Here is a 234939-nt window from a genome sequence, read left to right as displayed (position 1 = left end):
AGCACCACACGACGAACGCAATGCGCGGGATCAGACCAACCCGAGCCAGAAGATCCCGTTGGTGCCTGCGCAATGGACATCCGGCTCGACCCTCCAGTCACATCAGCGGAGACCATTGAATCAAGCGTCTTCTATCCACCATTCCAACACATGGAAACAGGGCTCGCAACATCCGGTAGATCAACGCCACTCGGATTCAAGCCTCGAGTCCTTTCTCCGTCGTTCTCGGATTGTGTGGCACTCGGATTCCGACTCCACTGTGGGCAAGAGAGAGCATGATGAGCTGAAAGATCGCGGGCAATAGAACACAGATACCGGAGTCAGGAAAGAGGGTTTAGAATGTCCGACCGTTTCTGGAGACCGCACTCGCAGCATGCATAAACAAAGTTTCCGCTGCAAGGGCGATGTCCAAAGTTAACCCGGATCTCCCTGTCAGTCAAAGGATGTCCGTGACCACGCGACGCAGGGTACAGCGTTCTGGCAAAGTACTCCATACTACTACACCGGCCATTCCATCCTGCAGGGCGCCAAGCTGGCGAAAATGCCACGTTGGCTGACCATGACTAAAGTATGCGATCGGGACTTTACCTCGTACATGAGACGGTGTGACGCAGTCGATCGGTACCCAAGTACCTACCTTACATGGATGGAGCCTTGAATGTCAGCCCTACAGCGAATTAAGAAGACGAGGGAATCTTGAAGTGTGCCGCATCAGATGGAGACCACTGCGACTTGCTTGTCAGCTGTTCCCCTGGTTAGTCCGAGGCGGATTCCCTCCGATGCATCGTTGGCGTGAGATTGCCCTTTTGGCCTCGAGAACGGAGTACATAATATGGGTTGCAGACAGCTGTCTCTGACAGGCCTACTCGTAGGAGCCTATTGTACCAGGTACCTCTGAAACGACTGATTACGACCTCTTGAACAATACCGCCCTCATTTCGTAGAAGCCGTCCTTGTATGACGTATTGTACAGTTTTCGGGTAAGTTTCCCGTTGTGAAAAATTTCCAAATTCTGCCCGACAAGTGTCGTTCCTTAGGCGCAGGGCTTCACCAACAGTCGTTGTAAGTGAGGATCGCATTTGCATTTTTTCTCTCAGTCTCTCCTTTTTTCTTCTTGCCGGATCGCCATCTTTGGCTCTCTCTTCTGATGTTCACTTGCGATGCGTGTCTGCGTCGGTCACTTTTCTCGCTGGGGAGCGGCGCCGGTGCATCACACTTCCCGTCCGCATTGTCCAGTTCCTCGCTCGAGCACACCATCAGTTCCACGGTAGTCGTCTCTCGCAAACATGCAACTCTACAGTCCCTCAGAAAGGGCCATCATCGCAACGATCTTTTCAAAGCCTTGAAAGAGGCGCGCAATGAACCGCCAATCAAGGCCAGGCCGTCGAACGCTCGCGCGAAACTCTTGGCCAAAGATGCTCAAGCACGGGAACGTAATTGGTTACAGCGTCTTGAGCCCTCGGATCGAGAGGCATATCTGAAAAAGGCTATGGAGAAGGAAGCCAGATACCTAGTGGATCCCCTGAAACTGGCACAGGGCGTCGTGGAAAAACTCCGAGACCACAACCTACAAGCCGCGTTGGAGTTGGTTCGTGCCAGCGAAAGAGCTCACAATGGCAAGGGGGTGGACAATGTTGTCAGTTGGAACCACATCATAGATTGGCTGATGGGCCAGGAGTCTCCTGGTGAGGCATGGAAGGTCTACAACGAGGTAAAATCTCAGTTTTCATCCGCAATGCGACCCCTGACTGACTCGACTCGTTCTCGCAGATGAAAAAAAGAGGCCATAAGCCCGACTCGCACACTTATACAATCATGCTGAGAGGCTATCGCGACAATGTCAAGAAACCAAACGCCGTGCAACAGGCCTTGAGCGTGTACGATTCCATCTCCGCCGCCAACTCCGCAGTCACCCCGACCACTATCCATACGAATGCCATCATCAGTGTTTGCGCACGCGCGTATGATATTGATGCTATATGGAGAATCGCTGGGAGGCTTCCCGAACGTGGGCCTGGTGCTCCTGACCATGTGACGTTCACCACCATACTGCAGGCCTTGAATAGCGAAGCCCAAAAAAGAGCCATAGATCGAGGGGGCAGGGAGGGTCCTGGCTTCGATCCTCAGCCAATATTTGAGCAAGTGATTGATGACGCGCGAAAGTTATGGCTCGACATCACCGCCCGCTGGAGAAGGGGGGATCTTTACTTGGACGAAGCTCTGGTCTGTGCCATGGGCAGGCTGTTGATGCTCTCATCCAACCGGAGCACTCATCTGGATGTTCTGAACCTGGTCCATCAAGCTATGAATATAGGCAGAATGCCGGAGGTTTCGAATAATGATGCAGAAAATGGGACAGATGGAGCAGAGGAATTGGAATCCACGGCTGAACGTGACCCTCCCACCATCCTTGAAGTTTCACCAACGAGAGCGAACCGCTCGAGCCTATCCTCAGGTCGACCCGGGACGACAAGCTCGTCTGTGTATGCTACGCCTGGGAACAATACCCTTTCTATGCTTATGGAAACAACTACCGCCCTTCGAAAGCTGAAACTGGGTAAATACTATTGGGAAATTCTCACGGCCGCTGATGGTCCTTACAAGATCGTCCCTGATCACCAAAACATCATGGCTTATCTCCGGCTGCTTCGAGTTTCCCGTGCAAGCAGAGCTGCCTTGGACCTGCTTCGCGCTCCACGACCCGATGATGTACAAAACAAACTCATGGTGCGTGGAACCTTCGTCATAGCCATGAGCACCTGCCTACGAGACAAGAAGAATCCAAATGTCTTTGAGACAGCCAGTCGGATTATGGATCTGATGCAAGAGAGCACGCAAGATATGGGGGATGACCTCGATGGGCACGGAAAAGAACCTCAAGGCCAAAAGCTCAGATTCTCTCCCAAAGCTCTCCGGATGTATCTGGAAGTTGCGATGGCGACCACCAAAGGAATCGGCGCGGGCCCGCTCGAGAAGACCAGCAATGGAGATCTGGATTTCGAGCGAGATCCTAGTAAAAACCACACCTTGAGAGCGCTGCGGCGACTCGGTCCAGATGTGGTCAATGTCAGGCAACTGATCAAATCGCACTTGGTCGAACTTGAACAGCAAGCTGCCGCGAAAGGACGTACGATCAGAGTCAAGAAATTGCTTGAGAAGCGCCAGATTACACCGTACAGCGTCACCGAAAACATTGGCGAACTGGTCGAATTGTTGCGGACCATGATCAGTGCGATCGACAAGATCATTCTGGTCAACGAGCGATTGGAGGATGAAGGCATGGGGCCACTAGATAAAGCCATCTTGAAAGAGTGTTGGTTGCAGAAACGAAAGCTGTCGGCTTTTGTCTCCAGGGCTGCGAATGTGGTCACGGACCCCAAAGGACCTGGAGAGCTGAAGGCGCGGCGTGTAAACGAAAGGGGCCAGCCGTTAGCAAGCAGGAATGGTGAAACCTCCGAGGGGGACGGAGCTGCTTGGTCCGAAGACACGGAGGTGGCAGGCGACGACATGGTGGACGAGGATTTCGATGCCGCCATCCCTTCTACCAACCCGCACGTAAGACTCGTCAACGATATCAAGGCTGCCCAGGCCAAGCACGCCAAATCCAAAGAAGAAAGAGGTCTCTCCCGACGACAGAAACTCGAATTGATCAAGGAAGAGCAAATCCGCGCTCAGTTTCCGACCAGTGTCTTGAGGGAGCGGCAGAGCATCAAAGAGCGGACACGAAACAGGTGGAACGAGACAGAGACCGGGCCAGCATCGACTCGCCAGAGAAGCCGTGCTGCTGCGGGATTTGCTCGAAAGGCACCCGTCTGGAAAACAAGGCAGATGGAGATCAAAGAGATGAGAAGAGAGAAAAGACAGGCCAAGGAGCAGGCGAGGGAAGCTCATGAGAGTAGCAGAGCGAGGGAGAGGGAGACGTATCGGGGATGGGGAGGTGGGTTTCAAGACATGTTGAAAGAGCACGGAAGGGCCGACAGAGCTGGGATTGTGGAACTAGGTCCGTGAGTATCATGGCCCAAGTGAGACGTGATTGAACCATGTACGATAGATACATATAGCCTCAAGAGTGTGGCGATGAGGCATGGAGGGAATTTGCTACGGTGTACGGTGCCTTGTAGGATAAAAGAAGGAAGAATTGGCGCAAAGGAAAACAAATCAAAGAATCCTCCACCCCTAATCAATACAAGTATTGTACAAATACTCACCCACTCACTCGACATCCTACCAGTCCATGGTGCCTGAGCCTGACATGTGGCCATGATCTGTAGCTCGCAGGAGCTTATGATCGGGGACCCTGCGCCAGGTACTCGTACATAGGGGACGGGACCCTACCTGCCTGTCATGTCTAATGACAGCTAAGGTTATCTATCGGGTGAGGGAAGACAAGTATCGATAGACTTGGACTTTGAATCTTGTTGCTTGTTCTCGGTACCTACAGGTACCACCTAGTAGGATGGAGTCAATATATCGACGAGTACGAGGTGTACTTGGTACGGAGGTGCGCAAGGTGCCGCAGCTACAGAGTTTAGTGCCCAACTAAGAGTAGGTACCGAGTACTCTGTAGGTGACCATGCCTTGCATATCTAGTGACTGAAGGGCATTTGCATCCAAGGGTCAAGCGGACAGGCGGGGTACCAAGCATGCATGAAGTGCAGGGGTTCGCTGGGAGAAAGATTACCGGGAGATCCCAGGCTATACCTCGTGATAATTAATGACAAGCGGCATGTGGAAAACAGAAAAAAGAAATAATTATGTAGCCACCAATCCAAAAAAACACCACATTCCTCCCTCACCACTTACTCTGTTTGACATCTCCATCCGAGCTTCTCTGTACGCTCGCCATGCGACATGGAGGCTTTCGTCAACTCCGATTTGACCGATTGAAGTCCCGTCCGTGCTTGTGTGTCCTATCCAGACACACTTCTAGCCTGCGTCCATCATGTCTGTTGCTTGGGAATACCTCCCGTGAAGCTGTTTCAAGAACCCGACCCTTCAGCCATGCCTCTACAAAGGCCGATCAGAGCCCGTCGTCCGTCCCTGCCCGGAAGTGGTCGACACCCCTGGCGAAGACAATTGCGCAGGCCATTGAGGTGAGGGTTTCCCACTACCCCATACCATTGCGTCTGGGTCTGAACTAACCCAAGGCTGTACAAAATAGGTGACGGGACCCATCTCGATCGCCTCCTACATGCGCCAATGCTTGACAAATCCTGACGGAGGCTACTACACGACGAGTCGCCCGTCAGCCGAAGACGCAGACCAGTTCGGCGCAGCCGGCGACTTTATCACCTCCCCCGAGATATCGCAAGTCTTTGGTGAGCTTGTGGGGATATGGTTCATGACGGAATGGATGGCCCAAGGGCGCCCGACCGTAGGGGTTCAGTTCGTTGAGATGGGCCCTGGTCGAGGAACACTCATGAGTGACATTCTCCGGACGATTGGACAGTTCAAGACTTTCGCGAGGGCTATATCGGCGGTGTGGATGGTTGAAGCAGGAGAGGGATTGCGGAAGAAACAGAAAGATTTGCTCTGTGGAGAGGATGCCCACATGAAGGAAGTTGCGGATGAGACGGGCAAGAATGTCTGGTGGGAAGCAACCAGCACTCAAGGGATCCCCGTCAGATGGGTCGAGGATATTGCCCTGCTGCCAGCCCAAGCTCACAATGCAGGCGATGAGATGCCCTTCATTATCGCCCATGAGTTCTTCGATGCTCTCCCCATCCACGCGTTTGAGTCTGTTGCTCCCCAACCCGAAGAGGCACAGGAGCAAGATACCGGGGCCCAGCTTCTCACCGAAAGTGGTCAACCACCGATTGCGAAGCCGTCTATGGCCAGCAAACTCCCACAGTGGCGGGAACTACTCGTTGCGCCCACTACGCCGAAACTAACAACGTTACTCTCCGCCGAATCCGAGAAATCGTCAAGTGACAGAGATCCCGAGCCGGACTTCCAGCTCACCCTGGCAAAAGCGAGCACTCCTTCATCGCTCGTCATACCCGAACGACCTCGCTATCGACCCCTCAAAGCTCAAGTATCGTCGCGTGTCGAGGTATCACCGGAGAGTTCTCGATACATCCAAGACTTTGCGCGCCGGATTGGCGGAAACGAGGTGCCTCCGGCCACACTTGCTAGGGGAAAGCCCAAGCAGGGCCTGGCCGACGTACCGCAACGAAAACCCTCAGGGGCGGCACTGATAATCGACTACGGGCCCCTGGACACGGTCCCAGTCAACTCGCTGCGCGCGATCCGCAAACACAAGATCATCTCCCCTTTTGTCTATGCCGGCGATGCGGATATCAGTGCGGACGTGGACTTTGGGGCTCTCGCAGACGCGGCTCTGGAAGCCAGTCCAGGCGTCGAGGTCCACGGACCGGTCGAGCAGGGGACTTGGTTGATGCAGTTAGGGATCAAAGAGAGGGCGGAGAGACTCCTGAACGAGCTGGACAAGAAAGCCGGCACAACAGGGGCGGAAGAGGCGGTGGAGAAACGGAGGAGAGAGGCTGAAATGGGTTGGAGGAGACTGGTCGAAGGCGGACCCAAGGGCATGGGCAAGGCGTACAAGGTCATGACGATCCTGCCGGAGAATGGCGGGAGAAGAAGGCCCGTTGGCTTTGGAGGGAGTGTGGTTCCTGGATGAATTTTGTTTTCTCTGCCCTCCGGTCTTTATCACCACGTCCTTCTCTCTGTCATCTTGTGGGCGACGAAAGAGAGACGAAACGCGTCGGGATGGGGAACGGTCTGTCTGTATTCTATGTAGAACTGTACCACCACCATATCTATATCCATACCGTGCTGTTCTTTTTACCAGCGCAATCAGGAACAACAGAACTCCCCGACTACTATGAAAGGCGTCCAGCTCAGATCTGCGCTGCCGTCTGCCTTCTTTGTGGGGGGTTCTTCATGCTTCATCGGCGGCAGCCGGGGCGGCGGCGGCGTCGTCGTCGTCGTCAGGGTGTGCGTCGAAATCCCAAAAACGGACTTCCATCTCGGTGGACCGGACGAAGATGGCGATCAGCTCCTCGATGCGCGAGGGCGATTGCTTGACGATGTGGGTTTCGATGAGTTCTGTGCGCGCGCGGGAATCAAAGGTCCGGGGGGTTAGTATCCGATATGATACGACGTGATGTGATGTGATGGGTGCGGTGTGAGGCGAGGCGAGGCGAGGCCAGGTGTTTGATAGTAGTGGTGATGGTGATTGTGGGCTATTAGGGGAAGAAAAGAAACAAGGAGTCTGGGAGTGTAGAGTAGGAGGATGGGAGGGACGTATAAAAGACGGTGAAAAGGTCTGGAACGAACCAATGTCAAGACGACCGGGAAGAAGAGAGAAGCGGGGGAATAAATAAGCCAAGGGGAAAAAAGGGATTATCAAAAACTCACCCCTCCCAACCCTCACAGCCTCCTGGTAGTCGTCGGCGACGTAGTTCTCGACCCACCTCCAGTAGCGGTTGCCCTTGTCGGTGGCGACGCTCTCGCGCTCGCGGTAGAGGCGCGCGGCGGTGACGCCGTAGCCGATGAGACACGGCGCCAGCGACATCTGCAGGGCGAGCCAGTCCTGGCTGGCGCCGACGTCGAGACAGTAGCGGCTGTAGGCGACGCAGGCGGGCGACTCCTTGGTCTGGGCGGGGTCCTCGAGGCGCGCGCGCGAGATGCCAAACTCGGCGCAGTACGACAGGTGCAGCTCCATCTCGCGCTGGATGTGGAGGATGATGTTGGCGCTGGCCGCCACGGCCGCCATGCCCTGCGACTTGTACGCCGCCAGCGCGTGCGACCGCGCAAAGTGCGTCAGGTACAGGTAGTCCTGCACCAGGTAGTTCTTGAACAGCCGCTCCGGCAGCGTGCCCCGCGCCATGGCCGTCGCGAACGGGTGGTGCGTGAAGGCTTCCCAGCTGCGTACCACGAGCGGGTGTGTGAGTAGGTACGTGTCGATGAAGTGGCCCGGCGAGAAGGGCAGGATCTGGAGGCTGTGGAAGTGGTTGATCGGGCCCGAGCCCTTGCCTATCGACGAGTCAGCCAGCTTGATCCCCGTCGTCACGTACTGCACCGCGAGCCGCGTGGCTCTTGCGAGAGACGCCGTCCGTGATTTGGACTTGTCGAGCGCCAGGTTGGACGCGATGGCGCTGGCCAGCGAGCAGCCCGTCCCGTGGGTGTTTTTGGACGCCAGGTACTGCGACTCGATGATGGTGTAGTCGTTGCCGTCGTACAAGATGTCGACCGTGTACGCCTTGTCTTCGTCGCGCGTGGCCTTGACGTAGTTCTTCGTCAGGGGCATGTGGCCGCCCTTGAGCAACACGGCCTTTGGCCCCAGTTGATGAACCATCTTCGCGAGGGTCTTCAGGTCATCCAGACCGGAGGGGGACTTGTAGTGGACGTCGGCGTCGCGCAAGAGCAGCGTCGCTTCGGGGATGTTGGGCGTGAGAAGCGTCGATATGGGCAGAAGCCTTTCGCGCAAGTTCCTCACGGCATCGCCCGGCAGCAGTTGCGCACCGCTGGTAGAGACCATGACCTGTGCGAATCATGAGATCCGGAGACCGTGTGAAAAACAGGGCGTCAGGGCGCATCATACAGGATCGACAATAATGGTAGAAACCTCGTGGCGTTGAAGCGCTTCGGTGACCACCTTGATGGTTTCCGCTGAGCCGAGCATGCCTTTTTTCCCCCATCAAGTCTCAGCCACCTGTTCTGCATAGTCTTAATGGCGCAGCGTATTCGCATAAGACCTTACCAATCTTGACAGCATCACAGCCAATGTCGGTCAAACAAGCATCGATCTGCTTGCCCACAAAGGCCGGTGGTGTGATGTGGATGTCCTGCACACCCAGCGTATTCTGAGCCGTCAAGGCTGTTGTGGCTATCATCCCATAACAGCCATGAGCTGTAAGGACCCTCTGGTCTGCTTCAAGCCCACTGGCAGAGGAGTCCTCGGGTCAGAGCACTGCGCAGAGACGGACGTGGGGGAGAACTCACGCTCCACCAGAGCTGTCGGAGCCTGCAATGACCAAAACTCGGGGAATGGTCATCTTGAATCCAAGTCTACTATCATCGGACAAGCGATAGAAGAAGCCCGGGTGAATGAGAAGTCTTACAACGGAACCACAATCCGACAGCTGGAGCTGGTCTAATGAGCAGGTCTCGAGAAGATGTTGAGTCAAGTATCGTTAAAAGATTGTCGTTGCTCTGGAGCCAATCAAAGACCAAGATCCAAGGCTGTATCTCCACCACAGCAGAAACCATCTCCGCTGCCATAATTCAGCCGTGACAGTCATTCCTAGAGGGCATATAAATATCCGGATGGCGCGCTCAGTGGGATTAATTGATGGTGGATTGTCGTATCTCATCTGGTCAACGAATGAACATCCTACAAACCAATATCCAAACATCACCTCAAGGCGAAGCTGAACAGCGTATCCATCTCCACCCATTGCCGCCCACATTTCTTCAGATATCCATCCACAACCGCCTTGATCCCCTCGAATGCGTCCTTGTTCGTCTCCGCAAGCACCATGATCCGATCCTTCTTCTGCGCGTATTCCTTTTCTGATCGGGCCTTGTTCTTGGCCTTCTCAATATCAAACAATGCCGCAAAGTACAACATTTGGTTGTACAGTTTCTTCTCCGAATATTCATATGACATCCGTCCGAGACAGCCTTCAGCACGCCCATTCGGACCCAGGCATCGATGTCCATACACTGACATCTGCCGGGTTCGGTTGCCGCAGGATGCATCGTCGCAGACCAACCAGCCCTCATAGTAGGCAGACGTCTGCGCTCGAATTTGTGACTCCAGCTGCATGACAATCCTCAATCGTGGGAAGAGCTTCTTGCAATCGGCGTTGCCACATGCAATACCCTCGGGTGTGCATGAATCTGTTGAATCGCAAATCCCTTCGAAAATTGTTGTCTGTTTGCACTCTCTACACTTCAGGCTGAGCCGCGCAGCGTCCTGGAAGCGGACGCTGTCGGGGATCTGCGATTCAAGAGGGAAAATCTCGGTGCTTCGTTGGCTTGCCCCGTTCGAACTGTTGATCTGATATTTGCGAACGTCCAGACCCAAGCATTCAGCCAGTCTGACCGAATCAGTCCCAGGGATGGGTGCGCACAGTCTCTCAATAGGCGGGAAGATCTGTTTGTGGAGATAGTATTCGAAATCGGGAACCAAGCCAGAATCTGTTTTCTGAACGTCTTGGGGGGTGTAAGATCGCTTCGGCGCTGGAAGGCCCTTTGTCTCTTCGTCTCCCATTGTTACAATGTAGGACATGACGTCGTTGACTCGGACTGTTTTGCCTCGACTGATCTCACGAAGGGCGACTTGCACCTGAGGCATCGAATCTGCGTTGGGGTATTCCGTTGGATTTTTACCCAGTTTCTGAGGGAATCAGCAATGTCCTACACAAAGGATTCAGCAAAACTTACCGTGTAGATGACATATTTCTGTACGGGAATGGCATTTTCCCTCATCTTGCTCGACAACTCCCGAAGATATTCATGGATTTTCTCGAGGACAACCTCCGAATCTTCCCCGGAGAGGATCTCGTTCAAGAGCTTCTGAGACGCCTCCTTGGACAAGGCGCAGTATTCTCTTCTCTTCATGTCAAGACCTTTGACTTCGAGCTTCTCAACATACTTGCCATCTATCTCGGCCATGTTAATAGCGGCATACTTCTTTTTGGCATGCAGCAACAAGCGTCGGAAAATATTGTCGATGTCAATCTCCAATAGTTTGTATCTTTCATTGACCGAGCGCTTGAACTCTAGCCCAACACTCAGGGCCTGGGCGATATTGTCTGCATTGGTGTTGATCATGACGGAATCGGTATCACCATAGATGACCTGCAGTTGGTTGCTTTCTGCGAGGTCCTTGGTGCTTCTCAGAATCTCTCTACCTTTGAAGGTGGTGAGCATGGCTAGCGGCCGTGCATAGAAGCGCGATTGGGTATAACCGAGACACCCGTACATGGAGTTGGCTGTGAGTTTCAATGCCATCTGCTTGGTATCCCAGAGTGCCTGTTGTTCTGCAGAGGCTCGTTTATCCTTCATCAGCTTCTTGACTTCCCGACGGCGTGTGACAAGGTTGGCGATAAGTTTTGGTAGGATTCCTTGTGGTTGATCGACTGGCACCTCTGGCACCTTCTCCTCGTTCTCATTTTCGGCGGTACTTGACCGATCAACAGTCGTAAAGCAGATGTTGTACTCTTGGATGATGCTGGGATACAAACTGTTGAAGTCCATGACAAGGATGAACTTGTCGTATAGGCCCTTTTCTGGCTCAAAGACCAGCCCACCTTTGTACTTGTCCTTCTTTTTGGTGTCGGCTCCATCATCTTCGTCATCATTCTCCTGCGCTTGTTTCGCCCGACCTTTACCAAATTCCTTATCGGGACAGATGTATTTATTGCGGTAGAACTCGTGCAGCAAAATGTACTCATTTCGTTCAGCTCGTGTGCCGCTCAGGGTTCGAGCCCACGAGTTCCCCGCAAGCTCTGTGAGCACTTTGGTCAGTGGCAGCATTTGCAATTTCAAAGCAAGCGCCGCAATGAAAAAGGTGTCAGCGTGGCAGTGAGTAACGTAGTTCAGCAACCCATCGCGTGTGGTTGCCCACGTCTTCAAGGCTGCTTCATTGTCCAGCTCACGGCGGCGGTTGTCGGGCCCAAGGTAGAGGTCGCACATCTCTGTCAAGCTCCATTGTTGACATTTGGTCATCAACGACTTGCCCATGTCGTTTGCCAGATCGCACATGAGTCGTCCCGCGAGAAGCTGTCGCTCCGCAAAGAATGTGGCGCCTCTCCCAAAGGACTTGGGCCACTCTCCTCGTTTCAATCTACCGATCCGGTGCCAGCCTGGCGTTTTCTTCTCTTTCAGGCGACTCAGAAGAATACTATAGTCGACTTCTTGAAGCTGATGGCCGATCAGAACATCGGGGTCGACCCTTTCAAAAAGTGCCAGGAACTTGCTGAGCAGAAATTGTTCCGTCTTCTCAAGCATAAATGTGTCGTTTCGCTTTTTGGTTTCAGCTTCAAAGCCAACCGGGTAAGCAGATCCGGATGGTCGCATCACTGTAAAGGTTCGAGAGGGCATTTCTTCTGGAGGGGTGGTGTCGGTAAGAGAGACATTCTCGTAGACGCGAGCACTCGCAACTAAAATTTCCTGCTTATTCTCCTTGACATTGAGTTGTGTCCGGAACGCCAAAGACATCAATGTAAGGCGTGGAGCCTCGAGCTGCTCGGAGTTGTTCAAAACAGTGATGTTGGCTGGTTTGGTGACAGCACATTCCAATTTGCACCAAGAAGCGTTATTGACAGCGCTAAAGTCGGCATCTTCAATGTTCAACCAACATGGGCCCATGATGTTCTTCCACAGCACAAACTGTTCAAACAAGGCCGTATTTGTGCCAAAGACCCGGGAGAACGTCTCTCCTTTCAGGTCCATCGGGAGAGGGCTCTTGTCGTAGGGGTAGAGAAGCTTGAGGTATTCTGCTTCTTTCGGGACATCAGATAGTTCAAATGCGTACTTTCTTGTGCACGGTTTGACTTTTCTGGTGGACACCTTCATTTTGGACATCAACGAGTCGACTTCACCGTATACATCATCCATCTCAACTTCTTCGCTAGTTTCCTGACCATTGACAACCCGATACTTTCTCGGAAGGAAGAAGAGCTTGCGGAGAATGTTGTCAACCTTGACGAATGCGCTGCGATACTGCCCGCTGGTCTTATCCTTGACCTTCCCAAACAGACAAAGACTGCCATTGACTTCCGTATAGTCGAGCCAGAACATACGCAGACTGCCATCCTCTTCAACAGCGTCTTGAGGTTTCATCTTGCCGAAGGTTCGAATTTCCGAAGACGGACTACTTTGGATATTGAGTTTGCTGGTGATCTTGTTCCATGAAGAAGCATCTACTTCACTGACTGGCGGCAACGGCGGAGAAGAGCTCTGTGGTGTTGGAAGTTGTGGAGACTTGATTTTTGGCGGTGGCCTGCTGCCAGTCATGTTGATACTGGTTGATTGAGCGGCTTCATACCCAACAACTTGAGCAACGTCCATGATGTCCTCATCTTCGTCCTCCTCTTTGATCTGCACTTTCGTCTTCCGTTCAACAGCCTTGACGACTGGAGAGGAAGGAAGAGGATCACTCATGATATTGTCGTCATCAAATGTCGGCACATGGTCGTCCTCTTCTTGTACAGACTGCGGAGGTGGAGTGTTGACTAGCTGGGTCGGCGGTCCTTGGTATCTCTGTCGAGGCTGTTCGCGAGAAGGAGGAGGGGAGAGCACTCTGACTTTGCGTCGATTGTCGGATTTGACTGTTTTTGGCGTATATGTGCGGGTAGAGAGGATATTGGCGTCAACTTCTCCGAGGAGATCAGCCATGAAAGCTTCGTCTTCGGCAGTGGTTTGGATCTGGAGTAATCAGACTGGGCCAGACAAATTTGTGGAAGAGGCATACCTTGGGTTTGGGAGCTGCTGCGACAGGGCCGTTGTTGAAGTAGTTGAGAATCTTGTGGTTGGAGCGGTCTTCTTTCTCGCGATCGTCCTCACGTTTTCGCTTTGCAGCTTTTCCTTTCAATGGAAGCTCCTCGGCATCGTCACTACTGTAGTATTGCCGCTCGTTCTGCCATTCTTCTCGACCGTCGTCTGCATAACCCTCCCCATTGTCGTCAACAACGAAGTCATCCTTGTCGAGGCGACTGCGCACGACTTTCTTGTAGCCATCTTCATCGACTTCATCGTATATGGCACCTTGATCCTCGACCTGGTAGGAAGCGAGTCGTGTCTTGCCGGAAGCTCGCTGAGCTCGGAGCTGAGCAAGTGCTGAACGATGCGACATTGTGCAAGCTGGAACAGCTGCAACAATGATGCCACGAGGGGTGAAGAGACAGCTGATTGAGAGTGTGAAGGAGTGATGGTGGTGAATGGGACGTGAATGGGACATGAATGGCCAAGTGACAGACAATCGCGTTTAATCACGCTTCGCGTCTCCTACGCGTGGTGCGCGAGTTTCCGCGAGCCGTGAAGTTACTCCACCTACGCGTTGTTCTGGATAAATATTGTTCCGAATAAGCCGCACTAGTATATAAGTCAGCCTCTCACGTGCTTCCCTACCACCCATCCTGCCATCTCACCTCCCCCCTTATCACTGCTAGCCTCGCGGGCGAGAGCTGGCGGATATGTTCTGCAGAGTTGACCTGCTCCACGGATCGTGTATCCAATCCATCCATCACGCATCACGCGTCACGATGTCACTCGTCAAAGCAGACAAGCAGATCTGTGAAATGTTTGCTACCTAGATCTGTCAGCTGCAGGCCTTGTTTGCTATTGACAGGCGCTGGAGAATGAATAAAATTCCTCCACAGCCTTCTCAGCCATAGCGACTACAAATCAGCAAAGAGATCCGCCAAGCTGAGAATAAAGACGGCTACTGTCGGACAGCCCTCGCCGCTTTTGATGAGAATCTAGATCGATATATATATATGCCGTCAAGCGTGTGAGTTATTAGAGCTTTGGGCAATTACCACGCCACTGACCATCCCAACGACAGCAACATTGGCGTGAACACAGTCTCGCTGCTCTAAGGGTCAAGATGGGCTTCCGCAAGCGGTGCCTTTGTCGCACGGATCCTTTGTCATGGCCTTCTCCCTCGGACTGTGTTGCCAGATCACACACCTGCCGCCTCGAGAAGATACCCTGTACTCTCAGAAAGGAAGAGAATATCGGCCATGACGGTGAACTTCAAACCAGAGACACAGTACATGGTAGCGGAGGCGTTGGTGGCGGAATTTCGTTGGCTCGGCGACAGAGCCTGGCAGAGAGAGCGCAAGGCAGACAGGTAAATCTCCTCACCGTTCTCGCCAGATTTCCAAGCTAACTACGACATAGGCGTCGGGTCCTGTGTACACTCCAAGCGCTGAGATTGACGTGCCGGAGTTTGGGACAAGCCAACATCATCAAGGCCGCCATATTCGAGGAGATCACGCTTCAGGCAACGATACTCGAATTCGACCGCCTGACACCGACCGCAATCTTGTCCCTTGCGCCCTTCGTTCGAAAAGTCAATTTTCTACCCACCCCATTTGTCACCAGTCTGGATCTTGGTGCATTTACCAGAGTGCTTCGGGTCTTGTCACAACATGAATCAAACCTACCCCTTCGATGCCAAAGACATGTGGCGAGACAATGGGGTGACATCCCGACGACGGAAGCCGGAATCGCAGCTGCTTTCAGGGCTCATGGCGAACAAGCCAACGTGGATGAATATCTTCTAACTTGTGGTGAACTGCAATGTCTGTGGACTGCGGCGCTTCGATCCTTCCAGCATGCGAACAGTTTTGAACTACTCTCAGTCTTTGGCAGCCACCCACTGGATCCAAGTGAGCACCCCGGAAGTCTCCACTGCGACTCGTGCCTGGAATCCAAGTACGCACTATTCGACCGGACGGGGGCCTCCGAGGGACAAATGCTCCGGACGGCGATCCAGTGTCTTGCGTCCTCCAACGCGCAGATCAAGACTATGTCAATCCATCGATCTCTTGCGCAGCATTTTCCCACATGGCCGTCTGCTTCGTGGAACCTATTGGATCTCAGTAGCCTCAAAACCTTCAAATTTCCAGACCTGGAGATCGTGGAAGATGATGACGACGAGCACTTCGTAGAACGAGACGCAGCAGTGGAAAATTGCTTGGTGCAGTTCCTTCGGAAGCCTCTCCCTAACCTACGGGAGTTGAGCGTCGACCACCTGGCGCCCGAGCCTCGCATGACGCTGCCATTACTTCCGCTGGGCTCCCTTGCCCAGCTTCGCAGCCTGACGCTCGGAGGGTTAACACTCCAGGTCTCCCGCCTTGCAACGATCATCACAAGTTGTGTTGCGTTGGAAGACCTCTCTCTGAGGCACTGCCATCCTCAGGGACCTGGAGGACGTGTTCTAGAAGGGCCGGGAGATGATGCGTGGCGGCCGCTGTTCGACGCCTTGTCTCAACATCTAAACTTGAGACGTGTCACGATTGTCGACGAGTGGGACGCTGCTAACAACCAAGGTGTGATCGGCGCTCCTTCCAATGCCAACACTGTCGACACCGAAACCTATCGGGTCAGGCTCCACACCGGCCTGGCAGCCCATCGAACTCCAGTAATCGACGGGGTATGGGATGTGGCAGTGCGTGCCTTCCTGGAACGGCAGCAGCAAGATCCGCAGTGAAATCTGGAACCAGAAGCTTTCTGGCGCGCAGGATATTATGGTGGGCCAGTGGAGGATTGAGTGGGAGCTGAAAAAGAGCCATTATTCGTCAGGAGATGTGAGAGCTGGGGGTTATATCCCTGTGCTGATTGAAGTAGGACATGAAAAATGACAGAATTGTGAAATTGCGTTGAAATTGACAACGGTCGTCCTTTCCAAAGTCACGTGCGCTACGCCTCAAGTTCCGGACGGCCCGGCCAAGATGGGAAATGGTGCCGGTCTCTAATTAATTAATATTTTGCCACGCTACGAATAACGGCACCCAATCTGGTCACACACGAGTTCACATAAATATCAAGTTGGTTATGTACGACCAAGTGCTTTCAAAGACTTGGGTTGTGAGATGTATGGATATGTGGAAGCTGGTTTTCCGTATCGTCGTACCCGCGAGAACCAGTTCGGCGCATCAAAGTGTGGCGCATCTTCTCAACCACCCTTATTCCTCCTTCGCCGAAAGCCGGTATGCCCCGAGCCATTGAGGATACACAAGTAGAACGAGAAGCCTCCAGGAGAGACCACTCGCAAAAGCCGCAGCGGATGCCAGCATTGCGGTTTTGGAGAATCCACTGCCATCGCCCCCGACTAAGGCGAGATAGAGCGAGACCAAGGTGATGCAAACTTCGGCTGACCCCAGGAATGCGTACACTGTTACCCGACTTTCAATACCACGTCGAGTGTTGGGGATTCCCAACGCCGTGGGTACGGCCAGGCTTGTGGCAAAGGCGCCATATTGCCGGACAGCGGCAATGAGACTGGGCGTTATCATGGCCGGCGTCGATACCAGCAGGCCGACAAAGTGCTGGGGGCAGAAGACGATGTAACCTCCAACCACGATGTTGAGGACCGTCTCTACGCCCAGAGCGACACGGATCACCGTGCCAGGGTTCGACGGGTCTACTTGCACAGGCACCGATCGCAACGTCATCGGTCGCACATATCTGTTAGAGGGCGGCATTTGTTGGTAGTCTAAGAGTCGTATTTGCTTTATATTTCTACCCAAGGGAGCGTCAGCGGGGAAATAACTGGAAGATCAAACGTTCCCCTCAACTGCGAATGGGAGGGTGACTTTACTTGGTGGGAAATACCTTGGGATATTCAAGGATGATGTCCGGATGGGCTGGGCCAAGAAAGAGCAGCGACCTCCGTTTGCTGAAAGCTTTTTGGCTAACAAGGGATCTAGAGAGTGGAAGGATCCTCCAGATAGCAGAGTCCGGCGTCAATATATATACCCCTGCTCGGTTTACAGCAACTCTGTGTGCTAGAAAGGCCGAACATTGGTCCCCGGGCCCGAATCGATTTGCTCAAGTGAACATCCGGAGGAAATTTCTCGGTGTGAACAAGCTCTGGAGTAGCTCCGGAGAGGAACATCCATATAATCCCTTCGTTCCGGGGCCCCAGCTCGTCGTCCGCTTGCTTCGTTCGAGATATGGGTGGAGCCCGCATGCCCCCCGGGATCTTTTTCATTCCTACGTTCCGACTAGGCGATCTCAGGGCCGAATTTAGCGCAATGCTTTGTATCCGAGTCAAGGAGCGTGGGTGTTATCAAGCCACGGCGACCAATACATCACATCACATGTTGGGTACTTAGTCACTGACTCACATAGGCCTCTCACACCAGCGTCGATACAGATCTGTTAGACCCACTTGGACACCGGAAACTTGGCCCAGGGGCTCGAATGACGAAATTCCCGAGACCAGGGAAGCTCGAGTATCATTAACCTCGTCATGGGATATCGATGAGGAAAGTCCCTCGGATGCACGTGGCAAGTGCCAACAATATGCATCCATAAAGCGATTTCAAAGAGTTCGATTGAGGTGTGATACTAATCCATCCGACAGAACCTTTTTCTACCATCAATCAATAAATCAATCAATCAGTAGTGCGTGGTGCCTCCAATCCCACCGAAATGCCAGAGATCCGTAATATCAAAATCAAACAATGTCTCGGAAAAGGTGTTGAATGGGTCCGTGGTCGTCGTCACGAACGGATCAAGCTCCGGTAGGTGTGAACCGGGCGTCGGCTGAGCACTCATCCCCACCAGCGTGTTGGCCGTGCTCATGGTCATATCTTCGACGCCGTTGCTGCCTGGCACAGGCTGAATCTGTTGTGACATCAGGTAGTTCTGGAGAGTGGCTACGCGGTCGGCCGTCGCTTGAGCAAACTTTTCCGCTGGCTCCCCTGGGGACGATTTGGAATGCAGCAGCCCGAGGGCGCTACAGGTGAGCCAGTACGTGTGAAACCCTTGGCCGAGCCTCTTGATGCGTTCTTCCATGACGTTGACGGCCTGCTCCATCAGATCTTCGGCAACGGTTGGATCCTGCAGCAATTCCTCCTTCGAACGGGTTGAAACGACGAGGTCGTGGCAGGTTGCCAGGCAGGCCCGGAACAGATCATCTCGAAGATTGAGGTAAGTCCTCCTTCTACTGGGTGGTAGTCCGGTGAAAATCCTCATTGTTGACAGTGCGGCGTTCCGCCGGGCGGCGCGTGAGTAAAAGTGTCGTGCCGCCGCGTCTAGTTGAACGGCAAATGGCTGGTGCATGAGCAGGAGCATCTCGTAGAGGAGTAGCTCCGAGAGGGCTTCCGCCATGGCACTTGCAGTGTGATCAGACCATTTGGGGAGGCTGTCGAGGGTCTGTCGGATCCTTTGATCAAGCTCGATGACGGTATCGCTTTCGAGACAGGTACGGACGCTGTTGACCCGGGAGATTATCTCTAGCCGGAGAGGCAAGTGTTGATGTGCTAGGCAGAGGAACGAAGTGCGAGTGAACTCGGTCATTGGCCTAGCCGGGGGCATCTTCTCCGTGGTTTCATCAAAGTCCTCATCGTGGAGGTTCAGCGGCGGCAAAGTGTCCCAGTCGAGTGCACCGATGCTTGCTCCCATGCCGCGGTCGAGGCTATTTTGGATATCAAGTTCGAGGATTGTGAACCACAGTCTTCTGCGCATCTCTTGGTCGAAAACCGAGATGGTATTACTCAAGAAGGTGGGCTCTCGATGCAGCCCAGACGACATGGCTTGCCGCAGCAGGTGTCCTGAAACGGTCCATTCTCGCTTGATTTTGATGCAGTTCAGCTTCTTGGCAATGACCAGGAGAACGCGGATCTGAAAGACTTCCAGTGTCATGTGCTTGTGGCTTTGCAGCTCTAGCCAACTCTCGCAGACCTCGATCCATTTAACCGCTGCGTCACGGCAAACGGTACTCCGACCGACAAACCCCGAGGGGTTGCCAGCAACAGCGCAGTTCGTGCTGGCGCACACAAGAAGAAGTTGCACGAGGAACACCAAGGATGAGTCTCTGGACGATGTCCAGAATTCTTTGTACTTGCGAAAGAAGGTCGGTGCATGTAGAATCCGATATGTCGTCTCAAGTGTCTCGAAATATTCTTGCACCAGAGTATCTGTGCGGGTCTGTTCGGGTATCAACGACACCAGAGTGTCAAACTCTGGAAGAATCAAGCCGGCGCTGAGATCGTGGGGTTGATTTTTCCAGAGAATTCTCGACTTTTCGAGTGTCGGCAGTCGCTGCAAGATATCCTTCACAAAGCGGGAAAGTTCCTCGAATTGTAGAAGTAGATTGGCTCCATGACTTGGGCCGAAATATTGCGTCTTGAAACCTTTCCCTCTGAGTAAGGCTCGTTCGTGGTCATGTAAGGCATTCTTATCGGCGCCCACTCCTGACGTGGTAGAATGACCGAGACCCAGATACACCGTCGACGAGATGGGACGCGTCGCCGTTGCTCTGACTTGGTTTTCCAGCTCGTGTACCCGGTCCTGTAACTCTCGCAAAGACTTCGTTTGGGTGCGAGGTTGCGAGGCGGTAGACTGCTGACTCTCCTCGTGATTTCGGGCACTCTCATGCTCTTTAGATCGAGCATGCCAAACCTCCGCGTGTTCTGATATTTGCAGTACGTCAGTACTTGCTTCAGATCGAAAATGTCGGGCAAGAAACTAATGTCAAAGAACGCCGGAAAAAGCGACCTTTGGGGGGTAATTGGAGAGATCCTATATCAAAGAACTTACCAGTCCAGGAAGTAACCGACGCCTCCCTGCGTACCTGTGGGCTCTCGTCGGATGGGGTAGGGATAGCGTTGTCCTGCTTGGTGTATGAGACGTAGTCACAACTCACACCTCCCTTCTGACATCTGACACAAGATGGATATGTCCTATCACATCTCACTTTTCTCCGCCGGCAAGCCACGCAAGAGAGTGCTAGGCGACGGCGTTTGGGACCCATAGTTGTGTGAGATCGAGTTTTGAAAGCCGATGATTTAACACCGAAGTGCGGATAGCGCGCGTAGGATGGGTAGGGCTCCTCGATAACCGCGCTCCTCGGTGCTGGTCCAAGTGCACTTGCACTGATTGGATTAGGACCGAGCAGCGATATAAGGATTGCGCGAGCCTTTGAACCTAGAGCCAACCTAGATGGGAGATGAATTGGGGAAGCATACCAGGGGTCTGTCTAGGGAAAAAGAGAGGGCTTCGACAATGTGCTTTTACACTGGTTCAAGAATGACATACACGACACTATTGAAAAATAGGCAGAAACCATCATTGAAACCCTCAGACTTCATGAGATGGAGCTTGACGGAAGAGAAGTTGTCAAATTACAGGGCTGGGGGCCGGATGAGGATACCATCAAACCATTGATTGCGCTGTGGTTAATCACTATGGAGTCTCACTTGTGACGCTTCTCGGTGCTCGGTCATAATCTCGGCCGAATATCAACTTATTTCCGACCGATATCTCCGAGCCTTACTTCAACAAACTCCCATCTCCTCGTCCTCCCTCCACGCACCAACCGACTCCTTCTGCTCACTCGTGCATCTCTCGCTCACTCAAATCTAGTTATCGACTTGCTCCCCACCGTGGTCTTGACGAACTCGAGCTGGCTGGATTGACTGCTCCTCTCTCTCTTGCTGTCCGGCCATTGACCATATTACTTCAAGCTCCCTGGCCTGTGCCGTGATACCAGTGTTCGTTGTATCTTTGACGGGCGACCCTTCTGGCACGGATCCCTTGTTGTTGACTGTAGTGAAATATGATGATGCGGGCGATCATAGCAATACTAACGACGGCGAACACAACAATGCTGATAATGCTAGCGGTGGAAAACATCTTGTCTGTCGGAGTCCTTGCGAAGTGTTGGATAAGCAACAACCAACGAGCCGAAGAGTCGACAGATATTTAAATTGCTGCTCTCGCATCCTGGCTACTGCCTCTGCTACTGCCTCTGCTACTGCCTCTGCTACTGCCTCTGCTACTGCCTCTGTCTCTGCCTCTGCTTCGAATTACCTCGAATCCTTTGTTACTGACACTTTGCAAGGCACATTATCCGCAGTGATACAAACAAGACAAAGGCGGTAAGTGACCACGACATTGTCTTACTCAACGCTTAGAGGAAGCATGGATCCTTGACAAAGATCGAGTGACATTGTCTTTACAAAGCATACAGTTAATGTCGATCTTTCACAGAGCCCGAGGTGACAATTGCATTGTTCATCATTGACGCGATTCAAGCACTGACTATTGTCTGAACCGCCGTCTTTTTGCTGCCTCTTTGTGAGATCAGAAACTCGTTTTTTTCTTTGCCTATCGTCACCCAGGCAGTCGGAACTCGACGGGTATAAGATGAACCAGAGAACGCGCATCAATGGGTTTCGGGCTCTCCATCCTTCAAACACAATCACCAGCGCCCCAGAAAGGGTTTCTCGTCCGACCGCGTAACTGCTCGCAATCAAAAACCACATCCACAACCAAGCAAATTCAGCGATCATCCCTTTCAACAATGGCGTCCCAACCTGAAGGGTCAAACCCCTCTCCAACAGCCGAAGGCTGGACCTTCCTCGAATCTGACAATGTGTCTGAAATATCCAATTCCAGCTCACTTGATGAACTCTTCGAGCAGAATCGTCTGCATCTGACCGTCAATCCTCTTGACCCGTTCTTGCCTACGATCCGTCTCACAAACGAACTTCTTTACGATCCAATAGTTCCCGATGCAACTCAATCCGTCTCACCAGCTCAGGTCGACACCAGCCACGATGATGCTGCAGCTGAGACAGATCCCGATCAAGCTGACCTTGCATTCCAGGCCTTGGACCTTCCCCTCCCTGATGCTGCAATCCTGAACTTTGACGTTGACTTCCCTGATGCTACATCTGAGTTGGAGGACTACTTTGATGACGATATTCTATCCGGTTCTTTTGTGGCCGGAGATGTTGCGCCTGCTGAGGAGCAACTCTCCAGCTACGAGAATGCCATTAATGCCGACAACTATGACTTCCTGGATCTAGATCTAGCTACCAATGACTTCGCCCCAGAAAACAGCGTGTTGCAACCTGCTCCAGAGCTGGCCAGTCTCGACACATTTGACCCTGACTTCTGGGCGTCCTTTCCCACAGAAATAGACACGGGATCTCCTTTACTTCCCAGTGTGCTCGACAATGTGCACTACCCTCCAGCTCCCGAGGAGGTTCTGTTGACGCCGCGCTCCCTGAGCAATCTGGCTGATTTCTATGGATACTCCGATCTGATAACCGAACCTACTTCAACCTCCGCTCCACAGCATCCTCGAGCCGATGCGTTGTCGACTGTGCCAGACCAAGAACCCGAAGATCCATTCCTGGAGGATCCTGGCAAACTTGGAACGTCTCAGCCATGGCAGCATGACTTTTCAGAGCTTGACTTTAGTCAATTTCCTGTGGTTGATTTCATGCCAGAGGATATTCTCTCCCAAACTAACGATAACGATGACAACACAACTCTCTCTGAGTCTTCGACGCTGGGGTCTAGATCATTCACCGAATCCGCAGTTTCATCTTCCTCCAGTGCAACCCGAAGCTCTTCCAAGCGGTCGGGGAGATACAGACACAGCCCAGAATGGTTTGAAGCGGGTGTAAGACGTCAGCGAAAGGCTGCTTCCAAGACCCCAGCTGCAGACTACCAAGAGAAACTCGCGCGCAAGCGAGAAGAGCATCGACAATACCGGGAGGGGCTTCGCGAGAAGCTTCTGAGGGGGCGTGAATTAAGACGGCTTCATACGCCACCCCCGACTTCTAGCTCCCCTCTCCATCTGGCTGTTCCTCGAAGTGCACCTACACAGCAACCAAGTGTGCATCGTGCGCGTCATGTAGCACCCGCTTCGGTTCTCCGTCCCGACCACCCCCCTGCCGCAAATCCAGGCACCAGAGTTGTATGGTACCAAAAGGAATCAGCCAGCACAGGTGCGGTTCTAGGATATGTTCGCCACGTCGAAGAATTCTACCCGCACCTTCCTGCCCCTGTTGGTACTCCTCTGATCCGTGTGACTGCTCCTGCTGCGACTCCTGTTTCAGCGAGCAGTTCTGTGGTTTCGTTGCCGGTGTCGCATAGAGGACGAGCACCACTGCCGACCCCGGCCATGCATGGCGTACCTGCAGTTCATGGGGGACCCAAGCATCCCATCTTCCTAGATTGAAAGGGACTCTGACGATGCTTCTCCACGACCCAAGACTCGGGCCATGAGGTGTGCGCAGGTGCGTTCTTCTCGGCTTTCCAAGATTCAGTGCTGACACCAGGCAAGTGCAAGGTAAGTCGAACCCCCTTCCTCCATGCCCTATCCCCCAAACTCCCAATTCCTGTTTTCTGTTCAAGTTCGACTACGAAGAAGAAAAAAAAAAAAAAAGAAAAAAAGAAAACCTCGATGCCCTCAAGACATCTCCCCCCCCAAAAAACGAAAACTACCCCAAAATTGCTCCCTGCAGCAAAAACAGACAAGTCTCTCCCAGGCGGCGAGACGGTCTCTATTGTTACGAGGGGGCGAAACAAGAAGAAAAAAACAGAAAAGAAAAGAAATGGCGGTGATCTGATGTTTTCAATGACATGGCAAGGTAAGGCAAGGCAAAGAAAGGCAAGTCTGTCCCCTCCCCCTTGTTTTTATAAAGGCGGTCGGATCGACTTTATCTTCTTCCCTTTTGTCGGTGGTGGTGTAGTGAGGTGAGGAGGCCCCTTTTGCTATAGGAATCGTATTATCTGGTGTTTTTAGGGATAGGATTGGTTGGTTGGTGGGGAAAAGGTAAGTCAAAGTTCAGCCCATCAATGCTCAATGAATGAATGGGACCAGGGCCACATGGAGTCGACAGATAGTTACATATACCGCCTTTACGGTTGGATATGTGCCCTGCCCTATGTATCTCATCTCATGTGCCTGGCCTGATCTGGACTGTGCTTGTGCTTTCTACCTGGGCAAATTAGTTGAAAATAGAAAAGAGGAAAAAAGGTAAGGTTTTGTTGACATGAAGTGTTTTTCCCCCCCATCTGATTCACTCGTACCCTGCCATCCGCCGTCTCTCGATCAATTTTTCTTTTCTTCGCAGTGGGCGGAGGAAGACAAAAGAGAAAGAGGAAAAAGAAGGGGCCCAAGACTTTCTTGCTTGCTTGTTTGTCCCTTTGAGCATTTCGCAGCGTGCCATAGAGGGATCCGATCCATGACTCCCCCTTGGAAATCCCATCCCGAAATCGTCTAGAAACACACAGTCACACAGACGGACAAAATCATACAAAAGTCCCTCTTCGAAGGTCGTCGTAGTACATTTCAACCATGACCGAAACGGCGCCTGCGCCCAAAACTCCTTTTTTTCCTTTTCCAATGCATTCAAAAAAAGTCATTTCTTCTCGTCCCAGAAAAAACCCGTCAATACACGTCTCTTCCATCCGCATTACCTCCTCCCGATCCAACTGAACTTCTCGGAAATCTTGCTCGTCACGTCGCTCAAACTGATGCCCGAGGCACTGCCCTTGCTTCCGCCGCTCAGTCCCGTCTTTCCGCTCTCACTGATCCCACTACCCAACCCCTTCCTGTGTCGGCCATTCTCGTCCCCGCCACCAAAGATCTTCTCAAACTTGGCTTGTAGTCTTCCTTCCGCGATGGCCGAGATGATGTTGATGACGCCAAATGCGGACGAGCCAATGGCACGGAACAGTGCCAGAGCAGCCACAGACCACAAAAGGATTTTGAGGTACACATTGTTGCTGATGTGGCTGCCCACGGGGTAAGCTTCGGAGACAGCCATGGCGAGAATGGCGTTGCACACGATCCAGACTGCGACCATGTACGTACGGACGGACTTGTAGTAATCTTCCTGCAATTGAGACTCGCTGACGGGAGGTTTGGGTACTTCGACTCTGTCGCGGAGATTGCGAAGCGCGACGTCGTATCCGGAATCGATATCAAGCTGTTCAGAGGGCATTTCCACTTCGACCGTGTTCCCACCAGATCCGACCGCTTTGGCCGCTCCAAGATCGGTGTGCATGACATTGTCGCCTTTGGTACCCCAAGTGACGTCGTGCGTGTTGCAGAATGCATATACTTGCAGAGTACAAATGTAAGACGGCAGCAAAGCAAAGTATTGTGCCGAGCTGGTGAACATATGCCATGGATCCAGGTACAGAAATGACATGAGGAAGTAGAGGCCGATAGTGCTGACTGTGCTGACAATGAGGTTGGTGAAGATATTGTTCCCCAGCTTGTACGGATTTTTCGGGTCCGTGTTCTCCAATGCGTGTGTCGTGAGCTGCTTGACCACAATGTAGAGAGATGCAAAGGTGGTGTATGCCATAATTATCGAGTATGTGATCATAGTACCGGTGAACAACTTCTTCGCGCCCTGCGGTCGATTACCCATGCTGAGGATGAATTGTAGACAGATCAACAACACGGTAGTATAGCGGAGGATGATGAAGATGTATTTTCCAATGTTGTGGCCGAAAGGATCGATCTTGGGATCCGACAGTGAACCGGCAATAAAGTAGAAGGTGAGGTAGAAGTTGGCCAGGGAGAAGAAGGTAAATAGCAGCGAGACGAACTGATAAATGAATTCGACATGGAGCAAGATCTTCCGAGTCAAGGTGTGGTCGGTGTGCCAGATCTGTTTGAAATGGACCAACGAGTATACGGCCGCGAAGAAAGCGCCATTGAGCCAGCGTCGTCGTTGAGAGATGAACTCGGGAACAGCGTCTGTCTCTGGTCAGCACTGAATCTCAACTGTTTCTTTTGGTACTCACCAGGCACATCAGTCTCTCCGTATGCACTCTTCACAAACTTCAACACCCACTGTTCGCCACGTTTCGCAACAAGCTCCCAGCAGAGGATTCGGTCCTCAGCAAGATACATGTTGGCGGTGAAGACATCGGCATCTCGACCATGTAGCGTTTCTCCCTTAAAGTACTGGCTGAGGGGACCATGTCCACTTGGATCATTTTGAAGGGCGTAGTATCGATAAGCCGATAGAGCACCAGGTAGCACGGTGATGTAGCCAAACACCGACTCGAGTGGCTTATCGAGGATGTTACTCATCTTGTACTCAAAGTTTTGTGAGGCGACCAGCGGGTTCAGCAAGCCTATCCACCCCTTGCCCTTGTCAGCCTTGATCTCACCTGCTGCTCCAGCGACATTGGAATCTTGATCGAATGCTTTCCAGAGATGATAGAGTGCTTTCGAGTCCGGTTTAGTGCCCACATCAAGCAGGATGCAAACGTTAGGTGTCAGGGCGCGTCCGAAAGCATTGAAAAACCAACGGTGAGAATTGAGCTTTTTCTTGTTCTTCTCCTTTAGACAGAAGATCATTTGGCACGGAACGATGCCTTTCTCCGCTCCTTTGAACTTCAGAGTCTCATCCAGCGACACCTGAGTCGTGTATTCATATACATGGGCGGTGACTTCTTTCTGGTTGACGACATTCTTGGCTATACCATCCTGGTAGACTCCCATGGCGGCCAGAGCGTTTAGGGTGCGAGGGTGGACCTTTTGTCTCCCGTCTGCGATGATGCAGACGACAATTTTCTGCCAACCATCTTTGCCCCATGTCCGGGACTTTGTCCTCGAGCAGAAATGGCTGATGTTTCTCATGATGCCGTGCATTGTCCTCGTAAACTCGATCTCGCCTTCGTTGTACATGGTAACGCAGATGAAGAGCTCCGTTTCTCTAAGTGTAGTTCCGATGTTCTGGCGTAATTTGTAACCTTTCACAACAAAATCGTCTGGATCGCAGGTCACAGCTGTATATCGCATGTGTGTGAATTCTCGTTCATCTCTCCTAGGCAGAAAGCTGTGTAGGATTGTCGGGATCTTGCACTCGAGGATCAGCTCTCCGTTGATGAGTCGCACTTCCTTCTTTGTCATCTGTGCAGACCTCAGTCCTCGTCGATCTTGTCTTCCTTCTGGAGCAGGGCCGTAGTGGTCCAATTTCTCGCTCTGTATATCGTCCTCTTCCGTGAAGGTCGAGTCAGTCATGTACGAATGGGCGGATTTCAGACTCGCCCGGGGATCGTTGTCAGGGACGAGAGGGTGACCGTTCACAAACACGTCATTCTCCAAGTCTGAATCTGGGATCGGTATCGTTGTTTCTGCTACAGCGCCCTTGGCCGAGAAAAGTGGTGCAGGAGGTAGTGGCCTCCGTGGACTTCCGCCATACTGGGAGGACGGTGTGCCTGGGCGTGGGCTACCATTAAGGTCGGCCGGTTCATAAGAAACGGTGGACGCAGCTGGTCTTCCCCAGTCGGTAGACACTCGAGAAGGAGTAGAAGGTCTGATGGGTGAACGAGGGTTGGCCGTCGGCGGGGGTATGGAGGGGGCCCGTCCTAGGCTAGAACCCGGTCTTGAGCTGTATGCGCTCGACGCTGTAGGTCGATATCGTTCTGGGGAGCCTCGAAAGGAGGGAGAGGTTCTATATGAGGGACTTCTGTCAGCTTGAGAGCTCTTCTTGAAGGTCACAGTGGCCTTGAGGGTCGGCGCCCGACCAATAAAGGTGGTCGCTTGACGACTGCGCCGAAGACTTTCTTCGGCTTCCGCAATCAGTGAAGACACCGGTGACTGCATCCTGGCGCCTGGGACGGTGGACTCTGTGGGAGAGTCTTCCCATGCAACGCGCAGTACCTTGGGATCAGGCACCGGCTTGCGCCTTGGGGAGGGCGGTCCATTGGGTAGGGTAGAAGAAACGGAGCTTGTCACATACGGTCTGTACTCATCTTGACCCTGCGGGAGCAGTCTTAGCGAGTTGTTGAGTACGGGCATACTCATAGTATCCTCCTCTCCTGGGCCGTTGACATATGAGGGAGGCCCATCGGGGTAGCCGGGTGGGATTTGTGTAAAGGACGAACGGTCGTCCATTGTTCGTGGAGCGGCGGGGGTTTGTTTACTCGAGGTGAAGTCGACGAGGGCGGTCAGATCAAAGATGAATCCATGCGCAGTGACAAGTAAAACAAGGTAAAGATGCAATCATACAGCGCACAGACGAAGGTGTTTCGTCATGTGGAAGAGGGACAGACAAATGGCGCCGGGGTTGTTTTAGCCACGGCGTCGATAACAGAGGGACAAGCCACGGCCCAAAGCGGAAAGCTACAAACTGTTTCGAGGGGCAACCACGGGATGTCTTGGCGCCGCACTTCAGCCTCGCTGCCTCGTCAGCATCCACACCCACCCAATCACCCGAATGCTCCGACGACGTCTGCATTAAATGCTACAGAGCATTAGACACCCGCTGGTCATGTGCATTATTCCGCATGGATGCCAGCAATCCCTTGTCCCTGTTCTATGACTGGTTATGCACCGATGACACCACTCTCCAGTCTATCAACAACAGAAAGCTTACAACGTCTCTACACCCTACAACATGGAAAGGTAAGAATGAAACTTGTCAGAGAACCATGGCAATGCAAGCTCTATGTCTCAATCAACGTGGCAATCTCCTCGCATCCGTCCGAGATACCATGACCCCAAAGACTCGACCGTCCGCATGCGGACCCTCGAACAAAGGATGGCTTTGTTGTGGCCGTCCCTTTCATTCTTTACTTCAAATTACGTCCTGATCTACTCTTTTTCCCTTAACACAGGTTTTTCACGAGCAATACCTTTTCGCAAACCCATCTGAGATAAAATCATCGAGAAGGCAAAGAAAAAGAGAATCCTCCTTACAAAAATCGGTTATCGCAAAAATGTGTATCTGGGACCTGGCTGTCTTTCAGTGTGGCCACAACGGCAGCTTCACCAGGCGAGACGGTGGCTGCGCGCTGCCCACATCAGCATGCGACAAAGGGCTCGTCAACGCCATCAGATATCCCATCCCGTGGAACTGTCCAGATTGTGCACAGCGCCTCGCTCGAGGCATCCCCCCTCATCCCGAGGACCACATCCACCCTCTGGCGCGAAGCGTCCAGCAGCTAATGCGCCCTGTGGCGCTGCCGCCACAGGCAGTCTCCCGTCGCGCAATGGTCCGTCGAAGCCCGTCATCCGTCGGTGACGGCTACGACTTTTCCGAATTCGCAGAGTACACCAACTATCCGGGCCTCTCGCAGAAGCGTATGTCATCCAGCATCAGCCCGACCAAAATCACCAAGCGGCAGAGGATTTCGCGAAACAGATATTCGAGCGACGCGCCCACGATGCTCGGCCGGCTGGGAAACATCGCCCAGGACCTGAATGATATCGCCATGCCGTCGGCGACGGAGCGCAAGAGCGGCGTCGGCTACTCTCCGACCAAAGTGCGCCTCCGCGGGACTGTGCAAGACGTGTCGGAAATTCCGATGAGCCTGGTCCCGGGCTTAATGAACACGTCCCCAACCCGGCGCCGCAACGACCGATCCCCGACTCTCGTCTCAGGCGCAGGCATCACGAAGCGCCGCAAACCCAGCAATCCTCCGCGCCGCATCTCGCCTACGCAAACCAGGGCGCCGTACGCGGACGCCAACGCCCCTTTCAGCTCAAGCACATACACCGGCTACGCGGCGGCGTCCCAGGCCGCGGCCCGGCAGAAGCAAACCGCCGCTCGGACCTACAACGAGACTCGCGACGATGTGGAGCGCATGATCGAAACCGGCCACCACTCGCGCGACGAAATCATGGCAACGGCCAAGTTCTCCATGCTGAACCACAAAGATCAGGAGCAAATCTTGTGGCAATATGAAAAGACCCGACGGACGAGGGAGAACCAGGGGAATGGTACGTTGGATGGCAGGAAGATACACAACATAAGGTCTCGGGACGAGGGCAAGAGAGAGGGCCGTAGAAAGAGGGGCGGCTGCGCAGTCATGTGAGGAAGACTTCCGAATGTGGTCGGGCAAGCTCGTGGAAGATGGAATCGAGGTTTGGCCTTGAGGCGTAGTCTACACGCAGGCGCGTGCCCAGCTATCGGAGGGATTCACACGATTGAGTTATGTGCACAATCCTGAAATAGGTATTAGTATCCTAATCTCATTAACCCCTACGCTGCAAGGCAATTTGTTTTCTAAAATCTTTTTGACCTCTGAGTCGGTAAGTTTCGAGCTGTTTTGGATTAACTTCTTCTGTTTCTGAGGTCACAATCCGAGACATACTTGACCAAGAATTCCCCAGGAGAGTAGCCTTCGCCTCGCGGATGAACAGCAAAGGGCCTTCAGACCGTCCAGAGATATATCACAGTCGTCAAAGGTTCCAGATGACTGGGCACAACGCCACCAAACGTAACAGACTTCAGCGGGTGGCTCATGCCAAAGACTCCACGCTCGGGTTAAAAGTGATGCTGCCCTGTGTGCAACCCCAGTGCTCCAGCTGGTCGACCACCGATGACCGTCGCGTCCGGGTGGTGAAATTGATGCTTGAGGCACAAGGCACCGGCATTTCCATCCCTGTCGGCGGCTTTTGCTGGATTTTATACCACACCGCCGCTTTTGTCAAGGGGGCTACTAATCGAGCTGATCAATCAGGATGTGGAATTCTGTGAAAGCAGCATCTACTGATTCGACTATCTGGGTCGATCATTCTTTCTGTCCAAAGGGGGAATGCACTCTGTCCCATCCCTGGGTGATATGTGGCGGATTGACAAAAGTTGTTACCTACACTGGGGATTACTACTTGCTTTGCTTTGCGTTACCCTAGTCCCGCTGATATAATATTCTAGATATCTAGATATACGCAATTTCATGCTCGCATGGGAAATGAACGGGTTCGCTCTATCTATATCTCGTGTTGAAACTTCCGTCACCTGTCACGCCCTTCAACGTATCTCACGCTTTTGATGCCTGAGGAATCAGCGCAGCCAGATCGGTGGACAAGTCGGCCTCCAGGTCAATTTGCACATCCTTCTCGTCGACGAGACCAAGATAGTAGGATAGATCCCTGCCGTCGAACTCTCGAACTTCGAAACCGTCACCCAGGAACTCAAACATGTTCAACTTGTTACAATATTCAATATTGTAGTCCTCAAACCTCGGTCTCTCAAGCAGCTTCAGGTATGTGAGACGACTCCCCGGAAACATCGGTAGCGGGCCGTCTACACGTCCTTGTTTAAACCAACTGCTACACCCAGAAACCCATGCAGTTCGTTGCAGGTAGAGGTCTGCATGTTCCTTGAATTGAGAAATGACTTCAGGCTTGGGAGTCAGCGATTTGATGCGGTCGGTCTGCATCTTGTCGATGATCTGGAGGATGTATCGTGCCAGTGACTCCAAGATTGGTAGGAACGAACCGTGGCCGAGGGGCCCGTATGGTCCGCCCATCATATAGTAGTTCGGGACTGCTCTGAGTGTCAGCACAACGAGTGACTCGAGAGAGAGAGAGAGAGTAGAACTATACTGTTAGGAGGAGCTACCGAAATATACGACGTAGCTTCATCACGCCATAGCTTTGCCAGAGTGTCACCATTTGCCTCGACGGGGAAGCGTGGGATCCATGTGGTATTGAATCTTTTGTGTCCAGCATGTTAGTAAACAAATTAAACACATTTGGAACGACGGCATACCCCGTTGCACAAATAATAACATCAACTTGATGTTCGTGGCCACTGTTGTCGATGAACCCTGTTGGAGTGATGGCCTTCATGAAATGGGTGAATACAGTCACATTCTCCTGATTCAAAGCTTCCAGAAACCCATTTCCTGGCTGTAAGTCGCCAATTAACAAGACTGAGTCGAGATTTCCGAAGTATACAGGCACGTACAGTTGGTCTTCGACATCCCACATCAAAGTTTTTCGGGATAATCGCCTCGATCAAGGCCTCATCATGTGCCAGCTTCTGTTTCATTTCAGAGATTGCGTACTGAGTCCTTTTTAGTAACAAGCTGAATGGGCGATAACACAAAAACTCACTTCCCTAGCCGCTTTGGACTCTGGGGTGTTCTTTAAAATGAACTTGAATCTTTGATTTAACTCTGACTCGATCATTTTTGAATACTTCAAGTAGAGCTTCGGGTTGTCTTTAAAGAGCTGCTTTTGTTCAGGCGTGTCTGAAATGGTCAGCATCGAACCAGTCGTAGAAGGGGGCGGGCTCGTACATTCAAAGTTTCCACCACCCTCGGAGGCGAATTTCTGAGCGAAGCCAGCTGTAATCCAGGTAGGCGACCGGATCCAGGTATAGAGGTGTTCCACTTCCTGAGCAATCTTCGCGACAATTTGGATCCCGCTGCTGCCAGTTCCAATCACCGCGACTTTCTTACCCTTGAGGTCGAGTCCTTCGGTAAAGTGTGCACTGTGTTGGAGGACCCCTTGAAATGAATGAAGGCCAGCAATATCTGGCCACTTCCAATTACTAATTAACCATCAGCAGATGCCGCAGGACTCGTAGAAGGGACATACTTCAAGATACCACCGCCGTTGACTAGGACATGGCACGTGTCGTTGAATTCAGTTCCATGCTCTTCGTCTTGAACTCGAACGTGCCAAAGTCCGTCTTCCTGATGCCATTTTGCTGCAACCACTTTATGTCGAAGTTTAATGTATTTCATGAGGCCGTGTCTCTCCACAACGCTTTTGAAGTATTTCCAGATCTCTGGTGATTCAGAGTAGTATTGAGACCACTCGGGGTTCCGATCCCAGGTAAATTGATAACAAACGGAGGGAATGTCGCAAGCACACCCTGGATATCTGAATGAACGATGAGTCCAACCACTTCCGTTCTCAAGGGAACCAACACTTGCCTATTTTCGAGCCAGGTCCCGCCAATATCGTCATTTTTCTCGTAGATCTGTAGGTCGATGTTCTCATGTTCTTGCCCGGCAAATTTCGAGAAGCAAATCCCCGACGCACCCGCACCGATGTGAATGACTCGTAGTTTGCGATGAGCTCCGAAGTGATCCTCAATGATTCTATAACCTTTTTCATTTTCAACAAGCCAGCCGTGAGAGTCGTACTTGGAGTCTGACGATATATTCTGGGCGGGAAAGCCTTCACCCTCCTTTCCTGGAGACATCTTGAGGTGCTTTCGAGGAACTGAAGACAACAAACAGTAATTGGAAGCGAGACCGGAGAGCTATCATTCTGCGCTACATTCTGTCTACAAGCAAATATAGTGAAGGCCAATGCTTGGAGCTCTTGAGGAAGATGTAGAAAAGCACCAATCACGCAAACCAGAGCCAGTTGCCACGGCAAGTACATGGCCTCGAAACAGCCGTCCTTGGCTCAGGATAAATTGCCGCGGCACACAAAGTTCTTTGGGAGAATCTCCTGACATGAGCGGAGTCCGGGGCGGAACACCACCAATGCCATGTTTCTCTAGATGACCGGGATCCAGCTGAGACTCATCTAAGACCACTCAAAGGGGGGGTTGATGCCTACACTATGATTACCAAAGAGATCAGGTCACCACTGACTAATGGTAGCCCGTGTCATAGTGCCGGTGAGGCTCGAGTAAACTTGATGAACAATTGGGGAGAGCCTCTTTGTCACCGGTGCAAAGGGTGGGATACTTCTCAAGTCGTGTCGATATCGCTGTGTCAGCTTACGATCAGATTTCTATTTGGTATCTGATCAGACTACCGTATTTTGTGTCAGTTCAATGTGTTTCTGACTAGGAAATTTATCCTTGATTGGGCCACCACTACGAAACTGTAGCAAAAAATGGGCGAGTTCTTGTCCAATGACGATAAGTCGTTGAGGTCTGATCTCTCACTTGACCTAGCTGCCTTCCACAAGGGAGCGACCACTACGGCTACGAGACAGCTCAATAGCCAGCTGATTGAGCTGGGACTGAGGGATACAAAGTGGTGGAAGGTATGGAAAACCCGATCTCGGCTGGGATATACAACGCCTCCCTTCCGCAATGATTCTGACCGAAGAACTAGTGTGGAGCCCCGGAATACCGCCAGCGTCGAGCCCAGGGGGCAACACCCTTCCCTCGACCTCTGCTCTTGGGAGAAGCAGAGGAGATCAGTATTGATTCGAATCATGGGCCAGCCATAAAATGTCGTCTGCTTCAACCCCCTGGCGCAAAACCAATTGGAGTCTTTTATCACATCCATGGTGGTGGCTATGTCCTCGGCTCTGCGGATAGGTTAGTAGTTTCATCACTGGGCAACTACCCGGGGTCTTTGTGACTGATGCGAACGGCACAGTCAAGATCTTCTCCTGGCTGAGATTTCTCGGTCTGCTCGGTTGGTTGTGGTCTCGGTTGAATACCGCCTTGCACCAGAAAACCCTTATCCAGCTGCATTGGAAGATTGCTGCACCGTCGCCGACTGGCTTGAACAGCACGCACAAGAAAAGGTCAGGGAGAATCTCTGTTCTTCTCTCACCAGTTGACAAAGCTGACAGTTCACAGTGGGACTGTGACTTGAATTTCATCGGCGGCGAGGTGAGTCTGTGTGGAAAACATTGGCGTCCAGAGTCATAGGAGACAGACATTGACGAGTGAGACCAGTCTGCCGGTGCTACGCTTTCTGCTCTTGTTGTCCTTCATTTGCAACAACGAGGACTGCTATCTCGTATCAGAGGGGTCGTTCTCAGCTACGGTAACTTTGATCTTTCAGCTCTACCCTCTCTACGGGGGTCAGAGCGATCAGAGACTCCCGTTTTGAACTACGAGGACGCCGAGCAATTTCTCGACGCATACCTGCCTGGTCGCACACCTGACCAGAGAAAAGCCGCCACCATCTCACCGGCGTACAACAAGCTCAGCGACTTGGTTCCGGCGTTGTTTTTGGTTGGCACCGAGGATGGCTTGGTAGATGATAGCATCTTGATGGCGTCGCGGTGGCAGTTGGCAGGAAATGAAGCTATTCTGAAATTCGTACCGGGTGCCTGCCATGGTTTCATGACATTCAATGGCCATGTTGTCGAGGTAACACGTCGGGGCTGGGATATCCTGCTTCAGTTTCTTCAGGCGAAACTTATGGCACCATGAGACTCAATTTCTGTATTTGGAGACAAACATTGGCGGCATAGAGACTTCTCGTTAGACAACATCCTCCTCATTAATGCCCACCACCTAGACATGGAGCGATGTTAGGAGTTCCAGCCGCGTTATTGAGGATTTTGAAGACCCAAACACACCCAACAGAAAGAGGACGTTGTTGTTTATATACGTTCGGCGCAGGATTTTGTTGGCAAGGCTGCATCAGAGACTTGTCAGCAACGCTGATCTGGCCCGGCGGGCCTACACGCCAATTCGCAGAATAAGTCAACGTCATACGTGGCCATGGCAACACCAACAGATCGACGTCGAAAATCTTGCTGTAGTCGTAAGCTGTCTCGAAAGCACATGGTGTTTGGTGGTGGTGTTACATGACCATGTTTCCTCCAGTGCATAGAGCTACCGAGAACAAAGCAGCAAAAGACCAGAACCTTTTGGGACTAATACAACCCTTCTTCAGTTAGCTGATCGTCGACTCAGTGGGGTTGACCCGCTTTTGGAACTATCCGAGGCAAGCTCAACCCTTCAACTTCGATCCCCCTCGAGCAAGCCGAGGAGAGGAGAGGCTTTGGTAAGCGCCCAAACGGCTTTGTTTTTGGACTGCCACCATCAGTCCCCGCTGCCAGCGTATAAGACATTGACCAAGTCTCCCCTGACGCAAATCGAAAGACGGCAACGTAGGGCTGGGAGCTTTGGGACCACGCAAAAGAGACCGACATGGCACCGTCTGGAGAACTGGTCGCCCTTGTGACCGGGGCGAACGGCGTCACCGGCGACTATCTGATCCAGCAGCTTGCCTCGGAGCCTCACTGGACCAAAATCATTGCAACTTCGCGCCGACAACCATTCCGGCTCCCAAAGGACCCCCGGGTGGTATTTGGCCAGGCAGACCTCAACTCGGACGTGGCCTCGATCTCACAGGCACTCCGGGACATGGGTGCCACCAAAGTGACACATTTCTTTCACATGGCATACATCCACCATGACGCATTCGAGAAGCAATACGAATACAATGTCAAGTTTTTCATCAATATCCTGACCGCGGTAGATGACATCAACAAAGACTCACTCCAACGTGTCGTGCTCCAAAACGGGGCCAAATATTACGGCTTTCACTTTAAAGCACCGCCCAAGGAGCCCGTCACCGAAGACCTCGGCCGACTCGGGCTCGAGGGCCCGCCCAACTTTTACTACCCCCAAGAAGACTTTATGTTTGAGCTGCAGAAACACAGGAAGTGGACCTGGTCGACGACGCGTCCATTCTTGATCAGTGGGTTCAGCTTTGGTGGGTTTCTTTTTTCCACATGGCTCAAGAACCTTTGTTCCAGGGGAATTGCCATGAAATCAGGGTGTCGAAGGGCTGAATTTTCCAGCAGGTAGCGGACAGTCATTTACGTGCACGGCCGCCCTGTACTTTACCATGCAAAAGTATCTCGGCGAGCCGGCGGTATTTTCTGTGCCAACCGAGGGCGAAGGATGCTACGAGAAGCGACAGGACTTCTCCTCGGCGGCGAACATCGCTGCCTTCACAACTCATCTTGCCCTCCATCCAAACGCCCAAAACCAATCGTACAACATTGTCGATGCGGATCCCAAGGGACTCACGTTCAGGGAGATTTGGGAAAGTATGGGTCAGTACTTTGGGGTTCCGGTGACGACCAGAGCCGGATTCGACATTGAGGCCGATATCGAATCGAAGCTGAAGCGTGGTGTGTGGGAGGATTTGGTGGCGAAGCACGGGGGGGACAAGGACGCTTGCGAGAAGTTCGCGACGTGGTCCTTTTTCGGATGGATCATGAGATACGCCACCTGGGGCTCTTCGGTCAGTATGGACAAAGCCACACGGGAGCTTGGTTGGACAACCCGCTTCGACACGAGAAAAGACTTGTGCAAAATATTCGACACAATGAAATTGGAAGGTGTGGTCCCCCAGCTCTAGCGATGCATCAAGATTAAATAGGGTATACATCATTACTACTACTGACTGCTTGAATGTCTTGGACCCGATTTTGACCGAAAGAAAACTGGTAGGTATCATGGAGAGTTCCATATCCAAGAAATGTCATCCGAATCAAATCTACTTGGTCAGCCCTCTTGCTCCATCGGTGCCTCCGAATTAGAGGCCTGGACTTATGACTGATCCAGGGTGATGGGGAACCATTCCGCAAGCCAATGCGAATCCACGAACGAGGAATCCCAAATGGGGATTTCACCGAAATTGAAGTCCGCCATACAAGGTGGTTCTTCAATTGTGCTAGTAGGGGGTGGTGAGAACGAAGGTCCTTGCACTGGCGTGGGCCCGGCATCTGGTGAATGCCATCGGGACTGCCTGGGAAGGTTCTGCAGAAATTCGAAGTCTCGGTCGACGCAGAACTTGAAGAGAGAGTATGACCAGCGAGCGGCGTTCCAGTATTTGCGATGCTCTCCGAGTATCAACAGGCCCAGTTGGATTTTGTTGACAGCTATGCACGCCCGACTAGAGTCTCGTGGATTATCCTTCACTTCCTCGAGATAGGTGATGAGCGCGTTGAAGAGAGAGGTATTTCTTTGTCCATATCTAGTCAGTTATCATTGCTATCTCTTGCACGGCCTCACATTGACACTTACAAAAAACTGTGGCTGTACTTCAATACGTCCGACGAGAGAAGTTCCTCATACAGCGCCATAGTCCTTGCAGCACACTTGATAATGCCATCCCGAACTTGTTGGACGGTGAGACTATTAGAAAATCCAGAGTCGTGTTCGAGTAGTACCTTGTGCATGACTCTGAAGGTCAAGGCCATAATTCTCTGGCGGTTGAGTTCGACAGAGATCGGCCAGATTGAATATTCAACCAGAGCGTCTGCGGTCGTGTACGATCTTGTTGCACGCTCAGAAGCCAAGTCCATCTGTTCCAGACGCGTTTTGACGGAGATCAGGCGTGGTAGGAGAGAGTCCTCGTGTCTTCGATGCTCAACATTCATTGTGAAAATTTCTGACACTATTACCGGTCAGCATGCGGCACAATAGAGTTGGTGACTTTGTGCACAAGGAGAGCGGTGTAGTCTTGTGTTCTGAGGAAATTGAACGAATAGGGTCGGATGGGCGATATTGGCAGGTTCGACGTACGGATTTTTGAGAGCGTGATCAAGTCGGTCATGAACGCGCTATGGACCTTACTGAAGAAGTAAAAGTCGACTAGGCACTCCCCAGACCTTTCCGCGCCTTCAACAGCAGACGTCTCGTAGAAGTCAGATTCAGAGAGAAGCTCAACATCCACGACCTCGAGATTGATCACGGGCGGACGACCTATACCGAGCGCGACATTATAGTCGCGTACCTTTGCAGTATGATGCGTCAGCAAGTGCCACTAGATAAAAGCATCATGCAAGGGAATAAGCAAATAGTCTACTCACGAAAAGAGTCCAAAAGATCCTCCGCCACAGGCATCTCTGATGCTGTGATAATCTGGACGATGGAGGAATAGCTTTATGCAAGCCCATCGTGAAAGCCAAATTACATGCACATGTTGTCCAAAAGCGGATGTCTTTTTCTTCGCTATAGTTCGTCCACCTCGGGCTCATAAAAATGAGAGATTGAATGAGCATAAGCTGGTCTTTTTCGCAGTTGAAGGAGTGGAGGAGTGCTGCTCGGGTGTGGAAGTGCTCTTGTGCCGTCGACCTCTTCTTGAACCCGGCTTCTTGTAATGTGTTTTCATCCATATACTGGCAAGCTGCAAAGAAGATTGAATGCATAAGCAAGGGGGAACTGATGGTGCCACGCCGGAACCGCAGGTAGATTCTTTGCAGGTCATTCCTGTCCACGACGGGATAGGCTGGTAAAAAGTGGCGTACGAAACATCCCATCAGCAGGTCACAGGTAATGACTGGTGGAAATGCCAGTACTCCCTTGACCTCACACAGGTACGTGATATCCTCAGCGACCAAGTGAGAGAAAGTCTTGGTTGTTGGGTCCAGTTCGCGTCGAAACCAGGTCAGGGAGGGCGCTTGTGAGCAGCTTATTGTAACTCGCGCCACATTCAGGCTGTCTGGTTCGACGCGGTCGCCTTCTCGACTGTCGGATGCATTGAACGAACGGTGACCGGTCATGTGAGGGAGGACGCAGTGTGTCAACGTATCATCCGCATACACAATTCGCTTATCGCCATTGGATGGCGCGACAGAGCCGGCTCGGTGTTGGTCGGACAGGTACGCCTCATTTTGCGATGGTGATCTCCTGGTGAGGGCAACATGCGGTTCTGGTGGACCATCAACAAAGTCCAAAGGACTCGTCCACACCTGGTCCGGGGTTCGGGGGCTGTCCATTCCAGTCTCGATCTGAGTATTGGATTGATTACCGTCGTCGGGAGTCCGAGTTGACATCGACTTGGTATGTCTGCTTATTGCAGGTGCGACTGAGCTTTGAGGAGTTCGAGCCCGAGCCTGCAGAGATTCGACAAATCCAGGGGAGGCATCGGCTCCCCGGACGCTGGCACCAATGGGACCAACATTTTGTGAGGGTGAATTTACGGCGAGGATGATGGAAGTGCTTTGCTGAGGTCTTACCGGGCTTCTAGCACGTTTGCGTTTCTTTGAGGGCCTAAACCATTCACGAATCGTGGAGAAGCATCAGTCATTTTGATCAGCCATTCATTCCCCTTGTGAAGGACATCCTCACCCAGAAGAAGACTGTTCCAGCACACACTCTGTACCAAGCGACATGCAATAAGAGCACGCCTGCCCAGATCGCTTCAGTGTCGCGTCACAGCGGATTTTCCTGGCATGGCATATCTTGCAAGCTTTGGACGCACGTTTTCTCAGAGTCTGGACGAGGTGAGTCGGTGGCCCCAACTGGCCTGACCACGCCGGATCATCGACGGGTGCGCTCATTTGACGGCTAAAGCATCGACTATGCAATGGTCACACAGTTCAGGCTCCCAAAATGATTGCAGGTGCAACAGTTCCCTCGGCGAGAAGACGAGTAGCCGCGATCCCGGGGCGAGAAGAACGATAAATATGGCGCCGCTTCGAAATTGAACTGTTTTGCACGGGACCCGGGGAATGCATTTTCTTCTCCACAACCCCCGCCATGTTCCCGAGGCTGGCAGGCTGGCAACGGATCCGGACATTTACTTTGAAGCTGGGGTTGTGGAGACTCCACCACCTGAACCTATTGTTGCAATCCGTCTCGCAGCGTTGGTTGGAAAGGAGGTCAAAATGGAAGCAATGCGGGCGATAGAATATGTATGCCAGAGGCGGACTCTGCATAAAATGGTCGACCGGTCGCAATCTCGACTTCACTTTCATCTACCTTTGGCGTGAATAGACAAGAACGCCCTCCACAGTGACCGCCCGCCCCATGATGAACAGATTCAACCTACTAGCAATCCTTTATGTATCCTCTGGTGCTCTTTTCTATGGATACGACTCCGGACTCAGCACCTCTATCTTCGGATACCCTGCCTTCATCTCATACTTCAATTTGAATACTACAACTCTGGGTGCTGTTGGGTCGTGCTACTATGCTGGCAACTTCTTCGGAAGCTATGTCAACTGGTTCTGGCCTGATAAGTACGGTAGACTGCGTACAATTCGAGCAGCTTGTGCCATCGCCGTCGTTGGGGCCGTGTTGCAGACGGCCGCTCGCAACCTTGCCATGCTTTTGGTCGGGCGTATTGTGGGAGGGTTTGCCTGTGGAATTATCTTCAGTCTGTGCCCTGCCTACGCCAGCGAGATCTCACCCCCGAAAATCCGTGGCTCGGTCGGTGGGCTGTACAAGTGAGTTTGTGACGGCCTGCGGTACGGGCGGCAATGCTGATGCTTCCCAGCTTGATGCTGTCATCCGCCTACGCCCTGACGGAATGGATGGGCCTGGGGCTGTCATATGTCAATGGCAACTCTGCGTGGAGGATTTTCCTTGGACTCCAGTTCATCCCACCTGCTCTTATGGCCGCGGGTTCCTTGTATATGCCAGAGTCACCGAGATGGCTCTTGCTTAAACGTCGGGATGATGAGGCTCTGGAAGTGCTACGCAAGATGCACAGCGATCCCAAAGATCCGGAATTTTACCTACGGGAATTCCATCAGATCAAATCGCAGATCGAGCTCGAGAGGTCGCAGAACCGAGGCTTCAAGACGATCTTCACAAAGAAGTCTTACATCCACAGATTTGTCTTGATCATTGCCTTCTACACCTTCCAACAACTGACGGGAATTGTGCCTCTTCAGAACTACCAGGTCTTATTGTAGGTATCCTGAACTTCTGTTCTCTCGTGGAAGCTTACAAGGATTTGCAGGTACGCTGCACTCGGCATTGGCAACAAGATGTCTCTGATACTGGTCGGCGTATGGGGAATGGTCACCATCATCTCCACGTGCTGCGGAACGTACTACTTCGACAAGATCGGAAGGAAGAAGTCGTTCTACATCTCGATCACCATCGTAATGATCGCTTCCACTCTCCTTACAGCCTTCTGGGCGTCATACGAGAAGTCCGGCAACACGAATGCCACTCTCGGAAAACTAGGCGTCTGGTCAATGTTCCTTTTCATGTTCGGCTACGCGTGGGTGATGAATGCCTTCGGGTACGCATACATCCCAGAAATATGCCCCACAGAAATACGTGCTGCTGGGACAGCCACAGGACTGGCTACCTTCAATGCTGTGACCGTTCTGCTCGTACAAGTCGGACCTCTCGCGATCCAAGCGATCAGTTGGCGGTATTTCCTGATCTTCCTGTGCATGGATGCACTCTTTGTCCCCTTGGTCTACTTTGCGTAAGTGTCAATCTGTGCTGTTGTCGCTTTGATCCAAGCTAAGTTGGTTCAGATATCCCGAGACCAATGGCAAAACCCTTGAAGAGATTGCTGCGTTATTTGGTGACGAGGTAAGTGACCTGATTAGAAGCTTCGCCGTCCTTTACTGGTTGCTAACCCAGACTCACAGGTTGCCGAGACGATGCAGCAGGCGGAGGAGCATGTCCATAAAGAGCTCCGGAATCAAACAACAGGGTCCGAGAAAATCGCAACATCAGGGCTCGAGGAAGTTGATGTGCGCAAAGTCTGAGAGACTCGGAAATGAGCAGTCCTTTAGTGTAGCCTGTTTGACTACCTTCACACAAAATGATCCACGAGGGCGTGAGGACCGAAGCATTTGAATACATCTGGATGGCACTGTGACCTGACTGAACTGAACGTTCTCATAGTCCATTCTGGAATTCACTACCTAGGGAAACTATTTGGTATCTTGCTTCATGGCTTAGATTGCTGTCAATACTGGATTCTTGAAGCATGCACAAGTACAACATGACTAAGTTGCCTCTAGATTAGAACACTTTGTTGGGGCGTATTCTTCGCCGGCAAAGGGTGTTATGCCATTGAACTTGAAGTCGTACAGGGACTTAGACAATTTCAAAGCTCTCAGAATAATCCCTCGGGGTTGTAAAACCAAGAATAACACCACCTCGCGCGTATCTACATATTATCAGCCCCTTCTGCTTTCCGGTGAGATTGACAAGATGCCGGCGTAACCGAAAGCCCTATTAGTTTTCCTGAGACTGGCTGGATTTAACCGGAACATGTCAGTCTTAAAGTACAGTTTAATATGCTTCTCCTCCCCCGCGATATCCCTCTTTCCTGTTTTCCAACATTAGGGCTGGCGAGCAGGTCGACTCTTCACCGCCAATATGATCCGCAAAGTGCTCATTGTCGGAGCCGGCGGGAACCTTGGGCCGTCGATCGTCCAGGCTTTTCTCTCCACGCCATCCTTTGAAGTCAGTGTGCTCACCAGGGATGCGAGGTCAAAGTCATTTGCCGGCCCCGTCAGGGTGTTTGAGACCGACTATTCGGAGGAATCTCTTCTGAAAGCCATGGCTGGCCAAGACGCCGTTGTGGCCGCGGTCGGCTTCCGGGCGGTGGGCCAACAGAAGAAACTCATCGACGTTGCCATCAAGGCGGGCGTCCAGAGGTTCATACCCAGCGAGTTTGGCGGAGACAGCGCAAATCCGAGGTCCACAGAGCTTCGGCCCCCGGTTTTTCAGATCAAGCTCGACATTCTGGACTATCTCAAGGAGCAAGAGAAGACGGGGCTGACTTGGTCAGTCTTGGTGACTGGGCCCTTCTTCGACTGGGTATGTATTTGTCCGACAGACTCCAAAGCGTGTGAATCATGTCTGATGATTAAAAAAAAAATGTCCCAGGGGTTGAGTTCTGGATTTCTCGGCTTTGACTTGAAGAAAAGGGAGGCCCTGATATGGGACGACGGCGCCTGCAGATTTTCCACGACAACCTTATCGACGGTCGGCCAGGCGGTCGTGAAGACCTTGCAGCATCCCGACGAGACCGCGAACAGATTCGTCTACGTGGCATCATTCACCCTGAGCCTCAACGACATCTTGGAGGCGCTGGAGAAATCGAGCGCCTCGCGCTGGACGGTGGTCAGGACTTCAGGCGAGGACGAGATCGAGGCTGGACAGCAAAGTCTCCGGGACGGTGACCTCGCCAGTGCCGTCCCGCGGCTTGTGCGAGCTGGGTGGTACACCAGAGGTAGAGGGGGAAACTATGGGGATGAACGAGAGCTGGACAACGCTCTGCTCGCTCTTCCACGAGAAAATCTAGATGCTGTTGTTTCTGAGGTGTTGAGGCCGTCTGCGTGATGATCATCATTTCGGGAATACAGAGAGACAAAGAATGAGAATTGTTGATGCTACAGGTGTTGAGATACTCAGAGCAATCTCTGCCTCATGGTATGATTAATATGCTATCATTAATATGCTATCTTCAGTGGAGATCGAGAGACATTCATCACGAAGGAGACGACTCGGAAACCATCGATTGTCTTTCGCCCTGTAGCTCTATTTTAGCAAAACGGTCATGCTATAAGCCATATAATAGGTCCAAATGCCAGCTAACCCTGTCCAACCATCACTCCTTGATAGCGGCTTTTGCTTCTTTCACCTCTACCTCTTCTGAGGTAGGGTCCATGATCAGATCCGCGTCATTGAGATGGACTTTGACTTGACCACCAAAAACCTCGTCAATTTCTTCAAGCGGGACATTGGCAGTCTGATGGAGAGTTAGTGGATGATCCAAAGCAATGTCGGCAGGTTCATACTTCTGGTAGATAGAGATAGATCAGTGTAATCTGTAGAAATTGGATGCAAATAAAAACGAGATAAAATTTCCCTTGCAAAATTAGCACAAGACCGTCAATCGCTCGGAACCACGACTCACATCCAATGCTGCTAAATGCAGGTGGTGCTGCTTCCGTCCAAATGATGCTGTAGATATAGTAGCCTGCAAGTGCGATGCTTTCACCTTTAGCCCGAAGATGGACGGGGAAGATCTCTGCCGCGACAGTGTAGACATGCGGATCGACGCCCGCGCCGAAGCTGGCTCGCCTTTAGCAATCATCTTCGGGGCTTCAAACTGCAACTTACAATAACTCGAACGCGAAGTTGAAGACCAGACAGGCGGTTGCATATTTCCTGTCGCCAGTTTCCTGAAATTTGGCATACAGGCCAGTGAAAATGATCAACATCGCGGTTGTCCCAATATTTCCGATAACTGCATCCGATTAGAGTTGTACAGCAGGCTTTTTTTGGTTCTGAACTGACGCAGGATCCGTCTTCGTCCTACTCTGTCAGAGAGGAAGGCGCCGAGCCAGTTCCAGAAGGCGGCAAGTGTCAACCACACGGCAGAGAGAAGAAGGGACACTGTAGTTGAAAGCCCGAGCGAGCTGTAGATAATGACAGCGTAATCTTCACGAGTAAGTCAATGTCCCCAGTCGGTGGTCTGCTAAGACTTACTATTGATGACAAGCACACCCGTATTGATGACTCCTGAACAAACTAGAATGCCTAGAGCCACGCGTTTGAGGTATGTCATCTGCGTGAAAAGGATCATGAACGCCGACTTTTCCTTGAATGCAGCCTTCTCTTCGGCAACCTGCAGTTCGATCTCCCTCAGCTCTCGCTGCGCAAACTCATGGTTGCCGTGACCGTGAAGTGAGGTGAGGATTGCAAGAGCTTCAGAACTGCGGCCTTTGTCGACCAAGTGCCTAGGACTCTCCGGCATCCATAACGTTGCACCCAAGATAATCAGAGCTATGAGGATCGGAATGGCCAGGGGAAATCGAAATCCGAAGGTCGTCGTGGGGTTCGCATAGGAGGAGCCAAAGCCGACCTGTCTCTGCTGTCAAAGCCAGACATGGTGAAAGTGGGAGTCACACCGTACCCAAGCAGCTAACATGTATCCCGTATTTATACCCGCGCCATGCATTCCTGCCATGGAACCACGAGACGATGGCGGAGCCACCTCGGAGAAGTAGACGGGGCCGATGACAATTGTCGATCCTGCTGCAAGGCCTGTGATACCTCTACCTACCAGGAACATTGCCTGATTCACACTTCCCGTCTGGATGGCCGCTCCAACGATGTGTAGAGCACTTGCAATCTGGAATGCACGGATGCGTCCCAGGAGGCCCATTATTTCCCCGATAAGAATGGTGCCGATCGTAGCGAATGCATAGAACGTCCCGTTGGCTGCATATTCGTCAGCTGGATGCACTTGACGCACCAGAAATGACTTACAAGCCCCTTGTATAGTCTCCGTGTGGCTGTATCCAGGCTTCCCAGGAACCATTTGAAGCCCCATCTACCTCTGAATAAGCCTCATGGGGTCTGTGAGAAGCATTCGTCCCTACCACACGGTACCATGATGCCTGGCCGAGCGTGCCGCCGATCACCCCTGACGCATATCCAAGCAAAATTGACGCCAGTGTTGCACATGCGACGACCTAACAACTTGTCAACCAAAGTCGAAGCACCATCGAGTGAGTGTGTTACTACTAACAAATACATTGTACAATGTGACTGGTTGCTTTGGCGACGAGGCACTCATCGTGGAATACTGCGGTGTATGCTTGTCGCTTGCTAAGATTTGAGGGTCCCCAGTCAGGATGTGCGTCTTGTCTCTGAATCGATGTGCGTCTTCTGACATTTTTCTGGAGCCAGCTTCCTGCTGGGCACTTTGTATGCTCACTGGAAGAGGTTATTACATGTACAAATTCGGCCTGGTTTTGTGCGGCAGAACGGCTAGGATGATGCACCCCTGGCCACGGGCACGTTGTTTCGGGCCGCGGCAAGGAATTCATTGGAAGATTCACAACCCGTGGCAACTTGCTACAATCCACAGCCAGCCCAATAAAGAAACATCCACGGAGAGTCCACCCACGGCACAGCCTCGCTGGCGGGCTGCAGCTCGTGTCTCTAGACCTATTTCTGCGAGGAAACTAATTCTTAGAGTGCCACAGAGAGCTGACAGTAGTTTTGTCCTTTGCTGGAAACCTACATGCCGCGGAGTAGCACAGTGTCCGAGGGTTGGCCTTGAGTACGTAACCATGTTTACAGTCATTTCGTCGAGAGAGCCCAGCATAACCTGGGGAATCTTTATGCCCTTGCACTATCTCTTCATTCAATTTTGACAGACACGCCCACCTACCTACCTTTCACCACCACCAAGTGATCTGTTAAATCACGATTAAAAGAAAATGGCAGACTTTGACAATATCCCCGACTTCGACTCCTTACCGGAAGTCAAGGGCATGCCCAAAGGCTGTGCCTGGGGTGTTTTCGACAAGGACGGTACAACGGACTATCTTGGTTGCTTCAATCTGCTTACACCTGCCGTGAAGAAGGAGGCCTGTAAGGAAGCCCGCGATGGCGTCTCGATTTCTCTAAACTGGCCGCTCAACGCAATTGGCAAGCCCGGCTACGGGCGACGCCCGACCGAGCATACCGTTCTCGACGCCAAACTTACCTTGGACATCCATAGTTTCGACGACGAAGTGGCTTTCAATACGCAGGCATCAAGCCAGTGGGACAGCCTCGTGCATTACGGCCATCAACACACAGGGCTGTGCTACAATGGCTCAAGACCAACAACAGAGAATCTCATCCAAGGATTTAGGCACTGCGATAAGAGTCTTCCCACATTGAATCACTGGCACGAGAAGGGTTGTTTAGTCGGGCGGGGGGTTTTATTGGATTACCGAGCCTATGCACAGGCCAAAGGAATCCAGTACAGCTGCTTTGACAATGTCCCTATTTCTGTCCAGGATCTAGAAGCCGTGGCGGCCCATCAGGGCACCAAGTTCAAGTACGGCGACATCCTTCTGGTCAGGACGGGATTCACCGAGGACCTGGACGCTGCCGATATTGATGAACAAACAAAGCTCCTCGGCACTCACAAGACGGTTGGAGTCAAAGGGAGCCTGGAAACCGCTCGTTGGCTCTGGAACCACCACTTTAGTGCTGTGGCGGGCGATGCCATTGCGTTCGAGTCGCTGCCCCCACAGATCGAAGAAGAGGGGGGAAAGCCAGGAGGTTATGATCAGCTAGGTACGGACATACTGATTCGAGAGCATTGCCGTCGCTGACCGACATGAAAGTTTTGCATAAATACCTCTTGGCCTTTTTCGGCATGCCCATTGGCGAATTATGGGACCTGAAGGCGTTGGGCGAGTATTGCGCGAAAGCGAAACGATACGAGTTCCTCCTTACGTCCGCGCCGTTAAATTATCCAGGGTCGGTCGGCTCTCCTCCGAATGCGATCGCGGTGTTTTAAAAAGGATGATAAGACTGCATTCACAGGCAGGTGGACGGTGTTTTGAGGTGTTGAGGTAGATGTCCACGTTCTCAGCAGGTAGATAAACCTGTGATTACGTCCAAGGCTGGAACACCATTGCGCTAGTATTACAAGCATTCGAAGGACGACAAGAGTAAAAGAAGGCTTGTTACTAGTGTAAAGGGGAGGTTTGCAGGCTGGAATGTGGTTGGTGGAATTTGCCTGTACAATGCACAGGCTGACACTCCTGGCTACTGATTGGCTGGATCTCTGGCACTTGGTCTGAGACTCCTTTTTTTTGATCCTTCAACAGGATCTATCCATCCATCTATCCATCCTGACAGGGAACACAAGGATACAAAAGACAGTGATCAATTAAGTTATGAATCTGTCTGATCAGGACTCTCTATGCTGTTGTTGTTATTACTGTGCGATAGCCGTTACCCCCCAACACCATGCCCACCGCCGTACGAGTTGATGCCTCTGGCTAAGAGCCTTGCCCCAGTTCAGTAGGAGGATACTTCTCCCCCTATAAGTAGTATACTCCTTTTATGCGATTTATTTTAGCTTCCTGCTCGATTTATGATATTCTTGGTGATTTAGGAAATTTTAACTATTAATGTTGGTGGATCTTTCCAAGCCCAGTCTGGTGTAATGGGCACGAGAGACGCTGGAGCCATAATAGAATTGATTTGATTGCATTTCGCTACTTTTACCAACCAAGGAGCAGTATTCCCCCGATTATTTCTGCGAGTGGATCACATCTTCGCATTCGCTTTCCAACTTGAGGGTTCCCTTGCAATTCAGAATCAAAGATTACGATCGAAAATAACCTGGTTGTCCCATTGCCCATCCAAGCTCCTGACCAATGCTGTATGGGGTATCTCTAATTTGGAAAAAAGGAGGAATAAAAGGAAAACGGAGGATGAGAAAGAGTCCTTGTTGAGACGACCCAAGTGCGCGTATCCAAGGGTCACACTGGAAGACCTCGTCGGCGATGTTGACTGAGAAAATGATTGTTCTGAAAGATCTCGTCGCAAGTCTCATTTTTGCTGTGATATCTCGTGAGTACTCCAGAAAAAAGGGTTCGGTTTCGTGGCTTCCTCATGCTTCGGTGCCAGCGAGTGTTGCTCTTCCTGGGCGGGAGCCGCGAATGGGATAGGAGAGCTTGAAGTAAACACAGGTAGGTCCTGCTTTGTTCTCTGTGTCGGGTTGTCTAACACAGGAGACAAAGCCGTTCCCGGTGCTGCTGCGCCGGTTGTTGCTTGCTGTACTTGGGAGTTTGGGATCCGAGGAACAACGACGAGAGGGTTGGCTGTTGGAGCATGTGCATCGGATACACTGAAATTCACGGCCTCCTCGGCTTTCATGTATTGCTGCGACTCTTGCTGACCGTCGATGTCTTGCAGCGGCATGTATGGACGAGAATTCGCGTTGGGATTGGGCACACGTTCTTCGACCGCTGGAGGAACTACTGATGACGATATTATTCCTGCGGTATTTGTGGTAGTCGTTTCTGAGTGCTCTTGGTCGTCTTTGGGGAGATTTGTCTGCGGACTGATTGTTTGACCGGGATCTGCAACGAGAGTCGTCTTACTTGGCTTGGAATTCTTGGGGGCCAGTGGTTTCCTTGGTGCACGAGGCTTCTTCTGCTTATCATCACCCGTCTTTTGATTTTGTGTGTTGGCATGCTCTTCTACAGTCGGCATTTTCAATTTGATAGTGATCTTTTTCATCCCATTTGTTAGGTTGTCCATGTCATCAGCATTTGAAGCTTCTTTGCGACTGCCTTGCATAGGCAAAGCATGCTGGGCCCGGATCGCATCTTTCTGAACAAGAGTAGGAGTAATCTTGGTTTCGGGCAAGCCGGTGACAGCTGACGGGACAGTTTTCTGCCGCCGGGGGCTACTGGCTTTTGGTCTTGCCGGTGCCTTTGTCGCAGGCGGAGCTCTTGTCTTCTTCACGGCAACAGCTTTAGCTGGCTTCTCAGTGGGAGCTGGTGATGCTCTCGAAGGTGCTTGTGAGCCGGAAGGCTTTGACAAAACCTCTGCGCCACCGGGACCCTGCTCTGACAGTTTCATGCCTTGGAAACTCGACAGGATGCTCGATGCGTCACTGGATCTTCGACGCATCCTCCCGTTTGGCAGATCAGGATGCTCGGCATTAGGATCAGGTAAGTCACTAACTGCTGCGATAGTTGTACGCCGATTACCGTTGCGTGAGACTGCGCGTACAGCCGAAATGTTAGCAGGAGGGGCTTTTGCCTTTCGGTCACGTAGTTGCATCCGTTCGTCTGGACCAGTCGGCAAGCCCACGGTCGATTGTCGCTCCTTTCGTACTCTTGCAGCTTCTGCATGAAGTTCGTCATGTGTGCAGCTCAACGTTTGTCGATCGCTAGGGATAATGATACGGGACAGTTCATATGCAGCAACGGCCCAGTCGACGTCGGGTGGTGGGGGCTCATACACTGCATCCAGAGAGAGTCTGGCATGCAAAGCTGATAACGAGCGCTTTTCGCGAGCATGGTCGGTCATCTTGAGAGTAGATGCTTGTGTTGGCGAAGAATAATTTCCAGCCTTGTCTTTAACCTTGGAAGCTGGAGGCTGTCGGCCTGTGACGATAGCTTCTAGCTCTTGAAGATTTTGGAGTGCCCACCAATCTGCCGAATAGGTGAAGTGTTGACCAGCGGCAGAGGAAGGGATGTCTTGAACCCAGTTGTTAATCGTTTGAAATCGATTTCCGGGCATGTCTGACGAACTCTTGTTTCTGGTGACAGGGTTGTCACCTGCCATGCCACAGATATGGCTCAGAACGCCCGAAGTTAGAGCTCGATCACTGTATCCCCCTTCTAGAACGCTGATGACTCGACCTTCAACACCGAGATCGTCTTCATGCGCAAGTCGGACAATATCGGCCGTAAAGCGGGCGTAGAACTCTGTCGGAACATTGACACTGTGTCTCTGCATGCCTGCACCTTCCCACTCGCTTGCGTCAAAGCCTGCTGAGATGAAAATGGCAGCCTTCGGCGACTGGTTCCCAGAAGCACGCAACTTTGCCGTGTGTTGACGCAGAAACAACCTCGCTTTATGGAGCAGAATGATGTACTTGGACTCGTAGAGTTTCCAAAACTCTTCAAGGCTCGTCCATGGCTCCAAGTGGACATTCCATATGGACTGGCCGTGAGCACCTTCGATGCACAAACTTGCATTTCGCACCTTCTCTTCGTCGCCCCACTCGCAGGGATACGAGTTGATATCGTGGAGGCTGTAATAGCCGATAGGGGTCTTCTTGTGCGCGGCAGCATTCTTAGCTGCACCTTGTGCCTTGAGGTTGTGGTCCCAGGCAATGTTCTGGGAACCGTCTCCATGGTGTAGATCAAAGTCGATAATGGCTGCATGTGTCAGGCCATGATTCATAGCCGCATAGGCGATCCCCACGTGAACATTGTTCAGCCAGCAGAAGCCTGAAGGGTAATTGGAAGAGCAATGATGGCCAGGAGGTCGGATGCAGACGAAAGCCCTCTTGGTGAGCGGCGACGAGAATACCGTATCGACTGCGTCGCAAACTCCCCCGAGACAGCCTTGAAAAGCAGCAAGCGACTCCGCACACAAGTACAAGTCGCCTTCATGCAGCTTAGGCAGGGCATTCCCATTTTCATCCTTCCCATATCCGATTGGTCTAACCAACTCTTTCCCGTTGAGCGCCAATTTCCCTTCGGCCGTGTCGCACATTATTTGCAACTCTTCCATCCATTTCGAGCCGTGTACGAAAGCGACTGAGGGGTGGTTGAGAGGAATACTCCGGAATGTCTTGCGGATCTGGAATGGGATGTTGCACACCCGTGACGGTTCGTGCTTGGGGCAAGGCGCATATTCACCGTCAGCATGCCGTCCTCCTAAGCGCACATAGGCGGCAGACGCCCCCAACAGCGTGGCGTGAATTCTTTCCGGACGCTCGACAATTGTGGCGAGGGCATTCTTGGAGGTGCGCGGGCGAGAAAAGCGATGGCCGTAGCATGAATCATGAACTATCACCACTACAGGGGACTGCAGGGAGGTATGGGCTTCCAGCTCTTTTCCAAAGTACTCCTTCGCTACCGAATTGGCAGTGACCGGCGGTCGTTCTGGAAGCGACATCTTGCCATTTGCTGCAGGAGAGAGAGGGTTGAGATTGGAGGAGGCTCGACGGTATTGAGGTGTGCTACCCCTGGTATTACTCAGGCTAGAGGTTGACCTTCTGGTGGTCAGTGTTGGAGTGGATTGTCTCTCTTGTCTCTCCCCTCGATATGAACTCGCGACAGACGGCGAGCGCGAAGGCGGTTTCGGTGACAGAGACTTGGTCTTGGTCGGCGCAGGGGTGTGGTAGGGACTGCGCATGGGGGAAGAGGGCGGGAGGGGTATTTGCGCGGCAGCACTCAGCAAGTTTGGGTGCGCATGGGTGTGGTCTCGATGATTCACTTGGATTGTGGGTGACATGAGACCAAGGTTTGTTGTGGTAAAGGCGCTGGTGGTGTCTCGGGGGGGGTCGTGCTCAATAGAAGGCGTCGGTATGTCTGGATCCATGGCTGTGTACTTTTCTGATATTCTCCTTTCTTGAGAAGTGGTGGTGTTTCCTCTATTTCTTCCTCTTTTTCTGGATGCACCGCGAACCAGTATAACTCTGGATGGATCAAACGAGAGGGAAGAGTCTCCATCCGGGAAGTGGGTTTCAAAGCCTCTTTGACATCAAACAACGTCATTTGGCTGGGCTGGCTGGTTGAACCCCCTTTTGGTCGCGTTGCTGGCTGCGCGTCGTGCTTGGCGCATCTGCTCCGCCGTTGCAGCCTTTTGCCTTGATCGTCATTGGCTCCCTCAGTTCCTTCATCCGATGCAAGATGGACGAAGACGCAATCTTTCGAGATTCCTAGTGTGAGTGCGCAATGATCGCGACATCTTTCTCATTCTGCTCGTCGTCCATACAGAAATGCGACTCACCATAAGCTCTCGTCAAACATGAGGCTATCTAACCACCGCTTCATTAGCCGTCTCTGGATCTCCAGCATCTCAAAGCCTCTACGACGGGCTTCCTACTCTGGGACCTCCGAAGTCGCTGATGGTCATCATCGGTACTTCTGCAAAGGCACCTCATCCTCATTCTCCCCTCGCCAAAGTAATCCTGTCTCTGTTCGGAAAACGAATTCGCAGCAAGCAAGCCAGCAAAGTTCCTCTAAGATCGGTAGAAAGGGTTGTATATCGCAGCGAGGGATGACAAGGTAGGCAATTGTTCGTCTGTCTTTGTCCCTACTATTACTTCAAAGACGTACATAACACGCAATACTTGTTACCATTTGCTTCCCCTATCACGACTTCTCCTCACCCACGCGGAATTGGCCTACAAGCACCTCGTATAGGCATCTCCATTATTACCCGTCAGCCATCGGCACATTTGCCGATATCTCCACACCCTCAACCGCTCATCGTCGGAGATATCTAAGCTCCTCCATGTATACATCCCCAAATATGTACTTGAGCATCTGAAACGAGCAGGGCATTAAAAATGAGAGCAAAGTTACTCGTTACACCTATCTCTAGTCTTAATTGACCCGCTCTCCTAGCACAACCATGACTACCCCTCCGCGCGTCCTCGTCTTTGGCACTGGCAGCGTCGGCACCGTCTACGCCTGGATCCTCTCCCGCGCCGTCGGCGAGGGAAACTTGTACACGGTATGCCGATCGAACTATGCTGTTGCCTCCACGGCAGGCTTCACCATAAACTCGACAATCTTTGGCGATGGCCTCAAATTCAAACCCCAAGTGGTACGGACCGTGGATGAGGCTGTCTCGCTCTCGGGAGGCAAACCATTCGACTACATCGTTGTCACGGCCAAGGCCATCCAGACAACGCCATCAATGCCAGAGCAACTCCGCCCGGCAATCTCCCCTCACACGACTATCGCAGTCATACAAAACGGCATCGCCGTCGAAAAACCATATCAAGCGCTCTATCCAGACAACCCTCTGCTAAGCTGCGTGGTATACCTCCCCGCCACGCAAATTGCCCCCGCCGTGGTCACTCACCGTGAGATCGCGCTGCTGCACATTGGGACATATCCCTCCCACGCATCTCCCGAGCACAAAGCCACGGCAGAATCGTTCTCCCGCCTCCTCAACGCAGGGGGAGGCCGCACGCAGGTGCACGAAGACGTGCAAACAGAGCGCTGGAGCAAGCTGGCCGTCAACGCGAGCTGGAACCCCGTGTGCGCGCTCTCCCGTTCCCGCGACGCCCAGTTCCTCGCGTCCTCCCCGCCAGAGTACGCGTTGAACCTGATCAAGTCGCTCATGACCGAGATAGCCTCCGTCGCACAGGCATGGGGCTACGACAACATCAACGCCAAGACGGTAGAATTCCAGATCAACCGCGCCAAGGCCAGGGAACTGCCCGGGGTAGAGCCCTCGATGCTCGCGGACGCAAAAGTCGGCGCGAGGATGGAGGTCGAGGCCATCGTGGGCAACGCGGTCCGACTGGCTGAGGAAAAAGGCGTGCCCACGCCGTTGCTCAGGGGAATCTACGCTCTGATCAAGGCGTTGGATGCCACTTTCCAAAAAGACCCCGAGAAGGTGTCTGCTCCGTGACAACAGGGAACAATCAGAGGAGCAGTTCATGCTTTGAGGTTATCTACAACGATTCAGTTTTGTCGCCAGCTAGATTGGGGAGAGTGTTTCGTTTTTGACAACCTTCCCTCGTCCCTAGATATATAAATAACATTGTCTTATAGAGAATTTACAGGGTAGAAATTAGAACACACTGTGAAGCTCAACCATGCGCTTGCGCACTTTCCGACTTCGTTCTATGATCAGAGGACTTGAACCGAGTATGATAGGAGCTTCTCTTTAGGAGACATCTCCACACGTAGACCAGAGATGATCTCAGCCACTGGTAAGCGTGTTCTACATTCAACAGGAAACATATCGGGCCTCTGACGAAGGAGCATTGAGGTTCAAGGAGCTCGCTCGCTTAGTTCATCAAAGGTCCCTGTCCCTACAGGGACCCACGACCTTGGCTCCACGCATCGTTGATCACTATTATCAGGATACTGTACATCATGGCGCTCATATCTCGATGCCCACTCCCTGGAGCGCCTCGACTGCCCATCCTGGGGGAGGCTGGCCATTGAAATAATTTGCAAAGAATTGCTTGCAGAATGAGGGGTATTGGTCATCTATTATGGCCGCGCGGATTCGTCGCATCAGAGAAAGCAAGTGATGTACGTTGTGCATCGTCAGTCTGTGGATGTCTCGCGTCAATCAGGAGATCTAATCAGGGAGCTGAGAGGAACCAAGAGCCACGGCTAGATGGTAGACAAAGAGATCGACAACTTACAAGTGAGCCCCCACAGTCTCCTTCGCTGCGAGGTGGTAGATGTACGCCCTCGTAATGGCCAACCCTCCATCCTCTTTGGGACGACAGCAGGTGCAGGTACAGCCTTGCTCGACAGGTCCAAAGTCATGAGCATACCGAGAATTTTTGAGGTTGAGGACGCCGTTGGAGGTGATCGCGTTGCCAAAACGCTGCAAGATACACAGATTCAATCCTCGGTCAGCAGGATGGCATTGAGGGTCGAAGTGGAATCAAGGCATGTAAACTCACTGCCGTTCGTGTGGGCCACACACAATCAAACATATCTGCTCCGAGAGCTACGGCGACAACGATATCTTCTGGATACCCCTGCGCTATAGGTAAGTGTCTGTCCACTTCCAGCAACGAGAAAGATGATCGTACAATACCCATGACGTATCTTGGCTTATGGTCAGGTAGGAGGCCGGTGCATGTATCGACGCTTTCCAGAGAGTCAGCGTTCAGGCATCTCCAGACGGAAATGAGTAAGGAAGGTGCTTCTGTACACTTTGCAGAAATCTGACTTAGCTTCTCCGCCAGACAAACCACCGATAGCTATGCCTGGGGTATCCCGCTTGACCATTTCCTCGCAGCACTGTCGCCTCATCTCTAGATCGAGACCGCCTTGAATGATGCAAAATAGGTTCTGTGTCTCAGGGTTCTTGTGTGCAACTATGCATCTGTCCAGCCAGCGGATAGAGCGTTCCATGGCCTCCTTCATCCGGGCATGATCAGGCGATGTCGTTTGAATCACATCATCAAGCTGCATCATGATATCTGAGCCGATGGAGTTCTGCAGAGACATTGAATGCTCAGGAGTGAGGAGCCTATGGACGACACGAATAAGTCTCTGAAAGGGGGCAGTTTGCTGCATCTGGGCCGTCACATACATTGGACTGCCATCATGGGGGCTGAGAAAGCGCACGCCTTCCTCGGTGATCTTTGCCAGCTTGAGCAATGAAACCATTTGAAAACTTGAGGCATCTCGAATCAGTCACTTATCCTTGGGCAGAGAGGGTGCTGTGCACCACCAACCCGCCACTGTCCGTCAGGATATTGTAGTTCCATCCTTGTAATCTATGGGCACCGCCAATGGTGTCAAGCACCGCTTGGCCAGGTTTCAATCCCAAGTGGTATGTATTGTTCAGACATAATCTGCAACCAGTCTCTTCCAATTGTTCCGGAGTCAATCCTTTGAGAGATGCTTGGGTGGCGACGGGCATGAAAACGGGCAGGTCGACTGGACCATGAGGCAAATGCAGCGTCGAGGCACGGGCTTTGGATGTCTAGAATGATGGCGGAGGAAATTTGTCAACGGCGGGGATCGATCTTGCAGTAAGAGGGGGGGGGAAATGGGGCGTCATGACTGCGTACCGAACACCGGGCCTTACGATCGAAGGTCAGCGCTGAGGGTTTTGTAGCGGTCGACATGGCGGCGACTGGTCCGAATGCATAGGGACTGGCGGTAATTGCCTGCTTTGCGGCGGTGAGGATGTCAAGACGCGGTTTGGTTACTTGACGGGTCCAGTGCATACGAAATCCGGCAATGGCAAATGCACTCGTCCGCAGATCCAGGTGGCACGGGGATGTATCTCTACACGTCAACTTGGCTTGCCGGGTACTTGACAGATCACTGATGCAGAGTACGACAAAGGAATCTCGGTTTATTGCGATGGAGATGGCGAGGTGGAAACTGAATTTTGGGATGTGACGAGTTGTGGCCCGGAACTTTTTTCTCGGCCACGCCTCGTCCCTTTCCTCCCATCCTTTCCATTCCTCCATCCCTCCTTTTACCAGCCCCTCTAAAGCAACAGCTGTCGTCCCTTGATTCGACATCCAGAACGTCGGGTCATGCGAGGGACGTGACTTGAGAGTCTCCAAATCGCTCATCGACAGTAACACGACAGGTCATGGTACACAAACATTTTGCCCCCATGCTGCAAGCCCATGCTGCAAGCCTGGATCTTCCAAGCTCCACCCGCCACGACATGAGGCATAGAATGATAAGGTGGTTAGAGAAGAAGAAAAATTTTCCCCATGTCATGTGCGCTGATCGGACACCTGCGCGGGATGAGGTGCAGGCAGAATCAAAACATAAGCATGCGATATCATAGATTCATGCATTTTCTTCTATCAAGCCTGAAGAGCGGTCAAGAAAATTCGGGCGAGGACTGAGACCTCTCCCTTTGGTTGACAGTTTGAAGCCTGAACAAGAGGACAGACTGGTTCTGATCTCTCTTGGAATCTGGGGGGTTTTGTTTTTCTCTCCTTTTCTCTTGGTGAGAAACAAGCGGCAGATGTGAACAAAGGAAAACGATAATCCAATCCCAAAGAAAAAGAAAGGCCCCCTCCTAAAAACCCCCTACTGTCCTGTGTCTGTGTATCACCATAACGCCTTCGCTATGCTCTCATTCGAAACCCTTATTTTGCCCCATTGGACACAGCAGGTATTGAGACAACTTCCCCACCGGAAATGCGACTTCGTATCCTGCCCGCAGCTTTGGATTTGATTGCAAACCCTGTATTGCTCTCAAACGCACATCGCGACACTAGACTCAGCGAGCCCAGGGCCCACCATAGCCCGACTGTGCTCGGTAGACCGTGGACTGACCAGCGGTGATCGACGGGTTGCGCAGTTTGGTGCAGGCGACTTCTGCAGCGTCTTCTTTGGCGTTGTTGAGGTATTGCCCATCATACCAATATCTTGCTGCAAGATTCTGGCCCTGAATTGTGACTGTCGCAGACCAAGCTGTACGGCCACCTGAAAAGCCAAGCAGAAGAAATCAGCGTCCGGGCGATATCGAGAAAAATTTCTAGTAGAATGACCGAAAGAGGGACCTTTCGGTACACGAACTCACCTCGACGATCAGAAACAATATTGAACTGGGGAGCAGGCAGTCTCAGCTTCCGACACTCAGCTATCAGCAAAGTCAGCCAAAGATGCAGCGGGCGTAGCGGTGTGAGTGTTACCAGCAAGCTCTTCCTGCCAGGTCTTGTGGGTTTTGGTAGCCATGTTAGATTTCAAACGTGGACAGGTCTTTGGCTGGATGGCGAGAGCTCTTGATCGAATTACTTGATGTCTTCGTCGAGTATATTTGATCGTGTTGACAAGGAAAGGGCCGAAGTAAGATGATGACCAGAATCACCCGGCGTGACGAAGAGAATGGACTTTATATTCAAAGAGATCCCAAAGGTAGCTCGAATGCTCAGCTAGGGACGCAAAACAAAGTGACTGAGCGAGTGCCAAAATCAAGGAAGGCGAGCTGCAGGTGCTCCAGTATTTCCTTTCCACGACAGAGTCCTTTGTCTATCAAGGCCGCTTCATTTCAAGGTAGGGCAGCATTGAAAACAACTGAACATCGAGGAGATAGGTTGACTTTGTGCGACATGATCTGAGATCTCGTGACACTTGGAGCATCGATTGACCAGCGGCCCTGGCATCATCTATGAAAGGTTTCGTGGTACAAAGGAGCGAGACTGCAGAGGACGTGAGATGTCAAACGTGGGTAGAGGATGGGATGGAAGAACGCAAAGCAAAAAACAGAGCCACCAGCCTCACCAGAGAGATGCTGCCAACACATCAGGTATCCGGCAGCGTACAGTAGTGGGACCAAAGGTCCGGCCCCAAGCGCAAGCGATGATATGCATGATGGCGTAGAAAAAAGAGAACTCTGTGACAATCAAAAGAATTGGGGGAAAGGGCCCACGAAAGGCTAGAAGGAAACCATTTAATGGCGGATGGCAATATCCAAGTGGGGGCGGCACCGCTGGTGCCGACCGATCGAATGCAAGATAGCGGCGAAAAAAAATAGCACAAACTGTTTCCATCGGTGATATGTCCACATCAATCCGACTTGATGGTCGTGGAGATTTTGGAAGCAGTCAGGGAGCTTCCGAACAAGGATTGTAATCTTCCCTTTTCTCTTGCTGCATTCAGAGTACGTCAAAAATCAGGGCTGGTTTCCTTATTGGTCGCCTTCGATGCTTTCGGGAATAATTTTGCATTTGGGCAGCAATCTGAGCTGGACGGGGGGTGTGTGTGTGTGTGTGTGTGTGTGTGTGTGTGTGTCAGAGCACGCATGAGATCGATCCACGTCTCGCATTGAACCGAACTGCCGCCCGAGAATGACGAGTGCCTGCTCTGTGAGATTGGGTATAGTGGCGGAGGATGGAGGTCTATGGGTACATTTCCTAGAGGACAAGCCAGACAGAAGGTGAGAGGCGAGGATGCGGGTAACGATTTGATAATGAGGATTAATTAGTCGGTGGGAGAGTAACACGATCCCTAGTAACAACCCCGGAGTACAAAGAACCTGATTCTGAGGTATCCAGTCGTTTCGGGCCAAAGCAAAGGCCGGGGGTACGCATGAGGGCCAAAAAAGTCTGAAGAAAAGGGAGGCGAGATCCCTGCCTCTGAGACCTTAACTGACAAGGGAACATTGGGGAAGCTTAGGCAGACAGTAAGCAGTGGTGTTCAATAGAAAGTAACGCGGCATTGAGCCGTCAAAGCGTGGCAAGAGTTTTGAGAGCTGTGCAGCAGTAGCATCTTGTCTAGGATGATGGAGGCATAATGGTTGGAGCTGATGCAGAAGAGGAACAAAAAACAGAGTGGGCGCAAATGAGGACAACGGACGTGGAAGGCCATTTGGTCAGCAGGGGTAGAGGAGCCAATCACAGCAGCGAATGACGGAAGCCAAGACACTAATTTCCAATATGGCTTAGACTGGTCTTATACAAGTTTGTTCAGGTCGAATACTCCATACGAGGAAGTACATACAACCGCCTAAATACCTAGTACCATACCCAGATACCCAGTCAGTCTCTAGTAAATGACTTGTCATGTCTCAATAAAAGTAACTGTGCTTTTTATTTGTACAGCTTCGTCCCACGAAAGCGTGGACAACTATACCATGGCATCGGTTTAGCTATACATTTCCAACGGCTATTCATCTTGTGGAACACGAGTCATGCAGAATGGATCCATCCATTCAGGCTATGTCGTGTCCTGTACCTCCTGATTTCCGTCGTCCAAGCGTTGTTTCCAGCGCTGACCTGCCCGCGGTTGTCCAGACATGATTGCCTTAGTCAACCCTCGGCCACAACTTAGCCCAATGCAAATTCTGTACAAGAAATGTGACGGATTCGACAATGACAACGTCTCGACAGTCCATCGTCCACGTCCTTTCCATTTCGTCGTCGCGATGTATTCTACACCGCCAGTAGCTCTGTGTAACACCGCCGCAAGGGGAAATCCAGTCCCGTGTTTGTGTTCAGACCGAAGAAAAGATCGAGATGAGAGGAGGAGAACAAGTCAATAAAGTGCCGTCCGAGACTGGTCAACCATTCCTGGATCAAGAGCGGTGTGGCTCATCCCAGTGTCTCCTGATGCAGTCATCCACCAGAGACATGAGTCCGGTTGCCATAATCACGTCTCCCAAGTCATTCGAGATGTCCTTCTCCGTCAGCCGCAAACTGCACGGTGGAATCCAACCACCCAGCACCGCTTCTTGCCGGCTTTGTCTTTGTGACAGCTTGTCCGGAGTGATATGAGCAATGCAAACCCCTGAAGATGACTTGATCAGCTCAAAAGAGAAGACCAATTCGGACTCATCCCGATAGATATTCCGCCTCCAAGAATACCGCTCACCCCAATACTCAAACTCATACTTGCCATCTCCTGTCTTACTCCGCTCTAGGTCGACCTGAGCGTAATTCGAAAACTCGAGTCTGATAGTGTCTGTGGGAATAGTGGCCTTGACGTCGACTTGTGCGGCAAAGGAACTGAAATCGTCGTCCGACTCCTCGTCTCGGATCTCTTGAACCGGCTTCGGCCGAGGCTTGCTCTTCAGTGTTCTGAGGTTGATCTTGGCGAGGGTCGAGGTAAATGAGCGCCGCCGAGTTGAGGATGACGGAGATGATGACTTCTGGGCGACCGGCTTCAGATACTTCCGCTTCGAGTTGCAGACTTCTCGACCCGACTGCCGCTGATATCGACGAAGTGAGAACTGGCGTTCGGCAAGATCGTACATGCGAAGATGGAACAGAGTCAACTTCAACTTGTGTCCTCTGGAGATGGCCAACTCTGTATCAATGCGGAGATTCAGATTTCCATCGGGGGTGGTGTCGTCGTGTTGAATGAGGATTCTTCTCGTGGAAGGAAACAGCTCTCCGAATTCAACAGGCGTGGTTGGGATCGCATCAGGCTTGTAGCATATATGTCTCATCAAGGGACATAAGCTGGGAGGTCTCGATGAATCATTGTCATCATCGTCAGACGCGATTGTGGATGTATATGTCTCGGTTGATGCTCGAGGGTCTTGTTCATATTCGTGAGAAGGGCTCATATGCCCGTCAACAATCTCACGCTCCTCATAGTTGTGGTGATGCTTGACGATGGGCTTGCTGTCGCTACAAGAGGTTTGAGTGGTATATTGAGTGTAGCTGGAGAGGCTGGAATGGCTGGACAGGTCGCTGCGGGTCGAGGTGGAGCTCATAGAAGTAGCAGATCCTTTCGACCAAGTCCGAGCTTGGGTACGTCGGGCCATAGTGTTGAAAAGATGTGCTATGCTCGAAAGAAGTTGTGAAGTTTGACAGCGGTGTTGATCTGTAAGGGAATAGGAGAGCAAATTCTAGTCTTTGATGATAAAGAGAAATGTCTGAAGGGTTGTAGAGTAATGAAGCCACGGCATAAAGAAAGACTCAAGATAGCGAAGTCGACGGCATATCAAAAAGAAGCGAGACGGTTACGCTCATTGGTGACGAGAATCAAAAGCAAACAGACTTCAGTGACCAGGTCACTCCACAGGGCGACAAGGGCGATGTCAACCTCCTCTAGCCATCTTGCACGAGGAAGGACAGGCGCAGGTGATGGCGCGGCAGCAGTCGTACATGCCCTATGGGGGATTCGTGAGGACGGAGGGGAGAACAAGCCAGCAGAGCAAGATGGCGGGTGTGGCCGGGACCTGCCGTAGGTTACCAGTTTTCTTGCGGCATCACTTTACATCCGGATTTTGCTGAGATGTGAATCTTCAGCTGAGGTATCTTAGTGATCCTGCTTAGCGAACAGCCTCCATCGACTGTGCAAGTATGGGGGTAACAGTGGCCCGGACAAGACCCATTCAGGGTCGCGCCAACATGGCCGTCCGTGGCGTGGGAGGCAAACGGCAGGCCGAAGGCGGATAAAAACAGTGCAATGCCAATGGTGGCGAGAAAGTTGTTCAACGGAGAACAGGGCCACGGCCACCACGGGCATGTTGAAGGATGGTTGGATGAACAATGGTTCTCGTGGTGGAGATGGCAAAAAATGGACACCCATGTGGACCGCGACAGACAGCGGAAAATATCGAGCATATTGCCTGTCAGACGGGGGCAGTGAATATCGCCAGGTGACGAGATGACGGGGATTTCCCCGTGCAAATGGGGTCTGCCCTTTCTGTCAGACCGATGGCTTCGTGGTGTCAAACAGGTGACGGCGCAGGCTGTGCAAAGTCGAGGGCCACGTCAAACAGAAAAAGTGAAAAATCCGATGGTCGGGTCTGGCGGGAGTGGGCCGAAGCCGCTAGACTGTAATAGGATTAGCGGAATGCCTTAATTCAACCTGTGCCGAAGCTCTTACAAACTCCTGGCTCCTTTGTTAGTTTGCGGCAATATGTGGCACCACTTCATTGGTACTGAGACTGGCCATGTCACCTGTCGGCCGTTTCGATACGTTGCTTTGATCTTGGCTGGTCTGCAATGCCCGTGCCTTTTCTGGACTGCCCTCGGAGCTCAATGAGTACCCATGAACATGTGTTCCCTGCCGGATGCTGTACCTTGCGCCTCTGTACCACCAAAAGAAATGCCTTGGGTTCGTCTCCAGTGCTGCAGGTGAAGTGTCTCCATATTTTTGTCCTGCCGATAATAATACCATCATTTGGGCAGCCATTGTTTCGCTTCATTTTCAAGCACTGGGTCGGTCATCATGCATCTTGGAGCATTAGAGCTCTAACAAGAAGTTCCCCTCAGCCCTCCATTGCGAGCACGTGCGGTTATAACGAATCTGAGTCAGGCAACAAGATCATAATCATCGGGTGTGAGGCATTTTAGGACGAATCTGGACAAAAGTCATGCAACCAATGCCAAATCGAGAGATTTGCCAGGTAGCATCGCCTGGGATCAGCCACGACTAGCAACGGCTCGACCCGCAAACCGCCGGCGATGAGAGACGGTTCATGCCCAACTTTTGCTTTTCCTTGTGCTTGTAATGTTGTTTGGATACCCTAAACGTTCGCATGTACCTGACTACTGTGTACACAGCTGTTTCGGAGCATCGGCCAAGGAGGTTTGTGGTTGCTCAGAGCTCTTGAAACCCGATCTCTGAAAAATCTGCGGGCACCAGCTCCCCTATGGACTACCGCCTGCACTCCAATGCGAACTGTGAGCTTCATGCTGGGGGTGTTCGCATGAGCTTTGCAGCTTAGGCCGGGTCTGGAACGGGGTAACTTGAGATCCCCATCCTCGGTTCTGCGTGGCGCCATATCCAGTTACCCCCCGTTATCGCAGGCCGTTTTTGTCCCAGGACGCCTCAGCGTAGGATGACTGCTACAATGGTCGTCTGCCGCGCAAGTCAACCCGCTGTCACTGTCATATTCCTAAATTCGCCATTCGCCATTCGCCATGCGCCTTTCGAGCACACGTCCGTACAACGAATACGTCCCATTTGCACAGCCTCTCACGACTTGTAGACATCGCTACTAGTACGAGGTACAGTTCCCACCCCCACCTTTCACAGACTCGCTCCTGTCGATCAAATGCTACCTGCTCTCCATCTAGCTCGTACATCTCCCCGAGTCGTGCCGCTGGTGATACTCTACCTGTGTTTTTTTCTCTCTCTCCGTCTTACATCCATTCCCGTCGACATCAACGCAGACGTCACGGATTTTGCTTCTGGGAGATGAACTTGGGGTGTTCCATTGGCTCGGAAATTACTTCTGCTTTGCTTTATCAGTGACCGTCGAGAATTCCTTCTATTCGCTGCGATACGCTGTTGTACGAGGAGCCGGGCTGCTTTTTGGCTGCGTGGCCCGGACGATCTCCACCACCAGATATTCTCACGACTTTTACTCCATGCCAGTGCAACAGCCTAGGTCTGCAGGGTCCTGCTCGCAGGAGGCTTGATCAGCACACAAGTACAGCTATAGCGTGAGATGTCCCATGAACGAGAGTTCTGGAAACATGGGCGATGGACGAATCACGAAATTGCTGTTGCAATTTAATTGTCTAATGGTCTACAATCGGCCAATTGGACTGTATGATTTTCCACGGCCAGAGACTCACGGCAGAAAAGTAGTCGCACTTGTATACAGATCACCAAACTTCGACGAAAATTCCAGCCGAAGTCCGCGCAAAGGGTCGGATCAGCATCACACCATCCCCCACAGTGGGCGTGGAAGTTCGATATCGCGACCAACCTCGACGCCTCGGCCCAGGAATCCTCTCGCCCGGCTGTCTACGCCGACATAGGCTTGCCTTCTCTTTTCTCCACCCTCGATGTCTCGTGTCACACTCCATGTTCGCAACCCATAGTAGCTGCCCACGCAATGGACCAGCCATCTCGCGAAGGCGGCGCCCTTGTCTTTATCCAGACCCTCAAAGACCATTTTTTCCGTGCCAATTGTTTCGTCCTCGTCCCACGCCATATCATCCTTATCTCTCTGCTCTTTGTTGGTTGATTCGTGCATGGCTCCATTTCGACCAATAAAGACGATCTCCTCGTCCTCGCTGTCGCTCGTCAGAGGAATATCATGCAGACCATCTCTCCTCAGACGAATTTCTCTCTCGTTCCACTTGCGCACGAAAGCTCGGACCGTTTCCTCCAAATCCTGGAGCAATCCCTTGGCGGCTTTGGCGCGTTTGAGTTTGGCTCGTACTTCCTTGGGTATGCTGGTCGCTGCTTCTTCCATGGGACTCATGCCAGTGTTCTGGACGCGTTTCCCCTGATTTCGCGTGCTCTCCCGGCGGCCCTTGAGCTTGGACTCGACGGCCCGTTGAAACTCGGCAGCATCCCATAGCGGAGCGAGATAGTAGGGCACGGTTCTTCGAGGGTAGGTGGGACGGATTTCCCAGTCAGAAGGTAGGGGAGGAACAGCCCAAGGGTTTGACAGTAGGCGATCTATGCGTTAAAACTTTCTTCAGTCTTCATGCAGTCATCTCTGGGTAGGTGTAGGAATACCATTTTCCCATCGGCGTCGCTGTCGTGACCCCTCCTTGCCCTTGAGAAAGGCTTCGCGACGTTCCAAACTGTCGCGACGGACAAGCTTGCGATCGGCGTAAAGTCCTGACTTAGTGATGCTCGCTGCTCTCGTGGTGGCGTCAGTCGGAAGGGTGATCCGAACCGCATTGGTAGCAACGTGAGCACGCTCAGTTGTCGACAAAGTATCAACAGATACTTTATTCATCCGAGCAGTCACTTCTTCGGTGCTTTGAGGAATCATCGGTGCGAATGCCTCAGGTGCAGCCATTATCGGAACGACAGTCATGATAGTTGATGATAACTGATTGATACCGCGTCAGGTCTGCAAGACAGTGGCAAAAGAAACGAGCAGGACGAACAACCAAAAGCTGACAGCGGAGCAAACGCACCACAATCGTGGAGATGAAGAAAGGTCTGTGGAAGAAGTAAATTGATAGGATGCGAAAGATGAAGTTGTTAAGGACGTGCGGTTGAAGCTGCCCCTAAGATAGAGATGACCTGCACTCCCGCCCGCAGTTGGAGACCTGCAAGTTCGCACATTTATTAGTGGGAGTCATGGCCCCTCGGCTGCGGACGAATGACGAAGAAGCCCTAAACATCGTGCCGGCAGGATTGACTGAACATGAGTCAACGATGGACGGAAGCTGCGTGGATATAATACTAAGCTTGATAGTCCATAGTGAGCAATGACAAAATCTACGTATGTATCACAATGACTCTTAGTATTATCTGCTTTGGCCAAAAAGTGCGATGCATTCCTAGGTAGCGGCGGATCTGAAGTGCTCTAAGTAGGCGATCCAAGTTGGGCATGAGGACCATACAAGCACAGTCAAGGCAAGTCACCTAAAGGGGCTGCTGCCCTGCTGAAGTGGGGGGGAGGGGGCGGGCGCTGGGGAAGCTCAACAAGCTGATGGCGAGTCCCTGGTGCCTGCGTCTCCAACCCAGATGCAATTCAACATCCGTCCTGCATCCGCATAGGGCGATTCAAGGGAATACACCAAGTACCGATTACAGAGCCTGCCTATAGCCTGTTGAATTCCACTCGGGCTCTTGATTCACACGTTCTTTTCCTCGACCTTCGACATACTGATTAATATGAGGTCCCTCCAGCTCCTGGTCACGTCGCTAGCCGCTTCCGCTTTCGCACGATCAGTCGAGACTCATTCTCAACATGCAATAATTCCTCAAGATGACCAGTTATCGACTGAGGAACTGTTCTTGATTGAATTGAGTCCAGGAGAAACGAGATGGGTTGAAGAGGATGAAAAATGGGAGCTTATGAGAGTATGTGCTACACCATTCGCTTTATCCGCACATGGAACACTGCTAATTCAGAGGGCAACAGAATGGAGTCAAATTTATGGACATCACCGAAACAAAAGACACATATCCGTACACAGAGGTATCCCGGTCGGCTGCGATCGTCTATCCCTCGAAACCGAAGCACATGGACGAGGTCAAGGCCTTGACGAAGACGTTAGACAAGGACAATATGCGCAAGCACCTGGAAGGTCTCACATCATTCCACACGCGCTATTACAGGAGCCAGACAGGCATTGATGCCGCTTTGTGGTTGCATGACCAAATCAAGGAAGTCATCGAAGCATCCGGCGCATTCAATTACAGCGCTTCCCTTGACTTGTTCCCGCATTCCTGGGGACAGTCAAGTATCATTGCTCGATTCCCCGGACGAACAAACCACACGATTGTGATTGGTGCACATCTGGACAGTGTCAATATGTTCTTTCCCTACCTCCGTGCACCCGGTGCCGATGATGATGGCAGTGGGACGGTGACCATCCTCGAGGCTATGACGGCCCTGTTGCAGTCGGACAAGATCGTGAACGGCTCTAGTGAGAATACAATCGAGTTCCACTGGTATTCGGCCGAGGAAGGTGGCCTCCTTGGGAGCCAGGCGATTTTCAAGTCCTACTCTGAAGAAGGCAGGGACATCAAGGCCATGATTCAGCAAGACATGACAGGGTACATCGAGCAGACCCTCGCACATGGCAAACCTGAATCGGTCGGAGTGATTACGGACTTTGTGGACCCAGCATTGACAAAATTCGTCGAAGGCATTATCACCGTCTACTGTGATATCCCCTACACATTGACCAAATGTGGATATGCCTGTTCCGACCATGCTTCAGCCAGCAAATACGGCTATCCCTCGGCGTTTGTGATCGAGTCGGATTTTGAATATTCGGATAAGAAAATCCACACCACGGACGATCTCATTAAGTACCTGAGTTTTGACCACATGCTTCAACATGCGAAGATGACGCTGGGGTTTGCATATGAGGCCGCTATGGCCAAGTTCTGAGCAGGCGGTGATCTGTCAGACACATATACCCACTATTTGCTGGTAGCCAATATCTGAATAATGTGAGATATTGCATAATGCTTTTTCCAGCCTTGCGGCCTAATCTGTGTCTGCTTGTGTCTAAGCAACAAGGCGTGGTCTAGTGATCATGTCTTTGTTACCTGCCCTACCATGTCCGGCCACCGTACCACGCATGTGAAAGTGTTATCAGAGGGAATGCATGAGGGGATTTGGCTAGCACGTGAGGGCACCAAGGGCGGTGGTGGCGGCCTATTCTCTTGACGTCATTTCCCCACGATTCTTGTTCGAGCTCGACAACGGATGAATGGCTGGAGTCGTTTTCCCGCATGCAAATCAATCCCCTATTCTACTTCTTGTTCTCCCTGCTTCAGACTATCGTTGCACTGCTAAGACCCCGGCGTGCCCAGGTCGATCACGAGGACAGCTTGGAGAAGCAGGGGCCGGGTATTACCGCCGTTGCTGTTGGATTGACCCTGCCTGCTCAAGTTCATCTTCCTTTGCAATACTATCCCTCATTTTCTCAATCCCCTTTCCGTAAACAATCGCTGTGCCTGGTTGCTTTCTGGAGACAGCTGTTGCAGAAATAAACCATTCCAATCTTCCCACTCGGCTATAGGCACTCGAGATGGCTCTCATAGACTGTATGGAACTGCTCAATCTGCGAACTTTCTCTCAACCATTTCTGCTAACACATGCTTGTAGACAATCCTTTCGCAAAGCGCGAAGAGTTTACCCAAAAGAATCTCATTGCCTACAAGGTCCTCACGATAGCCAGCTGGCTCTTGCTCGTCATATTTGGGGCAGTCTATACCTTTGAGCGTCCTACCGACTGCAAACATCACAGACATTGTCACACAATATGGGGGCAGAACAATCGCCATCCGACAGGGTTCAGCGTCAACTCGGTGCTAACAAGCATCTATTGGGTCGTTGTCCTCATCTTGCAGGCGCACTATGTGCGATTTCTTTGGAGTGCAGAGAAGAGCTACGTGACTAATGCTGCCAATGTGGGCTCGCATTTCATCCTGGTACGGCTTTGAACATTGGAGTAGACACAGCTTTACTAACATGATCGGCCAGCACAATCTTTTGTCCTTTGGCTTCATCCTGCTTTGGGTTCGGTCGTATTTCTGGCAGGGCGAACTCCTCCTCATCGTGAACCTGTTCAACTTGACAGCTCTTTACTTTGGCCATCCCACCACCCCCTTGATCATTCACATCCCCATCGTATCCGCTCCATTAGCCTGGAACTATGTCGCAATTTTCTGGAATGGTGCGGTGATGATTCCCGGCGCTACCAGGTTGCCTGCACGGATTGTCGCCAATATCTTTATTTGGGGCATTCTCATGCTGGGTGCCTTCTTCCTTGCAGTCTTCAAGGACTATACCATGGGGTTTGAGTTGACGATTCTCGCCTTATGTGAGCTGAACCGTGCTGTCTTTTGGATCCTTCTTGCTAACTTGACTTAAACAGCACTGGCTCTGGGCCAACTTGCAACCAAGGTCGTAGCTTTCCAGTGGATCTTTGCTTTTATCATCGCTGGCATCCTGTTCGTCCTGTCCCTGGCAGTGGGTGCTCCCAAACTCTTTGGAGCAGATCGAAGCGCTCGACATGAAGGTGTGATTGTCAGTGAGGATCGAGAACGGGCACCTCTTCTGGACGATCAATAAAGCAAAGGTTGACAAGATTGCACTTCGAAGAGCAGTTCAGCGCTCGGTCTGCCATCCATTGCACGGGACAGGCGTTGGACAACACTCTCTTATGATGGTCGCTTGCTCATTGTCTCATGTCCTAGATGAATGATGGGACAATCGGAGTCTGGTCTTGATCCGCATTTCAGGTTGGAGGCTGGGCTTGGTTGGGACAGCATGCCCTAAACTCGACGCAGTAATTTCAGCGGTCTGGCTCTACCATGTCTTTTAATAAGACCATGGGTCAGCGGCGTTTCCCAGATAAGCAAGGGGAGAGAAAGAAGCATTCGTTTATGGAGGAACTTGATACCCACCTCACATCGTGATCGTGGAAGTATAGCATTTGCCTCGTTGTCCTGGGCTGCGGACCCAGCGCCATGGTTGCGTCGTGGTTTCTCTTGGCCACGAACGACAAACACAGAGAATTCTAGTATCCAAACAAGAAAAACGAACCAAATCAGACTTGTCATGTTTCCAGGGCTGTGATCCAACCAAATTGCAGGGCTTGAAGAGGTTCCGCGCACGCCTGGTTTATATTGCAAATGTCCGGCCTTGAATTTGTATGCGCGGCTGTGCCCCTCTTTAGCCTCAACCACGGCGCGGCTGGGGATTCTTCAGGACTGAACAGCAAACAAAACCGCGCCCCCAGATCCTTCATTCATTCTTTTCTTTCTCTTCTCCTCATTCTCATGGCGAGTGAAGATCCTGACAGCCCATTCACAGCCATGGCCGACGCACAAGGCGTTCCCAAGGAGGAGTCGCTGGCAACATCCCAGGATAGCGACGGTACCAAGTCTCTCAACACCTTGTCACTGTCTGCAGCACCAGATTCCGAATCTCAGATCCAGGCCGACGACGGAAATTCAAGCACGACTGAGTCTGAGTCACCAGCCACGCCGGCCAAAGAGGACGACGACGGGATCATGACTTCCACTGCCTTTTGCCTGGAACTGGACCCAGAAACAATCCACCCTGATGTCGACATGACTGATAGAAACAACCTCGTTCGTCTGCTTGCCCTGTACCAGTCTGGCTGGGAACGAGGGCGCGGGCGCGGTCCCCGAGATCACGAAACTTGCATCTGGTGTCGTGGACCCGTGGGACCCAACGTCGAGGTCCTCACCCATGTTGGCAGAAACAACAGTTGTAGGAACAGCTGGCCGGTGACCTGCCTTCTGGACTGGATTAAACAACAGCTCGGTACCGTCCGTGGCCATTCGCTGCGATGCCCCATGTGTGCTGAGGAGTTTTACCACCCATACTCTGTAACTGGCGCCGATTTCAAAGCGGATCAAGGCGGGCCAGACGCCGAACGGGTCGTCGACGCGGGCTGGTTGAGATGCACCCTTTTCGGCACCGCATACGCCAGAGACTTTTGCGTCAAGAGAAAAAAGCCACTCATCATCATCGAGAGCGAGGAGGCCAGGAAGCTCGTGCTACTCAACCGCGAGAAATACATGTTCAACAAGTGCGAAGAACTGCCCCAGACGGCTTTGGAGGGGACGAGGTGGTTCAGCAGAGTCGTCGCAGCAGACATTGCCCAGAGCTTTGGGGCGACTCCGGCTCCCGACTCTGGTCTTCCGGCTCCAGTCGCTCCAGTCATTTATCCCCGCCCTGTCGAGGGAGAGGCAGAGAAGCCAAAACACACCTTCAACATGGCTTGGATCGTACTTGACCACGGAAACAATCAGTACCGAATGTCGCCGATCCTGGACCTCGACGCCTGTTGTTTGAAAGTCCAGACGGAAGGACTTGGAGGAGTCACAAAGACCATGACCGCAGAAGAGTTCAACGCGATGACCAAGGCGAGAGGAGGTCTCAAGACCGTGGTGGAGAGCTTTAAACCGGACGATGTGACCGACGCGCTTGAAATGGATGCTTCCAGCCGGCTCTGGCTGGCGAAGATGCTGGGAAAACCTCCGAGGGACCCCGACTACCCGTCGGACGATGAGTGGTACAAGAGAATCGCCCTGGCTTTCGGATTTTCCACCCGCCCGCCACTAGAACGTGGTGGCAGTGACGACGACGGCACGCCGCCCCCTGCTGCTGCTGCGGACGCGGACGACGAGCAGAACGACTCGGACGAGTCCTTGCCAGAGCTTCCCATCGTGTAAACAACAACAACAAACACTCAACAACGAGCATGACAAAAAAACATCAAATATCGGCAGGATACCCGTTACTCATTACCCAGGATTCTTGATGACTCGGCTTGTTGGTTGGTTGGTTCGTCGTTTGTGCGGTTGGCCTGGCTGGTCAGTTGGGAAGACAAATGTACCGCCACCAGAAAAAAACGAGCCATGTTTGCCATCATCATCGTCATCCATGTAACAAATCATTCCGCTGCAAAACATGTCCTGAGCACCTTGGGAACTCTCCGCTCTGTCTACGAATTGGGCTTGTGGCTTGTGAAGAGACGGAGATGGATCGATGTACCCTAGGTATCGGCGGCGATATGTAAAGAGCTGTGGCCCCAGATATTGGAGAGGAGGGCATATCGGAAAAGAACAGCTGGAACTGGAAACACAACTGAAGCTGGACCTGGAACTGGAACGAGAGCTGGAGCTGGAGCGAGAACTGGAGCCGGAGCGAGCAGAACATGAGCGTGAGCGTAGGCATGAGCGCGGGCGTGAGCAAGGACTAAAGCAGTAGCAGAGCAAGAGAAATAGCTGGTGTCAATAAACCTCAAGCTTCATAGCAGAGGAATAACATACCATTCCATCCCATATCATGCATGTCCTGTCCCACCGTTCTCCTGCCATCTACTGACTCTTTTGTCTTTACTCCCTTCCTGAACCCCGCTCAATACGAAGAATAACCACAAACACGCAAACGTTGCCGAGTAGACCAAAGCACAGACGGGCGGCATATCATATTCCCCCGGTTCATCGATCACTGTATCTATACAGGGTCGTGGACTCGTGGACTTGTGGCCACCTCAGCCTTTTGCGGGGGATAGCGAGAGGCCAGGTATCGTACCAATCAATCAATCAATCAATCAGTTACGTGCCCGGTTAGTTACCGGTCGAGATATCAAGTCCAATCCGTGCCGTGGGAAATGGAGGAGTCTCGGTCATTCATCGATATATTCATTCAATCAATTCATCAATTCATTCCATAGCGCTGTCCATCTGTCACATATATCTCCCTGTAGAATATATGCAAAATCCCTGTAACCATTGTGTGTGCCATACATACGTATATCCTCTCAATCCAAGTCTTCAACCAATACACACATGGGGGGAACATAGAAATGAAAACTAAGATGGACCAAAGGGGTGATGCGGAAAGAGAGAACTCGCTTGCTTGCTTGCTTGCTTGCTTGCTTGCTTGCGTGGTCGCTCATGGGGGTATAGAAAAGAAAAGGGGGAATTCCATCAATCCGTTAAAACCTTCGGGGTTTTGGTCCACTGCCCTCCTGCGGGTAGGTATTTTGTGGTTCGTTGTTGCACATAGATATAGATAGGGTGACATTTTTGGGCCGTATCCGTCATGTCCGTCACGTCACATTCATCCATCCGGATTGGTAGTCCGTCCTTGGAATAACAAAAAAAACTAGAATGCGCAATAATAACTAAAGGGGTAAAGGCTGAATGGAGAAGAGAGAGGGTATGGTCATTATTCGTGATCAACTCCCCACTCCCTCGCCCTCTCCTTCTCCCTCATCCCCATCTTGGCCTCCATCCAGTCTTCCACCGTGACCCAACCCTTGCGGCCCGACAGCACGGCGTTCCGGATCGCGAACTGCCACTCCCGCCACCATTCCTGCGCGACGAGCGACGGGAGGCCCGTCCGGTCGCTGCCTTCTCCGGGTCCGCTGCCGGTTGGGTGAGGTGAGGACGAGGATGAGGTGGAGGATGCTGAAGAGGTGGGTTCTGCGGCTGTCGTACCACCTCCGGTCCCTGTGCGCTGGTATGCCGGTCTAGAGGACGGTGGTGGCGACGATGACGGAGCGTTCGACCCTCTTGCTGCAGCTGTTTCATCCGAGTCTCCTTGGCCGCCGCCGTGGTCGTCCGCGACGGTACCGATGACGGGCCACTCCACCTCGACGACCTCGTACTTCTTAGTCGGATACAGCCGGAGCATGTTGGTGAACCAGTTGCTCGATTTGCGCTGGATCACCACGTCTGAGTACTGGATTGGGAACTCCACGTGTAGTTTGCCCCGGTACTTGACTGTGGCTAGGAGATTCCGGGCGTAGCCCTCGAGCAGAGCGATCGGGAGGTTTGGTGTCGAGCGGTGCAGCGCGAAGCTAGATGGCGAGATATGTGGTTAGTTATTCGTTACGGGAGATAAAGAGGCTGGAAAATCAAGGAAATATGCGGTGGTCCTTGGCTGTTGATTACTGGGGTGGAAGAGGAGCCTGATAAAGCTGAAAAGGAGACAAGTAGTAACATAATGAGTCGAGTAGTGGAGGGTGTAGTAAGGCGAATATTGGAGGTCTGAGCAGAACACAATCCGACATGGGCTTGGGCATGAGGCAGTATGAGGAATCGACGCAGATCCAACAGCGGCCAACTCACCTTCGGTTCTCAGCCTTGTCCTCACAAAACTTCTTCGTCCACAATTCCAAGGGAGACATGTTCATCTCCTCCCTCGTCATCTGCTTTGGCGACCCATTCGACGAGCCATGCTGGTACCGCTTAACTTTGACCCGGCCCCCGCCGCTCTCGGTTCCTCCCCAGTCCAAGTCCAACATGGTCGTCAAGTTCAGCTTTAGATCGAAATCCACCACGGTAATGCCATTCCCGTGCGTCCCTCGGATCACCATGATGGGCTTCGGCGGCAGACATGCCTGCTCGCGGATGAACTTGAGGAGTGTCCTTTGCTGCTGTCGTGAGGTCGATGACGAAGTCGAACTGGATGTCAATTCCGGGTTGGTGGTCGTGGTGACGGTCTGGTCCTCGGAGAGCTTGGAGTCGCGGACCCGGTATTTTGCAAACGACACTGTCTTCAGCCGGGACAGGGCCACGAGCGGGTTTTGTGAGGGGACAGGGAGAGGTGTCGAAGTCCGTTGAGGCACTTGACTCTGTGATGACGGGCTGTCAGTCCAAGGGTTAGTGCTAGGCAGGACGGTGTGTTCGTATGAGGGCGGCAGATCGATCGGTGTTGATGAGTCCACCACGACGGTGTTTTGCAGGCTTCTTTTCTCCGATGAAGACATTTTGGTTTTCCAGAAACAACAGAATTATACAGAATTGAGAATAACGTGGAGAAGAGGTCAATGCGTAAGATGGACAAGTAACAAACAATAGCCGTAGTCCAGCCGCAGCTCCAAGTGGTGTGATATGGCTTTTCTGCGATGCTAGGACGCCCGGATTACAATCCTTATGTGATATGTAGGAATACAGTATCGAAAATCAGTCAGCAGATAGGAGTAGATAAACACATGACATTAATCTCTACCATGACCGAAGTCAAGGCAGGGAAAGAGGGATACCACATGCTCTTCAATGATCGAATAGATTAGGCACACGCATTTTTCCCGGTTCGAGATCCCTGTGCTCCCGCAGAATCATCTGCATGTGGTCAAGCGCCTTATGCGCGGATGAGATGTTTTGTGTTCTAGGTCAGTCCAAGGTGTCAGGCACCGCCACATGGTCCGGAGCAGTTGGCACCATCAGGCCTTAAAACGTTCTAGGGTCCTCAGGCACCAACTCTATTGATCTGGCCAGTGACGATGTTGGTGAACGGATGCGAGGGGAAGCAAGCTGTGGCTGTGCTGGGGTCGCACGTCGGCCGAAACCTTCGGGTCTGTTTGGGATTCGCTTGTAGTAAAATCTGTGTTGCCTAGGCAAGGCTCACTCAGTCTCAGCCGCACGGCTTCGGGGAGACATTGAAGTCGATAGGCCGAGTTTTAGGAGGGAGAGTAACATTTACCTGGTGCAGTTCCTCTTCCCAGCATTCCGATGTTCCCAAAATTCCGACAGTATTCGGCATCGGACCCGTTCATTTCTCCTTTCCAACCTCTGATCTGACCGACTGTCAAAAGATAGGCAGGCCCTGCTCTTTCAATCCTCGCCAGCTTATCCACCCGCATAGCACATCCCTAGATCTCTCCTTTGCTTGCTCGGGTTGATCGAATAGGTACAGCGCGCTCGGGGGCATGAGACGATTCCTTGTAACAGCCTTGAGGTCGGCACTGAGAAATGCAGGGTATTGTGGAGATGGACACGTAGGAGAGGTGCACTTCATGTTGGGCACACCAGGCCGCGCCCACGATCGACAGAAGACTTCTGCAAAGGTGACCTCGGTGACTGATCCATGGGTGATGATCGTGAGGTGAAGAAGAGTTATACTGGGAGGTCTGTAAGCTGTGGCAAGTTTCGCACGAAGGTCAGAATTGGGGGTTCATTCATTGATGGAAGAGCGATTGTTGGTGTGTGGAAAGTCAGGATCGTGAAGGAGAATAGCCGGGGCCATCACATTGATGGTACCCGCTCAGTCAGCTTCTCTGGCTCTTACACAAAGCAATAAATTAGGGTGACACTGATAGCAGTGCTTGTCTATCACCGACAGAATCAGGTGTTGGCGAAGGATGGTCATTAATATCTCGACAGGAATATGCGGATTTGGGCTGTAGCCTGCCGTTACGCACTCAACTTGAAGCGTCAGCCAATATCAGCCAAAACTACCACAGAGTCCTACTCCAGAGTTCACAGCTTCAGCCATTGTTGGGTGCTGAGTCGAGTTGAAAGCTGCGTCGTGCATGTATGATTGCATGACTTGTGGCGCATGTGGTTCGACTCGATCCCCGCACGCCACCAGCAAACAAAACCTCTGAATTGCTGGTCCACATGTCTACTTGTATACAACTATACTTTTCTACAAACTTGTGCTCTCCAACGCGTGGATCCGGCTGTGCCACTTGAGACAAACTCACTTCGAAACAGGCAAGAAGCATTCCTCAAACAACCTGGGTGGTCAGAGGTTGCATGTAAATGACTTGACCAGCTGCACAGGTGCGAGGTAACAAGGGCCAACCGACATTGGGGATTTTTCCAAATATCCAACGTTGACATGATCACCGACGCCATCGTGGTGTCTAAACCCGGGGCACCCTTCCAGTACCAACAGCTCGAGCTCCACGATAACCTCCGGCCAGATGAGGTTCTCGTCCGCATCAAGGCCACCGGCGTATGTCGCACAGACCTCAATTTCTCAAAGGAGAAGACCATGCCGGAGCTGTTTCCAGCCGTCCTGGGCCACGAGGGTGCAGGTGTCGTTGAGCGCACAGGATCCAATGTTACGAGATTCGTGAAAGGGGATCACGTCACGGTCGTCTTCAGCTCTTGTGGGGAGTGCAAGTACTGTCTGCGAAAGCAAACATCGTACTGCGATCTGTGGTTTCAGTACAACCTCGGAATTGGACGGCTGGACGGATCAAAAGTCTTTTCAAGCCTGAGTACTGGGAGACCCATCACGAGTCATTTCTTCGGACAGAGCAGCTTCGCAAGACACATCCTGGTCTCTCAGAGTGGACTCGTGAAAGTTGACAGAGGCTTGTCCTTTGAGATGGCCGCGGCTCTAGGTTGCGGAGTCATGACGGGCGCTGGAGGTTAGCTTCTTCGACATGTCTATGCCCAGTGATGACCGACTAACGTGACTAGCAATGTTGAACGTGCTCGATCCAACTTCGGACCTGACAGTTGCGGTTGTAGGTGTCGGAGCCGTGGGCTTGTCCGCAATCATGGCATTGAAGATGCTCAAGACGCCGCCCAGGAAGATCATCGCCGTGGACATCGTCCCTGCGAGGTTAGAGCTGGCTCGCTCATTTGGCGCAACCCACGGCGTCAATTCCCAAGTACGACCCGAGCTCATGAAAGTCCTCTGGGATATCACAAACGGGCGAGGTGTGGACGGTGCAATAGACACCACAGGAAAGCCCCAGGTGATCCAGGAACTGGTGCACAGTGCTGCAAGAAAGGGGAAGGTGGTGACAGTGGGTGTCGAAGATGTGTGTCCCTGGACTTCCTCTCCATTCATTGCACAAGCTGACGAAAATTCTCCCCCAAGCTGTTGGCAGAACCGTCGTTGAACGTTTTCGAAATGGTGAATGCGGGCTGTACCTACATTGGCTGCAATCAGGGAGACTGCTATCCTCCAGAGTTTCTACCTAGACTTTTGGCCGCACACTACGAAGGGCTGTTTCCCTATGACCAACTCATCAAGACATATAGCGCCAAGGATATCGAGAAGGCTGCCCGCGATGTACTCAGTGGTGACACTGTCAAGGCGGTCTTGCTGTGGGACTGAGCCCTAAATCGAGACTTAGAGTCGGCTCAAGCAGGCACACACTTATAGGGCATGATATATACATTGACACGCAGTGGTATCCTTTGGGAACGAGAGAGAATCATCTTGGATAATGATTGGAATGATCATACTGCAAGTAAGGTGAGTATAAGGATCAGAGGTCGCTGCAAGAACGAACAAAGCATATTCGCCACGAGGCTGACAAATGCGGAGGCAAGGCTGAACTCAGCCTCGGCGCGGGGAATTCTGCAGCGTCCCGAATCTTCCAGCCTCATCCACCTCCCAGATTATCAGCCTCATCCTCTGCGTCCGTGACGAGTTCCCCCTCCGCCTGCCGCAGTGGCAAGGGAACACCGTGAAAGCCTCCATTACAGATTAGTCATAGTATCGTCTCTATATACGGTTTCGTCGCCGCCTCTCACAATGTCTGCCTCAACAAACCCCCCAGAGTCATCCTATACCGCCATGGACAAAGACGTCGAAGCCATCGGCGCCCACTGCGAATTCGCCTACTGCCACCAACTCGACTTCCTCCCCTTCCGGTGCGACTCATGCCACCACACCTACTGTCTCGACCACCGCAGCGAGACCGCCCACAAGTGTCCGCGGGCGGGCGAATGGGCAAGAAACAGACGGCTGAACAGCATCGGGAAAACAGGCGGCACCACCACAACTGGAGGAAGGCAGGGTAAACCAAACCACGTCAACGCCACACAATGCGCCGAGACGACGTGCAAGACGTTTGTCAACACGTCCCAAAACCTGGGCGTGCACTGTCCGCAGTGCAACCGGACGTACTGCCTCAAACACCGGTTCCGCGAGGACCACGACTGTAAGAACCTCACCCCGCTGGGAGCACGGCCGATCGAGATCGCAATGCAGTCGAACAAGGAGAAGCTGCGGATCGGGTTCGGACGCCTCAAGACCTGGGGCAAGGAGCGGCAGGAGGCGTTGACGCCGAAGCCCGGCCCGACGAGCAAGGCCGCGCAGGTGGCCGCGCTCAACGCCCTGAAAAAGAACGCCAAGGGCGACGACAAGCTCCCGCCCGAGAAGCGCGTCTACCTCCACGTCGAGGCCGAGGCCGCCTCGACCACGGCCAAGCTGCCCAAGGCCGACCTCTTCTTCTCGCCCGACTGGTCGATCGGCAGGATGCTGGACGATGCGGCCAAGAGGCTGCAGGTCGCCAACGTGAACAACCGCGTCGAGACCGAGGAGCAGCGGTTACGGGTGTACCATGTCGAAGGCGGGCGGCTGTTGGAGTTCAGCGAAAAGATCGGGGCCTGTCTGGCGACGGGGAACACCGTGGTTTTGCTGAGAGGTGTTGGTCCCAAGGAAAGTGCGAAGTGAATTGATACAGCAAGCCATATTTCCACCGCTTTGAAATCCATCTTATAATGCGCATAGCGACGGCGTTCACTGGGATATGGATGGGCATGACGAGCGATTCAGCCACACGCAGGTCATGGCATAATGAGCGAAAATCTAGTTGGATCGAGGATCCAGGGAAAGAATTAACAAGAGTCTGGTGTCTAGACGATGCATAGCAGGACATCTAGCCAACTTTGATCACAATACATAATAATACTGGGCCTCCTCGAAGTTTCTTTACAACATATGTTGAACATACCCCCAACTCCCGTACCCATTTCGTCGTAATCATACACTCATCTTCATCTTTATCCCTCCATGTGGTTTATAACCTACAACTTCCAACTCTTCGACTTTCCAGCCGTCCATGTTACCGCTTCCCCTATCGTCCCGTTTGATGTTGAGTGTCGGGAACTCACGTGGCTCACGTAGTAACTGTTCTCTCAAAGCGTCGATATGATCAAGATACACATGCGCATCGCCCATGGTATGGATCAGCTCTCCCGGCACAAGATCGCACGCGTGAGCTAGCATGTGCGTTAGTAGAGCGTATGAGGCAATGTTGAAGGGGACCCCGAGTCCCATGTCACAGGAGCGCTGGTATAGGACACAAGATAGATGTCCCTTTGACTTCTGCTTCGCACTGTTGGTCTCGTCTGAAGGATTGCTGAGCGACTTGAGAGCTGCTTCCCCTCGCGGTGCGTCAGGGTAACTGACGTAGAACTGCGCAAACATGTGGCACGGCGGCAATGCCATCTTAGACAAATCGGCTACATTCCACGCGCTCAGGATAATCCGCCTGTCGTATGGGTTGGTCTTCAATTTTCGCACCACCTCTTTGATCTGGTCCACTCCTTTGCCCGAGTAGTCAGCATGGCAGTCCTCGTATGCTGCACCAAAGTGCCGCCATTGAAATCCGTAGACAGGGCCGAGGTCTCCTTCCTCGCGATCAACGAATCCCAACTTGTCGAGAAATTCCCGCGAGCCATTGCCGTCCCAAATGTGGATGCCTGCGTCAGAGAGAGGTTTCGATGTTGTGCAGCCTGATACAAACCACAACAACTCGGTCGTAACGGCACGTAGAAAGACACGTTTAGTGGTGAGGAGAGGGAGGATGGGGATTCTGTCCGCGGTCGGTGAGGTTGGGGCGGGTTGTGAGAGGCTGAAACGGAGTTGAGGAGGAGCAAAGAGTGAGAGAGTTCCTGTTCCTGTTCGGTCCGGTCGATGTTCGCCACGGCACAGGATCTCTCGTATTAGATTGAGGTATTGATGTTCTTCATGGCCTGTTGTCCTTGCTGGGACAGATTGGTCCGCTGGTTCGGGAGATGGAATTGTTGCGGTTCCATTGGTTTGGGTCTTCAGGACATTGGCATTTTCACGCAGAAAGCCCAGTGAGTCACCGGGAGGAGACTGTTTGTCCGATTCCACTGCAGAGGGTGCCATTCTGACCTGTAATTGACTGTGTGTCAATGCTGTTGGGGACTCGAGAGGATGAACAATGAGAATGAAACACGAAAATACGCGACTCGACGCGTCCGATTAATGACGCAATCGTGCATTTGGACGCAGGGACCAAGTCAAGTCACTTTCACTTCACCAGAAAACCACAAAAGTCAACTGTTCACTTGATCCATATTCCTATCCATACAACTGAGGCTCTACCTCCAGGATACCTCCCCATCCTAGCTGATCAACAGCGCAGAGTCCAACTTCCATCATCCGACTCCTCTTGGTCTCCCTCTTCGTATATCCTCTCCCATGTCTGACAGCTCTCTTCTTTCCAGTCATCCAGCACAACAGCCTCAAACAGGGGCCTACCACCAATTTCTGCATCGTGTTGTCCTCCTGATTCAAGGAGGTCTTCGATATGTTGAACTGGATTCTCGGTGAAATCCTTCAATAGCTCCAATGCTTTCGTTCGAATATGCTTTGTCGGTGGAAGAAGTGGGATAGGGTCGTCTTCAAACTCGACTGCATTGAACCAGGGCACCTTGCACTCATGCTCAAATGCCCGCATCATCTCGCCGCGAAACTTTATTGATTCCAAGACCGCCAAATGCCCCTTGCAGAATATCAGTCTGTCTGATTCTGTGACTGCCGCGCTGACGCCGATGTTGACGAATTGCTTGTCCGCAGCTTCTTCAGTTCCATGTCCTGGCTTGTTTGTGTCTTGGTGGCTTTTGTTGGCGTTTTGTCTGTTAGCAGGAGTCGCTGCAACATGTCGATTGTGGGCTTCAACTTGTCTATGTCTTCCTTCAGTGAAATGCATATCAGTTGGGTTGGTAGATAACTGACCTGCAGTTGGCTCTCGCACTGGCAACAAGTCGACCAGCTCGGTGTCGTCGTCGGCCTCGGTCAAGTAATTCTGCCCCTCTGCGTTTGTTCGGTCCAACTTACGCAGGGCTCCCTTGGCCCAGAGCCCCCAGTGCCGTGTCGTCAGGATGCTGACGGTTGACGTCGGCCCGTCCTCTGGAGGGGGGGTGACGATAATGACTGGTAGCTCTCTGGCTCCCGTCATTCTGAACAAGCTTGGTGGTAGACTGGTGTGATTGCTGATGGACACTGCGGCTATTTACAGTGAGGACTTGCACAAAGGACTTTGTCGTCGAGGTAAGTCAGCTTGACAATGTTGTTTGTCTTGACTTTGTGAACGGCAAGGCTTTCACGGGTTTTCAATATTTATTTGTGGAGTGCTCTAAGGCATTAAACAAAGAGACCGCACCCTTTCGCGTCGCGGACTCCTCGTCTACAGAGAGATTTTGTTTCTCTACCACGGCCTCCTGGGGCACATACATCCTTAGACAAGCTCAGATGTGGATGTTATGCGCCTTGGACCCATCCTTGACAAGCACAGTCGTCTTCTGGGAACCTCCTGGGGCCAAATACAGGTGAGGTGCTGTGTCAATCCTGAGCAGAACAATGGACGCATAGCACTCGCCTGAACAAAGATGTTGAAAATTTTCATTCAACCGCTCCTTGTAAGGCATTGACAAAGACCCTCACAATACACAAGCCGACAAAGACGAGGCTCAAACTCCTCGCACAGAAGGCATCAGCCACTACCAGCCTCTACCAAACCCTACGGTGACACTTTCTTCTCGAGTCTCACTGCACAAATGAACCTCCTGTCAGTCCACTTGTTTTCTATCCCGTTGCCTGCTTGCTCTAATGCGAAGCAGAGGCTCTACAATACCAGCCGGCGTAGCAGCTCGGGATGTGGCATCATCTACTAAGTTCTAATTTCAGCAGAGGCTCTGACTTGGGGTTAATGTGCTCCAGTGCAGCAGTCAAAACACCCCCAAATTGGAGGATACGTGCCATAAGAGGAGCGAACCCAATGAAAATGTAGTTCTCGTCAAGATTATGAATCTCAAGGCAGCGGCTTGCACAAATCTTGCTGCTTGTTCGCAAGAGCCCAAAAACGACCATGGCCCGGAAGGGCTCCATATCCGCGTCCAAGTCAACCAGCCGACGGCCCGAGGGCCCTTTTCTCATTGACTGTCACAATACTGTCTGATTCTTGCTTGTCTTGCTCTCGATCGACGGCTATCAGAAGCTCGTCGGTGACCTTCCGTGCAACGACATATGTGTCTTGTTCACACCTGGTGCTTTGTAGCGCAGATGAGTACTTCCTCTGAGAACAGCAGAAGAGATTACTGAGAAGCTGCCAGGTACTTGCGGGCGGCGCCTCAAAGGGGTCTCCATTTTCGAATGCTGTGCGAATGGTCGGGGAGATCTCACGCGCAGGCTTCAGCCGTGCCGCCCAGTGAGCGTACAGCAAGCACAAGATCGAACTGATCACGAGGCCGGACACCACGCACGTGAACATGACGATGGTCCAGGGTTCCGATCTCACGCGGAAGGATACGTGGGCGAAAGATGCCGTCGTGGTCAAGTCGTTAAGGAGGATTGACTTGTCGATCTCTTGCAACAGCAGTGTCCCGAACTGGATGGGAATTGTGAGGACGCCTTCCAAAATATCTCGTTGGCCATTGACCCAGCTTGGGTAGCTATTGTTGAGAAAAAGCTCAGCCGCAGTGATTTCAGCCTGGAGGCAGTACACTGAGGCGAGGTAGGCAAGATCTGACCATGCTTGACCTGAGTTGAACTCTACCAGGGCCGTTTCAATGTCCTGAAGGATGGTGGTTAATTGAGGGTACATGATGAGGAAAAGCTTTTGCAAGTCGGCCACCGATTCTTCGTCACTTGCCACCGTCGCAGTTCCCAATGATTCGATACCCAGAATCGAAAAGTTGGCCCGATCGTATGCGACGGTCGACGTGCGCTGGTAGATGTTCATGGCGACAGATGCCTGGAGGTGCTCTGTCCATGATACATCAGATTGACAGGCGCCGTTGCTCATCAAGTCAAAAGGGCAGATTGCAAAGCCTGCAACATCATCAAAGTATTAGTGCTGCTCCAAATTGCTCCATGTCTGCTTTACTGACCACTGAATACCGTGTCGTTGCGACCCGCCACACACGCATAAAGGGCTGAAATGGGCAGTCCATAGATCTGACAGTCCACATCCGTCTTGAAGGTATAGTTCTGGGGCGAGAACTCTATTTGATATCCCGGGGCGTCGTGGACAATGATGACCGGGTCATCGGGCTGGTTCCCGTCAAATAGAGACGTCCCATCAGCCCTGAGGACAAGTTCCAAACCTCCAGGCAGGAACAAAGACTTGCAATCAGCCCCACGGCAATCTGGAGATATCGGAGCAACGCTGACAACAAATTTGGGATCAGTGAGGATGCTGTTCGTCGAGCTGATAAGCATTGTGTTTATGCTTGCTTCTTGGAAGGTGGGCTGTTGGCCACCGTAGCTGGCCTTTTCCAGCGCTTCGACCGACACGCGGAGAGGGGCAATCCCGCCAACCACAGGGACCGTTTGGCTGGGGTAGAAGACGTCTCTATAGGATATGCCACCTAGAGAGAATTGGGTGTCAGCCATCATGTCAGGTATGGGAAGTAGAGTTGACGACTTACTGAGAAGTGGCAGGCCGATCACCCAGCCGCCGACCATGAGAGCGAGCCTGTTTGAATTTGTCAGACTACTCAAAATCACTCCACGGGGGTTGATATTTGCATGTCTGCCACGAGGTACTGTACCTGAGAATCCCCCACAGCTGGTGTCCTCCATATGTCCAGAGCAGCGAAGCCACACTTTCTAATCCCGCATCTTGTTTCGTGACCAGAAATGTCCTGAGAGGAGCTCCTCGCCCACCAGATATCACCGCCCAACAAACAGCGTCGAAGGTCGCTTGGATCATGCATCCAGCCAAATACACAGCCAGATGAGAGGCAAAATTGACCACAGCAACGGTGATTCTGGGCGAAAAGTCGTAGAAACGCCAGACGGGACTGGGACTGATGAAGACAGCATACGCGAAAGAAACAGTCCAGCCACAAAATGCCGCCGTCGCAAGAACCCACAGCCATGCCTTGGTCAACTTTGGCGAGCTTGATTGCAGAACCGAGAAGATGCGTATAATCCGTCCGTCGTTGACGAGGGCGGTCGAGTCGACAAAAACATCTGCATTGCCTGTTGCCGGTGCCGGTTCCTCATCTTGGACGAGACTTTGTTTGTCTTCGTTCGGCGTGTGTCTAGGATTGCTCATGTTACGATTGAAACTGAGTAACGGCCGCACTTCTTCGGATTAGGATTCCCTGATTGATCGATGCCCGCATGAATTCCCGCGGTCGAGAGAGTGGAAAAAAGGCATGTTTCGCTATCTCAGGCTGAGGGAAGTCATTGCATATATGTATTGACAAAGTGCCCAACAGCACCGACCTGGAGAAGTTCCGCTCTCCTGGTCGCTTAGAGGGCACATGTTTACCAATGGGAAGTAGCCACGCACTCAGCACATACATAACAGCCCCCGCCAGCTGGAATAAAACCGAGCGATTGTGTGCGGACTGAGGCTGGAGGCTGAGAACGGTTGCTATTGCTACTGTGCAGTCCGTTGCCTGCGGTCTAGACGGATGGTGGCGCATTTGGTGGCCAGTTTCTTCTGCTAGTGGTGGAGGGTGGCATTGTAATTGCATGGCTCTCATTCATCGCAGGATTAGGCTGTCGGACTGAACAGCTGCATACTCGAAGGTGGTCGGGCGCAGTTTAGGCTGGTGTGGAAAAGATAACCATTGGGTTGACAGTGCCTTGACGTAAAACAAGTGCGAGTTGCTGCCTGTGTGGCCCTTGTACTGGAAGGAAATGCTTCGTCTAAGCAGACACTACTCGGAAACAATGGCTTTACGAGGGACAAGTGGATGGACGGTTTCCATCTCGAGCCCTCCATTCTGTTCCTCCCGCGTCTCAAAACGGCAAGGCATCCGTTTGCTAGAAAGATAAATATCACGGTTGGCCAGTTGTGTTTTTTTCCGGAAATCGCAGGCTTTTCTGTCAACCCTCTCTACAGCTTTGATTCTGGCCTGATCTGCAAATCATGCCGATTGAGGTCCTTCACACTTGTCTTGCCCATATTGCCCAGCATGTTGTCGGTGTCAGCAAGTAAACACCTGAGGACATGCTCTACCCCTTCTTGTCCCGCAATGGCGAGACCATACATGAAAGGTCTGCCAATGCAGACTGCCTTTGCGCCCAGTGCTAGTGCTTTCAACACATCGCTCCCGGTGCGGACACCGCTGTCAAAGATCAGAGTCAAATTTGATCGTTTGACCCTTTCATCAGCGGCGATCTCGGCCAAAGCATCGAGAGACGCAATGGCGCCATCACACTGTCGACCACCGTGGTTGCTTACGATGATACCATCCATCCCGTAATCAATAGCTCGGTGGGCGTCGTCGACAGTCTGGATCCCTTTGAGGACAATCGGTCCATCCCACAGCTTCTTCAAGATCTCCAGATGCTTCCACTCTCTGTAGGTCCCGGAGTTCAACACATCCAACCAAGCTCTCGACTTTTGTAGTAGAGACACGTTTGTCAGCACCCGTACCGCTCCGTAGGCCGAACCCGGTCTCTTCATCATGGCCCAGAGCTCGGCCAATTTCTCTCCATAGCCTCTTGTATCGTTCTTCTGAATCTGCTCATATCTGCGATTGAAGACCGGGTCAGAGTGTCCGATCTGACAGCCATCACCCCAGATAAAAGGTAGGTATGCGGTGTCAAGGTCGGTTGGCCTCCAGGCGAGGTTGAAGGTGTCCAAGGTGACGACGAGGACTTTATATCCGCTGGCTTTCGCTCGGTTCAGCAGGCTGACAGTGACTTCTTCCCATTGAGGCCTGGGCCAGTAAAGTTGATACCAACGGTCGCCATTGCCATTAGCAGCCGCCACTTGTTCGATGGTTCTCGTGGCAGCTGAGGAGAGAATCATAGGTATGCCGACCTTCTGACAAGCTTTTGCGGTGGCTTCCTCAGCATCTTCATGCATAATATTCTGCACCCCAACCGGGGCTACGAGAAGTGGGCTGTTATATTTGGTCCCGAATAGCTCGACACTGACGTCGCGACGGGTGGCATTCACAAGCATATGAGGCCGGATCCGGTATCGGTCGAATGCAGAAATGTTGGCAGCATGAGTGGTGCCGCTGCTCGCCGACCCGTACACATAGCCGAAATTTTCAGCTGGGACTTTTGATCGGGCGAGGGATTCCCATTCAGACGGCTTGGTCGAGAAGATAGGAGCCCGTAGAGAGCTATATATTTCTCGCTGATAGGCGGAATAGTTGTTTGGATCAGGCTCTGTGTAGGACTGATTCAACCTCGCGGCTTCAGTCTTGTTGGCCATGATTGCTCAAGAGCTCCGCACCACCGACACTCGGCTCGTCCTTGCACAAGAAAGAGATGGGAAATGGGACGAATATAAAAACACAATCTTTTGATTACTGTCCTCCTCAAACCGTGGATAAGCGTAACATCAACGGTCAGTAAACACCTTTGACGGCTAAATGTTCGTTGATGCCGAGGCTCGACTTGGACGCTTGTGCTCGGTGAGGTTAGTGCAAGCTTCAGCCTTGCGATTGGTCAATTGGCGAAGATGCTGAGGTAACAATTGTCCAGCTGTTTTAGGCATAGTGGAGTATGAGGCGAGATCTCCTAACTTGATGACGTCGCGTCTTGAGCAATGATCAAACTTCCCGTCGAGGCTGGCCGTACAACCCTGATTTCCAAGTTTCTCTGCTTCACTCGTCGCAGAAGATAGCTTTGGGGACAAGGGATCTCTTCATCGAGGATCTCTGCTTGGGCAAGCTCTTTCTCTGTTCTGCCAGGTCCAAATTACTCTACCTCCAGATTCGGCTCCAGCATGGCTTCCAAGGTGCTCCAGACCAATTTCGATGTGGACTATGTCATTAGCTATCGAGTGCCCAGCGACGGTACAACCTCCACCACTCTCCGCTCCACAGGTGCTGATGCTGACACTGAGCAGACAAGGTAGCTGGCGTCAATCAGTTCAAGAAGCTCATTCGAGCTCTCACCGAGACCGGCTTGACCACCGAAGTACGACGCGGCGATGAAACCTCCTTGCTGGTCTTCGTCAAGGCTGCCGACGAAAAGATATTCGCGGACGTGGTTTACCGATCGAGGATAAAAGACTGGCTACATGGGGTTCGACAACTCCAACCGAGCAATGACCCAGCACAAACTCTGATCTCAGAGCCCCTCACCGCTGCTGAGCGTCATCGACACATTCACCACATGATATGCTGTCCACGTGAAGATGGAGGAGCAGGGATCACACCTAAGCATGGCGAATGGAAGAATGTTGAAGCCGTGTTCCCCTTGCACGACCATGTCAAAAACAAGGCATGGTTGACCGAGTTCACACGCAAGACATTTCTGACACCAGACGACTTGGACGAGATCCGGAACACTCTGGGCGAGAAGGTCCGTCCTTTCCAGACTCCTGCCACAGACCTGCGAATTTACTGATGAGAACAGATCGGCTACTACTATGCATTCCTACAATCCTACTTCTCCTTCATGATCTTCCCTGCGGCCTTTGGTTTCTCCTGCTGGGTCCTTCTCGGCAGCTACTCACCCATCTATGCAATTGTCAACGGTCTGTGGTGTGTCATATTTGTGGAATACTGGAAACGCCAGGAACAAGAGTTGGCTATTCGATGGAACGTCAAGAGGGTTTCTTCCATCGAGGACAAACGCAGAGAATTTGTACCGGAAAAAATCACCACAGATCCTGTCACAGGAGAAAAGGTTGCCTACTTCCCGGCAGTGAAGCGACTACAGAGACAACTCCTCCAAATCCCATTGGCAGCCCTGTGCGTGATTGCTCTCGGCGCTGTCATTTGCACCTGCTACGCCATCGAAATATTCATCTCCGAGGTCTACGACGGTCCTCTAAAGTCCGTCCTTGTCTTCCTCCCGACCATTCTCCTCACCCTTGCGGTCCCTACCATCAGCAATTTCCTGACTGGATTTGCCGAAAAGCTCACTTTCTATGAAAACTACGAAACGCAAGAGGCCCACGACAAGGCCATGATTTCCAAGGTTTTCGTCATCAACTTTATCACCTCATACACGGCTATCTTCTTGACTTCCTTCGTCTATGTCCCCTTTGCCTCTATCTTGGTGCCTTATCTGGATATCTTCGGCTTGACGGTTCTACCATTTGCCGAGGACGAAAAGCAACTTCAGACTCCATCTCCAGCAGCCTTCAGCATCAACCCGAACCGTCTACGCAACCAGATGATCTATTTCGCAGTGACGGCCCAGGTCGTGAATTTCGCTATGGAGACAGTCATGCCAGTTGTCACACAGAGAGGAACCAAGAAATTCAATGAAATGAAGTCCCAGCGTGCAGAAAAGCACGGTGGAACCACGCCCTCTGTCGCTGACCACGATCCGCCCGAGGAGAAAGAATTCCTCACTCGAGTTCGGGAAGAGGCTGCTTTGCCCGAGTATGACGTGACCTCGGATCTGCGGGAGATGTGCATGCAGTTCGGCTACCTCTCGCTCTTCAGTGTGATATGGCCACTTACGCCCGTCTCCTATTTCATCAATAATTGGATTGAATTGAGGGGAGACACCTTCAAACTAACAGTCGAGTGCCGACGACCTAATCCTGCCCGAGCAGATTCCATTGGACCCTGGCTTGACAGCCTTGAATTCCTCGCATGGCTCGGCAGCATCACCTCAGCTGCCTTGGTGTACATGTTCTCGGACGGCGATGGACATGGACCGGACGGCAGACCACACGCAATCAAACTCTGGGCACTCCTGCTTAGCGTTTTTGTCTCTGAGCATACCTTCCTTGTGGTCCGACTGCTTGTCAGGACAGCGATCAGTAAGCTCGATTCCGCGGCTATGCGCAAAGAACGCAGCGAACGCTTCATGGTGCGGCGCAAGTACCTCGAAGAAGCCGGATTGGGTCATGCCGTCAAACCCCTTGCCTCACCGCCTAACAGTCCCCTGATGACGGAATTGGGAGAACACGCATTTGCTAGCATCACCAGGCAGAGTCTTGAAGAAGACGCGAGGAGGCAGAGCGTATCTACTGCTAACACGACGGATAGTGCGAGCGAGAGATTTTGGTTGCGGCAGCGGAACTGGGCCGAGTGTGAGAGGGTCGGTCTGGCCATGATTGACTTAATGGACCTTGGGACGAGCGCGGGAAAGAAGGCACAATGATTACATGGAATGTAACAAGGTGTTTCAGCAACCAAATTGACGGCGCTGTCTGTCTTCGCGTACTAGTGTATGGACAGGTTAACAAGATTGTGGCAAGGTTGTATTTGGGTGGACTTGGAACAGTGATGAGGGATCAAAAATCTGCCAGAACAGGGGCCGTACATACGAGACATGAATTATGACATCTGAGGAGAGGTTTAGGTACTGTAGATGGTGCTTGTTCTCATTCCCCTGAGTTGGCGGTGTCGGTACTCGAATGTGGTGGAGTGAGTTCAGCCTCGCCATCATCCCACGCTCTGTCCAAATGCGGTTAGTGTCCCCAACAATGTCTGCTGGCTGTCTGAATTAGGCTTAGTGTATATTTGACTCACCACCATCTCACCGACATGCATTTACTTCTCATCAAAATATCCTCCTATTAACAACCAACCTTATCATCTTGTGTCTTGCCGACTGTCGCCTCCGTATCATTGCTTCTGGAACCTCTGACCGCTCCTTCTTCCTCTAAAATCCGCCCATCACCTCCGCACCTGATTGAGTTTCGAACCGATCCTTCATCCGATCTGGACTCTGAATGTCATTGCCAGGAGCACCTCCCAGTCGTCGATTAACCTCTTTACAATGTCTATCGATCCCCAGGCGCTATCAGCTTGCTTGCCACTATCTCTACTCGATGTCCTGTCTAACTCCATCATCCTAGACAACACCTTACCATATCTGCCTCTCTCATCTCTCATCGCCTTGGCCAGAACATGCCACTCTTTGCGAGAGCTATTGCTTCGCACAGCGACCGTCTTCCGATATGTTGACCTCTCAAAGTGTAGAGGGGCATATGTTCCCCCCAATCTCCTGACGAGAATCGACTCCGGTGGCCATTCCTGGCGAGCAGAACGAATGGACGAGAATCTGACCGAAGACGAATTTTATGCCGGTCCACTCCGCGGTGTCTTAGCGAGACTGGGTAAGATGAAGGTTCTTCAGAACGTCCAGACCTTGGTCCTCGATGATCTGGCCTCGGTCACCGTCGACCTGATCAACGACATCGCCACTAGAAACGAATACAACGTTCGCCTCCTCAGCATACGGCGGTGTCTCAACGTCAATCAATTCAAACTACAGCAGCTTCTCTGCCATCTTTGCCGACCAAGCAGACCTGAAGGAACTCCTCGATTGCAGGGACTATATGTCTTCACGCCTCCACCATCGCATGTCCAGACAAATGATGTCGACTTCAGTCCTGATTTCCACTACAATTTCGACACCATGGGCGCATTGGACTGGCACAGCCTTCTGCGGCCAGAGCTGTTTAACATGAACGGAACAGCCAGGTCACGCGACGTGGAACCCTGGTATGCGCCATCGGGTCACGTCATAACTCAAGGTCGTGTGACACGAACGTCTTGGGAGGAGACCTTGCAGACGTGCCGAGGCATCATCAGCTTCGATGCTGTGTTATGCACCCATATGCACGCCGACATGGCACCTGTTCTTCATCCAGCATCAAGAGAACACCTCACGGAAAACAAACCCGGCATCCCTCCGCTGGCCACTGTGGCTCTCGGGCCGGCAGGATGTGCAAGCTGTGGTCGAGCCCCTCGCGGTGCACCTGTTTGGGGCAAGAGTGATCTTCGCGAGTTCCCACTCCTCTGGCCTCCGCCTCATACTGGAAAGCTGATTGACGCTGTGCGACCCCCATTGCGCCTCACCGAAGACGGAGAGATTCTGCTCCAGCGACTCATCGTTTCCTGCAAATGGTGCCTGGCCAATCGACATTGCGACAGCTGTCATCAGTGGTGGTGCGCTGATTGCTACAATCCTGAAAGGGCGAAAAGATTCGCTAGCCCAGAAAGACTGGCACCCGCAGCAGACATTATCGCGGCTTCGGAAGCCGATCGAGGGACAGGTCAGAATACTACCAACGGAACATCTTCTACTGGTCATCTTCTCAAGGTATTTGCCGGTCGTTGTGTTGAAAACTGCCCTGCTAGCAGACGGGCGGTTGTGGCCAGAGGCGGCGAGGCTGGGGGATAAAACCAAGGAACGCATCAAGGACAAGAAGACCACCATTTGGAAACAAGATCGACTGGAGGGTTTTCCGAAACCGAGATTGAGCCATTGTTTCTTCCCCAAGCCACCATCGAGGCGAGTATACAGATATGTGTATATATACACCGCCGACCGGACGCTTCTTCTTCCGCCGCCACTGCCGCCGCCGCCTACAGCCCGCAAATTACACCTTTACCCATCCATCCACCTCGACCCCGTCCTCTCCGTCCTCTCCAATCGTTTTCTGACGTACCTGTCGTTTGCTAACGCGTTTCATCATTCCTCTTCCCCTTACAGCGCCATCGACACCACGCACATCCCGTACAACTCCAACCCGGCGAAGCAGCAGTGACGCGAGACTGCTGGGACTGTGGACGCCAGTGCCAGAACTGTATCCGGCGGTGGGCCAGGATGTGCAAGCGCTGCAAAACCAGCTACTGTTACATTCACCGGACGGGCTGCAACGAGAACATCGTACGTGTATATTCATTCTCTTCTGTTTCTGAACCGCTCGTCAAAAAGATGGCGGAGAAAAAACTAACCAATCTGCCGTTCCTTTTAGTGTGATTGGTGCATGCACAGAGGAGGTCGAAGGACACGAGACCTGTATTGATTGATCGTCGACGACAACAACGACGACGACGATACTGGTTTCTTTCTTGTAACCACGAATCAAAACATCAAGGTTCTTGCTCTTGCTGGGCTAAAGGCCACAGAAAAAGGGATCCCCCCTTCTCAACCCAGCGTTTTGGATTTCTTGTCCTTGTTCTTATTATTATTATATTATGGGCTTTTACAGCGAGACGCAGCAGCAGCAGCAGATGATCGGATCCCCTCCTCTCGCCCTCGGTCTCCATCTCTCCAGAATGATCGTTACCAGCCAACCGCAATATCTCATCTGAGATCCGCTACCACCACGCGGAGCAGAACGCAGAGCCAAAGTCTCCTCAATATCCCATTCACCACCCATCAAATCCGAATCAATCAATCACTACTCAACTCAACCCAACTCAATACAATAGCATCAACAACTCCTCTCAAGACCATCCCATGTCCTAGTTAGTTATTTCACTTCGTTCCACAACCCGCCACTGTGCATTCCTCGCGAATCAGCGGCTCACTCATCTCGACTCACCTCAACGAGGGCTTTGTCCTCGACAACTCCGCATCAGAACTACCTCCGGACCTAGTCTATATCCGAGCCAACCCACGAAACCAGTCAATCACTCAGTCGGCAGTTCAGGCCAAGCAAAAGAGAGGGAGAGAGAGAGAGAGAGAGAGAGAGAGAGAGAAAGGGGGGATGAAGAACTTGTTCACTGTGCCCTGATCAATGGAATAGAATAGATATCAGAGTGAACAAACGCCAACCCATCAGACTCAATCCAGAGCGATGAACTACAGTTCTCTCTATCTCTCTCGATGTTTCAACAATCTTCAAGGATCAGGATCCAGTTTGCGCGGGCGAGGCTTTGTCGAAAAAGGTCGGCTTTGGTACTGGCACTTGCACCCGTCGATTGGGAGGCATGTGGACGGACTGCCTGTGCCTGGCTCATGTCAAGTGTCCAAGTAATATCCATGTAATAGGATCCATCACTCGATCAATGGTTAAAACGAAAAGATTAAATATTCCTATCCCCCCTATCCATGCATTAGGATCTCGATACGGCCCATGTGCCACTTTGACTTTGTCCAATTTCTAACTACCAACATGGATATGCATACACCGCTCAGCTCTGAATTGCAAAACGCCCCATCGCTCGATTCCATCTCGGGAACGCAACAAGTCAAAAATACCTAATCCGTCAAGAGTTGGAATGGGAGACCTTGAAAGAGTACCGGTTACAACTCTCGCCCCCTGGCCACGTTCGGGGTTCTGATCGTCCCTGGTGAATTCTGCTGCAACGCCATACTTGACATGATGGCGAGTGTGTCGTTAGGATCCACTCCCATGATGGTCAGAGTGGTGAAGCCACTGAAATAGAATCCCAGAACTACTACCAAGTAGGTCAGAACCAGGATGCTTCCCTTGAAATAGTTGCTCTTCCCTTCGCCAGACATGTAACTGAGCAGGACGACACAAAGAATGATGGTCACCATGTCCCACTGCGGGAAGATCAGGTTGAAGGTGTGGTTGATGAGGTATTGCGGATCAATGAAAGGCCAACGCAACGCCGAAAACAGAACCAGGGCCGGAAGTTGAAGCATGCACACCTGCAGTGCATAAGCTGAACCAATTTCCATACTGAGCGCAATATTCCCGTTCATAGCAAAAGATATACCATTCAAAAATTCCGTCGTGTTGGGCACCAATGCAAACAAAGTGATGCCCAGGAACTTTTCGTCGATATCAACAGAATCGAGTACAACATCCACAGTATCGACGAGAATCTCGGCCACAATGGCATATGCAACCGTTGCTGTGAGCAGGATGACGGATGATTTTGTCCTGGACCAGTTCGGAGCATCATGGCCACCACCTTCTACAGCGGGCACAGGAACTTGGTCAGCCGCGGCGTTGGCATACCCCTCGTCCGTCACAGTGTCTCTCCGCACTACCGATGGTCTTTGACTTCTTGTACTGTCTTGCTTGTATGCATGAGTTGCCTGATAGGATGCCGTTCGAGGATGATTGACTGCGTCTCGTGTGGCAATCGTCGCCGCGGTGGCCGCCAGCTCCGCGACTTGTCGAACCAGATTGTTATTGTCTTCTTCAGATAGTCCGGGCAGCACAGGATGTAGGTGTGGGCTTCGGATGTCCTCAGAACTGTGACTCGATTTGGGCGGCACCACATGAGGCAAATCAGTCTTGTTGTGATGGTCCATGGCTGAGATATGTGAGGCGGTTTCGTGAGTGCTGTATTGCTCGTGTTCAACATTAAGCTCGCCATCTGGGAGCCCTGCCGATCGTAGTGACTGGCCCAGGATCTTTTTGTACAGTTGAGACTCCCTGATAGCCGATCGAGGAAGATACGCCCCGTCAGGTTTGGGCAGGTTCTGCGAGTTGACTACGCTTTGATGTCGGGTGTCCAACGGACTGACATCGGCGGTGGGCGGCTGAGCTTTCTTCTCGTCCAGATCGGTGCTCCATATAATAGCAGCGTGAGTCCGCAAGGTAAACAGGAGTCCAATGATGTAGGACGAAAAGAGAAATACAGCCGCAATCCAGCAATATGGTCGCACAGCTTTCAGAAAGAAGTCATCTGAAACGGCTGGCACTTGGCGGAAATAGCATTGACGACAATCGGCGGGAGTATCCACGCCTTCTCCAACACAGGCTTTACAGATGAGCTCATGGCTTCCGTATATCTTATAGAACAAGGTTGGGCCGAATGCTGCAATGACGGCGAATAGCAACATAGTGGACGTCGCCCCAGCAGACTTGACATTGAAACGTTGAGTCTTTCTCTTGATAGCTCCGAAACACATTGACAGACCAGGAAGGAGTAGGATACCAGCGAGAATGCTGCCGATGATACTGCCCTCCACCAGGGAGGCCTTTCCCTCGTTAAGGGCGACACAGTACAGGTATACCTCGACAATGGTGGAGAAGAAGGCGTTGACTGCAGCTCCCATCCCCATCGACGATTGAGCTGAAATAGATGCCACTGCCTGACCAATGAAGTAGGCCAGAGGAATAATAGAGATGAGAGCCAGGGTGAACATCAGGGCAGGGCTTGTCAGCCATATTTCCAGCCCGGCTGCAGTCTTGAGGATGAAGTAGTCAAAAATGACAAAAACAACAACGGCCAGAAAGTTGATGAGGAAGATGTTGGTGCCGTCAACGGTGTACTTCCAGTACTTGATCCCAACCGCCCGGTAAGTACACAGGAGGATGGATGAGGGCTTAGTGGAGCTTCTAGCATGCGAGACATCTCGGTGAAATGTCAGCGCTAGGGGTCGTTTTCTCAGATGATAGAACAAGATCAAGGTGACTCGGCCCATCGGAATCCAGAAGACCATCAACCAACAGACCATGGACACCAGGAGCATCAATGGGGCGACATTGAAGTAGAAGAAAATGAAGAAGATAACCCTGCCCAGGGTCCACTGTCCACGGCCAAAAAGTCGTCGCTTGGTTTTGGCGCTCACGTTGGTCTCCTGCCGCTCTGCCCTTCCGCTCCGGTCCAGAAGGCTGTCAGTCTCACTTGCGGAGTCGATACTGTTGCGATGTCTGCCAACAATCGATCCAGTGTGCGTAAGAGTAGGTCCAAACATCAATCGGCCATACTCAAGATCTCCACTCTGCCAGCGCTCGTACTCGCTGATGCTGCGGCCTTCGCCTTCGTCTTCCTCGGCATAATTCTCATCTTGCTCGAGTCTCACAAATTTTCCGAAGGGCCAGAAGAGGTAGCTAGCTAGACCCAGGAAAACTCCGCCATATGCAGCCGCACTAGGGTCAAAAGCAAATAAGTAGCAGACGAAGGCTCCAAAAAGTGCTGCGACGCTCAGCCACCAGCCGAAGAGAACAGTCCACAGGCAGTTGAAGAACCATAGCCAGGTGCTCACAATCTGACTGGGTGAAGAATGAATATCCTCCTCTGCTCCCTTTTCGACTGATCTGGATTTCTTGTATAATGCAGGTTTCCAAATCCTGATGCCAAACGGATGCGTTTCGTTGATGGCCAGCTGTCGGTCTTTTAGAGTGAAACTCTCCGCATCACTGAGGTCTGCCTCCTCAGAGTCTTCAAGGTCTTCATCATCTTCTACAACAGGCTCGGTTTCTTCGGTCGGTGGCACTGCAGCAGACTCCTGTTGAATTATATCCTCGACCTCCTCTTCTGCCGCAGAATCAACCCGCGGTAACCCTGGGGGGGCGGCCGCTGTTCGACGACGCACGGTGGATTGTGATCGAGTCAAAGTCGGAAAGGACTGCGTGCTCGGTGTTGTCTGAAGCTCTCTGTCAACTTCGACTTCGTTCGGATCGTCATCCACTGAAAATTGTTCGCCTCGGTGGGGTAGTTGTCTCCGGGTCGATACTCTTCTAGTCGGAGGAGGTTTGCGCCTCGAAGTTTGAGGTGATACTGGATTAGCGCCAGAAGCCTCTTGGGTCTCGTCATTTCGATGCCCGCTGCGTGGTCTTTGGCTACTTGAGGCGTAGATACTGCTGTTCAGGGTTCCTGTCGAGTATTAGAAAGCAATCACGCTATACTCAAAGACGGCAGCATTCACCGTAATCTCGTCGGATTGTAGTATCAACTGCTGTGGGCTCTTCCCGAGGTCTCGATTCCGCGGCAGCAGAACCGGCAAGTGAAGGAGTTCTAGGTGCAGATCGAACATCTTGCCATACTCTGTCTTCGGGGTTCTTCTGGGGATTGTCACTGGATGACATTTTGACCAACACACTTTTGCTTCATTGAGTTGTTTGAGTAGGTCCCCCTCTTTGGAAAACGCTGCAGTGTGAAAGACTGCGCTGTGAATCCGGCACAGCACTCGTACTAATAGACAGGTGGGCGGGTCGAAGCCTGCTCGAGGCACGTGAATGCATCAACAGGAGATGGGATCCCAAATCATCTGATGTGTTGACGAAGATCTCTATCTCGGGTGGAGGAATACAGGGATGTCGCAATGCTAGGATTGAAGAGGGAGTGAGCGACGGATCCTGAAGCGGATTAGATACTTTGATAGCAGAGGAAAGACAGTCGATCTATGAACGGTGACTGGCCAATATATTAGTGATGCTTTTTAACGATATGGGGGGGTTATTGTGGTGTACAAGTTGAGCGAGGATCACAGTATGCCAGGCCGACACGTCGATTGGTGCACGTGCGGTCACCGGTAGTGGAGGCTGCAGCAATGGAGAGATGGGGAGCTGGAAGCAGCTGCAAGAAACCCGGAGAAGACGCAGCTTGTCTAACCTTGAGTCAATGGAAGGAAATGGCTACTGTGCAGTTGGTTGAAGCTGCACACTGAGCTCATAGGCAATGTCTTGACTTCGTAATAAGCAAATCGACGTGCCGTGGGTGGGCCGTTGATGGGCCTACCACGCCTACTTGGAGAGTCAGCTGGCCCAAGCAACAGAGCGTTCCATGCCCGAGCCCGCTGAAGACAGTGCCTAATTCAGAGGTGCTAGGGGAGCCTAAACGAAACTCGGCAGGGATTGGCCGCAGTGACCGCCTAATCCCCGTTGTGGCAATAAGGACTCTTACTGTCCCTTTAGACGCGTTAGACGCCAGCTCACCAGTAGCCGCCGCCTCAGGCTCCCAAGCGCAGTCGCGTCCCATCATTTCATCTGGTCTCTTGACCACCCATCATCGTCACCGTCGATACACTCTCAAAGTTTCCCATCGCTGTCAAAGTCGGTGTAGTTGCAACAGGAAAGCCTCTCCCGGTCACTCCGCATCTCCAGCTACGGTCTCCCATCATGGCCCTCGACAACTTCTACCACAACAAAATCGAAGCTCTCAAGCTTGAGATCCTCCAAGGTCAAGCGGTGTTACGCCGATTAGAAGCACAACGAAATGATTACAACTCAAGAGTACGACTTCTACGAGAGGAGTTGGGTCTACTCCAGCAACCCGGCTCCTACGTGGGTGAGGTCGTGAAGGTCATGGGGACCAAGAAAGTGCTGGTCAAGGTACACCCCGAAGGCAAATATGGTGAGTTCCAAAAGGAAATCAGGATTCCAACACAGGCTAACCACTGGCAAAGTTGTCGATATCGCCGACAGCGTCGACATCTCCAAATTGACCGTGGGAAAGAGAGTCTCCCTTCTCTCGGACTCTTACAAACTCGAAAAGATGCTCCCCTCATCCGTCGATCCTCTAGTTTCCTTGATGATGGTTGAAAAGGTTCCGGACAGCACATATGATATGATCGGTGGGCTTGATCAGCAAATCAAAGAGATCAAGGAAGTCATCGAACTGGGCTTGAATCACCCGGAACTTTTCGAGTCGCTCGGGATCGCTCAGCCCAAGGGTGTCCTTCTCTATGGACCGCCAGGAACAGGCAAGACACTTTTGGCACGAGCTGTGGCTCATCATGCCGACTGCAAATTCATCAGAGTGTCAGGATCGGAACTGGTACAGAAATACATTGGCGAAGGGAGCAGAATGGTGCGAGAACTTTTCGTCATGGCCAGAGAACATGCACCCAGCATTATTTTCATGGACGAAATCGACAGCATTGGCTCCAGCCGTGTGGAGGGCAGCAGCGGTGGAGACTCCGAGGTACAACGCACCATGTTGGAACTGCTGAACCAGCTTGACGGCTTTGAACCGACCAACAACATTAAAGTCATCATGGCAACGAATCGACTTGATATATTAGACCCTGCCCTGCTTCGACCAGGTCGTATTGATCGCAAGATCGAGTTCCCGCCGCCAACTGTCGAGGCCAGAGCCGACATCCTGCGAATCCACTCCCGGAGCATGAACTTGACCAGAGGAATTGACCTGAAGAAGATTGCTGAAAAGATGAACGGTTGCTCCGGCGCCGAACTCAAGGGTGTGTGTACCGAGGCGGGTATGTTTGCGTTACGAGAAAGGAGAGTCCACGTCACGCAAGAAGATTTTGACCTGGCCACGGCCAAAGTCCTCAACAAGCACGATGACAAGGAGGTGTCACTGGGCAAGTTATGGAAGTGAGTTTCATGCTGTGTTCATGTTGGGTCTCCCTTTTTCCTTCTGCATAGCGTCAAATGTAACATTATCGGGACAACCAGCAAGGAAAGGATAGAGAGTCTCAGGAGGCCACAAAATTGGAGCATGTTGACTTGCCGAATTCACAATGTTTTCGTTGTCTATGTTTCTATTGTCGCTGTTTTTTCGTCCCGTATCACGTCCACCATCCTCCAGTAGACGGCTCAACTTTGTCTCACCCTCACGACTTATCAATGCTCATACTCCATACGGCCCTTGATAAATGACCAGAATTCCTGCACCAGCTCCTTCTGGCCTTTCTCCGCCGCCCGCACGGCGAGGTACTTTCTGTGATCGATGGGGATGTCCCAGGCGCCGGGGTTGCCGTCGACGACCAGGCCGCCGGCCTCTGTGAGCACGACCCAGCCGGCGCAGACGTCCCAGGCCCAGCACCCGCCCTCCCAGTAGACGTCGATGGAGCCCTCGGCGACGGCGCACAGGTTGAGGGCGGCGGAGCCCAGTGCGCGGGCCGAGTGGACCATGGCACCGCCTTCGTCCTTGCTGGCGCCCAGGGCCGCCCACGTCTCGATCTTGGTGCGCCAGTTCGTCCCCGTTCGGTCGCTGCCGTACTCGATCGCCACGACGCACTCGTCCAGTCCGGCCACCGCGCCGGGATATCTCAGGGGCAGCTTCGTGTCGGCCCCGTCTGCCGTGGCCGAAGAAGACACTGACGAAGCCGTGCTTTCTTCTTGCACAATCCGCAGGTAGCTCCCCCGGCCCTTGATCGCGTGGTACAGCTTGCGTGTGAACGGGTTAAACACCACGCCGACGGTGGGCACGCGATTCACCGCGAACCCCAGACTGACGCTCACGTAGGGCCAGCCGTGGACAAAGTTCGTGGTCCCGTCGATCGGGTCGACGATGAAGGTCGGCGCCGGCCCGAGCTTGTTGCCCGGGACGTACGTCTCCTCGCCCATGAACTCGTACGTCGGGTACAGCCGTTTCAGCGTGCTGGAGATGAAGTCCTCGACCGCCTTGTCCGTCTCCGTGACCAGGTCGGCCGAGTTTTTCTTCGTCGACGTGGCCGCTTTCGGCTGCGTGCCGGGGCTGCCGCTGTTCAAGGACAACGACGATGCAGCGGTGATCATCGAGCCCGCCTGCAGGGCGATGGTGATGAGGTTGTCCCGCAGGGCGGGGAGGTCGATGTCGTCCATAATCTTCTCCGTACAAAATAACTACCTCGTGGTTGTCGTCCTCGGTTTTAGCGAGTTTGTTGGGTGTTGATAGAGGAGTTTGGGAGGGTCAGCAGATATATGCAAGGCACGTTTCTTTCGTTTAGTCTATTCTTTTCGTGTTTGTCTGCTTCTTTTGTTGAATTTTGATCAGGCTGTTATGAGGGTCGGATCGCCAATAGGACCAGAGGCTCGTGTCACGCTGCCCGCCATTGGTTGCTTGTCCTTGATGCCCATTCCTTTTCAGATACTACAAGTACGAGGTACATGTCCAGATGTATCACTCTCGTAAAACTACTTCGTTCCTCGTTTACTCCAACAGGTGCCATGATGTAAGTATCATACTAGTTAATCACACTTTTTGTTTTGGTACATATCTACAGGGTTCAAACTCGTCTCAGAGAAATGGACACCCCAACACTCCAAGTCAGGTCGAATACATTTACAAAATATTGATCGCTTGCTCGCTCATAAATAGACAGAATGTCGCTGGACAAAAGAAAATGTGAAATATGTCGTTGACATCATGAAAGGATCCCTTCTGGCGATACTTGATTCGACCGGGCGTCCTCATATCTCGCCTCACCATCACTGCTGATATCGCTCACCTCCGATATCTCACTGAGGCTCCGAGGACGGTGTCCCAGGGGCATTGGTATTGCCATCCCAATTGATGAGGCTCCTTGGCCGCCTATTCGCGCAGCATCCCAAGTCAAAGGTTTTCTCTTGATGCTAGGATATTGTCTCTGAGGATTCCGGAATCCAAAAGACAAGGGACGTGCCGACTGATCCTCGTCACTCACGCGAAAACCGTTTGAACCTCGATCGCTTTGTTGACGCATGCCGAAGGCAAGAACAGGATCATCAAGCGCTCGTCTGTACGCGGATCGATCCAGTCTTTCTTGCCGCCAAGCTTGAAACTTTTCGCGGAGAGGTTTACAGAAGCGGAAGACAAGAAACAACAAGGCGGCCGAAGCGATGACGGGGAGAATGACTGCTGCGGCAATCTCTCCTGGCGACAGACCTGACCCGCTCGTTGAGTCGGCTGATGTTGACCCTGAGCCTGAATTCCCTCCTGATCCAGAGTTTGACCCAGGATCAGAGCCGGCATCGGTAGGTGACGAGCCACTACTTTCAGTGGTGGTGGGAACCACGCTGATAGGCGCGACAGTTGAGCCCGGCGATGATGAAAGAATGCCAGTCGGCGTTGTCGTCGCTGTGCCGACGGCGGAGTTGGAAGCTGCGTTCGTAGGTGAAGGACTTCCAGTGGACAGCTGTGTATTGCTGAGGGTAACTGTTACAGATCCTGTTCCGGTGAGATCGGTCTGTGTGTTGCTTGATTGGGTAGACGTTGCTGGTGAATCTGCTGAAGGAGTGGAGGAAGCGGAGAGAGCTGTTTGTGTTCGCTCTATCGACGACTCTGGTCCAGAGATGGCTGTCGTGTAGCCGAAGATCTCGCTGGCGACGCTTTTGAGAGGGAGGAGAGGGTCGTATATATCTCGCTGTAGGGGAACTGCTCTTACCGCGCAATTGACGGTAAGAAGTGGAAGAAGAAATTCAACTCGGCGCATTCTTTTGTCCCCCGAATTTCGCGTTATTATGTCCTTCCCCGATGCTCTCTAGGTTGGTGTAAGACGACCAGAGCAATGCTTGAACTAACGGACCCAGAAAATGTAATGCAGACCCGAAAAGCAACCTGTTGAACCTGTAAAGCAATGCGCCTCAAATGGAGGAAATATGAGAAGAAAAGTACATTCAGACACGAGCTCACGCATTGGGCGCGTTCCTTCCATAAGGAAGCTCCCAGAGTCTGGCATTCGGTGTACCTGCATAAGGCTTACCACTAGGTGGGCTGTAATATTGCGCAAGCGAATCCATCGCTTGGGGGGCTGAGTAGGCGCGAGGTTCCCACCAATGCCTGTTCGCGAGGCTTGTGCCAAACGACAAGCGTTTCAGGAATTTATAGCAAGGCAGAACCTTCGTGGGTGGGCAGGATCTGAGCCGAAGCTTGGAGGAGACCAGGGAAGGTGGTGTTTGATCCCAATTCCTTGTGCGCGGTCCATTGCATCCAGTAGCTCGTGTGAGGCCGCGGTTGATTGTCGTGAAGACCAATCGAAAACTGCACCCGATCAGAAGGGAGACAGCTGGCCGTCAATGTTCTGTGCTTTCATTCTCTGGCAAAGAACAATCACCGTGCGACTGAAGACCCGAGAAAGGACAATGAAGAGGATAAGATGCTGACAATTAGTTGACCATGATCCTTGCTTCACGGGCACCCAGCGGAAGGTTGGTGGTGTTAACGAGTACGAGATCCTTGGTATGTACATGGTAGATGCTGGATGTGGGATTGATGACGAGCTCCAGAAGGGGTAGTTGGGCTCGGTAGGAACCGCAGCTGCCGCAGGTGCTGCAGGCAATTGAGCTGCCTTGGCTGCATCGCAGTCAGCAAACAACTTAATACGATTGAATTGTTCCAAACCCTGCAAGAGTCAGCTCTTGTGCTTTCCCAACTATGCGACTTGCTAGTCGTGTAGGAAACTATGTCGTCCAGTCTCATGCAACGGCATCAGCTTATCGTAATGTGAACGAACTGCGACTCCAGTGTCAGCGGACACCCCAGCTTCGTCCTTCTATGTACTCCTCACATCCGCAAAGATGCTTGTCCCTCTCCTCGAGCGACCCAATCGCAATTTCCGATGACCGCCAAACCATTACATTCCGTCTGAACAATGGCGGGACAGTTTCGCAGAAGCTTTTGCCTACCCCGAAAGCAAACCGTGATAAGCTTGCGGATGCCCTTGCCTCGTTGCTTTCAACATCGGAAACCTCTCGGCCAGACGATCTCCTATTGAAGCGTTCATCAGGGTTGTCATTTGGCACGACCCAGTGGCAACTCGATGCCCTCGGTGATGCTATACATCGACACACGGCCCATCCTTCTGTCGGGGAGTGCGATGAGGCGGAACGGTTGATTATGGTCGAGGCTGAGAAAATGAATCATCACCCACATATTAGTCGTGGAAATTTTGGCGGAGAAAACAGATACATGACCATTACATGTACAACCCACAGTCCTCGAGGTCTGAGCGTTCGAGACACCAGGCTTGCGCACAAGATTGACGCGATTCTGGATGAATTCAGCGTCACGGAGCCTGTCAGCCCAGATGGCGTGCAAGATTCGCATGAGATTGAGAAACAGCTCGTCCATCATCGCGAACAAATGATTGCCCTCAACCGGCAGCAAATATCCGAAGCATTGGAAAGTTGCTCCTGCGGTACAGCCAAAGCAAAACCTGCTGCCACCGCAGGCGAATCTTCATGAGACCGAGCATAGCGGCAACCTCGTGCTTCGAAGTTGAACTCCCCGCATAAGGGGATTCATACCGCTAGAGAAGGGACCACAGCGAGAACAACCAATGGTCTCTGCGAAGATCAGCAAGAGAAGAGCAAAAACTCGAGACGAGGTCATCTCAGAAGTAAAATGATACTCAAGTTTTGAGGGGACTATCATGAATATGCCAATCTATCCAGTTGCCATGCCTGTTCTATGCAACCCAACGCCACGTATGAACCAAGGTATCCCGCCGCTTCTCGCTCTTCACAGTGAAATTGACCGATTATATACAACGAAGCTCGGTTGAGACTTCTTGTCAAATGATTTCAAGTTTCCGCCAACAGCATGATTCTATTCATCCTTGGCTTCGGCGATCTTCTTTGCCTTCTTCTTTGCCCCTTCGGAAGCACTGCCAATATCGGTACCCAATGCCGCGTCCCACCATCGGAAGGAGCTGGCATAATTCCCCAAGAATTTCTCATGGTGCACATCGTGGTGGTCGGCTCCGGCCCAGAAAGGCAAGAAATGATGCAGTGACCATGGAAACTCATATCCAGAGTGCGCGTCAATGGCTTGGAAAAGTCGCCCCACGATCCAGAGGTACATTGTCACGATGTGGAGGTTCTTGGTAAAGGCGCAAAAGATAATGGGGATTCCAACGGCGCCGAATGCGAGAATCATGGTTTCCAGTGGGGAGGCGTATTCAGCGGCAAGCCCAAATGGCGCGCTGTATTGGTGATGCAGCTTGTGAATCATCTTATAAAGTCGAGGCAAGTGGAGGACTCGGTGGAACCAATAGTGCCATGCGTCTTCGAGAACGAAGAACAAGGCGATTTGCCAGGCCATGGTATACCACGGAGGGAAGGGAACGGAGGTGGACAAGCCAAAGTATTGTGCCATCGGATGGAAGAGCCAGATTTGAGGGAGTTCGACGGTGAAGTGCGACAGGAGGACTAGTTTGGCGCATGCCCATTGTTCGGAAAGTGTGGGCATTTTGTTCTGGAAGAATTTGGTGTCAGCGACCCAAAGTTCTTGAAACCTGCATCCTGGGAGATATGGGAGGACTTACCGCCTGGATCTTATACTTCCTGAAATAGGAAATCTTGTCCATAATCATGAACGGGACACACCTCCCAAAGTACACCAGTTCATGCATGGCAAAGCTCATAATGCCCGTCGCTAAAACATCGTTCTGCATGTACGCGTACCATGCTGCCCAGAGCTTCTCAAAGATGTTCAGGTGTACATTGTAGGCGGCAATATCGTTAAAGTAGTCCGTGTAAGTGACGGGTGCGGCGTAGGTTGTGGAATTCCTACAAGAGGTGTGTTAGTTCAGCCAAACTAATGCATTCCGGGAGTGTTTCTTGGATTTTCGGAGGAGAACATACATCTTGACTGCTCCAACCTCGAAAGCAACGAAAAGTGAAGTAGGAAAAGCGACAAGAAAAGAATGACAAGGCAACGGCAACCGGTTGTGGAAGGAGAGGATAGTAGGGCACGCAGGATAGAGAAAAAATGTACGAAAAGTCCTCTCGGTCAACAAATTATCTGAATCTCGAATTGAAAGAAGACCCTGAGATTCAGTGGTTTGTTCCGGAAAGCCCTTGTTCGATTGGCAAGGTGGGCTGGCAGGCGAGTTTTATTGGGCAATGTCCTGGTGGCATCACTCGGGCCTGGAGGCGGCTCTGGAGCTTCCGGGTAGGTACCACACAGATGTTTAGGTGGTGGTGGTACCGGCGGTGGGCTGACACGCAGACAGTCTTAGGAAGCCGGATGTGCTGAGGCGGTGAGTGGTGGGCTTTGAGAGTGGCGTGTTCAGGGGGGCAACCTGGTGGCTCTGTACCTGATTTTTGAGAGACGCAGGGTGCCAAATCTCCATCAATCAGGAGAGCCGGTGAGATTGGCGAAAGCTTCGTGAGCCACCATGGCCATCAAACATATCAAACCCTCCAAATACGCCAAGTATTGAAAATGGCTTAGCGTAAGGCTTCGGATTACCATTCTTCCTTCCGGCGGGATCATCAAATGCCCAGAGGTAGCACCAGCACCACAAGTCGAGAGCCCTAGAGTGACATCACGGCAATAATGGGCACACGCCCTTCGACGGGCCAAATTCTCAGAGGCAACTTCCGGGAGATACATATAAAATGCTATATCACAGTCTACTTTACTGAAAGTTGTAGCAGAAACAGTAACCTGACGAGGATAGCCTGCTTCCACAATGTCCAAAACCACCACGATCGAACTCACTCCTCCAGCTTCGGCCCTGCTTACGCCGCAGCCACCAATAGCCCAGGATGATGATGGCATTCTGTCTGAGAGGATTCCTGAAACCTCGCCGCAGCAGCCTGTTCTGCGGAAGGGCTCAACAGCGGTGATTTTTGTGTCCGTGACGGGCGTTACGGGCATCAGCAGTCTCCTGGCTGGGCTGGTAACCGTGACTCTACCAACACTGGCCAAAGACCTTCATCTTCCAGACTCGGTTCTTCTATGGTACTCGCCCGTCCACTGAATACCCTGTGCAGTCTGAGACTAACTATACGTCGAAGGCCTGCGTCAATCTATGCTCTAACCTGCGGTTGCTCACTGATACTTTCTGGAGCTGTAGCCGATGTGGTAGGCAATCGTTTCATGTATCTGCTAGGGTGCCTACTTCAATGCGCATTTACCTTGTCATGTGGACTAGCGCAGGACAGCTTGCAGCTCCTCTTCTTCCGCGCCCTGGCCGGCATTGCAATTGCCTTTTGTCTGCCCTCAGCCGTGAGTCTAATCACGTCGTATTTCCCTCACGGGCGTCGTCGCAATTTTGCGTTTGCAATGATGGGTGCTGGTCAGCCTGTAGGCTTCTCCATCGGCCTTGTCATGGGCGGTATCTTGGCTGATGGCCCGGGTTGGCGTGCCGGATTCTATATTGCAGCCGCCATCAATGCTGTCATTTTCGCATTGGCTGTCACCGGTCTGCCAAAGTCGGCACAGCCAACACAGCTGTCAATCAGAAGGCTGGCGACAGATATTGACTGGCCCGGGGCTTTAATCCTCAGCACTGCGCTAGGTCTCCTCTCTTACGTGTTTGCGTGAGTATCCATCCACATGACGATTTCGAAGGCCGAACTAAAAGAAGATAGTGTCCTGACTGGCAATGTTTCAAGCATAAAGTCTCCCACCAACATAGCATGTTTGTCGACGGCAGTGGCTCTGATCCCGGCATTCATCCTGTGGGTTGGCCGACAGGAGAAGCTCAATCGTCCAGCAATCATTCCAAACTCGCTGTGGCGTAACAGGATCTTTACGAGCGTTTGCATCGACGTCTTTTTGGCGTGGGGAGCATTCAACGCCACCGAAACCCTACTTACCTTCTTCTTTCAGGATGTTCAGCACCTCAGCGCGACACAGACCTCTCTCCGCTTCCTGCCAGCTCCAGTTGCTGGTGTAGTCACAAATATTATCATGGGTTTGGCGGTGCATAAAGTTCGCGCGGACTGGGCTGTCATCATCACCATGGCCATTTCGTCCATTTCACCCCTTCTCGTCGCGATCATGAAGGTCCGTGCGCCTTATTGGGAATATGTTTTCCCCGCTATAGCGTTGAACGCCATAGGACCAGACGTTCTCTTCACTGTTTCGAACCTGGTTATCACTGCCGCATTTCCAGAAAAGACCCAGGCGTTGGCAGGAGGAGTCTTCAACACTGTGGCTCAGATTGGCAAAAGCGTCGGTCTTGCTCTGTCTGCTGTTATCGCCGGAAGTATCACCATGCAGTCCGACTATCAAGATAAACAGGCGCCAAAGGCTCTGATGGAGGGATATAGAGCAGCCTTCTGGTTCTGCTTAGCTGTGACGTCGAGCACCCTTGTAGTGAGTCTCTGGGGATTGAGGAACATTGGAAAAATCGGGCTTAAGCGAGAGTGAAACTCTCAGTATCTCTCACAGACCCGGACCTGGGGTACCTCGTATGGATATCTACGCCAAAAGCCTCACGTTTTCCAGGCTGCGGGCTATTTGAATCCTCTGGTCACTGCATATTTCACGTACATGCCAGCGTACATACAGTACCTGGTACCTTGTACATTGTGATATGGTGTACCACACAAGTCGAACTCCACTGTTGGAGACTCTTTCCTTTTTATGCCGGACGACCGCGGCTTCGGATCCATCCTACAGTTGGTAAAGTCTGCGTGTCATGTGCTGGGCCCCAGATGCTACACGTGGGTGTCCTGCTCACAAGCATTGGCATGTCTGGGCATGCAATATTTCTTATCTGGTTTCATCCTCGACCATCACCTTGCAGCCGGCCGCCCGTCCCTGGGAAATGGCCGGTCATCCTACTATGTACACGAATCGATGACGCCCTCTAATTCTGGGATCACCGCTCTGCTGCCTCTGTTAGGCGGGGTCGAGGGGTAGGAGATCACGGATAATAGTCTCGGTCTCTCCCACGACAGCAAAGACAAAGAGACAGGTCAAGAAGAAGTGGCAAAGTCTAAATATACTTAGTTCGAGTGACCTGCAAGAGACGCTACTTGTGGTGTGACTACAACACTCACAAGTTCTCGGCCCTTCTTGACGTCCAACTCGCCCAGATACCTCTTCGAAAGTGGGATTACTCTTCGCATCTCATCAGCCATACTGCTCTTGCGTGATCTCGGGGCGCTTCTCCATCATGTCAATCAAGGAGCCAAAGTCGACCTTCGACCGGGACCCTCAGTCACAGACACAGTCGTCGCGACCTGCGAGCATTTTCTCGGCGCAATCCATTGACACACTTGTCACTGACCAGAGATACCGAGGGTTCCCCTCCGAGCAAGCTTACCTGGATGCTCTCAAAGAATGGGCCCAATCAAAACTGTACTATGAGAACGACGAACAACTACAAGGTTTCTACGGCACCAAAACTGTGGATGATATCCTCAGCAAACAGGGGACTACCCGGGGTGCGAAGAAGAGTGTGCGAGACCAGAGGAGAGCGACGGTGGCCCCTCAACTTCCAACCCTGGACGAGCACAACGGGAGTGCCACGAACCTGTCCAGAGAGAATTCCGCTGCGGCTAGTGCTGAAGCGACAGAGACGCCACCAGAAGGGAAAAGCAGCAGACTGAAACGAGTCTTCACGCGGCGCAAGTCCGCCGTATGAGCAGCAAGGAGATACCGGCGCCAAAGAACCATGTTATGTATTCTTCAGAGATCTGCGCACTGGGAGTGTCAGCAGATATCAGTCTTGAAACAGAGAAGCACGGACCGAGTACCGACAAGGGATATATCTGCAGGGGTGATTTATATACGTATCATCACATACTATTGCATTGCATGTCACTCCAGCCTCACTACTGCCCGTCATCTTCCACCAGGCATGGTGGTATGTGGTGTTGGGGCCGAGGACTGTTGCTTGCCCGGTTGCCTGACATTCCCACTCTACCATCCGTTGAACCCCCCCATCTATTTCTTCCCAGAGTCAATTCCCGTGCGGTGATGTGTTGAACGTTCCGCATTTTCAACTTCAGGCACGATCCGAACTCATGCCTATAGCCCGATGGGTAAAGCCATCCCCACTTGTCCACACATCAGCCTCGACGCAGAATCCTTTAGCTGTGCGTGGACAGAGCGTGTATGAGCATCAAGTCTCAAGTGAAGTTGTGGCAGCTGTCAGAAGAAACTCCATCACACTTGTCTCGAACAATCAGCCATCTACTCAGCATTCGAGCAAGGCTCCGCTGTCTAACGAAAACGAACAGGGAAGCGAGAGATGACTGGACACCCCCAACGCCATGCCTTGTTTTAAAGCAACAATATGGCTTCGAGGAATCGGCTCCTGTCTGGAGATATGTTCCAGGGTTGTTCCAGAAAGCTGTGCCGCCCCAATTGCGACAATCCAATACCTGGTAGTTATCATCAGTTACTCAGCATATACGAAGTGCCGAGCCCAGCCATGCTCCAAAAGCGCCAGATGCAGCGTCTCGAAGCCATGGAAATCCACGCAAAGGTGGTCTCATGGTGTAATCCCCAACCACATTCAGCCATGTTCCAGGGGTTTACAGGCGCATGGGCAATGCTCCTCAGACTTTCGGCCCCTGCTCCCAAGCGAACAACGCGGCGATAAGGCCAATCCTGAGGAGTCAGCAGGCGAGTCAGGCGATGTACGCATCGGGAAAGCTCCCCCTAAAACATCTCGACCAAATAAATCTTGGGACAAACATCATCTCTCGCCAGGTTTTCAGCTAGAAGAAGAATACAGCAGATACTTGGTACAGGGCCCCGCCATCCTCGTCCCAACTCCACAGTTCACACTATCCGAGGTGAAGCTTTTTTCGAATGACTGCGAGTCTATACAATGAGATCCCCACCATGGCCGAGGCATCAACACCCAAGTCTGGCTTCCCAAGTGATCTGCTCTGGGTCAACCATGATGCGCGGAACATGAAAGCGCAGCCCCACCGTCAGCGCGTCTTCAGCCACATCCAACAACGATACCGACCATGGCAGAGACGCGATTCCGCCCTAAAGCTTAGAAAGAGCGTAATACTGCCGACAACACCAGGCTCTCGGGAACAATCTTCTGAGAGTGAGGAAGACCGCTCAGAGTGGTCGGTGAGGACACGTTCCGCGGCCAGGACTGGTTGACATACTGATGATGTTTGCTCTACAGGGCACTTCTCCAGCCTCGTCGTGCCTTTCATACAGTTCGGACCCTCTGATAAGCTCGGATACAAGTCCAAGGTTTATCGCGTGTGATGTCAAGCTGTTTTCAGGGAATTCCGATCCATTCAACGCTTATCCCGTGCCAATATCCCCACGAGTCAACGACATCTTGAGATTCTATCGGGACATTGTCATACCAACCCAATATCACACCGGTCCCGACGGATGGAGAACGCTCGACGCCGCCATGGACGACTGGAGAGATGTCGTCCGGTCGCTGAATGAGAAGGGAGGCGCCCTGGGATTTCTCGCGCGATGGGCACAGGTCGCATCCAACGTCACCGACAACCCCGAGCTTGCCGTTCAGAGCCTCCGTTTCCGTTCCCAGAGCACCTCCATGCTCCTCCGGAAGATACAGCGGGGCTCGGGACTCGTCTCGCAGTCGAACTACTGGCATGTCATAACGCTGTATATGGCCGAGGCGCAAGCCGGAAACGCGGACGGGGCGTGGCTCCATGCCACAATGCTGTCTCGGGCGTTGAAGTACGAGAGCCAACACGGGCACGTCGACATCACGTCCCTGCGATCCTTCATGTACAATGAAGCCTGCGCGTGCTGCATGTTCCTACGCAAGCCTGTTCTCGACTATGACGACTGGATTCCGGAGGTGTTCAAGATCCCGTGGGCAGAAGGCAGGAAGGAATTGGCGGCCTTGCCACTGTCGTTCTCTACGGTTCTCGATCCCTCGGTTGAAGACGACTTTCTCATGGACATGTTCGTCCAGGAGCGCGAAAGCCTTGCGGTCTGGAGACACGGTTCTGAGAGAGGCGACGGACTGTCTCCCGCGGTGTTTACGTGGTGGTGTTCGAACCACTTGGTCAAGCACACGCGGCTGTTGAAGTACGCGCTGGACCTTCTCGAGTCGAATGGAGGCAAGGACGCGCAATCCCACCGTCACAAGAAGAATGCCTATCTCGCCCTGACCGCGGTCTACTGGGCGCGCCTGATCGCCGGGGACGAGACCCTCCTCGGAAAAGAAATGTACCAGACCAAGACGCCCCTGCGGAGACTGACGCGGCAGCTTCTCGAAAAGGAGCAGGCGGTCATGGACTTTACGGGGTCGATGAAATACGCCAACGCGCGGCTGTGGGCGCTGTACGTCGGTGCGCAGGCTGAACATGACCACCTGGGCCTTAGGAGGGGTGGCGACAATGAGACCTGGTTCAGCGACCAGTTCTCCCTCCTGGCTGCGCGGATGCACTTGTCGTCGTGGGAAGATGTTCGCTCGATCCTGGACGGGTTTTTGGATTGCAACGTCGTCGAACCTGATGGGTGCAAGTTTGTGCCTGCACTGCTCTCGCATCTGCCAACAATCGCGGAGGGTGAGGGTCGGCCATGTTCAAAGACATGATGAACCAAGCAAGTTGAAGGAGTAAGTTGATTTACCCACGACAGACGCTGGCTGGCCAGGCCAGGCCGAGCATTGTCGGAAATGGCCACGATATCGAAGGAATGGCAGCACCGACATGCGTTCACTCCCACCGAAGCTCCAACGCTGGTGGTCGGCTTCGAGCCAGCGATGGGGTCTGAATTTCACAGCATCTTACTGACTATGGTGCGGTCAGTCGTGAGGGGTCCAGACAGATCGGTCCATGGTGCCGATTTCGGCCCGGGGGAAACTTCCCAGATATCACGACACGACGCTTTCAGAGGCTTCTCCCGTTCTATGGAGAGGGCGGTGGGAACGTTGCACTCACATCGCATCGTCTCCCCGTAACTTTGGCGCGACAGACCAGCTTGTCTATCTCGACGAGTCTTTCGCCGCTGGTCGGATATTGCTCTGCATGGAGCGTCTCGAAGATCTCGCATCGAAGCGCAGATTCCGCATTGGTCCCAGGGTGCTTGAGCTGGTGATTGACCGATTGTGGCCACGCCATGGTGAAGGCTGGCCCAAGTCTTAAAGTCAAGCCAATGTCGCTCGACAACATCCACAGAACTTGATGGAGAGGTTTTCTGCGGAGGTCATACACATCCCCAACAAGGTGGTCCGCCACCGTCGCGGTCCACTGGGATCGACCTCCATGATTCCATGAAGCCTTACATCAGAGTCGTGGAATTTGTTCCCCTACTGGATTTTGCGACTGCGCATCCCCCGATGGGAGCCACGATCTATCCACTGCCAGCTGACGAGTTGATTCATGCAGGAGAAGTGGAAGCGGTTATCGTTATCGATCCCAAAGAGAAGGGAAGATGGCCTTTTCGACAATAAAGTTCCATGCCATGTATACAAACGGGAAGACCATGTCTAATTTAGCAGCTTCGACGTCCTGTTACAAGGAGCATGCATTGTACCAATAGATACCGAGTTCACAATCTAAACTCCCCCCCTTTGTTTTTTCTTCGAAACCTTTTCTCTCCACCTGCCCTGTTTGTGTGTCATGCAGACCCTCTCACCCTGTACCGAGTACGGTATCGCCCATACAATATCGTCATTGTCGCCTCACTTACCCTGCCCCTGCCCCTCCCCCTTCCCCCCTCCCTGAGCCTTCACCTTTTTCTTCTGCTGCTCCAGCGTCTTGACCGGACTATCCCTCGGGTCGCGATACTCTATCGACGGATCACCCTGCCTCCGCGCCTCGGTGATGGCGGCGTTTCCCGACGCGGCCGGCTTGGTGCTGTGGAAGAGGTAGTAGAAGGGCACGAAGGCCAGAACGCTGCCGATTGCGATTCTGCGTTTGCGTTAAATCTCACGCATAGAACGTTTGTATAATAGACCCTTCTGTCTGTATTTGTGTATATGTGTAGAGGGGGCGGATCTTACAGTGGTACTCTGCTGTTGTATGTGCCGGGGACGTTGGGGCGGGTGGACGTGGACGCATAGGTTCTTTGGGAGTGTCTTGGTGCAATCCGAGAAGTCTGGAGGGATTTTGAGGGGAAGGGATTGAAGAGAGGCTTGAGGGTTTGGAGGGCGCGGCTTCGAGGTGCCATAGCGATGATGAAGGTGGTGGTGGTTGTTGTCGATGTCAATTTTCAACAGGTTTCACAATGATCTGATGGTCGATGGTCTGTCTCCCCTTGAACACAACCATACATAAACAAAATTGAGATTTCTTTCTTTCTCTTTGTCTTTCTGTCTGTCCCTCTGTTTCTGTCTGTCTGTCTCTCTGTATTGACATCACCTCATCTTCTCTCTCCTTTTCTGCTTATTTTTTTCTCTTCTTACCTTTTTCTTTTCGGCCACAAACCCAATCACCAATCCCTGCGTCACCACCGTCATCAAGCCTACCCAGCATTCGCAGCACTTCATATTTGAACGTCATGTCTCTCGATCGTTTACATCATGACTCTGGAGATTTGCTTTCCACACGAACTCAACACCTCAGAGCAGAGCCTGTGAACCCCTCCCTCTGCCTGGGTACAATATGTGAGAGCCGAGCGAGATGGGGAAAATCATGGATCAAATCTTAATGGCAAAAGCCTCAAATCGCCGATCCGGGCGGTGACCACCCGCAGCGCCCGCGCCAGCCCTTCTTCAACCAAGTCCCTTCCCTAAGAGTACCTAGTAGTCGGTACTTGTGCCTCGTACTTGTACGTGCTCGGGAATCGGGGCGTGTACCCCCCTCGGACGACTCTGAGTAGAGAAATTGACAAAGTCTGGGGTTGGGGTCGCTTGCAGAGAGAACCATGCTTACTTACGGAGTACTTACATAGGGGCTGTGGTGCCTACTCGGCACAGGAATTCCTAGTCGTGGCTGTTGAGCTGAGCGGTGGAGTTGGAGTTGGAGACCCCTCGGAGTACCTGCCTATCGCCCCAGTATGCCAGGATGCCCAAGTACGAGGCAGGTACTTGTACTTGGGCTAACCAAGCCACCAGAACCACCACCATCCGCCCAACTACCACGACCAACTACTACTAGCAGACTAGGTGCTGCAGCTGGCTCCCTAGGGACCTACTAATAAGATTCAGAGCTCTAACCCACGCTGCCACCATGCAAGTGCCATGAGGCGCCATGCTTTTTGTTCCTTCTTCATGCAGCATCCGGGCCGCGCAGAGGGTAAGCAGCCTGCGGAATACGAAGTCCCCTCCCCACTGGTGACCCGCGCTTAGAGTAGGTACAAGTAGAAGGGGCTAGGTCTCCTAGGTATGTACCTATGTAGGGGTGTTTGTAGTTAGGGGTCAGAGCATGAATTTGTGAGTGCATACCTAGGTACGGAGTATCGAGTACATACAACATATAGAACTCGTACACGGCCTGAAGTATAAGGGTATCCCTGTAAAGTATATGTGGATGAAGAGGGGAACCTATTATTGTACCGACTCGCCGAGGAGACCAAGGTTTGTGCCTTGGGTGCGTGTTTGAGTGTGTGGCACACGTTTTTGTCGATTGTCGATCACAGACAGGGCCCCCGGCGGAGATGTGATTCCTGTGATTCCCCTTTTTTTCTGCTTGTTTGCCACTCGTCTACGTAGCAAAAAGGGTAGAGGGAAGGGATGCAATTCTTTCACTACCTATGCAACTTATGAACATGGTCATCATCTCCAAGTAGATAAAACTGTTTCAGCTGGATGTCTTCGAGGAGCTGGGGAGGAATGAGTGGGAAAGACCTACTAGCCGTGCCCGTGCCAGTCTAGCGACCCTCTTCTCGTATACAAAACAAAGCACTTTGGCACTTGGTCAAGCACGCTTTTGTCTTCAAAACAAGGGCGAAGTGAAAAAACCGCGCCCCCTCTGCCCAAATCAACCCAAACCAAAAAAAGTCCAACACGCAAGGCGAACGGACTGTCGAAGCGGGAGGGAGGGGGGAGCTACGCTGCGTAGAGTAGCGTCTGTTCTTGTACGCAGTGTCCGTCGCCGAGGCCATGAGGTTTTAGGTACCTACTTGAGAGGTGCCATGCCATGCTATTGCTACGGCACCGCCGGGACGGACGAGTGCAAGTGCCAGTACCAGTGCCAGGACCTAGGGAGGACCGAAGGAGCAGTGGAGTCAGGGACGAGATGGTTGTTCCGTCTTGTTCAAAGACAAAAATCGAGATACGAGTCAGAATCCACCCGTTGGGCTAGAAAAGGCATCGAGATCAAGGTTTTTGTACTCGTAATCATTTTGCCATGCTTTTTGGGAGTGGGAAAGGGAAAGGGAAGGGACGAGAATCAATTTTATAGGCAAGTACGAGGTACGTCCCTGCCCTTCGAACAAGCGAGTGAGTCCGTCCTCAGAGACACTTCATGCCTACCTAGTAGTACAAGTATGTGGCAGACCCCTGAACCTTGGGCCTTTAGCCTTGAGAAGTAAAGACAAGAAGATGCTTCTACACAAGTCTGGCAAGGATGGCCACGATGGCCAGCTTTCAATGCCTTATCATCGAAACCCCCCAAACCATCCCGTCCGCCTCGCCTCCGTGTCTGGACTCTGGAGTAACTAAGTCCGCACGGTCAAGGTCATCACGACTCGCAAGGATCGGGCCAAAGAAAACGCCACTGATCTTGTTGCAAGATTTGAACAAATCCTGGCAATTGAGCCACTGACAATCCTGGCCAAACGAGACCAAGACCCCCCAAGACCTCAAGACATGGGAATATTCCTTTCCATTTCTTTCCCCCGGATCAGTTGGTGGGGCCTGATTTTAGGAGGTGTTTTGAGTTCTCTTTCTTCACGTCCACGCGATCTATGCTGTATCCAGAATGGTTGATTGGGTTTGACTTTTGTTAGTTCAGGCACAGCTTGACCGTCTCGACGGCTTGACAACGGTGGATCGCCGTCTGTTCCAGACTTGTTCCTCTCCAGACGCGCCAGGCACGCCAGGATAACCCAGCATAAAATGGTTCCATATGAGTAGTTTTGAGGTCTCGTGCAGAGACACAGGACTGGTTGCTTGGACACGAGCTCGTCTTTTGTCTGTGACATTCAATGCGAGGAAGAGGTGGATACGTCTTCTGTGCCGAATTGGGTGGGAGGAATGTTCTACCATCCAGCTCATCCTGCGAGGTTACCAAGTACCTTGTATTCGTACTTGACCATATTTTATGCCGGTGCCTCTTGGAACCGCGCACGCCGCGTTACCTAGTAGTAGTGATGATGAACAAACCACGCGGAACACACGGAGCACTACCTACTCCATAGGTATGGATTCATGACGACAAGGACTCGTAGGTACGTATACCCGACCCGAGTCTTGACTCCTGTGTCCTGCGCACCTCGTATCTATGTACGTACACACACAGATCCATGTCGCGGAAACTTGCCTGATTAAAGAGAAGAGATTGAAAAAACTCACTCAAAGGAGGCATATCAGTCATTATTACTTTTTATTATCAACACAACTAAGCCATTGTTATCGTATCCAGCTGCACGTCTCAATAATAACTAATAAGACCCTCTCAATTTCGAAGGTTTATGCACAGCTGGACAAGCACACCAGGCACCAGACACTGGTCTCGAGGCGTTCTCGAGCTTAGTAGATAGGAGCTGGGAGCGAGCGTGGCGCCTTTGCCTCGCTTGAGCTATGCGTCGGCTCCCCCTTGAAACCTGGAGTCGCAATCGCAATCGGGATCGCAATCGAAATCGAGCGGCTTCACGAGAAGTAAAGAACCTCGTACCTTTCTTAGCAGTAGTTTTGAGCGCCGATGGCTTTTTTGGCGTCTCTGGCTTCCGAGCGAATTTGTACGTAAAATACGGGGATTGGCAGTGGCAATAATGGCGAGCATGAATTCACCTGCCCTACCCATCCGTGTGTGCTTTGATCATTGTACTCATTTGCACGAGGTACCTCTGGAACCTAGTATCACTTGGGGGAAGAAAAAAAAAATCTAATTTATGCTCGTGTCCGTGTGGCTTGCATGCGGCCATGCCTGCAGGATCTTCAATAATCAACAGGGATCCTCTCTCCCTTCCCGAGTCCCCCAGGAGTTCGTCAGGACCAAAGGACCCACAACCAGAAAAATGTGCCCAACTGTCAATTGTCAAAAACTGCCAACCACGTTTTTTTTGGATGTCTGGAGTTTCTTGGGGGGGAGAAAGATAGTGCTCGGAATAAAGTCTGTGTGGTGTTCCGCTGGCACATGGCACTGACATGTGGCATATGGCATATGGCATATGACAGATGCAGTACGTACAATGTCACTGTGCACGTACATGTACGTACATGGTCCTGCGTACTCGTAGGTACATATTGAGATGAAGAGATCCTGAGGTTGCCGAATTACATGGGTAGGTAGATCATCCATTCTTCATCACGATTGAACTACCTACTCGTACCTAGACCTCATCCCTACTCCGTCGCATCTCTGAACCCCGGCACCCTGGTTCCTGGCCGGTCTGGTTCGTCTCTCGTCCCTCACCCCTCGTCCATTGTCCCTCCGCTTGTTCCCCACTGGCCCAAAAAGGGAATAGATGTAACCCTGGCTGGAGGAGGGAGGATTTTGTGGGCTGGCTGGGTAGCTACTCAGAGTTAGTTTGGTCCCTGGGCAACTCGTCCAAGTACCGAGTAGTTGCCTCAGATATCGTCTCGGGGCAGGTGTGACCAACTAAAGTTCAAGGATCTACCAGTCGGTCCTGTTTAGAAAGCCCTGGTGGCCCTAGTATTAGTGGGACAGGAACCTTTTTTTGGTTGTTGGTGGCTTCGTGCTTTGTGCTCGTGCTATTGCCTTTTGCTTTGGTGCTACGTACCACCAGTCAGTTCCCAAGGCACCAAGCAACCAAGAAGTAGGTACCTAGGTAGGCTCGTTTTGACCGTTTCCAACAATGGGATTGGCTTGCCTGCTGCATGCCATTATTATTATCATTATGGCGGTACCAGGAACCAGGGCCCGGGACCTAGGGTCTACCTAGGTAGGTAGGGGGCAAAAGGGCCGCCGTCACCGCCGCGAACCGTCAACAGTAGTTCGTCTGAGAAAGTGGATTTTGAGGAGAGACTGTGTTTCCCTTTCCCGTGTGTCGAATCTTCTGGTCCCTCTTCAGCTTTCGAATACGAGGAGAGAGGAGGAGGAGGAGGAGGAGGAGGGGGGAAATGGGAAATGATGGGAAATAAAGACGTGCGTGTGCGAACCTCATCCTGTGTCCGCCTTTCTTCCCTACCCCCCTTCAGAATACCTATTGACCCGAAAGACATCTCGATTTCTTTCTCCATCCATTGAATGTTTTGTTTATAACAGACAGGTACTTACCTGTTTCTCCCCTTGCCCCCTCTCTTCCCGTCTGAGATCAAAAGGACTCACTGTGCGCGTGACACTCTCAGCCTCTCGCCATGGCGCCGAAAAAGGGGAAGGAGTCTCTTCTGGACCTCTGTAACCGAGCGACCACGTTGGGGAACAGCGTGTCGGTGCGCATGCTGGAGTATCTCAGCAGTGTCAAGGAGCCTCCCCATGGTTTCCGCGAGCTGGCCACAAACTTCCTCGACATCTGTCGCGTCCTGTGCTCCATCGAAGCAGGTCTGTCCGAGGCTTCGCGCTCGCACGGTTCATTCCCCAGTGATATGCAACAGGAACTCGACAAAAAGTTTCGCCAGGCCAATGACGACTTCATCGTCTTGAACCAGATGCTGATCAAGTTCCTCGAGTATGAGAAGAAGGGCGGCTTGGGCAAGCTCAGGAAAGGTTGGCACATGATGTTCGCCGACACTGACATCCACAAGATGCGGGACTCGCTGGCGAAGAGCCGCGATGCCCTGGGCATGAGCGCCATGGTCTTCAGATGGTATCTCGGCGACGCAAAGGCTGATGCCTCTGTTGGGATTGGTTACACGGGTCTGGCTGCCGTCCTCGAGCGCATGGGGCCCAGCATCAGGCACACCCCGTCGACTTCTGTCAGGCCTCCTGCTCTTGCGCCTCCTCCTCTTTCAGAAGCACCAGATCTTCTGCCACCACTCCCGTCTATTCCGTTGACCGAGCGCACATCAGACTCCAACTTTCTCTCACGTATCGGCGAGGATCCGGATACCCTGACTGCCATTCCCCAGAGGCAAAGTTTCAGCCGCCCAGCCCCCAGCACCAGGTCCAGCAAGCTCACGGTCAATTCCGCCAACAGAGAAAGAGAGATGCAAATGATGAGCAGTGAGAGTTCTCGAACCGAGGTCGTCGGCGAGGACCATGTCTCGATCAAAACAGCCGATTCATTCGCCCAGATCGAGGATATGATTCACGAGATCGGTCTGGACAAGCACTCGTCGCCTATTGCGCGCGTGAAAGCCGACCCTGCGACTGTCCCGAGATGGACACCCAAGCAAACCTCGGGAGCCAATTCTGCCGCCCTCAAATCGTCGTTGTTGAATGCTGTTCAACAGAAGAAGCACAAGATGATTGAGCAATTGCTCGACTGCGGTGTCCCTCCTGACGGCGAGGACGGGGTCAACCTTCTCCGAGAGGCCGTTCTTCACCAGGATGTCGAGACAATCCGGCTCTTACTCCTCTTTGGAGCCGATCCCAATGGCCTGGACAGGCTCAAATTCAGTCCTCTCTTGTCCGCCACCGAGCTGTCGTTTCTTGAAGCCGCAAAAATGCTTCTGAAATATGGAGCCGACCCCAATCTTCCCGCCGGCCCAGAGGGAGAATGCCCCCTCGCTCTGGCCGTCATGGAGAACAAGCTGGACTTTGTACAGCTGTACCTCACCTACGGTGGAGACACCAACCTCAACACTGCCGATGGCAATACGCTTCTCAACAAGGCCATCAACAAAACCAACCCCAAGAAGTTGGCCGAGCTTCTGGTCGACTACGGCAGTGATGTGAACGGGAAAAATGGCGAGGGAGAGACGCCCCTCTTCACAGCGATCCAGGCGCGCCGGATCGACATAATGATCTTCCTCCTCGATCACTCGGCTGATCCCAACTTGCCTGGGCCCAAGCACTTGTTGTGGCCTTCGATCTCCCAGCCAAAGGCGCTCCAGCTGCTGCTCTCCAGAGGAGCTGACTACAAAAAGTGTCCCGGGCTTCTGGAACTGGCCACCAGCATCAACAACCTGGAGTCGGTCACGACATTGCTCAAAGCTGGGGTCGACCCCAACGCCAAAAAGGATGGTGTGTACACGCCGCTCTGTTCTGCCATTCGTGACAATCGAGGTGAGCTGGTGTCACTGCTCCTGGCCAACGGAGCTGATCCCAACCTGACGGCATCGGAATACCCGACGTTCAAGTGCGTGACTCACGACCGCACGCATCTGCTTCCGCAGCTTGTCGCGGCGGGCGCGAACCTGCACAAGCCCAAAGGAATCATTGAGAAAGCAGTGGCCCATAACAACAAGGACGCGCTCATGTACTTGCTCGACCAGCACGTCAGCCCCAATGACCGGAGCGCTGAAGGGTATACGCCTCTGACCACGGCAATTCGCGACGAGAGACTGGACTTTGTCGACATTCTCCTCGCCAACGGCGCCGACCCAGGGATCAGAGGTCAGGACTGGCCCATCTGCATGGCGGTGAAGAGACCCGAGATCCTGCGCAAGCTTCTGCCCTCGGTGTCCAACCCCAGAGCAGTCAAAGGGGTGCTGGAGATGGCCGTGGTCGCCAACCAGCTCGAGAGCATCAAGTTGTTGCTGAAAGCCGGGGTCAACGTCGAAGACAAGAACGGCGGTGTCTTCTCGCCTCTGACCACGGCCATCCGAGAGGACCGCAAGGAGATTGTCCGCTTCCTGCTCGACGAGGCGGGCGCCGACGTCAACGCCCCCGGCGAGCACCTCCCCATCATCAAGGCCATTCGGCGCTTCCGCAACGGCGACACCGAGATTCTAGAGATGTTGCTCGCGCGAGGCGCCGACATCAATCTCATGTACCGGGGCTGGAACGCGGTGCTGCAGGCTGTCGAGAACGGCGACGCCAAGATCCTGAAGCTCCTTGTGGAGAGGGGAGGGGGTGTCGACCTCGAAGCGAGAGACGAGTCGGGGAGGACGGTCATGGATATTGTGAATGGACGGGGATGGGACGAGGCTGTGACGATCCTCCTGGGTGGATCGGGAGGAGAGAGTCCGTGAAGCGAAAGTTGAAAGCGGAAACTGAAGCGGAAGCGGATAGGGAAAGAATGATGTGATGAGATGAGGGCAGAACTCTCGGATTTACTGGACGATACCTAGGTATATTGGGGGAGGTTATTTTCTTTTTGCACAAACACAAATACATTCACGCACACACGAGCGCGAGTGTGGAGGGAGGGGGAGAGAGAGACCCATTGAGGCCATGTACGAGTACTCGGTAGCTATCGTTAGCTTTTTCCTTTGTTTGTAATAGTGAGATCTCAGAGGGAGGTTTTTTGCTTTTGTGTAACACAGACAGACAGCCAATGGTCAGATAGTCAGATAGTCAAAGTCAGGTATGCAGAGTCAGATAGTCAGACAGTCAGACAGTCAACCAGTTTGACCCGAGAGAGATAGCCAGTCTATCAATCAGTCATTGAGTTAACGAGGTATTGAGGTACCGAGTCAAGTATTTGCTTGGCATATTTAGGTTTCATAGTTGGTCTGGTCTGGTCTGGTTTAGGTAGGTAGGTAGGTAGGGAGGCAGTAAGTCAGTCGCAGGCGAGAGAATGCCCTGGGGGAGAATGAATACTCGGTATGGAGGGTGGAGATGAAGATGAACACGGATATTTCGCCCAGGAGACGAGACACACACACACTCTCTCTCCCTTTCTGGAAGTCTTGGGAGATGGGGACGGAGATGGGAGGGCTCGATACAAGTAAGCATTGCGAGCAAGCGAGCAAGCAAGCAAGTGAGCAAGTGAGCATATATGCTGGCTCTTTTCAAGATACCTCCGTAACCGTGTGTCCATGTGTCCATGTGTCCATGCGGCCCCGACTCCCTCAGGGACTCGTATTTCTCCAGTCCGTGAAGTGATGAGCTGATGAGGCAGTGAGGCAGTGAGGCGCTGGCGCTGAGGTGGTACGGAGAACATAGTACAGAGTACAGCTGTATGTAGTAGTGTAGCATGTATGTACGTCAAAGTCACCCCCTTTTTTTGCTTTTCTTTCCCCTTTACCCCCTATCCTTACCCCTACCCAATTTTCCTCTTGAAATGTTTTAGGCCAAAGCCTCAGGGTTCCCTTGTCTGTACATCTCTCAAAACTTGCCTCGCCACTTGAATCGCACAATGACGCCCGACTGCTTCCAGAACCAGGCCGCCTCGGTCTTCCATGTCGGCTCGCTCGACGCCCACTCCATGTCAAAGTGGCGCAGGATCTGTGGGATGAACTTGCCCATCTCGAGGATGGAGATGTTCTTGCCGATGCATGTGCGTGCTCCGGCGCCGAACTGAGCGTAAGAGATAGAGACGTCAGTACTCGTACTCATACTTATAAGTCCTGGGGGAAACAGGAAGAACCAGGTTGGAGAGGCAAAGGGGGAAGGGGAAGAGGCAGTCAAAGACAAAGATAAATACCGCGAGAAAGCTGCGATCCATCAGCTTCAAGTGCTCGGGCGACGCGTCGAGCCAGCGCTCGGGCCGGAACTCGTCTGCGTCTTCCCCAAAGACGGTCTTGTCCATCTGGATGACGGGCGCCGTGATGCTGACGTTGGTACCCCCAGGGAGATAGACGCCGCAGATCGTGGCGCCCTCGGCTGGCACGTACCGCTCCAAAGGAAAGGCGACGCCCGGATGCAACCGCATGGCCTCTTTCATCACGGCTTGTCTGGAGGAGAACTTGAGCGTCAGCAACAAAACCTCCCTAACAAGTGATGCTGACGTACAGATACGGAAGCTTCAGACATTCCTCGTACGATATGTAAGTTGACAGCTGTCCATTTTTCTCGGCCGCGTCAATTTCTGCCACGAGTTTCTCGTACACTCGAGGCGTCTTGACAAGGTAGTAAAAACATGCGCGCAATGATACCGCCGTGGTGTCGGAGCCGGCAATCTGTCCTCAAAGTCAGCGATACATCCACGTCGCAGTCGCCGAATGACTCAACAATGTTGTTGGACAGATGGTTCATCATGTCCCTGAATGGGATTTTCCCATCTTTGGCCTCCTTCTCCCTGAGCTGGGCGAGAAAATCTGTCCGACCTGCTTTCTCTCCCTGGTTGTCGTATCCCGCAATCTCCTCTTCAGTGATCTGCCGTCAACACTCATTAGCTTTATAAGACTCAGGCTTCGTTGACAGGAGCCACCCTACCTTCAGGAACCTGTACAAAGGATCGGGAATTTGTGGGAATAGCCACTCCAAGGCTCGCACGACGTTTCTGTTTCCAAGCAACCAGGGATGTAGTTCGGGATACTGACCGATGATCTTGACGTATTGGAGAACTCCATCACTTGAGTATTACTTGTTAGTCCCATCTAGCACAGACAACACTGGATCGGATTCCGAGTAAACCCAGACTTCCGTAGAGCGAGCGGAAAACTCACAGGTCTCCAATCATGTTGTTGATGTCGCGGCGTTCCTCTAAAAACCCGAACCGTCGCTGAAAAGTCATGCTGGCAATGACATCGAAGGCGTACCACTGAACCCAAACTGACAGGTCGATCGGCTGACCCTCGAGATCGCGCATGGCGCTGATGAAGATGCTGGTGCACTCATCCGCGTACGGCTCATAGTTTCGCATGTTGGTCATTCCGAACAATTGGGCAACAGGTCTCTTCAAGTTCCGGTGCGCCATGGGGTCGCGCTCGGTGAAGACGCTAGGCATGACTTTACCCTGGTACCAAGGACTCATTGTGTTGTAGAACTCGGTCTACCTCGAATGTAAGCCGCAACACCATGTTCGACTCTGGCTAGACAGACAAAGTACCTTGAAAAACTTGCTCCCAATCCCATAGATCACAGGAATCTCGGACGGGTCTGCGACCGAGACATGATTCGGACCCACGCGCACAATTGGACCGTAGTCTTCATGGACCTTCCTATACTCTTCGGGAGCCTTCCCTCCGGCAACGAGAGACAGACGGTAAAGACGGGAGAATCGAGCAGACAGGGGACCTGGCAGCTTGCGGAACCCCGGTCGAAATGCTAGACGAATGCAATCAATACAATATGCGATAAAGATGGCGGAGCCCACATAATAGATCGTGGGGAGGAAGTCCATCTGAAAACCTGGGGGTGTTTAAGATGATGATGGGTTTCTGTAGACTCGACTTCTTCCCCCTCCTCTCCCATCGTCGAAGCATTCGCCGTGTAATGCCTTTTATATGGTCAGACGCTACAAACAATATGTCCCACCGCGCCAGGCGGGGCGGGAATGCGGGAACCCATGTGTGGGGAAAGTTTGTCCTCGTCGTGTCTCAAGGTTGGCAGTTTTAACAGGATTGTTGTGGCCACCTGAAGTTGTGTTCCTCGTACGGTTTGACGCTGGACCCTACAAAGTCAACGGTCAAGTGGGAAACCGAGTGTGAGCCGGTCACATGTATCTGGGGGTGGTTCAGGCAGGTCTCGGTCGAGAAACCACGGGTCCATTGGAGACCCTGCACGATCTGGAATCATCAAATAACGGGCATATTCATCCCACCCTTTGATATGCAGGATATGTCATCGTTGAAGAATGAGTTGATGGACTCAATGGGCAAGATGAAGGAACCACTTTGATAGAGAAACACGCGTCGCGCTCTCGCGTGAACGCGTTGCTCAGAAATGACGTCAATGCCTAAACGGGAATGGCAAGGCTTTAGGCGGTGGACGGCGCTTCTTCACCTTTATCAGAACATCAACATCCACCAACATCCATCAACCATCATGATGCTCTCTGCCTGTCCCTTCTGTTCACAGCAACTCAGTCTCCCTGGTCACACGCCTCTTGCCTTGAGCGCAGCCTCCAGTTTGTTCGTCATAATGTACTCTGCCCCCTCGTCTCCATATTCAGGCTGCTTCCTGTAATGTATCTTATCCACACTACATTCTGCTGCTTGTCCGGTCAGAGAGTCGTCTTCTGCAAATCCCATGACTGCCCGCACAATGGTTGACTTTGGTGTCACGTATTCAGGCGGGCAAACAGACATCAGGACCCCCGTCAGCCCCGTATCAACCAGGCCCGGACAGATGCAATTCACCGTGATGGGCTCGCCAACAATTCTCAGGCGTTTGGCCAGTGCGCGAGTCAACCCTACAATGCCATGCTTGGCGGCAGTGTACAGAGGTATGCTATCTCCTGGATACAGTCTGCATAGAACTGGTAAGTGCCTGAATTGATCCAAGACGAGGAATACCGAATGCCAGTGCACGCGGCGGGCTAAGGAATCAAAACTCACCCACACATGGAGGACGTGAAGACTATCTTGCCCGCTTTAGATGGATTCTGCCGGAAGAAGTGCAGAGCCAAATAGGCACTGTAGACCATGGCATTGAGGCAAATATCGATCACCAGCTCGTCGGGTTTCGCAGGGACGCCTGGCACGTTGGGCAGAAACTTGGTCGCAGGGGCTAAGAAGTCGATTCTATCACCGATGCCCGCATTTGCAAAAACGAGATCCAGTCTGTGCCATTTGTCCCAAGTTTGAGCAAAGGCTTTGGCCTGCGCTTCATAGTCTGTTACATCGGCCTTGATGAACGTGGTCCTGTTCGGGTCAAAACTAGCTTCCACGGCTGAGATGGACTTTTCGTTGAGATCGACAATGGTCAGGTTCCAGCCTTTGGCAGCCATCTCTTGGGCGACTGCTAACCCCATCCCGCTGGCTCCCCCAGTGATGTAGGCCACTGGTGCCGAAGATCTCGCCGCATCGCCGTTTGCGGCCATGTTATGTTGCTTGTGTCTAGAGGGTCGGTGGGTCAAACAAAAATGCCTGGACTACCTTCTTACTGCTGTTACCACCCGACTACCCGACTTGTTCGCTCTTCTTATACTACAACTGGGACTTGATTCGAGTCCGAAAGAACGACATAACCAGCATCAGCAACCTCGCGACCCCGCAGGAGCAAGGAGCCCCTGAGCTGTTGCAGCGCTGACTCGTAGCATCCTGACTACCGAGGAAGGACGTTTTGGGAAATCAGTCGAAGGGCACAACAGCATCCACGTTCGGGTCAAAAGGCCAATCTTGAACAACATCACATCATTCGCGACGTGTGTGTTTCGCAGTCCATTTCCCCTTTGATACTCATGCAGACCTCGGTAGCTCAATGAGCTCTGCAACTCAAAAGTCAAATGCGGGGGATTTTTCGATAGCCGCCATTGCTCCGCGGTTCAAGTCAGTGAACTTACACAGTCATCTCGTATTGGGTGCCTGTTGTTAGGTACAGCCTCTCCGGCTCGAACACGGTAATACGATTCGGGCCCGAGTCGTTGACAACCAAATCATATATATTTCGGCCCGACAAACCAACCCCTTCTGTATGCGTCTCTATCATGTCAAAGAAGTCTATCCCGGGCGACTTGTAGATAGATTGACGAGAAACACCCCCTGCCACTGTTCACGGTGACGGGCGAATCAGTAATCCACACGTCGAGAAAGTATTGAGCTGTGTTCTGCAAGACCAGACATTCGTCAACGAGAACCAACCCCCAAAATGGCTGAAGTTAAGATCCTTGTCCCGTCTGATCTTCTGGGTCCCAAGCCCCCAAAGACGACACTCGAATCCGACATTTCATTGGCCTCCAAACCAAATGACCTGCCCTTCGACCCCGAGGCGCTAAAGCGCAAGTACATGGAGGAGCGTGACAAACGGCTCCAGTATGGCCAAGCGAAGGGTGGCATCGACCAATATCGGCTTGTCGAGCACGGTGGGCCGTTTGCGCACTACCTCAAGGACCCATGGGTCGAGCCCGGCTTCAAACGAGATCCAGTTGACGAGAAAGTCGATGTCATCATCATCGGTGGCGGATACGGCGCTCAGCTCGTCGCCGTCCGCTTGATTGAGGCGGGTGTCACCAACTTGCGGATCATTGAGAAAGCAGGGGACTTTGGAGGTACCTGGTAAGCCTGAACCCCCCAGGACTGCTGCGAAACAGTCCACAGAAAAGATGGACTGCTCTCTGATAACACATACACGGTCGATAGGTATTGGAACCGGTATCCTGGCGCACAATGTGACATTGAATCGTACATCTACATGCCTCTCCTCGAAGAGCTCAACTACATGCCAACCGAAAAGTACGCTCGGGCCAACGAACTCCTGAAGCACGCTGAGATGATCGGCCGTCGCTGGGGCTTGTACGACAAGGCGCTGTTCCAAACAGAGACGCACAGTCTCGAGTGGGATGAGAAGACTGCCTTGTGGACGGCAAAGACCAACTGGGGCGATACTATCCGGTCAAAGTATGTCATCCCAGCCGCTGGACCTCTGCATCGACCCAAGCTACCAGGCCTCCCGGGGATCGAGTCATTCAAAGGCCATTCCTTCCATTCATCTCGATGGGACTATAACTACACTGGCGGTGACACCACGGGGAACCTACACAAGCTCTCGGACAAGCGTGTAGGCATCATTGGCACCGGTGCGACAGCCGTCCAAATCGTGCCTCATCTAGGTAAATGGGCCAAGGAGGTGTACGTGTTCCAGCGGACGCCATCGTCCATCGACGTGCGCGGAAATCGCCCCACCGACCCTGAGTGGGCCGCCTCGCTAAAACCAGGCTGGCAAAAGGAGCGCATGGACAACTTCAACATCATCGTCAATGGCGGGATCGCGCCCGTCGACCTCGTCAAGGACGGCTGGACAGACATCCTCCACAAGCTCCTCGCACGCTGGCAGCCCACGATAGGCGACGAGCCGGCGGACCCCGAAAAGGCTGCCGCACAGCGGCAGATCGCAGATTATGAGAAGATGGAGTCGGTGCGGGCGCGGTGCGACGAGGTGGTCAAGGATCCCGTGACGGCGGCGGCGTTAAAGCCGTGGTACAACCAGCTGTGCAAGCGACCATGCTTCCACGACGAATACCTCGACACATTCAACCGACCCAACGTGCACCTGATCGACACGGCGGGCAAGGGCGTCGAGGCCATCACGGAGAAGGGTGTGGTAGCCAACGGCCAGCTGTACGAGCTCGACACGCTCATCTACGCGACCGGATTCGAGCTGGCCACGGAATGGAGCCACCGGTCGAACATGGAGGTGACGGGCCGTGACGGCAAGACCATCACGTCGTGCTGGAAGGACGGGTCGCGCACGCTGCACGGCTGGACGACGCGCGACTTCCCCAACTGCTTCTGGGTGCAGATCGTGCAGGCCGCGCTGTCGCCCAACTTCTTGCACGTCACGGGCGAGCAGGCCGAGCACCTGGCCTACGTGATCGCCGAGTGCGAGAAGCGCGGCGTCCGCACCGTCGAGCCCACCGCCCAGGCCGAGGAGGACTGGGTCAACACCATCCTCGACATGGCCAAGCTGCGCGCCGAGTTCCTGGCCGGTTGCACCCCGGGCTACTACAACAACGAGGGCACGCCGAATCCTGCGGCCGCCAAAAACGCCAGCTACGGCGGCGGCGCCCCGGCGTTTTTGAACCTCTTGCGGGAGTGGAGGGCCAAGGGTGAGTTGGAGGGGTTGGACTTGAAGTATGAGAAGGACGTGAATGGCGTGAGCGCGTCGTGACGGTGGTGATTAACGGCATTATTCATCGTGGTATTCGTCGTCGTCGTCGTGGTATTGGTGATGTTGTTTGATGTATGACCCTCTCCACCTCCCCCTCCACCATGCATTCATTCTTCAAGCTTGGCCTTGACCTTGACGACCAACCCATTGATTGACTGATATATTGCTCCATAGCTCCATGACTCGGTACATATTTATTCCATTTATTCCATAGTTTCGCCCAGATGATCTTCTATACAATTACAAGATTTTCGTCCTTCCCACCGCCGCCGCAATAGCTCTTTTGTGCAGCGACGTAGAATCACCCTGTCCTGTCCCATCCCATCCCTCCTGTCCAAGTTACGCTAGGTCATTGAGTGCCAGACGATCTACTCGTACCGACCAAGCCAGGCTGGTGGCCGGAAAGCCCTCCAAGATACATTATTAAGCAAGGTTGGAGGAGATTCCACGCAAGTATGTATGTAATATGTACATACGAACATACATATGTAGGTAGGTAGGGCTTGGTAGGTCAGTAGGTCAGTAGGTCAGTACTCGACAAGGGCGATACGATCCAATCCAGACAAGGGATATGCGACTTGACTTGACCTGACTCGACTCGCCACACCGCGATGAGCTAGAGGACAGAAGTCAGAGGGCAGAGACTTGTCACAAAGAATAAGACTAATAACAAAACATGTACCTATGCACTGTACTTGTACGTACGAGGACTGGATGTAGATCTCTCCATCTTCTTTTCGGCGAGATTGCCAGATGATGATTATGACTTGTTTGTATAATGCCTCGATTGGGACAGGGATGTGTTTGATGAGTAATTAATGCCCTCGTGGCTATCACGTACTTGTTCACGGTAGCGACCACTGGCACTGGTTGTCGGACGATTCTCGCGTCTCTCGAATCTCGAGCTGCACGATGATGTCGATGTTTGGGGTCAAGCGACACATGACGACAGAGGCCGAGTTTGCGCCGACTGTGTAGTGTACGAGTTTGGGCCCTGGGATTGGCTGTGTCGAACGCGGGAATTAATGCCCTGGTCGCGCTGGGACCCTGCGAATGCTCTGAATACCCTGGATGTGCTGGGATTCTCTCCCCATGGGGAGCGTGTATAAAGATGCTCTGAACCTGTGGATTTTTGGCCACCGTCACAAAAGCGGAAAACATCATAAAAAGGCATCCAAGTCAGATAAACCAACAATAACAACAAACAGCTAAACAGCTAAACCTTTATGAATCCCGTCAATTCTAACAACTCATCGACCCATCAGAGGTCGCCGTCAAGCTCCAGTCTGCCAGCACCACTGCAAAGTCTCGTTGACAAGGCAGAGAAGGAGAGAGACTTGTACGAAGATCCTTGGAGTCGGGTGTAAGTGCCTCTGATAGTGGCCTCATGGCGTCTTCCTTGCATATTGGTCCATCTACTAACGAGGGTTGCGAATATAGTCCAGGTCCAGAACCTTCAAAACAAGTCAACCATCCCAATAAATCCAATAAAGAACAAGCCAACAGGAGATCACTCCTCAAAAAGCCTCGTCTGCCAGCCTCGTTGCAGCGACTTGTGGACAAGGCCGAGCTCGACAGGGAGGTGTATGAAGATTCGTGGTCTTCTCGAATGTAAGCATCGGCGCTCGCGAGTCATTTTTTGATGGTCGCATTACTGATACATTCGCGTATAGTCCACGAGCCTTGGGCTGGGGAAAATACAGCAAGAAGCAAGACACAAAGAAGCCAGTGACGAAGGCTTGAGAAGAAAACAGCCGAGTGAGAGTAACGTCGAGCATCATGGCACGAATACTCCCTAACCACTCCCTTGCAACGAATGGACAGTTCACGAACCAAACATTGATAATGTGGTGAAAGAAGCAAACAAGTCGAACAAAGACAGGGTGGAGTCCTTGCCTTGAGCCAGCATGTCGCGAAGGCAGAAAGCTGTTGCGCATTACTCGCGCTATTCTCAGCAGATTGAAGCACGACGCAATCTCAACACTGATAGACAGGACAGGGATTCTGCCACCATTTTACCTGCAGCCAGCTTCAGGACGCTTCCAAGGCAGAAAGGCCCGAATAAGTGGACTTGAAAGGGGTAGCCTTTGGTTCGCTCCTGTGTATAATATTAATGACCCAGTGTTTTCTCCAACGATTCCTCTTGTGCCTCATCAGGTGTAATGTTAGTCACAGGTTGGAAGTTGAACCAGGTTGAAGCTTCCAGTAGCATCATTTAGTAGAGACCGTGAGACGGTACATCCAAGTACGGCCAGGCAGTAAAGTCTGCTGGTACGTTGTCCGTCTCTGCAGACTTCCATGAGAGGGCGTGGAGAGTGGCTGGACGATTGGTAGCGCCACACATCGGGAGCGTCAGGACGTGGCGCTGAACGATCCTTGATGTGGCTGTCGTCCCTTACCTATCTGTGCTCGTGGTAGCTTGAATCAGCGATGCGAGATCAGTTGGACATCAGTCCTGCAAGTCTAACCTCCTTCTATCACTGTTCGAATTGACTCCATCCACCAAAGACTCTTGGCAGTCCTGAAAAGGTGCGCGCTTCGATTGTTCGGCGAACTTCGATTGGTGGCCCGGTCGCGTGTCCAGGGAGTAACGAGTCGAAGAGCCTTAGCCTCTCCCAAAAGGTTAGAACAGTATTTTCTTCTGTAACTTACACACTTTTCTGGAGCCATATCAGTAGCGACTAGCCTGTGAGTATTCGACTTGGAGGCCGATCCTGTGATGAGATGAATAACAAGAGGAACAAGATCAATCGCACAGCTTCGAACAAACTTCGCCAGTGCAATTCGCGCACCCACCACCCGACAGCGCTTCGAGGCTGGTCCATTGGAAAAGGTAGACCCCGTGAAACCCTTTGGATCGGCAAAGGCAGCTGAATCGACCAAGGCCAGGCCCCGAACACACATCTTTCGGCGTCCATGGACTCTGAGATTCGCTATGGACCATCCTCTCACCTTATAGTTCGTGACCTAGCATGATGCCAAGACGTAAGTCTATTCGTATGGTGCCGACTGTCCGGAGAAATCTTATCACCAGGTCTGGAACGTAAATCGGCCTCCAGAAAACGTTTGATCCACAAGAGTCCAGTCAAGCATTCTGGCCGAGTTAAGCATTCTGGGCTGTGTCTTTGATCGACATGGTAAGATACTGTGGCAACTCTTTTGAGTTTCGAAGCTCGACATGCTTGCCATGCATCAGGATTCATGAGGGCTTCAATCGACGGTGTCGGCTCGCGTAATCACAAAGCATGGCTGATGAAGGTAGTAGGAATTTCCAACGCTCGATGTTGGAGAAGGGCCACAACCGAATCGAGTAGCCGCGAACTTGGGCTCGATCCATCCAAAGGTGCATATTGTCGTCAAATTCCAACAAACATCAAGGTGTCACCACAGACTCGTACATGTGTCTGCCATCTCCGGGCCAATTCTAAATGCTCATTCGTTCTCATGACAGACGAACCGCAAGTCTCTCAGACGGACTCTTGACCAAGAACTGCCTGTCAAAGTACCAAGACCATCGGGCGTGGAACAAGCGAAATTCGACTGCCGGGCCGTGTGCGGGTGCAGAAGGGGGGAAGGGAGGAGGAGGATGGCCGTGGGGAGGATGGCTCTTTCTCCGGCGGCGGCGCGTGCGGTTGGTGATCGTGGTGGGCGTCGTTTGGCCATGACAGCAACCCAGAGCTGTTCTTGAGGATGTTGTCTCCACATTGACAAGACAAAGGAATGTTGTTGCAAGGTGACAAGCGCTTCAAGATCAGTCAAGCATCCTGCTTATCCCGACCATGGTCGTTGTTATTGGCCTGTTGGGGAGAGATACGAAGCTTGGCACATGTCTTGGCGAGGCTCCACTGATAAGAGCAAGGCACCAAGGCCCGCAAGGCTCGCTAATCTTACAACCTCAGCTACGAAGTTGGCTGCCGGGCAATCAACCACGAGGCGTATTCAGGGGCCCCTGCGAACCTATTTGATTCAGTTATTTGCATCGCCTTTGCTCTCAGCCAATCTCCGCCCTCGACGCTTCTCTATCAACGGGGCCAAGCCTCCATACCACCATCCTCAACTCGGCTCCCTTGGCCCGTTTGAGGCAAGGGCCGCAAGCCTTCCGTGTCAATGGGATCCAGAATAAAAAAAAAAGAACACTCGTACTTCTCGCTTCGCGGTCAGACATAGTACGGGTACAGGACTGATGGGTGTCTTGACAACTTCAAGAGCAATGGATACTTTTGGACTGTGGGATCTAGCGTGGAGGTGATCTGGCAACGGAAGAAAGTGCCACGCGCATTCTCGCCATGGTGGACTCTGCTCCCGATATCCGTTGATCACTCCAGGTATATAGGAGGGGGTTTGCCCTGCTGCGTCTCCACAAGTCTTCTCTCCATCAAGCATTTCTTGTCCCGCAGGCTGTTCCTCCTGAGAGTCGACCTCCAGCATTGTCTGATTCTACCACCATGGCTACAGTCGCAGTCCCGGTCGCCGTAGGTTTCTCCCTTCCCTCGACCATCCTTCCGGTTCCCCAATGCTAACATCAATCCCCAGCCGGAGTTCAACTCCAGCATGGCCAATGGAGGCGATCCACAGCAGATAGACGTCAATCTGCCTTACACCGGCCTCGAGTACCATTACGTCTACCAGGTGATCATGGGATGTCTCGTCTTCGTCATTGTCCCCGGTCTCGGCTTGCTCTACGGTGGCATGACGCGCAGGAAGTCTGCCCTGGCCATGGTGTTCCAATCCCTGACCGTGATGGCGGTGTGCTCCTTCCAATGGGCCTTCTGGGGCTTTTCGCTCGCCTTTTCCCGAACCGGCGGTCCCTTCATTGGCGACCTGAAGAACTTTGGAATGATCGATGTAAGATCTTCTCCAGAAAGCAATCGCAAGACTCTCGTGTCAGGGCACTAAACTGTATCCAGGTCATGGCTGCTCCTTCCTGGGGTTCGGCTGTTATTCCCGACATTGTCTTCTCTTTCTATGAGTTGATGTTCTGTGCCTGCGCGACTATGATCGTTGTGGGCGGCTCGTTTGAACGTGGCCGCATCCTTCCCTCCATCATCTTCGGCTTCTGCTGGGCCACCCTGTGCTACTGCCCAATCTCCTACTGGACCTGGAATGCCAACGGCTGGCTATTCACCTTTGGTGCTCTTGACTTTGCCGGTGGCGGCCCTGTGCACATCTCAAGTGGTACCGCCGGGTTGGCTTACGCCCTTGTCCTTGGCAAGAGAAGCCGATATGGCGAGAAGCACGTCTACAAACCCCACAACGTCACCATCGTTTTCCTCGGAACAGTCCTTATCTGGTTCGGTTGGTTTGGCTTCAACGGCGGTTCTGCTCTGAACGCCAGCATCCGAGCCATGATGGCCATCTGGAACACAAACTTGGCTGCATCGTGTGGTGTGGCTGGTTGGGTCCTTATGGACTACATCAAGCACCGCAAGTTCTCTGTCGTTGGCGCTTGCGAGGGTGCCATTGCTGGTCTTGTTGGTATCACCCCTGCGGCTGGTTATGTGTCTGTCTGGTGTGGCGCTGCGATTGGCTTCATCACTGCCATTGTGGTTAATTTGTTCGAGCCCGTCAACGACTGGCTTCACATTGATGATGGCTTGGAAGTCTTGTGAGTACCATCCTACCCGTGGCGGTGATAGAATTGGTACTGATGGATCATTTACAGCAAACTGCACGGAATCGGCGGCACGGTCGGAGCATTCCTCACCGGAATCTTCGCATCTGCATCTGTGTCGTCTCTTGATGGCGTTACCATCGCTCAAGGAGCCATCGATGGCCACGGCGTTCAGGTGGCCAAGCAACTCGCTGAAATTGCTGCCATTGCCGCTTGGTCATTTACCCTGTCCTACATCATGCTCACTATCCTCAAATACATCCCGGGACTGCATCTAAGAGTAACGGATGAAGTGGAAATCATCGGTCTAGATCTGGATCAATTCTCTGACGAGCTTATTGGCGAGTGGTCATTGTTCCAGGACGAAGCTTCAGTCCGTCGGAGCTCGATTGCTCAGATCAACGCTCAGATCACCCAGGGCGTCGCGCCGGGCGACTCATCTACCCCTCAGTCTGAGAGCGTCTCTGGTGAGAAGGAGCCGACCAAGTCTACGACCGAAGCGCCGCAGTGATTGCGTAGTATCCCTGCTACCCCGGATTGGCTTAGTTGGTTGTTCCCTAATTAGATGTATCGTCTTTATATACCCAGATGCGTGGGAGCTTCCCATAGTTTGAGCGAGGAGTGGAATCAAAATTGTCGCTGTTCTGCACATCTGTCCGTCGCTTTGACCCGCATAATGCTGTCAAATCTCTGGCGCTATGATGAAGGGCAATAGTGTATAGCATATTGACCGACTTGGTTAGCGCCTTGCCGAGTGATCAAACGAGGCTGAACTGGTGGGGGTTGATGCGGGGGTGACGGGCGACAGTTGAAGGTGGCTTTAACTCGTTGCTCAATGTCATTTCTCCGATGGGTGCCAGAGTTGTGTGCCTGCGCCATTCGTGCCCCAGAACTCTGTACCTTGTCCATGATAAATTGCCATATACTACCTGCTACAAACGCATAGGAGTCTCGGAAGGAGAATAAGTCTTGCTTTTGAACATTTCCTAATCCTTCTAGCCCCCCCTTTCATCATCGTCTCCTCTCACGGATAGAGATTCCCCACCAACGTACCCGTCCGCAGCCAGACTTCAGCTGCTGCTCGTCCGGTTCAGCCTTGGTCGGCGCAGGCTCTGCAAAAGACAACACACGTTTTCCTCATTAAACCACCCCGTTTCTGTGTCCCGCAATGTTCGCGACGAAGCGACTAGGAAAGGTGAGTGGCTCTGCTCTCCCAGTTCACATTCTTCCCTCCTCCATCCCTCCCAAACTAACGTCATCGCAGGAGCTGGTCAAGGTAATGATCACATGCCAACGACACCCCTCCCCCAAAACTACACCGCAAGCCTTGTTTCCTCACACCGGTCCTTTTTACCAGCCGTCCTTGTCATTGCCTGCTAGTGGTCTGTCGATCTACCAGACACCACGAGTGCTGACGTCCGTGCTATTGTTACCTTGTTGCAGGCAAAACAAAAACTTCCTCCGGGGATCGAGCTGGTCAAAGCGGACGACTTCCGAGAATGGCTGGTTGACATCCAAGTCCTAGACGCGAATCCTCTGTACATGAACCAGACTTTCCGCCTCAGTTTCCTTTTCTCAGACTCTTATCCCATAGGTAATGTGCCGCACCAAACCCCCAGGGAAGAAAAGGAAAAGAGGCGGGAACAAGGGAAGAACGGGTAAAAGCTGGGCTAGATTGACCTTTTGACTGACATTGGGTATAACGACGGCTATTCATACAGAAGCACCAGAGGTCGTCTTTCTCAAAGTCCCACCCGCCGCAACCGACCCCGCGAACCCGCAACAACAGTCCCAGTCCCAGACACCCTTTGCCGGCCGCCCCATCCCGATCCATCCTCACATCTACTCCAACGGCATCATCTGCCTCGACCTGTTGGGCTCGGCGGGGTGGTCGCCCGTGCAGTCGGTGGAGTCGGTGTGCATGAGCCTGCAGAGCATGTTGACGGGGAACAGCAAGAATGAGAGACCCCAGGGCGACGAGCAATTCTGTCAAAGCATGGGCGTGCGCGGGCCAGACGGGTGGAGCGGGTACCGAGGCAAGGGCCGCGGACGAGGGCTGAGGGATGTACGATTCGCTTATGACGACGACACAGTATGAATTAATTACGACAGCATGATAATATATTACTCTAAGGCGTCAGGAGAACCAGTTGGGGGATGGATGTCGCTTGCTTGCTGGTTGGCTGGATGGATGGCTGGTTAGTAGGCCGATGGACCGGCTTGCAATAGTTGGGTTCGCTGGGCTGGTACGGGTGTTGGGCGTTTTGATAGGAAACTCAGGCATCATATTCTGCAGAGTCAAGTCGTTTTCACAAGTCTGGGAGAGAGTGCTCATTATTGCATGCATCAATGGCAAATGCAGAACACCACCGAAAGCGCTGCAAAGGCTTCTTCCAGGTTCCATGGGCTATGTATAATACCCATCCCTCGGGGTTGTCTTCCGTTGTTTCTTGATCCGGGACATATGGCGTGGGACATGGGAATATTGTTCATGGAACATGGACATGGTACATGGTACACGGTGCAGGATTTATATGTGAGAGTGAGAGAGAGTGTGTGTGTGGCATGGATGGTATAGTGGTATAGTGGTATAGAAATAGCATCACTACGACAACATCATCTAACAATGGACTGGATTAGACCATATCCCTCAGGCGGCCGCCCGATCCATTTTGGACTTGATCGAGTCTACCCACTACATACGATATAGGCGAGATACTTCTTTGAGAATTGAAGAGAGAGCAGGGGACGTGGAATTATTAAGAAATACTATGGACTCGATACTCGTGTCTCTTCGTTCGCGCCACACCCTAAAGATTTTCTGGGTAAGAAGAAGTGGAACCAGAGCACATAGTGAGAAGCCACGGCGTCTATCAGTAGAAAAAAGAGACACGGCCGATCCGGTGCCGCGAAAAGCTGGCTTGTTTCGACGCTCATTTCGCTTCAAGATCGCCTGCGTCCTACAGGGACGGACCAGCATCTTCAATGTCTCATTTCCGCTTACTCCCTTTTTCTTTCCAATATACCATGTCACTCATTCTTCCAAAAATCCATGTGATGGGTGGTGCATAGAACTAGTCAAAATCCGCAGCCCTTGCTCTTCCATCGCCACCCTTTCTGTTCGGACTCATGCTTCCCGACCATCGCCTCTTCCCTTCCTTCCTTGATATTCCTCGTGCAGGTGGTGGTGACCTCGACCTAGACACTGATCGTCCGCTGACACTAGACGAGTTCCTTCTCCTGGGCAGAGGTGCTCTTCGTCGTGGAGGAGTCAAGCTTCGACTCCTGCTCCTGCTCCTGCTGGGTGAATATCTGTTGACTTTACGCCTGGGTGGTGAGCGTGATGGCGAGCGTGATGGACTTCGAGTAGGAGCCCTTCGTGGAGCTGGCCGACGACTAAAACGTGGTGGTGTACGTGATCTGGACTTGGGTCTTGCAGCTGGAACGTTGCGCCGGCGAGATGGATGCACAGCAGGACTGGCTTGGCGTGGTGGTGGTGGGGGAGAACGAGATCTCGACCGTGACGTCGAATAACTACCGGAACGCCGATTCGGGAGGCGACGTCGAGGGGGCGAGCGAGAATCTCCGGTGTGACTACTGTACGACTTTGAGCGTGTACGTGCTCGTCCACGTGGATGGCCGTTGTCTCGTCCTCCTTTTGGTGGTTGACTCGGAGAGGCCGAATAGGAGAGCGATCGTCTTGCTGTTTCCACGCGTCGTGGGGGTGAACGAGAGCGAGAGCGCGATACCGACGAAGAATAGCTCCTTGCCCGCCTGTTTGCACCGCGAGCCGGAGGTGGGGACCTCGAAAGTGACTCGGAAACACGCCGACGTCGAGTCTTCCTTGTCGACCGGTCGTCTGGTGTCAATGACCGAGACCTCCTATCTGTCCGTCGAGGTGGACTTCTCGTGGATGACCTGCTCGTCGTATAGCTCGAATAGCTCGAATATGAGCTGACGCTTTCAGAGTCCGAAATATCATCCTTCGGTGCAGGCAGGGCGGGTGGCTCTGGTTTTGGCAAATTCTTGAGATGCTCACGCATCTCCTCCGTGAGGGCCCCCATGCCGATGGAGGTGAAGTAATTGATCGCGAACCGTGTATTACGAGGTGTATCAGTCGGGAAAAGACCTGAGAAGCAGGGCCGAAGAATATCATCCTTCATCCTCTTCTGAAGCTCAGGCATGCCCAAGGCTTCAGCCAGGTCCTGGAACAATATCTTAATGAAAATGCGGCTGCTGGAAGTAGTCTCTTCTTCATTTAGGTGCACAACAGAAAACACGTGCCAACCAATAGCATCGGTAGCCAACAGATGTCCGAAGAATCGAGCAATGTTCCGTAGGCGATTTGTCTCGTATCGATGAATCGTGTCGTAGTATTTCGCAAACGACTGTTCAAACAGGTCCGTCCAGAGCCGGTTAAGCTTCGCAAACCTCTCACCGACAAGGCCAAAGAATTTCGAGTATGTCTTCTCCTGTGAACAGCACTCGATGATCATGGACGGTAGCTCAGACTCCTGGCCTGCCGGGAGTTGGACTTTCATCAGCTTGTGACACGCTTCTTCGAAGTCAAGGCTGGACATGATGGTCAGGTAGATTGTCCTTCGCAAATTAACCAGGTCCGTATTTGTTTGGTCCTTGATTTCCATTGCACGTTCTTGTTCGGCGTCTTCATCATCCGAACTCTCCTCAGAGCCGCTATCGTCGTCGTCTTCCTCATCGCCGCTGTCCTCCCCGAGGATTTCGGCTTTCAGTTTCCTATACGCCTCTTCATGTTCTTCCCACTCTGGATCGTACTTGAAAATATTCAACGAGTCTTGAACATCAATATCATCATCAAGGTCGACTTGGTGCGTAATTTGGTCTTCCTCCTCCACGAGATCGAGTTCCTCGCGAATTGCCGGGTTGTCCTTGTACCGATCCTTTCTGACTTGGAACAGTACTTCTATCATGTATTGGACTCTTTTGTCGATGTCAGCTTCGTGCAATATGCTTCGAAACTGATCAAACACAGCCAATGCGATAGGAGGGCTCATCTCCTCCAGATGTTGGCCCACTTCCCGGGTCAAACCAACCGCGATTTCCACAGAATCATCAGTCGGCTTGTGCAAAAGCAACAAAAGTAGCTGTGCAGCGAGAGTCTCGTGCGCCACTTGCTGGTTACACAGGTGGGCGACGAAAGTGGTCGAGGACAAGCAAACTGCTTTGTCATTGCGCTTGAAGGCTTTTCGAAATTGAACAACCAGTCGGTTGAGGAGTAACTCTCCGACTTGAGGGAGTTTGGTATTCACAATGGCAGCCATCGCCGCATATATCGGGGTGAAAGGTAGGGAAGCGGCCTGCGCTTTCATGATGCTCCGACAGAACAGCCCTCGACCACGGACAAGATTTTCACCAAACAGCTCCGGGACAATGTGCTTGATGTTGGAGACATTGACCTTATTAATGAGGCCGTTTATGGATTTTTTCAAAGCCTCCCAAGCCATTCGCTGGTACTCTTTGCTTGACTTGTCGGTGATCTGTGACTGTAAAGCACGCAGTTTTGCAGGAGGTATATAGGTGCCGCCCGATCGCATCGTGAGGAGCTTCTCGTACTCGGCTTTGGCAGCCGCTTGTTTTTCTTCGGCCGTCAAAGGTTTTCGTCTTGCTTCATCTGGTTCCCTAGGTTTGAACTTGGCGAGTAGCTGTCTCTCGCGCTCATCCATCTCACGTTCCGGCTCCGCGCCCCTTGGATTGCGCCCATCGTTAGCTTCGACTGGCGCGGGTCGGCGGCGTCGAGGAGAGGGTGACCGAGATGGAGGTGATCTCTTTCTTGCTACCGAGGGGCCGGGGGAATAGGAACCACCTGGAGGCGGCGTGGGAAGGCGGACAGCAGACGAGAGTAACATGGTGTCCGCCATGTTGGCAAACTCAAAGACTGCAAGCGGTGGTTAGAGGAAGCAGAATCTTCATTTCCTCTGCTGTTGCCGGTTTCGTGGATACGAAGACCTCTTGATTTGAGTTGAAGGCAGCGGCAGGCAAATAAATCGCAAAGTCGATTTTCAAACACGGACTCGGAAAAACCCTTCCGGAGCGATTTCCTTTTTAAGCCATTCAACGAAGTGACATTTTCCGACAACGCGACTGCGTGTCCATTTCAGTCCGCGTGTCAAACATTACAACAGTGATTATTCACGGCGTCTCTTGCGATACATAAGGTCTCAAGGGCATCATCCACAAGCAGGAACAAAACTGTGACGAGATGGTATTTTCTCACCCTGCGAACTGCGCGGTCAATCGAAATGCTAATGGTTCCCCTGTTGTAGCTGGACAAAATTGTGGGCATGGCGATGCTCGTGGTAGCAACCACAGTCTTCTTATATTACACATTATGGACCTTGTTCATGGTATGGCACCTTGCACAGATATGAGGCTATCGACTAAAATTTCTTGCAGCCCTTTGTGGACGACGACCATCCACTTCAGAGCCTGTTCCCACCTCGCGTCTGGGCAATCCGAATCCCTGTCATCCTCACGCTCCTTGGTTCGGCGGTCGTAGGAACGTTCCTTGCCATGGTCATGATCAGAAGCAATAGGAAGAAGGCAGCAAAGGCTAGAGCTGCTGCGGCCAAGAAGTCGAAGTGAAAGAGGAGGCATCAAGATATGGAATCAAACACGGTGTCAACGGCGCTCAGGCGGTGGGCAGTTATGCAGGTTTCATGTCCTTTGTCGACACCGAAAAGTCGGGCATTGACATTCATGGCCCGCAAGTCCTCTTTTCCACGGGATCAGCCGATTTAGAAGGAACCCAACTTTCCCTTCCGCTCAATGCAGAATCAGGTGTGACCCAGCATCGACTGGCCGAATCCGAGATTCCGCGGTGTTTGCATTCAGTCGTATGCCTGAAAAATGACGAGGAGTCTTGTACCTATAAGCCATCGATTGAGCCAATACCTTGGATAGATGGAAACCTTTCTGCAATGACTCTTGTCCCAGCCGAAAGGATGCTTGTTTATGCATGAACAAATCAGTCGACTGACAGATGATACTGCAACCTATTACAGCCCTTTGCAATCCGTACTCGGTACAGGGACCCGTCTGTGGCTTGAATGGAGAACACGAAGACTTGGGTGGGTTTGGAATGTGAGTCAGGCGCAGACATCTAACGAGCTGGAATTATCTGCTTCTGCTTCCTTGTAAGGCTGGCTGGCAATGAGGTAACTCGGAAGGACACCTGCAGACCAAAAGCATGAACTTTGAGGACGACTGATCCTCCGGTCGTAATGGAGTGTAAGACATGCTTTCTGTGATGATGTCCTTGTCGCCGGGCCTTGGAATCTGCGAACAGCCTCGCTACTCCGGCGACTCGTGACTCGCCCAGCCACATCCCGTGGGCCTGGGAACATCTCCCCCGCACCGTGCTGCAAGTGACCGCCCCCGAGTGTTTGGGAATCAGTGACCATTCAGACGTCCCCCCAGCGCCCCGTTGCCGATAAGCAGGTCACTAAGTTCACCTGGAAAGGCCTCCTGACTCAACGACTACTTCATTGCTGAGTGCCTCTTGCACAAGTACGTAGCTACCCCCGAGCAAAGTACATATAAGTGATGCCACATGACTGATTCTGATTACAACCATTCCTTTCTCTGACCAGACAAAGAATAAGATACCCACAAGTCCTTCGTTGCACACTACTCAGCGGTCCCTCCTTTGATCCTAACACGCAACTGTTGGTGCAAGCTGATCTGTTGCTCGAGACCACTCCTCACTCATTCCCTCTCCAACCGACGCGTCGAATAACCCCGCGCCGGTCCCTCGATTCACTTCAACAACAGCACAGTGGTCTTGTGTGTCCTGCGGACGCGGTCGCTCTACTTGCAGATACAGCTTGGCTGCTTGTGAAGAGTAGTTAGCTAGGACCTCACACTGCCTTGCCCCATTTCTTGAATGCCAGCATCCAACAAGCCAACCTCCGTCGAGTCCAGGATCTCTGAAAGAGAAGGCTTCCAAACAGTGGCAGACCAAGATCGCCCCGCCTCAAGAGCAGGAAAGCGAAAGACAAAGAATGCTGCTGTTAAACAGCTGTCGAGCCTCGATCATGCCGAAAAAGCAGCCGAGTCAATGGGTCAATCTCAACAACCCCCTATCTCCTCAAACCCTCCGCCTTCCATCCTGGGTCAACTACCCCAGGCATTCCCTTCGAACAGAAGGATCAGCCCGGTCGACGTTCTCAACGACGTGAACGCTTCCCAAAAGGTGTCCGATGAGCACACTCCCCCAGCTGACCATTGGGCTCGGAGTACAGTCCATGGCAGGACCCCGCCTGTTGAACACATCCCTGGTCTAAACACAGGCGGCTCTCCTCCTTATGAGCCAGGCTTCAGTCACCGCGGCGTCTTCAACAGCAGGAGCCCTCCAATCTCACCTCCGCTACGAAAGGCCCGTCCTGTCAGCTACAGCAGTGCTATCCCTCCGCTCCCGACTCATTCGAGAATCTCGACCTCTCCGTATGGCTACGGCATGACTGCTTATGGATCTCCGCCTGCCCCGCCTCATCTACCTCAACAACATTTTTACGGGCCTCACGATGTTGATCTAGGTCTCCATCCTCCCCATACGCCTCTACCAGAACCAGTCCCATTGAAATTCGCTCGCCTTCCAGGATCAGGAAACGAGTCTCGTGAGGCTGCTTTACTCGCTGTGGACGGTGAATTGCACATTGTGAGCTACAATGGCGAGAAAACCGAACACATAGGAGCGCTCAGCGGCGTGCAGGGTACCATCCTTGACGCCGCACTGCTCACGTGGAATACCGGCGAAACTCCCTTTGCGGATTACAGGCCTCTGGTTGCACTCACAGTCTATGGGCCCGGCGGGCCTGGACCTGGCCCCTTGGTTTCAGAAGACCGGGCCTTTCCAGGGCACCATCAGACGCCCTTCGAGACGAAGGTAGTGGTATATTCAGTCGGCAAATGCTGTGAGGTCGCCGAGCTGCTGAGAGTGCAGACAGCCGTGGAGAGCTTTCCCGGAGTACCTTCAAGCGTCAGCCACGCAGCAAACCTGAAAGTTTACTCGAGTGGCAACTTTGTTGTCGTGGCATCCGTTGACAGTGGAGAGATGTTTGTCTTCTCTATTCGGCAAGGCAAGGACTCTGCAGTATTTGAATGCTTAGGCAAGTACTGGACTACGATACAACCTCAACTCCACAGAAGGGACTCCTCGTCTCACGGACCAGGATCGGATGTAGATGTTTCACCTGCTGATCTTGGCCGTGGTCCGGATAATCAGAACCTTCCAATTCTCAGTCTGAGCGGACGATGGCTCGCTTTTTGTCCTGCAAGCACACCGTCACGAAGATCTGTTGGGGCTGTTTTGGGCGATCATGTTATCCATAACAAAAACTCTAATATTACAGCTGGAACGGCGCCTTCGCGACCTTTGCCCAATTGCGATGTTGAGTCTCCTGATGTCGACACATTCCTCAGCAAAGTCGCCAAAGGCTTCGCTCAGGAGGCGGTAAGGGGCGCAAAATGGATCAGTGAAAAAGGAATGCAGACGTGGCAGAGTTACTGGAAAAGGGACCCGACCAACCCTAACATGCCAGCTGCTCCATCCTCCAGCCCTCCAGTTTACTCTCCTCAGCTTGGCCTGACACAATTTCCGCCTACTCATGCCATTGACCAACAAGGCGTGTCCAAGGACCCGGATCTTGTCACAATAATAGACTTGAAGTTGCTCCAAGACAACCAAGGCCGAAAAGCAATCTCTGAGTCCAGCCCGATGGTCACATTTCAACCACCGGGAGGTTGTAGCTTTCTGTCGTTTATGCCTACAGGTCTCGGTATTTTGACAGCCAACCGCAAAGGTGATGTGCAGTACGTCTGGGATTTGATGCAGATGAAGTATGTCATCGTTTCGACACCTTCGAATCCTACCGAAAGCGGACGTGTGCGGCAAATTGCACGCTACGAACGATTGAGTCCCTCCTCGATTGTCGATGTTGCCTGGGACGGTTCTACTGGCTCCCGGTTTGCCATTCTGACGAAGAATCGAACTATTCACCTGTTTGACCTGCCAAAAGGCGCTTTTCAATGGCCGCCACCTCCGACCAAGAGGAATCGGCCGACTTCAGCGCCGGCTGATCCCCACCAGGTAAAGACAGACCATGATCCAGCGCCGCCCGGCGGCTTCTTTGCCTCCGCAATGAGCATTGCAGGTAGAACCCAGCCGATGCTTGCAAGTTTACGTGGTAGAGCACCAAGTATTAGCAGTGGGGTGGCTGGGATGGCTCCGGCTGGTATGGGGTTTGCCTCTACGACCAGTATCAAAAGCGGCAGCAGAGCAGTGGCAGCGGGACTCAGCAAGTCTTTAGGTGCTGCTACCGAGACTGTTACCAGCATACGACACGCGAATCAAAGCAGGCTTCATCTAAAGATTCCAGCCCGAGTGGGCATATTTTGTTGGCTCCGACGTGATGGGAAGTCAGTACTATCTATCCTGGACGAGAACAACATCAAGAATTACTATGTGCGAATGACAAAGCCTAGGGAGAACCGGCAGATGGAAACGGTATCGGTATTCGATGCACGCAGGGCTGTCGCAATCAAGCTCCCTAAGGCTGCGGAACTCGCTGCAGACCTTCCGGTGCGGAATCGCTCAGACGAAGCACAGGGGGACAGCGATGCGACATCTGCACTGCTCAGCTTCTGGAAAGTCCGATCCACGAGAGATGGAGGTTCCAGAACGCCACACCCGCTCGCTTCAGCCGAGATCGAGACCAATGCGCCGTACCAGCCTTTTCATTCCGACCGCCGAGTTGCCATCTCCTTATTTCCAGATAGGGTAAAGACCAATCATGGAGGCATCTCGGCTGCGAGACCTGGCCAAGCTCCTGTTGCGGAGGCTGTTGGTTCGTCGAATCAAAAGTGGGTTTTCGGCGACGAGGTTGTCTCGTATGCACAGAATATCACCAGCCAACAAGCCGTAGACGAAGGCTCTATTATCTATCGAGAAACTACGGTTTTCTCTGGTAGCACATCCTTGGCCGCAGGTCCGACGGGACTGTTGGATGACGAAATACCACAAGCCGTCAGTAACACGAAAAAGAAGAAAGGCAAGAAAAACCGAATGCAAGCCCGGTTGTTCGAACATGACAATACAAGCGAGAACATGATTGATTTTGCAGCGCAGGATGTCCCTTTTGAGCCCGACGAAGACTTGCTCCGAGGTGACAGTCCCCCCTGAACATCGTGAGCTGCGCGAGGAGGTTGCTCCGACCATTCTTTTTGCCATTGTGCTACTCGATGGTGTTTTGTTTCCCGCAGGGAGCCCGCTCATCTGGTGGGAATGGGTGCTGTTCAGACGGTGCTTTTCATAGCTTTGCTCCCAGCTCAGTACTGTATCTACCCACGCTATGCTGGCAGATGTGGTGTCGTTACATCCCCGTTCTATCACACCATGTGAGCATTGGGGAGATTGCTTCTCTGTTGAATAGCACCAGAACACGAATACTTGGCTCTAGCAAATGCACGAACACTTTCCAAGTTGTAAGCTCCCGGATGTGCCTGAATCGCTGCAGCATTGAGATTGCAATATTGATTGCGATTGTTTCAATCATGTCTTCCATTATTGTCTGGGTTTCCCTATCACCAAAGTGCACCACTTTTGTTCTCACCCTGGTACTTTCCTAAGCTTGCCATTGTCTCGGGTGATCTACCTTTTTTCCCTCGGCTTGAACAAATTGTTCGACGGGTATCAAAAACACGAGCTATCGATTCCAATACCCCCAGGGTGGGACATTTTGACATCCTGTTCAGGGAAACCATCCATGTAATAAAGCACCAGTACCCATTCATCCCCACTAAACAGATAAGAGCTAGAGGATTTGCGGCCTCGGGGTGATTGCGCGGCTGGGGGCGACAGACACAAATGCTTCTCCGGGGGTTTCAGGCAGCGTGGCATAATCAGCAGTCCCGTCCAGGTCGTTTGGCCGGCCACTGAGGATGTCGATGACAGCCTCGACGGGCCGCCAATACTCGTTGAGTTGGCGACGCGAGCTCCAGTCGGTCTCGGTGGCCTCCAAGCCCAAGTCGCTGCCCATGGGGCTGAAGACGGCCTCGGACCCCTGGATACCGATGATGGCGGCGTTGAGGGGATTGGCGTTGATTTCGTCAGGGGTCTTGCCCGCAAAGTTCTCCTCGAGGAACTGCATGCACTTGATGGCGAGTTTGAAGGAGCGGATGCGGTCGATCGGCGACGGCTTCATGCCCTGCTGGTAGTGGGCGGGGACGGCGGCGCGGGCGTCGAACCTGCCCTGGGCCTCGACGTTGATGACGTCGGCGATCATCTGGGCCGAGTACGTCTGGCTGGCGCGCTCGTTGCGGAGGATGATCTTGCCGGCGCGGGCGGCGCCCCTGTCGTTCTGGAAGTCCTCGCGGATGAAGTCAATGTCCCGCAGCAGCATGCGCATGTTGATGCCCGCTTCGGGGGTGTAGACGGCCGAGGCGCCCACGGCGAGTCCCGTCATGGTGGCCAGGTAGCCCGACTTGCCGCCCTGGGTGTCGACGACGAAGACTCGCCGTCGCGACGCCGACGCCGACTGCCGAATCACGTCGCAGAACCCGACGAGCGTGTTGAGGCACGTGTCGCTGCCCAGCGAGTACTCGGTCCCGGGCACGTTGTTGGAGATGGTGGCCGGGAGGACGAGGAGCGGGATGCGGAAAGAAGGGTATTTGTCGCGGTTGTTCCGGATCTGGCTGGCCGACGTAAAGGCCTCGAAGCCGCCGATCAGGAACAGGGCGTCGAATTCGTACAGGTCGAAACAGTACGCCGTCTGGGCGAGGTCTTCGCTGGGGAGGCTGCGGTTGGTGCCCAGCTCCGACCCGCCCTGGTTGACCCAGTCGTCGACGTCGATCCACTTGAGTTCTCTGACTGAACCGACGGGTTTGTCGTCGTGGTGTCTCTGTAGGCCCGGAAAGCCGTTGTGAATGGCCAGGGGGGTGTGGCCGCGCGAGAGACAGTAGGCGACGGCGGCGCGCGTCGCGGGGTTCATGCCCGCGGCGGGGGCCCCGACGTGGATGATGGCGATGCGCATGTGTTTTTCCTCGGGGAGGCGGAGGCGCGGCCTCTCCTCCGTGGTCGACGTGGTCAGCTTGTAGCTGTCAAAGTAGTCCTTGAACTCGACGTCGCGGAGCTTCATGGCCCGGGTCCAGTCCTTTTCCTTGACGGCCGCGGCGGCGGATTTTGTAAGGCGCACGCACTCTTGCAGGTCGGAGCGGAGGATCTTGTTCTCGCGCACGGTGATCACCGGCGACGGCGTGTCCGGGGTTGCCTCTAGTAAGGCCTTGACGGCCTCGACGCCCTGCAGGGTCGCGAGCCAGCGGTCGTAATAGGAGGCGAGGCCGCCGCGCTGGATGTGGCCGAGGACGGTCTTGCGGGTGTCGAGGTCGAGTTTCTCGCTGAGGGTCTCGACGACCTGGTCGGCGGTGATTTTGTTCAGTTCGATGTCCGTGGCGCCCTCGGCGATGATGATGATGGTGCGCCGCTTGCCCAGGTTGCGGTGGCTGGTGACGATCTCGCACATCTCGTCGGCCCAGTCCGCGCCGGGCGGCTTCTCCGGGATGAAGACGTAGTCGGCGCCCGTGGCGATCGAGGCCATCAGCGCGAGCCAGCCGCAGTGGCGGCCCATGACCTCGATGACGAAGCCGCGGGCGTGCGAGGCGGCCGTGTCGAAGACGGCGTCAACCATTTCGCAGATGCGCTGCAGCGACGAGTAGCAGCCGATGGTGGCATCGGTGCCGGAGAAGTCGTTGTCGATGGACCCGACGAGCCCGCACACGTTGAGGTGGCGGTACGGCTCGACTTGCGAGGGGGTGAGCTGCCGCGTCTGCACCAGCTCGTCGAGCAGGCTGGGCCACTCGGCCCGGAACCTGTCGGCGCCCGTGAGGCTGCCGTCGCCGCCGCAGACGACGAGCCCCGAGATCCCCTTGAGGATGAGGTTTTTGGCGGCCTTGACGCGCCCGGCGCGCTCGAAGAACTCGCGGCACCGCCGCGTCCCGATCAACGTGCCCCCCAGGGACAGGTAGCCCCGGACGTCCTCCCAGTGCATGCGGCGGATGGCGTCGCCGCCGCGCACGAGACCCTCGTACCCCTCAAGGATGGCGTACGCCTCGCATCCCATGTGGATCGACATGCGCACCACCGCCCGCACCACGCCGTTCATGCCCTGCGAGTCGCCTCCGCTGGTCATGATGCCCACGCGCCTCGGACCGGCGGAGGATGACGATGGGGTGGTGTTTCGACCGAATGCCATTGCTGGTGTTTCCTTCCGTTGACGGATTTCAATCTAGAAAAACTTACTTGTCCAAGTCCAGCGAGTAGTCTGTGTTTGATATATCACTCGAAGGACAACGGGGTGTAGGGCGGAGTGTCATGTGCGAAAGCTTCAAGGGAGGGGGTTGTTTGTTCCTGGAGGGAAGAGATCTTGTCTGGTGGTGGTGGTGGTGGAGGAGGTTACTTTGACGTTTTACTGTGGGGGGTGGAGTGAGTCGGAGGGTTTCGAAATGTTAAACAAACTCTATGGAACAACAGAGGGGGAGGGGGGAGGATAGAGGGAGAAAGAGACACGCATACAGAGCCACAGATACACACGCACAGACACAGTGAGAGAGTGTGAGGGTGTGTATGTGAACGTGAACGTGGACGTGAATGTGTCAAGCAAGAGGGAAACCTTGGGTTTGTACTTGACCTTAAAACCCACCTCGTAAATCATAATCATCACCATCATCACGCCACGAATTTGCTTGGATCCTTATACAAGTGCTTGTATGTTCCGAGTTAAAGTACAAGTACAAGTACTTGGATTGACTTGGATCTTGGATCTTGGAGGACGAGGAGGATGCGGCGAAAATCGCTAACCGGGTGTTGATGGTGGTGGTGGTGAAGATGGATGGTAAATGACTCAAAAGGACAACCAGGTCATCTTCCGTCTCTTTTTCCTCTTCCCTTTCCATGTCCTTTGATCCCGGCACCTTCAAAGAGACAAGCCGTGCGGTGAAAGACTCTTCCCCTTCCCCCGTCCGTAACTTACATGTCCCTGTTCCCTGTTCCCTGCTCGCTGCTGGCTGAGATCTCATTTTCGTATTTCGACTCTTGGATTGTTTTTTTTTTTCTTTGTGGAGAAAATCATTCCGAGGGTGGGGGACGAGGATCGGAGGGGATCGAAAGAAATCCAGACCCATCCATCATCCATCATCCATATTAGTGCCATGCCATTAATTGATCCAATACTTTTGGGGAACCACGGGAACATCATATGATCTTTGGCATCTTCTGACCATTTCTCGGTTTTTCTTGGCCTTTGTGGGTGTGGCGCCCGTTGTCACTGTCATAGTCATTGGGTCATTGGGTCATTCCCCTCACAACTACTCCGTACGTACAAGGTAATACTTGTAGCCGGTACTAAGGACAAGGGAGTTCTTAACTCCATGTTCTAGAACGTGATGAGCGATGTTGGGTCCCAAGTTAGTGAGGTGAACGAAGTCCGAGTTCAAGTACCAAGTACTTGGTACACAGAAGAGCTCTGTGGTGTGATGGTGGGAATACTTTGACCTCAACCTCTTCCAAGTTTCTTGTACCTTGTACTTGTACCTGTGATAGACCTCCGTATAGTCTCACGGCAACGCTCCCACCCGATTCACGTACATCTGCTGGTCTATGTGGCTTGTGAAATCTGTCCTTAATTATCCCTACTTGCCTATGTATTATGTCTTTCCTTGAGATGGGATGGATTGAGTGCTTGATTGAGTGCGAGTATCTTGCTCTTTCCCCTTCCCCTTGACAATATCTCGGTGTCGTGACAAGTGAAAAAACTAAAAATAAAAGGGACGAACAGCTAAGGGACGTCCAGTAATAATGTCATCATATCGATGGGGGACAACACTATTGATTGACTCGCCTTGTTCACCTCAAGCATCGCAAAGTGTGTGGGCAATCCCTCCGCCAATGAAGGACACCTCTACAAGCACAAGTATGTACCTACCCTGCCTACATACTAGTATGTGCCTGCGCCATGTTCTCGCCCCCTCCACTCTTTGACGACTGAAATCATTTCGAGTTGCCCACTCGCGCCTCTGTTACATCGATGGCTATGGTTGATGCTCCTCTAAAACCCAAGATTGGCACCAGTAATCATGGCCAAATCACTCCGTACCTCCCACACACTCCCGCCCGCCTTATCGGCACTGTTGACACGTTGTTGCGTGCTGGTTTCCCACCACCTCTTCACCATGTCGCCGTCGATGATTCCGCGACCACCGATCCCATCAGTCTCCACCTGGCGATATGCCCGTGGGTTGAGGCTCGCGGGTTGATGGTCGAGCGTCGCAATCAGGGTATTCTGCAGCATGGAGAGGCGACGGTATGTGCTCTCGCGCAGAGGCGTCAGGAGAGCAAGTGAGCCGGATTGGGTGGTGATGAGGATCTGATGAGGTTGCGCCAGGCTAGGGTTGTGGCTGTTGTCTTCAAATTCCATCTCGTCACTGTCCAAATTGTTCCCGTTGAAAACCCGTGGCGACGACGGCGGGATCAAGGTCATGGTCGTCGGAACCGCTCCCGTGTGAAACGTGCTTCTCAACAGGAGCTTGGCCCCTCGCTCCGTCTTGGGGTTTTCAGGGTCATACTGCAAAACCCTCAGCATACCGTCTTCGTCCGACGAAATGATATATAGCTGCTTCCCGTCGGGCAGGAACTCGGCCGCAAGCACAGCCGGGTTTTCCAAGTCACGTCCCAGAATCTGCAGCTTGTACGGTTCTTCCGAGTACCCGACCAACCATAACCCTGAAAACGCGTCCCCCAGAATGCACAGGCCTGTCCCTGCAAGCTCTTTGGCGACATGCACGTAGTACCGCATATCCAAGAATGCAACGGGCAGAATGGACATGTCCTCCTTCAGCCCTCGGACCATGCATTTCTGGCCCTGCGAGGCCAGGAGGAAACCTTGTGATCCCACACCCGAGATCGCAGAAACCGCACCTCGCACGTCTTCTCTGGTGATCAGCTTGAGCTTGAGGTCAGTTTCAGGCACATCCGGTTCGGGAACGACGTCAACCACATCGAATATATATAGATTCCCCCGGGTGGTCACATTTTCTCCCTTGACCAGAGCTGTGCCCACGACGATCAAATCTTTGCGTTCATGCATTTCCTCGGAAATTTCGAGATTGAGTGATTTCACTGACAGAATCCTCTCAGAAGACTCAAAGTGGTACTGGCTGATGATCCGGTGTGTTTTCGAGCTAAGAAGCCTGAGGGTAGATTGCAGCGTCGCGGGTAAGAAGGTCGTGGCTTCATTTTGCCATTCAGGGTGCCACTCATCATCTTGGGGAAGTTGAAATTCTACAGGGTGGTTTGTAGCAAGGACATAAGAGTCCGCAGGAGCAAAGTAGCCAAGGGAGGCGATATCTAGTCCGAGTGGGATGCGCTTGATGACCCAATCCGATTGCCCCAGCATCAGCGACGGAGGAAGCTGAGAGAAGCAGATGTGGTCCGAATCGTCGATGAACACGAAACCATTGTGGTAGCTTCCAGTGTGGACCGCACTCATGGACTTGATATTTGGCGGCTGGAACTCGTAAACGCGAGGCATCGTGGAAGCTTCACGTAGAATCAGCATCGGCTGGGAGCCTGGAATGAACACTGAGACATGTCCAGCCAAGTTCGGGATGATTTGCATCGGACGTAGTGAGGTTTCTTCCCCTTCTTCCTCAACTTGGTCTTCGGGTGCTTCGGCCGGCTTGGTTGAGACTTTCTTGAACTTGAAACCTCCCACCACCTCCGGATCTGCAAAGGGCTCATAAATAATGACATCCCCTGTCGTGTTGCGAGCAACTAAATATGGTCGAGACTCTGTTGCGTCCCCTAGATTGACAATGAGGGTTTCAGCGAGATCATCCTTTTTCCTCCAATGCTTCGGTAATTGTAGGCCTTGCATGAGGTACGTGGGGAGGAAGGGCAGGCTATCACATTGAAACACCTCAAGGGCGGCGTTTGGTAATGACAGGAGGCAGAAGTGCCCTTCGGATGTCAACAATGCTAGGAGCGGCCCTCGCGGCGTCCCAGCAGCCTCGTAGAACCTCGATGTCTGAAAGAAATCGCTGGCGTCATGATAGAGCGATGCTGACAGGATAGACTTGTTCTTCAGAGTGCTGGAAATTTCAACTTCGTCCAGTTCACCGGCTCTATCGGCTTTGAGTGAGGTCATGTTTCCATCGTCTCTGATGAGAATGAGATACGGTTCGGCGAAGGTGGCCTTGACTGCCCTGGCTGTCTGGCCCTCTTCTTCATCCACGACAGGAAATATCTGGGAGAGGCCGAAATGGGCATCATATACGCGTACTTCTGTTGGAAGTACCTGGATTGTGTGGTTGGTCCTCTCCAGCTTGAAGACCGATATAGTAGAGCCAGCCGTCTCATCAAAGTCTGTGTCTGTGATCGGGACCAGGTTGTCGTCGGCGAGGGAAAACAAGGAAGATTTCCCAGCACCGTCTGGTGTCACTTGCGAGACCAGGATAAGATTGTCGAATCGAGACTCCGCATGCCTGTCAGTCGCATTCTGGTTCTTCCCAATAGAATTAAAACACCAGAGTCCAATAGCGTCTTCATACTTTATTCGCTGCACCACCTCCGGCTCCAGCTGCCGACGGATAAAGGCGATTCCACCGGCATTGCCTCGACCATACGCACAGACAAGTTCGCGGTCTGATGAATCGAGCCGCTCTGAGTCGTCACTATCTTCACGTTTTCGCTTGCCCAGACTTCCCAAGGCAATGTCATTAATTGGTGCCAAACATGCGAGTCGATCGACCGCCCGAAAGCTCTGGCCGCTCAGGTCGCCGGAAACGTGGCCGTTGTGGCCGTTAGTGATTTCGGCATAAAGATCGTCATCGTCGTCCTCATCATAACCATCTTCTTCATCGTCATCCTCCTGCGGCTCGACTTCATTGGCTTGTATCTGCGCTCGAGAGCGGATTCGCTTCAGCTGGGGGATCCTCTTATCTGTTGCTAGTAGGACTGAGTCGGCCTCCTCACTCCCAATGAAGAGGCGATTGGTTCCAAGGTTTGCGGTGCAAGATGCTGCTCCCATAACCAAACTTGGCGTTTGTCCGTCTCCAAGTCGACGAAGTGTCATCCCAGAGACCGAACGGCCGTCCATTCGGAACGTCAAAAGAGCAAGTTCTCCGGACCTCAGGATAACCAGCATGTCCCCATTTGCATTTCCCAGGTGCTCTACCTGACAGCCTTCTAACTTCAGACGAGCCTCGGAATGATCGGCCATGGGAAATGAAGATGCCTCTCTCGCCAGTTCATTCACCGCGACAGCGCTAGATTTCCCTCCTTGGTCGATATGGATCAATTCGTTGCCGCCAACCAATAAAGCCCCGCCGACTGGCAGAGGAAGAGCAATTATTCGATAGAGATCATTGGGAAGCTTCTGGACAGATTGCAACGTGGTTGACGCCTTTTGTTCGAGATCCAGAGCATAGACCGCATATATCGTAACGTCCCGCCGTTCCGCGCTCATATTTGAGGAGCGAGCAGCTGTAGAGTACAGTATCCCAATGGTAGGGTCGCGATACTCATGGAGGAAAGCAATGTCGATCGGATGTAGCAACACAGGATCAAGAACTGTCATTGGCAGAACAAATGAGGGACTGTAAGGAGTCTGAGGGCCTTGGACCTGTCCGTCAGCTTGCTCAGCGTGTGAGGGCTTTTCCTTATCCTCTCCGTCAAGGTCGTCCAAGTCGTCCATAGCCAGATCATCTCCAGCTTGATGGAAAGGAATAATAGCGAGATTACTGACGCCGAAATTGAAGGCCGCACATCTACTGGACGGATCAATCGTCAGATGACTGACACAATCGGCGAGATCAGGCATCCACGGAGCAGCCTGGAGATCATGGTGCTCGTAGAAATGTATTGACAGAGTAGATATGCTATGCAACTCGGGGTCCCATTCGACGAGACTCAGCTTAGCATCACGGAGGGCGATGAGGACGACATCCCCGCCACTTTTCGAGTCGGCAATCTTGACCTTGCCTAACGACGTGACTGTCCCTGCCAAGCTGTACTCGGCGATCGAGACGAGTCTCGACTCCTGACCACCATTGACCGGCTTGCATTGGAAGACTTGGAGCAGAGACGTCCGCGCAACAATCAAATTGTCGGCATCAGGTGAAGTGAAGGGGAGTGAGAGGGCGTGAGTGACGCCCGAAGGAGGTATAAGCTCGGAGTAGCACTGCATTCTGAGGTTGGTGCTGGAAAATGAAAGTGCCAGGTGATCAGCTGGAGTGGCCGGGAGCACTATTCGCTTCCTGGCATCTCTACAAGCTCTTCCAAGTTGTTTCTTTGTAGCTGCATCACCGGAAGTTGACTTGTTGCAGGAGGAATGTAGACATTGATATATCTGTCAAGGACAGGGCGCGTTGAAGGGGGCCAAGTCGCAACTCCAGTTTGATATTTTGGCCTGACACGTGACTAGCCTGCTAATATCGAGCTAGTCCGAATCTAGACCAAACAACACAAAGTGGGCAGCTATGACGACGCATCCTTCATCATGCGACACCCACTGACACCTGAACCTGCGCTGCCATGAGCTTCTCCAACCCTGAGGTCACGATTGCGCCTGACTGCCGCGCTACCTTATTTCCCTGATCGTTGCATCACTTTTCATTCCATCTTCATCGCATATAATCCAGCTGGTCTGAGATGCAGACGCTGTGCCATTGCGTACCGCCACACCCCCATTGAAGTCGCCAGGAAACATCGTCATGCAGATCTCCTCATTGACAGAGACCGGGTTCGAAGACCCAGGTTACTCGACCATGGCCGCAGCCGGTTATATCCAGATTACATTGATCTGGGTCGTCTATGCCATCGCCGTGGTCATTCTCCTCTCCATCGCTTGTCTCTTTGTTTACCTCTACCAAACACATCGAGACCGGTCTATGTTCGTCACAACTGTCTGCATCTTCACGATCACATCTCTGCTGGCAACCGTCCTCCTACTCCCCGTCGATGTCGCGCTGGTCTCTAGTACCACAAGCTCAAAGTTGGGCCAACGGAAGGACTGGGCAAATCAAGAGAAGGTCGACAACATCACCTTTACCCTCCGGGTCGTCTACTATCTTCTATACTCACTCGATGCGCTTCTCTGCTTACTTGTTATTCCATTTACCTATTTCTGGTACGAAGAATATGATGAAGTCGCCCAAGAGGAGGGTAACCAGACTTTCGGCTCCAGATTCTGGGCTGCGTTCAAATACACACTAGCCTTCGTCTTCCTTTGCGTTGCGCTTTTCCTCGTGGGCTTCTTCGTCCCTGTTGCCCGCCACAGAGAAGGGGCCCATTTCGACCTCGACTTTTTCAAGAAACTACTGGCCGAAAACCACGGCGAACGCGCCTTGACGTTTGCGCTAGGCCTTCTGATCACGATTGGAGTGCTCATCTACTGCTTCTATACTGCCGCGGGCCTCGCGCTTCTCCCTCTTACCCTCATCAAATCTGCGCCCAGTGTCTCAGCGCCCGCGCTAAGCGAATCCACCGCGTCGCAATTGGAAAGCAATCTCGAGAGGCAGAGACAGCTGGAGGGCCGTGCCCAAGGCAATCCCGATGGCCTGTCCTCCAAAGACCAAAGAGAACTGGATGCGCTTGTTCGTGAAGAACGTACTCTTCGTCGTCACCAGCGGCTCGCTGAGGAATCCTCGGGGAAAGACCAAAACATCTTCTGGAAATTTTGGATCAAGCTGGGCGCCGTTCTGCGGCCTATCAAACTCATTCTAGGGCTTCTGCTGGTGATCATTGTACTCTTGATCTTCGCCAGCATGCTCATTACAGGCATTGATAAGGCCAAGAACTCGATCTGCAAACAGCACTGCGGCTATCTACTGGCACACATCAACATCTTCCAACCGGTCAATTGGATTCTCGTCACGTCCGCCAAGGTGTTTCCTATCGACTATGTCATCTTCATGCTAATCGTGATGCTTTTCTTCAGTGCGAGCATCATCGGAATTGCGACCATTGGCATCCGCGTCTTGTGGATTACAATCTTCCGAATCCGCAAAGCTCACACATCACCACAAGCTTTGTTAGTTGCCACTGTCATGCTCACTCTCATGACGCTGGCCATCAACTACTCAATAGCTATGATGGTGGCTCCGCAGTATGCCACATTTGGCCCTCAAACGTTCTGCAACCATCCCCTCAAGCACCCTGGGGAACAACCCGATTGTACTGATCACCCACAGCACATTGTCCCATGCACCGAGTCAACCGAGAATCCTGCCGCCAGGAATGTCTGCACCCCGTCTGTCGTGTCCACGTTCCTCAACCGTGTGACGGTCAACTTCCCCTTCTTCGGTGTGGTCGATTTCTGGGCGCAGTTCGTTTTTCTGGGAATTTTCCTGCTCGGCTTCATTATTCTCCTGTTCCGTACACCGAAACTATCAGATCCAGATTCCGAGGAAGATGAGCTGGAGGAAGAAGAGGAAGGTCTCTTAGCAAGCACAGGCAGAAGGTTTGACGCGACGTGGCAAGACGTCACGGGCAGAGTCAGCCATGCAGGTAGGAGGGATCAACAAGGACGAGGGACAAGGGATAGCCCTAGTCATTGAACTGGCGAGCTTCACTTTGTTCTCCTTGGTATGGCTTGGAAGCACACGAGTGTTATTGGCATCGGGTTATGGTAAAGGTACCGTTCAAAAGGCGATTGGACGACTGGAAATAGGGTTTATGCGGTCAATGATGGATGCGCACTATGTTGATATACCCGTTCCAATTCTAATTCTAATTACCAAGTAGAGTGTGTCAACCACTTCACTGCAAGGCCGTAGTGACGACGTGCGCGGTTTATCGTCAATGCAAGAGACGGTGAAGTTGAGGCTTGGGCACTTGCACCGCCACTTCTGGAACCGCAGTGAAACATTGTCCTTTTGACCAAGTGTCGGATAATGACTTTCTCTCAGGCAGCCACCTCGGATCGCCATGCAGAACCTCGACTTGACCGCTTCAAAATGGGCAAGTCCTGATGTACGCCGCGAGCGAGAATCGCAGATCCCAAGCTGGACCCGAAGAGCCGCCTCACCACGGACCCAGAATTCAGTCCCATCGAGCTCGGCACAGCAGCCACAACTGCCACAGCAACAGCAACAACAACCACCATTTTTGCCAATCCCCGCCCCGTTGTCGACTCCCGTCAGCTCCGCTCAGCAGCGAAGATATCTCTCTCGCGAGGCTGAACTGCAGCGATTCCGCAGGCTGTTCCGGCGACTGGCGTGGAAGGCCAACAGTTTGACGCACTGGTCCCACCGCGCGCTAAATCTAGCCCAACAATACCAGAACCGACAACACAACCTCGACAACCAGGGGCAAATCGATGGCCTTGTTGACGGAGACGGACCCTCTGGACCTCAGGCTACACTGGGACCGTACGACCTGATCATCGACCCGGTTGACGCGGAACGGCAGTTCAAGATCGACTTTTACGAGTTCTACGCCCTGCTGGAGCGGGGCCTCGTTTGCCTCCTGGGTGTTTGGGGGATTGTGATCACCGCCTCCGCTACAGCAACAGCAGCAGCCGGGGCCACGACGGCAGAAGACGGAAAGACGGAGGATCACGCGACCCCCGCCTCACGCCGCCCCATCATCGGCGACTCGCTGTACTTTCAGGGCGCGGCGCACCGGTTCCACGCCAACGTGCTCGCCGCGCTCGACCACCCGTCGAGCCCGCTGCACGCGATCCTCGGCACGGGCGCCGTGCGCGAGTACATCGGGGTGGCCAAGGAATTCCGCAACAAGTGGAAGGATGTCGAGTCGCGGCCCGAGGACTCGTTCCACGGCCCCGACCGGGTCGAGGAAGAATGGGACCGGGCCAAGATGCGCCGGTACGAGAAGGTTCTCCGCGACCTGAAGCTGGAGGAGATGCTGGGCAACGTGCTCCGCGGTTTGGAAGAGGCTGGACGCATGGCGGAGCGCGAGGTCGAGAGGCTGCGAGCTTCGCTAGGGGGAGAAGGTGCGAATCGCGCCGCTCTCGGTGCTCCTCGCGATATGGATTGGGATATGCAGGATGCTCCGTTTGAGGTGTTGGATAGGCCAAGCGATTTAGACTACGAGATGGAGTTTTGACCGGGAATCACACACACACACACTCTCTTCTTCATCCTTGTCTCTTGATTCTTTAGAAAAAGAGCGGGGGTTTGGCTATCTATTCCCTTCCCCTCTCTCCCACACTTAAGAACCCCGTGGGCCAAAAATGGCAAAAAACTTATCCCAGGGCAGCTCAACCCCGCTGGTCTGTGATAAGGAAAACTCGCTCCTTGCGGAGTTGGTTTTATCTCGGCCGGTTATACTACGGATTTTATACTACGAGGGTTGGTTTGATGTCGTCGGATCGAGGTCGTCGCGGTCGGAGGGGACCAGTGGGAGGAAGGAATCGAGGTGCTGATGCCCACTAAACCCGGTCGGTGGTTTAGTTTTGACCTCGTCAGGACCTGGATTTCTTGTGCCGTACTCGGGACTCGAACTCGGTATCTTTCGCCCTTGTTGTGGATAAAGGGGGTCTTTGCGTGCCAGAATTTAGAGACTGATAACATATATACGAGTGATTTCTTGTGGGGTTTGTGCTAGTACCGGTACCGGTACTGGTCACCTCTGTTACTGTCAACTCTAGTAGAGTCCTATACTTGGCGGAGTGACGGATTCACTGATATGGGACTAAGAGTGCCAAGGCGCTAGTGCTCGACCCTGGAGTCTGGAGACTGGCAGACTGGGAACACTAGGCCGGATATGAGTGGTATTTTACGATTTCCACCACACTCTTCGCGCTTGTCTACCTCTCTGCTCTCACGGGTGATGGGGTTCAAGACAAAAAGAATAGCAGAGCACCAAGTCACGAGCTAGCTAGCTAGCTTAAACCTATAGAAATGACAAAATCTCCCTTATTCATTGGACTTCCTCTCTTCCTCAGCCTGAAGCTCCTCGATCCACTGACTAAATGGACTTTGATTTCGCCGCGTACCTGCGACGTCTGGACCCAACGTACATCTACCGAGTTGACCGGCTCAGCGGGGGCGTGGTGAATGTGACTGTGCGCGCGAGCAAGGATCGCCTACTTGCCGTCGAGGTTGCGGTTGCGGATGCGGATGCGGATACTGCCACAGCAGCAATAGCAGCAGCATCATCTGAGACGTCATTGCGCATGTTGGATTCAACAAATACTACTCAACGTGATGATAATACCGATATCAGGACCGACTTGGACTACAGGCAAGGCCGGTTCCCGGAACACAGGTCGGTGATCTTGAAATATGCGCCGCCGTATATCGCGGGAGTGGGCGAGAGTGCGCCCATGTCTCAGGGCAGGCAGGTAGGTAAAGTAACCCTAACATACATACATCTCCTTGCATACATACTTTCAACGGCTCGTGTTGTTTCATGTACATACATGCATGTCTGCTACCCGCCTAGGTACACAGGTGCCTATGTATCCTGCAGACCTACTTACTATGTTAGGTACTTATGACGGGCAAGGTTCTATGGCCCAGTTCTGAACTGACAGTGTGGTGTATTGCAGGAGGTCGAAGCCGCTTCGCTAGCCTTGTTCCTACCCGCCAGCAATCCGGCCGGGTCGAGCGCGCTGTCACCAACCCCTTCAGGGGGTGTTCTTCGCCATGTCGCCAAGAAGTCGGGAGTTATGATCCCTCAGCTGCTCCATCACGATCCAGCTGAGCATATCCTCATCCTCTCCGACCTGGGAGCACTACCGGACCTCTCCAAAATCTTCATCGAGCTAGGTGGGTTCACGCCCGAGGCGGCCGGCGCGGCGGCGTGGCAACCGCCTCCATATGCTCCGCGCTTGGGCCATGCGCTCGAGCCTCGCGAGATCGTGACGTATCGAAGGATAGGCGAGAAGCTGGGTACGTTCTTTGCACGCTTGCACAGCCTTAGCAGTGTCCAGTCCGTCGTTGGGACACGCCGCGACCAAGCGTACCATGGCGAGGGCGAAGCCGAGAAACCTCGAGCTGAATTTCCCTCGCTGCCAGAAATGAAAAGTGCCATCCACGACCACGTCATCAAGCCAATTAGATCCCAGCTCGACAAGTTTCTTTTCCTCCTCGACGCAGCAGAGGCTGAAACTCTCTTTGCGGCGGTCGAGGCAGACTTTCTGCGCCCGACTCCTCCGGAAGAACAGTGTCTCGTCCTAGGCGATTGCTGGACCGGCGCAGTGTTGGTCGACATGAGACACGGGACCGGTGATGACGAGTCGAACGTGGGCGTGGGCGTCATCGACTGGGAATTTGCGAGCATCAACGGACGAAGCGTCAACGGCGACGTGAGCCAGTTCCTCGCCCACCTGGAGTTGTTGCGGGTCGCCGCTCACATTCACCCCCCGGGCCAAGCCAGCGGCCACTTGTCGGCCGTGAACGCCATCATCGAGGGCTTCATATCCCGATACAAGCTCACCCAAATCTCTGAGAGTTTCGTTGGTGGTGGTGATGATGATGATGATGATGATGATGATGATGATGATGATGATGATGATGATGAAAACGACATCGACAACCGCGTCATGCGGTCCGCATACCTCTCGCACGGCGCCGAGATGATCAACTGCGCCTTTTGGAAGACCTGGGTCTGCCGGGATCCCGCGTGCCCATCGTGTATCAAGACTACCAACACCACACAGAACGCTTCGTCGCCGGATCCCAGCGACAACCTAGATCCACCGCCGCCTCCTCAATGCACCGTCATCACGAACCTGGTCGGCCGGGGCGTCTCGTTTCTGAGGTGCGCGATGGCCCCAGACCCGAGGGGCTGGACGACCATGTTGAGACAAACTGTGGCTGGTGGCGGTGGTGGTGGTGCCGGCGATGATGATGAGTTACTCCTCCCAGGACCGGACGCGGAAAAAAGGCAGACGATGGGGCTTTATGACCTGTTTGACGAGACGTGATTGTCTTACAGTATGTACAGTACATACAGTGGCAGTGGGCAGTGGGCAGGGATCAGGGACCAGGGACTTTTGTTTTCAAAAGGGAAGAGACAGCAGAGGGCCGAGCAAGAGAAATGAGAGGGGTGTGCGCCACTTGATACTGAATACTTAATAATGCCCAGTACCTCGTACAAGTCGACAGACAGAATGGGGATGACGAGTGAAAATCATTACTACAGCTTGTTGTACCTCGTACTGTACTGCAGATACCCACCCACTCGATCACTCAGGCGACTGAGAATGATACCTAGCTATTATTATCAGGTCTCATTCCCTTCGTTCAAATCCCCGTGGTCTGCAAAGGATTTCAAAGAAGGCAAAACATTCCAGTCCGCCCCTAGAATTCACCCTCTCGAACGCGAACGCCGGGCGCGTTCATGGCACCTAAGTGGTAAACGGAAGACCGGTTAATGGTTGACATGGCCGTGGCAGGGAGGAACCATACTTGTAGGTAAGAAGAAGAAAAACCATTGACTCATTGTTGAAGTCGCGCTAAGATACTACATGCAAAGATGCAAAGATGCATACCCTCCGTCCCGCCCACTTTCACCTTCTGCCTGTTTGCCTGCATAGACTACATACGCAACCCCTCTCCGTGCGTGGCGCACAAGTCCAAGGAGATTCTGCAAAATGGGAAAGATTTTCTCGGTGAATAAACCGCTTCGCGCGTAGTTGATATATTGATATAAAAAAACAAATTAATCGGTGGTGGAAGAGTGCCTGTCTGGGATCCAGTTGTACTTCCACGTGTCGTACAGCGCACATTTGGCGTAATTCGTGGGGGCGCGCACGCCGATGCTCTCGTCCACCTCGGCGCCATTCAGAGTCTGGTGGCTGCAGTGCAGGACGTGGTCGTACGACAGCAATTCCTGGCTGATTGGTCTGTTGTTGCGCAGGGCACGGACAGTCTTGTCCCACGAGAAGATGCAGTGCGCTTGATGATAACTCGACGACATCCATGCAGAACCGTGTTCGCCTTTGCGCATCTCCTCATCCGTCAATATCACTTTGCCCTCGGCGTCAGCATACCACGTCCAATTTCCCTGGGCGAGGTATCTTTCCGTCAGGATAGGGTCGTAGCATGGCTCCGGGACCCAATCCTGCATCATCACGTCGTACACGCAGCCCTTGGCGCGTGCTTCCTCTGGGTTGTATCCGCAGTCGAGAATCTGGCCGGTCAAGCTGTCGGGATCTTCTTCGACTTTCGCTTCCACCGAATCGACGGGTCTTGTGGGAAGTGGGACGTCTGCGGCGGAGGTGCTGCTCGATGCGCCCATATCGGCGACAGCTGTATTGCCACTAGATTCCTGGGGAAAGGGACGAAGAACAATGGCGAGTGTCGCGCCCACACCAGCACTGGCTAAAAGAGCGAGGATTCCGACCAAAATCTTCCACCATGAGACCGAGGCGGGTGGTGGCGGGAGTGGTTGGGGTTCGTCCTTGCCATCGTCGTGGTCTTTGACGAGATCGTAGCGGTGATTGGCGCCCATGGCTTTTATTGATGAAAGACGACTTTTGAAGATAAACCAGGGATTGTTGAGAGAAGAAATCTGGGGTGGAATTGAGAAGGAAGAAAAGACCGAGTTGTTGTCACCACTCTAGTCGCCTCGCAATCAGAAGACGACGCGAGGAACCGGCTATGGCCATCCAAATGTAGACAGCGCGTCGAGGAAACGAGCGTATCTAACGCCTGCAAAGACAAAACCCTGTGCTTTTGTTGTGATCTTCCAACGGCTGGGGGGATGAATTTGAATTGCGGCACCGGGTAATGATAACGAGAGGATGGGTGGATGGATGGATGGATCGGAGGAACAGACAGACAGACGCAGGTCCGCTGCCAGGGCACCAGGGGGATCCCGCCCTACAAATAATGCTTAGTACCAGGTCACCAACTGCGAGTTTAACAGCTGACGCCACTCACCCGACATTGAACTCTCCTCCCTCGGAAGGGCAGACTTTTAGAGTTGGCTTTGAGAAGAGGCTTGGGCTGGGCCAGAATGGCCCTGTTGGGTGGGATGTGGGATTTGTAACCAGTAGCTTTGCCACAAACACCTGTTAGGTCCTTGGCTCCCAATCGGTATTGGACAAAGCACATGGTTGCCCTCAGTGCGCAGCCGAGATTGGCCTCGTCTACTAAGACAACTGGGGCCTGACTATTACTCTTACGGGTCAAAGGCACGCGGATTGGTCTGAGGAGAGGGGAATTCCTTGTTCCTGCTTGACTCGTGCTGTGTGGGTTGTCATCGAAAACATGGTGAGGCTTTATCGCCAAGGTCCCCATAGTCATTCCTCACACCTTTCTTGGGGACACTTCTAGAGATCCTCATGGATTTCTCAATTGTCCAGGTATCGTGCTTCCCACGAGTTTCATCAGCGCTGACACAATCGCGGCTCCTTGCAGCGTCGAAACACTGACACCCGCAATCACTACACCATATCAAGCCGCCGAGTGACGCCATCGACTAGCGTGAGATGTCGGTCGAGATTGCTTCTGATCTAAAAAAGAAGCCAAAGGAAATCACCGGAACTATTCTAGAAGTCGACCCCTTCTGCTGTACAAAGCCTGCACAATTCGCCTTTGGTGCGACCACAGAATCGCTGCAATGAATCCCTTCCTTTTCGTTGCACGACTCGGATGAGATTTGGAAGATGCATTGGAGACGGAAAGCACAGCCTGATGCGAAAGGTAACAGTCACAAGTCGGGAGTCTCTCTCTACTTGGCTATGGATTGCGTCCTGGGCCATGTCACCCCAGTATATCCCTGATGGTTTGTTCTCACGGCTGCATCATCGTCTGTTTGTGCGACAGAAGACGCGAGTAAGTAGGGAAGAAAAAAGGCGGAGATGACGACGCATATCGTAACCTGGGAATATGGTTCAAGGCACCCTTCTCAAGCAGGAGCTGGCAGATGTAACTCTGTTACGCAGTCTATCGTCAGGCGCTCGTATTTACATCCATAAACACAGTTTCCCGCTCGCGGTGCCTCCGGCAATCCAGTCTTTCGAAGGGTGGAAGACGGCGACGGCAGGAACCGCGGTGATGCCTTCGCCACTGAGCTGCGCGAGCTGGTCGCCGTTGGCGGCATAGACATCGACAAACCTGGTAGAGCTGTCAGAAAAGTGAAATGCAAGGGCACTTTCTCCCTGGGGAAGAAAAACACCGATCGGGAAACAAAGTGACAGAACTGGAAGAGCAAGGATGTCTTACCGATTCATGTTCCCCACGACGAACTTCTGGATGTTGTCTTCGGGATAAGTTTGCCAGCGCGGTTTGAGGATGGTGGTCCACCGGCCTCTGCAATCATAAAGCATACAGTCAGTCTATCACTGCCACCACTCCCCGAAGGAAGGTGCTTGTACAGAGAAAAAAAAAAGATCTCTTGGACTCACGTCTGGTTGTTATGTCTCACCACAACCTCCGGCTTCATGGCCGTTGGCTCCAGCTGAAAGCCTGCCGGCCAGGAACTCATGCTCTCCACCGTCTGCGTCCCTTTCTTGCCTTGCTTACCAACTCCAAATGAGTGGATTTTGATTGTGTCATCGTAGCTCGTCGTCGCCACTTGACCAGCGGTGTTGAATGCCGCATGACTCACGCTCAGTCTCGATTCATGCTCGCCCACCAGCGTGGGCAATTTCTTGGTCACCTTGCGCAGATCCCACAGCCGCATGTATCGGTCGAGCGACGCTGTGGCCACGTAGTGAGGCAGCAGCGGGTGTAAGCTGAACCCGCCAATCTTTTTCTCCGAGAGCTGAAAAAACTCGCACGCCGAAGGCGGTTGGCGCGTATCGTGCCGTCCGAACGCCCCGTTCAGGGTTGTGAAATATAACGTATGCGGGTCGGTGGAAGACATATCTACCCCGGAGATGGGCTCGTCCTCTTCTCGATCCGAGGGGCCGTACACCTCCACGGCAACGGATTTGGAGAGGTCGGTCGCTCGGATCGAAGAGTCGTACGAGGACGTGTATAGTGTCTGCGGTTTCGACGGGTGGCTGTGCATCGCGGTTATGGTGCGTGTATGGGGTTTTATATGCGTGATTTGAGGATCGGCTTGGTCTGTCTCTTCTTCATCCTCGTCACCTGCTTCTTCCTCTTTCACGTTCGTGTCTGGGTTCTGCGAAGCATCCACGATGCCCAATGACCCCATCTTGTCCCCGGCAAAGACAATGGGCTTCGAGGTCGTCGGGTGGAACGCCATGGTGTATATCCTCTCCGGCGTGATCTTTATGCGGTTCGGCTCCCACTTATCCCACAGACCCAGCGAGCTCATTCTTTCCCTGAGCGCCTTGAGTTCTTTGTCTGACGTCTCGCGTATGTCCTGCTCGTCGAAGGTGCGCTCGTACGGTTTGGCGACGCCCTTGAGTATCACATCCGTCCCGATCAGACTCGTTCCATCAGCGGCGAAGCTCAGGTCGCCGGTGACACGTTGCCTCTTCTGCCTCTCGACTTCCTTTTGCTGTTCGTATTCGACCTCTGCTTTTTGTCTCGCAACATCGCTGTCCGCTTGTATGCCCGCCAAACGTGAGGATGTGCGACGAGGGGTAACATCAACAGCCTCTTTCTTAACACGCTTTGCAGGGGGCGCCTTGGGCTTGGAGGCTCGCTTTTGGCCATGTTGCGTGCCCGCGGACGTCGCACTGGAGTAGAGGCCTGCTTGTTGTGCTTCTTGGGTTAACTTTTTGAGGAGGGCGTCTCGCTCGGCGATATTGGCCAGTCGTTGCTTTTCAAAGTCGGACTGCTCGCCAGGAGGCTGTCGTCCCCGGGCCATGGTGACGATGACGTGCAAAAGAAGAATGGCCACGATATGATGAATACGAACAGGAAGAGTTCAATCACGCGACGGAAGCACGCGGTGGAGCGAGGTGACTGGAACGTGGTGCGCGATTTGTGGGGACGAGCGCGTAAAGTGGCTGACAATCCCATATGCTCCACAGGTTCCATCAATAGACTACCAGACTACTCCTCGAAGCAAGGCACGATCCGTCGAACACTCGGTACAATACCACAAGTCTTATCGTATTAGGATAGAGAGATCATCTCCGACCATATAATATCCTCTACATCGTCCCCGAACCCCTCTTGAATTTCCAGCAAGGGTTGCGCCTGCGGAATCACGCTCTGAATCTCGTCTCTGATCGAGGCAAGGGACAGGATTCCATGTCTCCAGCAATGCTGTGCAGCTTGAGTTGCAAACCAGGTCCGATTCTTTACGTCGTTCTGTGAGCCACGCCATCCGAGGTAAAGGGCCCACAACAGAAGGGCGAGATGAGAGTCGTCCGGCAGTTCATCACCCAAGAGTCCATCCTCAGGTGCTGCTCGTTTCATTTGATTTTGTGATCTTCCTGGGGACACCACCATTGCGGAGATATAAGCTCTCAATCGACTACTCAGCCTGGTGTAGAGAATGGGTGCAGCGAGGTCGCGGAGAATCCGATATGAGAATATCAGGGTAGCAGTGCCCACCACATTTTCCATCAGCCTATGTTGAGGTAGTGCATCCCGATCCATGCGGTTAGCAGCGCTCGCGGGTCTCAGCGGCACATCTAGGATAGAATACTCGAGCTTCCAGAGCAGGTCGCTAAAAGTCCGACATAAATGTTGTTGGCGATCCTGGAGCAGGGATGCCTTCAAAGACGACAAAATGCGCAGCTGTCGCACCATATCTCCTACAGATTGAGGTAGATCTTTCAAGCCAATGCTTGCTCCTGTCGGTTGCCCCTGGTTGCTGTCATCGTTGGGAACTAGACCTTCAGCCGAAGCTTTTTCCACCACGGTTGGCATCTGGGTCCGAAGTCTGGTACCGTGCATGGCGGACTGCAGCAAGTCTGCCCATCCCACCACTCGTTGAATGTGTCTGTTCGAGTTCAATGTCTCCATACCACCGCGCATGGAAACTAAATGGCCCAGGCCCTCGGAATGGGTGGTTTGAGCTTCCGTTGGCCATTCGAAGTGGTTGTCGGAACTGGAGAGAAGCGCAACTGCCCCCACTGTCTCATCGCTTAGAGATTCTTGTAAATTGTTCAGCCTTTGCGCAACAATCCGCATGGCTTCGCCCCGATGCTTGAAGTAGACCTTGGACAAATCAAACGAAAAACAGTCTCTTCTATGAATTGCAACCAAACTCAATGTCGCGTGGATGATCGCTGGGTCCATCAGTGCAACGGAAATCCATCTCGCCTCGGGATTGCAGGCAAATGAGTTGGCCCAGAACGAGGTCGAATAATATTGGAGAAGGCTCTGAGTTTGTGATTCCGCGAGATCAACTTTCAGCGTGCCAAATGGATCTAACGCGTCAAGACCATGCAGCCCTGAGATACCGGACCGTTCTTCGTTGGAATCAGGAAGTGCTGGGACGAGTGGCCTCCGGCTTCTTGGTATTCCCACGGATCTGCGACCACGAGCTGTTGTAACCATTCTCCGCTTCCTGGGCTTTACATTTGAAGGCCTGGTGGATCGGAATCGTGACATGTGGGAAGTCATGTGCCGGTCAACATTTGCGGGGGTAAATTTCGACGTGGGATCGCTCTTCTGTCTCAGGTAGTCTCTCATCACGAAGGCACGCACCGAGCTGCGCTCTTTATTGTCCGTACTCGAATGAGACTTCTCGCCGCTCACGGTGACAAAGCGAAGCTCGCGAGTCGTAGAACCGGCCATATGTGCCATGCCGAAGACAGGACAACAGTCGGCGACAAAAGTAAATACTAGAATTGTTTGAACGACTTCACGAATGCCACCGGCTTGTCAGTAGTCCGTGGGGTGAGTGATGCTGTTGCCCACGTCGTGAAGGAGACGGGGATCTGCATTCTATACAAACGAGCGGAGTCGAAGCGGCCCATCGTGCACCTCAGCCTAAGTCCACTAAAGCCCTCAGAGTGCAACGGCTGAAAATGATAACGGCCGCAATTGGAGGATGGACTATGCGGTTTTTTTGGTGGACAGGACCCTGTGGCTTACCTGATGCAGGAGAGCAGCCGATTACTCAACTACTGCAACTATGGCTCAAATCAAAATGCGACGCCATCCTTAGCTGGAATGTGGCACGGCTGTTTCGTTTGAACTGCTACCTCATCTGTCGCACGCATTAGTCAGTTGTTAGGTGATTGAAGAGGGACGCTTCCAACTCCAAGGGCAGTGTCCTCGCTAGCATCGTGCACGATTGCCTCGACCTATCAACATTGTGCTTTGGTGGACTCGAAACAGCTAGTCTCCAATGTGTTCCTCCAAGTCTTCTGGCCGTCGAACTTCATGCTCTGCATATACGAGGGGGAGCACCGCAAAACTGCAGTGGGTCCGCCCTGGCTGTTGAGAGGCTTCTCTGAATGCTTGTCTCGATGTCGAGTGCTTCTCTTTCGCAGGTGGGTGTCAGGGGTTAGTCCAAACCCGTCCAGTGTCTCGTTCGAGTCTTTGTTCTGTTCTGTCCATAGATGCAGCCGACCCTGTGAAGTTCCGTGGTAGTCGCCCTGCTATGGTCATGCTTCCTTCTGACTTTCTAGGTTGCTGACATGGGCCAGCAGGAACTTGCAGCAAGTCAGGGCATATTTACATGCTTTGGTGAAGTTTTCATCCTGATGAAAACCAACTCCTAGCTTGATTGAAACGTCCCCTATTTTATCACCTTGAATTGCATATGGTAACACCCTTTTGGACGGTGTGTTCCTTAGTGTCGCATTTCTCATGGTCGGTTTTGGATTGATATCGAGGCTGGAAGTCTTCTCGACATATTTTCCCAGCTGCCCTAAGCAATCGAGGAATGCCACCATCCCACTGTCAAACCGCCGATGATTCAGGAGACGGCCAATTGCCATGTCTCCGCTGCTGAACAGGTCAAGAGGGGTGACTTTGGGTTCGGGGTTTGCAGCAGCTGATTGCAAACCCCCTTCACGGGCACTTTGTTGTCTCTGCATGTCTGGAGGCTGTTGGGGATACTCAAGCTTTTCTATGCGAGAGGTGCTGCCTTGGGGACGCAGTCGATAACCTTGAAATGTGAACTTCAGTCTTTCTGCAACGGTAGCCAGGAGCAACAAAGTTTGACCCCATGCAGCATTGATCTCAGACCAGTCAACATTTTGACTAGGTAGCCGGCCTAGACGGAGCCCGTTTATCGTGCCAAAATACCCGTCGTGGCCAATGCAAAAGGTGTCGTTGTATACATTCGTGCGTCGCAGACGTTCAAGCTGACGGAAATCATGGATTTGCTTCTCCCTTAGAAATGATAGATGCGTGGTCGTGTTGTACAGATTGTCGTCGATTGAATTTCGTGAATTCCAGTAAGCCTGTTGCTCCAATTCTTCATGTTGTAACTGCTCTTCCAAGGCCGCAATCTCATCTTCCACAACTCTGATTTCGGCCTCAGTAGCTTCCAGTTGCTCGTAAATAGTCCCTCCAGCTCCTTTCGTCTCTGCGGGTTGCCGAACTTCAGAGGAGAGATTTTGCGTAGACTTGAGAAAGCCCGCATAGGCATCTCGTTCCCTGTTAGCACTGCCCAGGCGTGTGGTATATTGCGACAGCATTATCGAAGTGCATTCTTGGCACATGGGATGATCAATGTCAGAATGGGACGAAAGGATAGCAAACAGATCTTCAATCTGATTTTTCCTAGCAGACATGCTGTCGTCTTCCACGGGAGCAACATCAGAGCCATTGGTTCTTGCACTGGGGCTTTGTATCCTTCGATTCTGTTGTTCTTTCTCGGTTAAAGTAACTTGTGATTGTGTGATTTCGATGAACGACATATCAGGGTTGCCATTTGGTTGCTCATGCCTGCGAGAAAGAGCCTCCTCTTTAGGCCCCACAATAGATCTTTTGTAAACCGGAGAGTTCGCTTGCAGGGAGACGCGGTCATACAGCTCCTTTCTTTCTTGTGGATAGTTCATGTGAGAAATGGTGGAGGTTACATTGTTGAATTGGGACTTGCCAGTGGATGCTGAGTGAGAGTCAGTACGAGGCAGAAGGGAAGCGGCGGGAGCTGGACAGACCAACGAGCAGGTCAAAGGACGCTGGATTGATATTCTCGAGGGAGCTATCAAAACGAATAAGCTGTCGACATTTCTGACAATACATCTTTGCTGCGAAAATGTATACCTGTGTATGGTTGCAGGCAAGAGTTTGAACAAGTTAAAGTGGTGGATGACGTTGCAGGTACCGAGTTCAGTGCGAAACGCGTGACGCGCCTACGGACTTTCAAGCCCGTCTGTTCTGCTTGATGCAGTACCCCTCCCCGCAACATTACGAGGCACCATCGCCCACCTCTAACACATGCTCTAATTGTCCCTTTTAAACACCAAAAGATATTCTCAGAATGGATGAACCGTTGCGTAAAAGACCTCGCCTCCTCTCATTTCCCCGCCGCTCCTCCGACCCTGACCTCGACGAGGACCTGGACACAAGACGGAGGAAAAATGATCTGTTGCTGAAGTCGCGCTTCGAATCAATCTTCGAAAAGTACTCTCACGACTTTTCCAGCATTGGCGACGAGATAGACATGGACACCATGTCCATAGTCGTGAATAACGGCCATGTGCAATCCATGGAAAACGAGACAGACACAGGGGACGCATGCACTACAAAGGGGAAATCGTTGTTAAGAGCAATGACCGAGGTGCAGGATGGTGCCGACGATTACTTCAATGAGGGTGCAGACGAGGTCATCACGAGTATTGAGGAAATCGCTGAAAATACAGCAATGGCAGACGACGACCACGACATAGGTGCAGTCGACAGCGACGAGGAACTATTTGTTCCCGTTCACGCACGATCACCTTACATCGCCCCTCCTGATCTGAGAGAAAGCCAGAACACCGTCGCATCCCGCCTGGTCGACTCCGAAGATGAGTTGCAGCTCAGAGTAGCACAACCGCCGGAGAGATCAACCAGTCCAGATTCATTGTTCCAGGTTCAACTTCAAGACTCACCTAATTCCCAGACCAGTGCTTCACTACTCGAGTTCGAGACTATTCAGCAGGAGGTGAACGATAATGATATTCTTGCGAAATTCGGTCCCAGGTTTGGCCCGGAGGTGTTGGAAATTATACGGAGAGCTAGAGATGTTGCTGCTCAAGCCCATATCGAGCCGGCCTGGCGTCTTCCCACCGACCTCGTTCCTTCAGATCAAGCTACATCACCTTCGAAGTCCAAGACATCGCCTGTCCCTCTACATACTCCACCAGATCGACGGACAGCATCTCCGGATGCTGCCCAGTCCCTCTGGAAACCGCCTAGGAGATGGTCAACCAAGAAAGGCATTCGTCAAACTTCTTCCAGACGACATGCTCGAGCCGAGTCAGCGGATCCGCTTCAAGATGGGTTTTCTGATCATGAGCGGAGAGGGGACAGCACTGACGGTGGGGAGGAGATGACACGAATGTCAGACGAGCAAGGTGAAGAGGATGCGCAAATCCTGCAGATGAGGAAAGGGGTTTGTTTCTATTGCTCGGGCCAGTGGTCCTGCAGAGCTGGTGTTTTCAGGCACTGGGCCAAATTGGCGAAGGACTATGACCGGGGCGAGATAGACGACGACGATGTGCACGACCTGGAGTATATACATGGCTACGTGTCCTACAGGGTTAAGTCGCCACGTCTGCCGAGATTAGTCCTTTCCGACTTCAAGACAATGGTTGAGCTGCATGAAGGAGCGGGATTGACCTTCGACGAAATCGCAGAGTGTCGGGCCCTTCGGACTCGAAAGACGGGGCTTGCTCTCAACGACGTCTACGACCGATACCGAACACCGTCTAACCTTCTCAATAACGATGACTCGAGAGAATGGTCCGAGCAGGAAGTTCGCACTTTGGAGGATCTCTGTCAGAACCCGAAACGAGACATTGGAACGCTTATGTCTCATTTCAAGCAACGTCACCAGACTGAGATTGGAAATAAATTGGCCGAAATGTGGTTGAAGAGCCTCTGGGGATCTGTTCCGAAGAGACCTATCAGATCAACACAAAGGACAAATGCATCGCCGGAGTCTTCTGATCAGTGCCACGAGGAGCACCGTGAGCGGAAAGAGGTACACCTGGATCCTGTCTCTATCAAAATGGATCCTGATTCCGACGACGAGCTGTTTCGCTCAAGATGAGCGAGTCAAAAGGAAGGTTTCTCAGTCCAGCCTTCTGCTCTCAAGAATATCCTCGACCGTCGTACGGGCCTCCCCTCCAATATCACCTATCCGTGCCCAGAACTTGGAAAGATGCCGCATCCCTGAGTCACACAGGATTGTGACCACCGTATGCCCAGGGCCTAATTTCAGTGCCGTCTGCAGAGCAGCGACACCTTTGTGTTTGGAACAATCAGCTGAGTGGGAACCACGAAACTGAACCTGAAAGAACTTACAATTGACTGCGCTACTGCTCCCCACAAAGATGCCGTCCCGCTCAACTAGCAGCCGCGCCATATTCATGGCCTGCTGATCGTTCACCTTGACTGCATCGTCAATCAACACTCTCCCCTGCTCAAAGTTCACCGTTGACCGAGTCAGCCCGATCCCTTCCACAATAGTATCGACCTGATCTCTCCTCCTTGTTCCCTCCTTCTCCAGCGAGTGAAACATTACACCATGTTTGATTTTATTGTACAGCCCCGAACCGAGAGGATCTGCAAGGACAACTTGAACGCCTGGTAGCTTTTCCTTAAGATAGGTAGCTACGCCTGAAATCGTTCCTCCTGTCCCTGCGCCTGCGGTGAATGCATCGATGTTGCCCTGGCATTGAGCATATATCTCTGGGCCTGTGCCTTCGTAATGAGCTCGCCAATTCGCTTCCGTTTCAAACTGGTTGGCAAAGTAGCCTCTGCCTTTCTTCTCCGGGTTTTCTGTGTGTGCTCGCGCAAGATTGCGGGCACGGTTGACAAAATGCTCTTGATCCACTATCGGCGCAGGTGGGACTCTTTCGACAACCGCACCGAGCTTCAACAAAAGGTTGGATTTTTCATGCGATTGGTCGTTCGGCATGCATATGTGGGCAAGATAACCCTTTGCGCGGCATAACGTTGCGAGAGATATCCCTGTTGACCCACTTGTTCCCTCGTAGACGGTATCTCCGCTATGAGGTGTAAGAATGCCTTGACTTTCCGCCCGAGTGAGGATTGACAATGCGACGCGGTCCTTAGGTGAGCCTCCGGCACCGTTCAGGTGTTCGCATTTGGCAAGAATCGTGCAACCCGTAAAGGCTGAAAGTGAGGGAATGACGATAAGAGGTGTTGAGCCTATAGTTGATTCTATACCGGTACCGATCGGTGGAGGAGATATGAGGCTCACTCCCTTGAAATCTATGGTCTCTTCCGCCTGGCCTTGAGAGTGAAGAGGCCGTGGGTGCAACGATGACGAGGCACAGCTGTGGTAGAATTGGCGGATCTGATCAACGATGATAGCAATGGCGAGGCCAGAGGCAATACCAATGATCAGGGGACGGTCTGCCCATTGCATAATAGTGCTTCGATTGTTGCAGATTTGTTCAACTCGTACAGTTATGTAGGCCCTTTGGTCGGCAGCTGAAGATGTAAGACAGTAGAAGGATTGTTACCTATGGCGGGTTATCGGTAATCCCTTCCCACTTCCCAACTCTGGTCGTGATACCAAACGTCCATATCTCGAAGTGCAAGGGAAGACTATATTGATTTGGCGCATTTCTGGAAGACGAGCAATGAGGTGCTAGTTCTCCTCTGTCCTCTTACGCCTCCGTAGGTCCAAGAGCACTTTAGCACTCAAGTTTTAATGGTCCACCGCAGCCAATTGAACTATACCCAATATGGATCTTTAGAAACTCCTCCGCATTTGCTTTGGTTTCCATTGACCGGGCTCTGGTTGTCTTTCTACTTCGTCCTGATATTTGTCTACAGCTGCCAGGGCGCGCTTTATCTGTTAGGAACTATCTCCGCCCCTTTCCCCGGGTCTGGAGCCCCTGATGGACTCGCCCATCCTCACCCGCATCTTTCAACAGCTGTTCACGAGACCCTCGCGGAATTGTCTTCGACTGCAATGCGCTCGCAGACGACCGTCTCTTTACCCCCCAGTTCCCTCGATCCAACAGCACCGAACATATGCACTTCGCCGCAAGCAAGATGATGCAGAAGGAGGCAGCTCGTGGCAGCAGAGGATCGATGCCTTCCCCAAGGACATGTCGAGGCAGCTCAAGGAATACCCCCGGGTCACAGCGCAGGACTTGCGGCATAGAACTCAGCGACCACGGCGAGTCAAAATGCTGACGAGAGAATTTATTGATGGTGAGGACAGACATGGATATGGAGTGTCCTTGCACTGACACGAGACAGACAGCCTGTACAACCCCAATTACGGTTACTTTACCAAGCATGCGACAATCTTCAATGCGGGAAAACCCTTCGATTTTGCATCCATCAAGGACGGCGCAGAATTCAATCGTCTGGTGGATGAGAGCTATATCGAGTTCGAAAATGCTCTCGACGAGATCGAACCGGACGAGACGCGACAACTCTGGCATACCCCCACCGAACTATTTCGACCGTACTATGGTGAAGCTATCGCGAGGTATCTGGTCACCAACTACAAAATGACCCTGTTTCCATACCATGATTTGATCATATACGAGATGGGTGCGGGGAACGGGACCTTGATGCGAAACATACTCGACTATATCTACGAATACGAGCCGGAAGTCTACAGTCGGACGCAGTTCAAGATAATCGAGATCTCGTCCGCTTTGGCCGAGTTACAGTTGACCAGTCTGCGAAGGTCACCCTATGCTGCAGATCATGTGGATCACGTACAGATCCTCCACCGATCGGTTTTCGACTGGAAAGAGTACATCCACTCACCTTGTTTCTTCCTCGCCCTCGAAGTCATCGACAACTTTGCCCACGACTGCCTCCGCTACGACCCTGAAACGGAGCAGCCGCTGCAAGGCAGTGTCCTCATCGACGAGGACGGAGAGTTCTTTGAATTCTACGACCGTAACCTCGACCCATTGGCCCTGCGATATCTCCAGGTGAGGGAGCTCGCTGCGCGCTCGCCCTTCGTCACTCCTCTCACCCAGTATCCGCGACTCCTGCGCCAGCTCCGGCATTCGCTGCCCTTGTCGCCCAACCTGACCAAGCCCGAGTACATCCCGACACGCCTGCTCCAGTTCTTCGACATTCTGAACCAATACTTCCCCGCCCACCGCCTCGTCCTGTCCGACTTCAACTACCTCCCCGACGCCGTCCCGGGCCTCAACGCCCCCGTCGTGCAGACGCGCTACCAGAGACGCAACGTGCAGGTAACCACGCCCTTTGTGCACCAGGGCTATTTCGACATCTTCTTCCCCACCGACTTCACCATGATGGAGGACATCTACAGGGCCATCACGGGCAAGCTGACCAGAGTCTCGAGTCACAGGCAGTTTCTGGAGAGCTGGGCCTTGGTCGAGCAGACCGAGGTCCGCAACGGCGAAAACCCCATGTTGGCATGGTATGCCAATGCAAGCGTCATTACTACTGTATAGGCGGAGTTTGGCGGCATACGAGATATCAAAGAGACGTTGAAGCACGCGAGCGTATTAGCAGACAGGATAGATGTGCGCACGCGCACCTCAATCCCCTTTTTGTAGATGGCCATAAAAAGAGAATCTAGAGTTTTGTTTCTAGTTCAAAGGATTCGCCGTCTGAGACTCGATTTTGTTTTCCGATCATTATCGGGCATTGCCCCAGTCGAATGTACTAGGCTTGTAAAGATTTCTGGTCTACCCTTGCACTCTAAAAGTCCGACCACTCGCAGTTTTCCTTTCGCGTTCCTCTGTCTCTGGTCTGGCACGGTTGAGGACTAAAAAAAAGGCGGGTTGTCAGTTCCAAAGAATACCCTTTCGACGTTTGGTTCCACAGGCTTACCTTGCAAGAAATCGGCCGTCCGGCGTCTCATTCTCGAATGGATGTACGCCTTGGAGGCTTTGATGTGGTAGTGGAAGTAGTCGCGGAAGGTCTGGATGTGGGAGATGACCTCGTCCCGTCGCTGGCGGGTGAGGTGACGAGGGAATAACACTGGCGTACCGATTAGATATTGGGTCCTTGGAGGTCGGGGCCTACCTCGCAGAAGGCAGACGGGGGTTGGTTGGGTTAGGTAGCATACCAAATGTAATAAAGCCCATTTCACCCTTCTCGCCCGTCTTCCCGACACCCCTCAAGCCTTGCAACTCCAACGGCGGATCGCTCCGGAATAGAACCTGGGGCGCATTCTGGATGGCTCTCCGTCTGGCATCCACAAACTCCTGCAAAAACACCTTTGCGAAGATCCTGTCCACGGCGTCCGTGAACATGGTGGAAAAGATGACCGTGACCCGATCGTGGCTGGCTTTGATATAGATGGCCTCTTCCTCGCGGTAGTGGATCGACATCACGTCGCCTCCTTCCTTGACGCCTTGCGGGGCCGACTCGGACGTATATTTGCTCGCCTCGTCGGCCAACTGCGCGAACTCGTCAAACGCCTTCTCGAAAGGCGCGGCCATGACGTTCCTCTTGAGCAGACTGATCCGCCTCACCAACTCCTCCTTTTCCTCCGCCGTCGGCGGCAGATTCTCCAGGTCGACCAGAATGCTAAAGTCGTAGCCTGCTTCCGTGCCCGTGATGTAGTTCCCATACTCCCTCTGCAGGACCTGCTCGGCCCCGTACTGCAGCAGCTCGCGGTAGCATTTGATCGAGAGCGAAATGAGTATCTGGGTCTTGCTCGTGGGTGTGGAGATGTGGAATGCGACGCCGTCAAAGTCCGAGACGACCTGGTCAATGGAGGTGGGAGGGGCGCCGGAGAAGCGTTCGGTCAGCAGGGATTGGATGAGGACATTCTGGTAGTCGAGGAGGAGCATTGCCGGAGTCGGAGTGGGCCGCTGGCCAGCAGCAATCAGAAAAGGGGGAGGTGTATAAGAGTATCGTGCTCAGATTTGTGTCGTCGAATGCTATCGAGGTGGTGGTAGGTGGTGCGGTCGTGCCTGTTTTGAAAGGTGCAACGAGTGGAAAGCAGCGAGTGCGGGGATTACGCCCATGTCAGCGGCGGAATTCCTTGGCAGCATCAAGGCGGCGAGGGTGGTTCGAATAGTACACGAGGCACTTCAACACTCGACCGTGATTCCAGTCGCTGCGGTACTTTCACGCTGTGTCTCTTCATTCCCTCACAGCCCTCAACTATCTGTTTCTTCAATAGCTGCAGCGAACACAACCATAACCCTTTTCTGAATGCTACGTATACTGAACAGAAAAATTTGGGACACGACGACTGAAAAGCGAAGCCAGGATAGAATCGTCTTATTTCATATCATTATCTAGAGTTACGCGAGGCCCAAATCGACTTTCTTCCAACGCCCCTTTATGTTTCGCGCGTCTGCTATGCTTGATTTGTATCGTTGTGATACCCGGCAACGGCAAAGAAAAAAAAGAAATAACGCCACGAAATTTCAAAAACTAGATCACGCCCGACCCAAACACTTCAGTATGGATCCGCTCTGGAGGGACACCGAGGTCCTCGAGAGCCTTTTGATGCAGACGCATAAACGGGATCGGTCCGCAAATGTAGTAGCTCGCGCCGGGTAGGAGGACTTTATCCTTGATGTCTTCGAGCACGATGCGACCAACAAAGTCGTAGTCGACGCCTTGACGGTCCCCGGCCTCGGTTTCTTCGTAGTAGATGGCCTTGGACACCTGGGGATTGTCCTTGATGATGCGCGCGAGATAGTCCTTCATGGCATGGACCTTGCCGTTGCGGACCGCGTGGACAAAGACTACTGGCCGCCTCGGGGCGCGCTCGACCAGAGTTCCCAGCATCGACAACATAGGAGTAATGCCCACGCCGCCGCTGATCAGCACGACAGGCTCTTCCGAGTCGGCGACGTCCAGGGTGAAATCGCCAAAGGGGTTGCTGACATCCAGCTCAGAGCCCTCCGGTAGGCTCTCGTGTAGGATATTGGACACTCTTCCAGGTGGTGCGGGACTTATACCCGCATCTCTCTTGACCGAGATACGGAAGTGTTTTCCATCATCGGTGTCGGAAAGACTGTATTGGCGAGGCTGATACACGCCTAGCTCTGGCAGGAAGACTCTCACCGAGATGTACTGGCCGGGCTTAAAGTTGGGTAGCCGGCCTCCGTCCAGGGGTTCCAGGTAAAATGAGATAATCTCGTCGCTCTCGGGGACTTTGCGTGAAACTTTGAATTTCCGCCATCCTACCCAACCGCCAGGGCTGTGATCGGCCGATTCGTATAGGCTGCGTTCGACGTCGATGAAAATATCAGCGAGTTGTTGATAGGCCGCAGCCCAGGCGTCCAAGATGGGCTGGGTGATGGCGTCGCCCAATACCTCTTTAATTGCAGCAAGTAGGTTTTCCCCGACAATGGCGTACTGGTCGGGCGTAACCCCGAGACTGACATGTTTGTGAGCGATCCGCGAGACTGCACTGGTCAAGGCTCCCAGGTTGTCGATGTTGGCAGCATATGCCCATACCGCATGTGCAAGGGCGGCAGGCTGTGTTCCCGTACTCTGATGTGCAGAGTTGAAAATGTTGCGCAGTTCAGGGTGGTTATTCAGCATGCGTTTGTAGAAGTGCGAAGTAATCGCAACGCCGTGTTCAGCCAGCACGGGCGCGGTAGACTTGACGATCTTTTGGTGCTCGGCGCTCAACTCGTGCCGTTGACTTGGAGGCGACGAGGAGGGCTCGGCTGAAATGACATCTGGCTCATTACCCTGTAGCGACGTAGAGAGTTCAGTGGAGGTCAGCATCTTGGGCTTTGCTGTGTCTATGGAAATCAGGATTATTGCTTGTTTATGAGTGTGACGGGAGTGGTTGAGTTAACTATCAAGCAGTCAGAATCAACACGAGTCTTAATATATGCCATTCATGAGGCTGCTTCAAGTCAAGCATTCCTCGAGGAACGGAGATCAAACGAGTACGTAAACACAACAGGCGACCTGTCAGGCCACGTCCCACATTGAAAAATGTGCGGCAAAATGAGGTTGAAAGTCAGATTTACAGAACTCCGCGGGCATGGCAATGAAGGGACATTTATGCAGTAGAGCCTGTCGAGGGCGGTCTCTCATTGAGTCCTTCTCGGCCGTGCATCAAACAAGTTCTCAATAATTCATGACCATTCGTTATCATCTAGCAATAAGATGACCGAAAAGCCGATAGAGTTATCAGGTCCTGAATTGTGATGGAAATGCATATGAAGGTGTGGACGAAAAGTGAGGAGTTCAACGTGGCCGCGGAGAAGCCACTTCACGAGGCTTATATATCGCCATTTCCAAGACTAATATTATTTCATCCCTCATGCCACTGGGCATTAGCTGAGCCCCATTTGATGGCCTGACCCCATAGACCCATTATTTAACGAGGCTTTAATTTCTACAGTGTTTGTTAGCAGATTAACTTTTATATTTGCCGTATTCCTGACCTCCCACCCGGCCTGACCCGAATGCCTCCGCCAATGACAAAGTAATTATTGGTGATATCGCGTTCTTGGGCATCGTATTCAATTTGAAATCGATCATAGCTTCAGGGGCATCGAAGTAAACTTAGTAGCAAGCCTCGGCATATTTAACTTGGATCTTTGACGTCCACTGGCTGTGTTGACGCCTTTCAACGCTCCATGCAGTCTTGCGGAAGAAGATGGAGAGCATATTGACAAAGGAATTTTTTCTCGCAAATCATGCATTCGGCATCCTGAAGATGGTTTCTCTCTCTGGACAGTTAGTCCCTCTGAATGCGAGAGGCGGGCAGGGTCAAGAGATATCCATACAAGTAACAATGTACGACGCGAAAGAGACCTGGTGTCTAATCTGTCTCAAACAGCAGAAAGCAACTTATCATTCATTAGATTCCCGCCTGCAAGCCAATAACATCATCAACTGCCTCAGTGCTCATGGTCGGGAGCTGTATTTCATCAACCCATTCGCACAAGCAAAGAATGATGGCCAGACCAAACTCAATCCTCCATCTTGATATCCTGCTTCGCTGAATTTCCCAGGTTCTTCAACAGATAACTCCTCTTAAAGTAGGTGTTCGGGTGCACAATCGTCTCCAGCTCGGCCGGGCCCCATATACCTTCATCTTTGACCTTCTTGATCTCTTGCTTGTGTGCCCACTCAAACACACGGTTACAGGCGATATGAAACCTCTTCTTCTCCACGTCGTCCTTGACACCTCTCAAGACCTCTCGATCGTGGACTCCCGTGGCTTGTAGCATGGCGGTGAGATTGTCCACGCTAAAATGTCTATACGGGCAGCCGTGGGCCTCTCCCGTGCCGGGCGGATGTTCTGTGAGTATCTTTTGGCACGAGTACGGTGAATATCCTCGTCCACGCCGATTCGCGTCGCCACCGACGTCGCCGTAGGCGTGGCGGACATTATAGCGGTATTCCTTGTTGAATTGGTCGTCAGTAATAAGTTTGAACGACTGCCTCCAGAAGATAAGGCAGTCCTCCAAGCTGAGCCCAATGCCCTTGAGGAACAGTGTGTACTGCAGACGTCCATAGTGCTTAAGATGATTATTTTTTCGGAGTGTGTTATGTAGGTGTTTCATGCAAAGTGGGAAATGCTGTGAGAGATTGTCAATATTGGCCGCAGTGATGGCGGCACCGGCGAGCGAAGAGTCCGAGTCAGAGAAACCAGCATCGGGAGTGGCAAAGTTTTTGGAAAGGTGGTCGAGGATGGGAGAGAGGCGATCATCTTCGTCCAATCTGGGTAGATTGCGGGCCGTGAGCTCGAGACCTTTGTCTAGCCGGCTTGTGAATTCGGTGAGCACCATGCTGGTCTGTTCGCGCATCGGAACATATGCTTTGCCTTTTCGAACAAGGACTGTGCGATGCTCGACCAGTTCTGGCACCCTAGTCCAATCCACTTTGAACCAGTTCTCTCCCTCGAGGCGTCGGAGGCCAGGCGTAGCGGATAGAAGTTGCTCACCCAAGGCTCTCTTTTCTTCCTCTTGGACCACTTCCCAGTCCATGTTTAGGCTCTCGACAAATGCTTGACGTTCCCGTGTGTCGTCAGACTGAAAGCGGAGTCGGAACAGCATGGTCTCGACTCTGGCGAAGCGTCTGCGGAGGTCTTCTGTTCTGGAAAAGGCAAGTCGGAGGATATAATGGGAGTAATGGTCCTTGCGCCTTTGATTCTTCAATCTTTGGTCGACAATGCCGCCGGCAGCTGCTGAGTTGGAGGAGAGCGGGAGGTATTTCTTGAGCAAAGGTTCAAGGTGCGCTGACGTCTCTTCCGGCGATTTATTTCTGAACGAGCAAGCCTCGATCTCCGCCAGTACTGGTGCCCGGTCAGTGACAATATCCTCTATTAATTTACTGTCAACATACTCCTCAGCCTGTCGATAGCCCATGTCTCGAATTCCTCCAGGCTGATTTCCTGCGTGGGAGGAACATCGTAGAAAGACAGTCGGTAGGGATAGTCGTTCTCTCTATAGGATGCCGTAGCAAACTGAGTCTTCTTGTGGTCGATGCGTTTCCGCTTTGGATCGAATCGTGGCTCTGACCGCATCATTTCGTCTGTTTGTTGGGTGGTCGAGATTTGGCAAAGTTGATGTTGGAGGAAGTGAAGATGCAATGAGCGCGGGGGAAGAAGACGCGTTGAGACTCGCGGATTTCGACTTGACGCGTCGCGAGGCTGCACATGGCATTAGACCTTGTGGGGCGCCTAGGGATCGGAAAATCTTTCATGCCCACGTCAGTACAAGCTACCTACGGTGCCTGGCCTGAGCTGTTACTCTTCATCCTGGGTATTTTCGAGTACTCGGCAGTAGCTGACTAGACCCAAGAGCCTTAACCCGTCTTGATGAAGCCTTATCATCAACATTCTGAACTGTACCAAGTACGGTCCCTCCTGTCCGCCGCTACCATTGGTACATAAGTACTTTGCACCAATTGCGGATTTACATACCCGGTGACTTGAATGATCGGCTCTGCGGCAACACAATATTGGGTGAGCGGAAACTTCTTATCGGTGCATTACGGCCCGAGTCTTCAAATTTATTGGGCGTTTGCCCCACGATGCCAACTTCTTCAGCTTACTCAACCAAATTTCGGCCTCCATCGTTGGGTGCGTAGGTGCCTCACTTACCTACTTAGGTAGTTCAGGTTCTCCTCTTTCTGAAAGCTGCGCTGCGGCTCTCTTTGCTGTTGTTCTCCTCTCTCTGGAGGCACATTATCCTTGTGTCCCAACGACATCTGCTTTCGTCTTCTTTCTTCTCCGTTTACTGCGATAGCAACTCTTACCTCCCCTTCTAGGCGACATGACGGACACTTGATACGGGCGGCACTGCCCTATCAGGTGCGCCCAGAATCACGCGTCTGTCGTCCGTTCCCTTTCCGTTCATATTACCATGACTTTCGCAACCGCCCCTCGGAAGCTGAAACGAGCTGCGAGGATCATTTTAGTTGGCGCTCCAGGAGTTGGAAAAGGCACACAATCTGAAAGACTCATGAAACGCTTTCCACAACTATGCTCGATTGCGACTGGAGATCTGCTGCGCGAAAATGTCAAACAGCAGAGTGCGCTGGGTAGCTATATGCCTGGCCTTTGTTCTAATCTACGGCTGCTAATCAGACCGATGCAGGCCAGCAAGCCGAAGCCTATATGAAAGCCGGTGGCCTTGTGCCTGACCCCTTGATCCTCAATCTCATCCTTAACGAACTCACCTCGAGAAAGTGGCTTGACACATCCGACTCCAATGAGAATATAATCGCAGCTCTCGGCAGGGGAAATGGCTCTGCCTCTGCGGTTGTCCGCGCATCCGATTCGCCCGACACCTCGTTCATCCTTGATGGCTTTCCCCGTACTGCTACTCAAGCCAGAGCTCTGTCCCACCTGTTACCCATCAACCTGGTGTTCCAACTCGTCACGCCCGTCGATATAATCTTGTCTCGAATGGCCAACCGATGGACGCACGCGGCATCTGGAAGAGTGTACAATGTGGGGTTCAACGATCCTCAAGTTCCTGGCAAGGACGATGTCACAGGGGAACCTTTGATGCAAAGAGATGATGACAGCGAGGCCACATGGAGGAAACGACTTGCCAAATTCGAAGAAACGAGTCAGACTTTGTTAAATTTCTACCGAGAGACGGACTCGAGCCTGGTTGTACAAGTACAGGGAAATAGCAGCGACGAAATCACGCCTCAGATCTTTGCAGAGGTCGAGGGAAGATTTGGGTAAGACAATAGAACATAATTTCGACTCTTGTGAGAGAAAACTTCTGTAACCTCGACTGTGATTTTCCAAAGCCCATGGAGCTCAAAATGAACCCTAAGCCCCGGACGCCCAGCCAGAGGTGATACATGTGTCAATCTGCGCTCGACGCGAAAACAACCTCAGCACGGAAGAATGCTCGAGACTGGCGATGTAAGTAATGCATTTTGTTGTCGGCGGTGGATATTGGAAAAAGAAAAAGATGTCTAGGCAGAAAACAAGAAGATATTAGTGATAGTGCGAGGCTCAAACAGGAGTGCTTGGCGTGTTTGCTCCGGCGTCATCACCCTCTTCTGCTGATACAGGCAACGCAGTTTTGTCTTGTGCCTCTACGTGACGTTGCTAGCCGCTAGCATACAATAATGTACCCAATTTGTAACGAACACCTCGCTTGTGAGTTATCAAACGAGAGCCATATACTCTGTATTTCGAAGGAAACAAGTTTCCAAGTTTCAGGAGTTCCTGGAAGTGGCTGGGTCTGATACTTTTCTTTATCTGTTAAAGTTCGAGCTTTTACATGTGCGCAGGCTCCTTCAGTATCCAGCCTTCCCGCCTCCGAGACTCGTTATCATAGAACTCGGAGACTTGGATTCCCGCTCGATTTCTTTTCTCCGCACCAGGCTGCTCTCGTCTGAGACCGTGGTGACACCAAGTCACTAACACAACCGGGCTTGCCGACAAGATGCAGCATCCAGCCGGAACCTGGTTGCAGTTTACCGCAGGGTGCTACAAGCCCCTTGCACAGAATCTGTCGAATTCCACCTTGCGCCATTACCCCGGTTCCATTCGGAAGGTGCATGGGCCGACAGAGAGGGACACGATGGACTTGACACGGGCTGGCATTTTCGTGACTTGGGGAGGACAGGAAGCGGTAGAGAAGACAAGACATTGGTGTCACATCCAACGAAATGTGGCTTCTCCTTCCGTACCTTTTTTTTCTTCGGCTAAGACGTCCTAGGGAAGGAAGGATGGCGGTCCACGTTTTGCCCCTTAGCTTTCCCCAGAAGGCGGTCCATCCCCCCCGCCTGAGTATCGTGGCTCAAGACAGAGACACACTTTGGCCTAATTTTGTAGCAAGCCACAACACCTTCGAGTATGTAGCCAGAGTGCTTTTCTCACCCCCCTTGTCGCCTGTGGGCGGTGACTGCTGGCCGCCTGCCTTTGGTCTCGATTCCTTCTTCGTTGATAGCTTCTTTTCTTCTGCATTGTCACGCCGCAAGGCAAGAATGTGCTGGTGATCAAGTGAGCAAATAGCATAGCTGACTGGAGTCTGGCGTTTTGGAATGGAAAGCTCCGGCTCCATTTAGGCACATCACGATGCGCGATCGTCCCTCTGATGCTCATATTAGCATCCCTTGGCCTCCACTGACTCCACTTGGGTCATTCGGCGCCCGCTTCATCGTCATCACTAAGCCCGAAAGGCCTGGAGGTGGCACAAAGGGCGCCTGAGGGAATGCAGCTGGGCGCGAGCCAGGCTGCGGTAGCCCAGCCGTAGTCCGGTAAAAGAGCCAATGAAGCTGATACTTAACTCTGTGACACATCCAGCTGTGGGCAACTGACACACCAGACTCGCTCCGCCCCCCAAGGCTGCTGAAGTCCTTCAGGTCTTGAGGCCAGTCACAAGCCGCCAGGGGGCATCCCGCCGACCAGGGAGGGGCATCGCGGGCTCCATTCTCGCAAGCCACGCCCACCCTTTGCGACGGTTGGCGTCTAACGAGGGCAAAAAAGAAAGAATCGTGGTTGACAGGCCGTAAGAATGGGCAGAGGTGGCCGGCATGAGGCGTGAACGAAAAATTCCTGCAGGGTGGGAAGAGATGTTGTCGAGATCTTTCAGAAGTTGATGTTGATTCCAGGTGTATCAAAAAGGCATCACTTTCATTGCTTCAATCAACATTCTTGCGAAAGTACCTCTGCGGATATCAAGCGGACCGTTTAGCATCCCTTAGTTCACCCTCTCCCTCCATTACGCTTCCCTCTCCGCCGGGCTCCATACATGCTCTCTAACTACAAAAAAACAACATCACAATCCTGGCCGATCCGCTGCCCGCCCTGATTCTCGTGTTCGCAGCCCAGAGATCAAAGATCGACCGACGACCTGCTGCTCCCTCGACGTGTCCCTTTCCTGCCTATATCGTCCACTCCCCTTGCATCTTACTATCTGCGGATCCAATAGACATCTGATACCTGGTGTCAACGAGCACGGGCCCGAAGCTGGTCCCGTTCAAATTCCTCCCTTACATACTTGACCTTCCAATCCCCGAGTTGTGGATGTTGTCTGCAACACCTTTTCATCCATGAACGGGCAGAGATTGGCGCGCAGGAGTAAAACTGGAGGAACACAATGAGCATCGGGGATGGGAACAAGAGCAGGCCCAGTTGCCTTCTTTCATCTTCAAGTGACTTGAAGTTGTCAAGACGACCACCTACTGCATTTGAGGCAGGCTGACTTGAGCTGTCGCTGCCGCATTTCGACAGACGCCAGAAAAGCAAATTCACACTATCCTCATCGAAGCTCAAAGGTCACGAACACCCTGGATACGATGCTTACAGCACCTCAACGTTCCCTGAATATGATGGATCCCATCAGAGATCCCAAAATCTATCAACGCCCACCAAATGGTGCGGCTCCTCGACAATATGCCATCCCCGCTAACTCGAGTGCTCTTGGACACGGACGGTCACGTTCTACAGGACTCAGCTATGCTGAACATGAGATGATTAGACATCGGAAGACACCCAATGGCGGGAGGTTGTACGAGCCAGATCCAGCTGCATTAGACAAGAGTGTGCAATTACCCGCGTCAAAGCATCTCATCCTCGCTTCATCGCCAGCATTTCAGCAGCCTACACCTTCCTTCGCCGGCTCGTCACCATGGTTAGATACGAACCGTTCCCAGCGATCAGACCGTTTCGACGGGACAGATATGGGAAGAGATGGAAGACAAGAAATACACCCTCAGCCATACAGGGCCTCGAAATCATTGCCGTTTCGCCCAGCTTGGGACTTTCCTGGTGGGCTAGATTCCATGCTCAATCAGACGCTGCCAATACAGCCGACACAGAGGTACTATGTCCAACCCGGCTCGAACATCCCCACCGTCCTCCCCGCTAGCCTTCAATCCCAATTCGGACCTACCGCATCCGCTGGGCAAGAGTTATATGGGCCGTATTGGCCAGATGGAACATACAATCCCTATCGTCCAGCTGCCATTCGAGACAGTCGTTTCTTTCCACGAGCTCCGACCGAGAGGTTTCCTTTGGATCATCACTTCGACCACTTTCATCCTCTTCGAAAACATGGCCGGTTGCCAGTTGCGCCAAATGACAGTTATCTGCACAATATGTCCCAGCAGATGCTAGGTACGCCTATGGGATTGGTTGAGTCGCCCTCGTCCAAATGGAATCTTCACCAGAATGCCTTCCAGGGCCCACAGTACCCGTACACTCATCCTTACTCGTTACGTGACCGTGCAATAGCAGACTCGATAGCTCCTGTGACCGGACCAACACTTGTATCTCTTATCCCTGGTCCTCGTTCAGAACGCATTGCCTTCAGAGACAAGACCTTCGCCTGGGCCAACAAAATTTATATGGATCTTCTTCAAACAATCAGGTCTTCTTCCAAGGACCAGCGTTCGGGCACACATGCTGCCTCGGGCATGAGGACTGCAATGAAACCCACCATTTTCCCCAAACCACCCGTTAGATCCGGATCACACTTCCAAGCGGAGTCGAAGGACCAACCACCGTCTCAGCGGCGGGAGACCTGTCCCAGCTTTTTGGTAAGTGGCAGCGAACAGTCCGCGTACGAGATTCCATCCCGACCACAGACTGCCATATTCAGAGCGCCCAAAGCGTTGACCGCGCAAGAATTTGGATCGTTTCCGAATCAGATTGAGCCCAAAAATATCTCTCGACAACAGTATGAAGTTGGGCATCCAACGCATGAGATGAGGCAGGTCAGCACCAGGGTCAACAACGTGCAACAGGTATCCTTCTTCGAATCGGCAGCCACTGCACTTCAAACCATGGAATTGCTATGTCAAGAAGCGGATGTTCCTTGGGTTGACGGTATGCTGTTGGCAGGGTGTTTGGCTTACGGCCTGGGCAACTACGTCAAAGCTGAGGAATGGTACAGGGCAGTTTTGAGACAAGACCCCAGCCACATTGAAGCCATGTCTAACCTGGCAGCAACCTGCCATGCGCTCCATCGCCGCGAAGATGCGCTTAAATATTGGTCAGATGCTGTCAGCTTACGACCAAGCTACTTTGAGGCCGTGGAACATCTAATCGGGCTGCTGTGCGCTAGCCACAGGGCCAGGGAAGCTGTCAGTGTGATTGAGTATGTGGAGAATGCACTTCGGGTCCGGGGTGAAGATGCTCATAACTCATGGGCCGAATTGAGTGACGCAGAAAGCGATACCAAAAGCCACGCTTCGAGTATCAGCACCGTTGCCTCATACGACAACGCTCAGTATGACTACGACACCGATTACAGCCAGAATGTCTCGGTCGTATCCGAGTCTCAGCCTCCTGGCTACGGTTCGAGCGGCTATGCAATCGCTGGGGCAGACAATGGACGGATGCTAGCTCTTGTGCATGCCAAGGCGAATATGTTATATGCCCTCGGCCAGAATCACACCGCCGCTACAGCATTCGAGGATGCCATTCTAATCTCGACAGGTCGGAGGAAGCAAGGGATTAGAGGTCTGATTGACGATATTTTGTCGGCTTGTCTGTGCACCATCCGGGATCGAGAGTATGTCAGAGCAAAGCTTGAGAGCAAGGAACCCGTTTTGCTGGCTCCCGAGCACGCTGAAGCAACTGCCAGACACATGTTCCCACCAGAAGGCAATCTTCCTGGGCTAGAATATGTCTCGCCGCCCTTTGCAGTACAGGCTGGAATCTCCACCACCAGCAACTGCCTGCTCTCGCTCGCCAAGATCTATCAGGATGGGATGTCCAATGCGACCGAGATTGGGAGCCTGAAATCTCCGACGACAAGGGAGATCCTCGCCCTGTACTACTTATCTTTGTCTCTGCAGCGGAGTCCTTCAACAGCGAACAATGTGGGAATCCTCCTCGCTAGCGTTCAGCAAAGCGTGCATCCCGACCACCTCGCCGATTCGAACTTTTCCCAGATCTCCAACATACCAGGAGTTGTTGCGGGCACCGGCGTGTCGCTGGCATTGATGTATTACAACTACGGCCTCAATATCGATCAGAAGCACGCTCATCTGTTCACGAACTTGGGCAGCCTGTTGAAAGATATTGGCCAACTTGGCGCTGCAATCAAGATGTACGAGCGGGCGGTAGCATGCGACGGAAATTTCGACATCGCGCTGGCCAATTTAGCAAACGCCGTCAAGGATCAAGGCCGGGTGTCCGATGCGATTGCCTATTACAAGCGAGCAGTGGCAGCCAACCCTGACTTTGCCGAAGCAGTTTGTGGACTAGCTACGGCCCTGAATTCGGTGTGCAGTTGGGACGGCCGGGGAGGCATTTGCGCAAATGACATTTTGCGCGACAGTCTTCATGTAGACGAGCGAGGAATGAAACAACCTCCGTCACGGCCACACGGCTGGATCAACCGAGTGGTGGAAATGGTCAAGAAGCAGCTCAAGGAAGGGGAAACTTGGGGATGTGGAACACTGACCCCAGCAGTCATCGACTCATTGGCCTTGCAATTGACCTTGCACAAGCAGTCGTCCCGGGACAATGGACGAAATCAGACACTGGATACTGTACGACAAGCACTCCGATACTGGTCCGGACAGCGATGGGAAGGATCCAGGGTCGTGCGACTCGTTGAACGCGCGATCCGCCAAATTGGCTGGCAATGGTATCAGGACCGTTATGTACGTCGAAGGGAGTACCCGCCTCGAAAATACGCTCGACCATATCTCCCCAATGCGTTAACTGCGCCATCGGCGCCAACAGTGCTTCCCTTTCATACATTCACGGCACCACTCTCGGCGAAACAGGTTCGACAGATTTCACAACGAAACGCCTTGCGTATCTCTGTCTGTACTCTTCGATCCGCATGGCTTCCAGCGACCGTTTTTCCACCACCATCGCCTCCGAATCCTTTTCTGAATGTGGGCTATGTCAGCTCCGACTTTAACAATCATCCTTTGGCGCACTTGATGCAATCCGTCTTCGGGCTGCATGACCCATCGCGAGTGAGAGCCATATGCTACGCTACAACTGCCTCGGATGGCTCTGTCCACCGTCAACAGATTGAACGTGAAGCACCAATCTTCCACGATGCGTCATCGTGGAGCGTGGAACGGCTAGTCAACCAGATCGTGAAGGACAATGTCCACATCTTGGTCAACCTCAACGGGTATACTCGAGGCGCACGAAACGAAGTGTTTGCGGCCCGGCCTGCACCTATCCATATGTCTTTCATGGGTTTCGCTGGCACACTGGGAGCTGAATGGTGCGACTACGTGTTTGCGGACACGATCTCCGTGCCGCCGGACACACTGTCGCCGTGGCGACGTAATGTAGATATTGAAGATCGCCTTCGGGCGGACTCGTTGGTGGAGGACGTCGAGGACTGGGTGTACTCTGAAAACGTCATCTTTGCCCGCGACACGTTCTTTTGTGTCGACCATAAGCAAAGTGCGCCGGATGCCGAGAGTGGCCCTCCCAACAACAACGATCCCGCCAAACGTGGAGCAGCTTGGGAGCGCGAACAAGACAAGCGCTGGAAGCTGAGGAAAGAGTTGTTTCCAAACCTATCCGACTCAGCCGTCATTTTGGGCAACTTCAATCAGTTGTACAAGATCGATCCAGCCACGTTCGACATGTACCTCCAGATCCTCAAGGGGGTTCCCAATGCAATATTATGGCTGTTGCGTTTCCCGGATCTGGGGGAGCACAACCTCAAGCGCTACGCAGAGAAATGGGCCGGCAAGCAAGTTGCTGATCGAATCGTGTTTACCGACGTGGCTGCCAAAGGGACTCACATTACACGAGCCGCCGTTGTGGATCTCTTCCTCGACACACCCGAATGCAATGCGCATACCACTGCTGCCGACACAGTGTGGTCTGGCACGCCGATTGTGACGTGGGGCAAATGGAAATATAAGATGTGCAGTCGGATGGCGGGAAGCATTGTAGCTAGTGCACTACCAGAAGGGCGCGAAGGCGATGAAGCGCGGAGAGATCTGCTGGTTCGAAGCGAGAAGCAGTACATTGACACAGCGATTGATCTCGCCCTCGACCTCAAATACCCATCGTCCGAGTCGAACGGGCAGAGAATGGGGCGTGGACGGGGGAGATTGGTGGAGTTGCGGCGCATGTTATGGGAAGGACGGTGGTCTAGTCGGTTGTTCGACACGAAGCGATGGGTGAGGGATTTGGAAATGGCATATTGGTCTGCTTGGAGGAAGTGGGAGAAAGGCGAAGGTGGTGACATATGGTTATGAGGGAAACGAATGAGAGTGAGCTCTCAAGGTGCCTTTTTTTTCATGCAAGACTGAGCGAGCAATTTTACAGGGATGGTGCTTCGCATGCAAGCGAGCTGGCGTGTTGCGGGTGGAATGGGCTGGGATGATTCTGAGACTTGTCACAAAGAACAGGCAGGGCGCCAAAAAAAAGTTGTCCACAGTGCGAAGGACGTGTACGGGTGTCAGGGACTCAGGGATGGACGGACACACAGACAGACATGCACGATATGGGGTTTTTCTTCTTGATTCATTTCTTGTGTTAGGGAGTGATGGATCAGGCTCAGCCGGCTGGATGGAAGGAAGGAACAGGGAATGTCCAAGCCATCGATCATCACACGGGATATGAAAGATAACTCTTTTGACGACGTCTACGAAATGAGAAAGGACCAGCTTCGAGTATTTGGTGAGCTGGGGTTCTTGAGATGTTGAGTTCTGTGTCCCAGGCATAATAAGATGTAAGACTTCGTCTATATCTCGACGAGGATACTGCGCATGCTGAGTGAGAGTATGAGTATCGCTTGCTTTCTCCTTTTCTCTTCTGGCGATATGTTTGATGTATGTACATACATGCCTGGCCAGGTACGTACGTACATGTTCATTCATGCCGGGGGTTTCTTCTCTTCTCTCTTCTCTTCCCTTCTCTTCATACTTCTTGCTTTCGTCTCCTCTTTTTCCTCCCTTACTTTCCCTCCTGCTTCTCGCCTCGTGCCTCGGGTCCCCTTGACCTTTGGCCCTTCCCTACCCACGTCCTTATTCGTCCGCGGATGATGGATGTATGGCCGCTGGACAAGCAAACGTAAAGAAGAGACGAACGATAAGGAAGAGGAAGAGTAGAAAGGGGAAAAGAGAAAGAGAGGGAGGGTGAGAGAGATCACTGACATCCCTTCTGTTTCTGGTCCTGACCCTACCTGTGGAGCTGGCTAGCCTGCCCCGAGCTCATCCAGACCCGTCAAGCCGAACAAGGCATTAAAGCATTGAGGCATTGAGACCCTGCCGGAAACTCGAGAAGAAGAAGGCCCTTGATTCTCCGTGCCAGACTTGTCGGTCATCAGGGGTTGGGCTGGCATTTCAAGCCATCCTCTCATCATTTTCAGATCAGGTCTGCTGCCGCCTCTTCTTCCGGACGCTCTCCTCTCGACGCTCCTCTTCCTCTTGTTTGTTCTTTGGCAAGATGGATATCTGCGCACTCGAGTGTCGAATGTCGAATGTCGAATGTCGAGTCTCGAATGACTGAGGTACGTCAATGTACTTGTGCAGGCGGCCGCCATGGAGCCAGATCCGAGTAGGTAGGTAAGTAAGGAGGAATGGCTCATCTCATGTCATCTCATCGCATCTCATCGCATGGCATCGCATGGCATCGCATGGCATCGCATGTTGGAGGACCCGCATTTCAGAGGGAGATATTCGGCCAGGTATTGACAGATTGGGAGGATGTAAATCACGACAGACCCGACCAGAAACGACAAGACCGATCGATAGGAAATGCTCGAGAACTCGCACCTGGTTTGACATGACATGACATGACATGACTTGGAAAGAAAGGATGTGGTAGTCTATCCAGGGCAGGGTAGAGCAGAACAGGGCAGAGGCATAGCAATTAAGGGACGGTGATATGGAACAAAGCGAGGCAAGAAAACGCGATAGCCCTCCCCCTCCCCTCCCCTTTCACCTCTCCCCGGCACGGACCAACAAGTAAGTACCTACTTGTACGGCGAACAAGTAGACGTCTCAAGAGGGTGCGAAGCCGAAGACGGTACCCGACTCGGTAGTAGTGGTACAAGTAGAGAACCAGCAGAGGTTGTCAATGCCCCTTGCCCTCCTTCGTCACCATCGTCCATAACGAGAGGATAGGAGAGGAGAGGACACAACACAGCATGGCACAGCATGGCATGGCATTGCAACTATGCTATACCATGCTATGCTATGCTAGAGAAATGTAGTCTGGAATCCTTTCCCACCTTCCTCACCACTCCCTAAAGCTTCTTCCGTTAGCGAATCGGCCGGCGGAAAGCTAGGAGACGATGTATGTACTTGCGATAGTACGAGGTAAACTGCGGAACAAAGCAGGAGATGTCTCGGACATGAATCGCATTCGACTCGGGGTCTTTTGCCTCTTCTTCCCTCCCCCTGTAACTAAGTAGGGACCTACCTACCTAAAAAAAACAAGTAAACATACTTACTTGAGGTAAAGAGAGACAGACCCATCTCCGCCCATGCCCAATTTTCTTGCCCTTGGTGAGCCTTTAATGGGCCTTTGGGTCTGTGCCGTGTGCGGGTCTCGTCCTTTACTTGTTCCTTGTACAGGTCCAGGTACAAGTACTTTTTTTGCTTTGCTAAAGGGGGTGAGGGGACAATGGTTAGTGATTGATTCGCTCGTTTTGCACCATAGCATATCATAGCATAGCAACCAACAAAAGTCCGTCATCGACAGAGGGTGATGCTGGAGTGGGTCGATTCGATTCGATGCGATGCGATCAATGATTAAGCCAGTAGTGGGCCAAAGAGGGAGCGATGAGTGAGTTGACTGAGAGAAGGTCAAGCAAGACTCAACACAGCACATCTCAAAGCCCGTCTTTCTCCGTCTCCGTCTCTCACCCATGGCACGATCCGTCAAAGCAATCACACACACTCGTTGACTCACTCTTTGCTCCAGCCAGGTTTGGTTGGGGTGTGTGTTTACTCGTCCTCTAACCCATCTGGCCATCTTGCCATCGTGATGTGAATCACTCGTACCTGATACCTGATACCTGATACCCACCAACCACCGGTACTGGCTGTGCTGGGCTAGGCTAGCAGCAGCAGGCAGCAAGCAGCAGGAAAAACGTTGGCAAATAAACTTGCAAGTTCCGCGTCCGCGTCCGCATCTGCGTCCGATACATGCGCCATATGCATGCACTGTATGTAGGCACTGTATGTATGCACTGTATGTATGCACTGTACCTTGGAAAAAACGTCTTTTGTTGGGCTTTGGGCGTTGGCCGTTGGACAGTTCCTTGTTTCTTCGAAGCCCTATACGGGTACAGTGGCAGAGTGGATAAGTAGTGGATGGAGGTTGGCGGGTTGCGATTATTGAATGCAAGGCAAGGCAAGTCAATGGAAGGCATGGCAAAGTTCTGACTTTTGACCAGTAGGGACTACAGAACCAAGTAGTGGCTGGTGAGTACTAGGGACTAGGTAAGGTGGAGGTAAGGCAAGGGAGGGAAGGGGCGTCTGTCTAGCCTGTCCGTTGCATCTCCAAATGCAAGTACATATCTACCTAACTGCCTTGTTATTGGTTGGTTGGTTGGCTCTAGGAGTACGGAGTACCTGGTCTGGTCTGGTCTGGTGGGTGGCTCTGGACGGCGGCCCTGGTTCAGCTGAAAAGGATCTGCAAGGTGCCGAATCAAGACTAAAGCGCCCCCCTCCACCACCACCACCTCCTCGTCCTCCATTATTCCATCCCCTCCAACGCCATACAAGGTCTGGTCTGGTCTGTTCTTGTCTGTGCTGTGCTCTGCAGTGCAGTACCCTACACACCTGCATGTACGCCTTCACGCCTTCACGCACGCACACACACACCCATGCATGCATGCATATCCGAGGACCGACCGAATAGGAAGCAACGACACCGAAAAAAGATGCCTCTAACAAACCAAGATCGACCGATCTGGATTTGAGGAGTTTACTTTGGGCTTGATTAAGCGGTAAGCAGGCGAGAAGCGACTTGTGGGAGGCCTAGTAGGGTAGTAAGCATTCGTAGTTTAGTCCCCTTTGCGAGATACAACTCTTCGCGGTCGGCAGGTAGCGGTGTATGCCCACAACTCGCACAACTTGCACGTCTCGAAATGGTTCCCAAGAAATATACTTTGGCTCTTTTCCAGGCCCTTACCCTGCCTTTGGTGGACATATTATTAGGTACGAGGTATGTAGGAACAAGCCAATCTCGTATCGACGTTGATAACCGTCTCGCGCCGACAAAGATCCACAAAAGAGCGGAGTTTTGCTTGGATGGGGAGTGTTACACCAAGGTCTCCTTCGTAGGTACGGGCCCTGGAGAGAGTCGCATCCAGGGCAAACCCGAGGGACCAATAATAAAGTGTCTGGTTGCGATTTATTGTTTCAACGCCTTGTTTTGGCGACGACAGTTGTTCCCCGTCATCTATTGCTCGTCATGCTCATCATGGGTCTTGCGTCGGGGTCGGGGTCTCGACCTAGTCTGCATCTGCCCGCCACCACCACCACCGTCACCAAGTCGAAGAGGAAGATGGAAGAAGAGCGTAGAAGAGGGATCGACATACTCCCCAACAGCCCAGGGGGAAGCTTCGTCCAGAGGCATTTCCAAGGTGTAGCAGAACTTGTACCTCTAGAATCTCTGCGAGGATGTCGAGATACCCGAGCTGACGCTTCGAGGACGATTGACTTCTTCGGATGCCGGAGTGCGGTGGGGGCCATGTACAAGTATGGAGTCAAACTCGTATGCAGGGAGGGCACGAGCAAAGACGGCCAGGGCTAAGCTTCGCAGGCAGTTGGTGATTGAACGGGCATGCACCAAGCTAGTTGCAGTTGCGACAAAGACAAAGCTCAACGACTTGAAACACTTTCTTCTGGCCAAGGTGGCCTTGTGATCAAACGATGTCGAGGGATGATGGGGAATGATGGGGATGGTAGTTACCGCTCTTTGCTCCCTGTGCCTTTCGCTGACTGGCCGCGGCATTGAGGGAGCTTTCCACCTCGAAAGCATGGCGCAATGACTGGTGCCCAACATCCAAAGTCCTTTGTAGGGTGTACATGTCGCCTTTGGCCTGGAATCAGCCATGATTGACCTCCCCCGTCGATGACTTCCCACAAATCCATCCCTGTGCCCAGATAGGTGCTCTTGTTCCATGACAGCCGGTTGGAGCAAACAACAGAGTTTCAAGTAAGAAAAAGCGGGAAAGGGAAAGTCTCGCCATCCAGCTAGGTTGATGGCTGCGTGACGGCACGGTAAGTCCCACCGTTTTTGGCATCCACTTTTTTGACAGATTATTGCCTTTTCTCCCCCTCCTTCTCTGGCCCGTTTTTTTTTTGGCCGACAGCGGGAACGAATGCTCATGTACCTCGTCCCTAGAGGGACTTGTCGGTGGGCACGATTTGGGGGGGGGGGGTGGCAAATGTTTGAAATATTGATGGTGAATTGACCGGTTGTGGACATCCGAAGACTTGATTCCAGGCGCAGATATTTGCTCTCCCGCTGTACAACACGGGGCGGGTGGATTGAGATCTTGGCTGGACGGCAAGCAATGGTTGAATCTTGGTTGCTTCCAGTCATCAGTCACACAGCATCTTTCATCCAGACCTTGTCAGCTAGTCGTTAGGTGTGCGTTGTGGATGGAACGGTATGGCTCAACGGGTGAAGGGGGGAGCGCCCAAGGGGGTGGCCAAATCGGACATGCATCTCCACTAACGACAAGGGATAGAGAAGGGCTGCTGCAGCAGCATGGACTTTGGCAGAGCAATGCCTGTCCTATTTTCGGGGGAGTAGAAGGAAATGCCCTGGTCTCCTTGTCGTTAATTCTTGCCGCTGCCGTGAGCCGAAGTCGAAAGGAGGCCTTTTCTTACTGGGTCGCTAAATCCTATGGGACGAGTGAGGCGGCAGCGTCACTGGGCGAAAGCACCTTTTGTAGCAATGTTGAGACTTCCTGAAATGTGTTGGCAAAGAGTACCGAGTAAGTCTACGAGGAAATTGTCGCCACTTGGGTGAGAGGAAGGATCAATAGAGTATGCAAAACGGGGAGATTCCAATGAACAAGGACCGGGGGGAGTTTTCAGTCAGATACCAACAAGGAAGACACTTTACTTGTACCGAGTCGAGTAAGCTCGTCCGAGCTTCGAAAACAATCTTACAAGTATCACGAGCGGAGGGACAAGGGGGCACCCCCTCCTCCTTTCAATCCAATATTGAACAATAATGATGTTCCAGCGAATCGGCTCGTGCATGTTTGTTTCGTGAATCGTGACAAGGTACGAATCCCTAGGCGAGGCCATCTGTAGGAGGAGTAACAAACGAGCAGGTACCGAGTACGAGGAACTAGCACCAACACCAACACCAACAAACAACCAGCCCTAGCTAATAATGGTTTGTCGGCTGAACGGCTGGCCGTAGCATGGCGTTGGGGAGGCGAAAGCAGCTGGTCCAAGCTTCTACGTGGTGAATCGGTACGCGTACGAGTATCTCCTTGACAACAGATCAAGATCCTGGGACGAGATTCATTGTTGTGGATAGTTATAAGTACAAGTATATACCCTCGATGCCTCTTGACACTTTATTACAAGGACAAGATCCTCCGAGGAAAAATACGAAGATCCTGACTATGCCATCAAAGTACTCGTACGGAGTATACGAGTCCCTCGTACAGACGATACGCTTAGGCACTACTCCGTAGGCACTTAAAAAAAACGCCACGCCCCCAAGTCTCAACGGCGAACGGCTCGCCGACTAAAAGCCACGGACTGGACAAGTGGAACACATGACCCTGGCCCGTGTGCCCGTCAATCTCGAGTCTGAAATTCGCAGACCAGGGTCAACCAACACCACTACCACAAGGTGACAAGGGTCGTTTGAAGAGGGATTTTTCTAGTGTCGTCCTTTGTCTCGTGGCAGACAAGATAGACAAGAAACGCCAGAGACGCCCATCACACCTTTTTTCCTTTTCTGACTACCTACTTGGGACTTGGTGAGCTCGCTTAGCTGTGACAAATGCAGATCGAACCCGGGATTTCGCAAATCAGCCATTCATATTCGTTGGTGCAAGGCTGACAACTGACATTGGCATTTTTGGACATTTGTGACGTTTGCCTTGGAGGAGAAAAGATCCGACGGGATCTGCAATGCAATCCAATTGCGGTGTGTGCCTCGTATACCAGTACGAGGTACAGAAGGGTATCATCATTGTTTTTTGTCCTGCTATATTTTCCCTACGGTATGATACTCACTTAGGTAGTCAGTCCTTTGCTCGTCGACATTATCATTGTACTTTGATCCCGAGTATCAAGTACTCGGTACCTATGCTTGCTCAACGGCGGTAGCCAGCTCAGTCATCACTGGCTGGCTACTCTCGTCCTCCTCGCGTTGACCATCTCGCTTCAGACCCGTAGCGGAAGACTAGGTTACTCTACTGGGAGACAAAAGATCGCCGATCTTTTGCTCAGTCGACGAAAAGACGAAAGCTGAAAGCTGAGTGGGTGGAGATACAGTTTTTACAGTTGCTACAGTATGTTTAACCCACGGAGTCCCTCGGAGGTACATACATACCTAGGGAGGAGTAACGAGGTAGCTTTTCCGGGGTTAAAAAAGTTGCATACGGTAGTAGTACTCGAAAAATATCACTGGTATCACTTACATATGCTGAGTACTCGTGCTTTGGACTTGGGGACAATGTGCTTGGTAAACTTGTTGTTGTCTGGGAGAAAACACGAATAATACGAGTATGGTAGCATTGGAAATCTGAATCTGATCCTTCCACTCCACTCCACCACACCGTACCACACCGCGTCTCTTATCCAGTCACCCAGTGTCCACTGTCCACTGTCCACCGTCCACTGTTCACAGTTGGTTACTGGCACCCGTCCGTGGCTTGAAACAAACCGCCCTCACAGTACAGAAAATGTCCGTGCCTTGCCTCTGCTCGGGGCCGAGCGAGCTCCATACGAGGAGCATATCTAAATCAATAATCAATGCCTCCACCTACCAGTACACGTACACGTACTATTAGTAACATCGTAAGAAAAGGGGAGCGAGATCGAAGGCATGGAAAAGAGACCCGCCCCAGCGGACAACAAGTACTCGGTACGAGGGAGGTACTTGGTAAAAAAACAAGGGTTCTGGGTGGTGGAACCGTAGGTCCAAAAGGGCGATGGATTTTTTTGTCCACTGATCTACGAGTCTATTGTACGAGAAGAGTATGTACAAAGTAAAAGTCCAACGGCCCCTAAGAAGTCTTTGTGGTCCCTGTGGACAGGGAGGGAGCAAGTTACATCATGATCTCCCTTGGGGCGGGCTCCTCCAGGGCTCCTCTGGGCTCCTCAGCTCCTCCACGGCCAAGCTGCGAATGACTCTCAAGCTTTTCACAAGTAGGAACTCCGTCAGGGGAGGCGAGGGTCTCTTTTAGTTGTGGCCATTGACAAGACATGCCTTGACTGGTACCTACGGAGTACGTACGGAGTAATAGGTAGAAGAGGAAAGCACCACCAGGCTGTACCGAGTACCTCGTACCCATCCAAGGACCCTCCTCGTACCCGTACCCCGTACAAGGACCGAGTACTGTATGTGGTATGGCCGCCCGCCCGCTCTCGCTTCAATGTCGGCCGAGCCGACTTCTTTTCGATCAGGCAGATACATGGCTCGATGGGTAGATTGGTTGAATGGGAGCCTTGGCTGGCACAACAACAGCCGACAACCACCGACAATAGCTATTGCTAGCGGGGTGAAACAAGCGAAGAGGGAAGAAAGCCTTGCCTCTACCGAGTACACAACAAGGGTCTCTCTCTGAGGGAATCGTAGGTAGGTAAGTAGTAACTCGTATCTGGGTTTCCTCTCTGTGCATCGCTCGTAGGTAGTAGGTAGTAGTGGGGACCCGCGCCGGCATGTCCAGGACCAGGACCAGGGCCAGGGCAAGGCGGTGCCGCAAAGAGGCCAGAGGCAGAGGGCAAGTTAAACGCTTGGGACCTGGATGGGGACCCCCATGGATCCTGGGGTCAGCTCCCCAATGTGCCCAATAATGCATCCAATTGTCCCAATTGTCCCGCTACGGGGACCAACTGCTGAAGCCCGATCGGCGACCCAAAGTCTCTTTTTGGTGCCTTTTGTGGCTGGGGGTTTCCTTGGACTTCCAAGCCAGAGCGCCATTGCGGCCGGGGTCACCAAGGAACCAGGACCAGGACCAGGGCTAGTAGTAGTAGTTGTAGTCATCATGAGGTCGATGACCCCGGTTCAGCGTCGAGCGTTCAGTTTGTCTAGTGTTCAAGTTCAGGTTCCAAGTTCAAGCGGCTGGTGGAGGTCAAGTTGACAAGCACACAAGGACATCCAAGATCTCCCCTCCCTCCCTTCTTACGAGTACCTACTCGGCAAGGGCTCCACGCACCGGCAGGGAAGGCCTAGTCGCAAAACCTCCTCGCTTGTTCGCCCTGCTCGTCCCTTGCTAGACCGAGATATCTTGACGTCTAGCGCTTCTTGGCGATCTCTCAAATCTTTCCCTGGGCAAAAAAAGCCAGCCCTGGTCGTGACGCTGCCGTGAGAAACGCTTGAGAGAAGGGATGGGGGAAAGACTTCGAATCCCTGCCGAAGCCGCGTGATTGGTTGGCTCTGTTAAGGTGGCGCGCCCCAAAGTCCCCTTTTTGTCCAAAGTCTACGAGGTACAGACACCCAGTACAGACAGATATCGTAGAGTAGAGTAGTTGCCCGCCCCAGCTCGGTCGGGGTCATTGTTTCTCAATAATGGAAGAACGAACGCGTGGCGGCGCTCGCCATTCATTGCCACCCCCGGTGATGTGATGGTCTTTTGTGACGGGCACACCCAGCCCAGCCTGCCAGCCCAGCAATGGGCATAACCAGGACCAAATACCGAGTAACCTACTCGTCAACGGCCGACCGACGGTGGGATGTGGATTTCTGGTGGACCAGACAGGGCCTTGCGACAAAGGAAACGAACCCTGTCGACTCGACCACCCCTCCCTCACCTCACCTCACCTCAGCTTCTCATGGTATCATTGACATTCATTCCCCAACAGCTTTCCAGCTTCCAAGTTCCCCGTCGGAAAGACTTCGCGGTTCGCCACCAAAAGATTCCTCGGGAGTAAATAATTGAACAACTGACAAAAAACATGTGGGTGGGATGCATGCACATCAATGCACATCAACGCACAACACAAAAAAACACAAGCAACCGTTCCAAAACGGTCTGGCCACCCATTTGAGGCTGCAAAAGTTACTTTATCAATAGAAACAAAGATAGCCACGGCACATGAGGTTCATGGCCCCGAGTACCTCGTCAAGTTTGTACACTGTCGGAAAGCCCAATCTATGTACGTAAAACGTAAAAAAAAATGTCACAATTAGACAATACTTTGCCGTATTGTATTTTCTGCATCCCGCCCGCAGTAATAGGTGGGCCGTTCCAGCGTGCTGCAATCCTGCCTGTTCTGGCTATGTACCAGCCTGTCCATCATCAAAAGTCCCCATCAAGGTGTGTTCGTATCAAGAAGTGAAAGAAGGAAAAAAAAGACCATCCCAGTGAGTTCGCCCTGCAACCTGTTTCCTGGAAGTCCAACTGGAACATCCGTTGTAGACTCAATACAACTGAAATTCCCCCAAACCCTGGGACTCCCAGTCCCGCCCGCAAAGAGATAATCTCGTCAAGTCCCCGCCCAACATTATGTCAATACAATGAAATAGATTTTTTCTTGATACCCGCAACCCGAAAAAACACCCCGCCACCTCCCTTGCTGATTTTGGGGTATCGTAGAGTCTTGCCACTCATGAAATTCCAAGTGGGCGCCACATGGCCAACTTACCGCCGTGTTATTACAATGGGTCGTTGGAGACCCGACCGAATAAAGCAAAAAATGTTGTTGGCATGCTCGTTGCCATGCCTACTTGTAGTAGGCCCGGCTTTGAGGGCGAGCATGACACACTGATATTGCTCCCGTAAATTCATTCAAGCAGCCGCGCCACGTTCATCCGAGTGTCTTTCTCGGTCGTCTTGCCGCTAGATGGGGTCGGACTGCGACCCTCTGTCGTGCTGAAACTTGGACGGTTGTCTGCCGCGTCGCGAAGTGATGCTGGGCGTGACAGGCTTGGGAGAATGGTAACCTCGGGGATTACCGAATCCGCTCGGCCTCCTGATCGATGTAGTCTCATGTCTTCGTGTGCCCGCCCCTTCCAGGTGCCATCAATCTCGGCATCAGGATAGTTACCCGTGCTGTTTCTGCGGTGCATCTCTGGCCACAGATCGATAGACGGCAATTGACCCACTATCCCACCAGGGCGCGGGGAGGTCACCGTCTTGGGCGAAATAGAACAATTCGACTGGTTGTCCGACACGAGCGATGGCGCCTGCTGGGGATACGATCCCTGCGAAGCTTCTGTCGCCGCGGGAGATGGAACAGGCGCTTCGTGCCAGTTAAGGGGGGGCAGCTGACACTCTAATCGAGTGGGAGACCAGCTATGGAGCCCAAGGAGTGGTTTCCCCCCCGGGCTAGGAAGGTTACCAGATGCCGAGTGAGGTTGAAGAGGACTCAAGATCGGCTGGTCAGACCCTGGGTACAAGAGGGACCGGCAATCAGTCTGCACCGACAATTGATGCCCGCCTGGTCGTGGAAGCAGGTCGTACCGACGCTCTGGTCGCAGGGCTAGTGTGTCTGAAGGGCTGACTTCGGACCTGTGAAAGGGATCCGAGACTGAGAAGGGTGGGTGCGCGAGCTGGTCTGGTAGATAAAGTTGCTTCATCGGTAGAGACGAGGCTGATGCCAGAATGGGTTGCGCTCGATATCCCACCATTTTAGCAGCGCCATGCGGCCCTGTGTTTCTTTTCCGGCGGTTCATGCTGCCATTCCACCAGTTCTTGACTGCGTTGTCGCTCCGGTTCCCCAGTCGTCGTGCAATTTCTGCCCATCGCTTTCCCATGTCGCGGACCAGTTGCTCAATCACTTCGCCCTCTTCGGCCGAAATGGGTTCGTGGTTCAGCGACGGTTTCAGATTTTGGTGATATCGCTCCCGACACTGTTTGGGTGATCGGTGTTGCATGTGCTCCGAAATGCGAACCCAGTTGTTCGGGCCCTGTGTTCGGACAAGATGTAACAGGGTAGCATCTTCCTCTGGTAGCCAAGGGCCTCGTCGGCCTGATCGAGACATGGTGATGAAGGAATGAATGAATGAATGCGCAACCGAGTCTCAGGCGCCGTGAACTAGTCTTGTTGACAGAATGGACACAAAAGTCGTGAAGGAGTTTCTGTCCAGAGCGAGTCCAGTCGATACAAGGAGCGTATATGTAGGAAGACGGGCTTCAGTGTCAGACTTGATCTGAGTTCTGCGCCAGTGGGGGTGGGCGTGAACGGTCCGTTAGAACCCTCAACTTAATATCCACACCTAAAACCTCCCAGGAGAAACGGACAGGAAAAGCAGTTCTGTGTTTGACGGTTTGTTTTGGAAGAACGGCTGTGTATAGGATTTCTGAAAGGTGAGCGCGATGTCGAGTAGGAAACGGTAGAACAGGCTTTCTGAAGAAGTTGAGAAAAAGAAGGATCGACTTGGAGGCAATAAATTCAAGATGTATTGGATGTTCAAATGATCATCCAATAGACAGCCAAGGTTACGGGTGATTCACCCCTCCGGTCCGCGCTTGACTTGAGTAATGATCCGAGCCCAATTCGTGTCTTGGGGAGGTGAGAAACGCGGCAGAGTTGGGGCTCTGTACTCTAAGGAAATGAAAGGGTGAAATGCTGATATCGAAACCTTCTGATCTTCGATGTTTGTAGACGCACGGATACAGGTCGAGTGGTCCATAGAGGGGGAATAAGGGAAAGAGGCGCTGAATGCACGAGCTAGCATCGCGCCATAGGAGGCGAGTTTGGATTCCTCGACGTCCTCATTCGGAAGCCCGGCTGGTTGTTTGTGGATGGTGGATGAGAAGCAAGAGCCAAAGCTGGGACCCACGCCCGTGCTTCCCGGATCACTCCTGAGTGAACTCTAAAGGGATATGGGAAAGGTTAAGGGTATGGAGCAGTTGTTCTTCGGCTAAGCCTGCCAGCTCCCCTACCCAGGCCAAAGTCCGCAACCCAGCCAAAGAGGTACGGAAGGACCCAGGGAGACAAGGGCCCTTCAGCGCCAGCTCAACGCCGCGATCGCAGGGAAGCGCTAGCCCTTTTGGTCGTAGGGATCCATCTTCTTCGCCTTGTCCAAGGTCCGATGGGGCATGTCGAAGGGCAGGAGAGGAAAAGGCAGCGTAAGAGCCCGCTTAAAGTCGACCCAAAACGCCCAAAGTCTCCACCCGATCGATCTGAAGACATGGGTGCACCCAGGTCCATTGAGCCAGGCCTTACCAGGACAAGCAAGAAGGTAGGGCCGTCTTGACAAATTCACCCTCCCAACACGGCAGGGTGGAGGGTTGCAAAGTTCACGCTTCAGTTCTATTGCATGCATAACGCGCGGAAACTCTCTCGACACTTTCGTCGATCTCTTCAAGGTTTCAGCAGCATTGAGATGAGTATCCCGTAGAAACCTGCCCTCATCTGCATCCAAACATTGAGGGGGTAAACCTGTTGATCAGACCATGTCGCTCCAATCTGGACCAGCGGCAAGTCCCGAGCATTGTATTTGTCCCACAACAACAAGCTGAAAGTGGGCCCGTGGAGGGGGAAAGAGGGTTAAGCAATGTCGAGACATGGGTACTTGATTTTCTTTGCGCGTCGAGTTAATCCGGTGTCGTTGGATCCTCTCGCCAGTGGAAATGGACCGGAACACCCCTGACCGGTGACGACGATGGCGGGTTTACCCACGGTCAGGTCAACAAGCGTATATCGTCAAAGCACCGTTTGCTGAACTGCTCGAGGAAGCAGCTGCAACAAGTATAGTGGGATGTCAGGTTGTGATCGAGACCTCAGAGAGCCGTGTCCTCTGACTGGTCCGAGGTTTGGTCTTCACGTCAAACATTTGACCAACTAAAATTGTGAGAGCCACGGCTTCCAGCCGGAGCGTTTTGACCGTTGTGGCCCTTGCGAGGCCTGACAGTCGATTGGAGGAACAGCCTGACTGCCGATAGCGTTGGCGAGGCAAGGACCCAATGACAGATGAGAGACAGGGATCGCGATCGCGTCCGGAATCTGGCGCGCGGAATCCAGCGACCTTGGACAGTGGGAACCTCCAGCAGGCTGAGACGACTAGCGGCGACTCGAGACGAACGCCACATTCATTAGAACATCCCCAAAGGGACAGTGGCCAAAACTTCCTCACGAGCGTCACCAGGCTTGTGCCAACTTTGGTCTGGGAAGATCATTGACTCCGCCAGAATAGCCCACCCCGTCAGATCCAGTCGCAAGTACGAGCACCTCTCATAGTATCAAAGGTAAACCCCCCTTGTTGTGTGATGACCCCTCCCCGCCTTTGATTCTGTTATGACAACAACCCGGGTGGGATGCTGAGTGCCCCGGCTCATTTTCAGCTCATACTGCCCACACTAATTCCCTTGTGGAGTGGCAATTGTCCTAGAACGCCATCTCGCGGGGTATACACTGTATCCTCTGTTCAGCTCGTCTTGATCGTATTGAACATGAAGGCTGTGATGCGAAATTGGTCGGTGGGGTTGAAAGAGGCTCTGAGTCGGTGCGACGATCAGGACGGTTTCCCCTGAATTCCCAGTCAACAGGAGGGGTTTGTCGAGTCCCGCGTTGAGTAGCTACAAGTTCTTCGGCGAGGGGTAAGATGCGGTCTGTAAAGTCTGAATGAGGCCGGAGTACCTGGGTAGACTTCGGATGCGGTAGCCGGACTTTGATGGAGGGGGCGGCGAACACGAGGGTCAAGCGACGGGGAAGCGCTGAGGGTGTAGCAGGGGGGGTTGGTTCTGGTGGTGGTGGTGGTGGTGGTGTGGTGGTTGTACTGCTGATGGTGGTCCAAGGTCTCCATCACCTCCATTGTAAAAGGAATCAGAGTTCAGCTGCTGCTGCAGCATCCAGGGCGACAAGACTTGTCCCAAAGTTGTCCGTTATTGAGAGGAGGCAAGATTCGCGGAACAAAGACCGAACAACGCAAACTCTGGTCAACTGAAACATCCCGCAGCACACAATGGGAAGATAGTTTTCTCTCCATCCCCTGATTCTTCTCATTTGGGTCTGTTGTTGAGTTTTGGCAATGAACATCTATTTCCATTTCCGTCTATATCGCTGCATGTCAAGAAGAACATTGCCGTCTTTGGCCTCTCTATCCCCCTTCTCCTATTACCTACTTACACTCTTTTGATCCGATATGGGAGTTTCTCTCTGCTACATACCCGTGGTCCTGGTTCCCGGCGAAGAAGGGCGCCAACAACGTGCGGGCACCAAACTGGCCTGCGACCAGTATAGACCCATCCGTTCCTTTCCCCTGACGCGTTCAGCGTGAAGCTGCATTGCTTCTCACCACCCTTTAGCAAATCCTCTATTGCCATCGGCCGCGAGAGTTCTACCCTTTCCGCTGAATGGGTGGCGAGCGCGGCCACCACGGCTGCGCCAAAGTTCTGGATCTCGTCCTCGGCAACCAACCTTGAGTTTCTCTACCTGGACACAGCTCTTTCTCGGTCTCAGCTAGACTGCCCAACTCGGCGTCTCGAGGGGGATCAACAACATCAACACCCAGAAACTCCACCTTCTAGAGCAGTTGTTAATTTGCCACAGCGCGAAGATTGACACACAACAGCGCGTCTTGCGCGTGGCAGAAGGTCCTAGACTTTGCTCACCCCCGTTGCTCTGGACTTGTTGTTGCAACCCGTCGCCAGTTGACCGACAGGAGAAGCCCGAGTATGCTTTCGACGGGAACTCAGATCGCGCACTCAAGCTTCACGTCAACGGACATCTCGGGCTCCCAATTTCCGTCAATATTGATCTCCAGGAGTCCAGGAGAGTCCAGGAGAAAGCGAATGTTCCCGGTTGCCATCGCAGCAGCGAGCTTGTATCTCTCAGACGGGCTCAACGGGACTCTCGAGCACAAGCTCAGGCGTTCTGAATGTCTGTCCATTCGTAGGTTCGTTCACGCATGGCGATGATCAACTGTAGGAGCGAGGCATGGGCATCGTTTGCGTGAATTGTCCTATTAGTCTTCCCGTTTCAACGTGAGCTTTCTGATCTCCCACGGTAGAGTGTGACCTGGTGTGTCCGTGACAACGAATCTTGAACCTTCAGTTGTCCTCTCATCCCTAGGCAATGTTCACAAACTCCCTCTTTTTCCCTCTGATCATGCCCAGAGCGGCGCCATCATTCTCTTGCCATGTTTCTTCGTCGACATATTCAGTTTCCCCAGCTACTTCTCTCACCCTCCTCCCCAATACCCTCAATCCCGCAAGATTGAACCCCAGCTCTCCCTTCTGCCTTGTCAGCGTCCCTCGAAACTTGCTCCTCACCTCCTCCAACATGCCCTTCATGGCTCTTGAGCTCACAATCTGCTTTTGGTGCGTCTTTAGCATAAACAGCAATATCCGACAAGCCAAGGGGATGGCCCGGCCGTCTTCAGCCCAGAGAGCCAGGAATGTGAAGAGCGCGGGAATCTGAGAGAACGAGAGGACGAGCAGCGCATCTTGGAGAGACGCCGAGGGTATCTTTTGAAAAGTGCTGAGCACATAGCTTGATGCGGATATGTTGTTGTTGGCAAGGAATATCGGATTCCGCTGTGGAGGTGCGGCTTTCGGATTCGTTCTTTTTGCTTCATCGTAGATTCGCATTGTTTCGAGATCTTCCATACCGACTTCCAGTGCTTCCGCTATTTTCTCCCCAGCCATCAACGTCTGGGCGGTTTGCTTGCCGGCCGGGCCTGCTTCCAGACCGTCCGTGTTGCCCTCACCGTCGATCTCATTTGCGTCATTCTCCAGGGATGTCAAAAGAGTATTCTCATACAAATCCTCCAGTTCTTTTTCTCTCTCTTCCTCCAAGAAAATCTGCTCATCCGTCTGATGCCACATGCGGATGCTCTTATCGTGACTCGCCGTCACAACAAACTCCCCAGAGTGGGCCACTGCCATGGCCCAAATCTCGCCCTGGTGACCCTCCAGCTTTTGGATCTGCTCAAATTTGTCGGCATCATAATATTTGATCACTTTATCTTTGCTGGCAGAGAAGAAGTGATGGCCGTTCCCCTCGTCGTTATTCGGAACAAATTTGACGGCGAGGATACTATCCTGGTGGGCAAAAAAGGCCTTGTGACAATCTCCAAAGTCGAGGCCCCACACCCGGACGTTCTTGTCAGCGCTCGAGGTAACGATGAGTTTGCTATCGTGACTAATGTCCATTGCTAGAACAGGGAGCTTGTGGCCGTATAAGGTAAGGAAGAGCTTGAGCGTGTCCACGAAGAAGACCTTGACAGTATTGTCCAGCGTGCTGATGGCGAGGAGTCGCTCGTCGGGAGAGAAACAGACGCTTAGAATGTCGTCGCTGATCTGAAGGGTCCGGGTATGGGCAAGAGTGAGCTTTGCACTTTTCCGCGTTGTCCCCAGAACTTCTTCCTGGATGACTTGAAACTGCCAGAATTTGGCACTTTTGTCGGCAGAGCCAGTGAGAAGGGATTTGCCGTCCGGGCTGACCTGAAGAGACCAGATGTCTCGCTCGTGCGCGTTAATGGTGTCCAACAGTGTTGATGCGGCAATATCAAACACTTCAAGTGTACCCTCTCGTGTCCCCACCACGACGATCTTATCACCTGGCAGAAATGCCACGCAAAGAGCGTGACCGCAGTCTAGGGTTCGCAAACAAGTCTGTGTCCGTGTGTTCCATATCTTCAAGCTGCCGTGAGAGGCTGTCGCTAGCATTCTGTCGTCTGAGCTAAGCGCAACGCAGCGAATGTCTGTACGATGGCCGGGCATATCGACGGTGACAGCGCGGTTGTACTCTGGAGCTTCAGATGATTTCTTCTTGTCTGAAGCCGCGACGTCGAAGAGCTCGAGTTGGTTGTTTGAAGTGGCCACCAGGACCCGGATCGACTTGCCAGACTTTCCCCCTGCCCAGTCCATCGATCTGACTTTGCCTCCCGTACGTATAAGAACATGAGGCACAAATATGTCCGCAGCTGTTGCGTGGGACATGTCAGTCGAGTCTTCGACATCGTCACCGACGTCAACCCCCGAATCGGCATCGGTTGTCCCCGCCTTCTCTTTTCTCCGTTTTCGCTTTCGCGCCAGGGATTTTCTGACTTCTGTCTCTGAGCGAATCCGGAATATCTCTACAGCTTTGTCGGAGCCGTGTACGGCAATCAAGTCGCGTTTCGGGTGGAATGTGATACCTAATGGCCGATCGCGGCCGTGGCGATAGAGCGTCCCTTGTTCCCGCAGGACATTTTGTCCTTCTGGTATGTTCATTCCCGTTTTCTGTTTTAAGACAGCGTCGTTGATCGACCACACTTTCAACTCGCCGTCGTTTCCCGCTGTAATGCAACCGCTGTCGCCAATCATCAGCCCGAGAGCCCAACATTCTCCATTCGTTTGTGTGACATGCGTCTCGATACAGTGCTGGGTAGACAAGTCCCACACTTTAATCAGGGCGTCTTTGCTGGTAGAGAGGAGGAAATCATGAGATGTTGAGTCATTGTCGAGGGCGTCTTGGGCATCGACAGCAGTAAGGAAATTAAGGGAAGTAATTTGATCCTTGTGGCCACGAAGACGATACAACCCCACCTCGGCGACCAAATCCCAGAGGATAACGTCGGTGTCCTTTGATCCGCTGGCTAGACGAACTCCAGAGTGATCAAAGTTGAGTTGTGTTATCGCTCTCCGGTGTCCGTTGAAAGTGATGATCACCGTTGCTGTTCTCGAGTCCCATATTCGAATCTTGCCATCGTCGTAGCCCACTGCAAACACATCAGGGTCGACCTGACTCCGGCAGATGACGGTGACAACAGCATTATTGTCCTCGATGTTCCATACTCCAACTTTTTCTGACGTCTTGAGATCCCATACCAGAACTGCCTCGTTGGCACCTACATAGGCACGACCGGCACCCCCTCTACCCTCATGCTCAGAGGTTGGGTCCCAGACAACGTTCGCGGAGGCTGTACAGATCTGGCCGAAGGTCTTGCTGTGCTCGAATTTGCTAAATAGGTCAGTACTGCTCCGTCTGGTCGCTGGATTTTGTCTTGACTTACAGATATGACTTGACCATTGCGGGAACTCTGGCGGCGCAAACTCGAGTGAAGCCAAACAACTTTTTCTTGAAATGCGGAGAATGTAGTTGGCAATTGCTGCAAAAATGCCAAGACTTGAAAATCTAATGTCCGCCATGTGCAGTCTGCATCTGCGCGTCCAGAAATCCTGACGTTATCCTCAACACGATTGCACGCGCCACAGGTGATGGTAGGAGTGGCTGGTGACATGCACTCCGTGGGTTACTTCCCACATGGGTGTTTGCCAAAGGACGGCCATCATTATCATCAGCAATACGTTTCAACACTCCACGGGTTTCAACCCAACCCTGCACCGCTTTTCAACCTGTCGTGGTCTATGGGTGAACCCCTTAAACTTGAGGACTGCAAGCCAGCGTCACCCCTACTGCTGTTGTGGGCGGATTCCCTGGCCGCACATTCCTGCATCCCCGTGCTGCAAAAGGATCGACTCTACTTATTCTTGATACTAAGGAATCTTTTGTTTAAAAAGATTGGAAAATTATCTTGATTTCTAAGAAAAAAATTATTTTCGTTTTTCAGAGTAAACACTGAACACATCTAGGGGTTTATCGGCACTGACTGATATGGGTGAGCGCTGAACACTGACCACAGAGCACTGAGCATAGCGCCACCGAACCGCCGGGGGTTGATACAAAAAAGAATCCTTCAGAATTTTCACCATATTCATCCGAACGCCTCTTCATAGGGGAACATGAAACACCTCCGTCTTCCTCGATAAACAAGCCAGGAAACATATCTCGGAGCAGTCAATTGACTGGCTAGGGTGGATGTCAGGGGTCTCCTCCGTCTCGACGGGCGAGCTAGTGCGAGTAGAGCAGAGGAATCATTCCGTGTCTTACGTGCTGGTGACGACTTCCTTCTTGACGCCGTTGGGATTCGGCGCGTATAACGTGCCCTTGGACCACTCCTCGCCTTCCATGTCCTTTTTCCATGTCGGGACCCAATCCTTGGCCCCCTTGAGGCCGGCGGCCTTGAAAGCCTGCTCAAAGTCGTGGATGATGTCTTTGATGTGCTCCAACCCGAGACTGATCCGGATCATGTCGGGGGTGACGCCTCCCTTGATCTTTTCCTGGTCGGGGATCTGCTGGTGGGTCGTCCGCCAGGGGTGGATGATCAGCGTCTTTGCGTCGCCGACGTTGGCCAGATGCGAGCACAGTTTGAGGTTGTTGACCACGGCTTCGACCTCGTCGATGTTGCCCGCGACGCCGAAGGTAAGGACGGCGCCGGCTCCCTTGGGCAGCACCCGCTGCGCGAGCTCGTAGTCCGGGTGGGAGGGCAGGCCTGGGTAGTTAACCCACGCGACGCACGGGTGCTTCTCGAGCCACTGGGCGAAGGCGAGCGTGTTGGACACGTGTCTGTCGGCGCGCACGGGGAGGGATTCCAAGCCCTGCAGGAAGAGCCAGGCGTTGAAGGGCGACATGCACGGGCCCAGGTCTCTCATGGCGTCCATGCGCAGCTTGGCCGCCAGGGCCTTGTAGCCGTACGTCTCCCAGAAGCGCATGCCGTGGTATCCCTCGGACGGTTCGGTGAAGCCAGGGAACTTGCCCGAGGCCGACCAGTCAAAGTGGCCGCCGTCAATGACGATGCCGCCCATCGACGTGCCGTGGCCGCCGATCCACTTGGTGCACGAGGCTGTGACGATATCTGCGCCCTGTTTGATTGGCTGCGCGAGGTAGCCGCCCATGCCGAAGGTGTTGTCGACGATCAGCGGGATGCCGGCCTCGTGGCACACGTCGGCGATGGCCTTGATGTCGGGGACGTTGAACTGCGGGTTGCCGATGGTCTCGATGTAGACGGCGCGGGTCTTGTCGTCGATGAGGTTCTTGACGTCCTGCGGGTCGTTGCCCTGCACGAACTTGCAAATGATGTTGAATTTCTTCATGTACACGCGGAACTGGTTGTGCGTGCCGCCGTACAGGTTCATGGTGCTGATGTAGTTGTGGCCGGGCTCGCACACGGAGGTGATGGCCATGAACTGGGCGGCGTGGCCGCTGGCCGTGGCGACGGCGCCGACGCCACCCTCGAGCATGGCCATGCGCGTCTCGAAGACGGTGTTGGTCGGGTTGCCCATCCTAGTGTACACGTAGCCGTCCTTGGACCAGGCGAACTTGCTGGCCCCGTCCGACGCGTCGGTGAAGTTGTACGCGCATGTCTGATACAGCGGCACCGCCCGCGAGCCATTGATCGGGTCGGGTTCCTGGCCGCCGTGCAGCGCGACCGTCTCGTACTCGGGAGCTTTGCTCACTTCGCCCAAGTGTCCGGAAACCATTTTTTGGGTTCTGTTCTGTCTCGTGAAGTCTCGTAAGGTTCGTAAGTCGAGAGAATCAAGGGGAAGAAGCTCTTGTGGTAAGACGAGAAAGAAGACCTGTGACGAATTGTGGAATGGATTGATAGATCTATGGATTGACTGATATTACAAGAAGGAGGATGAGGATGGATCATATATGAGAATCTCCAAGCAGGGTGTCTGTCCATCTTGATATACTGCCCTCTTTATCCAACATACGCCTCTCTCCCCGAGGCGGCCAATGCACGTCCCAAGTGGTATACCTTGCTGCATCGTGCGGCGTTTGCTATTGCTATGCACCGTAAAGATAGCAACTGCCTTGCAAGACGTTGCTTATCTCGACAGAGACCGGCGAATGGAGGGGTAAGGGAGGCGGGGCGGGATGCGGGATGGGATGCGTGATGTGGGATATGACATGCGAGATATCATCAGACATGATACACGTCCGCGCATGATATGGACCCGAAAACCAAGGTGTTTGTTTTCTTCCTGATTAGGAGGTTGAACACAGCCCTTGCAAAGAATAGGCAATGATAGCTTTTCTTGGTTTGTATCTCCTTTGTCTCCCCTACTCGCTTACCTAGGTTAGCCCCTTTTTTTCCAAAAGCCGGAGATACCCGGATCGTCCGTTCCTGATTGGCCCGCCCCCTTATAGAAGTGGTCCAAACGCCGCCGCTTATCAAAAAAGCAAACACCGGCACACACACACACACACACAAGCGCCACCAGCACCACCAGTAGTAACACCACTGGCACTAACCGGTGTTATCTTTCTCGACTACGACGTGGACATCTGGACATCTGTACATCTGTATTTTGTACTTTTGGTAAAGTTGCCTGATTCTGACGTCTGGTGAGATCGAAGATGACGATCAGATGGACTTTTGCGCCGAATACCAGGTGATAGGCCTAGGCTGAGTGCTCAGAGGTGGTTTTGAACCATAGACACAGCTGACAGAGGTTGACGGTGGTTGGTGTATTAAGTGGAACACTCTCTAGATATCGACCACCCAGAAGAAAATGACTGGCATGTTCGAGTCCATGAGAAATAGAGTAACAGGGCTAGCTACGGATTATTGAGGTGGTTGTTTGTCATCAACGGCAGAGGTAGAGGCAGAGGTTGCCACATAAAATCTTGATGGCTTGATATACATCTAATATTCATAATGCTGTACATACATATTTTCTATCGTCTACGTAGCAGCGCCAAAAGGTATCTCCATACAGACATCTAGTAGACGGTAAATACCACCGCTGACTCCCAAACACCACACCTGTCGAGTAGAGCGCTGGTATACTCTTTCAATAGAGCCACGGACCTAGTCAATCACAAAATCAGTATGGATGAGAACCGGTATGGTGGGGTAAGTGACTTGAGAATTCCTCACCTGTTATGAGCGAAACCTGGCGCTCGGCGTGTCCCGGAATCTGCATGACCTTGGAGTGGATGACCTCCATGGCCAACAGGGCGTCCTGGGTCCTGACCACAAACGAGATGTTGATCTCGCTCGCGCCCTGCGAGATCAGACGGATGTTGATGCGCGCGCTGGCCAGGGCCGAGAAGATCTCGGCCGCGATGCCGACCATGTTCTTCATCTTGTGGCCGACGACCGAGATGATGGACATTTTCGGCACGATTGTCGTCGAGCCGAACTCTTCGAGCTCGGAAAGGGCCTCGTCGATTGCGTCCGAGAGGTTCGTCGAGCCGTACGCCGACACGGCCAGGCTGAGCGATTGCCGGCTGCTGCTGGCTAGGTCGACGGAGAGCTGGTGCTGGCCGAGGATGCTGATGACTTGGCCGAGGAATGCTTGGGCAGGCAGCTTGCCGTTCGAAGTGATGTTGACGAGGGCGATGGAGTCTTTGGTCGTGATGGCCGTCGGGACTCGCTTGGCTTGTTCTTTGCCGTAGTACCCATGCGACGTCATGAACAGGGACCGGCTCATCTCCATTCCCGTTGAACCAGGCGTCTGCGTTGGGCTCGGACTAGGCGTCGTTGAGTAGACCACGGTGCCAGCGCCGGCAGGATCCTTCACGTTCTTCAGCCGCAGGTTGATATCCTCCTTGTTCAGAAGGGACATGGTCAGAGGGTGAATCACCTCGCTGCCGTAGTATGTCAGCTCGACGGCCTCCTCCAGCGTGATCATGGGCAGCACTCTGGCCGTTGACACTTTGGTAGGATCCGCCGTGAAGATGCCAGCAACCTCTTTCCATATCTGGAGCTCCTCGGCCCCTAGTGAGACGGCACACAGCGCGGCGCACAGGTCTGAATAGCCACGGCCGACGGTGTGTAGTAGTGAGTGAGGCATTGAGCCGAAAAACCCAGTGACAACGGGGACTTTGCCTTGCGTGGAGCATTGGAGTATTGCATCTCTGACGGCATCTCGTAGCCCCTGGAGGAATGAGATGGGGTTTTGCTTGTAGGCCGCTTGCTGTTCCCGGGGCGAGCGCTTGTCGGCAGCTTGCACAATGTTTTCTAGGTTCACCATCTCTGCTTCGACCCCGTTGAGTGACAACGCGGCAGCGACCACCAGACAAGACAGCTTCTCACCAACCCCGAGCACGCGATCTTGCGTTCTGTCAGACGCTTCGCCAATGACGCGCGTAGCCCCTAAGAATCTCCGTAGGGCTTCACATTCCGCGACGATGCTCTGTCGTAATTGCTGAATGATCTCCGAGGAGGAGGGTTGGAGAACAGCCTCGCTGGGCAGAGAGTCTGCGACCGAAAGATGTTCATTTTGGATGAGGTCGACCACTTCGTCAAAGTCGACCGTGAGTGCGTCCTCCTCCGACGACACGGCGCAAGCCAACGCCCTCAGGAGGAGATTCGTCGTGCCGACCGATTTGCTTGCACTGGACCGCGCGGAGCAAACCACGGCGACGTTGTAGTCGTTCAGGTATTGCGGCACGATGGATTCTGTGATGGTGCTCAGCAGCTTGCCCACGCTGGTGCCGCCATATTTTTGGATGAGCCACGGTCGATAATCCTCTGTTCGTGCAATCATTTTTGTTTACTGTGCACTGTCCGCTGTTGCCTTTGTTGTGCTTTGCTTTTTTCACTTCTTGAAGAGGTAGAGGACAGTAATGAATCAATATATCAAGAAAGGATGATGGTAATGCAAATGCGACTTACGACATGTCTATAACCGGCCGGACACTATTATACAAATATAGTCATCTCTCCCAAAAGGCATCACTAGATCATCTGCCCCATACACAGCGGAGAATGTTTGCTTGCCTCAGACCACCAAGACAAAGTCCTGGGAAGCCCAGCAGTCGCCGAACGTCGACCTGACGGCGGGATGGGCGGCCCTGACGAGAAAGATAAGGGAGGACACACCGACGGTGATTGACTTTCTATTTCGCGACCGGACAAGTCTCGTGATGAGTGGCGACATAGACGACCATCCCTCAAACGCCCGGGAGACTGGGCCGAATTGGACCAATGGCATTCCGGATTCGTGGCAATGCTATGGCTACCTAAGTAGCGAATTTCGAGGGGCCAAGTCGGGCAGAATTGGTAGTCACTGAATACATTGAATGATTCTTATGAGATCATCTATTGAAATGATATTGGCATAATACCTGAATGAGCTATACTCGGTACACATAAAACTAAAGCATCATTTTCGTCATTATGGAAACACAGACACAATCGTCAAGAGAATAGATCTATCAAAACACCTTGGCAGAAATCCCTTTTTTGCTTTTGTAGATAAATCCGTTCAAAAGTCAGCTTCCAGCTCGCCAAACACACTATTCGTTACAACGTCTGCGTTATCCTCTTCGCCGCTATCAGAGACAGGAGCTGTGAAGACGTGGGGAGAGTGTTCCCGGAGGAAGGCACTGATGGATTCTTGCATGGCCGACATTTCCAGCAGAAACCCGTCGTGGCCGTCGGACGAGTTCAGCTTCATCAGCGTCGCTCGAGGCAGAGAATTTGCGAGTAGTGTCTGCTGCTCGGACGGGAAGAGCAGGTCTGAGTCTATGCTCACGACGAGCGCGGGAGCCGGACATGTGGCCAGAACGGCGGCGACGCTCTTCGTGCTGGGGTGTTCTTCCGACGCTGATGGTATTGATGTGGTGGTCCTCCCTCTTGTGATGTCGTGAGAGTCCATCTTTCGCAAAAGGTGGATGTAGCAATTCGCGTCGAAGCGCTTGAGAAACTTGTCGGCCTGGTACTGCATGTAGCTTTGGGCCGAATATATCGTGGCCGGGCCGAAGTTCTGCGCCTCTGTCTTCAAATCTGTTGTCTCGGGGGTGTCGTCTCCAGCCACCGGGACTGGCGGGGAGGGGATCGAGGTCATCGGTCTCGAGAAGGACTGCGACGGCCGTTTTGGCCCGGACTTGCGTCGACCGAAACGGGCCTCAAAGGAAGTGTATGATCGGTAGGTGAGCATCCCGATCATTCTGGCGGCGCCCAAACCTTGCACGGGCTGGCCTTGAGGATGAGGAGCATAGTAACCCCCGCGAAACTGTGCGTCGGCTTGAATACATCGGATTTGCGACGTGTTCCATGAGATTCCCCACGCGGTCTGATACGCTGAAGTCGATATGGGGATGACCGTCCTCACATAGCCTGGAGGGGTGCACAAAGGCCACTCAAGGGCAATCATGCCCCCCATCGAGCCACCGATGACGGACGCAACCTGTCTAACTCCCAACGCGTCAAGAACCATCTTTTGTATCCGCACATCGTCTCTGAAAGTCGTGTCTGGAAAGGTCGGACCATAAGGCTTGCCGGTCATCGGGTCTGTGCTGAGCGGTGATGCAGAGCCGTACGGCGACCCGAGTGAGTTGAAGCAAATGACAAAGAACCGACTTGTATCGACGGCTTTTCCTCGACCTATCAAAGGTTTCCACCAGTCCTCGACGTCGCTGCTTCCAGTGAGAGCGTGACAGATGAGGAGGACATTGTCACCCTCCTCGTTCAAGGTGCCCCAGGCGCTGTAGGCGACAGGGACTCGATGGAGTTGTTGACCCGATTCCAGAGTAAACGTCGGGACGATTGCGGTTTTCAAGTTCCGCACCAGGTTCGTGTAGTAATTGCATTCTGGCTGGACATTGAGTTCTGCTTGGGGATCAGTGAATGACCATGGAAGCCCCTTTGTATCGTAGGAGCAACATACCAACATGCATCATGTCTCTCATTTTGGCCACGTACAGAGTTGAGATAGCTAGGTCGAAGTCTGGTCTCGTCAAAGTCCTTCTTTCCCAAACTGGTCTTGCGCTGGTTTTAACCAAGTATTGATTCTGTACTATATCAATATCAATATCAATAGAACAGAGTGCTCGTCCAGTCTCCGGCTCCACTCGGCCCTGAAACGCCTCTCGTAACACAGCCAGCCAATAAGGCTGAGGCGAGGACATGTATGTTTCGGTGTTTGCTTTTCGGGCTTTGCTTGGGGGGGGGGAAATGCTTCTTCCACTCTCTCCGGAAAGTGGGTCAGCGACTATTGGCCGGAAACTGCTTCGAGGAATCGGGGAAAATACACCAAAAACCAATACGGTGTTCGAACTCTCGAGTCTTCCGGAATAGGCAGAACGTCTGAAATCGGCGTTGGTGGTTTTGGCCACCAGTCAGATGCAGCCGTCGACCTGTGAAGCACAAAAGGATCATGATGTTTCTGGCCAAAGAAGCCCTTGCTGCAGCAGCTTGCATTCTCGTTTCGATACAACAATGTCGACAGTAGCAGCAAGTGTCAAGGTCGCTGCAGTTCAAGCGGCTCCCGTCGCCTTCGATCTCCCTGCCTCAATACAAAAAGTCAGACACTTCACAAAGGCGGCGGCGCAGGAATCCGCCGATCTCGTCGTCTTCCCCGAGGGGTTCCTCAGCGCATACCCGTGGCGTTACGCCTTCGATGCGACAATAGGAGCACGAGAGCCTCGAGGTCGCCAATGGTTCGCCAAATACTACCAGTCGGCCGTGGCGATTCCGTCACCAGAATTTGAGGAACTACGGAGCATTGCAAGAGACTACAACGTGTTTCTGTCGGTAGGGATCATCGAGAAAGAAAGAGGGACCTTGTATTGCACATCAATCCTCCTCTCGAGAACGGGTGACGTGCTGTCCTCTCACCGAAAGCTCATCCCAACGGTATGTATCTTCCAAATTCCCCCAGGTCCACAGGGTGGTGAGGATCTTGTATAGTCAGCAACTGATAGATTTGTCTTTCTCGCAGGCGGCGGAACGGCTCGTGTGGGGGAGAGGAGCAGGCGATGGACTCCAGGTGGTGGACACGGAAATTGGCCGCGTCGGCGGCCTCATCTGCTGGGAGAACTATATGCCCGCGGCGAGACTGTCTCTGTACCAACAGGGCATCGAGATCTACATCGCCCCGAACGCCGACGACCTGCCCTCGTGGGTGGCGTCGATGCAGCACATCGCCAAAGAGGGACGCTGTTTCGTGATCTCGTGCAACCAGTTCTGCAAGGTGGCCGATTTTCCGTCTGACTATCCACCTTTCTCGCCGGGACACCACGACAGACAGGCCGACGGGTCTCCTTGGACCCCAGACGCCGTGCTCAGCCACGGCGGCTCGTGCATCGTCGGGCCCCTGGGGACGTTTGTCACGGAACCGGTCTGGGACCGCGAAGAGATCGTCTATGCACAACTGAACCGGGACGATCTGCTCCAGGCTCGAATGGACTTTGATCCAGTCGGGAGCTATGCCAGACCAGACATCTTCACGCTAACCGTCAACAGAAAGCCGGGGGACAATGTAGTCTTTACTGACTGAATTAAGCCGCCCTCTACCCCTTACCTATACATACCGAGTAATCCGGGGGGTAGAGGGGGGGGGGGGGGGGGAGTTGTAAGGGCGCGCCCAAAATATTCAGAGCCTCGTTCCGTCTCCTGTCATGTGGCGTGACCAGTTGCCAGATTATTATCACTCGGTACCGAGTACTTTGTACATACATAGTCGCGTATACCCTGATAGATGGAGCATAGATGGACCACTCCCAGAAACGGTGCACGAACCCCCGGGCCCCCTGTCCACAAGCAATTTAGGGTCTAGTGCACTGGATATTCCAGGGGCTTTCGGGGGCTTTCATTGGGTGATAAGCAACTTTTGCTTATCTCTCTACAAGTACGGGTTACCTCGTACGAAGGAATGCTCACTATAAACCTGCGCAACCACGCGGACTACGAGTTCTAGATTTCCCCCTCCCCCCAGCGGCGGTGCCCCAGAAGTCGATGTTCGGTATCTTTGAACTGCTGGTTTGATTGATATATACGCATTTCACTTCGAGCTCTAATTTTTCCTCTTTTCTATCTCCGCTCCGTCTTTGTCGCGCCCCAATCTTTCTTGTTTTCCGCTTTTCCCAATTTCTATTTCGACAGCCGTGGGTCTTTCGGAAGTCCAGGAACGGGACCACACCACCACCTCGAAACCCCGGCCACCCAAGTATCAAGTCCGCAGACTTTAGTTAGAACCTCGAGGTTCCCTTGCAAAATCCTCATGTCTACTTCGACCGTCGTGGAGAATGGGCCAATGGCGTCGAGTCAGAGTCAGAGTCAGAGTCAGGGCCAGAGCCGGCGGCGGAAGAGCATCCTGCCACCAGTCAAGGTGGCCTGCACATCGTGGTAAGACCCTGCCTGGAACCGAAAAGCCATTCTACGTTTGGGAACTCGTCTTATAACCTTCCCCGGTTTCAAAAAGCCGTGCGTCTCGAACACGATGTGACGCCAAAGCTCCCTGTAACAATGTATGTATTCTGTCGTGGTGTGGTGTGGTGTGTTTGGGTGGGTTTTGGTGCTTTTGACTTACCACCTTGTTTGATGTTCATGGAGCCTCTTTGCCTGATAATGTTATAGTGTCTGATCAGGGGCAAAGAATGCCGCTATGTCAAAAGCAATCGTGGCGGTCCTCGCGTGTCGCGGAAAAAGGCCATCATGGCCGTGGAAAGGCAACGGCGGGCGGATGAAGCCGCAGCAACCACTACAACAGCATCTCAATCCCAGACCGAAGCGGTTGTCCCGGATATCAACATCGATTGGGATGCGTTGATCTTGTCGTCGGAAGAGATCCACAACGACCTCATCGCCACCATGATCGCTCCCGGCGCTGGGTTGATTGATGTCGGCGGCGACGAGGATGACAGCGACCAGATCTTTGACAATATCTTCATGCCCGCTTCTGAGGGCAGTGACTCAATCGATGCCATGGAGGAGGACGATCCACAGGACAAAATATACACGCCAATCACTCGGAACTACCAAGAGAACGAGGCGATCCTCAATGCCTATTACATCTTCATTCATCCGTACTTCCCGATCCTGCCACCGCCAGTGACGACACTGCAGGTTGACGACCCAGCGAGTGAATCCAATTTCTTCGAGCCGGCGTCGCCCTTGGTCATGGCATTAATGGCGATTCTTGTTCTGATCCCTCACCCCGAGGACGAGTACCCTGATAGTGATGAGTCTGTATGCCTCCGGAGGCAGCGAGCTCACTCTTTCTCCCAGATGACCATGGAGAGTATCGAGATTGAGACTGAGCTGCTCGAATCCACGATAAACCCTTCGGAGGCCTTGGATCATCGTCGACCGTTGATCGAGCGCGAAAAGTTCCACCCTTGTGTGCCAGTGGAGTTGGAAGGTGTCCTGGCACACGTATTGCTGAGCATCTATGAATATGCCCAGCGTGGGAATCTGGCAAAGATGAGGAATCGGGCCAGCCAAGCATACGATGCCGCCGTCAGGCTCTGCCTGCACGACATTTCTGATCTTTGTTTGGACCAATTCACAGAGGCACGTCGACGCGCCTGGTGGATGACAGTAAGTGGTTGGATGATCCATGTCTGGTGTGGACAATGCCTGCTGACCTGTAATCCAGTATATTGTCGTTCTGCAGTCGTCGATCGTTAGCAGCACGGTAAGTTTGATCACCGACACTCAAGGTAACCACTGTCTGATCTGGTTAAACTAGCCTCCTATTATCTCGATTGATTTCCATCAGTTCAAGACTCCTTTACCAACGTCCACTGCGGACCCTGATGCTTGGTTGTTTTTCATCGAAGCCCAGCAGTGCATCCTGAAGTGTACCCAATACACTGTGGCGCTGAAGAAGGCCCTCGATGGTGGGCTGGGGGACAGCATGCTCGATCAGAGGAAAGCCATGCTTGAGAGCAGTCTCGATTCAGTCCTCCTGCGATATGCCTGTCCGCCAAACGAAACGTCGACCCCGTCGCCCACAGATGCTGAAGAACAGGTCCTGGCCAAGTCCCTGCGTTTGCAAGCGGTGATCAAACTCAACAGTGCGAGGATCAAACTCCACCGATATCGCGCTTTTCAAGACGTTCCAATATTCACTCGCCGCCACTGCGATCTCGATCAAGCCGATGTCTCTTCTCCGCGTCCACTCGGATGCTCCTGCCATGCCATGCTTCCGTCTGCATTCTCAAATACCTCGCCGAATGGATTTCAGTCTGGTGGCTTTCCCGGGCTCCGATCACACTCGCCTCAGGGGACTGCTTCTGATGCATCCAGCGACAACATAGATGGTCTCCCAAAAGGCGTATCGATCACAGACCTGTCTGCGGCAAAGACTTGTCTCAGAGCTGCCCTTGCCATTGGCAGGGCATTTGAGTCCTTCCCCTACCCTAACCCTATGCAGTTGCCACTCCCTCTGCCTCCTTCACCAATGCTGTCACCCGACTCTTCAACTCCGGCTCCGCGAACCATGCCCTCCTTTGCCTGCTGCGCCATGCAGAGCTGCTACACGCTGCTCACCCTGTGCTACAAAAGCCTCGAAATGCAGTGCATCAACCAAAGGAGCTCGGCCGCCGACAAGGGAATCGATGATTTGTATGCCGGAGTGGGCCGGGTGTTGAGAGCGCTACAAAATTATGCCATTGCGTTTGAGGCACTGAATGGCATGGTTCGTAAGTTTTGTTTTCACCTTTGAGTGTCGAGAAGGCCTTGATGCTGATTTTCCGTAGAACAGGTCGAGGAAGCCCTTGAGGCGCTCAAGCATGTCCGACAGCACAACAGCTGAGGGTCACGATTTGAAGAGTAATGTCAGCTGCACAGTCTTTGACCTCTTTGACTACCTGGTTTTCTTACTCCGTTCGTTCGCCATCTCAAGCATGCGGCGAGATTCGATAACGCTGGGAACCGGAGATCCCAAGAATGCGAAGGGTCCTAGCTAGACGTCCGTGAGGCGAGCGGTGAGTTCTTTGTCGTCGGCCAGAACCTAGATGGACCGGGCAGGCGGGACTCTTTTCGCTGACGATAGAATCAAGCCCAACGAGCGTAAGAGCAATGTTTTTGGGCTAGGAATATTGACAAAGGACACACTTGGCCTTCTACAATTGTATGGAATTGCGTGCTGAAGAGATTGGAGTTGCGAAAAGGTCTGTCGCTATGGTCGATCCCGTTCACCCTCAAGGCTATTCAGGGCCCCACAAGTCGAGGTTCTGGATGGTGTTCAGGCTGTGCCATTACTGGATACCCACGGTATATCGCTCGAGAATAGTTCAGTGAACGTTGGACCAATCGAAGAAAGGCTCCGCTGGAGAGTAGGATAAGGTGGTATTCGCTCTTTTTCCGGAATCAAATCTATACCTTACCTCCAGTTAGTATGTTTTTTTTCTTTCAAGAGTAATTCCCAAGGGGGTATCTTGTAAGATTAGAGATAGCGAACTCGAAAGGCTCGCAAATGCAAGGCGTGAAGGCCAACCAGGGCTTGTCGACAGAAGTGTATGGATCGCCATCAAAAAGTCACCAGATATCGCGTTGATTGGTAAACATTTGTTCCTGTCATCTCTGACCGTTGTCAGACACTTTTTGATACGAGGTAGAAAGCAGCTCCTGCATTTGGTAAAGGGCTCATCTGAGATCTAAGATGGATCTGGCTAGTGCAAGTCCAACTCAGTCAGGGCTTCTTGTACGTAAATGGAAGGACACGTACGAATGCAACGGTGTACGGGGCAAAGAAACACTAAAATAGGATTATATGGATACTTAAAGACATAGTCGAAAGGGAGGAATCAAATGCGGGCGTTGAAGTCAAAGAAAAAACACTTCACTGTTCTCGTCATCTTGTCCGCGCGTTGTTTTCTGGATAGAAACTGGCTGTGCGGACCGCCTGTTCAAAAGGTGCAAAGGTGTATTTTCTCTCAGGGATTACCACAGTCTGGGCTGTCCACACTTCTTGTCGTGGGCATAAAAGGCACAGAGCCTCAGGCCAAGTATCTCGCAAGGATACCTCCTATCGGTCTCGAGTTTGCTGATTCTCACGGGCTAATCGTGAAGGCCGTTTCTCTTGGTTCAGAATAGGTTCAACTTCTGTGTTCGACATCTCATCATGCCGATCCGACCAGCCACAATATCCGACATACCTGCCATGGCAGAGATATATGCTGCTGCATTCAGCTCCAACCTCATGTTCCAGTTTCTCTTCCCTTACATGAAGGAGCACCCCGAAGCATTCGTCCAGGCAGCCAGAGAAAACTTGACGGTGGCGTGGTACGACTTCAGCCAAATCCTTGTCGTGTCGTACGAGGATGGTAAAGTGGACGATGGGCAGCATCAGGATGCGCGGAGTGCATTGCTGTCCAGTGGGGGACCGGAGCATGCTGGAAGCGAAAAGGTCACGGGTTTCGCCCAGTGGCAACGGGTGGGCACAGGCTGGGAGCATGTACATGGGATATGGGGACGGTGGGATCCTCGTGAGTCAAACCAACGTCTTTTCCACTCACCAAACATTGTCTTCTAACCATTCCGATGCCAGGTCTCATGATAATGCCTGCAGTTTCAACGTTTTACAGGATCCGTCGATACATTTGGCCCAACAAAGCGGCAGCACGACCAACCGAAAACGATCCTGATCCCCTCACCATCTGGAACTTCTTGCCTCGAATACGACCCCTTTGCCTTGACTTTTTCAGTGCTCCCCATAGACAGATACACTGGTCATTAGAGCTTTTGGCTATTCACCCCGACCACCAAGGCAAAGGATTCGGTCGGGAGCTCGTAGAGGATGGACTGGTAAAGGCGAAGAAGGATCCTGCAGGAGACCTCCCCGTTTGCGTTGTGGCTGCGGAAGGCAAAGAGTATTTCTACCTCAAGGTCGGTTTCAATGAGTTATTGGGTTACACGAGCCAGGCCGTTGGCAAGGATGGCAGCGAGAACCCATTGAAAAACAATAATATTCGGGGTGGAGCAATGCTCTGGACAAAGTAGGAGAATGAGGATCAAAATAGATGTGCGGTGTGGACTAGCGTGGGCAGCTGCGTGGCTAGATTTACAAACAGTGAAAAGGTGGCAAACATCACAAACAATGCAAACACGACTGTTGATTGTCAAGTGCCAGTTTGTCAAAACGATTCTGTTCAACAGCGCACAATGCTATATCACATCTTGAAGCGGACGGGTTTCCATAACTGTCCTAGAAGAACCATTGGACATCTCATCACGCATGGTACCGCCCTTTCAATGACCAGGTTCAAGGGATCAACACTTCCCCTCTCCGTTACAAGCGAATCAATGATCTAGACTCTTAACACCACATCTCTGCGCTTTCGATGGATTGAACCTCGGCTTGCAACAAGGCAATGTAGCCTTCACGAGGATCATTAATTCGCCTAAGCGGAGATGTTTGGAGAAGTTCAAGATGATGTTGGGGAGCATATCCCGGCACGCGTTGTCAATGGCTCTGCTGGTGCAGTAGCACGCATTCCTGCCATGAAAGCACGCAATCACCTTGATTAGATTGTGTACAAGGAGTACTCCGTTCACTACAACCCCGCATCTCAGGAGGCATGATCGTCCATCTACCTTTTAAGCACCATCGCCCGCGCCATCTGACCGAAACGTCTGGCGTGCTCCGTGGACCAAGACACTTCTCTAAACGTGCCAGAAGTACAACACCCCCCCGAAGATGGCGCCATCTGCTATTGAAACCGAATCGGCACCACAGGCGGCCAAGCAAGTCTTGATCAAGCCTTGGAGTCGGCCACAATATACGAAAGAGGATCTTGATTGGGCTCCGCTCACCACCATCGACCTATCCCGTTTTGACGAGGAAGGAGGCAAGCAAGAGTTGGCTAAGCAGCTTTACGATGCTGTCACTAGAGTCGGCTTCTGGACTGTCGTCAATTCGGGCATCGATGACGGCAAGGTACTCCGCCAATTCAGTTTTGGTAACACTTTCTTCAAGCAACCAATCGAAGAAAAGCGCTTCTTCCCATGCAACTTTGCGGAAGGAGAATACTTTGGCTACAGAGAGAACTCCCGGTGGGTTGGAGATACTGGCGTCAAAGAGAACATTGAGATGGTGCGTTTGATACTTCAGCCAACATGAAACAAGCTCATCTTGTCCAGCTTAATATTCAAAAGCCTATTCCTATCTATGAGAATGTGCCGAAACACCAGATTGTCCGCGAAAACTGGGAAGAGATTTCGGCATTCCACAGGGAGTTATGGGAGAAGGTCCTCCGGAAGTTATACGTACTGATTGCCATTATTCTCGAGCTCCCGGAAAATTATTTTGTGGACGCACATGCTTATGAGGGAGAGTCCGATGATCACCTGAGATACATGATCTACAATGTCAGAACTCAGGAGGAATGGGACAAGGCCCAAGGCTATACCAAGGGCGGGCACACAGACTTCGGCAGCCTTACCTTGCTATTCTCACAGCATGTCGCTGGATTACAGATCCGGACGCCTGAGGGGCAATGGAAGTGGGTGAAGCCTGTTGAAGGGGGTATCACTTGTAACGCAGCCGACACGTTGTCTTTCCTCACGAACGGTAATATTCGATCATCCATTAAGAAAACCCGGAAGGCTGACTGAATGTACAGGTTTCATCAAGTCAACAGTTCACAGGGTGGTCACTCCTCCAAAAGATCAACTGGACATCCCTCGTCTAGGCTTGCTCTACTTCAGTCGCCCTGGAGCGAGGACTCCCATGAGAACCGTCCCATCACCCCTCCTCGAGCGTCTCGGCCTTCTATCGGACGAGGACAAGGACCCTAACAAGCCAGTTCCCACAGGAACCGAGTATGTCCGAGCGCGAGTCAAGGATGTTCATCACAAGAAGGTGATAGAGAAGCGCGAAGGGACTTCTTTCAACTTCAAAGGAATGAAAGTCCAGAACTACTATGACTAGCTTCTGGAAAAACGGGTGGACTTTTCCCACGCTGTCCTGAAGACAAGGCTTCAAAGCCCATGAGAACCGACGTCCAATAGCCATGACCCAGAATGGTCAGCGGTCGTCGGCCGAATCCGAGGCCTGAGCGATTCTAGAATGAGAAGATTTGCCTTACCCTACGATTCCATGACTTCCCGCAGAGGCGAAAAGCTCTCTGGCGTGGTCGCTTAGCCCATAGTATAGGCCACGTGTGGTATGCATTTGAGGAGCATCTCAACGGTTCCGACACGGTCTTCACCACGTGAGAGTCCTCTTATCGTGGATGCTCGACCTATCAGACCGGAGGTGGATTGCCGCAGGCGAAGTGGCCGTTCGTGGTATTGCAGTCGATTGAACAATGTGCCCCTTTCGCTCGACATCATTGGTCGGTCAGCTTCACTCCACCATGCAGTATTTCCTTCCGCTTTCGGTTCATAGCCACTCAATGCTGCATCAAAGCTATCGTCAGGAAAAATTTCTGCAGCACGGGAGTGGCACTGGCGCTGGCGAGAGACGCTACCCTGAAGGGCGATCTCGAGCTCAAAAGAACAATATAATACAGGGTGGTGCAGTGAGAGAGATGGAGACACCATCAACTCCAGCTCCTCCCTCAACGCGCCCTTGTTGGCTTCAATTTCAGGCTTCCTAACCGTCCCAATCGCCAGCTTGACGACATGGACCACGAGAAAGACGTCCAGGAGAGGAAGTTTCCTGCCTCTCAGGAATACGATGCGGACCAAGAACGAGACATCGCTTTCCACGCAGCCCCTCTCGCCGAAGTGCCTAAGGGGCGATGGGAAAGATCATGGCCCGTGATCGCCTGTGGAGCTGGTCTCTTCTCCGACGGGTACCTCAACGGCGTTATCGGTTCAGTGTCGACGATGCTTCAGCTCATCTATGGTGACCAGTACAGCAAGTCGTCGTATAAGAGTGCTGTCCCCAGTATCGCCTTTGCCGGCACCGTGGTTGGACATTTGTTCTTTGGGATCCTGAGCGACCATTGGTCTCGGCGCAACACGTTGCTTATTTCCACCATCAGTACAACCCCGTCGCGTACCCAAACTCTCCCAGATATTGGTGCTAACAAGGGATAGTCCTTATCATCTTCTCAATCCTTTGCGCCGGGGCGTACGGAGCAGGCGGCAGCACTCAAGGTCTCTTCGCTGCTCTCTCGGCCTACCGATTCCTGATCGGTCTAGGTATTGGGGGAGAATAGTAAGACACTCTGTACCTGTCTGTCTGGAAGCTTTACTGACAATCGCAAAGCCCGGCCGGATCGGTGGGTGCGGCCGAGTCAACGGGTGAACTCAAGAAAGGCCATCGCAACCGGTGGTTTATCTTGGCCACGGATTTTCAGATCGATCTCGGCTTCGTGATCAGCGCGTTCGTCCCTATGATTGTGGTGCTTGCGACGGGTGAAAACCATCTGCGCGCGGCATGGAGAATCTGTCTGGCACTGGGTGCGATTCCACCGCTAAGTCTGATTTACCTCCGGTGAGCTACCCGCTGCATTTCTGAGATGCTGCTGTAGTATATAGTCGCTGACGCGCGTGCCCTAGAATCAAGCTTCAAGAACCAGAACAGTATAACCGCAACAAGATGAACAAGTTTCCCGTGTGGCTGATTGTCAAGTTCTATTGGTGGAGATGTACTGTCATCTCGATCATCTGGTTTGTCTACGTGAGTCTGATCGTCGCGTCCACCACCATGGCCTGTTCTGACCTAGCCGCACGCAGAACTTCTCTGCCTATTCTTTTGGCATTTTTGCGTCATCATGGCTGGTTTTTATCCTCCCCACCGACGCGCCGCTGTGGAAGAATTTCGGAATGGCTACCGCAATCAACAGGTGAGTCTCTTGTGTTGAGCGGTTCTAATATACAACCGGATGGAAGAACGTCGACGGGGTTCGGGCCAGCTCTCAGTGACAGGGCTAATAGATGGTCGCAGTTTCTGGATTCCAGGTTCCTTCTTTGGTGCTTTCCTGGCTGATTGGATCGGTCCCAAATGGTGCCTGATCGTGGGTGTCACGCTGCAAGGTATCGTCGGATTCGCCATGACGGGCGCCTACGGCGAACTGAACCATCCCTCGCGCGTTGCCGGGTTCATCATCTTGACCGGCATCTTCATGGCCCTGGGAGAGGTCGGCCCCGGCGACAACATTGGGCTCTTCGCATCGAAGCTCTCCTCGACGCCCATCCGCGGACAGTTCTACGGCATTGCAGCGGCGTGGGGAAAAGTCGGCGCCTTTGTCGGCACGTATGTGTTCCCGCTCTTGATCGACGCTGCAGGCGACGACACGGTCAAGCAGGGGCAATATCCCTTCTGGGTCAGCAGCAGTCTGTGCATCTTCAGCGCGGTCGTGGCGTTTGTCGGTCTACCCAACGTCGGCCAGGGCATGATCGAGGAGGAGGACGAGAGGTTCAAGCGCTACCTCGAGGAGCACGGATACGACACGAGCCAGCTGGGGACGAAGAAGTTTAGAGAAGAGACAGCCGGGGCTCTGTAGGGTGGGAACAGAACGAGATGGGCTGAGCTGCTCTTCCTTACTGCAGACAAGTCTTTGCGGGAGGGGTTTCCGCGCTAATAAATTGTAGAGGCACTGACTTCAACACGCCATACATGTGATTACATTCCTTTTTCAGCAGTTGAAAAGAGTTATCCTTCGATGCAGAGTACAGGATTTAAAGACATCGAATATCTCTTCCCACGTTGAACTGGCCTGACTGGATCAATTCTACTCGGCACACCTTCTCTTTACGCAGCTGGCAGATTTTGAAGTACTAGCTATTTGCTTGGCATCTTCAAGAAAGAGTGGATGAATGAGGAAGAGTATTGTGTCGCATGGACCAAAGAGGGTTTCGGCATCCCGCTTATATGAATTGAATATGAACCTGTCCTGCTTTTAATGAGGTATGGTCGAGGCTTGACAACCATTCTTTCCCAAGGCTGCGCAAGGCTGTCCAATCACCGCTGGCGATTTCGTCTTCTGTTATACTTCATTGGAGCCAAGACGCCAACGCTTTGAGGCTAACATGTGGGTGTCGATAGGTGGGTCTGTAATAGGCGTTCATGCGGGTAATGAGGATTGTCTGAAAGAATGATGATATGTAGCCGTGCGGGCAACTACTGCGCAGGACAGATATCCGATGTATACGCCTTACAACTGTGGACTAGACGATGTGGATCCGGATGGGGATAGACCAACTATCAACGTAGTCTGTGGAGTAATAAAACAATAAGGCTCTTAAAAAGCCGATTTTTCGTCCAGGGGTTTGCCGTTCGAAACGTGGGTTTGGGAGAGTAAGTCCTCAGTAGTCGGTCCATGTATTTCCACAATCTGTCAAAACAGGGGTCATCAGTCGGCAGTGTATTGGTAGCCAGGAATGCGAGTAGTGTCGATGCCCATTCCCCGAGGATCCTGAAACGTGTCAACCCGATCCATCTTGGTTTGTACCAGCTCCATGACGGGTCGGACATGAGCATCGTGTAAGAGGTTGTGGTGACACCATTCTTCCTCAATACCCATCGCGTCGACTAGCTGCTCTAGTTGGATTCGGTGCATTGTGTTGTGTCTCCGCTCAGCAAGGTATTGGAGAAAGGACGAAAGAGTTAGTATCGGAAGGGATTTGATTTGTTCGACGGAGAGGAAGCTGAGGATCTCGTCACTGTACAGCGACTGTCCGCCATGTTCTTCTTGATCGACAATTTTCGGAGTCTCTCCGCCGAGGCCGAGGTCGCTAAGCAGAACAACTGGGACCTCCCCATCTACCCTATATCGAGGCCGACCGTCTTTGTAATCATTGCACAGGTTGGTGTCAGGAGGCGGAAGTCTTTCGAAGACAGAGTTCAGGGCCCGTTCCGCAATCGTAGCCCGGGAGCTCGGGACACATATCTCGATCTCCTATTATTTGTTAGTTGAACGAGCACCAGTGAACGAGAGAAGGACAACATGTAGTATGCACGGGACGTTATAGTAGTTGAGTGCCAGCTCACCCACAGTCACTGGATCGACACCGAGCTTCTTCAGGAGGCCCAGTGCGGCCTGCAAGTGTTCCACGTTTATACTGTTATAAAAGGACAGGAGTTGGTGGTGAACAATGAAAAGCTGGAAGAAAAGAGAAGGGTCAAGGGTCGAGTTGTCTGCTTTAAGTAAGTCAAGCGGCGACTTGGATTCCACGTGACCCCAGACATCCAACATACTTGCCTGCGCCAGCCTCGTCAGCTCCCAACATATGCTGCTTGGCCTACACATCAAAGATGCCCACTTTTCGACGACTACTTGGGTGCTCCAGTCCGCGCAGGCTGCGTTCCAAATTCTGTCAGATCTTCATCTCGAGACGGGAAACCAGTATAAGAGTTTCCAGGTTCCAGTTCAAGCCCCTATTCTCATCTTGGCTGGTGACATTGGCAGGCTGCACGACTACGAAAATTACCTGTTCTTCATAAGTACACAATGCGCCAACTTTGACCAAGTGTGTCTCGTCCTTGGAAATCACGAGTTCTATGGCGTTTCACGAGCTGAAGGCCTAGAGCTCGCCTACAGGTTGCAGAGAGAGCCAAGTACGCTAGGAAAGCTGTCTGTCCTCAACCGGACAAGGTTGGACGTCGACCCGTCCATCTGTGTGCTTGGTTGCACTCTCCAGTCACATATACGAACAGAAAACCGAGCTGAGGTGCAGAGCCGGATCAAAGACTTTCGAAGAATACATGATTGGAGTGTCGACGATCACAACACTGAACACGCTAAGGACTTGGAGTGGCTGCGGAATGAGGTTGACTTGATCAGACTTGAATCCAAGCGACTTAGTCGAGAGAAAACCATCCTTGTCATCACCCACCACGCCCCCATCAGGAAAGGAAGCAGTCATCCCAAGCACGAGGAAAATCCATGGGCCGACGGGTTTGCTACAGATTTACTCGGAGTTCCTGAAGGAATTAGCAGAGTAGATTGGTGGATCTTTGGTCACACACACTTCACGAACCAGTGGCGGCAGCATGGCGTCAACCTCGTCAGCAATCAGCGAGGCTATGCATTCAACACTGGCAATGAAGCTCAGCTCTCGCAAGAGCCTTACCAACAACGTATTTGGCGAATCATCTCGTCTTCATTCACAAGGGAAATGCGCTTCGATCCACGAAAATGCATTGAAGTCAAAGCTTTGTAGGGCAGTGAAGGTTGCTCTATCCAAGGATTCCAGCTTGGACGTCACCTTGCTTGGGAGGCTGTAACTCATCTAGTTCCAAAGATGCCGCACGCTTTTTTGCCTCGTCCACGTCCAAGCCTAGGTTTCGAAACGTCCACTCCAGCTCTGGGTATCTCTTCATCGCCAGTCCTACGTGGTCAAGGTTCAGGTCTCCGTGTCTTGCGTTCAACTTCTCCGAAGCTCGAGTGAATAGCCAACGAAGATCCGCAGAATCGTGAAACTTCTCACTGCTCGAGTTTGTTTTCAATCGTCTTCGAGAGGCCAAGGAGGATTCCTTGGCCTCCATCTACTCTACCAACCCTATAATCGAGATACACATCACAGTCCCGACGATTCGTGAGGGAAGGTTACACCGGGACGGCAATTTCCACGCTCTTCTCGTTAGGCACGCCCTTCTCCTTCAAGACGCCGTTGGTCTCCTTGCCCACGACTGTGAAACCCTTCCAGTCGTTGAGAGTGTCGCGACACTGGGACTCGTACATCTTGATGCCGCCCGGGTGGGTCAGGATCTGAATCTTCTTGCCGGGGATGTTGGACGCGTTCCACCAGCTGTTGGTGAGCGGGAAGAGCGTGTGCTCATTCATGGCGTCGATCATGCCGTCCCACTCGTCCTCGGCGTCTCGGTTCGGCTCAATCGTCTTGGCGCCTTCCTTCTCCAGCTTCTCGATGGCGGCCAGGATGAAATCGCTCTGCGCTTCGATGATAGTTGGTCCGTTCGATAGTGCGGTAGGAGCTGTGTGTGCAAAGTCAGCATATAGGGTCGGAAAGCCCCGTCTAGATCGGGAAGGGAGAGAAGGAGAGCATTACCATGGGGAGTATAGACCATGAAAGCATTGGGGAAGCCGTTAAACGTCATGCCAAGGTATGTCCGGATACCATCCTTCCAGACGTCCTTGATATCGACGCCGTCTTTGTTCTTCAATCCCATTTGGGTCAACCTGGGTTCTCGAGTTAGCACTGATGCTTCTCCGCATGGACGAGGTAAACCAAGAACTCACGATCCAGAAAACGAGTCGAAACCCGTGGCAAGGACAACCACGTCGAAATCTAGCTGGGTGCCGTCCTCCATCAACATACCAGTGGCATTGAATGTCTTGAGTGGGTTCTGGTTCAAATTGACAATGTGGACGTTGGGGCGATCGAGCATCTCATAGTAGTCCTGCTCTAGAGGACATCTCTTCGTACCAAAGTAGTAAGGCGCGTCGACGGGCACCATCAACTCCTGCTTCCTCGGGTCCTTGATCCTCTGCCTCATCTTCTTGGCCCAGAAATCATACACCTTTTGATTCGCTTCTTTGCTCAGGACGACGTCGCTATAGTTCCCCATGAGGAAATTGAAACCTCCTCTCTGCCAAAGCATTTCGAAGTGCCGCTCGCGTTCTTCATCCGACACGTCAAGCACGCCGCGTGGTTCAGCTTTGCCTGGGAACCCGGCATTGGACTGGCGTCCCTCGCGGAATAGAGCCTCAAAATATGCCTTCCACGACCGTTGCTCCTCGGCACTGAGAGGCCGTTGACCCATAGGTAAGCACAGACTGGGCCGGCGCATGAAGACAGTGAGCTGGTCAGCTTCCTTAGCCAGCTCCTGTACGACTTGCACAGCAGTGGCACCAGCGCCAATGACCGCCACTTTCTTCCCCTTCACACTCATGTCTTCAGGCCAGAAGCCTGTGTGGTGCAGAACTCCGTTGTATGTCGTCAGGCCAGGGAAATCCGGGATGTGCCTTCGGTGTAGAAGGCCGGTGCACAAAATCAAGTACTTGCTCTGCGCAATGTGTCCCTGTTCGGTCTTGACCGTCCACTTCTCATCGCTCTTGCTCCATCGAGCATCCACCACGTGGGCGTTGAACTGGACGTCCTTGCGCAAGTCAAGAACCTTATCGATGTGCGCACAGTACGCCCGGATCTCTTTGTGACCAGGGAACTTCTCGGAGAATTCCCAGTCGCGATACACTTCGGGGATGTTCAACTGATAATAGGGCCACTCCGAGTCCACACGGGCTCCAGGATACCGGTTCCAGTACCAGACGCCACCAAAGTCACCTCCAGATTCAAAGATCTTTGCGTTAAGCCCTGCCTTACGGAGCCGATAGAGCATGGATATGCCACTGAATCCGGCCCCGACTATCAGGACGTCGCTATGGACGATGGCGCCCATCGATGGGTTTGTATTAGTCATCTTGTCTGGGGGGAGGGGGAAGAAAGGAGAAGTGTGGATTGAAACAAAGTCGAGACAGGAATTGTGTGAGCAGAGGGGATGAGGAGACCATCTTATGGCAACACAGTAGGACGCCTTGTCACGCCCATTTTAATCCCGCGTACGCCCGCGGTACATGTCGCAAAGCGGTCCTCAGTCCCCTTCCCCATGTTCCCTGCCCCAAACTGCCGCGGTTCATGTGTGGGGGCTGCGCCGCTCTTGCGTTCACCCCGCTCGGTCGGTAGCGGGCTTCCGACATCGATAGTGATTGGGTGCTTAGCCCGCTCAACCCTTGTCCAATGAGCAAAAGGTGTGCTTCAAAAGCAGCGCCATAGCATCGACGCTTTGGGCCAGAACTAGCGTGACGGTCTTTACCTAGCTTGCCTAGACTGCCTAGATAGGCACGAGTTGCTTGGGGGTGCGCGGTCGAACGCTGAGTCGTATCTTAGCATTGTACATTAGACCAATCAGGAAGAGAGATTCGTCGAACTAGCTAATCAGGATAATCTAAGAGATATTCTACTATATAACTTTTATCACTACTTTTAGACATTAAGTGTAATAGTTAAGGCTCTGGACTACGTATATATTTACTTAAAATATCTTTAAAAGCCTAACTGTGGGTGTGAGATGGTGCCAAGACTTTACTCACCACGCCCGGGGATACTTGTATACTGACAGTCCAGCTTTTGTCGACCCGATATTTCGTCTCTGGTTAGTGATCAATTAGATCGGCAGGACAATATTGCAGAGGTCTGAACTCGTGTGTAGACGGAGGTAGAACTCATCCTGGTGAGTGGTTTAGATTATGCCGCAGATATAGGAATTGCAGGGTGGAGAGTTGGTAAAGTCTCGACATATTACTACCGGGAAGCTCAGGCGAGTTGGGGGGGGGGGGGGGGGGCGGGA

General features: G+C 52.6%; 83 protein-coding genes across 83 annotated transcripts; 41 read left to right on the top strand and 42 right to left on the bottom strand.

Annotated features, from left to right (window-relative positions):
• Positions 1–1147: 1147 nt before the first annotated feature.
• Positions 1148–6640, top strand: AYO20_02367 (hypothetical protein; the record flags this gene model as incomplete). Its single annotated transcript, XM_022640671.1, has 4 exons — positions 1148–1711; positions 1771–4004; positions 5000–5093; positions 5162–6640. 4 exons carry the CDS (start codon positions 1148–1150, stop codon positions 6638–6640), a joined length of 4371 nt encoding a protein of 1456 aa, XP_022503320.1.
• Positions 6641–6901: 261 nt separating this feature from the next.
• Positions 6902–9020, bottom strand: AYO20_02366 (hypothetical protein; the record flags this gene model as incomplete). Its single annotated transcript, XM_022640670.1, has 5 exons — positions 6902–7068; positions 7381–8506; positions 8567–8649; positions 8726–8907; positions 8968–9020. The coding sequence occupies 5 exons, from the start codon at positions 9018–9020 to the stop codon at positions 6902–6904; spliced, it is 1611 nt and encodes a 536-aa protein (XP_022503319.1).
• A 359-nt stretch (positions 9021–9379) lies between these two features.
• On the bottom strand, positions 9380–13828 carry AYO20_02365 (hypothetical protein; the record flags this gene model as incomplete). Its single annotated transcript, XM_022640669.1, has 3 exons — positions 9380–10366; positions 10414–13401; positions 13448–13828. The coding sequence occupies 3 exons, from the start codon at positions 13826–13828 to the stop codon at positions 9380–9382; spliced, it is 4356 nt and encodes a 1451-aa protein (XP_022503318.1).
• Positions 13829–14717: 889 nt separating this feature from the next.
• AYO20_02364 (hypothetical protein) lies at positions 14718–16192 on the top strand (the record flags this gene model as incomplete). Its single annotated transcript, XM_022640668.1, has 2 exons — positions 14718–14827; positions 14878–16192. 2 exons carry the CDS (start codon positions 14718–14720, stop codon positions 16190–16192), a joined length of 1425 nt encoding a protein of 474 aa, XP_022503317.1.
• Positions 16193–16667: 475 nt separating this feature from the next.
• On the bottom strand, positions 16668–17186 carry AYO20_02363 (hypothetical protein; the record flags this gene model as incomplete). The annotated part of the gene is made up of 1 exon (XM_022640667.1): positions 16668–17186. One exon carries the CDS (start codon positions 17184–17186, stop codon positions 16668–16670), a length of 519 nt encoding a protein of 172 aa, XP_022503316.1.
• Positions 17187–18105: 919 nt separating this feature from the next.
• Positions 18106–20464, bottom strand: AYO20_02362 (hypothetical protein; the record flags this gene model as incomplete). Its single annotated transcript, XM_022640666.1, has 4 exons — positions 18106–20001; positions 20061–20178; positions 20251–20323; positions 20461–20464. 4 exons carry the CDS (start codon positions 20462–20464, stop codon positions 18106–18108), a joined length of 2091 nt encoding a protein of 696 aa, XP_022503315.1.
• Positions 20465–22015: 1551 nt separating this feature from the next.
• Positions 22016–23686, top strand: AYO20_02361 (hypothetical protein; the record flags this gene model as incomplete). Its single annotated transcript, XM_022640665.1, has 1 exon — positions 22016–23686. One exon carries the CDS (start codon positions 22016–22018, stop codon positions 23684–23686), a length of 1671 nt encoding a protein of 556 aa, XP_022503314.1.
• A 1240-nt stretch (positions 23687–24926) lies between these two features.
• On the bottom strand, positions 24927–28375 carry AYO20_02360 (chitin synthase 1; the record flags this gene model as incomplete). Its single annotated transcript, XM_022640664.1, has 2 exons — positions 24927–26224; positions 26272–28375. 2 exons carry the CDS (start codon positions 28373–28375, stop codon positions 24927–24929), a joined length of 3402 nt encoding a protein of 1133 aa, XP_022503313.1.
• Positions 28376–29199: 824 nt separating this feature from the next.
• AYO20_02359 (hypothetical protein) lies at positions 29200–30297 on the top strand (the record flags this gene model as incomplete). Its single annotated transcript, XM_022640663.1, has 1 exon — positions 29200–30297. The coding sequence occupies one exon, from the start codon at positions 29200–29202 to the stop codon at positions 30295–30297; it is 1098 nt and encodes a 365-aa protein (XP_022503312.1).
• A 948-nt stretch (positions 30298–31245) lies between these two features.
• Positions 31246–33425, bottom strand: AYO20_02358 (hypothetical protein; the record flags this gene model as incomplete). Its single annotated transcript, XM_022640662.1, has 7 exons — positions 31246–31754; positions 31814–31923; positions 31980–32119; positions 32178–32276; positions 32327–32765; positions 32813–33005; positions 33092–33425. The coding sequence occupies 7 exons, from the start codon at positions 33423–33425 to the stop codon at positions 31246–31248; spliced, it is 1824 nt and encodes a 607-aa protein (XP_022503311.1).
• Positions 33426–34072: 647 nt separating this feature from the next.
• On the top strand, positions 34073–35354 carry AYO20_02357 (hypothetical protein; the record flags this gene model as incomplete). Its single annotated transcript, XM_022640661.1, has 5 exons — positions 34073–34225; positions 34297–34505; positions 34567–34717; positions 34773–34805; positions 34872–35354. 5 exons carry the CDS (start codon positions 34073–34075, stop codon positions 35352–35354), a joined length of 1029 nt encoding a protein of 342 aa, XP_022503310.1.
• Positions 35355–36080: 726 nt separating this feature from the next.
• Positions 36081–37302, top strand: AYO20_02356 (hypothetical protein; the record flags this gene model as incomplete). The annotated part of the gene is made up of 2 exons (XM_022640660.1): positions 36081–36648; positions 36740–37302. 2 exons carry the CDS (start codon positions 36081–36083, stop codon positions 37300–37302), a joined length of 1131 nt encoding a protein of 376 aa, XP_022503309.1.
• Positions 37303–37493: 191 nt separating this feature from the next.
• On the bottom strand, positions 37494–39724 carry AYO20_02355 (hypothetical protein; the record flags this gene model as incomplete). The annotated part of the gene is made up of 4 exons (XM_022640659.1): positions 37494–37908; positions 37971–38343; positions 38472–38712; positions 38759–39724. The coding sequence occupies 4 exons, from the start codon at positions 39722–39724 to the stop codon at positions 37494–37496; spliced, it is 1995 nt and encodes a 664-aa protein (XP_022503308.1).
• A 979-nt stretch (positions 39725–40703) lies between these two features.
• Positions 40704–42406, top strand: AYO20_02354 (hypothetical protein; the record flags this gene model as incomplete). Its single annotated transcript, XM_022640658.1, has 5 exons — positions 40704–41119; positions 41170–41586; positions 41638–42117; positions 42170–42227; positions 42287–42406. 5 exons carry the CDS (start codon positions 40704–40706, stop codon positions 42404–42406), a joined length of 1491 nt encoding a protein of 496 aa, XP_022503307.1.
• A 619-nt stretch (positions 42407–43025) lies between these two features.
• On the top strand, positions 43026–43994 carry AYO20_02353 (hypothetical protein; the record flags this gene model as incomplete). The annotated part of the gene is made up of 2 exons (XM_022640657.1): positions 43026–43469; positions 43539–43994. The coding sequence occupies 2 exons, from the start codon at positions 43026–43028 to the stop codon at positions 43992–43994; spliced, it is 900 nt and encodes a 299-aa protein (XP_022503306.1).
• Positions 43995–44262: 268 nt separating this feature from the next.
• Positions 44263–46338, bottom strand: AYO20_02352 (hypothetical protein; the record flags this gene model as incomplete). The annotated part of the gene is made up of 10 exons (XM_022640656.1): positions 44263–44403; positions 44453–44523; positions 44572–44729; positions 44778–44904; positions 44955–45098; positions 45147–45522; positions 45574–45881; positions 45930–45993; positions 46043–46135; positions 46192–46338. The coding sequence occupies 10 exons, from the start codon at positions 46336–46338 to the stop codon at positions 44263–44265; spliced, it is 1629 nt and encodes a 542-aa protein (XP_022503305.1).
• Positions 46339–46888: 550 nt separating this feature from the next.
• On the top strand, positions 46889–47964 carry AYO20_02351 (hypothetical protein; the record flags this gene model as incomplete). The annotated part of the gene is made up of 2 exons (XM_022640655.1): positions 46889–47738; positions 47789–47964. The coding sequence occupies 2 exons, from the start codon at positions 46889–46891 to the stop codon at positions 47962–47964; spliced, it is 1026 nt and encodes a 341-aa protein (XP_022503304.1).
• A 1043-nt stretch (positions 47965–49007) lies between these two features.
• Positions 49008–52526, bottom strand: AYO20_02350 (hypothetical protein; the record flags this gene model as incomplete). Its single annotated transcript, XM_022640654.1, has 1 exon — positions 49008–52526. The coding sequence occupies one exon, from the start codon at positions 52524–52526 to the stop codon at positions 49008–49010; it is 3519 nt and encodes a 1172-aa protein (XP_022503303.1).
• A 1038-nt stretch (positions 52527–53564) lies between these two features.
• AYO20_02349 (hypothetical protein) lies at positions 53565–54575 on the top strand (the record flags this gene model as incomplete). Its single annotated transcript, XM_022640653.1, has 1 exon — positions 53565–54575. One exon carries the CDS (start codon positions 53565–53567, stop codon positions 54573–54575), a length of 1011 nt encoding a protein of 336 aa, XP_022503302.1.
• Positions 54576–55052: 477 nt separating this feature from the next.
• AYO20_02348 (hypothetical protein) lies at positions 55053–58351 on the bottom strand (the record flags this gene model as incomplete). Its single annotated transcript, XM_022640652.1, has 11 exons — positions 55053–55227; positions 55324–55511; positions 55591–55668; positions 55723–55780; positions 55845–56165; positions 56229–56312; positions 56374–56624; positions 56713–56852; positions 57914–58099; positions 58197–58256; positions 58309–58351. 11 exons carry the CDS (start codon positions 58349–58351, stop codon positions 55053–55055), a joined length of 1584 nt encoding a protein of 527 aa, XP_022503301.1.
• Positions 58352–60689: 2338 nt separating this feature from the next.
• AYO20_02347 (hypothetical protein) lies at positions 60690–61883 on the bottom strand (the record flags this gene model as incomplete). The annotated part of the gene is made up of 1 exon (XM_022640651.1): positions 60690–61883. One exon carries the CDS (start codon positions 61881–61883, stop codon positions 60690–60692), a length of 1194 nt encoding a protein of 397 aa, XP_022503300.1.
• Positions 61884–64739: 2856 nt separating this feature from the next.
• Positions 64740–65837, bottom strand: AYO20_02346 (hypothetical protein; the record flags this gene model as incomplete). Its single annotated transcript, XM_022640650.1, has 2 exons — positions 64740–65488; positions 65549–65837. 2 exons carry the CDS (start codon positions 65835–65837, stop codon positions 64740–64742), a joined length of 1038 nt encoding a protein of 345 aa, XP_022503299.1.
• Positions 65838–66664: 827 nt separating this feature from the next.
• Positions 66665–67892, top strand: AYO20_02345 (hypothetical protein; the record flags this gene model as incomplete). Its single annotated transcript, XM_022640649.1, has 2 exons — positions 66665–66853; positions 66915–67892. 2 exons carry the CDS (start codon positions 66665–66667, stop codon positions 67890–67892), a joined length of 1167 nt encoding a protein of 388 aa, XP_022503298.1.
• Positions 67893–68538: 646 nt separating this feature from the next.
• Positions 68539–69584, top strand: AYO20_02344 (hypothetical protein; the record flags this gene model as incomplete). The annotated part of the gene is made up of 4 exons (XM_022640648.1): positions 68539–68554; positions 68616–68941; positions 68994–69333; positions 69388–69584. 4 exons carry the CDS (start codon positions 68539–68541, stop codon positions 69582–69584), a joined length of 879 nt encoding a protein of 292 aa, XP_022503297.1.
• A 746-nt stretch (positions 69585–70330) lies between these two features.
• Positions 70331–71719, top strand: AYO20_02343 (hypothetical protein; the record flags this gene model as incomplete). The annotated part of the gene is made up of 1 exon (XM_022640647.1): positions 70331–71719. The coding sequence occupies one exon, from the start codon at positions 70331–70333 to the stop codon at positions 71717–71719; it is 1389 nt and encodes a 462-aa protein (XP_022503296.1).
• A 1504-nt stretch (positions 71720–73223) lies between these two features.
• AYO20_02342 (hypothetical protein) lies at positions 73224–74769 on the bottom strand (the record flags this gene model as incomplete). The annotated part of the gene is made up of 2 exons (XM_022640646.1): positions 73224–73857; positions 74129–74769. 2 exons carry the CDS (start codon positions 74767–74769, stop codon positions 73224–73226), a joined length of 1275 nt encoding a protein of 424 aa, XP_022503295.1.
• Positions 74770–76625: 1856 nt separating this feature from the next.
• On the top strand, positions 76626–77861 carry AYO20_02341 (hypothetical protein; the record flags this gene model as incomplete). The annotated part of the gene is made up of 3 exons (XM_022640645.1): positions 76626–77163; positions 77216–77562; positions 77622–77861. 3 exons carry the CDS (start codon positions 76626–76628, stop codon positions 77859–77861), a joined length of 1125 nt encoding a protein of 374 aa, XP_022503294.1.
• Positions 77862–78284: 423 nt separating this feature from the next.
• AYO20_02340 (hypothetical protein) lies at positions 78285–79208 on the top strand (the record flags this gene model as incomplete). Its single annotated transcript, XM_022640644.1, has 1 exon — positions 78285–79208. One exon carries the CDS (start codon positions 78285–78287, stop codon positions 79206–79208), a length of 924 nt encoding a protein of 307 aa, XP_022503293.1.
• Positions 79209–79517: 309 nt separating this feature from the next.
• On the bottom strand, positions 79518–80672 carry AYO20_02339 (thymidylate synthase; the record flags this gene model as incomplete). Its single annotated transcript, XM_022640643.1, has 1 exon — positions 79518–80672. One exon carries the CDS (start codon positions 80670–80672, stop codon positions 79518–79520), a length of 1155 nt encoding a protein of 384 aa, XP_022503292.1.
• A 247-nt stretch (positions 80673–80919) lies between these two features.
• AYO20_02338 (hypothetical protein) lies at positions 80920–81747 on the bottom strand (the record flags this gene model as incomplete). Its single annotated transcript, XM_022640642.1, has 1 exon — positions 80920–81747. One exon carries the CDS (start codon positions 81745–81747, stop codon positions 80920–80922), a length of 828 nt encoding a protein of 275 aa, XP_022503291.1.
• Positions 81748–82689: 942 nt separating this feature from the next.
• AYO20_02337 (hypothetical protein) lies at positions 82690–84849 on the bottom strand (the record flags this gene model as incomplete). Its single annotated transcript, XM_022640641.1, has 4 exons — positions 82690–83618; positions 83678–84157; positions 84218–84264; positions 84341–84849. The coding sequence occupies 4 exons, from the start codon at positions 84847–84849 to the stop codon at positions 82690–82692; spliced, it is 1965 nt and encodes a 654-aa protein (XP_022503290.1).
• Positions 84850–85641: 792 nt separating this feature from the next.
• Positions 85642–86976, bottom strand: AYO20_02336 (hypothetical protein; the record flags this gene model as incomplete). The annotated part of the gene is made up of 1 exon (XM_022640640.1): positions 85642–86976. The coding sequence occupies one exon, from the start codon at positions 86974–86976 to the stop codon at positions 85642–85644; it is 1335 nt and encodes a 444-aa protein (XP_022503289.1).
• Positions 86977–87492: 516 nt separating this feature from the next.
• On the top strand, positions 87493–89834 carry AYO20_02335 (hypothetical protein; the record flags this gene model as incomplete). Its single annotated transcript, XM_022640639.1, has 3 exons — positions 87493–87562; positions 87616–88073; positions 88128–89834. 3 exons carry the CDS (start codon positions 87493–87495, stop codon positions 89832–89834), a joined length of 2235 nt encoding a protein of 744 aa, XP_022503288.1.
• Positions 89835–90728: 894 nt separating this feature from the next.
• AYO20_02334 (hypothetical protein) lies at positions 90729–91865 on the top strand (the record flags this gene model as incomplete). Its single annotated transcript, XM_022640638.1, has 1 exon — positions 90729–91865. The coding sequence occupies one exon, from the start codon at positions 90729–90731 to the stop codon at positions 91863–91865; it is 1137 nt and encodes a 378-aa protein (XP_022503287.1).
• A 1854-nt stretch (positions 91866–93719) lies between these two features.
• AYO20_02333 (calcium/proton exchanger) lies at positions 93720–97209 on the bottom strand (the record flags this gene model as incomplete). Its single annotated transcript, XM_022640637.1, has 2 exons — positions 93720–96997; positions 97050–97209. The coding sequence occupies 2 exons, from the start codon at positions 97207–97209 to the stop codon at positions 93720–93722; spliced, it is 3438 nt and encodes a 1145-aa protein (XP_022503286.1).
• Positions 97210–98241: 1032 nt separating this feature from the next.
• On the top strand, positions 98242–99463 carry AYO20_02332 (26S protease regulatory subunit 8; the record flags this gene model as incomplete). The annotated part of the gene is made up of 2 exons (XM_022640636.1): positions 98242–98476; positions 98529–99463. 2 exons carry the CDS (start codon positions 98242–98244, stop codon positions 99461–99463), a joined length of 1170 nt encoding a protein of 389 aa, XP_022503285.1.
• A 245-nt stretch (positions 99464–99708) lies between these two features.
• AYO20_02331 (hypothetical protein) lies at positions 99709–100671 on the bottom strand (the record flags this gene model as incomplete). The annotated part of the gene is made up of 1 exon (XM_022640635.1): positions 99709–100671. The coding sequence occupies one exon, from the start codon at positions 100669–100671 to the stop codon at positions 99709–99711; it is 963 nt and encodes a 320-aa protein (XP_022503284.1).
• Positions 100672–101213: 542 nt separating this feature from the next.
• AYO20_02330 (hypothetical protein) lies at positions 101214–102260 on the bottom strand (the record flags this gene model as incomplete). Its single annotated transcript, XM_022640634.1, has 1 exon — positions 101214–102260. The coding sequence occupies one exon, from the start codon at positions 102258–102260 to the stop codon at positions 101214–101216; it is 1047 nt and encodes a 348-aa protein (XP_022503283.1).
• Positions 102261–103201: 941 nt separating this feature from the next.
• Positions 103202–104011, top strand: AYO20_02329 (hypothetical protein; the record flags this gene model as incomplete). Its single annotated transcript, XM_022640633.1, has 1 exon — positions 103202–104011. The coding sequence occupies one exon, from the start codon at positions 103202–103204 to the stop codon at positions 104009–104011; it is 810 nt and encodes a 269-aa protein (XP_022503282.1).
• Positions 104012–104374: 363 nt separating this feature from the next.
• Positions 104375–106165, bottom strand: AYO20_02328 (hypothetical protein; the record flags this gene model as incomplete). The annotated part of the gene is made up of 3 exons (XM_022640632.1): positions 104375–105022; positions 105093–105336; positions 106119–106165. The coding sequence occupies 3 exons, from the start codon at positions 106163–106165 to the stop codon at positions 104375–104377; spliced, it is 939 nt and encodes a 312-aa protein (XP_022503281.1).
• A 79-nt stretch (positions 106166–106244) lies between these two features.
• Positions 106245–107932, top strand: AYO20_02327 (hypothetical protein; the record flags this gene model as incomplete). The annotated part of the gene is made up of 3 exons (XM_022640631.1): positions 106245–106516; positions 106573–107097; positions 107149–107932. The coding sequence occupies 3 exons, from the start codon at positions 106245–106247 to the stop codon at positions 107930–107932; spliced, it is 1581 nt and encodes a 526-aa protein (XP_022503280.1).
• Positions 107933–108683: 751 nt separating this feature from the next.
• AYO20_02326 (hypothetical protein) lies at positions 108684–109154 on the top strand (the record flags this gene model as incomplete). Its single annotated transcript, XM_022640630.1, has 1 exon — positions 108684–109154. One exon carries the CDS (start codon positions 108684–108686, stop codon positions 109152–109154), a length of 471 nt encoding a protein of 156 aa, XP_022503279.1.
• A 1208-nt stretch (positions 109155–110362) lies between these two features.
• AYO20_02325 (hypothetical protein) lies at positions 110363–112067 on the top strand (the record flags this gene model as incomplete). Its single annotated transcript, XM_022640629.1, has 2 exons — positions 110363–110605; positions 110664–112067. The coding sequence occupies 2 exons, from the start codon at positions 110363–110365 to the stop codon at positions 112065–112067; spliced, it is 1647 nt and encodes a 548-aa protein (XP_022503278.1).
• Positions 112068–112881: 814 nt separating this feature from the next.
• AYO20_02324 (hypothetical protein) lies at positions 112882–113644 on the bottom strand (the record flags this gene model as incomplete). Its single annotated transcript, XM_022640628.1, has 3 exons — positions 112882–112983; positions 113208–113385; positions 113478–113644. 3 exons carry the CDS (start codon positions 113642–113644, stop codon positions 112882–112884), a joined length of 447 nt encoding a protein of 148 aa, XP_022503277.1.
• A 5254-nt stretch (positions 113645–118898) lies between these two features.
• AYO20_02323 (hypothetical protein) lies at positions 118899–121616 on the top strand (the record flags this gene model as incomplete). The annotated part of the gene is made up of 1 exon (XM_022640627.1): positions 118899–121616. One exon carries the CDS (start codon positions 118899–118901, stop codon positions 121614–121616), a length of 2718 nt encoding a protein of 905 aa, XP_022503276.1.
• Positions 121617–122694: 1078 nt separating this feature from the next.
• Positions 122695–124654, bottom strand: AYO20_02322 (hypothetical protein; the record flags this gene model as incomplete). Its single annotated transcript, XM_022640626.1, has 7 exons — positions 122695–122886; positions 123014–123263; positions 123322–123488; positions 123541–123684; positions 123745–123883; positions 123978–124303; positions 124361–124654. The coding sequence occupies 7 exons, from the start codon at positions 124652–124654 to the stop codon at positions 122695–122697; spliced, it is 1512 nt and encodes a 503-aa protein (XP_022503275.1).
• Positions 124655–125348: 694 nt separating this feature from the next.
• On the bottom strand, positions 125349–126295 carry AYO20_02321 (hypothetical protein; the record flags this gene model as incomplete). Its single annotated transcript, XM_022640625.1, has 2 exons — positions 125349–125721; positions 125811–126295. 2 exons carry the CDS (start codon positions 126293–126295, stop codon positions 125349–125351), a joined length of 858 nt encoding a protein of 285 aa, XP_022503274.1.
• A 767-nt stretch (positions 126296–127062) lies between these two features.
• On the top strand, positions 127063–129081 carry AYO20_02320 (hypothetical protein; the record flags this gene model as incomplete). Its single annotated transcript, XM_022640624.1, has 2 exons — positions 127063–127469; positions 127554–129081. 2 exons carry the CDS (start codon positions 127063–127065, stop codon positions 129079–129081), a joined length of 1935 nt encoding a protein of 644 aa, XP_022503273.1.
• Positions 129082–133526: 4445 nt separating this feature from the next.
• AYO20_02319 (hypothetical protein) lies at positions 133527–135203 on the top strand (the record flags this gene model as incomplete). The annotated part of the gene is made up of 4 exons (XM_022640623.1): positions 133527–133553; positions 133615–133926; positions 133989–134686; positions 134744–135203. 4 exons carry the CDS (start codon positions 133527–133529, stop codon positions 135201–135203), a joined length of 1497 nt encoding a protein of 498 aa, XP_022503272.1.
• A 657-nt stretch (positions 135204–135860) lies between these two features.
• On the top strand, positions 135861–136790 carry AYO20_02318 (hypothetical protein; the record flags this gene model as incomplete). The annotated part of the gene is made up of 4 exons (XM_022640622.1): positions 135861–135887; positions 135957–135968; positions 136073–136286; positions 136414–136790. The coding sequence occupies 4 exons, from the start codon at positions 135861–135863 to the stop codon at positions 136788–136790; spliced, it is 630 nt and encodes a 209-aa protein (XP_022503271.1).
• A 1496-nt stretch (positions 136791–138286) lies between these two features.
• Positions 138287–140589, bottom strand: AYO20_02317 (pre-mRNA-splicing factor cwc22; the record flags this gene model as incomplete). Its single annotated transcript, XM_022640621.1, has 2 exons — positions 138287–138574; positions 138652–140589. The coding sequence occupies 2 exons, from the start codon at positions 140587–140589 to the stop codon at positions 138287–138289; spliced, it is 2226 nt and encodes a 741-aa protein (XP_022503270.1).
• Positions 140590–142613: 2024 nt separating this feature from the next.
• On the top strand, positions 142614–145910 carry AYO20_02316 (hypothetical protein; the record flags this gene model as incomplete). The annotated part of the gene is made up of 1 exon (XM_022640620.1): positions 142614–145910. The coding sequence occupies one exon, from the start codon at positions 142614–142616 to the stop codon at positions 145908–145910; it is 3297 nt and encodes a 1098-aa protein (XP_022503269.1).
• A 631-nt stretch (positions 145911–146541) lies between these two features.
• Positions 146542–148977, bottom strand: AYO20_02315 (6-phosphofructokinase; the record flags this gene model as incomplete). The annotated part of the gene is made up of 1 exon (XM_022640619.1): positions 146542–148977. The coding sequence occupies one exon, from the start codon at positions 148975–148977 to the stop codon at positions 146542–146544; it is 2436 nt and encodes an 811-aa protein (XP_022503268.1).
• A 1851-nt stretch (positions 148978–150828) lies between these two features.
• Positions 150829–154965, bottom strand: AYO20_02314 (hypothetical protein; the record flags this gene model as incomplete). The annotated part of the gene is made up of 1 exon (XM_022640618.1): positions 150829–154965. The coding sequence occupies one exon, from the start codon at positions 154963–154965 to the stop codon at positions 150829–150831; it is 4137 nt and encodes a 1378-aa protein (XP_022503267.1).
• A 526-nt stretch (positions 154966–155491) lies between these two features.
• On the top strand, positions 155492–157336 carry AYO20_02313 (hypothetical protein; the record flags this gene model as incomplete). Its single annotated transcript, XM_022640617.1, has 1 exon — positions 155492–157336. The coding sequence occupies one exon, from the start codon at positions 155492–155494 to the stop codon at positions 157334–157336; it is 1845 nt and encodes a 614-aa protein (XP_022503266.1).
• A 370-nt stretch (positions 157337–157706) lies between these two features.
• On the top strand, positions 157707–158846 carry AYO20_02312 (hypothetical protein; the record flags this gene model as incomplete). Its single annotated transcript, XM_022640616.1, has 1 exon — positions 157707–158846. The coding sequence occupies one exon, from the start codon at positions 157707–157709 to the stop codon at positions 158844–158846; it is 1140 nt and encodes a 379-aa protein (XP_022503265.1).
• An 868-nt stretch (positions 158847–159714) lies between these two features.
• On the top strand, positions 159715–161673 carry AYO20_02311 (hypothetical protein; the record flags this gene model as incomplete). The annotated part of the gene is made up of 2 exons (XM_022640615.1): positions 159715–160086; positions 160294–161673. The coding sequence occupies 2 exons, from the start codon at positions 159715–159717 to the stop codon at positions 161671–161673; spliced, it is 1752 nt and encodes a 583-aa protein (XP_022503264.1).
• Positions 161674–162410: 737 nt separating this feature from the next.
• On the bottom strand, positions 162411–163202 carry AYO20_02310 (hypothetical protein; the record flags this gene model as incomplete). The annotated part of the gene is made up of 1 exon (XM_022640614.1): positions 162411–163202. One exon carries the CDS (start codon positions 163200–163202, stop codon positions 162411–162413), a length of 792 nt encoding a protein of 263 aa, XP_022503263.1.
• Positions 163203–164661: 1459 nt separating this feature from the next.
• On the bottom strand, positions 164662–166478 carry AYO20_02309 (hypothetical protein; the record flags this gene model as incomplete). The annotated part of the gene is made up of 3 exons (XM_022640613.1): positions 164662–164812; positions 164921–165007; positions 165103–166478. The coding sequence occupies 3 exons, from the start codon at positions 166476–166478 to the stop codon at positions 164662–164664; spliced, it is 1614 nt and encodes a 537-aa protein (XP_022503262.1).
• Positions 166479–166729: 251 nt separating this feature from the next.
• On the bottom strand, positions 166730–168364 carry AYO20_02308 (hypothetical protein; the record flags this gene model as incomplete). Its single annotated transcript, XM_022640612.1, has 1 exon — positions 166730–168364. The coding sequence occupies one exon, from the start codon at positions 168362–168364 to the stop codon at positions 166730–166732; it is 1635 nt and encodes a 544-aa protein (XP_022503261.1).
• Positions 168365–169179: 815 nt separating this feature from the next.
• On the bottom strand, positions 169180–170770 carry AYO20_02307 (hypothetical protein; the record flags this gene model as incomplete). Its single annotated transcript, XM_022640611.1, has 2 exons — positions 169180–170633; positions 170686–170770. 2 exons carry the CDS (start codon positions 170768–170770, stop codon positions 169180–169182), a joined length of 1539 nt encoding a protein of 512 aa, XP_022503260.1.
• A 238-nt stretch (positions 170771–171008) lies between these two features.
• Positions 171009–172784, top strand: AYO20_02306 (hypothetical protein; the record flags this gene model as incomplete). Its single annotated transcript, XM_022640610.1, has 1 exon — positions 171009–172784. The coding sequence occupies one exon, from the start codon at positions 171009–171011 to the stop codon at positions 172782–172784; it is 1776 nt and encodes a 591-aa protein (XP_022503259.1).
• A 21-nt stretch (positions 172785–172805) lies between these two features.
• On the bottom strand, positions 172806–174128 carry AYO20_02305 (hypothetical protein; the record flags this gene model as incomplete). Its single annotated transcript, XM_022640609.1, has 2 exons — positions 172806–172978; positions 173039–174128. The coding sequence occupies 2 exons, from the start codon at positions 174126–174128 to the stop codon at positions 172806–172808; spliced, it is 1263 nt and encodes a 420-aa protein (XP_022503258.1).
• A 478-nt stretch (positions 174129–174606) lies between these two features.
• On the top strand, positions 174607–176160 carry AYO20_02304 (hypothetical protein; the record flags this gene model as incomplete). Its single annotated transcript, XM_022640608.1, has 2 exons — positions 174607–174925; positions 174974–176160. 2 exons carry the CDS (start codon positions 174607–174609, stop codon positions 176158–176160), a joined length of 1506 nt encoding a protein of 501 aa, XP_022503257.1.
• A 237-nt stretch (positions 176161–176397) lies between these two features.
• On the bottom strand, positions 176398–177510 carry AYO20_02303 (hypothetical protein; the record flags this gene model as incomplete). Its single annotated transcript, XM_022640607.1, has 3 exons — positions 176398–176477; positions 176543–176692; positions 176781–177510. 3 exons carry the CDS (start codon positions 177508–177510, stop codon positions 176398–176400), a joined length of 960 nt encoding a protein of 319 aa, XP_022503256.1.
• A 592-nt stretch (positions 177511–178102) lies between these two features.
• On the bottom strand, positions 178103–179413 carry AYO20_02302 (hypothetical protein; the record flags this gene model as incomplete). The annotated part of the gene is made up of 1 exon (XM_022640606.1): positions 178103–179413. One exon carries the CDS (start codon positions 179411–179413, stop codon positions 178103–178105), a length of 1311 nt encoding a protein of 436 aa, XP_022503255.1.
• A 1202-nt stretch (positions 179414–180615) lies between these two features.
• AYO20_02301 (hypothetical protein) lies at positions 180616–182177 on the bottom strand (the record flags this gene model as incomplete). Its single annotated transcript, XM_022640605.1, has 2 exons — positions 180616–181943; positions 181994–182177. 2 exons carry the CDS (start codon positions 182175–182177, stop codon positions 180616–180618), a joined length of 1512 nt encoding a protein of 503 aa, XP_022503254.1.
• An 838-nt stretch (positions 182178–183015) lies between these two features.
• AYO20_02300 (hypothetical protein) lies at positions 183016–183848 on the top strand (the record flags this gene model as incomplete). Its single annotated transcript, XM_022640604.1, has 2 exons — positions 183016–183193; positions 183250–183848. 2 exons carry the CDS (start codon positions 183016–183018, stop codon positions 183846–183848), a joined length of 777 nt encoding a protein of 258 aa, XP_022503253.1.
• Positions 183849–186421: 2573 nt separating this feature from the next.
• On the top strand, positions 186422–191317 carry AYO20_02299 (hypothetical protein; the record flags this gene model as incomplete). The annotated part of the gene is made up of 1 exon (XM_022640603.1): positions 186422–191317. One exon carries the CDS (start codon positions 186422–186424, stop codon positions 191315–191317), a length of 4896 nt encoding a protein of 1631 aa, XP_022503252.1.
• Positions 191318–195497: 4180 nt separating this feature from the next.
• Positions 195498–195830, top strand: AYO20_02298 (hypothetical protein; the record flags this gene model as incomplete). The annotated part of the gene is made up of 1 exon (XM_022640602.1): positions 195498–195830. The coding sequence occupies one exon, from the start codon at positions 195498–195500 to the stop codon at positions 195828–195830; it is 333 nt and encodes a 110-aa protein (XP_022503251.1).
• Positions 195831–202004: 6174 nt separating this feature from the next.
• Positions 202005–203204, bottom strand: AYO20_02297 (hypothetical protein; the record flags this gene model as incomplete). The annotated part of the gene is made up of 1 exon (XM_022640601.1): positions 202005–203204. One exon carries the CDS (start codon positions 203202–203204, stop codon positions 202005–202007), a length of 1200 nt encoding a protein of 399 aa, XP_022503250.1.
• Positions 203205–207234: 4030 nt separating this feature from the next.
• AYO20_02296 (hypothetical protein) lies at positions 207235–210181 on the bottom strand (the record flags this gene model as incomplete). Its single annotated transcript, XM_022640600.1, has 2 exons — positions 207235–210112; positions 210165–210181. 2 exons carry the CDS (start codon positions 210179–210181, stop codon positions 207235–207237), a joined length of 2895 nt encoding a protein of 964 aa, XP_022503249.1.
• Positions 210182–211038: 857 nt separating this feature from the next.
• On the bottom strand, positions 211039–212472 carry AYO20_02295 (hypothetical protein; the record flags this gene model as incomplete). The annotated part of the gene is made up of 1 exon (XM_022640599.1): positions 211039–212472. The coding sequence occupies one exon, from the start codon at positions 212470–212472 to the stop codon at positions 211039–211041; it is 1434 nt and encodes a 477-aa protein (XP_022503248.1).
• Positions 212473–213825: 1353 nt separating this feature from the next.
• Positions 213826–215493, bottom strand: AYO20_02294 (hypothetical protein; the record flags this gene model as incomplete). Its single annotated transcript, XM_022640598.1, has 1 exon — positions 213826–215493. The coding sequence occupies one exon, from the start codon at positions 215491–215493 to the stop codon at positions 213826–213828; it is 1668 nt and encodes a 555-aa protein (XP_022503247.1).
• A 720-nt stretch (positions 215494–216213) lies between these two features.
• Positions 216214–217639, bottom strand: AYO20_02293 (homoserine O-acetyltransferase; the record flags this gene model as incomplete). The annotated part of the gene is made up of 2 exons (XM_022640597.1): positions 216214–217559; positions 217618–217639. The coding sequence occupies 2 exons, from the start codon at positions 217637–217639 to the stop codon at positions 216214–216216; spliced, it is 1368 nt and encodes a 455-aa protein (XP_022503246.1).
• Positions 217640–218168: 529 nt separating this feature from the next.
• AYO20_02292 (hypothetical protein) lies at positions 218169–219228 on the top strand (the record flags this gene model as incomplete). The annotated part of the gene is made up of 2 exons (XM_022640596.1): positions 218169–218585; positions 218671–219228. The coding sequence occupies 2 exons, from the start codon at positions 218169–218171 to the stop codon at positions 219226–219228; spliced, it is 975 nt and encodes a 324-aa protein (XP_022503245.1).
• Positions 219229–220385: 1157 nt separating this feature from the next.
• AYO20_02291 (hypothetical protein) lies at positions 220386–222489 on the top strand (the record flags this gene model as incomplete). Its single annotated transcript, XM_022640595.1, has 4 exons — positions 220386–221270; positions 221329–221367; positions 221422–222376; positions 222434–222489. The coding sequence occupies 4 exons, from the start codon at positions 220386–220388 to the stop codon at positions 222487–222489; spliced, it is 1935 nt and encodes a 644-aa protein (XP_022503244.1).
• Positions 222490–223800: 1311 nt separating this feature from the next.
• AYO20_02290 (hypothetical protein) lies at positions 223801–224678 on the top strand (the record flags this gene model as incomplete). The annotated part of the gene is made up of 2 exons (XM_022640594.1): positions 223801–224164; positions 224248–224678. 2 exons carry the CDS (start codon positions 223801–223803, stop codon positions 224676–224678), a joined length of 795 nt encoding a protein of 264 aa, XP_022503243.1.
• Positions 224679–225375: 697 nt separating this feature from the next.
• On the top strand, positions 225376–226608 carry AYO20_02289 (hypothetical protein; the record flags this gene model as incomplete). Its single annotated transcript, XM_022640593.1, has 3 exons — positions 225376–225771; positions 225819–226248; positions 226301–226608. 3 exons carry the CDS (start codon positions 225376–225378, stop codon positions 226606–226608), a joined length of 1134 nt encoding a protein of 377 aa, XP_022503242.1.
• Positions 226609–227303: 695 nt separating this feature from the next.
• AYO20_02288 (hypothetical protein) lies at positions 227304–229135 on the top strand (the record flags this gene model as incomplete). The annotated part of the gene is made up of 6 exons (XM_022640592.1): positions 227304–227667; positions 227724–227844; positions 227896–228123; positions 228189–228309; positions 228366–228475; positions 228577–229135. 6 exons carry the CDS (start codon positions 227304–227306, stop codon positions 229133–229135), a joined length of 1503 nt encoding a protein of 500 aa, XP_022503241.1.
• An 849-nt stretch (positions 229136–229984) lies between these two features.
• Positions 229985–230827, bottom strand: AYO20_02287 (hypothetical protein; the record flags this gene model as incomplete). The annotated part of the gene is made up of 2 exons (XM_022640591.1): positions 229985–230530; positions 230627–230827. The coding sequence occupies 2 exons, from the start codon at positions 230825–230827 to the stop codon at positions 229985–229987; spliced, it is 747 nt and encodes a 248-aa protein (XP_022503240.1).
• Positions 230828–230861: 34 nt separating this feature from the next.
• AYO20_02286 (hypothetical protein) lies at positions 230862–231794 on the top strand (the record flags this gene model as incomplete). The annotated part of the gene is made up of 1 exon (XM_022640590.1): positions 230862–231794. One exon carries the CDS (start codon positions 230862–230864, stop codon positions 231792–231794), a length of 933 nt encoding a protein of 310 aa, XP_022503239.1.
• A 386-nt stretch (positions 231795–232180) lies between these two features.
• AYO20_02285 (hypothetical protein) lies at positions 232181–234012 on the bottom strand (the record flags this gene model as incomplete). Its single annotated transcript, XM_022640589.1, has 3 exons — positions 232181–232566; positions 232641–232771; positions 232832–234012. 3 exons carry the CDS (start codon positions 234010–234012, stop codon positions 232181–232183), a joined length of 1698 nt encoding a protein of 565 aa, XP_022503238.1.
• Positions 234013–234939: the final 927 nt, after the last annotated feature.

Source organism: Fonsecaea nubica (assembly GCF_001646965.1).
Source record: "Fonsecaea nubica strain CBS 269.64 chromosome Unknown Scaff10, whole genome shotgun sequence".
In the NCBI taxonomy this organism is placed as follows: Eukaryota; Fungi; Ascomycota; class Eurotiomycetes; order Chaetothyriales; family Herpotrichiellaceae; genus Fonsecaea; species Fonsecaea nubica.
This window is presented reverse-complemented; position numbering and strand designations above follow the sequence as displayed.